The 241456-nt window shown below is 39.2% G+C and overlaps 4 protein-coding genes across 12 annotated transcripts; 1 reads left to right on the top strand and 3 right to left on the bottom strand.

The window, feature by feature from the left end:
* Positions 1 to 725: 725 nt before the first annotated feature.
* On the bottom strand, positions 726 to 19736 carry TMEM237 (transmembrane protein 237). Of its 2 annotated transcripts, none has more exons than XM_026002533.2 (13): positions 19546 to 19736; positions 16900 to 16931; positions 16252 to 16262; positions 15010 to 15066; positions 13899 to 14039; positions 10563 to 10683; positions 9631 to 9788; positions 7623 to 7746; positions 7146 to 7337; positions 5247 to 5320; positions 4493 to 4586; positions 3601 to 3722; positions 726 to 1407 (listed from the first exon to the last, which is right to left on the bottom strand). In XM_026002533.2, the coding sequence occupies exons 1-13, from the start codon at positions 19582 to 19584 to the stop codon at positions 1340 to 1342; spliced, it is 1233 nt and encodes a 410-aa protein (XP_025858318.1). In that variant the 5' UTR covers positions 19585 to 19736; the 3' UTR covers positions 726 to 1339. The 2 variants fall into 2 exon arrangements, with proteins under 2 accessions (XP_025858318.1, XP_025858319.2); XM_026002534.2 differs by lacking the exon at positions 19546 to 19736 and adding an exon at positions 18654 to 18908.
* A 1898-nt stretch (positions 19737 to 21634) lies between these two features.
* On the bottom strand, positions 21635 to 61835 carry MPP4 (MAGUK p55 scaffold protein 4). The gene is made up of 23 exons (XM_026002453.2): positions 61605 to 61835; positions 59717 to 59807; positions 59274 to 59378; positions 57848 to 57969; positions 54059 to 54136; positions 51898 to 51978; positions 50635 to 50766; positions 49421 to 49502; positions 48219 to 48304; positions 46623 to 46694; positions 45992 to 46188; positions 44780 to 44844; positions 41925 to 41942; positions 39241 to 39279; positions 37228 to 37248; positions 34238 to 34252; positions 32679 to 32720; positions 30463 to 30636; positions 28961 to 29041; positions 24965 to 25058; positions 24465 to 24573; positions 23392 to 23526; positions 21635 to 22191 (listed from the first exon to the last, which is right to left on the bottom strand). The coding sequence occupies exons 1-23, from the start codon at positions 61833 to 61835 to the stop codon at positions 22000 to 22002; spliced, it is 2262 nt and encodes a 753-aa protein (XP_025858238.2). The 3' UTR covers positions 21635 to 21999.
* Positions 61836 to 65955: 4120 nt separating this feature from the next.
* Positions 65956 to 136573, bottom strand: ALS2 (alsin Rho guanine nucleotide exchange factor ALS2). Of its 8 annotated transcripts, none has more exons than XM_026002530.2 (34): positions 136072 to 136573; positions 122317 to 122396; positions 121000 to 121154; positions 117222 to 118159; positions 113987 to 114344; positions 111385 to 111553; positions 110437 to 110533; positions 108494 to 108571; positions 105546 to 105728; positions 103485 to 103656; positions 101320 to 101500; positions 98758 to 98823; positions 93872 to 94034; positions 90074 to 90205; positions 89499 to 89627; positions 89074 to 89144; positions 88617 to 88683; positions 88074 to 88276; positions 87901 to 87966; positions 86739 to 86837; positions 85998 to 86162; positions 84562 to 84673; positions 84275 to 84352; positions 80693 to 80826; positions 79615 to 79782; positions 75670 to 75787; positions 74740 to 74897; positions 72788 to 72910; positions 71700 to 71876; positions 70801 to 70846; positions 70533 to 70594; positions 69579 to 69728; positions 69269 to 69365; positions 65956 to 67289 (listed from the first exon to the last, which is right to left on the bottom strand). In XM_026002530.2, the coding sequence occupies exons 2-34, from the start codon at positions 122334 to 122336 to the stop codon at positions 67251 to 67253; spliced, it is 4974 nt and encodes a 1657-aa protein (XP_025858315.2). In that variant the 5' UTR covers positions 122337 to 122396; positions 136072 to 136573; the 3' UTR covers positions 65956 to 67250. The 8 variants fall into 8 exon arrangements, 5 of the variants coding, with proteins under 5 accessions (XP_025858315.2, XP_025858317.2, XP_025858316.2 ...); XM_026002532.2 differs by having other exon boundaries at positions 79615 to 79779; positions 136072 to 136548; XM_026002531.2 differs by lacking the exon at positions 136072 to 136573 and adding an exon at positions 135642 to 135985.
* A 20468-nt stretch (positions 136574 to 157041) lies between these two features.
* On the top strand, positions 157042 to 238017 carry CDK15 (cyclin dependent kinase 15). Its single transcript, XM_026002474.2, has 14 exons — positions 157042 to 157457; positions 158141 to 158290; positions 158504 to 158598; positions 165277 to 165356; positions 176310 to 176404; positions 177152 to 177214; positions 182258 to 182381; positions 184201 to 184321; positions 196503 to 196596; positions 201201 to 201264; positions 215626 to 215674; positions 222971 to 223110; positions 233507 to 233649; positions 236121 to 238017. The coding sequence occupies exons 1-13, from the start codon at positions 157326 to 157328 to the stop codon at positions 233614 to 233616; spliced, it is 1317 nt and encodes a 438-aa protein (XP_025858259.1). The 5' UTR covers positions 157042 to 157325; the 3' UTR covers positions 233617 to 233649; positions 236121 to 238017.
* Positions 238018 to 241456: the final 3439 nt, after the last annotated feature.

Here is a 241456-nt window from a genome sequence, read left to right as displayed (position 1 = left end):
CCGCAGCGGAGCGTCCCCACTGTCCTGTATCCTCCCGGCCTCCGCCTGTCCCGGGGGAGCGCAGGATCCTGGGCTGTGTCCCCCCGTGTCCTGGGCTCCGGGGCCTGCGCTTCTGGAATCGAGCTCCGGGGCGTGCAGCCCCCTCCTCGCCGAGCTGTCGCCTGAGCTGCTCCCGAGGCCCCGCCGGCCCGTGCTCCAGCCCTTTAGAGAGCTGGGCCTGTGGGTGTGGCGCACTCTCCCCCGGGCGCACCTCCTCTGTTAGTGACCGCGGGAACCTGGGGTCTCCACTGACCCTCCTGGGATTCTGCTTGAGTTCCCTGAAAGCACCTTTCCATCCAGGAAGATTGTTAAAGTTCCTGCTTCTCTGGGGCTGGGCTTTCCTGTCCTGGAGGCTCTTGCTGCCCCCCTTAGCCTGGCTCCTCGCAGGGGCCCCTCCTTCACTGGATTCTTTTTAATTTTCCATCTTCCCACCTTGTTAGAAGCACGAACTCTTCTCTCTGTAACATTTCAGCTGTTCTCTCTTTAAATCTCGGGCCAAATTCATAGGTTTTCAGGATGATTTGAAAGTTATCTAGGTAAGCTGGTGGGACAGGGGATTTGGGGACCCTACTCCTCCACCCTTTTGCCCCGCCCCTCCAGTTCTCTACATATTTTGGATATTAACATCTTACCAAACATATCAAATATTTGCAAATATCTTTTCCCATTCAGTAAGTTGCCTTTCATTTTGTTGATGCAAAAGCTTTTTATTTTGGTATAGTCCCAATGTGAAACTTTTCAAACAGAAAAGGTACATTTTCTTTTTATTAGTCATGAAGTAAATCATCTTTCAAGTTAAATTACATTATACTTCTTACATGATACATAACCACAACCACCAAGCCAGTTTGAAAAAAGACAGATTTCATATTTTAATTTATTCAGTAAGGAGAATTAAAAATAAAGGTCTTTTGTCCCTTTCTTTCCTATTCCCTACTTTTTATGGTTAAACCTGATACATATTTTGTAACACTAAGTAATGGCTTTTTCTATAATACAGCTTTTTACAATAATGATTATAAATGCAACTCATTTGAGAGAACAGGAAATAAACACTTTCACCTGCTGGTTTCTAGCTCATTACCTCCTTTGTCTTTAAGATGACAATGCTACACAGATTAACATTTGGGTATGAATTGCAGATACAAGTTTTAACATTTTTCATAATCTTTAGAAAATTTTCAGTACCATACAATCAAAAAATCAATTTCAAATACACCTGTACATGTCTTAAAAAATGCATTTAAAAACAAGAATAGGAAAAATACCAGGCCAGTACTACACTGAAGACGAGCTGGCATTATGAAGACACTTTGAGTCCTTTAGCTTGGTCAGGATATCCTTCCACATCTGAGCAGAACATCAACTCTGAGAGAGAAAATGAACAGATCATACTCAGACTGGTTTCCAGGTACTCCAAAAAGAATTTTCCGGCTTAGTTTTAAAGACTCACTCGACATACTGACAACTTTAATATATTTAATACAAAGTCTTCATGTACAAATAACAATTCTTGATAATGAAATCTGATTTGAAAGGTGACTGACAAATGTACAAGTTTTGCATTTTAAAATGTTCAAGTTTTAAATGTATTGCAAACCACTGAAAAATAAGACATATGTAATGGAGATACTACAGTAACTCTCACACCAGAAAATGTAGGTCAGACAACCCAGGATCATTAAACAGCTGAAAGGTCTAATTCTATGGTAACTGTCGTAATCCTCAATGGAGCCACAGATGAAGAGCAAGCTCTCAGAATTATTATACCATTTAGTCACCAAAACAACCCAATAAACAAAGTTCTCATCTTCATTTTATATTTACTCTTTTTATCCACATAGAAATAAAATGTTATATGACCCTAAGAGACAGTCACATGGCCTTGAGAGAGAGCAAGATTCTGAAATATTAAGTAATACACGCTTTGTGATTTAGGCTCAATACTGCACAAGCCAGCTGGATCCAGCTTCAATCCCAAACACAGTGTAGAATGTTATTAGTTGACATTTCTACATTTAAACTATTACTTAGCATAGATGTGTAATTTGTCAAAATACCAATAAATGTAGAAAAAGAAGATCTTGGGAATTTAATAAAGTCCTCTGATATAAATATTAGATGAAAAATTCCTCGAATGACTAAAAACTATGCTGAGTGGAAACAAAAAAACAGCAAAATATGTAGAGCCTAAGACAACTTTTAAGAATACTTTAAAAATATACCAAAGGAATAAAGCAACAGAATATTCTTCAATTCTCATGTGAAGGAACATGAGGATTACGATGCAAAAGGGTACATTCATGAATAAAATTGCACCAGATTACAACTTTTGTCTTAGTTTTTACAAATGGAAATACTGGGGTGATTCTCAAGTCTAAGACTTCCGGGATTGTCATTAGTTATCAAATTGCACTGAAAGGCTCAGGATATTTATCCAATCAAGAATAAAATCATAACCAAAGTCTAGAAAATATCAAAGAGATTCAAAGGTGAAAGTGTGGAATGTCTGCCAAGAAATATGTTACACTACAAATCCTAGCAGTTCTAAAGCAGTGTGCTCAAGGACTACCAGTTTGCTAATATGATTCCTCTTCTCCAGGTGTTCCTAAAGGAGTCTGGTCTAGGGACTAGAGATTAGTAAATCTCACTTTACACTGGGCACACTAGAGCTAGGATTACTAAACACTTCATTAGACAATGAAGGGTGAAGAATCTGTGCCAGGTAAAGGAGGAAATAAGAATGAATATGTGTCTGACAAATACTACATAGATGAAGCATGATTTATTTCAAATTAAGAGCTACTTTGATCAGAAGGAGATTAGGAGAAATGAAAAGCAAAGACTCTATAAAATACTTGAAGAATTCAGAAAAAAATACCTCTTAAACATAAATATGCACATGGGCCATAGGAGATTTTCTATAGGTACTTTGAGGCCCCAGCTTTCCTTGACACTGTCTCTGCTTCTCTTGGCATTGTTTCACCACTTTATTGTCACTCCTATTATATTATTTTATTTTATTTATTTTATTTATTTTATTTTTTTTAATTTTTATTTATTTATGATAGGAACACAGTGAGAGAGAGAGGCAGAGACACAGGCAGAGGGAGAAGCAGGCTCCATGCACCAGGAGCCTGACGTGGGATTCGATCCCGGATCTCCAGGATCGCGCCCTGGGCCAAAGGCAGGCACCAAACCGCTGCGCCACTCAGGGATCCCCCTATTATATTATTTTAAATGCATCTTATGGTATCAGAATTTCATAAGCTATATCCATTAAAAGATTTATAAAATCAACAAATTTCATGATATTCTTATACGATTTTTTCTTTATTCTTTTTTTTTTTTAAGTTTTGAGAGAAAGAGACAGTGTGCACATATGCACACAAGGTAGGGGGAAGGAAGTGCAGAGAGACAAGCAGATCCCTACTTACTGAGCTCAGGCTGATCCCACAACTCCAAGATAATGACTGGACCACTAAGATCATGACCCAAGCTGAAATCAAAAGTTCAACCGACTGAACCACCCAAGCACCCCACCTATTTTTTCTTTAATACCTTCACTAAGATCCATGCCTGGCCTATAAGATAAAAAAAGCCAAGATAGTCCAACCAGAAGGGCCACCACGAGATTCACCACAATCCAGGGCTGAAGAATCTGTTCCTCAACACCTGCTGCCCTAAAGGTATAGAAATACTTGTTAGAAATGTCTCCATTGGTTTCATATATCCAAATATATCTATTTAGTGAACTTTAAAAAAAATAACAATCCTCACCTAGAGAAATAACAACAAGCATGAAATATATACTATATAATACACACACACACACACACACACACACACACACGGGAACACTGAACTCAAATCTGCTTTATACATTGATATAAATGAAAATTTAGTATTGCCAAGCAATTTTTTAAGTTTCCCTTTCTAACTACTGTGATGCTACTGATGCCCCAGACACTCTCAAAAAAGACTGCCCCTGTGAGTTTTGTGAATTGGACACTCAACCTGCCTGTGAGCTTCATGACTAGCCATTGATCTGTGGAGACTGACTCTCTCTAAACTGCTCTCTTTCTAGCACTGCTTGGTTATCTGACTCCATCCCAGCACTACTTTGGGGTATTAGACCTCCTAACGGAGTGAGGGTACAGGGCTTCCCTAATTCATTGTATATGAACGACCTTAAAATCGTAAATTACTAGATCTAAGACAGATTTATAAAAAGAATATATTTCATTAAAAATGCAAGTATAAACAACAATAATTATCCACTAACCACTGCAATTGAGTACTTTTTCTTGCCATAATTATGGAAACAAAAACAGGGCCTTCATTATTATTTATAGATGAAAACATATAAAAAAGAGTGAAGGATAAGAGTAGTACCCTTACTACCACTGCTGCTGTTATTCCCATCAATTGCCAATGCTATTGTGCATCTTACCAGAGGCTACCATTAACAGAGGAGGGTGTGTAAAGGTGGATCCTGTCACTTGTCATTTGCTGACTCAGAGACAATACAAGAGCAGTAAAGTACACTAAGAAAAAGACAAATGAAATTACTAATAATGTATTTTTAACAATCCAGTTTATTTTGAATTTATAGATTACTGTAAGGTCAAAAATAACCTATACTTTGAGGGATAATGACAGAAAAGAAATTCATTTGATCAATTTCCATAGGCTGGCTAGCCTTATTTTATTTTTAAAGAACCTAGACTCAGAAGGGTATTTTGAGATGCTCACTATTTCCTCATTAGAAATTACAAGAACCTAGAAGATCTTTTAAGAAATTATAAATGACTTACTCAAGGTCTTAAAACTAGTTTTATTAATAGTCTCATGACTTAGAACAAAATGTATCCCAAATTATCAAGAAGATACAAAATAGTATCTGTTATTGAAATGCTATGCCAACTCAATCTGTTTGATATCAAGTAGAAAACAAAAAACCAAAACATATCGAAATATAGAATAAATTCAACTTTTAATAGTTATTTAGATCAACTCTATTGAAAAATAATCCTATTAAAACTATACCTATCTTTTTTTAATTACAAATTCCACTAAACATCTATAAGTAATGTCTATAAGTAGTAATATAAAATCTTTCTAAAAGTAAATTTAAACTTTTCCTGGTTCAAAATTACAGTGTAATTCAAGTATTATACAATTATCAAATGAAAACATTTACTCACAGAAAGAGGCTAAAGCTGTTGGATCCAGGGCAAGAAAATTTCGGATTGCTACTGATGTTTTAGCAAAATCAATTCTAGAAAATACAAAAGCTTCTTGTCACAATGCACTCGTAAACTTCTTACAAAACTGCACTTTCTTAATCACAGTTCTTTCATTCTCTATTCTAATGCTACCACGTACATTGTTTAAGCTTTAAGTAACTACAGTTAACACTAGATACACATGAAAAAATATCTTATTTACAAAAGCCACATAAAACATTCAACTAGATTAATATTTAGTCAACATTCCTTTGGAGTTAAGACACTGAAGAAACAAATTAAACTTGATCTGCAAAATTTCTTTAGATTCTACCCCTATTACCCATTTCAACAGGCTGTAAGTTGCTGTTTTTCTTAATGGGTTCAATTGTATTCTTGAAGACCTGGTGAACTTCTAACCCCTGGCACCTGTGGACATGACCTTATTTGGAAGGAGGGTCTTTACAGCTGTTTTCAAGTTAAGATGAGGTCATTTAAAGGGCCCCTAATTCAGTACAACCGGTGGCCTTATAAGAAGAGAAGAGATCACGGGGAAAATCACCACATGGCAGAAAGGCAGAGGTTGGAGTGATGCATCTACAAGCCAAAGAACTCCAAGGAATGCCAGTAACCACTGAAAACTAAGGAAAGGTGTGGAAGAGACTTTCCCACCAGCCACCAGCCCTCCAGAAAGGAACCAACCTGGCCAACACCTTCATTTCCAGACTGAGAAAGAATAAATTCCTGTTGCTTTAAGTCACCCGGTCTGTAGTACAGTTGACCCTTGAGCTACAAAGGTTTGAACTGCGTAGGTCCATCAATATGAAGATGTATTTCAGGGATCCCTAGGTGGCGCAGCGGGTTGGCGCCTGCCTTTGGCCCAGGGCGCGATCCTGGAGACCCGGGATCGAATCCCACATCAGGCTCCCGGTGCATGGAGCCTGCTTCTCCCTCTGCCTGTGTCTCTGCCTCTCTCTCTCTCTCTCCCTGTGACTATCATAAATAAATAAAAAATTAAAAAAAAAAAAGATGTATTTCAGTAACTATAGTACAGTACCCCAAATGTATTTTCTCTTATGGCTTTCTTAATAACTTGTTTTTTCTAGTTTATTTTTTTTAGTTTATTTTTTATAATTTTTTTAGATTTATTTTAGAGAGAGAGAGCACATGCATGCACATGCAACAACTGGGGGGGAGGGGGAGAGGGAGAAAGAGAGAATCCTCAAGTTGATTCCCCATTGAGCATGGAGCCTTAGGGCTTGATCCCATGACCCTTAGATCATGACCCAAGCTGAAATCAAGAGCCAGCCGCTCAATCAACTGAGCCACCCAGGCACCCCCTAGCTTACCTATTTAGTATATAATACTAAATATATAATACATATACAAAACTTGTGGTAATGGGCTATCTGTTATCAGTAAGGTTTCTGGTCAACAGTAGGCTAGAAGTTCTGAGGGAATAAAAAATTATACACGAATTTTTGCCTTGCAGGAGGTCGGCACACCCAAACCCTGTGATGTTCAAGGGTCAACTGTACTTTATTATAGCAACCCTAGGAAACTCATACAATACCCAAATCACCTATACTTGATTCAGATGACTTAGAAGATGATATTTGGGGCTGTATTTGTCGATTATATTTGGATGAAATTTTAGACCTAGAGTTGATGCTGGAATGGGTTTAGATTTTGAGGATGCTTTCACTGAGAGTATTCCCATCCCATCCCCCAAAACAGAAACAGCCTTTAAAATAAAAGCCAAAATAATATTAATATATTATAATTCTAGTTTGAAAACTATCATAGTCAGGGACATATTTTGCTCAACATTTCCACCTGAAGAAAAGTGAGAGGGATGTATAGTCATAATAGTCTTACCTGTCAAAAGTTGAAATAGTACTTAGAGCTAAAAGCAAGTAGAGAAGACTCTGGAATGGATATGCCAAAGACTTGTACTGCTGCAGAAGGTTTGAGAAGTCAGAAAGCTGATCTCCTGCTAGCACGTATATGAAAACAATGTTCCACACAGCACAGCCAGCCAAGAAGCCATGAGAAAAGAGACCAATCATCCTGAATGGAAAAGGGTTTCATTATTACACATGTATTACTAAAGTAAAAAGCTAAAATAGTTTTTAAATCTCTTCACGTGAAAGAGTAAAACTCACCATTTCAAAAAAGTAAAAACAAGCCTTTTCTTTTTATTACAAATAGACGATTTAACTCCAATTAAATGGAGTTTTAAAAAATATACCTATTGACTATTTTAAGTTGTCAATTTTGTTAACAATATTGAGCAATCAATACTTTTAAAAAAAATCCTGCAACATTTAAGAAAAGTCCCGCAGAAGCAGCCACCTGAAAGCCCGGTTCACTGAGAGTGCAACATCTCTGGTTGTCCAGGAAAGCTTCATGTCCATTGACACCTCGATATTTTCTGTGGTCTTTATCAACTCTGAACGATCAGCAGCCTGGAATCGCCCTAAGTACACATTACACAATTATTAACAACTAGCGACAAAGAACCCTGGTTGTCTTTTTATCTTATTTCACACGGTTCGAACCCTGGGACTGAGATTTTGCTTTTTTCCCATCTAAAAATTCTCCCTGACCCAGTCCTTGTTTGAGAAGGCTCTTTTCTTTTGGTTGCTTAAATCCACTATCCTTTTTTCTTTAGAGAAAATAAAGCCCGTATGCTTTCCTCTCATCCCAAAACAGATGTTAAAGTAACAGTTTTAGGAATCAATTATATTTCATGAAATACAATAAGGAACTTCTCACTCAGGACAAAGTCTAAAAACCTTTAATGTGACATAATCTACAAAATTCTAATTTTGAGACTTTAGAAGTTTATTAAAGTTTAAATGACAACACTATAAAGCTAAGTCAATGTTTGAAAGCACTTTGAATTTCTTAGGAAAAGATGCCAGTGTGTGCAGCATGGCCTTCAGTGATGACAGAGAAGAAAGGGGTTGTTTCATAAACTTTAGGATTCCTGTGACAAGTATCAGTTCAAGTGTCAGCACCTCAACACCATGTGCACAGCGCTTTATCCTTTTACTGTTCACGAGGCTCCTTCTTGCAGATCTACCAATCTACAAATGGATCTCAGGAAGCAGGAAGGGTCCCATTTCAATTACATTTGCCAAATTGGGCTGTCAAGTGTTTTGGAGGATGAAAGGCTGAGGTGCAATACCTAATTTTCCCTAAGAAAAGACAACTCTGGGCAGACGAGTGTCTTTTATGGTCAATTACTCTAGTGGGGAAGTTTCTGTGCTAAGGAAAACAAGAGTAAAAATGCGGATTGAATACACTGTTTTAAAAACAGATTAAAAAATCGGTATTGCTTAAAAATGAGGATTCAGTGATATTGCTTAAAAACAGAAATTAAATAGCAACACAGTATACTAATAAAAGCACTTGACTAGAAGCCATGAAATCTCCATTCAAGTCTCAATTCCTCACCAACCGTTAGACCCTGATGAAGTTAGGTTCCCGGGATCACAAGTTTCTCACTGGCCAAGAACTTCAAGATCCCTTAGATGACATCTTACAGAATAGAAATTCTAAAATGGATGTACATAAAATCTAAATTGTAAATTTTTAGAACTAATGTTATGGTTCATTTAAGTTCTTTACGTGCATACTCATAGCATATCCATGGGATATATATGATCACAATCATGCTTTCTGTATGTTTTTCTTAAATACTGTAAATGCAGTTTTGTAATCTATGCACATTATACAATGTCAAGACTACTTTCCAAAAGAATCTGAAGCTACAAGGTTGTATTTCTTATTTAATATGGTAATACCATCATGTATCTTCTCTCATTTATTTTTAATTATAAAATATATCATTAGCTGCCCCACAACCAATGCCACTCGCCACTACCCATACTGGAAAACTGGTAAAGTACAAGAATAAAGGAATGGGTGAAGGGAGTGGGGGGAAATTTTCTAAAGAACTCATAGTCCCGTAACCCAAAAAGAATCAGCATTAATATTTTGGCATATTTCCTTCTAGTCTTTTGTCTTATACATTTCTCTATAGTTAGGTGTGTATCTATTTTTCATTAAATCTTTCCATGAAATGAATATTCTCCCTAAACATTATTTTTAATGGTGCAGATTTTATTATATAGATACACCATAACTACCTGAAATCATACCCCTTCTATTTTATACTTATGTTGTTTCCAACTTTTCATTCTCAAGAATAACATAATAATTAGTTTTGTGTATAAACTTTTGTCCATATTTTTATTGCCTTAATTCAGATCTCCAGAAATTTGATTCCTAAGTCAAAGGTATAGCCTTGTGTAAATACTAAAAATCTTAAGTTCCAAAACAAGGAACTACTTACGGGTTTTTTCCACAAACACTTTGCCTACAGGCTGGCTAATGCCAGTGGGTGCAGTGAATATAGACTGTTGTTCTGGACCACTTTGCTCATCAGTAATTATGTCCTCATCTTCTACTCCTAGTTCATTGGTATATTGTAATTCTGCTGGCTGGGTTTTCCTGTACTCAGGAAGAATGTAAGAAAAACAGATTAGTATTATACTTTTACAGACCCACATAAAGGAGGTACCTATAAAAGAGCCTTGGACTTGGAGTTGAGAAATTTCATTTTTACTTAACTGGGTCTGTTCTTAACTGTTAATATGCAGCAAATCACATACATTTCTGTGGGCCTCAGTTTTCTCATCTGGAAAATGAAGTGACTGAACTACATCTGTAAGGTTCTTTCCACACTTAAAGCGATAGGATTCTATATAAATATTGATCACTATTTGTAGGGCATTTCCAAATACAAACAATAGCGTCATATAACTTCCAGTGTACTTCTTTAAAGTATATACTATTTTATCCAAGACTTAATTTCCTATACTAAAATACATATTTTTATTTATTGCTGAAATAATCATAATCTGAATTCTATCAACATGAGAAAATACATCACAATAGTCTACTTTATTAATATTACCTTCAAATTTCAGTATCTTTAGTATTTACTTTTTGCTACTTATATAATATCTTCTATGGATGTTCCTCTTTTTTAGAGACAGCTCCTAAGATCTTTTTTTTTTTTTTAGCTCCTAAGATCTTTAATTTTAGCATTTTACTTCTTCAATTGTTTACTCTTTTCAAATTTATCATTAGTTGGTTTAAATGATATTTTTGTAATCCTACTTGAGTGTTTAATAAGACTTAATCAAAAGGTACCTTTGAAAGCTCTGAATTAAGTAGCACAGTGTCCCTAAAGAATATTTAGAAGGACAAATAAAATCTTACTTTGTCTTTCTTCGAGGTTTTTGAATAACTGCCTCCTCAGCTGGCTCCACATCAATGCCATTTTCATTCCGTAATAAAGATGAGCCAGATGTTTTCTTTTGGGTTAAAGAAGTCTCCAATTCTGAAAATAGAGAGTAAATTTTCAAATTACTATAACATAAAAAGAAAAGTAATACTTAAAACTTATGAGATTACTTTAAAATTTTTAATCAGGCCAAAATTTTTTCATCATTTTACTAATTTTTATAATTTTATATCCTTCAACACTAAAATATTTGAAATTACAATGTCAAAAAATATGGAAAAATTCAAGTAATCCAACATCCAGAGTTTTGTGGGAGCCCACAGATTACCTGTGTTTCAGTGATTCACCCAAAGGACTCATGGGACTCAGAAGTCATTACACTCACAAGTCCTTATATTCAGTTACAACTTATTAGACTGAAATGACATAAAGCAAAATCAGCAAAAGGAAAAAACACACAGAGCAAAGTCCAGAGGAAACTAGGTATAAGCTTCCAAGTTCTTCTATCAATGGAGTCACACAGGATGCACTAACTCCTCCAGCAACAAGCTGACATGTGTGACACTTTCTCTACCAAGGAAGCTCATTACAAACTTGGCACCCAAGGCTTTTATTGGCACCTGATCACATAGACACCCCCTGCCTAGCACATACCAAAATTCCAGATTCCCAGAAACAAAGCAGGTGTTCAGCATAAATCATACTACATTCACAATCGCGGAGTAAACCACCCTTATAACTTAGGGAAAGTTCCATTATCAGCGTAGGGAACTACTCACCAGCTAAGTTGCAGAGGCCAGTGAAGAGGCTACCTTGCAATCAGGCCTAATGAGAGCAGTCCCAGGCCTGCTATGTTAACTCCCTCCCGAGCACAGGGTATTAAGTTTAAGTAAGTCAACAAAGCCTTCTCATCTGCTAGCTACTCTTCCAATCTGAAAATACGGACAACAGCTTCCTGGAATGTCCTCAAAGCCCCTAGAATTCTATTTTAATAAAATGTTTATAGCCCAAACTAGAAATGCAATAGAAGTAGAGTCAGTCTATTGTACTCATCCAGAACAAAACAAAAAATAAAACAAAACTAAAAACTCAGAAATCCAGAAGGCTGTACATGCACAGGTGGGTGCATTCTGGAATGGCAGTGACAGGTACTCTCTGGCCCAGAACTTAGTTGGGTTCTGAATTTTCTAAAAATGGTCAACTCGTTTCTGTAAATACATTTTTCGTAAGTTGTAAAACTAGGTACTGGTATCCATCCAGATTTTCAAATTCATACCCTAATTGAATTAACTAAGATGGTAGTTTTAATTCAACTATATTTGCTGCCAGTAATGAAACAGATCATACAAAGAAATCATCAAACTTTCTGAGCATCATTTCTGTTTTTCCACTCTTCTGCCCACATACTGCAGTATCCCACTTCAACTTGCCTCTAAAAACTATAGACTTTTCCAGTTTCTGCCCTCTTTTCCTGTAATTTTTTCACCCAATCAGGACCCACTGTTTTCTAAGAGAATAAGTAATGGTCAGGGAAATTATTTTGTGATAAATTATTTATCAAATAATTATTTGTAAATAATTATTTATCAGTGATCAATGTTACTAGGAAAGAACGATCTCCCAATCTTTATTCCTTCCCTTTATTTTACTCTAACAAAACCCATTATCTTTCTTCTAATTACTATAAAAGTCATAATGCTCAATATATGAAAAATTAGTAAAATATAAATGAAGAAAGACAATAAAAATTATCGTTAAATCCTCCTTCCCAAAAACCTAACATTGTCAACACTTTGCTATATCCTTCCATTGTTTTTACTTTATGTATGCATGAATATACATGTGTTCTGGGTAGAACTGTGTCCCCACCTAAAAGATATGTTCAACTCCTAACCCCTAGTACCTGTGTATGAAACTTTATTTGGAAATTTGCAGCTAGTCTATTTAGAATAAGATTATGCTCGATTAGGATGGGACTGAAATCCAATGATTCATTATAAGAAGAGCAAAATATGGAGGCATGTGGGTGGCAGTCAGTTAAGCATCTGACTCTTGGTTTCAGCTCGGGTTGTGACCTCTGTGTCAATAGATCGAGCCCTGCATCCATCTCTATGCTCAGGACAAAGTCTGAGACTTCATCTTAAGACTCTCTCTCTTTCTCCCTCTGCCCCTCCCCACTGCCTGCACATTCTCTAAAATAAAGAAATAAATCTTTAAAAAAGAAAGAGCAAAAAATGGACACAGAAACACATGGAAAGGTATGAGGACAAAGGTACAAAATAGTTATACTGCCACAGCCAAAGAACACCAAGGACTGCCAACTACCAGAAGCTAAAAGATGGATGGATTCTTTCCTAGAGCCTTCAGAAGCAGCCTGGCCCTGTGGACACCTAGATTTCAGACTTCTGTCCTCCAGAGCTGTCAGAGAATAAATATCTGTTGTTTTAAGTTACTCTATGATAATTTGTTATGCCAGCTTTGGGAAATACAGCATATTTCACAAAAAAATAGGCTATTTTAAAACAAAAATAAAATCCTTTGATATATCCTATTATATGTGTGGGTGATGACTCAACAGTACATTACTGATGGTTCTCCTTGTCACTATTTCACCTTCACAGTCCTTTTAACTGGTGCTCAGTTTCTAATAAAGAGATAAAACATGATTTATTTAGCCAGTATCATTTTGTTAGCTATTGATTATTATCAGTTTCTACTCTTATAAATAATGTTGCAGTTAACATCCTTAATTATGGTAGCTATTGTAGTCACTTCTATTCCTAAAAGTTCATACAGGCTATACTAATTTATGCTCCTATCAGCAGTATATGAATGTATTCCTTTCTCATCAACACTTTTTTATCTAACACTTTTTAATTTTGTATTCTGAAAAAAGCATTGCCAATTTGATAGTATTTTGTTTACCTTGTGAGTAGTGCCTGGAACAAAGTAAGACTCAATAAATGATAACTGTTCTTTTATTGTATTACTGTCAATACTGAATCTATCCTTTCCTCACTGACCTGAAATGTCTATTTTGTCATATATTAAATTCTTATACACACCAAGATCTGAACTTTCTGTTTTGATCCTGAGTTTGTATCCCTTCCCTCATAATATATGGATATATGACCAAAAGAGACCCTCTAAAGTGTTCTTGACTTAAACTATTAGAGTTACTTTAATAGTGAAAACTTTAATAAAAAAAAAAAAAGAAGAGATATGGGTGGGGAAAAATGGGAACAGAGTTTTTAATCATATCCCCCAAATCAAAGCTACTATCACAACCTAACCTTGGTTTCTTCACATACCAAGAGGTAGCCTCGTCTTCTTCTGTCTCCTTTGAACAGGAGCTTCTTTTGGGTGCTCTGTGGATTCTTTACTTGGTGGCTCACTGCCCTCAGACGGCCCGTGAACGGAAGCCTGAACAAAGCCTTCCAAAGAAGCACTACCTACAGAAAAGCAGAGTGGGAAAAAACAGGATAACCTGAGCAGAGATTACAGAGTTTTAAAAAGATGGAAAAAAAAAAAAAAAGGGACTTGAATAGCTCCTAAGTGATGATTAACTGTCCTTTGTTTCATCTTTGCCTTTAAGAATTGTCTATAAGAATTGGCTTTAACCCACATTTTTATCACATTATCACATTATAAGTATAATAAATTCAGTACTTGATATATCAGATTAATACTCAAAGTTGTTTACTATATCACTATATACGGATCCAGATATTTTCACATCTTAAGACTTGTAAGAGGCAACAATTAGAATGAAGGACCAGTTAGAGCTGACAGAGGTTTCAAGCCTGTGTGACCAGGAGAGTTGGGGATTCCATTAACAGAAATCTGTAAGAGGTAAAAATCGGATTTATTGTTGAAGGTAATGATGAATTCTGAACATGCTGAGTTTAAGTTACTGACCGAACATGCAGGATTAGTAGCGGATAAATAACTAAGACAAAAAAAGTTCACAGAACCTTCTCATTAGAGAACCTCTAATACATGAATGATATGGCCCTGCCTTCAGACTCTTGTTCTAATGAAGAGATTTGCTGACTGAAATGAGGGATCCAAGGACCTTGTGTCTCCAAATCCTGTTCAAGAGTCTGAAACCAATCATAGCTTAAGACAATTTATGCTGTATCGGGATAAAAGACCTCAAAAAGTCCAAGAATGTTGTAGGACGAAGAGTTTAAGTGGCACAATTCTTTCTTCCAAGAATGCTTCTAGACACTCTTCAGGCTTCCCACTGCCTTATTCCTCACTACTACCAGGAATCTCATTACTTTAAACTGATCTTGATTCTATCCTCAACACAGCAGCAACTAGGGACACTGGGGCCTTGCCTCTCCCTGATCTGTGATATCTGTCATGCCTAAGGTCCTGGAAAGACTCGTGATCTACACAAAAAGAACAACTTCTTACCTAGGGTGGTTTTTGTTTTAGGTTTCTTCTTCTTTGGACGACTAAGTGGAATATCATCTATAAAACAAAACAAAACGATAGAACAGGCTGCCTAAAATTCAATGCAAAGAACAGTCAAAAGGAACTTTTAGTAGGGAAGACCTTTCCCTCTCTTCCTGAGGCCCAGCCAACTTCTACAAATTAGGGGGAAAAAGGCAAGAAATTGACAAATTCAGGGGTGCCTGGCTGACTCAGTACAGCATGATCTTGATCTCAGGACCCAAAGTTCAAGCCCCATGTTGGGCACAGAGCCTACTCAAAATAAATAAATAAATAAATAAATAAATTAATTAAATTAAGGAGGGGGGAGAAACTGACAAAGTCAAAGAAAGTCTATAGTGTGGTGATAGTAGCTCATTGTTGGTCAGTAATATTAGAAACTGCAACATTTCTAATATTAGAAAAGAGGGCCCACAAAATATACATGTGATCCCCTTTATTCCTTGCACTTAGATATGGCCTATGACTAGTTTGAACCATTCACTGTGAGCAGAACTGATCTGCCAAAACACTGAAAGAGCCGGTGAGTAACTCAGCTTTCTCTTTCTTTGCTTAAGCACGTTTAGATGGCAGAAGCACAGAATGGAAGTAGCCTGGTTCACGACATAATTAGTAAAGAGTGGTACAAGACAACTGCCCTGGATTGTTGCCACACTGTACTTTACATTAACCAAAAATAACCTTATAGAAGTCAGAGATTCTGAAGTTATTATAGCATAACCCAGTCTATCCTGATTGAATGAGACAAAAGAAAATGTAGTCCTTATTATACAACTATAAACTAGCCAATAATTATGTTCTGGGTGACTCCACTCAAGAATGAGAGCTTTTAGGGATGCCTGGGTGGCTTTAGTGGTTGAGGGCCTGCCTTTGGCCCAGGGCAGGATCAAGTGCCACATGGGGCTCCCTGCATGGAACCTGTTTCTCTCTCTGCGTGTTTTTCATGAATAAATAAAAAAAATATTTTTAAAAAAAGAATGAGAGCTTTTATATTTGAAAGGTCAAATACCAATCATACAGCTAGTGTTATATATCAACCCTCATTTTAAAGATAGCAGTCATGAGAGATTATTTTGAAAAAAGGATATTGCAATATTATAAATTACACGACTCAGGTTCAACTTTAAGAAAAACATTAAGGAATCAAATTAACTTCTAAACTCCAAATTTTAAAAGTTTTACATTAAGAGTGAACTAACTCACCTTGATTAGCACTTTACATGACACCGACCAAATTTAATTAGGACAAAGACAAAAAAAAAAAAAAAAGAAACTATTAATTAGAAATATATTGTCAGGCTGAAAACTGACTTAAGTCATTATAAATTAAAAATAAGCTTTCATACAGTCAGCTAGTTCATAGACTAGCTTATTTTTATAAGTAAAAAAGCTAATAAATCCACTAATAACCCCAATATTTTCTGAACTTACATATACATATTTCCTACTGTCTGTAAGTAAAGTGGATTAAGCAGATTAAGAATTCTTATTTTGTCACTGATTAAAATCAGCTTAAACTGAGGAAACTATTCTAGCAAACAAAAGAGGATAAAAAGTCTGATAAACAAGACGTTCAGAATGGACCAATGGACATTCAGAATGGACCACTATCTTACCAATGTTCGGCTTGGAAATAGAACATTTAATTATAACTGTTATCCTAATGATTCAAGGATTTTTTTTTCAAGGATTTTTTTTTTTAACCTTTAAACTTTTAGGAAGACTTTTCCTAAAATTTTCAAGAGATCATCTCTGAATTATTATAATTTTGCAATGGAACTAGTTGACTTTTTCACTTTATTCATTTTGCATTTTTAAAACTCAATGATACAATCTCTAACTTATGTTTACCTTGGCACAGGTGGAAGGGCTCGTGGAGGACGCTATGGGGAGAAAAAGAAAATTGCTTGTAAGTAAAAGTCTCAGAACATCTTCATTTCATGTACTTCAAATCTTTTGATAACCTTGTTTATCGAATGCAACAGAGGAAGTACTCTTGAGAATCAGATGGGCAATTCTAAAATTGTTCTAACATTTCTAAATTTCATATAAAATTCCTTCCTTCCTATACTCCTTTCTATCCAGAGGCCAGGCTCTAAGTACTACAGATGTACTAATGAACAAAACAGAAATCCCTGCTTTTATGGAACTTCCATTCTAGTGGTTAAGTATTAGAAGATCACACACACACAAATGAGGGAGAATGTGGAGTGCTATTTTAGTTACAGAAAGTCTCTCAGACTTCCGAAAGGGGCCTGAATAAGAAAGAAGAAAAGAGACAAAGGGGAGCAAATACAAAGCCTTTTAGGAGAAATGGTTTCAGATAAAAGAAGCAAGCCCGGTAGGGCTGATGCATAGTTATCAAGACAGGCAGGACCAGATTAATTAATTAGGCTCTTTTTAAACAAAAAGGGGGCAGTCCGGGTGGCTCAGGGGTTTAGCACCGCCTTCAGTCCAGGGCCTGTGTCTCTCATGAATAAATAAAATCTTTAAAAAAATAAAAATAAATAGACAAAAAGGTGTCCAGATTTTATTTTAATTCAGTGGGAAGCCAAAGGAGGTTTTAAACCACATAGCAACATACTTAAAAAAAAAATAAAATCAAATCACTCTGAAAACAGTATGAGACTGCGTTTTGGGGCAGAGAGAATTAAAAAAAAAACCTTATAAAAATAAATTCATTTTTAAAAATTTTATTTATTTATTTGTGAGACAGAGAGAAAGGCAGAGACACAGGCAGAGGGAGAAGCAGGCTCCATGCAGGTAGCGCGACGTGGGGCTCGATCCCCAGGTCTCCAGGGTCACGCCCTGGGCTGAAGGGGGCGCTAAACCGCTGAGCCACCCAGGGCGTCCCTAAAAAGTAAATTAAAAAAAAAAAAAAATAAAAAATAAATAAGGGATCCCTGGGTGGCGCAGTGGTTTGGCGCCTGCCTTTGGCCCAGGGCGCGATCCTGGAGACCCGGGATCGAATCCCACGTCGGGCTCCCGGTGCGTGGAGCCTGCTTCTCCCTCTGCCTGTGTCTCTGCCTGTCTCTCTCTCTCTCTCTCTCTCTGTGATTATCATAAATAAAATAAAATAAAATAAAATAAAAAACCTTACAAACGATAAGAAAAGTTGTGTTTGCCATTCAGAGATTACAGTTGAGACGCATTCTGGAATCTTTCAAAATAAAATACTATCAGCAATGTGTCGAAATCAGTTTAATGTTGCAAGTGTCTCATGCTGCTTGCAGAGGACACTGATTCAAAAGGGTTACATTTTTAGACACTTTTTTTTTTAGTTGGTTCTACGACCGTCCCATTTAGCGATCCATTCGGTCACCGTATTAACACAAATGCTACGAGATCAGGACACAGCAGGCTGCCTCGACACTATCCAGTGATGAACCTCACCACCGGGAAAGAGCAATAGTCCTAAGAAAGAGCCACCGTCAGGCGGCTACCGACCGCGTCCTGCCCAAGGCTGCGGGTCACACGACGCTTCCACGTTTTCAAAAATCCCGCGAAAATGACGTGTCACCGCCGACCTTCAGGCCCCTCAAGAGTCGGAGGGCTCCACCGGACACAAAATCCCAGAGACTCAAACGGAACCGAGGCTGGCTTACCACCTGCTTCTTTCCCATTGCGTCCAACGCCGGGCTTCCCCGCGGCCGCGCGCCGGGAGCTCGCAGCCGGGAGCTCGCAGCCGGGAGCTCGCAGCCGGGAGCTCGCAGCCCGGAGCTCGCAGCCCGCTCCCCGCCCTCCGGCCCCCCTGCTCGCTCCCGCCCCGCACCCCCGGCCGCCTCCCGCCCCGCCCCCCCGGCCGCCTCCCGCCCGGGCCGCCGCGCGCAGGCGCCGTGCGTCATCGGCCTGCGCCGCCCGGGCCTGGCCGGCGCTCAGCCCGTTCGCTGCAGGACGCGGGCGGGGGTCGGCGCCGCGGGCCGGTCGGGCCTCGGCAGTGCAGCCCTGCGGGAAAGGGGCCGTGGGAGTGAGGGGCTGACAAGCCCGGGAAGAGAGACTCCAGCGGGCGTGGGGCAGCCACCACGGTTCTGCTCATGGTTTCCGAGTGGTTGCAGGGATTTGTTCGAGGGCGGTGGGGAAAGACCATGATTAATAGTCTCCGCTAGGAAACTGCGGTCTCCTCCGTGGGTGGCTAAAGGCCCTCCGGGAGGAGTCCGCAGGAGAGGCCTAGCTGGCAGCCCCGGGGCACCCAGGGGCCCGGGAAGGCGAGGCAGAGAGGCGTCGTCACAGCAACGTGGCCCCTCAGGCCCGGGCATCGGCACGCCCGGGTCCTCGCCTGGCTCCCGGGGTTCGGCTCCCGGCCTCGGGACGAACTCCCATCGCCCGCTCCGGTCCAATCCTGTGAGCATCCGAGGGGCGGACGCGCGTGCACGGCGAGCGGGGCTCTCGGCGGCCCCCAGCCCTAGGCGGCGGCCCCGCCCCAGGAGCCGCGGAGGCGATCGGGCTGCGCCCCCCGCCTCCGCCACCCCCGTGGCCGCAGCGCCCCTCACCGCTCACCGGGTGGGCCTCTGGCCGAAGCCCCGAGTCCGCCCTCATGGCGCTCCCCCTCGGGGCTCCCTCAGCGCAACCGCCGGCGGCCCGCGCCTGGCTCCCCGCGACCCGGCCTCCGGGGCCTGCGAGAGGGCGGCTTCCCGGGGTCTCGCTGGGCCGCAGCTCCGGGGCCGGACCTCCGGCTGCCTTCGGGGCGCCAAGCCCCGCCTCGCAGCGCGTCCACGACAGGGGGGGCGGGGCGAGAACCAGGAGGGGGCGGGGCGCGCGGGGAACCCGGAGGGGGCGGGGCGGAACCAGGAGGGGGCGGGGCACGGGGAGAACCTGGAGGGGGCGGGGCGCGGGGAACCCGGAGGGGCCCGAGGGCGGTGCGCGAGACGGACCCCGCGGAGGTCAAAACAGGCTCTGGGTACCGGGAACCGACGATTGGCAAGGCCAAGGCTGCCCGGAGGAGCCGGGAACTGCTAGTCGCTGAACCAGGAGAGGTCTGGAAGGGCCAAAGACTGATAAAAACTCCTTTGAAAAGGAGGACTTTGGGGATTTCTGGGTGGCTCAGCGGTTTAGCGCCACCTTCAGCCCAGGGCGTGATCCTGGAGACCCGGAATCGAGTCCCGCATCGGGCTCCCTGCGTGGAGCCTGCTTCTCCCTCTGCCTGTGTCTCTGCCTCTCTCTCTCTCTGCATCTCTCATGAATAAATAAATACAATATTAAAAAAGGGGGGGGACTTCTGTGGAACGCTGTCAGATTCTCCAGACACGGCTTCTTCCGACGGATCTCTGAACAAACTAGAGACCCCTGTACTGCAGGCACGTAGTAAGCACCCAGAGCTGACCCCTACCGGCACTTACCGACTTGCTATTTGGTTCTTTGACTTATTACTCTTGTATCTTGTTTATTGCGTGACTTTGGTTTCTTGTGTGGCGAATGGGAAGCCAAGTTAACTGTCACTCAGTTTGGAATCCTTCACCCGTTAAAATTGTGTAAACCCCGCTTTAGGCATGAATAGAGCTGACGGTGTGCAGAGGCGCATCCCGTGCACCGCCTTTGTAGGGCGCCAGAGATGCCCCCGCCCCCGCGCCCACCCCCACCCCCGGGCCCAGACAAATATCAGATTTCTTCTAGTTGTGTGTGTGTGTGTGTGTCTGTCTGTCTGTCTGTGTAGTGATACAGGCAGTTCTCAAAATGTTTGCCGCTTGCTTATCCTCCATCTCTGTACAGCAAGTTTGGGGAATTTTTTTTCTCAAAAAGAAAAAACACAACATAAGATCAAATTCAAGTTCATGTACCATTAAAAATGACTTAATTTTCTTTGGTGGGGTTTTTCTCTGGGGGGGAGGGAGGTTGGGTTTAATTTTTTTCTTTTTTTTTTTTTTGTCTTTTTGTTTGGAAGATAATCACTAAGTTAAAAAGAGCTACAAATACTTTGATGTGTATACTTGGTTTTATATTTAAGAAAGAGATTGGGGGAGTAGACGGATGGTGTGGGGATGGGGAACATTAGAGAATAATGCAGAAGACAGACATACAGGGGCAGCACGGCTGACTGGAAGTCTTTTTTTTTATTATTTTTTTTTATTTATGATAGGCACATAGTGAGAGAGAGAGAGAGGCAGAGACACAGGCAGAGGGAGAAGCAGGCTCCATGCACCGGGAGCCCGACGTGGGACTCGATCCCGGGTCTCCAGGATCGCGCCCCGGGCCAAAGGCAGGCGCCAAACCGCTGCGCCACCCAGGGATCCCTGGAAGTCTTAAGACTTAGGGAAGAAAGAAAAATAAGACTTCCTGGAATAGCATCCTCATGGTTTTCTCATCTATGGGTCTCTAGGACTAAAGTCAATTGCCCTTTCCGAATTTAGACATGATGTAGATATTGGCTTTTAGGCAAATTAATTGTTACAGCTCTGATCTGAAGAATATTTTTTTTCCTTGTAGACTGATGTATAAATGATGAGGGCAGTACCATTTCTGTAAACTTTCATGTTAAATGTGAAACATGTACATTAACCCTTTTTTCTTGCTGAGTCAGTGAAAAAGTACTGACTTTTTCACTTTTTGTAAAAGCTGGTTTCATAAAACAGAAGTTTCTTGAGGTTAAATACAGTTTCTGAAATGAAATACTACTTATTTTATTTAGGGAAGTTCTTTTATCTGAACTGTACAAAGACCATAAGAAATCTCAGAAAGGTTCTCCTACTCAGTGGCTTGACATTGTTTGTATTCTTATATGACATAAAGGAAAACATTAAAAACAAAACATTTTTTTTCCTTCAAAGCCAAGGAGGTAACTCTACATACATATGATGCAATTTTTTTTCAAATTAGATTAATTAATAAACTGTACCACATTTAAAGTTGCATACATTAAAATGGGGCAAATACTGCTGTTTTTTATTGCAGCTGTTATTCCAGAGCTCTGTAATAGTTGAATATTCTTAAAGCTCCAGCATTAAGCTGGTGGCCTCCTTAAGACTCAGTATCAGAGGAAACCCATGTTGCTGGTACCCATTGAGGCTCCTCCTGAGCCTTCTGAACTGCAGACAGCAACTGGGCACATGCATCTTGCAAGTTGTCATTCACAATCACATGATCAAAAAACTGGCCAAACTGTGTCTCCATTTTTTGAGCTAAATCTTCCATTTCTTGTAGATCTTCATCCTTTATGAGAAATAGAAAAATATGGATAGCACAGACTTAATGAGATAAACAGAAATCATATGCAGTTTGTTTTGCTGTTACATACATTATAAATTTTATATAAAAACGCTCATGTCAGATAAATTCTATTCTATTCTAAACCACACAATATATGTTTTTATCTTTAATCTTAATGTTTCCCTGGTCAAGGTTTTGCAGAACTAAGTAATGGTAGCCAAAACAATCCCCTCAACTTCCCATATGGCCTTAAATTATCTTACTCTAAAATCTAAGCACTGGAAGCCTTCAACTGTGTATAACCAAACAAAACAAAAAAGAAAGAGAAAGAAAAAAGAAAGAAAACAAAATTTACAGTTAAATATAAATAAAACATATATAAATTTCAAATGAAATTTTATAAGGTAAAACACTGTTCTTTAAATTAAATACTGATAAGAATGACATTATTTTGCCACTTCTAACATGAGGATGGTATGACCTGGCTAAGGTGGATTTAATTTTTAAAGCTGGAAAAAAATAATGCGTACTCTAGGAAAAGTTCACTAATTAATTCCACCTGTCTCAGCTCCTCTATAATTTCCATCATCATTAATACATAATGTTTGCATTTAGAGATATATTTTTATAGAAAATTCATATTACAGATAAGATATATTCACCACATTTTTAAAGTAAGTTCTCAAACTTTTCCTTTTTCTTTTCTTTTTTTTAAAGATTTTATTTATTTATTCATGACAGACACAGAGAGAGAGAGGCAGAGACACAGGCAGAGGGAGAAGTAGGCTCCATGCAGGGAGCCCAATGTGGGACTCGATCCCGGGTCTCCAGGATCAGGCCCTGGGCTGAAGGCGGCGCTAAACCACTGAGCCACCAGGGCTGCCCTCAAACTTTTTCATATGATAAATAATAAAATGTAAATGTCAGTTTTAGGCACAACCAATTTTTTTGTGTGGCTTTGCAAACTTGGCTTGAGTTCTTTTTTTCTTTGAAGCTAGATTAGAAAAAAGAAAAAAATAAGAACAGCATTATAGCATTTATTAAACTTTATTTTAATATCTATAAATCATGTCCAGTAAAAAGGATAAATCTTAAGGGCATTATTTAACAAAAATCCCATTCCTTAACATAGGGATGTTGTGGAAACAACACTGATATTTTACTAGGAAAAAAATAAATTCGTCTATTTCCTCTGTATCTTACCTTGAACTTCATGTCCACAAAGTAGTCTGTAATCATCTTGGCATTTTTCCGAGATTGCTTCATACAACTCATATTAGATGGCTTTATAAATATGACATAGGGCTTCAGTTCCTGGGTTCGAGCTACTTGAATACCCTACACAGAAAAATTAGGTGCATATTTAAAAACAGAAGTCTTAATTTCCTAAAGTCAATGTGAATGTTCTCAAAATTTCTAAGATCAGAAATCACCAATTATTTTTAGATAATTTATTTTTACTTATTCTCCTCTGCCCCCCCCCAGTCCTCAACTCTAAAAATTAAACATTTTAATAATTAAGAGATGGGGTTCTAGAACCAAAATTAAGTTTAAACTGTGGCTCTTCCTCTTATTAGTCATAACACCCTTCTGAAATCTGAGAATAGGATTTTATACATCATCTTGTGGGACAAATCCTAAAAGTGGATCAGTTTCCTCACCCTCATTTCCCTTTCCTCTTATTATTATCTTATACTGGATACTACTGACATCTTCACACTGATCACCAGCCTTGACTCAAGTAAGAACAATTGTCTTATCCCTTGATTCTCTTTAGCACACATGGTATATTTTAAAATGACTACCAAAAAACCCAAAATACAAGGATCAAAAAATGGAGCCTATACATCATGTATTCCTTATCTTAACTTGCTCACCCCTGCCTCATTCCACATATGGTCTCATAGAGGTAGTTATAGATACGAGAACATAGGAACCTCAACTCCTTGTGTAAAGCAACATCTTATTCCCTCCACAAATTTCCTTGATGCCTTGTGATCAAGGTCAAAGCAGGATTCTTGCTAAGTTTTCTTTATAGCCACCAGCTCAGTTCACTTTTTGTATCTGAGAAGCAAGACTCCTTTCCTAACTAAAGACAAGATATTGGCAATTGTTCCTTTTCATAAGATCCTGGCCAGTAGATATGGTAAATGGTCTTATCCCTAAAAATGCTAACAGAATAAAATCTCTCAACTACGACCTACAGCATGTGCACAAAATGCATGACATTCACTCATTACTTTGGGGAGATGGGAAATGTTCCAACGCAGACTTACCTGAGGCTCTAAGTCCATGACACAGATCTTTCCTTCATCAAGGACTGTTTGAACAGCATCCACACTGGTGCCATACAGGTGGCCTTTGTACTCACCATACTCGAGCATCCTGCAAGGGTGCCACAAGGAAAACAAGAACTCTTTCTACAAGTAAAATATTAGTAGTAATTATACGAAGATAAATTCCAACAAGATAGAAGGTAAATATGTGGACTGTGCTAGCACAAGAAGAATTAGTAGAAGATCGAGAGGAGAAAAAAGTATTAGGGGAATCTAGAACTTAACTATTTCTCCAAAGTCTAAAATTTGCAATTCAATTCTGCTCCCTCTCCAAACCCAATGAGTTAGTGCGCTAGTATATCAATTTACATTTCCTTGCTTAACTCTTCAAAAACAAAAGGAATTACCCTAGGAGCTTTTGATAATGCATAAAAATCGTGTATCTATTTTGAAGGTAAAATAACCAAACGTCAGAATCAGATTCTGAATGTCTAGCTTACCTGTGACTATACACAAGGCTTTCAAATGCTTCCTTTGACACATAGTGATACTCACGTCCGTCCATTTCATAACTCTTTTTGGAACGAGTAGTATCTATCAAAAAATAGAATTTTAAAGAAGGTTTTAGAATCTACAAAATGTTTTGATTTAGTACCAATATGCATTTGGATAAAGATGTCCCATCAATACAAATAAATGAATACAGAAACAGATAAATAAAATGCTAGAACCAAAAAGAGGGATTCTGAATTGATGATAAGAAAGAAGTTCTCAGGGTACATGGGTGGCTTCGTTGGTTAAGTGTCTGCCTTTGGCTCAGGTCATGATCCCAGGGTCCTGGAATCAAGTCCCACTTCAAGCTCCCTGCTCAGCAGGGTGTCTGCTCCTCCCTCTCCCTCTCCCTTTGCCCCTCCCCCAGCTTGTGTTCTGCTCTCTCTCTCTCTCTCTCTCTCAAATAAATAAAATCTTTAAAAAAAGAAAGAGTTCTCATCTCAAAATCAGTTCAGCTATAAACCCTTTTCAAGTTTCATAGTATGAACATGAATGTATAAGGTGTTAAGTCAGGGTGGGGAGGCCCTAAGCATGTACCAGCTCTTACTTCAAAACAGGCATGAGTGGATTATGTGTGAGCCCCAAGATGCCTGAAGCCCCCAGGTAGCAGATCTTATATTTAGATAATGCATTTTCCAAGATCCCATTTCATTCCTCACAGCCTAGCCAGATGAAATGATATTATCCATAGTTTACTGATCAGTAACTAAAGATTTTTTTAGAGATTTTATTTTTTTACTTATTTATTTATTTAAAATTTATTTGTTTATTTATTCATTCATTCATTCAATCATTCATTCATTCATTCATTCATTCATTCATTCATTCATGTATTCATTCATGAGACACACACACAAAGAGAGAGAGAGAGAGAGGCAGAGAGCCTGACATGGGACTCGATCCCAGGTCTCCAGGATCAGACCCTGGGCTGAAGCTGGCGCTAAACCGCTGAGCCACCCGGGCTGCCCAAGATTTTATTTATTTGTTTGAAAGAGGGAAGGAGAGCACCGGGGGTGGGGTGGGAGGTGGGGGGAGGTATAGAAGCAGACTCCTCACTGAGCAGAGAGCCTGGCATGGGGCTTGATCCCAGGACCCTGAGATCATGACCTGAGCCGAAGGCAGAAAACCGATGGAGCCACCCATGCACCCCAGTAACTGAAGATTTTGAAGAGTAACTGACTTGCTCTTGTACACAGACTAATGGAAAGCAAAGTTGAAAACAAGAACCTAGCTGTTCTGACTCCTCCTAGACTAATATTTTCTGCTGCACCCAGCTGTCTCTGATTTGAAATGGAGAAATCCCATGACAGTCTGCAGTCTTGTCCAAATGTATTGATAGCCAAGTGAGATGGTGATTAATCTGGGGGATCTCCAGAAGGGAAAGATTGGTAGAGTCTGGATTCAGTGCTATTCTTTGCTTATAGGTTCTCCTACTTAAATAGTACTTGGTACAGAACACAGGGGCTCACTGAGTAACTAAAAGTGATTCATTACCTGCTCATCCGTTTATTCAACTAACATGTACCAAGTGCTTCTGCTCCAGATATGTTAGGTTCTTAGAACACAACGATAAATAAAACACAGTTCCAACCCCATGTCCTATGTATATATTGCAAAGCTGCAAGCTCCTTAATCTGCATTACCACAAATCCTCTGTGTTCATTTAAAAAATGGTATATTTGCATTTGCCAAAGTTTAAGAATGAAATAGATGAATTCTTGATAATATCGATGCATGGAAATGACCAAGTAGGAGCTTGAAATAAGCCCTAAATGATAAAAGGAGTTATGAACATTTAAGACACTCAAAAAGCAAATGTCATCTGAGGGTTATTTTTGTTTTCTCTCTCTTCTTTAAAGGATTTTATTTATTCATTTTATTTTATTTTATTTTTTAATATTTCTTTATTTATTCATTTTAGAGAGAGGGCACACACACATGCATGCGTGCATATACAAGTGGGAAAGAGAGGCAGAGGGAAAAGGTGAGGGAAAGAATCTCAAGCAGACTCCATACTGAGTGCAGAGCCCATGCGGGGTTTGATCTTTTGACCCCAAGACCACAACCTGAGCCAAAACCAGGAATCAGATGCTCAACCAACTGAGCCACCCAGACGCTCCTGTTTTTTCTTTATTCAAGCCTCTCCACAGATCCTTAGAGTTCCTACACTTATGCCACTTCTCCTACAGCTTTGCATTGAAAAAAAATTCCAGTAAAATACTATAGTTGTCACATTACAATAAGTTATATAAAGGGTCACCTGGGTGGCTCAGTCAGTTAAGTGTCTGCCTTCAGCTCAGGTTATGATCCCAGGGTCCTAGGATGGAGCCCCACCATTGGGCATCCTGCTCAGCGGGGAGCCTGCTTCCCTCTTTGCCCCTCCTCCTGCTTGTGCTTTCTCCTGCTCTCTATCTCAAATAAATAAATTAAATCTTTAAAAATATATAAATAAATTATGTAAATATAAACCTAAGATGACTCCTTCTCTGTGGCTTCTGTTGGACTTTATTTTATATGGTAGGCTAAAAATCTGTGAACTGGTTAATAACTAGAGGTATTCGTCTTAAAACTATTCACTCAATTTAAAAAGCAAAATTTGGGCAACATTTTCTCACTTTGAATGATTGCTAGCCATACTTCTTACAGTTCTTCTATGTTCTGTGGGAATTTGATTTTTATCCAGATTATTGAAAAATGGTGATTTCTTTTGTAGTTTTTGTGTTGGAGATCAATGTCCATTCTTACATATGTAAATAGTGTTTGGAAAGCATGGCCTATGGTATGTAATCATAAAGCAACATTTTCCTGTCATCCACTGCCTTCTGTGGGACAAGACCTTCCCCTGGTCCTGGATGAAAATATAGCAGTTACCACAACTCATCCAATTATGCTCAGTTAAAAAAAATAAATAACCCACCATCATTCGTGCCACAAACACAGTCTCAATCTAATAACTAAAATTCCATTCCTATGTAATAATCAAAATTATGAATTTCATTTCTATTTTAGGCTTCTCTTGGCTCAGACTTGCTATAGCCATGGAAGCTGCAGTTAGAGAAGCCACAAGTCAGGAAAGGGAGTAGGATTCACTTCTTCTCTTCTCTTTCATTGAACAGTAGTATTTCCCTCCCAGTTTTACAACTGCCCAAGGCTAGAATGCAAAAAGGAGAAGAAAGAGCAGGAAAATTCTTACTTACTGATGCTGATGGTGATGCTGGATACTACAGGTTTCTTTTCGACTTGGCAGATATTTAAATTTGTCTCTGTTCTCCTAGAGGATGCATGGGTTATTCTGCAAACCCTACCACCACCACCACTACCACTGGGTACCTCAAATTCATCTCTATCCCAGTTAGTCATCTGTGATCTCTAAAAGAGCAGCTGCTTCTCAAACTGCAGCCCTTGGCCACTCCTCTAAATTTTTAGATTTTTCAAGTATAATTCTGTCCCCCAAACTACACAGAACACATACTAAGTTCTTAAGTGGTCTCTCTAAGTTCCTGTCTTGCATTGAAGTGAAGGGGAAGCACCCACATGCAAATGCTCTTTCCTGCCATGGATGGTATAATCATACTTACAGATTTATATAAAATTATATCTGCATATATTAAAAATTTAAAAATAAGATAAGGTATTTAAAGAGCCAAGCACAGTGCCAGGAAGATAGTATTATTATTACTTAGCTATTATTACTAAATATTAGTTTTCCTGAAGGATCATCTATATGACTGCTAAGAAATGGAAAAGAAACAGTAACTTTTTAAAAGCCTAGCCAGCCACATGCCAATGAATCAATTTATAAATATTATATAAGGACTATCCCTTGTGTTTCATCTTTTTACAGCAAATATGGTATGGCATAGTTAAGTGAGATCAGTGCACCTGTGGACGCAAAGACAGTTTGACCAAAACATCAACTGCTAGGAAAGAGAAACTACACGTACGTGGCACAGCACTTTGGAAATGGTTAGGATTAAGTTCAATAAGCTGTCTTCTCAGTTCATTGACTCCAACGCCAGAAGGTCCTAAACACAAAAAGCCACATACAGAAATCATTAGATGTGGTGATGTAATCATTTCAGTTCTTCTGTTGAAGAAATTTGAGAGCAATTAGGGAAATTACATATCTTCTCTTCTCACAAACTGAAACAATTCCAGAAAGCTCTTAGGAATTTTTCTGGTGACCCACAGAGTGACCCACACTTCTTCAACATCCCAGAAACACCAAGTCTCATGTTGGGTACTATGAGAATTCGCTGGCCTCATTTCAGATAACCTGACACAACCTACTTTTCCTGTCAGATGAAGTATCTATCACATCACAACCCAGAAATCAGCCCCTAGAATTATGGGTTCTGTGTCTTACAGAATTTGAGCACATATCCTAATAGGTAGTGAGTCAATGCCTCATGGGCAACTGAAGTCAGGGCTGACTCCATGCAGTTATAAAGGTCCTATGCTTAGGATCTACACTTGGTTTCATGCTCTTTTTTTGCCATCTTGAAATGTTAATTTTTAAAGATTTATTTATTTATTTGAGAGAGAGAGAATTTATTTGAGAGAGAGAGATTGGGAGGGACAGAGGAAGAGGGAGAGAGAATCTTAAGCAGGTTCCATGCTCAGTGCAGAGCCCAAGGCAGGGGCTCACAGGTCCTCGATCTCACAACCCTGAGATCAGGACCTGAGCTGAAACCAAGAGTCAGAGGCTTAACCAACTGTATCACCCAGGCTCCCCGAAATGTCAATCATTTTTTAAGAAGCTCTTGTATTTTGATTTTGCCCCAAGCCTTGCAAAGCTGGTCCTGGCTGTAAGGCATGTTGTTCTGCTCTACAGGGCCCATCTCCCCTCTCCCTTGATCACAATTGGAATACACAGAGATGGCAGCAAGATCGAAGTTATTACTGCTGCAGGGACCCAGCTTGGCAGAGCTCTTGGTCACAAAAGCAGGGCACCCCAGTACTATATTTGCCATTCTTTAGCACCATAACTACAGTCCAAAAGATGTTGAGCACTTTTCGAAAGAAGGTGATTACAAATTTCTTAGGGAAAGAGATTTTAAGGATTTTTACGTCTGATACTGATTGATAATGCATCTGGGGGCATACTCATCTATGCTTATAGAACAAACTCTAAACAGGTTTAAAAAAAAAAAAAGCTTCATCATAATACAACCTGTTATTACCCCAGTACAGATATACCAGGGCATACCACATTCAACCATAGACAATAAAAGCAAGAGTCAACAAAGTTTTATTTATAAACACATACAAATAAAACAGTATTTTTAAAAAAGATGTTCATATGTGAGTCTCTAAAGAATTCTACTTTTTTTTTTTTTTTTTTTTTTTTAAGAATTCTACTTTTGCCACTACTCCCAACGCAAAACAACTGAGTCTAGAGGAAGAACTTCACTATGGAAGAGAGACACTGTTTTCAGGGACGTACCCACGAGCACAATGAGACGGTGCTTGTCTGAAGGGCGTCGCTGGTACCTGACCACCTCCTCGTACGGGGCGGCCAGCACACTGAGGCAGCCGCCAGCCTTGCACACCTCTGCAGCTCGCAGTTGGCCCAGGTGAGACTTGCGGCGACAAAGGCGCATGCTTCGGCGGAAGCCAGCTGGGAGGGCAGGAAGGCACACGACGTCACATCCAGGCAGGAGAGAGCACTTCTCCTTCCACACCTGATGGAGCCTGCGGTGACTGTGATCAGCAAGTGTTAATTAACATATTCATGCCTGTCTGAAGGCAGAGAATAGGAAGCAACGCAAAGGAAAGGTAGCAAAGCGCCCCACAGGTTGCTAAGGTGCACCCAGTGCCCATCATGTGCCAGGTGCTGGGGTTCTAGTGGTCAACTACATCAAACCCACTTACTCCTGACATTTGCATTCCATGGAGGAGAGACAGAAGTAAACACATCTACAAAAATAAGTGCTTAGAGGAAGGGTCGCTGGATAAAGAGTGATGGGGGTGCTTCTTGTTGCAGGCAGTTCAATTACAGTGTGTGGGGAAAAGTGACATTGAGCAGAGGTGGAAATGAAGTAATGGAGCTAAGTGAGGAGGCTTCTGGGGGAAATGCAACCCAGGCTAAGGGAACAGCAACTGCTAAGGTGCAGAGAAAGGAGTGTTTTGGGAGTGTTGGGGAAGCACAGTGTTGAGGAGACCCTAGTGAAGCAGAGTGGTGAGCAGTAGGGAGAATGGTAGGAAACGGGGTTGGAGAGGAGGCAGGGAAGGTGGCAGGGAGCTCCAGCAGTGTTGTATTGTGGTCCAAGTGGGATGAGAAGTTACTGGGTGGTAGAGAAATGGGTGTGATGTGGTTTATGTTTCTGAAGAAGTCCTCCATTGCTGTGGGGAGGATGTAAAGTGTGGGCTCACAGGAGAGTAGTTAGGAGTCCCTTGCAGTGCCCCAAGTGAGGGAGGATCAGAATGGAAACAGTGGAGCTGGCTGATTACTCACATTTTTCAGATGGATACACTAAGACATAGACAGGTTAGCTGGCTGGTCATAACTGTGTCATCCAGTGGCAGAGTTGGATACTAACCATGATTTCTGAACTCCTAGAATCCTGCCTAATCTGCCCACCAAATCAACTCCTAGAATCCTGCCTAATCTGCCCACCAAATCACAGGGCTTTCTGGCATTTTCAAAAAAGAGCTGTTCCCATGTCCTTCCTGTAGATAGAACTAGAACACCATGTATTCACACCAATACCTACAATGCCAGCTCAACACTACAGGATTCATTCCAGCCACCCACCCCCAGCCTTTCCAATGTGTAACTCCTTTCTCTAACAGTGACTGATTGTCCTTAATACACTTACTTATTGTATTTGTCAAAAGCACCTGTGCAGGACAAGGTATGGATGGTATCAGCAACATGGCAGAAAGTGTCAGAGCCCAAGCTAGGTGAGAAGGCTGTTTTGTAGAGGCTGTGAGGTATCAGAGGCCAGGTGATGGCAGCTGTCCTCCTCACTTTGCTCTGGCTCTGACAACATGTTCCGGGCCACCATCATCCCCTGCACAAATGTTCTCCTCACACTGCTCAGGGATGCCCCACCCCAGGCTGCTTCTTTCCCCACCTTTTTGCAAACACCTACTCTTTTAGCCTTAATGGCATGGGGGTTGAGTTATTCTCAAGGGGATACAGAAAAGTGGCCTCAGCTTTTTTTAAAAGTTCTCTCAATGATTCCAATGTTCATTCAGGCCCAAAGAGCCAATATTTCACTTTATAGACCCTGCTGTTCCCCTACTGTCTCTTGGAGGATCCCGGCATGGGTTTACATGAGCCCTTAAGTGGGTTCTTCAGAAAACTCTGCCAAGTTGACAGATTATAGTAATGTGGGCATCAAAACTAAGTTTAGTAGTCAGAGAACTGGCCTCTTTAGAGTAAGATAAATATGTCATACAACATTTTGGAAGAAAACAAAAGGTTTGTTTTGATGGATAATTAAGAGATATCCAGTGGAAACCAGATGAATTATAATGAATCATCAACATAGAAAAATACTGACCCCAAAAAAGGAATTGGCTGATAGAGGGAAACCAGAATAAGAAATAAGTTTGGAAATGTGCATCAGCAAGGGAAGCTTTCAGAAGAGTCAGGATGGTAGGAACAAAACTTGACAAGTGACAAAGACCCACCTCTTATTAATCATAACCTACCGATAAAGAACTTCTGACCAGAGCCAACAAATTCCTCCTTGTCTGGAACACAGGGAATGGCAGGAACAGAATAAGTGAAGGAGGAGAAGGAGAAGTTTACTTAGAACAGATGCATGAAATTATCTTCAAATCTGCAAGTGACACCATTTCAGTAGATGTCAGCACAGCTGAATTCATCTTGAATGGCTTATTTGAAGACTGTCCTAAGCACTTTCCAGTCTATCACATGCACCAAACCATGTGGAAACGCACTTCAGAATTTTATCAATACACTGACTATACTCTGTCAAGTATAATTGAAACAAAAAGCTATTTTAGGCTTGTTTAAAGTTATGAGAAAGATATTGAGTCACAGTAAAAATAAATAAAAATTAGGTATACATTTTTTAAAGTACCCAAAGAAAACTGACTTCTAAAAGGAAACAGATGAACTGGCTTTGGCTTAAACTTGTAGAAATGGTATTCTGCAGGACCTATAATTAATTCCTTTGTTAGAGGTGAGTTTTTATTTTCTCCCTGATAAAATGGTTTATTCTGTATAAAATTAGTATTTGCTCTGTTGCTGCTAATTGTAACTGACTGTCCAGGAATCTGAGAGACAAGGGTGAGGAATACTGATCCCAGTGGCTCTGAAGCACCTAGAACTTATTTAAATTCCTCCTCTGCTTCCCCTGGGGTCTCAGAAAAATTCTTACAAACTCCAGGGAAAAAAAGTTATAAAAATGTCATTTTCAAATTACTTTTTACTAATAGATATTCCTTTCACTTAGCAATTCTGTTCTGATCATTGAAATGTATAAAGAGCCACTGTTCATAAAATGAACATATACAATCTTTTCCTCTTAACCTTTTTTAAACATATATTTTAAAGAAAACAAAAAAAAAAAAAAAAAAAAAAGAAAACACACCAATATTGATTTCATCTTCTGTGAAGTATATTTTTCTAAATGAAATGTCAGCAGTTTTTTTTCTTTTTCAATTTTTTATTTAAATTCTAGTTAGTTAACATCCAGTGTAATATTGGTTTCATGAGTAGAATTTTGTGATTCATCACTACTAGTGTCCTCCTCAATACCCATCAACCATTTAGTCCATCCCCTCTAGTAATCTTCAGTTGTTCTCTATCGTTAAGAGTCTCTCATGGAAACATTTACTTAGGAATATATTCATAAAGCTTAACTACTTTCATTGTTCATTTTTATTTTATTTTATTTTTTTTAAAGATTTTATTTATTTATTCACGAGAGACAGAGGAGAGAGGCAGAGGCACAGGCAGAGGGAGAAGCAGGCTCCATTCAGGGAGCCCGACGTGGGACTCGATCCCGGGTCTCCAGGATCATGCCCCAGGCTGAAGGCGGCGCTAAACTGCTGCGCCACCTGGCTGCCCCTCATTGTTCATTTTTAAATATTTTTCTATGAAATTGAATATCTCATCACTGATTTCACCCTTAAAATATGTGTTATCTTAAAAGGTATCCTATCCTGTCAAGCATGAGGTACTGAAAGGTCTTAAATATAGCTCTATGTGGCTTATCCAGGAAATGAAAACAAACAATTACCTTCTGAAAGTTCCTCTGGAGATTTGGGTCAGTGAAGAAAAAGACATGAAAACAAGTCTTTGAGAAGATCAAGTCGGTCATCCAACAAAGACAAATGACAAAGGTGAGGCATTCAGGTCACCCTAGGGAAGGATGTAACACAGGTAGGCCTGGCAAGACAAACGCACGACATACTACAGGGGACCAGGAACTCACAGAACCAGACTGTGCTGCTCAGAGAACAATAAATAACTTTCTGCAAGTTACTTATCTATATTCTCCCCAAGGGCTTTTTATCTAGGAAGACTTACAAAATAAGGCTTGAGAGACAGAAATCATAGGAAGGCAAGTGCTGCGAGCCTCCATTCTCCTCTCACAGAGGCTGTATATGCAGTCCTGCCCAGCGGGCACTTCAGCAGCATTCTGCCTCAATATCCTCATTCCTTACCCCTCATGGGTCCAGTGACACATGTCCATCTCCAGCTGGCCCACTGGAGACAGGGGGAACTGAACACACAGCATACTTTTTTCTAGATTTTTTAAAAGAATTTATCTTTTCTTTAAGATTTTACTTATTTGAGAGTGAGAGAGCAAGCAACTGAGAGAGAGAGAGAGAACATGCATGGAGGGGAAGAAGGGCAGAGGGAGAGGGAGAGGCAGGCTCTCCACTGAGTTGGGAGCCCCATGCAGGGCTCCATGTGGGGCTGGATCCCAGGACCCCAGGATCATGACCTGAACCAAAGACAGATTCTTAACCGACTAAGCACCCAGGTGCCCCTGTTATCTAGATATCTTAAAACATCCATCTTCTCTGTTGCTATTCTTTTTATGACATTCCTAATTACACTGTATCATCACCTCCTGGAGAAATTCAAGGAGGTCACGTGATACTGCATTTGGAGAAAGAGTTGAGACCAAAACTGAAGAAACTGAACTACCCAAAAAGAGCTCTAAGTAACAGAATTAAGCATCATGAATAAATATCAAGAATTATTTACTTAAAAAACTTGTCAGCTGGATGTTAACTGTTCCTTCATTGACCTTCTAAGTGACCTGAGCTCAAATGTAGTTGAGAGTACTTAATCTTTTGACTATGAGGAGTCCAAAAGGGGCAGGTCACAGTAACTAAGGCAGCTGCACACTTTCCTCTGTAGTTATTAGAGAAACAACTGCTGCATGCTCGTCCAGAGCAAGATTCACAATAGTGCTAGCGAGCACCCCAGGGTCACATATTCTAAGCACTTTACTTATAGAAGTTATTTTTCCCACTTTAGATACGGAGCAAGTGAAGGGCAGAGAGGTGAAGTGATGGAGAAGCCACAGGTAATGAGTAATGGAGCAAGATTCCTACTTGGACACTCTGGCTCCAGTTCCTGGCTCTAACCATTACACCATGCTGCCTCTCCCCTCACAGATGCCCCAAATACTTCTGAGCCTCAACCACAGTTTTAGTGTATGGACTCTCTTCCAGAAAAATGAGGAGTTGAACATAGAGCAAAGAAGGACTAGGTGGCTCCGTCGGTTAAGCATCTGCCTTCAGCTCAGGTCATGATCTCAGGGTCCTAAGATTAAACCCCGTGTCAGGATCCATGCTCAGCATGGAGTCTGCTTGTCCCTCTCCCTGCTTGTGCTTACTCTCTCTCAAATAAATAAAATCTTTTTTTTAAAGAAGAACTATAATCCAGAGGAATTAAAAATTAAACCAGTCCCAAACATAGAGCCAAGTGTACGTACCCTAATAGACCAACTATCTAACTGAAAACAGGAAATTTAGAAACAACATAAATGGTAGGTAAATCATTTAAGTGCATGGTTCCCAACTCCATCTGTCTTAATGACATCTTTTTTTATGACCAATATTTATAGCAATCTCCCTGCTCTTATGAAATTAAATTGATAGAATCTACTACACACTTAATTTTTAAAACCAGTACAATGTTCTAACTGTAATATGAAGAAAAAGGCTAAAAGGAATTAATTTGTATCTTAAAAATGTATATTTCAAGATATAAATCCTCAGGCATGACTTTTCTAGAAGACCTAAGAAACTGTTAGATGCTTATAAGTTGCTACTTATACTGAAGAAGCATGGATTAAAGGAAGTGAAAATATCCCTTATATGAAGTATAGAAAAATAGGAGGGCAAAGAAACAGTAAATGTGGGAATAACAAGAGCTCTGATAAGTCGTAACAGACCAGGTTTATTTCTATATAAAAGAAAGAGGAAATTGCCTTATTTGAAGTAGGGATAATATACCAAAGCAATTACAGATTGACAAAATGGAGAAAATGAGAAAATATACTTTTGGAAGCAGGGGAGGAATGTTAACATGCTCCAAAAAGTTGCAAAATACCCTGAGACCTATATTGTTACTCATGATGTCAACCTTAGTCTGAGGGACACACACTTGATGATACCATGTGTCATCAATAGTAACAAATAACATGTTAAAGAAAAATTAAAAAATCAATCAGTATAGATACCTCACTTTCCAGTTTATTTTTTATCAGTTTGAAGCAGACAGAAGGTGTGGAATCAATGATTCAATAATTACAAGGCAATGTCTTTAATTCTATTCAAATGTCTCTCTCCATAATGATTCTCTTCTACACAACTGAGCTTTTCATGTTATGTCTTGTGAAAACGTACATCACTACTGTGTATTAAAGAACTACTCATTTATAGTTGTAATGTGTTTTGTCCGACAGGACATTGAAAATATTGCACAGGATGGTCTCCACACTCCAGGACATCTAGCATTCCTGACTCCTACCAGTTAAAAGTCAGTTGTGCCCCAAATCAATGTGACAACCAAAACATGCTCCCACAGAGCTCCAAAATGTCTAATAAGGAACACTGGTCAAGGTGAAGCTAATAATATCTCACAACCATACTGTTGAAGTATTTAATAAACAATTATTGTATGAGGTCCCTAAACGTGTGTTTAAATGATACCAAAATTTGGAATACACTCTTAAAAATCAATACCAAATACTCATTTTTCACTTACCAGATTCAAATGTTTCTTCATCTATGGTTTCCCGTGGAGACAAAAAACAAACAAAAAAAAAACGTCAAAAGTGTCATTATATTACTATCCGTACTGAGTCTATATTCTAACAGTCTAATTCCCTGACCCGGTGCCTCTGCATACACACCAACTTCTAAAATTCTTTCCTGACTCAAGGCCAAGTCATTAGTGTCTCTATGGCACACTAAAGCCCTAAAGGAGATATATGGCATCAGGGAGTCGGGCTGTAATATTAAGCAGGGGTGCTGCGGGAGCTTAAAATAAATAAAACAGAAGAGAATAAATAAAATTAAAAGAGGCTCAGAGGGAAGAGAAAGGTAGAAGGTCATAGGAAACACCGATGATGTCAGACAGGGCACAGCTTTGCTGTGAAGAGGCTTGCAAATGGAGGAGGGAGGTACCCTGCCTCATTGAGGGGTGGGGGTATGGCAAGGAGAATGCAGGTATCAATGGTGTGACTGGATAGGCTTTTTAGGTGACGATGTAAGATTTCATATAAACCAACTTTCTCATCAGTTAAAACAGTTATTAGCATTTTAAAGAGATATTAAAGATTAAGAAACTAGAATGTATGTGGGGAGCAATTAAAAATACACAGCAACATCACCAATGCATGCATCCTTGGATCAGGCCTTACTGCTTCCAGGGTATACTCACCCATGTGTGAAATAAGGTATTTACAAAGCTATTCATTGTGGCACTGCTTGTAATAGAAGAGATAGGGCGTAACCGGAAAGTTTACCAATAAGTGATTGTGTAAATGCACATTAATTATTTAACCAACATGCTGTTAAAAACAAATGAAGAGGCTTTCTATGTACTAAGATGGAATCATATATAATGCTAAGGAAAAAAGGCCAAAAACAGAAAAATGTATATAGCATATCATCAAAAAAGTCTTTTTAAAGGGTGTTTTTTAAAAACTGGTGAGCATGATGGTGGAGAAGGGAGAAAAAAATACACATCATTGCTTTTGTATGAACAGAGTATGTCTGGAAGGATCAGCAAGAAAGTGAGAGTATTTATTGCCTCAAGAAATAAAGCTGAGTAGGGGAGCAGGGAAAGAAAGGAACTCTATACTTTTGCAGTTTTTAAATTTCAAAGTATGTGAACATATTACCTAATAAAAATTTTAAATTAAAAATTATAGAAAGAAATGAGTATTGCTGGGAATTTTAAAAAAACAGAATGTGAAAAAAAGAAAAAAGAAAAAAAAGACAAACAAAAAAACCCGGAATGTGTACTTGATAACATAAATACTGTGTCAGCATTATTCTGTAGTTGTTCTGGAAAGTATATGTGAATCTTTTAAATATCCACTATTTAAAGATTTATATTGTTCTTTAATTTCTAAAAACCAGATTAGCCCAGAAAGCCAAGATAAATTCACCTATCAGACTAAAGACTTTCCAATAGTCTCCCAACATTACCCTAGTGATTCTTGAGCCAATCTTAGTTCTGCCACTAAATTTGGAAAATCTTTTCCCAATTTACCAAAAAATTTAAGTATAGTAATGTAAAACGTTTTCATATATTTCTCAAAAATTTGGAACCCATTACTAATTACCTATACTAGAATCTATCAGAAGATGTTACCACACAATAACAAAGAATATTTGCTGCTTTTTAAAAATTGGCATTTCAATATTTTATAGTATTTCACAAAGAGCATGGTGGCTTCCGGACACTCCACCTGAATGTTACTGAACCTAACACCTGAGCGTTACTAAGTGTTCCTGTGATCACTTCCAAGACACTACTTTATAGAACACTTTCTAGAAGGTTGGTTTGGAGCCTGGAGGCATTCCCACAACTGGGCTTCCCTTCCAAGTGCCAGAATCAGAAAAAGGATGCAGTGAGAGGGTTCATTTTACACATTTCTTCCAGAGGAAAGGACTGTGGCCCCATTTGGCCAACTCTACTTTAAAAAAATCCATAGCTGAGATGATTGATATTCCTTCTGGTGGTAAATCTGTCAAGAGGAAATGTTACCTGCTTCCACACACTTCTCGTCAATCTTCATGTCATCTTCTATAAAAGAGGATAGAAAGGGGAAAATGGAACTTAAAATGTATTAGTATCACAAACAAAATTCCCAATGTATAAGCTTAAGTCAGTAAAACTCAAACCATCATACAATAACATTACTCTTACAACTATTCCTCATGCTTGCTGCACTGTATTTTTTTTTTAGGACTGCACTGTATTAAATGAAAATCTATGGTACAGAAGGCTACATAATATAAAATGGTTAAAATTTTAAAAGCATCAGCTTTTTGGGCGGGCCAATTAATTTATCTCAAGATTATCTACAAATGGAGATGGTATCTACCATATAAGAGAAAATTGAGATAATGTATGAAAAACTTAGACAGATGGTAAGTGCCCAATAAAGGTTAACTATTTTTACCTTTAGCTGGGGTCTACATAGGCGAATAAGAGAATGTAATTGTTAAAACCACCTATCCTAATATTCAAAACCCTCTACAACATGATCCAAACCCAACTTTGAAGGCTATTGTCTACTTCTTTCCTTCCCATATCCCATACTCCCACTAGAGTATCCACCATGAATCCTCCTCTGCGCCTTTGCTTATGCTATTCCCTTTGCCTGTAATGCTTCAGGGTCCATCTCAAACACTAACTAAAATGAATATCTCTACCATGAGCCGCATAGCATTTTCTTCCTACTACCTTGAACTGTCTACTACTGCACATCTATTCTACTTTGTAATATAATCATTTGAGTAATTGCCTTATTTGCCCTCCTCAATAGCTCCTTGTTAATATTTCTACTTTACAGAGCTTAGTACAGTATCTTGTACATAATAGTTACCTGGTAAATTATTAAATAGAACTGAAATTTCCTTTTAAAGTCACAATGGTTGATTTGAATTTATGTATTGAAAAAATCATTTTTTCAGCACTGTATATCTTGTGCCCTAATACAGTGCCCAGCACTTCCCAAGTGATCAACAAACAGTAGTTTAAAGAGTTTTTAAAAAGATTTTATTTATTTATTTATTTATTTATTTATTTATTTATTTATTGGGGAGGTAGAGAGAGAATCTCAAGCAGACTCTGAGCTGAGCACAGAGCCCAACATGGGGCTCAATTCCAGGATCATAAGATCATGACCTGAGCCAAAATCAAGAACTGGTTGCTTAATCGATTGAACCACCCAGGCACAACAATAAATAGTGGGTTAGAAAATTAGTCTTATCATGTTCTAAAAGTATAAATAACTATTGGTATAATAAGCTACATTATCAATTCATACAATAAACTTATCCCCACCTCCTTACAGACCATGTCCTTAACGAATGTTTTTTAAGCAACACATGCAATATGAAAAATTTTATAAAATAGTACTGTTTTATAGAGATAAGGACGCAGATAAACAAGTAACATAGCTGCCATTATGAGAGATTATTTTTCAGGTCAATATTTTATAACATCATTGAATCTGTTAGTTCCTAAGATGTAACTAGAGGTTTTATGTGCTTTTTTTAAGCGAAGAAAAACTACAATTATTATTCCTATTTACAGAGGACAGGAGTGATTTTCCAATAACAACACAAGTAGCCCTGATTCTTCTAACTTGCAACACCGGGATCTAAGACAGACACTGATTTTACTGTCTCAAAATCAACATTCCACATCATTGGCAAGGGTAGGTGTCATGGATTGATTCGTATTCCTCCTGAATTTATATGTTGAAGTTCTATGGTTTTATTTGGAGACAGTGCCTTTATGGTTGAATGAGGTCATAAGATTTGGGTCCCAACCCAAAAGGACAGGCAGTCATCTGCAAGCCAGAAAGAAGCCTCACCAGGAACCAGACCCACCGAACCTTGATCTTGGACTTCTGGCTGTCAGAACTGTGAGAAAATAAGTAACTGTTGTTTAAGGCACCCAGTCTGGGTAGTGATGGCAGCCTGAGCAGACTAAAATGGTGGCTCATTACCCAGAGGGCTATAAAGACCCAGGCTCTCCAAAGGCCTCCCCATGTTCCCTTTCCAATTTCAGGACTGAAATATGGGGATGGCTAGGGAACTGCTCTTCTCACTTCTCTCTGCCCCCACAAGCAGATGGCATCTTGCTTTCTTGCTTTTGGGAATGTGTGTGTTTGGCATCATAACGAGTCACCTGGGTGCCTGGGCTTGGAGAAGGAGATAAGTAATAACTGAAGGTTTCATTTGTCCTTGATGCAGGGCCCTTCAGACAGAAGTTTCAATCCAGTCTACACTGCCTGCAACACCTCCCAATATTCTTACCTTCTTCGGACCTCAATATTTTCATCCATAAGATGGGAACAATTACAATTCTTTACAGGGTTATTTTTAAGTCTGTGTGTAAAACAGTTGACACAAAACAGCAAACCAGTTTCACAACTTTTATTGAATTTTTACCACGTGCTGCATATAAATGTTATCCCTCTTTTCTCCTATTCCTCTCTCTGTGAGGACAATTACACTATGTGTGCTTTCTTTTGACGGACATCTTTTTTTTTTTTTTTTTTTTTTTACAAATTAAGATATTAGTGACTGGAACACTACAGGTATTTAGGAAGATCTTAATAAATAGCAGAACTGGATTGAAGTGAATTAAGAAAAATATACAAAATTTCTACAAGACTTTGGAAATGATTTTTTTTTCAAATACTGATTTCTTACCTTCTTCCATAGAAATTGCTGGGTACAGACAGATAATGGAAGCAAAAAAAAAAGAGAGAGAGAGAGAGAGAGAGAACACATTGGTTAATGCTATAGTTTCTCAGATTAATTTGTAGTAAGAAAAGTGAAGTGCCAAAATTATAGTAATTAATATTCTGGGGTTAATCTATAGAAATTTGGTAGAGTTTTGGTAACAAAATGATAAAATGAATATCCTAGAGAAACTAATACATTTATGAATCTTGTTGGAAATGGAGATCTTGCTTCTGGCAAATCTATTCTCTTCCCACTGTAAAGTTCTGTAAGGGTTGCATTCTACTGATTTCTGAGTTAATGCACTTAGTTCAGCATATTTTAGGAACTCAAATTTTGACTGGAATAAAAGGAAGGGAGGGAAGAAGGAGGGAAGGAAAGAGAAGAAAGGAAGGAAGAAAGAAAGAGAAAGAGGAGGGAAGGAGGAAGAAAGAAAAGAGAAAGGCGACTACTTAACTGTATATGCATTCTCAGTAAATATATATTTTAAAAAAATTTTTTTATTTTTTATTTATGATAGTCACACACAGAGAGAGAGAGAGAGAGGCAGAGACATAGGCAGAGGGATAAGCAGGCTCCATGCACCGGGAGCCTGACGTGGGATTCGATCCCGGGTCTCCAGGATCGCGCCCTGGGCCAAAGGCAGGTGCTAAACCGCTGCGCCACCCAGGGATCCCAGTAAATATATTTTTAATAGTTATCTGCAAAGTTTTCATTAAGTATTGTTAAATAAAATTGCTTGTACCTCTGGATTCAATAACCTGTTCCTGAGGTTAATTTCTCACTAGGGTAACATTAAGCAGAAAGATACAAGATAATACTTATGGCAGCACCAACTAAAACAGTTAAAAAGAAATGATCTAATAGTTTAGAAACTGATCATGCTCCATCAGAAAGAACCCTGTGAGAGGTGACCCTTTAAGTCGGTGGCTCTATCCTCGAGGTTCTTGGACTTAGAGGTGTATGAGTACAGTAATAGGGGCTGACAATTCTTTATCGGGATGGACTTTCCCAAAAGCCTAATGTAAATCTCACTCAGGCTACACAAGCAAATTAAGCATCAACCCGTGGTGATACTAGTTATCAGATGCTGGTTAAAAGCTTCATCAGCATTTCCATGTGCCTTTGAGAAAAGAAATAGGAAACCAAATTAGAGAAGAACTTTCATCTGATTTGGTAAAAAAAAAAACAACAAAAAAAACTTTTTCAAAACACAGGGGAAATAGCTAAAATATCACTATGAAGATCGTATCACGAAAATTCTCATAGAAGTTACATTTAAAAAAGAAAGTGGAGCCCGGGTGGCTCAGCAGTTTAGCGCGCCGCCTTCAGCCCAGGGCCTGATGCTGGAGATCCAGGATCAAGTGGAGAACCAGGATCGAGTCCCACATCGGGCTCCCTGCATGAAGCCTGCTTCTCCCTCTGCCTGTGTCTCTGCCTCTCTCTCTGTGTCTCTCATGAATAAATAAATAAAATATTAAAAGAAAGAAAGAAAGAAAGAAAGTGGCATTGCAGCTGCTACCATAGTACTGAAAGATACGTATCCATAAGGTGATATGAATCCATAAGGTGATATGAAAACATGGCCAGTGTGAAGAGAGTTTTCTTCCTTCAAAACTGTCTCTATAGTCGTCACCATAAGTCTTCAAGAGAAAAAGAGAAGAAAAACTAATTTGGGGGCTGAGACAATTAGCAATAAAGTGATGATGGACTTGTCACAGACTAATCTGTGACACTGACGCTGTTGTCCAGTAGACTTCAGGTCCCTTTCCCACCTCCTTGTCCCCTGTCTCCTTCCTTACTTTCTTTCCAGGGGCCTGCAGGAGGGTCTGTCTTTCTTTTCTTTTCTTTTCTTTTCTTTCTTTCTTTCTTTCTTTCTTTCTTTCTTTCTTTCTTTCTTTCTTCTTTCTTTCTTTCTCTTTCTCTTTCTCTTTCTTCTTTCTTCTTTCTTTCTTTTCCTTCCTTCCTTCCTTCCTTCCTTCCTTCCTTCCTTCCTTCCTTCCTTTTTAAATTTTATTTATTTATTTGACAGACAGTGAGAGAGACAGAGAGAGAACACAAGCTGGGGGAGCAGCAGGCAGAGGGAGAGGGAGAAGCAGACTCCTTGCTGAGCAGAGAGCCTGACGATGTGGGGCTGTATCCCAGGACCCTGGGATCATGACCTGAGCTGAAGGCAGATGCTCAACCAACTGAGCCACCCAGGTGCCCCAGGAGGGCCATTTCTGAAGGGCCTTGCACAGATGGTTCCAGCTGAGCTGTGCCAAGCTGCAGCCCCCACTTGTGAAGGCTGTGAGTAGTTTACAAGCATTTGCTATGATGAATATGTCTACTAACCGTTCCCCCACTGCCATTTGAATAATACTGTCTAGCAAGCAAGCTGCATTGATTAAGTAATAATTCAGTCCCATGTTTATTCATCAAAGGCACACATAAGCCAATCAGAGCTTCTGAATACTGTGAAATTTAACCCCCCTGCACAAGCCTCAGTGAAGGTTTGTGTGCAGCCATGCAGCCTTGCTCACAAGCATATGTAAAACTTACATGCTAGCTGTAGAGATCTTGGGGGACCCCAAGTCAGGGAGCCATCACCAAAAGTGTCACCAACACAGGAACATTTGCATTTTCATAAACTGAAAACTCTTCTACATCCAAAGGAATGAACATGCAGAGGAGGATCTCAGATGGCTGCCAGGAGGTTATTTGGGCAAGGGGGTGGGGGAAACATTCAGAGATCCTCTCGTGGGCAGGGAGCCAGCCCTGGGAGAGAAGGAGCAGGCCTCCCTACGATGCACACACTGAGGTTGAGATATTAGCACACTCACATATGGTGGGTTTGAGGTGGGCATGGGGCTGATACGGCTGAGACCACCAGAACTCACGTTGCTTCCTATGCACAAAGAAATACACCGTGAGAAAAAAAAACAACAACAACCCAGTTTCACCCCGGTGGATTTTTTTTTTCAATATAGTACAGTACTGCAAATGTATTTTCTCTTCCTTATGATTTTTCTTATTAATATTTCCTTTTCTCTAGTTTACTTCATTGTAAGAATACAGTATATAGCACATATAACATACAAAATACGTGTGAATCTGCCATTTATGTTATTGGCCAACAGTAGGCTATCAGTAGTTAAGTAGTGGGGGCTGAGAAGTCACATGCAGATTTTTGAACGCATGGAGTTCAGCACTTCTAACCCCTGCGTCGTTCAACAATCAACTGTACTAGATCATCTTCCTTCTGTCTGCTTGAGGACATTGACAATAGCAATTCTTTTCTCTTTTTTTCACTTTCTCATAAAAGTGTTCCTTCTCACTGGACTGTTCTTACCAGCATTATGTGCCTTATCTCAAAAAGTTCTCTCATACCACCCCACTTTCCCTTCTAGCTATTTCTATTGCTCTGCTCTGTTTTGTACTAAAATGTCTCATGCCATCAATTTCTTCAAGTCTCACTCTACTAGGATTTTGGTCCCATTACTCCACAGCAACTGTTTTTTATCAAAATCACCTAGGACTGCCATTTTGGCAGATCCAATGGTTACTTTTCAGTCCACTCTACAGCAGCTGACAGGGTTGATTTTCATCCTGCCTCATTGGTTATTCCTTCTTAATTGCTTTTGTTAGCTCCTCTCCTTCTTCTTGATTTCTTAACATGGGCTGAGACTTGGACCTATTTTTATCTTCTATCTTTACTCATTCCCTTGGACCTCAAGAACACAAAAGTGAAGGTCATGGGTTCAGATTCAATAGCTGAGGTTTCAATTTGGCTTCAAATGATTAATAGAGGCAGTTAGAACTATCTTTTAAAGTTTGAGTTTCACAAGTGCTTTTCGCTCTTTTCTAGCTGATATGATTATTCTGATCCCCTTGGTTTTAAGATGCTTAGGGTATATGGATAAGTTGACTTTGATTTATAGACCAGTATATGTGTTTGTCCATCTGCTTGTCCCCCTTTACCTCATCTTAACTGCAATAACAGAAGACCGAGAAAACATTTTATTTCCTGATGGCTCAGTCCTGAATCCTCTTACCTCTTCAGAAGGTGGTTAGAAGGAATTAGGCCAGCACAGGTACCAAGGTCTGAAATTTTCCGGGCCTGCCACCAGAGGGCATCGTTCTGGTCCACTATCTGAAGGATGTCGCCCTTCTGGAAAGGCAACCCTGCATCCATGCAGGGGATGGTGGGATCCTCTTGGGGCCAGTACTCAATCATGGCACGAACGTACACCTGGCAGTAGGTGCAAAATGGCCCCATCAGAGGAACCCTTGTCCATGGGTTGTCAAGACTTGAAACCATTTCTCTACTCCTCTACCTACTGTTGCTATCTTTTCTCCCCATACTCTCCAAAAGGGAGAACTTGCCTCTTTAACTAAGCCTCAGGTCCATGAAAAAGGTGACTTTGGCAACAGAAGCTCTTAGTGCTGAGAAGTTTTTGCTCAAGCATTTCCCATTCTTGATGTTACTTTTTAACTTGTACCCCATCTCCTTTACTGTATTCATTTACTCATTTGCCTCTCCCATCATCAGTATTGAAAAATGTGCAACACAGTATTGAAAGAATGTTCAACACATTATAGAGAAATGGCACAAAATATTAAGTCACTATTATTGCTATTTGAGAATTTACTATGTGTGATTATGAAAGCTCAGTACACTCTTACCGTCTTCTGGCTATTAACAGGTGGGGCAGACACTGGAACCACCTTGAACATTATTGTGCCACGAGACATGGCCTGGAAAATGTCAAAGGGGAGGGGACAATAAGTCTCAGGGTTCACTGGGTTATTGGAGTTCAACAGATGGAGTTACAGCACAGTGTGGCCAGCTTTAAGGGTTACATGCCCCACCAGAACTTTTACAAGGGTTCAACATTTAAATATCACTATGCAGAAGTGGAAATTAGGAAGAAATTTAGCTCAGCTTCTGCCCTGCAGTGGGGCTCCAGAGTCCCCGGCCTACTGAGCCTCACCCGGAGGCCAGTCTCTTCCAGGAACACTCCATCTTGCAACCTTATTTACCATAGTCTCCTTGCCACAGACACTGGGGAAGGAGATGAGGCCTTGGTCAGACTTCCCCTCTGTAAGCCCCAGTCAGTAATGACTTCCTGAGCACCTGTTCCTGCACCAGGCAGCCCAGTCTGATGGGGAGGGGAGGGCTCCCGAGTCTTCTGAGGGACTGACGAGCTCCAAGCTAATGGTGGGAATAGGGGGCCTCAAAGCTTTTGAGGAGACAGAAAACCTCTCAGCCTGATGGAGAGGGTGAGATCCTCCTGCCACATGCACTACAACAGGTTTTGGACATCCAGAGATGAACAAAACCTGTCCTCACTCCTAGAAATTTCACAATCCCACCATCCTGGCTCTGCAGCTGGCACCAAAGTGGCTTAGGTGGAGCCTATGTGTTGGTGATTGGCAGTACTTAAAGTTCCATTTGCAGTGTCCTTATCTCATGCAGCGTCTTCCAGCAGTGGTCATTTGCAAAATATGTTGGTGCTTGATATGCTCCTTATAATACTACCTCTTATCTCAGTCCCTGAGGCACATCTATGAAAATTTAGAGTTCCCCCTAAAACCTGGTCAGAGAACCACTAGTCTATGTGATAAATAGTCATCCACCTCAGGCCTCACACTTGGGGTGTGCATGGGGGAGATGGCAGGGTCATACCACTATGGCTATGACAACTTGACAGGGATTCAGGCAAAAGTTTGGAAAGTGGGAATAGGGACCTAAAAGAAACCATAATTAGTCACAAATCCCCAGTTTCAATCACCAAGGACAGTGGCAGGGCAAGCAAGGAAATCCCCCTCTTCGTAGGCTAGCCTCCTACAGCATCTATCCTGCCCCAAAGCTGCCTCTAGGAAGATGTTAAATAGATTTCAGCTGTATAAAAAGGTTAGGGGAATGAGGATAGTTTTCTCAGGTTCGGACTCCCCTCCAAAGCCTCACTCTGTCCATCCCAGGCTCAGTTTCCAAAGGAGCAACCCAGGCAACAAGGGACCTGGGCTGGGGAGACTGCCAGCCTTCCTGAGTCTGAAAGAGCAGGCGGCAAGAGAAGTCTCCCAGCAGAAACCAGACTGGGGTGGGGGAGTGGAGGTGGAGCTGCACAGAAACAGGAAGGTCTGGGTTCTGGAGAAAGGAAGCTGCCAAGAAGAACCAAACCCCCCTCCCATTATAGTGCACACAGCATGGGCCAGACAGGCTCAGGTCAGCTGCGGCATGGCACTGAGTCACGGAGAAGGCAAACAGAAGACTGTTACCAGAATATGGATCACTTGCTCAGGCTCCAGTCCCTCAACTGAAACTCCATTCACTTCCACCAGTTTGTCTCCAGCATATAACAACCCTAGGCAGACAGGAACACAAAACAGAGTACAAGAAAATGGGCAAAAAACCAGAGGTGTCTACACCGAGGATTTTAGCAAACTCACTAACCCAAGCATGCTCTAACATTTAAAAATGAACTCTGAAGTAACCATAATAATAATGATGATGATGATAATAATGATAATAATAATAATAATAAATAGACTGGTTATATTAATGTCCACCCACCACAGCACAGAGAATTGCATTTTTACACCTCTTCCCTGGGTATGAAGTGATGGTGATACTTTTATTTTTGGTAGCCTGATGTAAAATGAAGATAACACTAAAAGTAAAGATGTCAGTGTCGTGAGTAAATGATAAATGAAAAGGAAATCTCCCAAAAGGAAATGTGGAGAAACGTGAGGGTGACGATCAAGCCCCAAGAAACATGACGCAAACAGCGGAGTTGTCAGAGAGAGAAGATGAGAAGCAGGAGGACGTCGTGGAGCAGAAACCAAGGGCAAGGAAAACTTCAAGACATTTAGGGTCGACATCAAATGTGCTAGAGAAGTAAAAATAAACTGAGGCCAAATGAAGGGCCGATGATCTTAGCACCTAGGAGATCCTCGGGGCCACTGCTCTAAGAATGTTGGGGTGTGAAGCCCGTGCCAGGTCTCCAGGGCCCTGGGCAGTGAGGACGAGGGCTGGCAGGCCCAGAAATGCAGCAGAGAAAGGAAAGAAATTGGGTTCGTTATGCCTGTTGAAAGAAGGACCAGGGGAAGAGCGGGAGTTGGGAATATAGTGCTGGCTGACCTGGGCTTGCTTCCTGACTCGAATTGTCCAACCTCGAGCACAGCAGTTACCTAATTTCCTTCTGCCTCAGGCTCCTTTTCTACAGAATGGCATGATAATACTCAGCTGGTTAGGTTACCATAAGAATGCAAACCGAGAGAACATTAATATAGGACCTCAGTGAAGGAAGGGGAGAGGATTTTCTGGGATATTTATTTCTTCCTTCCTAGTAACCAAGCAATGCCATGCATAGAAGCCCTGGCCTTGGTTAGGAAGACAGGGGTTTCCCTGGAAAGAAGACTAAATAACTAAGGTTTTCCTGTTTCTCTGGTCATGCTTGTACCCTGTTGCTCCAGCTTACCACTCCTCTCAGCCAGCCCGCCGTGGATGACTCTGGCCACCAGGATGTCCCCTGTCATCTCGTGGCGCTTGATGGTAGCTCCCTGGGGAGAGAGTGCAGCAGAATCCCTCTTTTACCTAATATGACCATTTTTCTGGTAGCTTCCCTCAATATAGGTCTGGTCTGGTCAGGAGAGGGTATTTATACCAGCCAGGGCCCTATCATGCCATCAAAAAGGGGAGGCCATTCATTCAACCTTGGCCTACCAAAGTCTCTATCCAACCACATAAATAGAAAAGAATATTTAGATCCTTTCTTTTTTTTATTATTTATTTTTTAGTTAGATCCTTTCAAAGATAAAGTTCTCACCCATTGCAACCTAATTAAAGAGACTAATCTTAGAAAATCAAATTAATGCCTCACTTAGCTTCCAGTAAATAAAGAAAAAAAACCAACTTAGATAAACACATTGGACTTTAGTGAAATTTACGTACACCAGAAAGCCAAATAATAAAATAAAATATGGGGCCCCGGGGTGGCTTAGTTGGTTAAGCACCTGACTCTTTTTAAAAAAATATTTTATTTATTTATTCATGAGAGACACAGAAAGAGAGGCAGAGACACAGGCAGAAGGAGGAGAAGCAGGCCCATGCAAGGAGCCCAGTGTGGGTCTCAATCCCAGGATCCTGGGATCAGGCCCTGAGCCAAAGGCAGACACTTAACTACTGAGCAACCCAGGCGTCCCAAGCATCTGACTCTTGATTTCAGCTCAGGTCATGATCTCAGGGTCGTGAGATCAAGCCCTACATTGGGCTCTGCATGGGGCTCCATGATGAGTGTAGAGTCTGCTTGGGATTCTCTCTCCCTCTCCTGCTGCCCCTCCTCTGGTTCATGCTCACATACACTCTCTCAAAAAATAAAATAAATAAAATGAAAGTCTTATTTCTCACAGATTTTTCAACAAAGAAAAACACTAAGCCAAAGTCCTTCTAGTGAAAGCATTACAATATATAATGTATTTGAAACCACAGGCAAAAATTGTTAGGACATGCTCTAGCCATTATCATGGATCCCCTCACATTATCTGAATGCCTCAGACTATACCTGTGACTACCGACAAGTATATTTAACATTATATTAAGTAACTACTAGTGATAATTTAGTTCACAACTAACCCTTGGATCACAATTAACCCTGATATAATTCTAACTGAGAAGATATAGTGATTTCCTTACCAAAGGCTGTTGGTTTTTCACTAAACAAACAATCCTCATTGCTTCCTCACTCTCAGGAATATTGTCTGGCAGTGGGGGGAGAAGGGGTTCAAAATCTTTCTGAGCCACAGTGTCATGGGCACTGAGCAAGGCCTGGAAACAGAGAAGGCAAGATGAATAAAGGTCACACACAGAACACACCCATCTGGAAGACAGTGAACTAACACTCTGTAAGACACCATCACCATCACCACAACAAACAACACACACATGCTGGGCTAAGCATTTTATGTGGATAACTCCATAAGACAGGTATATTTATTGTCTCCATTTCATAAAGAAACGAGGCATGGAGAGGTTAAGTGATACATAATATATTCTTGCATTTCCGCTAAAATATATTTTGTCACTTTCTCATTTCCTGCAAACCCATGTAATCCATGGTATTTTTATAAGCTTGAACTACAGAATAACTTTTGTAATATTTTCCCTAATTAAGGCAGAATGGGAGACAGTAACCAAAGCATCCTGCTTGTTTAGTTTGTCAGTGACTTCCAAGGGCCTATGAGTGACAGAATGAGAAAAAGTAGTTTCCTGATTTAGGGTATAATCAGAGAGTTCCCTCTAATGGTCCATTACGTTAAATTTTTATTTCGTTGGGTGGGGAAATAGTCATTCTATAGCCCAACTTGAGACTGATGGACAGAACTTCGCTGGAACTCTGAGAAATTCTCTCAGGTTATCTTGTGAACTGAAAATTTGACTCGTAAATCCCATTGCTCCTAATGCAGATATTCTCACTTATTGATAAACTGAACTCAAACTCTGTAAAGTACTATGAGATAGGCTTCTGTTCTCCAATCATATGTTCTTCAAGCAAGTGTTCTTCACATACTCCCTCATTGAGTTAATCATCTTTAGACTATATTTTCAGAACATCTTCACACACTTCATCCAAAACTTAAAATATTTCCAAGTTGGAAAGGAAGTGTACCACCCTGATTGTCTCCCAGAATTTTAGAGGGACTATGGCTTTGCAGGGTGGAAACAAGACATTATGGAAAGTTCTGGATGTCTCCTCATAAATAAGGCAGGCTTGGCTCCATGGCTAACACCACAGAGCCAGTCACATCTGAATCCCACATCTTTCAAAACAATCTGTTGGTCACCCATGGACAGTAATAGAATATCTATTCAGAAAGTACATTTCCTGTCACATTTCTTCTTTCCAACATTGCCCACATGCCAGATGGGCATACCTTGTCTATTTTAGCAAGCACTTGCCTTAAAGTGCGGATCCTGGAGGATTTGTCTAAGCTCTTGGATCTCAGGGGATTTAGGAGTTTCACGTAATATCCCCACCACCTGGTTGGTGAAAAAGCATATATGGTAAATTTTTTAAAAATCTTCATCACCTAATTAACGTCATCCAGGCTGAATAACAGATACACTGACTAACATGAAATTGACCTAAGAAAAGCTGTTATTGAAACCCTCTTTTTTAATTTTTAAAGTTGATCAGGGCCAAGGATCTTTCCTTATTCATTCAACTTTACTACAGCAGGTAGAATCGGAGATTTGGGGTAGGTCTACACCTCAGTGCCTCAGTGCTGACATACCACAGTCTTGGAGGAAGAACTGACATAATTTTGTAACATATGTACTAAGGTAAACTCCCCCTAGAGGCACTAAAACAAGTGGATCTTTATGGGCAGGTTAAGGTGTTTGAGTTCAGGCTCAAGTGCATCCCATGGGATGCTCCATTCATCATGTGGAAAATGAGAATAGTAATTTATATTTTAGGACTTATTATTTGATTACCAATTTTAATATTTGTTGCTATAAAAAAGTGTTAAACATTCTAATTCTGATCTCTTCTGTTTGGGTGTAGACTTGCTTTCTAAGAGGACATAAAACCTTTCAAGACTTTACTGAGCCCCATGAAACCCCAACAGGCAAACCCCACTATATACAGTCAAATGAAAACAAGCAGTTAACTAAGTTTTACCTCCATTACCTAGAAATGACAACTGAATAAAATATTATGTATGTATTTTTCTGTGGACAACTGAGAACAGTCTGAATCATTGATTATTGGAATGGAGGGCACAGTTTTTTCTCTTTTCTATTTCTTCTAATATGGTAATAAAATGGATTATACTATTCATGCATTCAACAAATACCTATTGAATATCTACTATGTGCTAGACACTGTTTTCAATGATACAGATACAGTGGCAGACAAAAATCCCCATTCTTAAAAAAAAATCCCCATTTTTACTTGATGATAAGGAAAATTAAGAATATAAATAAAACAGGAAGGTGGACAGGGAGTGCTCTGAGGGGTTGCAATTTTAGATAGGGTGACCAGAGAAAGCCTTCGTGAGAAGGTGACATTTGAGTGGAGACCAGAAGATGAGGAAGCAAATCATGTGGATATATGGTCAAGGGCATTACTGACATACGGCATAGCAAGCGCAAAGGGCCTGTGGCAGGAGCATATCTGATTCAAGCAACCACAAGAGGTTAATCTGACTGGAACAGAATGAATAAGGGGGAGGGCGGTGAGTATTAAGTCAAACAGGGAATGGGAACTACATTATGTTTGGCTATTTAAGAACTATGATGTATACTCTGAAATGGGAAGTCATTGGAAGGGTTTGAGCAGAAAAGTGACATGATTTGACACACTCTTCAAGAGGATGTCTTCAGTTGCTATACTGAAATAGTTTATAGGGGGGCAAGGGTAGAAGCAGGAGATCAGTGGGAGGCTATATTGCAATTATCTGTATATAAGATGATGATGGTTTCTATTAGGTGGCAGAGTGGAGCTCATAAGATTCTGCATATATTTTGAAACTGGAGCCGACAGGATCCATTGTCAGATTGGGTGTCAAGTATGAGAGAAAGAGGAAGTCACAGATAGCCCCAAAGAGTCTGGTCTGAGTAGTGCAAGAACAAAGAAGTCATTACTGAGATGAAAAAGGCTGGGAGGGGAGTGGCCTTGGTTTTGGGGAAGATCAGGAGCTCAAGGGCCATGTTAAGTTTGAGGGTCCCTGAAGCAAGCATCTAAGTACGATGGAGAGGAGGCAGTTGGATATGAGAGTCTGGAGTTGAGGCAAAGAGCCCAGCTAGAGACATAAATTTGGGAAACATTACTAGAACAACATTTACTCTTGGATTACAGAGGATTAACTGAGTCTAAGGTTTAAAGAAAAAAAAATAGAGAAATGGAGACATGCTAAAAAATGTTATTTTTTTTGTTTAAATTTGAAGTACTGACCACTTTTCTTTCTTCTATTAAAGCTCAATTAGAAACACTTATGAGATGTGTAATCATCATCAAACTTTGCCATTAGATCCTTTAATTCATTTAAACTCACACCACAAGTGAAATGGCATCACGTTAAAACCCCACTATTCTATGGATTAAAAGCCACCTTACCTCACAGGATAACGTCTGTGCATGAGTTGTGGCAGGGACGAGCTTCTTTTCTTTAAATTCCTGGAGACAGTCATAAACCTGCAGAGAGTGATGGGGGGAGAGTGTCATCCTGATAACCTGACTCTTCAGGTCTCGGGCGAACGCTCTGCAAGGGGAGAGGCAGCCTGGGCCATGGCGTGGGTGGGTGAGTGGCTGTGTGCTGGCTTTTCCTAAGGTGTCTGTCGCTGTCCAACAGGAATGGCCCCGTGATGTGATGAGCACTGGGTGTTGCACGCAACCGATGAATTATTGAAAACTACATCTGAAACTAATGATGTATTTATTATATGTTGGCAAATTGAATTTAAATTAAAAAAAAAAAAAGAGATGGACTCAAGTTTGGTGGCTCCCATCCTTCAAGGGCTTGAGTATTGGCTGCCACTGGAAATTGATCCTCCCCGGCCAACATCACTGATAAAAAGAAATTCAAGTGTTTACTCTTGTTAAATTAACAAATGGCTTTTCTAGGGTCACAATCAATAGGGATTTGGGGCCAGAGATGCGTAAGAACCTGAAAGAACCTTGGTGCTGGGCAACTGCCAGGGCATGTGCTGTGTGGCTCACGGTTCAGCAGAGGGTCTGAACAAGAGCCCAGGTGCATGATACCAGCTTCTCTTTGTTTCCTTTTCCTCCCTTAATCCTCTGGGAAAGGTTCATTTACAAACATTTCAACTTCGCATTTACTGACCTGAGGAATTTTTCCATACTGGGATCTAGAATCGGCGGAGGACAGCAAGGCATGCCTAGTTCTGCAGCAGCCCCCTTCTTATTTTAGGAACCTGCTTTCTCTCACAGATGGAAGGAGGCCCAAGAGGCCAGCAGGGTCCCCTCCTTCCTCCATCTGATCCAGGATGACAGTGCATCCTCGTGCCACCCGTGCCAGTGCCCAGGTTGACCTGGGAGTGAGAAGGCTGAGGAACTGAGGCAGGGCTTGCAGGGGACACACAGCCTGCACAGGTAAGCAAAAGAATCCCTTTCAGTGACAAGAAAACTCCCATTTTGGCTAATCCCAGGAGGAAAACATGCCTGATAGGAAGCAGGTGGGGCATTTTCTTCCCAGCTTTCTTGAGCTTTAATTGACAGATCACACTGTGTGAGTTTAAGATGCACAGGATGTTGATTTGATATATGTATGTACTGCAAAATGAGTACTACAATAAGCTTACTTAACACCCCCATCACCTCACATAATTACGATTGTATGTGTGTGTGTAAGAACACTTAAGATCTACTCTCTTAGCAACTCTCTAGTCTATAATGCAGTATTGTTATTAACTAGAGTCATCATGCTGTACATTATATCCCTAGAAGTTATTCATTTCACAAGCAATGTTTGTACCTTTTGACCAACATCTCCCCATTTACCCCAGCCCCAGCCCCTGGCAGCCGCTTTCTAGTCTCGGTTTCTATGAGCTCTGCTTTTTTAGATTCCACCTACAAGTGAAAACATATGATATTTGTCTTTCTGTGTCTGACTTATTTCACGTAGCATGATGCCCTTCACGTCCATCCATGTTGTCACAAAAGGTAGGATTTCTTTCTTTTTTATGAGTAAATACTATCCCATTGTATATTTCACATCTAGGTATGTATTCAAAGGAAAAGAAATCACAATCTCAAAGAGGTATCTGCACCCCCATGTTCACTGTGGCACTATTCCCAGGAGTCGTGACACGGAAACAACCTAAGTGTCACCTAAGTAGGTGACTAGATGAAGAAATCAAGAGTTTCAAAACAAGTGCTGTGAGGAGCACCTCTCTGTTCATGCTAGATGTTGCCACTTTCTCTTATTTTAAAGAATTGTATTAACATGCATCAAAAGACTGGCCACATTTCATACTTAGCTGAAGGAAACACCCACATCCCAAAAAATAACTTTGAAAGAATCTTTCTTAAAAATAGCATTAAGAGGGATCCCTGGGTGGCGCAGTGGTTTAGCGCCTGCCTTTGGCCCAGGGTGCGATCCTCGAGACCTGGTATCGAATCCCACATCGGGCTCTCGGTGCATGGAGCCTGCTTCTCCCTCTGCCTAGGTCTCTGCCTCTCTCTCTTTCTCTGACTATCATAAATAAATAAAAATGAAAAAAAATAGCATTAAGAAAATTATAATCAGATAGATGTTACTGTACAGCACATGAAATTTTAGCCAAATTTTAAAAAAAGAAGAAATCTTCAAGATAAGAAAAATTTAAGATACCTAAACAGAACTGTAGATATCTCACTTCCTGACTTTAAGAAACAAAGAGGAATAATTTTTTAAAAGATTTATTTATTTATTAGAGAGAGAGAGAGAGAGAGATGGAGTGGGGAGAAGGGCAAGGGCTAAAGAATCTCCAAGCAAACTCCCTGCTGAGTTGGGAGCCCAATGCATGGCTCGATCCCATGACCCATGAGATCACAACCTGAGCCAAAACCAAGAGTTGGACGCTCAACCTACTGAGCCACCCAGGCACACCAAAGAGGAATAATTTTTTAAAAGATTTTATTTATTTATTTGACAGAGAGACAGAGAGAGAACATGAACAGGGGGAGAAGCAGGCAGAGAAGGGAGATGCTCAACTGAGCCACCCAGGAGCCCAGGAATAATTTTTTAAAACCATTTTTTTTTGTCCTGAGTTTTCACTTCAGGGACAAATGTTTATAGACCGATGCTCAGGGTGCTGCCAATGGCCATGTGTGGTGGCCTCTTTGTGATCCCAGGGTCCTTTGAATAAAAGAAACTGGACTGGGGGAGGAAAGAAGAACTGCCATATTCTTTCCCACCTGAATTCAGCCTTCGTAAGCTGAGAGGTTTGTGTAGCTCTTCTCTGAGGACCACTATGATACTGTGGTTTATAAGAATTATGTATTTGGCCCTGATTCTGGCTCAGAGTTCTTAAAATCCTTGGAATTTCCTAGGTGAGGAAAGTGACAAAGATGCCCTTTTTTATGTTAATGAGGTGAATGTAACTAAAGTTGAGGGCAGGCTGCCAGGAGAACCAACCATGTAATTAGACTGTTGGAATTTTCAGTTCTATACCCACCTCCACCTCCGGGGAGGGAGAGGGGCTGAAGGTTGAATCAATCTCTAATAACTAATGATTTAATCAGCCACGCCTATGTAATGAAGCCTCCAGAAAATCCCCAAAGGACTGGATTTGTTAGAACTTTTGGTTTGTGGACTTGTGGAAATCTAGGGGATGGTGGAGGGGGCATGGAAGCTCCACGCAACCTACCCACATGCCTTGCCCTATTTATTTCTTCCATCTGGCTGTCCCTGACTTACATCCTTTTATAATAAACTGGTAATCTAGCAAGTAAAATGTTTCTCTGAGTTCTGTGGGCTGTGGCAAATTAATCAAACCCAAGGAGGAGGTCATGGGGACCTCTGATGTATAGTTGGTCAGGTTCATAGATGATATAGTTGGTCAGATGTACAGATAGCTGCCTGGGCTTGTGACTGGAATCTGACATGGGGGGGAAGGGGCAGCAGTCCCCTGAGACTGAACCCTTAACCTACAGGATCTGATGTCATCTCCAGATAGTGTCAGAAATGAGATGAATTGCAGACACCTACTAGTATCCCGACAATTATTGTTGGTGTGGGGACACCCACACCCATGTGGGAAATTCTCAGAACACAGAAAAGAATTGCCTTCTAAGAACTTTTATCAAGTTGAAATTTCCTGTCAACTGACTGGTGGTAGAGTTGGGTGAGCAGTTTTCAGCTCCCACAGTAAGGCAAAGGCCTCCAGGTCATCGGATGCTCACCTTTAGCAGAGCCTGCAGCCACGGGGAGTGGAGAAGATCGTATAGGAGACACACTCCATTCACATCTCGGCTGTAGAACAGATTTAGCTCTTGCAGCACAAGCCTCAAGATCTGGGAGAGACCTGGAAAAGGGAGAGGACAGACATGGGGTGGCAGGTGGAGGTGAAGAAAGGCAGGTGTAAGTGTGAAAGGCAACGCAGACAGCTGGGACGTGCCAGGGGGGCTCCTGAGGAATGAGGATGGGTTTCAGGCCCAAAGCTCTGGTTCTATCAATGTGTGAACTTCAGAGAGTCCTCCAACTTTCTGAAACCCAGTTTCCTTGTGGCAAAATGAGAATATGCAGGGCTGCTGCTAATATTAGATGAAATAATAGATCATAGTATATACAGCAATATTGCTTTCCCTTCCCCAATATTATCAGCCTTTGGTTTATCCCAAAACTATCCTCCAGTTCTTTTCTGGATTCTCCTTCTCTAATTCAAACATAGTCATTTGTCTTCATCCTTTCTGAAAGTTCTTATTGAAAGTGTTGTTGAAAAACTCTAACTGCCAGGGTGCTTGGGTGGCTTGGTGATCAAGCACTGGACTCTTGGTTTCATTTAAAAAAAATTTTTTTAAAGATTTTTATTTATTTATTCATGATAGACATAGACATAGAGAGAGAGAGAGAGAGAGAGAGAGAGAGAGAGAGAGAGGCAGAGACACAGGCAGAGGGAGAAGCAGGCTCCAAGCCGGGAGCCTGACATGGGACTCGATCCCAGGACTCCAGGATCGCGCCCTGGATCAAAGGCAGGCGCCAAACCACTGAGCCACCCAGGGATCCCCTGACTCTTGGTTTCAGCTCAGTCATGATTTCAGGGTCATGGCATTGAGTCCCAAGTTGGGCTCTATCCTCACAGGAAGTCTGCTTGAGATTCTCCCTCTACCTCTGCCCCTCCCCTTCCTCATGCTCTCTCTTTCTCAAATAAATAATAAATTAATTTTAAAAAACCAGCCCAAACTCTAACTGCCAATAGGTTTTTAATGCAGATCTCAGGATCCCAGTGATAAAAGAAACTGAACAGATTTTAGTGAATGTTGGATATTTTGTGTGATTTCATAGGCATTCTCTTTCTTACAGTGATATTTTGAACGTGAAGAAGTTGTGAAGTTCCAAGTTTGAATAAAACATTGTGGGATAAGGGAAAAAAAAGTGGTTCTGAATCCACTGTGCCAATTTCTTTCCTTCCTGACTTGAAAATTGCTTATACTCCTCACTAATAGAGGTAGTAGGACACTCTGAAGTGTACAAAACTTCCTTAAAAGAATCACAATATTAAAAAAAAATAACAAATCTATCAGAATCCCTGTCCCAAAGTTTGATCTCATATCTAGAGTGATGACACAAGGCCTCTCTGGTCTAGAGAGGAGTCCTGGCACCACATACCATTCTCCGGATTGGTGGCTGTAGAGGGCTTCATGTCCTGGTCCAGTGGATCTGCTCTTTGTCTGACTGTATCCTTCTTGCCCAAGCTTTCAGTGGAATTCAGCCCTGGGAGCAGACCAGTAAACAGCACACAGCTCTCTCAGTCACGCCGGCCCTGCCACTCTCACACACTGGAATATGTTTTCAACAGCATTTATTGAACAAATCAAGCACTGTGCTACACCCAGGAACCCAAACCAAACCAAACATTTGCCCTGTAGAGCCCACTCTCTAAATTAACCACCCCTACGAGAGATCGTTGCTATTTCATGAAACACTTCACCCACTCTCCTTTTTTTAACAAGTGACATTTATTTCTCATCTAGGTAATTTTACCATCCTTCAGAGCTCAGAAGAGCCTCTTCCCTGGCCTGACTCCACTTACGTGCTCTGTTCCCTCTCACCGCACCCACAGTCCTTCGTGGCACTGATCACACTGGCAAGAGTCATGGTTATGTTTGAGGCACACTCGTGGAGGTTATTTTCTACATGAAGCTTTAGGAAGGATTAGTTTCAAGAAACAGAAACCCCAAATTATAGAGGCTGAACAGGGTAGCAGTTTAGATCTTGCTTCTGTAAAAGTGTGCAGGCAGAGACAGTTCAGGGTGGGTAGGGCAGCCTTGCTCCATGAAATGCTGAGAGAATGGGCTCCTTCCAGCTCGCTGCTCTGCCGCCCTGGGGTGTGGTGTGGTTCTCATCTTCTTGCTCCAAAATGGTGGCTGGAGCTCCAGCCATCACTTCTACTTTTCCATCAGCAAAATGGGGGTTAAGAAAGCAAGTGCAAAAGGAACATGCTCACTGCTCTTTGTGGAAGTTTCACAGAAGTTGCCTATGCAATGAAAAATCACCTTTTGCCCTGGCATACTTCAAAATACCTCACTGGACTTTCATGTTGCTTAAAAAAAAAAAACAAACAAACTTATAATTATTAGAGCCTAGAACCCAACGTTTCTTTATTTATAAACATGAAGTATTTTTGCATAGTTTTAATATATATTGAATTTTCTGAAATGCTACTAAAGTAATTAAGAATTGAATTTGCTTTGTTTTGCTTGGATTTTATCAAGTTGTTCACTATTTCAGAAAATCATGTCAGTAATGGTGGGGCAGTTTTGCTTGATACACCTTCCACTGGCTTGTTCCCTTGCCTTGTTTTAATATCCTACCCTGCTACTGGTGTTTCCTGGGATCACTTTCCAAACAAATCATTTAAGGCATCACTATAACTCACTACTATCAGGCTGTATCTGTGTTTGCGTTCAAGGCTGCTGCACCCCTGGTGGATTTTTCTCATAGGTGCAAACATGTTGTTTCATTGTATCTTTTGGTGCAGTGATATTTCATATTTACGTGTTGAAATATACAGTGTCTGATTGATGACATTTATTTAGCATCTTTTTATTATTACTAGGGCATGATACAGATGGATTTTTTTGAAGTTGTAAGTAAGTGTAGTTATTTGGGGTTTCCCCAGAATCAGACACAGGACCAAGATTCTAGTGGGATGATTTGTTTGGAAAGTGATCCCAAGAAACACCAATAGCAGAGTGGAATATTAGAACAAGGCTAGGAGGGAAAGCCAGTGAAAATGTGTCAAGCAAATAACCACAGTGGGCACTATGGAGCTTAATCCCTTGGGGGAATAAGGGACAAGAAAGTGGGGGTATTTATACACCAATGCTGCCGGTCATAGGTTGAGGGCTTTTGCAAGAGAACATTACTTCTAGTCTTTCTAGCCTGCTACATGCATACTTCCAGCTAGTGAGTGCACGTACTGGTAGTTCGAAGTTGGCCTGGAACGCACCAAAATTGTAAGAACCAAGGGCACAGGGCACCAACAGCATTTGTTAAAGTAGGATAATAAAGGGTAAATCGGGATTTTTTTTTTTAAAGGAGTATTGCAAATTAGTTGTTGGAGACTGGGATATTGTGTCTGATATGGTTGAGGACTGCTGTTTAGAATTTAGACAGATTGTGGAGTTGAACCAGGGAGGCTATCTAGAAAAAGACAGATCCGTATTATGTTGTCTCTAAATTCCCAGTGAGAAGGGCAACACGGAAAGCTGTTACAGAATTTTAGACAACTTTCCCATACACATTCAGTCACACTGAAGTATTCTGGTTTGCTAGATCCTACCGAAACCTGGTATCACATGCTTTTGCCATGCCCATCACCACCCACCCACCCTGCCCAGCCCCAACAGAGTTAGGTTAAACCCTGCCTTTTTCCCATGTTCTAGTTTTTGAGCCTCTGTGGAATCATTTAGCACAACATTTGCATGTATGACTCACCTTCCTCCCAAGAGAGGAGCACGTGTAGGGTAAGGAATTGAAAAGGGAGGTGGAGCGTCTGCCACCACAGAAGTCAGAGCAAACAGATGGGTCTGACACCACGTCATCATATTCAGGCAGCTGCTGGACAAGCTGCCCCAAGGGTGGTTCCCAGATTACATCCTTAGAGAGGAAGTACAGATTAAACAAGCCAACTGCCACTTGTGCATTGTAAGTAGGGTGGGCCGCCATTCTTGCACACTTAATGCCCAGGTGCCAGGGTGTGCAACTAAGCCCATCTATGCAGCAGCTGCTGGGGGCACCAGACTGCGCATTCCTGAGATGAACTTATTTGTGAGGGAGATTTACAGATAGATGATTTCCACAACTTAGGTGAGTTCTAAAAACGATGGTTGTTGTCAGGTTCCTGGGACAAATCTGCTGTGGACTGAACTGTGTTCCTGCAAACTCAGAAAGTTGAAGTCCCAACCCCACTGTGCTGCCGGCATTTGGAAATGGGACTTTTGAGAGATATTAGGGTGAGATGAGGCCCTGAGGGTGGGACCTCCATGATGGCATTAATGCCCTTGTAGGAAGAGACATCAGAGAGCTTGTTCTCCATCAATCTCTCTGCCAGGTGAGGGTACGGTGAGCAGAAAGCTCTCTTCAAGCTAGAAAGCAGGACCGCACCTGAACCCGCATGCTCACACTCTATTGGGCTTCCAGCCACCAGAACCGTGAGGAAGAAGATCTGTTGTTTAAGCCACTGAGTCCCTGGTATTAGCCCAAGGTAAGCCAAAAAGTGAAAGAAGGAAACCTCAGAAAATGGTTTTCCCTCTCTCCAGTTGGCTTTGAAAAGTATTGCAATGCTTCAGTTCATAATCTGCTTCACAAGTCTCTTCCACATTAATCTGTTCAGTGTCCGGCTTCTGTGTGGGTCACGTCTGCAGAGGGTCTGGAGAGTGCATCTTGTGCTTTCTGGTTCACTCAGGAAGCCTCAGAACCTGCAGTGGGGCTGGGCTGTCTCCTAGTTGTTGAGAAGGCGCAGAAAAATGGGAGCCCAAAAAATGGAAGTAAAAGGCTGAAACTTCCCCCAAGGAGTTCAAGAGCTGCTGGGACTTCAATCTTGAGCTGGGAGCAGCTGGACTCCGGAGGCCTGTGCCCTTCCTTTCTTCCTTAGTCTGGTTATATTGACTTCAACCTGCTTCTCTACCAAACTTTGAAATCAAGGGCTGAGATCTTGGAGATATCAAAAATAACTTTTTTCAGATGAGGAATCGGACATTCAAAGGGGGTATTTGGTAGAGTTAACAAGTTAATCAAAAGTTTTCCTCTTGTTTCCAGAACTAGCCCTGAAAAATGCTTGTGCCTGGCAAATGACTATAACGCCTCCTTCCTGACTTTTCGTGACTTCTGGACAAACTTTGTCAGTTAGAATTTACCTATTTCTGCTGTCATGAGAATGAGAATTCATGATTGAGGCTGCAAATAAATACCATATGCAGTTCTGGACTAATTAAGTAACAGAGGATCACCAGTTCTTATTAACTGAGAAGCTGCACTAGTGTTAATGGACTCCTAAAGAATTTGTCCTAAATATTACTTTAAAAATCAGTACTTCCACGAATTTTAAAAAATGTAGTGATTACTATTAAATCCCATACCCCCTACCCCTATTAAGCTCATTTTTCAAAACAATGCTATTAGACAAAGCCTGAGAAAGCACTTGAAAACTTAGTAAGTAATGGCCCAGCTTCCTCTGGGTCAAAATGCTGTTGATCAGGACTAGGACAAATGTTCAGTTTTACTCAGTCTGTGTGACAACTTAAGAAATTTATTCCATACTTAAGAAATGGTTTTCCAAAGCAAAATCTGTTCTTTCAAAATCACAGAATTCTCTGTATATCTTGGGTTACAATGAAACTAAATGATCCGAATTAAATTACCCAGAATTTTGTTTGTAGCTATTAAGAACCAACAGAAGCACAGACATTTATAGATCTCTTCTGGTAAATGAGGATCATTTGGCAGAGTCTCTTACCTGCAAGACTGCGTACATGCAATGCTGCTCCTATCCAGAGAAAAGGTTTGGTAGAAAATACTAGTGAGCTATTAGCTGCCAAAGTCACCTCACTGTTCTAAAATCTCTGCACATCCTCTTTGATTTAATCCACAGAAGCCTAACCCAGCCTAACCACTAAGTTACTTGTAAGCTTCCCCTGTCACAAATCTTAAGTATTCCTTACACTGAGAAGTCTAATTTTCAAAGGTTGACTAAAGACAACCTTTGCCGTGGCATGCCACCATAGTTAACACCAAATTTTTTTTGTTGACCATTCCATGATGACACCCTACACCACAGTAGCATTGTTAATGAAATGAAAAATTGTGAGATACCAGAGAGTAAGCAATTCACCTTACTGTCTCATGTTATGGTGAGAATGGAAGACCCTTCAGCTAATAATGAGGCCTGTAAAAAAGTTCCTTCTGGAAGGTTCCCTACGAAGTGACTGTCTTGAACCTAATAGTTACCCATTCTCTACCTCAGATTGGAATTGCTTTATTTGAAAATTGTACATTGCAGCGAGGGGTAGGTGGGAAGCACACTGGGGAGTAGATATCCCAGAATAAAATGAAAGGGTACTTACTGCTCACAGCAGGGCAGAGTGTAATAAAGACCAAATGGCCATGCTTAGAGATCTATCAAGCTCCTTCACTCAAAATTAAGCAGATGGCCTTCCTTTGCTTTCCACTGTTGATGAAGATGCAAGCTGGGAATGTGGTACATCTGTGACCATTTTGAGCACACCATATTTTATCATAAACACCTAATTTTATTAAAAGTTTTCGTTTTCGGGCAGCCTGGGTGGCTCAGCAGTTTAGCGCCACCTTCAGTCCAGGACGTGATCCTGGAGACCCAGGATCGAGTCCCATGTCAGCTCCCTGCATGGAGCCTGCTTCTCCAACTCTGCCTGTGTCTCTGCCTCTCTCTCTCTCTGTGTCTCTCACGAATAAATAAAACCTTTAAAATAATTCATTTTCAACTCATTCTTTATCTTATGATCTTAAGAAAAAAGATTTGAGAGCGAGCACGAGCATGTGTGTGAGCAAGGGGAGGAGCAGAGGGAGAGGGATAGAGTCTCAAGTAGACTCCCTGCTGAGATGCAGGGCTGGATCTCACAACCCTGAGATCATGACCCAAGCAGAAATCAAGAGTTGTTATGTTGAACCAACTGAGCCACCCAGGCACCCCTACCTTACAATCTTTTAATGCATAACCCAGCTATGAAGTGCTATCTCTGGCAGAAGTAGGAAGGAGGCCTGGAATTAGAGTTAAGGAAGCTCTAGGTTAGAGTCCCGACTCTAACAGTGAGCAAATCCCAGCCACTCCTTACCTACAAAATCAGTGGAGCTAACACTTTCCTCACAGAGCTGCTATGAGCATTCACCACACACGTGAAAGATCTGTAAACTGTTGCATGAGTGATAGCTATTTCTATTTACAGACAGTGGCCTGGAGATTTAGAATTTGAAAATATATGGTTTTAAGATGCTATCTGAAAGGTATAAATATGGTATCAAGAGCCTAAAGTAACTGGAAAGTTCCATTCAAAACTCCAATACAAGGATGGGTTAAAACATGTTTTTCTTAGAACTGAGAGTCTACCATCATTTGAGAATTTCCTAATGGGTCTCAAGTCTTTGTTCATTTCTACAACTATCCTGGTCTCTCTACGGGGTCAAAAACATTCAGTAAATTTGCCTTTAAAAGCCCAATGTGTAATCTGTGTGTTTATTCTAAAATCAAAACAATCCCTAATGGAAATGCAAAGTGTTCAACATAAATTAATCAAGTGTTGGTTCCTTTACAAAAATGGGCAGCCACCTTCTGGTAGAGAGCAGTGGTGACATGGAAAGGCTTCTTGAGAAGACATAATAACTGGGAGGTAGCTATCTAATGGGTAGCATTTCCAACAAGAATTTTAAATTCTCTCTTCCCTTCCCTGAATCTGTTCAGGAGAAAAAATAAATAAATAACCAGTAACTATGAAAATATGCCTTTTATTCAAATAAATAATAAAGATTTAAGATTCCTGTCCTTGGGGTATTAGGATCAGAAAGCCAATTTCTTTGCTAGCAAAGGTGCTATAATTATAGAATTTGTTTATTTTAAAGAGAGAAATCTCTAAAACCCTACAGGGACCTCTGGGGCCAATACAAAGAGGCATGGATTACAATTTGGGCAAAAAAATAAAAATAAATAAATTAAATAAATTAAATAAATTAAAAAAAAAAAACAAAACAGCCTGGGTTTCTTTTAAATTTCTAGGTTGCCCTAAGTCATTTCCTTTGCAATCATAAAACAACCTTATAGAGATGAATGTCTTTTATTATGAAAATTGCTGTTGCATTACAGCCAACATTCCGAAACAGTATTTTAATAAACACGTCTTGATTATAAAGTAGAGCAGAAACCATGATCCTTTTTTAAAATTGATTAACATCTGCTGATGTCAACAAAATCTGGAGGACACTCCATATGCTCACCGTGGTGTGTAGGAGATGAGATGAGGAAGAGCACCTATGTTATTCAAAACAGCTACTAGTGTTACTTGTACAGTGTAAACCAACCATTTACAATAGGACATTTAAAAAAAAAGGTAAAAAGCAAAACACTAAAATGTTGAGGTGTTACAATACTTTTGAGATGGGAAAAGTCGAAGCTTATTTCCTTTCTCTTCCCTTCCATGAGTTCAGTGCGAGGTACAGGGAAGAACCAGAACACTAGATCAAAGATGGATGCAATTCCTTGCTTCCATAGTTCCCAGAATTTAGTCCTGCTCCAAAATACAGACCACATGCAAAAGATCTTCAGGCTCACATTCACAGGCCTTGGAATACAGCGTTTGCGCACGGACCAATAGGGTTCCAGAGCAGCTCAGAGTCAGTGTTTGAATTCCAGTGTATTCACTCTGTAGCACTGAAAGGAATCCAAGAACAAAACTCCTATGTTCTTTCTAGGCAGGAGGCTGAAGACTCCTATTTAGACATGTTCCATGTTTGGGGTTAGGGTATGGTAGTCACCGCATAGAACCTCTCCCATCATGAATACTCTGGTGGAAAAGCTTAGAAAAAGTTAAAACTGCAGTTTTAGAAGGTCCTCTTTCCCCTCCCTCAGCAAAGCAGCATGATGCACACATGACTGCGAGGAATTCAGGAAGGCAGAGTGTGGCTACTGTAGTTTCAAGTACAATCTGCTCTTTGCAAAGGGATCTGGGGTAACTGCAGGCAAACCCAAAACTCAAAAAAATTTATTAACTTCTTTAAGGTAAGAAGCTATACTGAGAACTCTCCTTACAACTTCATGTAGCTGGCATACTCTTTACTGTAGAAAGGGATGTCCTTTTTCCAAACTGTAAATGTGGGATATTTGGGGGACTTAACGTAGGCAAGGGACTGGTTTAATTGAATTCTATCTCCTTTTCAACCCTCCCTTTAAACCATGATGATGGGCTCGGGGCTATCATCATTAGTAAGGCTCAGAAGTAACCACCAAGATAACACAACGTCCTAATTTCAACACCACTCTTTTTCTCCACTACAGGAAGACGCCAGATGGTGCTAAAACATCCTACAGATAATCCAGTTGTCAAGCTGTTATGCATCCTAGTTAAGCTTCTCACGCTGGATCTGGTAGTAACATGCCTGAAAAAAAAGTTCAAAACAATTTAAAGTTTACTTGGAAAGACATTACATAAACATAGCAATGCACAGGAGATTAAAGAAAGGAAATATCTGATTAATACTGGTAGCTCTAACAAAATCAGTGAGTTGCTTTATTTTTTCCGTTTACTTCCAGTTCCCCTACTCAATGTAATTAGTAGACAGAAAATTTTGCACACTTTCTTCTAATTCTAAAATAAACAAACTTCTTCCAAGTTTTTAAATATTCTTCACTAAGTAGAAATACCTTAATCGGCTAAGCCACTACTGAGTGGACATTCAGAATATGCTGAGCATTATAAAGGTACACGAACTGTAATCGGAATCATCTAGTATGTTTTAAGAAACTACAAATTAAGAGTTAGCATCATTCTGGACCCAGTGAGTCAGAATTTCCAGGAACGAATTTTTAAGAAGCATTCCCAGATGATTCTGAAAGTATCCAGGTTTAGAAGTTACACTACAGAGAACACCTCAGTCAGCCAAACCATATATAATGTTTTCTTTAATTCCTTAGGATAAGTCTCCAGGAGTAGGGTTACCCAAACTCCAAGAACATTTTTGATGTTGTTATTGATGTTAACAACAATAGTTTTCCAAAAAGGTGACTACTATTTAATCCGTTATCAGCAATATGGGAATAATCCTGATTTCACCATACCAGGCACTGGGTATAATTTTAAAAGCTCTTCGCTATCAACTGGCTGGTTAGCTCAGTTGGTTAAAGCGTGGTGCTGATAAAAGCTCTTCGCTATTTTAGTAGGCACAAAATGGCATCTTGCTTAAATCTGCAGTACTATAATTTTCAGTGAGGTTGAGCATTTTCCTACATATATCCATTATTTCTCCCTTGGTAATATGTTGAGAGATACTCTTCATATAACAGAAATACTAAAAATGTAAGTCACTGGTGGCCAAGTTTTCCCCCAGTACCTCCACCCTTTTCCATCTATTTAATATAAAATGTTAATGGTTATTTCAGTTAAAAAGTTCAAACAACTAATCCAAGCCCGAAACCTGACATTAAACTCTAGATTTTTTCTCATTTGATTTGCCTTTCCTTCTCTCTTCCTTTCTTCTACACTTAAAAACCTCAAAGCATCTGTAATTTGCAATGCAAATGATTCTACCCTGATTTCATCCTCCTTCAAAATGGCTAATAAGCTATCCCAATACTTTAACCATTTATTAAATAATTCCTCTCTTTTCCATTTTTGTGTTTGATGTTTTCATTTTCACATGTGAAATTTTTATTATAACACAACACGGCCTTTATGAGGACTATCCCTTCTGTTAGGGGTTACATCCATTCTTGTGACAGTTACATACTATCTTAATTATAATTTTGTAATATTTTACTAACTCGAAGAATGGGTCTATTCTCCCTTTTTTCCAGAAGTGTTTATGCCATTTTCTATTTGTTGTTCTTCCAATATACTTCAGAATTATTCTAAAATTCCAAGAAAAATCAAGTTGGAGAACTAAAATTACTTCCAATAATCCCTAGAGAGTACTCAAATTACAGAACCTCATTTGTCACATACTGGATACAGTAAATACATGGGGAAAGAAGAAGATGTAGTTCATATTCATTAAATACATATTGCCTTCTGTGTTTTACCTCATTTCCATTCAATAGTTCTAGTGTTGGATACTTTTTTTTGACACTAAGAATCCTTTCTGCTTCTCTTCTAGAGTTATTAATATAGATGGTCTACCTTTATAACCATTTGTAACAATTTGAATGATCAATTTATAGGGAAGAGTAATTTGCTTTAGTATTCTGAAGAATAACTGATTCTACTTTTATTATTTTAAAGTATTAACAGTACATACTCTGAAAGCATTTAATGTTTACATTAAACCTCTGTATAAAGAAGACAATGGTTAATTATAGATTTATAATATGGTAAGTTAAGGAGAGATTTTAAGATTAAAAAAAAAAAAGCCTAAATACGTACCTTTAAGGTGGTGAACATTATACCCTGTTCCCCATGCTGTAAATATGGATCCATTAGATCTTCAATGAGGTGTACCTCAGAGCCTAAATTCCTAATCCTGTCCCAATGAGAAAAAGAAACTGAGTTATTTCTGTTTATATGTTCATCTTCCTTCTGAATCTATGTGTGGGATAATAAAGAACAGCTCACCATAGTGGAATGGGTAAATAGAAACAGCTTTTTCTAGTGAGGGAGCATATTACTGTCATCAGTTCAGTAAAAGCATTTATTAAAATAATGAGTCTTAATAAAGTCTGAAAAGCTTGGTCACCTGGCCCGTAGCACCACATATAAGAAAACAGGAAACAAGTCATCCATGGACCACAGGAAGTCTTCCTGAAGTGATGCCAGGACACTCTGAGAGATCTCTTCAAAAGTCTGCTGGATGACCTTAAGTTTGTCTGACGGGGTAAATGTTGTGCTGTTGTTATTAAAAAAAAAGAAAAAGAAAAAGAAAAAGTAAAAGAAAAAGAAAAAGAAGATAAGTCCTATAACTTTTCTTAATAGAACTGTTTAATATTAAATATTAAATATTAATTGTTTGACAATAAACCCTCCTGGGACTTATGTGTCTTAAGTCAGACACATCAGGCATAATGAGTTGCTATAAGGGATGGCCACAGTAATCCCTTGGTTCTTTGAGAAAAGATGCCTCTAACTATCATAGTTCATATGGGAGAATTCACTAAATCATAGATTATCCCCCTTTAACCATGTAGGATTTTATTCTCCTAATATATGCTCTTAACTAATTTAGTTTGGTTAATTTCCATTTGGCTAAAGATGTGATTATATAGACATATTTCTGGGTAAGCTCTCCACCTCTTTTGAAAATACAATGGCCTTGGGGCGCCTGGGTGACTCAGCCAGTTAAGTGTCTGCCTTTGGCTCAGGTCATGATCTCAGGGTCCTGGGATCGAGCCCCGCATCATGCTCCCTCCTCGGTAGGGAGTCTGCTTCTCCCTCTCACTCTGCCCTACCCCCAACCCCCGCCCCAGCTCATGTTGTCTCTCTCTCTCTAATAAATAAAATCTTTTAAAAAAGAACAGAAAAGAAAATACAATGGCCTTGTAGCGTAAATGGTAAACCAAGTGTATCCAAAAAAGGCTGAATGTGACATCTTCTAGGAGTGAAGGGGGCTTAGGTAACGAGAAGATCTCATTAATATCTGAACAGACTAACTACTGTTTTGATTTATGTGATTTTTCAACAAATCAGAGATTACCTGATCTGCTGTAGACATTCTACAGCTGAGGCAAAACAAGCATCTTTTGTGGTTGGCAGAACCTACAAAAAGAATTTATGAAGGTCACCAAGAAAGTGGTCTTCTACAGTAACAGTAAAAAATACACAATACTGATGGCAGGGTGTGGTTCTCTGAGTAGCTCATACTCGGCTACTATTCTACCAAAGTAAAATGGAAATTTTTTGCTATCCCAAATACCCTACATCAAAGAAAGCGTATTTGCTGAGGAAACTAAAATCTACTATACCTTTTTACTCTCTCCAAGGATTGACAAGGTCACTGGCCAAAATTTCCTACAATGGAATCCACACACTGTTAATACAAACTGTTACTTATGATAGATTAATCCCTGTAAAAACAGTTGATGGCTGGCTATCTTGCCTTCCCTGTCCCCATTTAAAATAACTGTTCCACAGATAAAGTTTTAATAAATCTTCCAGAAGTCATTTAAGAGTTTCTATCATGTTCCTAAGGGTCCATCAATGTATATTACAATACCCCTATATATTACAGATTCACAAACACTGGCCAAAGTCTTTCCTTCACTTAGTTTTATCTTATTTTTACTGTTACATTATTCCACTGAAAAAAATTACTTTCTGATTAAGGCTTGTTCACTTTTTTTTGACAGCACATATATAATTATTGGGGTGTTGGGGTGACCAGCTTTATCATGGCACGGGAAGGAAGCATAACGTGTTCCCTTGGAATAAGGAGACAAGGCTCTACAACAAAGGGCACATCTACAACTTTCACATTAGAAATTATAGATAGGGAGGAAAGAGAGAGAAGGGAAGGAAGAACATTGAAGACTAAATACAATTCATTTTTTGAAACTGTAAACACATGTATTTTGTTTTAAAGAGCTACAAAATATCAGATAGGATAGCTAATCTATATATATATACAAACACACATTTTATACACTCAAAAATAAAACACATGTTCAGAAGAATAACCAAGTTTTACATTCTACTCCAAAAATTCTCAAAAACAAAGATTAAACATTGTGCTGAATAACAGATACACAAATAAGTGAATAAACTGCAAATCATATAGTCTATTAGATATTAAAACACTGAATTCTTGATAATGCTGTATTTTAAATTAAAACCATTTGATTTTACTTGTAACTATTGTACTTACCTCTGCACCCCAAGGAAGCCCAGAAGAGCAATATCTGGCTGCTTATTTAGTCGTAGAACACACTCCCAGTAAATGTCTTCCTCACGATCATTATCCAGGGCATAGAGCATAAACAGTGGTGGGTAGAGCCGAGGTAATAGTACAGGAAGCAGTAACCCAGAACTTGTTACTACATAACTACAAAATATTGGAGAAGGAAAAACAGTCATATTAAAGTTGAATACAGAAGGGCACCTGGGTGATTCAGTCTGTTAAGCACCTGCCTTTGGCTCAAGTCATAATCTCAGGGTCCTGGGATGGAGCCTCATGTCAGGCTCCCTGCTCAGCAGGGAGTTCGCTTCTCCCTCTCCCTCAGCCCCTTCCCCACTGCTCACACTCTCGTTCACTCTCTCAAATAGATAAAATCTTTTAAAAATAAAATCAAGTTGAATGAATCCTAGAAGTTGAAACAGAATCCTAGAGCTTCAGTTTCTAGAACTGAAAGTAAAGATGGGACATTTGAGTAAAAACACAGTTATGTTATAACAGGGGTGCCTGGGTGGCTCAGTTATTCGGCTCAGGTCATGATCTCAAGGTTGTAAGATACTGCACTTAGCGGGGAGTCAGCTTAAGATTCTCTTCCTCCCCTCATACCCCCCTTATGCTCTTTTGCGTGCGCTCTCTCTCTCTCTAAAAAAAAATTTTAAAAAAGGCAGTTATAGCATTATTCTACTTTTATATTTGGAGCTAACAAGAAAAAGTTACCTATGGCCCCAGAGCTTTATCTTGGACCAACTGTGAATACTTTTCATTAACTCAAAATCTAACAGAAAACATAGTTGGTTTCCATTTTGAAAATTATTCTCTGTGGTTATTCTAGATCAGCATGATGTTACTTTGCTCAGCAGCCTTTGCATCCACTCATTTGTGACTGCACTTCCATGGGGTTTGGCTAATACAACTTAATACAACCTAAAAGGGACCTCAGAGATCACCTAGTCCAATTATATTATCTTAAAAATAAGGAAACTGAGAAAACTTTTCCCTGGGATTCTTTGGATAGGATCACCCACTCTCTTTCTTCACTATTTCTACCCAACTCCATTTACCCTGGCTCTGGTGATTCGGATCTGGAATCTGACTTCCCAGTGCAAAAGGATTTCCTTTCCGTTGGCAGAGGAGCAGAAAGAGGAATTGTGCTGCCCTCTTCAGGAAGCTCAGGAAATAAGAATCTAAGGAATAATATAAAATACAATTAATTATACCTCTAGAATGGCTAAAAAAGAGTAAAAATGTATTTCTATTATTTCACCTATTTATATGAAATCAAACTTTATATCAATTAAACATTTTAGTTCCCTAAGATTCTTAAGTGATGCTTCTTACAGGATAAAATTAAGAGTGTAGCTAATGAACAATACCACTAAAAATCTTCATGTGCTTTTTTTTCTGTCCAGTTATTAAAGAGAAATTCTGATCCATATGTTTTTCTTACGGACAAATCTCATCTGAAGTCAATTTGTATTGATTTTTCAAGCACAGACCATTATTCTCACAGCATAAACAAATATCAGTTGGAAACTAAATATTCAACACTAAGAAAAAATGAAAATCTAAATAATGTAAAATTTTAATTAAAAAAAAAATTGAAGTTGCTGGCTGTCTGGGTGGCTCAATTGGTTAAGTAGCAGACTCTTGGTTTCAGCTTCAGTCATGATCTCAGGGTTGTGAAATCGAGCCCCACCTCGGGCTCCACTCTGAGTGAGGAGTCTGCTGGTCTATCTCCCTTTCTCACTGCCCCTCCCCCTGCTCTCATTCTCTCTCTCAAATAAATAAATAAAGTCTTCTTAAAAAATTCAAGTTGCTAAAAATTTTTTCCAAATGATCAAGCTGTTAAGTTACTAGGGATTTTTTCCCTAGGTTTTGAATTTGCCCTAGATTTTATCTCTGACTTTTTATATGCAAACAAGTTTATTGTCCTCTTTACTTTTAGACACAAACCTTGACTCTTTAAAGGGGGTTTGCAATCTTCTCTAATTTTTGTAGACACCTTGCCCCTGCCTCTGCCCCTAATGTTATAGTTGGGGAAACTAGAAAGGTCAGAAAGAAAACTTATTATATTCATCTAACGAATATCAAGAGCTGGAACACTCCCACCCAGTGGTCTTTTTAGTGGATTACACTGCCCTCTCAAAATCTGAGACATTTCTGAGTGCATCTATCAATTTTGAAGCTAATAATATGAGGAAATTTTCTGGGACAAATTCATGAATTTTTGTATAATGATCTCATTAAAGTATTTACTTGGCTTAAGCTCAATGAAAGATCTTGAATTTCACAAATTCCAAATTTTCTACCTGAAATTCTCTTTCCAAGTTCTACTTGCTTGCTTTCTCACCTCTTTCAAAGTCTCTGCTCAGATATTACCTTATTATTATTAGTCAGGCCTCCTGAACCTTCTGTTTAAAATAGCAGCTTCTTATCTCCAGCCCTATCCTTTGTCACACTTACCATCAGCTGACATACTATATATTTTATTTAGTCTATCCTCACTAGAATGAAAGCCTATGAGAATACACACAGTTCCCTGATGATTAATGATGTTAAGCATTCTTTCAGGTATCTGGTAGTCGTCTCTATCTCTTCTTTGGGTAGTTGTCTATTCTGGTCCTCTGTCCATTTTAAATCAGATTATTAGTGTTTTTTTTTTTAATTTTGAACATATAAGTTCTTTATATATTTTGGATATTAACTCCTTGTCAGATATATCATTTGCCAATACATTCTCCCACATGATAGGTTGCCTTTTAGTTTTGTTGATGGTTTTCTTTGTTGTGTTTATTGCATAAAGTAAAAATCCACGTGTTTTTGTTATTTAATCTACTTAAGAATCTGTGGCACAAAATCCTTTTCTTGATGAATAATTTCTGTGATAAAGAGGAATCTGAATGATTCTTCACAAAGTTGTAATCTCTAGATTCAGGATGAAGACACCCTAAGCATTAGTATAAAGTAGTAAGTACTCCAGAGCTTGCAGACTTCAATGAGAAAGATTGCCTACCTCACCAGCTGGAAAATTCGCTTAAGGTAAGATTTAATCTCTTTCACAGCCTCCTGCAATAACCGGCGATTGGCTCCCACACCCACATATGTCATTCTATAAACTGCAACCAGTGTCTCCACAAGCCTGCCCAGGGGGTGCAGAGGAGTGTCACATGCCTGAACAGGAAGAGGATCAGTGAAGTCAGTCAATGACTAACAGCAGAAACAATCAACCAATAAATAATAAAACAATTTCATAAATGATAAATAATTTTAAAACTGCAGGAGTCAACTTTTGGATCAGGAAAATTCAAATATTTATAGTTTTTCTTAAAGTGTTGAGTCCATCCAAATTATATTGAGTAGGAGTTCCTAATATTAATCAAAGAATCCTTTTAGCATCTTGGAAAAATAGCTCTGGATACAGTGATAAATAGAATTAAACTATAAACTTCATTAAAAAATAGGAGAGATTACCCTTGAGCAAACTGAATAATGACAGTTGGTTATGCTCTGATACAGTCCCTCTTCAGTTCCCTTGATTTCTCTTAATACTGCTTCCTGCAACCTCATATCAATGCATATCATACTTTATAGCTAATATGATAGGGTCTGAGAAGAAAGCAAAGAGTATAACCATGGGGCGAGGGCACCATGCTTTATTTATACAATCTCTAGTTTGCTAATATTGCTAACAAAAAGCCATCTTAAACTTTGACCCTTGTTCTTAAGAATCCCCTTGAGCACTTTATAAAACTTAAAAAGTTCTATCATCATGATAGGGCAATATTCATGTGGAAATGTGCTTTAGTAGTCAGAGAATTAACCAAAGCAATGCTCTGAAAACAAAAATAAGATTAGAGTACCTACCAATAAGCTGTGAGCAAATATGAATGATATATTGTAGTTGCATCATTAATTCACAAGACCATAGTAATTCTGACTCTACCTTTATTAAATATTTCTTGATGTCATCATATTTCTCTACCGAGAAAGCACCAACATGCTGAGGAATGAATTCCAAACTCTCTAGTGTCTGAGTCTGTGAACGACTTAATGTCTCCGGACTGTAACAAGACAAAAGAAAGCCCATAATGTATTTCCTATCAAGAAAGCAAGATAACTGTCATGTGTGCATGAAATACTGTTATCAAGTAAGGACGAAATGGAGTAACCAGCACAATGTTAGCCCAAATGAGCTCATAATTGGTAACTGACCTATTAGATTTTTTTCTAACAGTCATCCCAATGCCATTTAATGTTAATTCATACCAACTACAATTAATTAACAAAGATTTTGCTTCAATATCAACAATGGTGTAAGGAGATACTACAATGTTAGCCTGAAGGGAAAATTGGTGGCAGACTTGTTAGTGATGAAAAAAATGAACAGAAGAGAATGGAAGCCAAAGGAAAAATGAAAACACACGAAAAGGGCAGAGGAAGAAGAGAAATGAGCTCAAATAAGGAGATAATGAGAACACTACAACTGGTGGTGAGGTAAGCACATCGTGGGTAAAGGGAAGCTTTGGATGAAAAGGCCATGATAAAACACATGCTTAATAAGCAACAGATATTTTTGGCATTGTTATTAGATTATAACCAATTAGCAATGGTACACAATTGTTATTATTACATTATGGTAGATAAATAAGACCCCTGTGGTTGCAACATGTCTTATTATATAAAAATTCATTGACTCCCATTTCTTGGAAAACACCCAACAGTTAACCAAGATTAACTAAAGGACCAAAGTCTTCATATTTAAACTGAAAGGCTCTATCAGTGAAGGCTGCCCATCTGCATCACACACAAGGGAAAGTCCACAGATTTAAACAATCCTAGGAGTTTCCCTTTCTTCTACTAAGAGAAAGACTGTAAGGTAAAAATCATGAACTTCATGAATGAAACATGATAATTCCTGTTTATCCTAAATATAGGGGGAAGAAAAACAAACTTCTTTCTATACAGCAGGGATTATCAGGTTCTTTGGGTCCAAATGCCAAGCAATGTTTGAGGGAGTTACTGGTCAAATTAAAGAATAAATAAGCAGAAAAATAGAGAAGAGTAAAGAACAGGGAAAAAAAATTAAAAAAAAGAAAAAAGGAAATGAAGAGGTACATCTGTAATTTTTCTTTCAGTACTTCAAAATTGTTGTACCACTTCCTTTTGGTCTCCAGAGGATGCTGATGACAAATATGCAAGCAGTTGAAGGGCAGTTTCCCTCTATGTAAAGCCTCTTTTTTCTTTAGTTGCTTTCCAGATTTTGTCTTTCAATTTGACTATGAGGTGTTTGTACACAGGTATCTTTTTTTCAGGATGCAGTCTGCTCAGTTTCTTGAATCTGCACATTTGTCTTTTACCACATTTGGCAAGTTTTCAACCATTATTTCTTCAAATACTTTTTTATCCCCATAATTTTTCTCCTCTCCTTCTGGGATTCCAAGGACACAAATATTAAACTCTCAGGTCCTTAGAGTTCTGTTCCTTTATTTTCTCCCCATGTATTTTCTTATTATTCAGTTTAATAACGCCTATTACTCTATTCTCAAGTTCACTGACTCTTCTGCTGTCTGCTTATTCTGTTACTGAGCTCACCCAGTGATTTTATTTTGGTTATTAGATTTCTTAATTCTAAAATTTTGATTTGGATCTTCTTTACAACTTTTTTCTTTGCTGATACTTTCAATTTTAATAGTTGTTCCAAGGGTGTTTGTGATTGCTCATTTGAGCATTTTTATAATAGCTCCTTTAAAATTGTCAAAAATTTAAAATTTATGCTGGGAAGTCATTGGTATCTATTAATTGTCTTTCACAAAATGAGTTGGTGGTTCTTTGATTGCCAAGTAATTTAGGTTTATATTCTGGACATTTTTTAGTATTATGACACTTTGGGTCTTGTTTATATTCTATGAAGAATATTGATAGGCTAGGGGAAAGGAGGGAAAAAATAAAATAAGACAAAATCAGAGGGCAGCCTGGGTGGCTCAGTGGTTTAGCACCACCTTCGGCCCAGGGCATCGAGTCCTGGAGACCTGGGATCGAGTCCCATGTTGGGCTCCCTGCATGGAGCCTGCTTCTCCTTCTGCCTGTGTCTCTACCTCTCTCTCTCTCTCTCTCTCGGTTTCTCATGAATAAAGAAATAAAATCTTAAAAAAAAAAAAAGACAAAATCAGAGAGGGAGACACACAAACCATAAGAGACTCTTAACTACAAGGAACAAACTGAGGATTGCTAGAGGAGGAGTGTGTGGGGCAGTGGGGTAACTGAATGATGGGCACTAAGGAGGGCACATGATGTGATGTAATGAGCACTGGGTGTTATATGCAACTGATGAATCCCTGAACTCTTAAATCTGAAACTAATAATACACTATATGTTAATTGAATTAAAAGTAAAAAAAAACATTGACAGGCATAGCAGAGTAAACATCTGCTTCCTAAAAGTTCCCTATAGTGATATGAAATATTCCTTAACTGATAAGGGTATTTTGCTGTCCACAGAGTAGGCTAACAATGTGATTTATTCTCAATATCTGCTTTCCTTCTGGGACTGTGGAATTCTGGTAGTTGCTAAGCACAGAGTGTCTATGTGACCAGCCCTCAATAAAAAACATAGTCCCTTATCGGCTTCCCTGGGCAGAAAGATTGTGTATGTGTGGCTGTATTTTACTGCTGGGGGGATAGTGTGCACTGTGGGACCCCTCACAGATAAGGAAAAAGTACGGGAAGCTTGCACATGAATTCCTCCAGACTCTGCCTGTGTCTTCTCTTATGCCCTGGCTGTAGATCCTCACTGTGTTGCTGTAGTAACTCTTATCTGGATGACTTTGAGTCTTGTGAGTCCCTCTAGCGGAAAACTGAACATGTCGGCGCTCTCGGGAGCCTCTGAAATGGCTGATATTTGTTTCAGCTTTCTGTGGGCTGTGGTTTCAATGTCTGTTCACTTTGCAAAGTCTTTGCAGTCCTATTTAGGTCTGTCTGTGAGCAGATCACTCAGTGGTCGGTCTGGGACCTGAGTGGAAGTCAACCTATTAGCTCAGTCCTCAAAGTGTTAGGTTAGAAATGCTAATTAGGACCAAACCCACACATGTGCAAGTCTAGGCTGAGCCCAGGGGTTCATAATAAACCTTACATGGTTGTTTTCTAGAGTTCTTCTCTATTACCTCCCCTTGCATTTCCTGGATCCCCTGTTAGATCCTCAGGTCAGAAACTGTCCACTTCTGTGAACATGTCACATGGAGGGGTGGGAGGACAGAGAGGCTAAAAAAGCAATGGGGTTTGGCTATGACAACCTAAAGATCCAAGACAGAAAGGAGTTTCCACTCCTCCAGGAGTTTTTCCTGTTCCTGGCTGCTCTAGCAAATGTCACTGTCACCCCAGCTACAGAAGTACCTGGAGGCTGGAGCATGAGAAAATGAAGGAAAACGAGAGAAAGAACACAGTGTATCTCCTCTACTCTGAGCTTCAAGAGTCTCTTTTTTGCATCTTGAGCCAGAAGCAGAGGGTTATTCCTGAAGCTCTATTTACCACAGTGCTTACTTCAAGGTTTTAGATTATACTGAGTTTACGCTGACTTAAAAAGTTAAAAAACTCACTACGGAAGAAACAACAACTCATAACTGGTCTAATGATACTTTGAATTCAGGTGTTCTTCCTCAATACTCTAGCTGGTATTTTCTTTGCAGAACAGCTGTTCATATATTCTCCCTGGATTTTATAGTTGAGTTTAGTAGAAGATAAAGGGAGGCATACTTTATCCATATTACCCAGAAACAGAAGTACATCATGACTTTTAAACTCTATTTTTAAGTTAAATGCGGCAAGCCTTGACTACTTCTCAAGTTTCAACTTCCTATAATACTCTGCCCTACGCTAGGCAGGCATTCACCCACCTGTCTCTGTGTTGGCGCCGATTGGTGGTCAGGGCCACAGCAATATTGTCCCATGCTTTCCAAACTTCCCCTTGGCCTGGGTTCTCACAGCCCAGTTGATGCCAACATTCATCAAATACTGCTTTCCACTTTTCATCAGCAGACACTGCCAGGTTTCCCAGCTTCCTGCTAATGAAGTCACATTAAGCTTTTATTAATCACTTCTTTTGTGCAAAAATCCTGAAGAACAGAAACTTTCTATTATACAACTAGGAATGGTTCTGTAACAAAACTGCCTAGGCTGGCAGTGGTTCTATTTTATAAACACTGAATGAAAACTTTAAAGAACTGACTTTTAGCTACTTAATGTTGATCAGATACTAAAGTGTAAAAATGGTTAAGTATGAGGCACATTAGAATTGACTGCTTTCTACATTTGCACACAATTGATTTTGTAAAATTGATTCCTGTTAAAACAAGGACTTCCTGTACTTTGCACATCTCATAATAAGTATAAAATGCATTATATACTGGGTTCTAAAAATATATCAAGCATCCAACAGAATAAAGAATTGGAGAAGCTACCAAAATACAAAGCAAAACTAATGCTGGAATCAGTAAAGGAAAATATATATGCCAAAAACATGGAGGAAGAACATGATACACTTAGAGATACAGATTTTGTTTTCTTCTCCACATATGCAGAGTATACACTTCTCCGTGTGTGTGTGTGTGTGTGTGTGCGCGCGCGCTTGGTCTTTACTTCTCAAAATCAAGTTGTATAGGGATTCCATTTAAGAATGCTCTCTTTCAATCAATTTGGATATCTGCATCACTAACCGTAAAATTACTCTCCCACGTAGAACTTTTATTTTAAACATCTATGATCTGAGGCTATAACCAAGAGAATAGGTTTAGCTATCTATAATGGCATCAGTTGGCAATACGAGGAAGTTACACTTTGTTAAAATATGACTTTAAAAATTTCTTCTGCATTAAAAAAAATTGTTCCGTATTTAAAATATTAATCAGCTTTGATAAAAGCAAGACAGCTGAAAACATTTAATAATTAATCCACAATTAACACTGGTTTACTCACAAAACTTTGGGTCTGTCTTTATCACTCTCATACAGACTAGGCTTGAAGTAGGTTCCTGTGATTTTTATACCAGATCCCCATTCTCCACTAAAATAACCTTCAATGTAATCTCCATTTGGCATAGTCAGTGTTCCCTAGGTAAAGTTAAAGAAAATGTCAAATTTAGAGGAAGTATTTCCAATTTAAAAATCAAGAGAAAAAAGCACCAAATGATTAATATTTTCCCTTTTTAACTCTTTACCAGTCCCCAATTCTCTAAAAAAAGAAAGAAAAGTATACATGCATGTGAAAAAAGATTGAATAAAAATAATCCATAGATAAAAGAAAAAAATAACTGAAAAAATATTATCAACTGAATGAAATGAACAACTTATCCAAATTTATCCAATTTAGTGCCCAGAGACAAATTTATAACTATAAATGTCTATATTAGGAAATAAGAAAGCCCTCAAATCAGCAATCTAAAATTCTACCTTACAAAATTAGAAAATGAGGAGCAAATAAACCCAAATCAAGAAGGAAGAAGATAATAAACATTAGAAGAAATCAGTGAGATTTTAAAACAGAAAAATCAAAGAAACCAAAAACTGCCTCTGAAAAGATACACAAAATTGTTATTTAACTAGATTAATCAAGAAAAAAAGGAAATATAAAATTATAAAATAAAAAATGAAACGGAATATTAATCTTTTTTAAGATTTTATTTATTCATGAGAGACAAAGAGAGAGAGAGAGAGGCAGAGACACAGACAGAGGGAGAAGCAGCCTCCATGCAGGTAGCCCAACGTGGGACTTGATCCCAGGTCTCCAGGATCAGGCCCTGGGCTGAAGGCGGCGCTAAACCGCTGAGCCACCAGGGCTGCCCGGAATATCAGAGTAATCTTAAAGAAATTTAAAAGGTCAAGGGAATACTAAGAGAACATTATACCAACAAATCTGATAACTTCAATACAACAGAAAAATTCCTAGAAAGAACCAAGTTATCAAACTGACTTGAGAAGAAATGAAATCTCAATAGAAGGAAATTAAATTAAAAACTAAAAATAGGGGCGCCTGGATGACTCCGTTGGTTAAGCGTCTGCCTTCAGCTCAAGTAATGTTCCCAGAGTCCTGAGACAGAGCCCTGCATTGGGTTCTCTGCTCAGCAGGGAGCCTGCTTCTTCTCCCTCTCCCTCTGCCTCTGCCTGCCACTCTGCCTACTTGTGCTCTCTTTCTCTCTGTGTCAAATAAATAAATAAATCTTAAAAAAAAAAAAAAAAAAAATCTTAAGAAATACACACACACACACCCCATACCAAACCCCTAGCAGAATAAATGAGTTCAGTAAGGTTTCAGGATACAAGAACAAAACACATAAATCAATTGTATTTTTATATAATTGCAATGAACAATCCAAAAATTAAAATTAAAAATTCTCTTTACAATAGCATTAAAAAGAACGCTTAGGAACAAATTTAACCAAACCTATGCAAGAGATACACACTGAAAACTATAAACGTTGCTGACAGAAATTAAAGAAGATCTAAATAAATGGAGATATGTTCCATGTTCATGGATTGGAAGATTCAGTATTATTAAAAATGGCATTTCTCCCCAAATTGATCTATAAATTCAACACAATTCCTATCGAAACCTTAGTAGGGTTTTTGCAAATATTAACAAACCAGTCCTAAAATTTATATGAAAAGGCTAAAGATCCAGAATAGCCAAAATATTTTTAAAAATAACAAAACTGGAAGACTTACACTTTCTGATTTCACAACTTAATAGAAATTTATAGTAATCAAAACAGTGTGGTACTGGCATAGGAGAGACAAGTAGATCACTAGAATACAATTCAGTAGTAAAAAAAAAATCACATATTATGGTGAATTAATTTTAAAAAAGGTGTCAAGAAAATTCAAGGTGTCAAGAAATTGCTCAGGCAATTGGATACCCACAGGCAAAACGATCAGTTCAGATTTTTAACCCATACCATATACAAAAGTACCTCAAATTGGGGACGCCTGGGTGGCTCAGTAGTTCAGCGTCTGCCTTCAGCTCAGGGTGTGGTCCTGGAATCCTGGGATTGAGTCCCACATCAGGCCTCCTGCATGGAGCCTGCTTCTCCCTCTGCCTATGTCTCTGACTCTCTCTCATGTGTCTCTCATGAATAAATAAAATCTTTAAAACAAAAGTACCTCAAAATGAATCACATAAGTAAATATAAGAGCTAAAATTATAAAACTTTTAGAAGAAAAAAAATTTCTAAAAGATTTTATTTACTTGAGAGAGCGTGCACATGTGCACACACAAGCAGAGGGAGGGGCAGAGGGAGAGAGAGACTTTCTAGCAGACTCTGCGCTGATCATGAAGCCTAACATGAGGCTCAACCTCATTACCCTGAGATCATGACCTGAGCCAAAACACAAGAGTCCAATGCTAATCGACTGAGCCACTCAGGCACCCCAAGAAGAAAATATTAACAACCTTGAGTTAGGCAAAGATTTTTTAGATATGATATCAAAAGGCTGATTCATAAAAATATTTCTGATGTACTGGACTTTGTTAAAAAGCTTTGGGCTTCAAAAAGCACTAAAAGGAAAATAGAATGAGAAGCCACAGACTGCAAGAAAGTATTTGTGAATCCTATATCTGATATAGGACTTATATCCAGAATATATAAAAAACCCTTACAATTTAGTAAGACTATAAATAAGCAAATTCTTAAAATGTCAAAATATTTGAAGAGGTGCCTTACCAAAGAAAATCTAGGAATCATTAATTCTTATTAATGAAAATATGCTGTGTAATTAGGAAAATGTAAATTAAAACCATGAGATATCATTTCACACTTACTAGAATGACAAAAAGAAAAAAACAGAAAATAAAAAATATACTGGCAAAGTTTTAAAGAAATTAGATTGATTGCTCATACACTGATGATAATGTAAAATGATATAGCCACTCTGGCGAACAGTTGGTAGTTTCTTGATATGTTAAATATCAATTTACCATATAACCCAGCAACTGCATTCCTAAATACTTCCCCAAGAGAAATGAAAACATATGTTCACACAAAAAGTTGTATTCCAATGTTTACGACAGTATTAATCATAATAGTCTGAAGTCAGAAATAATCCCATGCTCATCAACTGGTGAAGGGATAAACCAAATGTGGTTTTAGGATACTATTCAGCAATAAGAAGGAATGAAGTGCTACATAGGTCAAAATATGGAAAAATCTCAAAAACATTAAAGTGTAGGAAACCCCAGAGAAGCCTACATATTATATGATTCCATTTATAAGAAAGAACCTGAAAAGGCAAATCTACAGAGTTATGAAGTCCATTAGAGGTTGTCAGGGCCTAGTGGTAAAAAAGGGGAGTGACTGCAAATGCTCAAGAGATGGTGACAAATCTTCTGGATGATGTGAAATATCTAAAACTGGATTGTGGTGATGGTGTACAACTCTTTATATTTACTAAATGTCACTGAAATGTACTCATAAAACAGGTGAATTTTATGATAAGGTAGTTTTTTTTAAAGGTCAAGAAAAAGTTAGTAGATTGTATTAGAGGAAGAAGAAAGTTAGTTTCCAACCTTTCCACTAAGAGTCCAGTCATCTGAAAATTCTCCCTCATATATAGTATCATCTTCAGAAAGTAAAACACCATTTCCCTATGTGAAGAAACAAAATAAAAATCACAAAAGATAAAATGCAAAGCAACTTAAAAGATGTACAGCAATATTCACTCAAAGCCTTACATAATCTTAAAACACAAAATAGTACTAAGAAGGTAGAACATTAATAAAATGATCATTTAAAAGTTAAGACCATGGGAGTTTAAAAAAGTCACTAGTAACTACATGCAAAATATTCTGCTCACCATCATTTTATTAAGGTGAAAGTTGCCTTCATAGTATAATCCAAATTGGGTAACTACCACACCATTCCCTTGACATACGTCATCTTGCCACATTCCCATATACTTTTCCCCTCTGTACAGAAATAGGGAAGAAATGAAATGAAAAACTGAGAAGGATGAGATAGAAAAAGACAATTATAACATGGGAGATTCCAAGCATCACTCATAGGTTAGTATCTGTTCCATTTTTCTGATTAAAATAATTAACTCTGTCTCCTCAAACACGGAGCAATGTGGTAGCAAAAGACATCTGAATACAGAGTAGTAGTAATGTTCTCTCAGGAATTTAATAATACAGACTACCTGACATAGGTCTGTATATACATATTCCATGTATGTCCTTGGTAACTGAAAAAAGGAATGCCAATAATTCAACTCTATAACTTCATTCTAAATGTAATAGGTAGACTCAAATCTATGCATAATTTTTTCTTACCCCAAAATTTACTAACTTAAAAAAAAAAAAAGAAACAAAGGTTTATCATATGAAGTCTCACTCTTCACAAACTCAAATTTAGAGAATTCTTACTAATCTCCACTAAAAAAAATAAAGTATAAACTGCTTATTAAATAATCATGGAGGATCCCTGGGTGGCGCAGCGGTTTGGCGCCTGCCTTTGGCCCAGGGTGCGATCCTGGAGACCCGGGATCGAATCCCACGTCGGGCTCCCGGTGCACGGAGCCTGCTTCTCCCTCTGCCTGTCTCTCTCTCTCTCTCTCTCTCTCTGTGACTATCATAAATAAATAAATAAAAATTAAAAAAAATTAAATAATCATGGAGTTTAGTAATAACATCTGAATATATGAATTTTAAAATCCCACATTATGAAAATAACATGAAGGGGAAAAAAGTATATATTAAGTTCGAAAACAAATCAGGCTAAATCAAACATGGAGGCAAAAGAAATATATTCCTCCCCAAGGTTTAGTTAATTGAATTTAAGCTTGATTCCCAGGTTGCTGGCATGGTAACAAGTCCCTGACCTAACTGAAAGACCTAAGCAGAAAGGTATTTAGATACTATCCTATGACCCCAAAATGGAATTTCCACTGGCTCTCTCTGATCTTTTATACTCCTATTATCTACAGATTATTTTAAAAGTTCTTTTCATAATAGATTTGGTAACCTCTAAAACACTAAAAGCTTTGTACATGTAGAGCTTTAAGGAAAACGGTACCAATGTTAATTTTGAAAGATCCTGATCTTATAAGAAATAATCTGTTATTTGGTTCATAAGCAAATGGATAAAATGATGCCATACTATGTCTTCTTATTAAAAAATTTCTCAATACTAAGTAAGATGCCTCGCCTTCATAAAAACATTATAGTTATTGGAGAAGTATAGGAACCTTGTCCTCTCACACTCAACTTTGAGATTAGAAGCAGAATACTGTACCTAGTGATATCATCAAAGACACCATATCCTGCTTTCTTATCCATTACCCACTGGCCAATGAACATACTGGGAGAAGAGGAAGTTAATTTTCCGCTTCGAAGGAGACCATGACCATGACGCATGTTATCTTGAAAACAGCCTTCAAACACTTCACCAGAGGCATAACTGTGGTTACAAAGAATGAAGACCACACACACATTAAATTCTGATGCTCACTTTTACAAAGTTCAAAAAATTCAAAATTATACTAATGTCTCACCAGTAGCTATAATTATTTATTTATATGATTATTTTTCACCAATAAAAATTTTTCATATTTGAGTGAAAGAAGCTTAAAAATTAAAGACATCATGGATAGTATTCTGTGTTAACATGTGGAAAAATGTGTAATAATCCCTCATGGGAAAATGAAAAAATGAGTAATCTCTGAAACAATGACAGGTTTTATCCATACTGTTTAACAAATAGAAGTTTATAAGAAAGACATTTAGCAGATTCTATAAGAAAGCTATGGTTTCTAAGGTTTGTATAGTTTTGTTGAAAACTAAATAATAACCTAATACTTTCATCTTGTGATAGGTAAAAGTTACCTTTATAAGAAGACTTTCTATACAGTTTTAGTCATAAAGGGAGTAAGTAAAATTTACTTGCTCCTTGAAAATTTTGATTACACAAACATTTAAGTTTATGTGATTCTTTGAAAAAGCAATGCCAGTCCAACAACCTTTCCAATGTTATTACCTATAGACTCCTTGACCGCACATTTTTCCTTCTTTCCAATGGCCTACATAATGGTCTTCTTTGTTCAATGCTTTGTTTGGGATTCTGTATTCTCCATATCTACCAAGGAGAATAAAAGACATGAGAAGATGCATTCTGGATATATTCACCTTTCCTATAGTAAAGTAGTAAAGTAAATGTATATGCACTTATAAACATTTTAACAAGGAGAACAGAAAAAGATTACCTATGGAGGAAAGGGGCACATGGGGTCTTGGTTTCAACTGTATCTATTACCTAAGCTATCAGGTAAATTTAGAGCAGTGGGGCCTCGATCTCACTTCACAGCGATTACATGTTTCACCCCAACTTCAATGAAAAACAGAAAACTTGTGTCCTAAGCCTCTCTGCTACTAATTAGCCACATCACCTTGGATAAGTGCCAGTACCCAGCTCTCTCATCCATGTATGGCAGGGTAATAAATGAGATTATCTAAAGTCTCCTCTCATTCTAAAATTCCATTAAAAGGAGATTAAAAGACATCATAAAAATTTACATCATCACATACACAAATCATCTATCAAATTTATATAATAATAATTTTCATATAGTAAAATAAATTACTTCTCTAAAATGACACAAAATACTTTGTTGGTGTAAGTTTATCGTGCAAATATTTTTACAGTATTAGAAAACATGACAACTTTATATAAAAGTAACGTCACTTGAGTACCATTAGGATAATATATTGTCTAGAAGAATTCTCCTTTAGCATATCACAGAAATTAAAGATGACTTAACACTACCGAAAGGAAAATTTTTCTATGTCCTTTGTGTAAAAGGACACTACTATCTCACCAGTTCACCATCAATATTACCCCAGGTTCTTCACCACTGAGAAATGGAAAGAAAACAGTCCCATTTTAACATATAGAAGGGCTGTGTCATTTGAGGTCACAAGGTTATCAAGGTAAAAGATTCACTCTAGGTAAATCAGGGCTGCATCCTACATTCCCAACCCTCTTCATGATCACACACCTGCACTGCAAGCCCTAGTACACTGCATCCATTTCTAAAAAACAAAACAAAAATCTGTTTGTTTGGAAAATAACTCTCAATACATAATAATGTCATCAGGGGCTAAAGCTGAGTTTACTCTTATGTTTTACACAATCTTCTTACCCATCTTCCAAGCCATTCCTGAACATGCCAGAATACATCTTTCCATCAGGCCACTTCAAAACCCCTCTGGAATGCATAAGCAAAAAAATAATACAGATCAATGAATGTTTCAGATAACCAATACTTTTTCAGTATTGAATCAGATCCCACACATAAATTTTAAACGTTTTCACCTGCCATGAGGCTTCCCTGAAAGCCAGCGTCCATCATAGGTTGCATCTTTTAGGCGAGGATCCTTATAGAAAGTATACTTGGCACTGCGTGAAATGGGTGGTTCCTGCCTCTGAATACTGCTGCCACTTCCATAAGGTGGAAGATCAGATGTCCCCCTCAAAGCCTGATCCACAGCTTGGCTTATAGCCCGAAGCCACTTAGTCTAGGAACAAAAAGTAAATGTCAATAAGCCTAAGGCAACAACTCATCAAGCACTGCTTTAAATCCTGATAGCTTTCCTTGCTGTGAATAATTTTTCTGTCTCCTAATGCTTTTCTTATTGACTAATGCTGACTGGCTCTTGGAATTCCCTTCTGTACATTTAAAACTATATCACATTTTAAAAAAACAAACCAAATCCATAGTCTTGGTTTAATTCTTACCAGACATAATTATGGATCATTAGCCAAGCAAAAACAATTTTTATCTTTTCTTTCCTAGTATAAGAGATATGTGTAGCCAGGCCAAAAAATAAAAATATAAATATATCATAATGGACTAACCTTTTCCTGGGGTGTTGATGAAATGAGAGTGAACTGCTCCTCAGGTGTAGTTATCTTTAACCCATTCCTAAAACAGTCATAGAATAAATATCAGTAGGTATGACAACATGTCATTATAGTATCACTCCTCAAATATGAAAAGTAACTTGTTTATTTCAAGAGGAGCAGAAGTCAATTAATTATAAATGTAGACATGTTCTAGGTTTGGTTCTCAGAGTAGGAGACAGAAAGGACACAGAGTTTCATGTGGATGTGAGCAATGAAGAAGCCCTCCACCACTTATCATGATCAGCCATGATCTTCACAACAGTCCATTTTACTATCTATAGGCTGTGAAGATGAGCCTCATTATGGAGAATGTGGAGATCTCCTGAGCTTTTTTTCACATCTAAGGAAACTACCTACGTAGCACAGGGAGAAAATCAGGGTGAGGGTCAGGGAAGGGGGACACACTTACACACCACCAGCTTCTTCAGAAAGTGGCTCTGCCCATAGTGTGGCCAAAGGGAAAACATGATGTGTGGAGAACTGAAAGAAAGAACGTGAAGACACATCTGAGAAAGCTCATGTGGGCCCTAGGGTCTCTACTACAATATATAACCCCTTTCAAATGGTTAAGTCCACATGGGTGCCATCATCTCAATCACACAGTCCCCATAACATAGCTAATCCCAGTGGGTCTTGCCATCTCTGCCACAAGGACCCTTCACATGGCTCATATTCACTTTCAATCTGGAAACCGAAAAGCTCCCTGAAATTTGATCCATACCACAAATATAAACTAAACATTCTCTTTTATTTAATAATTTTGGCAAAATCACAATATTTTTAACATAAATGAATGGTTTAATTAACTAAGTGAAGGTTAGAAATCTGGCATACCTGGGCATGGACTAGGGCATCATTAAAGAGAATGAACCAATTCACAGAAAACCTCCCAGCATGCTGCAGAGATAGGGCCCGGTTACTGCTTTCACAGAGCAGTCGACGCTCTGGCTTCCTCAAGGAATCCTAGAATTGAAAACAGATACATAACTGAACCATGAGAATTATCTTAACATGCAAAGAGAAAATGAAAAAAGGCAACAAATCATGTTTAGGAGAATTTGTTGCTCATAGCTTAGCTTGGTGTTAAAACTAAAGTTAGACAGGATCCGAACATTTAATAAAAGCGCTGAAAGGAAATTAAGAAAAAGACAGAAATGAACAAAAGGTGGTATGTGTTCGGAGGATTCCTAGAAACGAGGGCAGGTGTTGAGATTTAGAGCATCTATTGTGTGGTCCTTAGACCACCCTTAGAAAAGGGCTCATTAAAAGCATTATCATAAACAAATAAGGAAAATAAATAAATAAACAAACAAACAAACAAACAAACAAATGAGGAATAGAGAAAATTATGACAGTTGTTATGGATATGCCTGCTGTTTGCTGGGGTAATGACTATTGGCATGGTTTACCGTCATTTTCCCAGGAAAGGTCTTCCAGAAGCCCAGTGTGTATTCAGCTTCCTTCCTTTTCCTGCCGAGATGGAGAGCAAGACACTCATAACAAGAACTGGAATCCTGCAGTTTCTGATATTCTGGAGATGTCTGAAAGCCAATAATTAAGGGAGTGGGGGAGAGAAAAAGAATATAAAACAATTGTCCAGAATCTGTAGCCTCAGTGTGGTATAGATACACAGTATTAAATTTAGGGAAGAAATCCAAATGAAGAACAGACATGGTATACTAGAGGAGGCTGAGCAGAAAGAAGATTGGTTCCAAAAAATTCTAGTATATACACGTACATATAAAACAGAGGAATAACTCCAGGGGAAAGAAACAAACACTGGCAGTTATCAGTGAGGAAAGCAGGAGAAAACTCATGATAGGGTAGGAATTCTCAAATGTTTGGCCTATGTTTACTTATGTGGGTTTATCTATTGCTATTTGCCCATATTAGAAAATAAAGTTGAAAAATAAAATCCTTATTAACTCACTTCAAATACAATAATAGTTTAAATGAAAAATAACTTTATTTTCCAAAATAACAAAATGCTTCATATGAAAAGTAGCATGGTTCTATAGTTTTTCAAATCTCTTGCATATAATCTGTTGGTTGAAATATATGCAGAAAATCTTGCTATATAAGGATACATAATTGGAAAGGGAGGATTATTCTAATAGCCATTTCAAATAATAGTGAATATGCTTTGAAACTAAACCAAAAGTTCTTAAGTGGTAGATTCTTAAAAGTAGCTGAAATGTGGAATCTGAAATTACATTAATCAAACTTTTGTACTCCATTACATTAAATCCACCAGTCTATCTTACACTTTGAATAGATCTTTTACCTCTGCATGTGGATTAGATATCTGGAAAAATACTGGTTCATGTAGTTATACAGACCTTCCAAATGTTGATACATCTTATTATATACCATCAAAAGCTCCATGCTAATATCACCAATCTCATCAGGAAAAAGTTGTTAAGTACTGGGAAACCACCAAACTCAACAGTGATACATACATGTTTCCCACATTTTACTGTTTTGCTTCAGAGTTCAGATTTTATCATTGGCAACAAATATTGTCAGTTGTTCTCTTTGAAGTGATAGGTTCATTTACTCATTTTTGAGAAAATATCTGCCTAATACTCAAATATGAATAAACATGGTTATGTGTCAATTGTTGTTTCAAGTTAAAAAAAAAAAAAGTAGCTCTCAACCCAAACAATAGTAATCTTATGCTTTTTCTTGAAAAACCTCCATACTTTAGTATGCGGCACAGCTACTTTGTGTACTTCCATTTCATCACACCGAATATTAAAAAGATATATACTTCTATGTGTGGTGATGGATGATAACAAGATTTATTCTGGGTGATCATATCACAATATATACATCTATTAGGTTCAACACTTGAAAATAATATAATGAAACATGTCAATTATACCTAAAAAAAAAAAGATGTATACTCAGTGGTTGAAGTTAAATAAAATTAACAATTTTTGCTGTGTCATCAAAATAATTTCTAAGTTAAACCAGCATATTTTTACTTATTTTGTTTTTTAACTGCAAGTGCAGGGCAGCAAAGAACACAATGACTGTGAGTATAGTTTGGTGCCACCGCCTTGATTCATGCTAAGGAGCCAGCAGGTTTGTCCATCTTTACTTTTGCAAATTGGTGCAAAAGACATACCACGGAAAAGCAAATGTCTTAATATTGTCCTGAAAACAGTCTGATTTTGTGAGCCCTCTGAAAGGGTCTTTAGAATCCCCAGAGATTTGTGGACCAAGTCTGGAGAACCAACCAGGGAATACGTTATTATTATTATTATGCTAGGTGGAAAGTGAGCAGATGGTGAAACGAAAGGATGATCCCTCACATTCAAGAGTAATTACTTTATATTCCACAATTCTTAGTGATTCATACTCATTTTTTCCATTCATTAAAAAACATTTAATGTACTATGTACAGAATATTCTGCTGAGTGTCAGGGATAAAAAAATAAGTAAGGCACAATCTTTGTCTTCTGGGAGCTTAAAACAAGGCAGAAAAGAGAAAAACATACAACATGCCCGAATAATGCAATGGGTTTTGTTAATAGGCTATCTATCAGAAAAGACGATATAAAGTGGTTAAAAGAACAGACTCTGGAGCCCTTGAATATAAGTTTTAGCTTGACCAATTCTCAATTGTGCCTCAACTCTTTCATCTGTAGAAAGGGTATCATAATAATATCTATTTCGCAGGGTTGACATGAGGGTTAAATAAATACATATAACATGCTTAGTACCTGGCACATGGAATGCATTTAGTAAATATTAGGTATTATTTTTATCTAGAGAAATTTATATGTATATATGATGTCTGAGATATACCTGAGACTTAGTACATAACAATTTACAGTGTTGGAACATGACCATGTATTTTGAAAAAATTTCCACAGATGATTTTGATCCCCACTCCTGGGGATCATGATAAGAGAATAATGGAGAAAGACAATACTAACAAAGCGCAGAGAAAAGAGTCACTAATTTTTCAAAGATGAGAAGAGGAGGGAATATGGTATAGTCAGAGAAGGCTTCATTTTAATAATAAAATGACTTTTGACCCAGGCCTTGAAATTTTTCCATAATTAGGATGGCGGTAGAGTATCTCATGAAGGAAATAAAAACATGTATATCCAGGGATCTGAACTAACATGTAAGACACAGGGTAATAGGTAAGGCTAGAAACAAAAGAGGGTATCATACTATAATGGGCCTTAAATGCCAAGCTAAAGAGTCTGTTTTTTTACACAGAATTAGGACCCTTCAGACTAGAAACACTGCAATATCAGATTCTCTGAAAGTCCTAAGTTGGTCTAGGAGGGAAGACCTTTGATGGAGGAGACACTGAGATGACATTTCCATCTCATTGGGTTATTTGTATAGCTCAAACCTTCATTGCTAAAACTACATCAGTTTGAGTTAAATTGAAATCAGACTAAAGAAAAGGTCTATGAGACCACAGTATAATCAAACATAAAAAGCCCACATCAGTTCTTGGGTCACTCTGGAGACTGCAATCTGTCCAAATAAGAAGGTAAGTTCCATCATTTAAAAGATTCTAAAATAGGAGAGACCCTAGAATTATTATGGTTTCTCTGGAGCCCTTCAGAGTGGGAACAAAATGAACTATATGTTTTAGTACAATTTCAAAGGTAAATGTCTCAGGACTAGTTTACATACACTCATATCCCAGAATGGTACTAATTTTCTAGGACTCCACCTAACTAATTTTACATAGAAAGTGGACCACTTAACATTTGAGAAAATCCTGTAACACTGTGATTTCTCATAGCATATGCTAAGGTGACCTGAATACCTGGCATGAGTCTATCATGAATCTTGGCCAGGTGGTAACTCCACTGCCTTACACATATATTACTCATTATACAGAAAGCCAGGGTTTGAAGGAGCTCTGTGTAACTTATACTAGTATGATTCAATAAACTTTGACAAGTATTAAGTAGCATAACTGGGTCTCAACTTTAGACAGTTTTTTCATAAAATGAATACAACTAATCTTGATAAAATTCAAGAAAAAATTAAATCAAAAGCAAAGAGAAGTAGATTTACCTACAAACTTTCATTTTCTTGAAGAAAAATAACTTAATTAGACACATATAAACAGTAAATTAGTGGAGTTTGAGATCTTGGGGTAGTATAATCCAAACAACTATAATCCTTGGCTTCCCAAGAGTCCAAATGAGATATTTATGGGAGCTTACCACTTCAAAACAAGTAGCAAGCTTTAGCAAAACTTTTGCATAATTATGAAGTCGTCTGATTGGCAAGAAAAACAGAGTATTCAGTATTTCCATCAATTGGGTGTTTTCATCATTTACTTCTGATAAATCTTGTAATAGCTCCTGGTTTTTATTTAGGAAATCACTAGAGATAGAGGACAAAAAGAGATTTTGTTAGTCTTTTTGATATTGACAAATGCATGATATTCAATAGATATATTGCACTAGATAGATATTACTTTTTTCAGAATGCACATTTTTTGGTGCTATGAAAGTAGATAATAAATGCAATGAAATAAGGCATACAATTAAAAGAATTTCATTGTTTATAAAATACGATTTCTGCATATAAAGTAGCAGCATATGGTAGCAATAGTAAGAGATGGTTAATCATAAACCGTGCCTTAAATTCTAGGAAATGAATCATGAATCCCAGAGTTTCAGGGAATAACTGGAATCCAGCTGACACCATTACCTGTTAATTTCCAAGCCAAAAGTCACAGCAATAAATGGCAAGACTAATTGCTCTAATCAGCTGTACTAAACAGAAAAATTTGGAGAGAAACAAAGCTCTTCACTCCAACACAACTGGCATGTAATATTAAAATACTTCTCATTGGGGATCCCTGGGTGGCGCAGCGGTTTGGCGCCTGCCTTTGGCCCAGGGCGCAATCCTGGAGACCCGGGATCGAATCCCACATCGGGCTCCCTGTGCATGGAGCCTGCTTCTCCCTCTGCCTATGTCTCTGCCTCTCTCTCTCTCTCTCTCTGATGACTATCATAAAAAAAAAAAAAAATACTTCTCATTTCTTTCTTTCCTTCACCTAATAAGAATTTATTACAAGAGAATAATGAAAAACTGCAGTACTATAATTAACAGGAAACGGTAAAGCTAATCCTATGTGAAAATTTCAATGCTGAAATCATCAAAAACATTTTAATCTGAAGCCAACATTTAGTTTTTATATTCAGTTTTATATAAATTCATTACTATAATTTTATTGCAAATCTTAATGGTGATCAATAACCCACTGAGACTATGATCAGACGAAAATACTTTAAAAATGTAAAAGAAGAAAAACATGTGAAAGTAATTAAGAGTTGGTGGGATAGAATAATAATTATCTGTCCCTTCGTAAGCAAATTATATGCCAGGTACTACCCTGAGAACTTAAAAAGCATTACATTATAATTCTTACCTACAAGGCTTCAAATAAGACAATGCCACACAAGACTATAAGCAAGAATGAATCATTTTATAATTCCTTAGAAAACTATAGAATAAAGAAATATTTAACTCAGAAATTATAAAATACTATCTTGGAATGGAAAATACGTAATAATTTCCAGGAACCCAAAAGTTCAATAGCACAAATTGTATTTATAATGCAATTAAAAGATCTGAGAGTGCCCTGGGGAACATGACCCAGATTTTTATTTATATTTGGCTTGTGTGGATGTTCCTATTTTCTCCTACATGTTCTACTGCTGAGATCAGCTAAGGACACTCATTTAACTCCACAGAAGTGTTCTGCTTTAACCTACTCCTGAGAGATTGAAATAGTAGAGGCTGAACACATAGTCGCTATAACCACATTTCTTCTGGATACACGGTACTACACCAGAAATGTTCCAACTCTTTTAAGTCCTATTACTTTTCAGAACTCACTCATGTCCTTGCCTGTGGACTTTCCCAAAAAGGCCCTTGTATATTCTCAGGAAAACTGAACTTAGGATGTTCTGCTTATCTTCTTGTGAGAGTTTTAATCTAAAAGTGGCAATACTGCTCTTCCTTACATGGTTACATTTGTATTTGTTACTCAAACATTAATATACTAAAGGTAGAAACAACCCAAGTATCCATCAACAGATGAATGGATAAACAAAATGTAGACTATACATATAATGGAATAATGCATTCAGCTATGCAATTTTGGTATATGCTACCTTGAAAATATTACTCAGGGAAATAAACTAGATACAGAAAGACAAATACTATATGATTTCACTTATGTGAGGTACCTAGAATAGGCAAATTCATGAAGACAGAAGTAGAACAGAGGTTACCAGGAGCTAGGGTTAGGGGAAGAAAGAAGTTACTGCTTAATGGGTAGAGAAAGAGTTTTTGTTGGGGATGATTTTTAAAAGTTTTGTGTATAAATAGTGGTAATGGTTTATACAACATGAATGTTCTTGGTGCCACAGAATTATACACTTAGGAATGTTTAAAATGATAAATGCTATGGTATGTATATGTTACCACAATATTTCTTTTTTACAAACCTACGTGATGATCAAGCCACTAGGCTAGCATGAGTTAAGGAGCCAAATAATAAACCAGCTGAGTGATGAGAGCTTGTGTATCAACATCCAAGACCTACTGCCATGATGGCTCACCAGCTACACCCTAGAAGTTCTCCTTTTAAATAAATACTAAATAATTTAAAATACTGACTTTGTAAATAGAAGCTATAAAGAGGTTATTATTGCTTTTTAAATATGTAAAACCCTGGGGTTCATGAACCACAGCTTGGGAAATACTGCCCAAATCCAGACTTAATATTGCTTCCTTAGCTTAAAGTCACTCACTGTTCATTAATTGCTCTAGCAAGAGGCTTTTGCTTATGTCATCTGCTTTAGCTGCTCTAACAAGGAGTCAAGTCAATTCCTGCGTACTGTGGACTCAACTCTGAAATACTAGAGGAAGGATAACAAAAAAGTAAAACAAAATAAGGCATCAGGGTCAGCAACTTTCATTGTCCTTCAAGAAGCCCAGAAACCTCCTCATTTTTATATTTCCACAAATCTCCACCTACTTTTGTATCTTCCTACAATAAACTTGTTTTTCTTCAAGCATTACTATTTGTAAAAATAACCATTCATAAAAAAAAAAATAACCATTCATTTTTTTTCTTCACTTAATTACTGGTTTGCCTGCAGTCATTTTCTCCCTGGGGGAGGGGGGGAGCAAGATTTAGCATTTCACTAACACTGAAGGCTAAATAAGCTTTTTTTAGTCAATATAATATATAGATATAATATTATTTTTTAAGATTTTATTTATTTATTCATGACAGACACAGAGATATAGAGGCAGAGACACAGGCAGAGGGAGAAGCAAGCTCCATGTAGGGAGCCCGACGTGGGACTTGATCCCAGGTCTCCAGGATCATGCCCTGGGCTGAAGGCGGCACAAAACCGCTGAGCCACCCGGGCTGCCCTAAAATCGTTTTTAAAAAGTCAGAAGTTAATGAAATAGAAAACAAAGAAAGCAAAGGAGTAACTAAAGCTTAATCTTGAAAAGAAAATTAAAAAGGGTAAACTGATGACAAAATTGACTAAGATAAAAAGAAAAAAGACTCATGAATGAAAAATACGGGGTACCACTAGAGTTATTATGGAGGTAAAAACATCTTAAGACAATGGTAGCAAAAAAAAAAAAAGACAATGGTAGCAATATCATGCTAATAAATTTGACAACTTGAATGCGATGAATAATTTTCCAGAAAAGTACAAATAATTAAAGCCATAAGAAGAAATAAAGACCTGAACAGATCTATTCATTAAAGAAATTCAGTAGTTTAAAAACTCCCTACAGAAATGCCCCCACAAAAGCCATACGTTTTTACAGACGAATTCTAAAAAATCACAAAGTACAGATATTCCCTATCTCATGCAAACTATTCCAGAAAATATAAAGTTCCCACACTCACTTTGTAATTGCTAGTGCAATTTTCTTACCAAAACTTCAAGTTCAAAAGAGAAGGAAAACCTCACATTCATTTAGATGCAAAAATCTTATAATATTAGCAAATTGAATCCAGCAATGTACTGAAAAACTAAGACAGACCACTGAATTTATAACTCAAGGACAGTCACCATTAAAAAAATCAATTACTCTTCAACTTTCAGGAATAGAAAGGAATCTTCCCCCACCCTTTTTAAGAAGGGAAGCTTTTAACTCTATAAATGATGTTTACCAAAAACCTAAGGCAATTATCTTTAATGAAGAAATACCAAAACTATTCCCATTAAGATCAGAACTGAGACAAGGATGTTATTACTCTATTAGGATGTAAGATCAAAAGCAAACATGGAAAAACATTAACATCTATAAAATCTGGGTTGTGAATACATATTTGATATGTTTACTATTAAAATATAACTGAGGGGCACCTGGGTGGCTCAGCAGTTGAGCGTTGCCTTTGGCTCAGGTCGTGATCCCATCATCCTGGGATCAAGTCCAGAGTTCCACATTGGGCTGCTTCTCCCTCTGCCTATGTCTCTGCCTCTCTGTGTCCCTCACAAATAAATAAATAGAATCTTTAAAAAAATAAAATTAAATAAAAATAAAAATAAAATAAAATAAAACTGAATGTTTTAAGCTTGCCTTTGTCTCTAGGTCAACACTTGATGAGAATCTACATAGTTCAGAATGATTAGCCTCATATAAGGGGCTTTTATATTTATTATTCAGAAGCTAAATCTTTATATTGGTACAACACTTTATGTTTTTCTCTATACCATTATATACGTTATTTGTTCCTCACAACCAGGGAAAAAGCATTCCCGTTTTTCAGATGAAAAAAAATTAGCCTCAATTTGTAAAGAGAGTTGTCCAACATCTCAGGGATAATAAAGAAGGACCCAGATCTTGTGATCTTTTCAATATCACATACTACACTTCCAATGATAACTGGGGGCCAATAACATCTGTCTTTTATAAGAGTTTAGTGAAAGTCTACATTTTGATTCATTTGGTAAAACGACTAAGTCAAAGCTTTTCCTGGGCACTCAAACACACAGAACACTATAAAATACGATCTTTGGTTGTTATAGTAATAATGGGAAGGTATATATTTGCTTACATGGCAGGCTTGGCAAGAAGTTGGAATCCTCCCATAACCAGGAAATTTGTAATAGATGTGCAATACCTTGAGCAAAAGAGAAAACACATGCACGTTAGCATTAAATGAAAATTCTGAAGAACAAATTTACATAAGAAACATCTGGAGCAGGTACTTCTTGGTGTCTCACCAATAAGTTTCAGAACTTTTGTGATGTCAACATTCATGAACTGACTTGACTAAAAAGAAGGGCAGATTATGTGATGTGATAATCACAATAATCAGGAGGGGGAAATCATTTTAGTAAAGATGTTGATTTAATTGTAAATTTAAAATACAACTAAAGTTATGCAGAAGGTGCTAGAATTTGCTTGGTATATTTTACTTTGGCAACTTACAAGCTTGAGAAAATATAATTAAAATTGTTGATTTCTAAAGATTTTATTTATTCATGAGAAACAGAGAGACAGGCAGAGACACAGGCAATGGGAGAAGGTGGCTCCATGCAGGGAGCCTGACGCAGGACTTGATCCTGGGTCTCCAGGACCACGACCTGGGCTGAAGGAAGCATAAATCGCTGAGCCACCTGGGCTGCCCAAAATTGTTGGATTTTTAATGAAAATTAAGTGTTCAGAAATAAACAATAGAGAAGGGAAGAAAATATGTTTAAAGAAGTCGGGTGAAACTATTAGGAAATGTTGGTTAAGTTTTGATATATTGCTAGAGAATGTCTTGTTATACTATTTTGAGTCATGTACATTTCTACCATATGCCCAGAATGGCAAAATGTAATCAATCGACTTGGAGAGAAGGCAAATTCCTATACAAAATAGCCCAAGGTATGTACTGTACACTTAAAGATGGTCCTGATGGTAAATTGGATGTTATGTGTATTTTACCACAATTAAAAATAACTTTTAAAACTCATAAACACAAGGTTTTCTACTTGCCTAACCTATGTGAATAAATCACATTAAAAAACAGTCCAAATACCAAAATGAAAGAATTTCTAAGGTCTGAAATATCAGAGAAGCAAAAAAAAAAAAAAAGTGAAATAAATAAGACAAAAAAGAATTATAGTAGTAAAAGCTGAAACAAAATCTAGTTTAAAAAAAAAATTAAGGTTGCCTGAGTGGCTCAGTCAGTTGGTTAAGCAGCCAACTCTTGAATTCAGCTCAGGTCATGATTTTAGAATCATGAGATTGAGCCTTGCATTGGGCTACATGCTCGGCATAGAGTCTGTTAAGATTCTTGCTCTTCCTCTGTCCCCCCACCCCAAAGGTAAATTGGTATCAAATAATGTTATTTTTCATGTCTGAAATATGAGTTAAAAGACTTTAGGGTATTTCCTCTCAGACAACAGCTTCAAATATATTTAATTTGCTTACAATTAAAATCACATGCAAATATCTGCGTAAGTAAGTCTGAAAAGAAGTACACTACGATTAATAATAATGGTTATATCTAGCGGTAGGATTATGGGCAACTTTAAATATCTTTTTGACTATTCTATTTGTATAATTTTTAATAATAAACACCATCACTTATATTAAAAATAACCTAAACAAAACACCAATAGAACATGAACTCCTGGGGTGCCTGGGTGGCTCAGTTGGTAAAGTGCCTGCCTTCAGCTCAGGTTGTGATCCTAGGATCAAGCCTCACATTGGGGTCCCTGCTCTGAAGGAGTCTGCTTCTCACTCTGCCTCTGCCTCTGCCTCTCTCTCTCCTGCTCTCTCATGAATAGATAAATAAAATCTTAAAAAAAAAAAAAAAAGAACATGAACTTCTTTTCACGGGCTTCCCACTGTGGCTGCATGATCTACACAATGCCTGGCATTTAGTGGATACTCTACACAGTGGATGCTCTACACAGTGCCTGGCATTTAGTGGATACTCAGTAGATATTTGCTAGATGGATGAAGATACTAATAAAGAATAAAACTTTCACTTCAGATCAACAGCATTAATGATATTTTAATACTTATTAAAAAACAAATTATGCCTCTCATAATGTCAAAATACAAATTAGTAAAAAGTGAAAAATATTTAAATTAAATACACGTAGGATATGTTACTTGAAAAACATCAAAAGAACACTGAATAACTCATCCTAGATTTTATTAAGGAAATATTCTTATTTTGAAGATAGTATGGTCTTTAAATCCTCCAGTTACATAACAATAAAAAACAAGACAGTGGAACAGCTCCATATTTACCATTAGCAGTTGGTCTTAAAGTAATTGGCTTCGTTACTTCTTCTAATTTTAGTATAATTTACTTAAGCAAAATTGTTCTCTAAAGAACCACATTTATTATAGTATATTGGATGTAAATTAAGTACATTATCAATCATTCTGCTAGACTACAGAAATAGAATTATTTTTAAACCTCTTTTCCACTTAAAGAAAACTAAAATTTTAGCAATGCAGAACTATAGTTGGCTTAAGATTAAAATACTGCTTTGCAATTTATATTACCTTATATCACTGTCCCTAATCTAGTCTCTTCTGATTAAGGAGCTGTTCTCCTTGGCAGAATAACCCTGCAGAGATTGAACATGACACGGGACTGGATACTTGCTCTGTATAACTATCCAAGAAGAGACTTGCATGCTTCAGAATGACCAAACTCCTGGCTTCCTTTATCCCATGAAGGAAGCTGCTCAGTGAGGCTCCATGCTGACCAATTAGGTAACACAGCTTGCTGAATCGGCTTGCCACCTCCTGCAACAGCTGGACTGTGCTTGCAGTACCCAAATTTTCTGTAACAAAGTGATGATGATGATGATGATGATGATATAATCTGAAGACTCATTACCTGAATACTTTCTTATGATCAAGATTATGAATTACCCTTTTCCAAAAATACTTAACATGTTGAGATATACTCTTGATCGTGGAACTCAAATAATCATAATGTTAAACAAAGAAACTTCAGAGATCATAGAATCCAGTCATTTGAGAAACTTGTTAAAAATACATGCACAGGGATCCTATAGATTCTGACTCAATAAGGTAGGGTTAAGATCACAGGATGGATATATTCAGAAGAAAAGCTTTCCAAGTAATTCTGGAAACTAGCCTAATTTGAGAACCACTAAGCAAATCTAACTCTCCTCCTATTTTTAAGTAATCTGAAGCCAAAAGAAGGGAAGTGAATTATCTAATTTCATACAACTGGTAAGTGACAGCCAAGAATTAAACTCACTTTTGTAGTTCTATTTTAGTTAATGTTTTCAACTTTTTGTATTGATTTCTGCTCTAACCCCTGGACAAGCCCAACACTTCAGTGAAGAGAGGGCAATCCCAAAATCAGATTGACCAGATTGCTCTGAAAATTATAGGGGGCACCAGGAGACTATTTGCTTTTTCCCAGTCCAAAGTTCCTAATTTCCAGGACTTCCCTCGAAGCAGTAAGGCTGATGAGCAGACAAGGCAAGAACAACATGGAAATCACAAATCAGGACAGGTAAAAGGACAATTTCACTCTTTCAGAGCAATTCAGGAAGCTTCCAGCTTGGATTGCTGCTTTTCCCCTGCCAATCTCCTGTCGTGTTAGACCCACCCACTAGAGGAGAATTCATAGAATAGGCACTCTACAACATTTAAAAAGGCAAAACATATTAAAAGCTAAAATAAACAAACTGGGGCGCCTGGCTGGTTCAGTCGGAAGAGCATGCGACTCCTGATCTCCAAGTCATGAGTCTGAGCCCCATGTTGGGTGTAGAAATCACTGAAAAATAAACTTAAAAAAATAAAAAAATAAGACAAAATAGAATAAACAAAAATAAATAAATGCAGACAGCCTCTAACCTACAAAGGGTCACATTCTGAAAGACTATAAACTAGTTATCTGAAAAATAAATGTTTTCTTATTATAAAAATGGGCTGATCCACACAAGCCAGTGTCAACCTAATGTGGAAAAACTGCCATACTAGCAAGGCAGAATTTAAGTATTCTAGTATTGATCTGAATTCTAGGTCCTCACGGGGGGTGGGCAAGGAATGCAGGAAAGAGGAAAAAAAACTTCCTCTCCATTTTCTATGTGCAGGGCCAAACCTATAAAACTTTTTGAAATAGTGAAATCTGATTTTCAATAGCTATTCCCTCCACTTTCATTTGTATTCCTATCTAACCTCCTGGAAACCCAAGGGATCTAGTGTATCTGGACAGCAGACCTACTGTAATCCATTTCCTCTGTATTATCTCTTCATCTTCAATCCCTCTTTGTTATTGACTGCAGCTAAGAAAAGGAATCAGATTTAACCAATTCATGGTAATGTGAATTGTTCAAAACCCTGAACACTCCTGTCTACAGTTTAAGAGACTACTTGTAAATCCAAATGAACTTCTACCTGATATAATTCTAGTAACCAGAACAAAGAAAATAAAAAATTCAGGTAGTATAACATATCTTAGGACTAGTGGGGCCAGGAGTCTTGAAGTCTAGCTCCTAGATCAACTTTCCCAAAGCTGTTTCTACTTCTCTGCCATGAATATTCTGAAAGCTCCACTTCCTATTTCTACAAGGAAAAAGAGCTCTGGGAGCAGAATACTCAGGGGCAGCTGGGCTACTGACAAAGTGGAAACAGTTTATAAGTTGTTAACTGGCTGTGTACAAAAATAAGAGAATGAAAAGAAAGGAACAAACCCATAACTCAAGGTTTTTTTTATTTGTGACACAGGAAGAACAGATAAAATCAAAGTCCTGATAACTGAGGAAGCTGGGGAGAAGTTCTACTTACCTAAACTGAGAAGAGGCCTGAGAATCTGAGATTTGATGTCACTTAGTTTTGCATAGAACCGTCTTTCCGTGGTAGCCAACTCATGAAGACTGGCAATATATCCCATAACATTCTTGTCCACCAAAGCTAGACAGCTATCTTTTCCTGCTGTCACTCTACTTATATATCCAAGCTGAAACAGAGGAGAAGAAAAAGATTAAAGATAAAATACCATTTACTAGCAATAATTTGGGTGCTAAAGCTGGCTCATATTAGCTAGCAGGAGCCAAATGATAGATATTCAGGAATTTTGCAAGTTAGTTATTAAACCACTAGTAGTTTGAGGGACGTCTGGGTGGCTCAGGGTTGAGCATTTGCCTTAGGCTCAAGGCATGATCCCAGGTCCTAAGAGTCCCACATTGGGCTTCCTGCAGAGAGCCTGCTTCTCCCTCCGCCTGTGTCTCTGCCTCTCTGTGTCTCTCATGAATAAATAAAATCTTTAAAAATAATAATAAATTAAAAAAAAATAATAAACCACTAGTAGTTTGAAATTGGCAATAGTAAAATCACCCCCCCGAAATGGCAAACACTACAGATCAGGGCTTATTGTTTTGTTTTGTCTTTCTTTAGAGCTGGTTTACCAGTACAACATTGTTATATATGTGCATCTGGACCTATGTATTATTATATACAATTCTACTTTTATTTACGGCCACAATATCTTTTATTTCATGTTACATGTGTTTAGAACTACAGATACCTTAAATATACAAAGATCCAAATGACAGAGATATAGGTCTCAGGACCCTCTTTTATATGAAATGGGATTAATAAGAACAGAGAGAATCTCTACACCATATACTGGAACATCAAGAGTCTAGGAGTTGTCTCTTCAAAGTACAACATACAGGGATTTTCTTTAAAGGGACTTTCTGTCATTTACCCATTATACCACTGAACAAAAATAATGTATACGCAGATCCTACAAACAAGGCAACCAAGCTGCAATCCAAACAGACTACTAATATCCATGGTAACTAACGATACAAAATAGAGCCTCATTCCTCCCATCAGCCTATTTCATCATTTATCTGGACTGTGGAATCTTTCATGGGGAATGTGGAGCCAGGGCCAACATCTACAAAGAGTCGATGAGTACATCTGGAATAACAGGCTATATATAGGGCAAGAGCCAAGTCTTGGCCAGTGTTGCCTTTACCAAGAAAGATTTTGCCCTATACATTCAAAGCTTACGCATTTAGCTAGAAAAACAAACACGAAACAAAAAAGCAATCCCCAAGATATATTATCCAGTAAGAATAAGAAATCCAGAATGTATTAGCTTTGAGGGTTAATTCCCTTATGACACACCACTATGAGGATGAGTTACTTTAATGAGAAAAAAGAAAATCAGGAAAAGGCCAGTGGTTTAAGTTTATGAAAAAGAGGAGAAAAGCAAAGACAGAAAGCAAAGAAATTCAAATCAACAAATGAAAAAGACGGAAGTAAACAGCAATAAATAAAATGAAAAGTTAAAAGAGGAGGCCAGGGAAGGAATTGGAAACAGTGCACAGCTGGTGGCCTGTCAGGTCTGCCTTGAACCCACCTTGGGTCTATGTAATTTTTATTTCCCATTTCCAATTAAAAACTCATCTACTGGGACGCCTGGGTGGCTCAGCAGCGGAGCGTCTGCCTTCGGTTCAGGGCATGATTCTGGAGTCCCGGGATCCAGTCCCACATTGAGCTCCCTGCATGGAGCCTGCTTCTCCCTCTGTGTCTCTGCCTGCCTCTCTCTCTCTCTCTCTCTCTCTCTCTCTCTGTGTGTGTCTCTCATGAACAAATAAATAAAATCTTAAGAAAAAAAAAAAAAAAAACCAACTCATCTACTCCAGGGACACCTAGGTGGCTCGGCTGGAGAGAAAGAAGTCAGGAAAATGAGATAAGGAGTGAAGGGGGATGGGCAGGGTTTGCAATTTTTAAATACAGTAGTCAGAGACAATAACAGGCATATATACAAATAATAACAAAAACAAAAAACTGTTCATGTGTTACAGAAGGCCTTAGGATCCAATTCCTGTTCACCTTACTACAGGAGAGAAGTATTGGAGTCTTAGTGCCACTGTGATTCTCTGGAAGGTTGTCACCTTCTGCAGGGTCCTGTCGGCCACTGTAATACAACCCAGGCTGGAAGTCTTCTGTATCCACTAAGAACAGGGAATAATCCTGGCCGGCAGCGACACTCCAGACTCCATTTTCACTGCTCACCTGTAACGACAGCAAAATATCATCTGTCCAAAATGAAAGAAAGAATTAAGTAGAAATTCAGATCCACCAAAATGGAAATGTTAGTTTACTTTTTAAACAGTGTGGTGCAAAGTCATTCATATCTCAAGAGGGCAAACTTACCCAGTAATGTACCTGATCAACTGAGCACCCATGCAGAGATAAGAAGGAATCCTGTGTTCAGCTTTTAAATTTAGAACTAGATTGTCTTTAAAAAATCTGAAAAACTGGGATTTAAAAAGGAAAAAACATGGATCTAATTTTTTAATACTTATTTTTGGAAGTCTCTACAGGGCTTAGCCTGTACTACAATCAGAAGCCACAGAAACTGCTAGAGCCCTATTCGGACAATTAGGACACACCTTTTTCCATTCACATTTGACTGCACAAAAATCAAGATGGAAAGTAAAAATTGAACAAGGCAAAATTCCATTCTAACCAATTAAATCACTGGGTGCTAAATTCAGTTTTCCCACTTGGAACTCGCTGCCTCTCTGATGTGACTTCACTGTACCAACTCCCAGGTTGTTGAAACAGACAGGACCCCTTAGAAGCCCGTCTCCAGGGATCCCCTAGACCAGTGGTTCTCAACAAGCAGTCTTTGCAGCAGCAGCAATCATCTACAACATGTTAGAAATGCAAACTCTCCAGGCCCTACTGGGGATGAAACAATCTGGTTTGACAAGCTCTCCAAATGATGCTGATGTGTGCAAAAGTTTAAGAACCACTGCCTTAAACCAATGGTTTTCAATCCTTAGGATTCCATGTAATGATTCAGGAGGCACCATGCAAAGACAGGTGTCAAAGCTCTGCCCTCATTCCCCTCCATCCTTCAACTAAAGTAGTTCCATGTTTATCTGTTTTATGTTTGGGATACATGTAAGATTTCATTTGAAGAAAGATTTCTGCTATGAAAACTACTACCCCAACCTCCAGCCCCAGCTTTAGCTGTGACTTCTATACTGATAAGCAAAATCCCTCTTATCTGTTAGATTTTGTCTAGATAGACTCCAAATCCTAGGTGATTTGATGATTGAGTGTGTGTGATGCAAGCCTCTACTACTTTATAGTTATTCTTTCCTGGCATGACATTATCTTCTCAAATTCAGGCTATCCAAATAACTGGCTTCCTGCTAATTTTATAAAGAATGGATTAAAATGTTTGCAGAAGACAAGAGTCTTTTTTCTTAGTCTCAATCAAAACTAATTCAGGTCTCATTCTACCCTGACTTTTAATTCACAGATTAAAATGACGTCAGAATGTTTTTCTTATCCTTCCCACAAATAAAAAAAAACAAAACACCAAAATCCTGATACTGTAATTTTTGTATGTACAGTTAATGAGTAATGAAACTAAAATGTTATGCTCTCTTGTCTGACTATATAGTGTCACACAGAAACTTGATTTCTCTATTCTATGTCACAGAACTTTCCTTGGTAAGAATAAATGAATGTTTGGGATGCCTGAGTGGCTTAGCAGTTGAGTGTCTCTGCCTTTGGTTCAGGGTGTGATCCCAGATCCGGGATCAAGTCCCACATTGGGCTCCTTGCAGGGAGCCTGCTTCTCTCTCTGCCTGTGTCTCTGCCCCGCCCCCCTCTGTCTCTCATGAATAAATAAATTAAAAATCTTAAGAAAGAAAAAGAATAAATATATGTTCTACTTTACTGAAGTGAAAAACAAGAGACCATGATTTACCATATATTTTGTTATATAATATTAGTAATTGAATACCTTACCACTGAAATCTCTGTACTGAAAACATTTAAGATTGGGACTAGAAAGTAATAACTGTTGCCTAATGTTTTATTTAAGTCTTTCCCTCTCAGTAAAATGAAGTTCACTGGATGTAAAAAAGCATGTAAAAGTCTTATGAAGTAATGGATCACAGTGCACTCTGAAAACATGAATTACTACAATATGTATTATCCAGAGTTTATACATGAATCATGTTCCTGAACTTGAGGCAACTATCTTTTTTTAGTCTCTGTTGCTCAGTGGAGGAGGCATGTCTTGGGACAGACTGATACCAAAATCAAACTACAGATGATGAGCTCCATACTCCATTCTGTTAGGCTAGTGCCATGTGTACTCCTCACCTTCTACCCTCTAAAAAACTACAAATTTTCTATCAGGAGCCAGTACTACTGATGAGAATCCAGAGGGTTGGGGGCAGGAAAAAAAGGACTGAGAAACAGTTTTCTAGAACTGCATCAAGGGGACTAGAAGCTACCAATCTCTGAATAGCATTACATAAACTAAAACCAATTCATACAATAGCAAAGAAATCATCTATACTTTTAGCTTCACTACAGAAAATGAAAAGATTTACAAAGAGGTTTTATTACTATGACTATATATGTAAAAAAACAACGAAAACCAAAAAAAATACTACCACCAAATGTTATGTAAAAGTCAAAAAGTAGGCATTATTTGGTAGGATAAAATTCAGAAGTCAACATGATAGTCCTAGAAACATTTGTTTTAAGACAAAGAACTTTCATTTTTATTTTTTAAATAAAGGCAAAGGACTATGAATATTAATGAACAAAAGAAATATAAACATCATTTTAAAAAGAACATTTAGCTTGAAAATAAAGGGCTTCATGGCTTAAAAAAAAACTTTTAAGTATATCAAAATATAGAATTCTCTTAATTTTTTCAAACACAAAATGGAGAAATAAATATAAAGTGCAATAACTTAAAATTCTGAAAGAAGTTGCTATAAAAATCAAATTCGCAAAAATACCTTTGCAAGACGAGGAACTGTTGTTGGAAAATCATAATGTCCAAGTTGACCAAAGGTATTGCTACCCCATGAGTAAACCTATTAGAAAATCATAGGAAAGTAGGTTAAGAGTTGTGAATCTGACTTTGCATGTCATTTCTGAACTTCTATAACAACATATACATATATGTGTATTTATGTGTATACATACACACACCAATAGTTACACATACATTATTTACATTCTTTAAAGTAAGATACTGAGAAAATTCATTTTAAACAAGACCAGAGATAATCACAGTACACAGAGAGATAGAGTCCAAGAGTTAACAATAACTACCATTTCTCAGGTGTTTACTATCTGCCAAGCACTGTTCTTAACACTTCCTTTGTATTAATTAATGTTTCATTCTCATGACAATCCTTTCTTAACAGGTAAGAAAACTGGCTCAGAGAAGTCACAAATTTATAAGTGGCGGAGCCAGGATATAATCCCAGGAATTATCCTATACTGCTTCTTACAAAGAAAGTGATAAAAAAGAAAGGTAAGTGCTAAAAAGAAAAATTGATCATGACTCTTTCTAGAGATAGGAGTACTGTGAAATGACTAAAACACTTTTCATATACAAAGAGTTATTGTGGGTGAAACACAACAAGTACCTATGCTCCACTACAGTCAAAAGAAACTAGATGACAGTGACCATGATTAATGAAAATGGTTTTGTTTCTTCTGGTTTTAAAAGCAATTCATGGTCACTATACAAGACTGTCACAGAACAAAGAAATGAAAAGAAAGTGAAAACAACTGATAAACGGATCACTTAGAGACATCTGCTATTTTGTTTTGGGAACACACACATACATACTTCTAGAAATTTTAATATCTACTGTATATAATGTAGACACAAAATGTAAAAAAAAAAGAGACTATACTAATTTTTGTCTTGCAACCTAATGTTTTTCTTTAATGCTATTCCCTGAAATTTTTCAATGTCAATAAGTACAGAGCTATATTATTTATTTATTAGAAAGCATGTGAGCAACAGGGAGGGTCAGAGGAAGAGGGAGAGAGAGAGAATCTTAAACAGGCTCCACACCCAGCACAGCGCCAGACATAGGGCTCAATCTCACAACCCTGAGAACATGACCTGAGCTGAAATGAGTCAGACAGTTAATTGTAACTGTAACAGCTTTTTTCCCTAAGTACTTTTTTTGTTTTGCCATATATATATATATATATATATATATATATATATATATATATATATATAAGTTAGCAATTTTTATGTTTATTTTATGTGAATATATTTAAAAACAACTTAGGGGCACTTGGCTGGCTTAGTCCATAGTGTGTGACTCCTGATCTCAGGGTTGTGAGTTCCAGCCCCAAGTTGTGTGTACAAAAATTAAATCTTAACAACAACAACAAAAAAAAACACACTTAAAACAACTACTTTATGTATCTAGATGTATAATGTATGCAGGATTTATGTATCTGGGTGTGGTTTTAAGTGATTCTGGAGGTCACACTGAGGTCCCATTTTAAGAGAAATACCTTTTGTTTTCTTTTCTTAGTATCTTACTTACAGATTTTTTTTCAGCAAAAAACAAATGAAAATTCATTAATACCAAAAAAAAAAAAAATCATCAATACTCTGGAAAATCTTGAATTTTATTTTTCAATATGAACACATTATGGAAACCTTCATTAGGCAGATCAGTGTTGACTCTACGTACTATTTACTATCCCACGTGTGACTTTACCGAGTTACATAATTTCTCTAAATCTCCCTTTCTTCATCTGTAAAACAGGAATAATACAATGCAATGTAAAATATTAGAAGGATCAAGTAAGATATGGTTTTATTGCCTGACACATAGCAAACACTCAATAAATGAACGTCCAATTTGGTCATGTTAACCTTCCACGAAATTAAGATAGCTTTTAACAGTTTGTCTCCTACCTGGGATTTCGCAGTAAGTGCAAGAGAATGGTAACCACCTGCCTCCAGATAGATTACTTCTTTACCATCCAGACATTTTACACACAGTGGTTGAAGCCTTAAAGAAAAAGATACACATACAAACTCAATGTAAGAAGGCTCAAAAAAATCATGACCTTTTTCAAATTACAGAATAAGTACTTTGAAGTAAAGATAAACATTTCAAAAGAAAGTATTAAAATAAAAATATTGAATATTATATTCAATATATTATATTCAACTTACTACTATTATAAAAAATTTTGGATGATTATTAATTTAATCTTTGTCAGCCAGTCACTAATTAGCAACCATAATTCAGAATCTGTTAAGAATCAAAACCTGCTGATTCATTTTGGCAGAGAGTATTCTTAGGACACAATGAACTATAACCAGAGAGAGAAGTCTTTTTGTCTCTCTGTTCGTTTAATGTCTTCACTTTGCTAAGATGAGAGACACTTCATTACCTGGCTGTTTTAGATAATCATTCCATTACAAACCTTCACAAATATCTAATTTTTTTATATCAAGAGTTCTTATGCAAAGCAACAGTTTTTACTTGATGTGCATTAATGGTTTAATATTGCTATTACAGTTATTTTGGCAGCCACAGAAGGACACCTTTCAGGTAAAAAAAAAAAAAATGTTGGCTCTTTTATTAAAGTAAAACAACTGAGCTATTTAAGTGTCTCAATAAAATACAATCTTATCCCAAACATCCCTCTCTGTTCCAAGATGAATATACATCAAAGAAGAGATGGAAGGTACACCACAGATACTTAAGTCCTTTATTATCAGGTACAAATTCAAAACTAATGTGACAGATCTGTTTGGTTATTATAAATCCATGTTAATGATTTAGAGTCTTTCACAGGAGAGAGATTTATGTTTTAAAGCCAACTGCTAACAGTAAATACAGGCAACACTCACCTCGGCAGAACATCACCATGACCCAGCTGTCCTTCCTTCCCTTTCCCCCAGGTCCACACTTCCGTTCTAAGAGAAGGCAGGAGTGCATCTGCTTCTCCGCTGTATGTGGGTGTCAGAACCACTGTCCGAGTTTTTACCCGAGCAGCTTTTCTTAAGAGCCTAGGGGAAACTGAAAACAAGCCAGAGATGGAATGAAGGAGTAAGATGGGTGAGACAAAAAGATATCCTTTTGACCAATTGTTGATTGTCAAAGAAATACACTAACTTGGTATTTGTGAAGCATATTCTATAGGTTTTCTGGAAAAATGGGGATTTAATAGTGAGATGAGTTTGCTAAATGCTGCCTACTACATTCTATCCTCCATACTATCTGCCCTGTAGATTCACACACATTAGCATGCTAAAGGCCCTGACAAGTCCTGCAATTAAAAGGCCTATTTAGATTTATTTAACTCAGTCCCATTTCCAAAGCACTTGGCCAGAGAATCCCTTTCTGTATAACACTTATGTTATATAGAATGTCTATATGACATCCTATGGAACTTGCATTCTAATGAATACGCTTAACAAAATACTGCACTAGGGCTGAGAATTTTTCCACTTCAAAGCAGAGTTAAGTCTTTCCAAGTCAAGATCTATGTTCAAACATTGTAAATATTATAATAAAGGACTTATTTTAGATATAAATTTTTCAAGTTTTTTTTTAAAGATTTTATTTATTTATTCATGAGACAGAGAGAGAGGGAAAGTAGAGACACAGGCAGAGGGAGAAGCAGGCTCCATGCAGGGAGCCCGACGTGGGACTCGATCCCAGCTCTCCAGGATCATGCCCTGTGCTGAAGGCAGTGCTAAACCACTGGGCCACCCGGGCTGCCCAATTTTCAAGTTTCCATGGTGGGGAAAAAAAGATTATGAATGGGAAGCACTAAAAAACTTATGAATTTTGCCTGCCTATTTCAAATTATTTTATAGAGGACTTAAACAATGTTTTAAAAAATCTTTTATAGCATTCAACATTATAATAATGGCATACAATACTATGTAAATCTTGTACATTGATTTGGTGGCAGGATATGTTTTGAAGAAAATCATCAAATGTCACTAAATGCAGAGTTGGTCATTAACTTGAGGGCCACAAAAAGGTGATCATCACTAGCTACAATCAGTATCTTTTCTGGTAAGTGTGCCATCCATTTGTTCATATAGACACTCAAATAAACCTACCTGAGGTTCCCTCAAAGACGTATTTCAGATAATTTTCAAAGAGAGAAAGAAAAAGAGTGCACATAAAACTAAGTAAAATTTAACCAAAGGAAAGAAGTCTATTAGTGGGATTGTACATTTCAATGCCCCAATGACATGACAAAAATCAATATTCCACACATTGGTGGTTCCAGGAGATCTCAAATATATTTATGCTGAAAATACTAAAGGACATTTCAGAATAAGAAAATTTTAGCACAAAGTTCTCCTTTAGACTTAAAAGAATACATAGGCTCTCTTCTTATTAACACATACACATCATACACTAAGGACTAAGGGTTTTATTTGCAAGCTGAAAATCTAGTGGCAATGAGAATTAGAAGGCAGAATGGAAGTGCTCAGTGGCACAACAGTGCCATAACTAAGTAGAAGTGCAAGGCAGGATTCCTAATTTTAAAGCTTTGCACAAAATGATGTAAACTGGGGGCTGGTAACCATAGACCATAGGTCAAATACAGCCCACTGACTGTTTTGGTAAATAAAGTTTTGTTCAAATATATATATATATATAGCCTTGCTCATTTATGTATTATTTATGGCTACTCTTAAGCAACAATGGCAAAGCTGAATAGTTATATAACAGAGACTGTATGGCCCACAAATCATATTACTTTTGCTCTTTACAGAAAAAGTTTACCAATTCCTGGTCTAAATCCAATGTTGCTCAAACTTTAATGTGTACACCAGTCACCTGGGGATCTTGTTATACAACACCTACTCCAATTCAGTGTTTGGAGTGAAACTGGAGATCCTGCATTTCTAACAAATTCCCAGATACTGCTGTTGTTTCTGGTCTGTAGGTCACAGTTCGAGAAACAAAAGTCTAGATGACTGAGATTCCTGAACCAACTGAGAAATGTTGAAGAACCAACTGGGTAAGAATCGTAATATTCTAAGAAGTTTGTTGCTAATTGTATCAGAAATGAACTTTCCTTTTATTGAAGTTTAAAATTATCTCCACTTTCAGGCCAAATACAGTGAATCCCCCACTTAACAAAGGTCACATCCATGACTTCATCACTCTTCATCACTACAGGCCCCAATTATCATATAAGGAGGCTGTTACTACATTTCAGAACAATATAGTAAGATTCATAGTAAGGTACAGAAGCAGAAGCAACCATCACAGAAAAGTTAGGTTCTACAGTTATTTTTAAAGCAGGGGAAAACATGTAACTTTCTTTTAAAACCACCTACATGACCAAAATTAAATAAATTTTGATATCTGAATATGTCAGCATTAGCAATTAGGAAAGCTACCAATTTATTATAATATAATACATGATGTCAGGAGCATTTTGGATTTACCAAAAGTCAATTCACCTGGCTATTTCCTTACCTTGGGACAACAATCCAGGAAGGGAGAGTCTTCGGCTGCCTCCCTCTGATTCCTCTTCTCGGATATCCACGAGACTTGAACTTTTCTTTCCTTGCATTGATTCCTGTTTAACCTGTTCTTCTCTGCTATCTTTCAGACCTTCTGGGCCTATGGAACTACTGCCTGCCTGAGTTCCAGGTTCACAAGGGGCCGTACTATAAAAGTTCATAACTTTCTTAAGAGACAAGGCCCCAGCTTCATATGTAGCAGCCACTCTCACACCAACAGCAGATGCACAAGAGACTACTAGGCTGTTTAGGGCTGAGGTGCTTGTGGTTGGTGGGCTGTGAAGATTAGGAACTGCTTCTTCTACAAGAGGCTAAAATATACACACAAAAAAGTATATAAAAATATAATCCCTTATACAACAAGCAATCAACAAAAATAAAGTTTAACAAAAACCGTCACTATTTACAAATTTAAGATTCTAAAACAAAGGTCTCTTTATCTTCAACTTAAAGGCGTCCCCTCTTAGTACAGGATTTAACACATTATATGGAAATGAGTACTCAAAATACAGTTCCTTATCAGAAGTATTTCCTTTTGAGTATTGTGTTTTTCCATGCTATTCAAAAATAACCTCCAGCTGCTTTAATAAAATTAAGCACAGAAGGGGAGAGGGGAAGAAAGGTCTGGAAAACCTAGCCTTTAAAAACAAGGTGCATTGTGACAGCCCTGGATATAAGCTTGAAAAGGCTAACGATACATAAGATAAATAAAGTAGTATTATTGATTACTTATTAGGAAGATTTACACAGACTGATACTAAGAAATACCAAGAAAAAATTTTTTTTAATGCTTTTCCTAAAATACTTTATAAATGGTAATTTAGATATAGCATATACAGACAGACCTCTGATCTGTCTGCCCCCAAGTTATGTTCTTAAACAGAAGTGTTTCCACTGCCTCATGAATGTTATTCTCCATGACTCAGAGGCCATGTAAGCTGAAGGATTACTTGGCTCTCATTATGACAGAGTAAATGTGGTAGGTTTAATAATTAAACATTTGGGACCAATGTTCTTTGTGGCATTCATAGCTGTATTTAAAAGTCAAACTAAAGTTTTCTAAAATCTTAGTAAAAAATCAGTTGAAACTCACTCTGAGCAGTCAAGCACCACTGTTTACTTAAAGGAAAGTCATTAAATGTAACTACTATAAACACAAAAAAAGCTTTTAGCTTATCAGCATAGGTCATTTTGAAAAATTCCTTTCCTATGGTGTCCAAAGGTCCCAAGGGGTATATATACATTCCTTAATTTGTCCTGAATTGAAAGCCATAACAAAACAAGTTTTTTGACATTGACTTCTGATTCTCTTAAAGGAAATAACTCCTGTTTCCTGCACAGCACCTGAACTGTAGTGGGTACTCAATACATTTTGTTGAATTAAATACTAAATTCAGAGAAGCAAATGAGTCTTTAATTAAATATTCAACAAAACAAATATACCATATCAAGCAAAAGATAAATACAAATCTATTAATCCCTTGGCAATACAGTTCCTGATAACTTGTTAAGCACTAACATCATTATTTTCACTCTTTGTGTATAAAGGCTCATAATAGAAACAGCTAATGGTATTTATGGGTGAATATTTTAGGGGGTTCTTATCAATAGATAAAAAGAAAGTCACAAAATTCTACCTTCAATAAACTTTAAATTATTGTTCTTACTGGCTGTTCTACTTAATTGTTTAACAATACATAAAATAAATCAAAAAAACAAAAATACATAGCCAGCAATTTTGATGAAAGACATAATTTTAGGAGTCCCAGTTAAGCAATAATGAAATTCAATTATAAGATATATACTTCATTGCCAAATACTATGGTTTATTTCACAAAAATGAGATACTCTTTGTTATTTTTGGCCAGAGGAAAAAAACTTTGTCCTAGACTACATAAATTCCTAGTGAATTAAATGTCTGATTGAGACATTTAGAAAAATTGAATTATACTTAGTATAGACAGACATTGTCAAAATTAGCATAGGCAACAAAAAATTTACATGTTTAACAAAATAAATCCACAGGACAATGTAATTTCAATAAAATCTATTAATCAAAAAACTGTATACAGTGAAGTTTTAACTTCAAATTTAATTAGCAGAATGACTTCTAAAAAGTCAAAGTCCAAATTTCTGATAAGCATGTTCAAGTCTAAGAATGTTCTATGTGCATTCCTATTAAATCATTATTTTTGTTTTGTTTAGATTCTAATAGTATCTTTCTCCAAACAGCTTATTCTTAGTTGAAAAAAAAAATCAGATATCCACAAGGTTCAATGAGTTAATTGTGAAATAAAAACTATTTCTAAAAATACCTCTAAGCCATGTTCTCATCCTGACAGAGTGAAGAACAAGAATAAAATATCAAGAGGTATGTGGTTTCAAAAACCTGAAAAAACACCACAGGACAGTTCTTTGATGATTAGAGGTTTTTGGTTTTTTCATTTTCTTATCTTAGAGTGTTGGTAAAAGCAAAACTGAAAGGCTTACATGAAGAGTAAAAAACAAATTATCCTTTTAAAACAATTTGTTTTAATCAGAGAGACTCAAACTTTACTGTATGCTTCCGGTAAACAGCTTTTCTCTACAAGTTTTCAAAATGAGAACAGCTTAAATAAGATGAAGAAAATATTAAGCCCCTGCCCCACAACAAAGCCCAGTAAGGACGACAGGTACAAGCTGAAAAAACTTTAAACAATATTTAACACTAGGAGGTATTTTTTAGGTCTGTCTCCTGTTGAGCGATCTATCACATAGCAACCTTCCCTGATAAAAAAAAAAAAGACTACTCTCTAAAGAATCTGGAGTGGTACAAATACAGGTGAGACAAATCTTTGCAAATATATATTATATTAAAAGTATTCAGGAAAAAAATAACAGCATTCAAGAGCCCACCAAAATTTAGAACATTTAGCATGGCAAAAAAGTACTAGAAAAAATAAATGCGATTTTATTGCATTTATTTTTATTGCTATTGATAAAAGAAACCCAGTATAACTTCTTTCAACATCTTCAAGGGCAGAATTTGAACATAAGGAGTAATTTTGAATTAATCCAGGTTTTCTCTTATCTAGGATTACATGATAAAACAGATTTATAGTCAAACTCAAGCCTAAAGCATTTTAAAGTTGCTAAAGAAAAACTCATAACACCAGAAATACCTTTATATTATAAAATTTAGCAGGTACCTGAGATGGCATTGGCTTTTTGCCGTTCTCTGAGTTGTCTCTTACTGAATGATCTGACAGTTTTTGCATGTACTCATTTACTGCCTGAGTATCAGGGTATGATGGTGTATTTCGGGCAGAAGGAATTTCAGTTGTTCCCCTGATTTCTTGTTGGGAGGATATGGCATCACCACCCGTGGTCTGAACATTTCCAATGTTTGTATCAGTAGCAACAGGCAGCTCATCTTCTACAAGTGTGTTCTCGAATACTTCTCCTTGATTGTCAAGGGTTTCAGTGGAGGGGCTGATGGCGGTGCTGGCCTGGTTTTCTGCCTGGGATTCTGACAGTGTCACACCTAATGGGCAACAGTGACTGTCTGATATAATCACATGGTCTTCTTTGTCAGTCATGGTAATCAAGAGTTGGCTGCACTGGTTGCATCTTTCTGGGACTGGCTTCAGATCCTGGGAAGGGAGGCACTGTACAAGTGCTAAGCTGTGGAACGCACCACAGGCAACTTGTAGCACTACTCGCCCAGCAAGATGTTCCACCTTTTGTGGCTTTGTCACCGGGAAGGTAGTGGTGATGAGACCCAACTGACAACCGGTACCCCATGCCCAAATCTCTCTGCTTATTGATAATGCCAGTGTGTGCTCCTCACCACATGCCAACTGCAAAATCCTGACTGCTAACAAAGAACTGGTCTCAGAATCAGAAATGCTGACAGGATTTGGTTCCGGAACATACTGCTGGTTAGCTACTGCACACTGGCCTGCAGAATTCTCCCCCCACATGTATGCTACACCACTTTCTGTTACTGCTCCATTGTGGAAACTCCCTGATGCCACAGTAACGACAAATTGCCCAATCAGGGCATTTTCTAGAATGGGGCAACTCGGACAAATCTCTGCCCGTTCACTTCTCCAGGGAAGAGTCCCAAAGCTGTAGACCTCACCATCTGAAGATTAAAGAAAAAAAAAAGGAGGGAATTAGTGAATTAACTAGAAATCTTATCAGCAAATCTCTAGTCCCTCTATGTTTAACAAAATAGGGCTGGTTTGGTTTGGTTTTGTTTTAATTTTCAAAAGCACAGCTATAAAGATTTTGGTCCAAGCATATTATGTCTCACATTTATTCATCTTTTAACAAACATCTTTTAACATTCTGAAAAATAGTGACCACTTCTACCAACTGCAGGAGGCGACTTTCAAATGAAGGGTTATTGCTCCTTTCCTTCAGCTTCATCCTGCCAAGTCCTACATGGATCCACTACTAATGGTTATCATTGTAGGCTATTACAGAAGCAGATTTCAGGTGTTCAAAGACAAAATAATGACCATGATAAGATAAAATGAGCAAAGAATAAAATAGACACATTTGCTAATATCTGTAACATTCACTGCTTCTTTTAAGTCAGAGCAGCAGAAGAATATGCAGTAGCATAAAAATATTAGAGATTCATTTTGGCCAAAACTAAGAAATCAAGTTTATACTTCCAGGTTGTAAGAAAGCACCAGTGTTAACAAGACATGGCTGTCTTCCTGATGTATACAATTTTATGTATAATTTTAAATGTTATATATAATACATACTGTGTACTATATAGGGTTTCTGAAGTGTCATTTGTTTAAGAAACATATCACCATAATGAAACAACAAAGCGAAAAACCCAATAAAGCTATGACTGGCTAGCTTTAGAATGAAGGGCAACTGGGTGGCTCTAGCAGTACGATGGAAGGTGCCAACAAGTTGGGCACATGAAAGATAAGGACTTGTTTCTGTCCACTGTCCTACCAGGTCATGATCTCACTGCACCACTGTGGCAGTTTGAGGACATATGCATATGGCCTGTGCTAGCTATGAAACTCAAATGGAACAAAGACTTGGACATGAGTTTTAAAAAACACTCAGACACATCTACTACCCCTTCTTTTCCATATGACCAGAGACTCCTCCTTTTTTTAAAAGTAATAAATAACAGAGTAAATTTCTAGTAGTCTTTTCCCCACAAAGAAGCACCTGAGCTGATGATGAAAAAAATACTTTATCTTTGGCCTACTATACACAGCAAATATATTTATATACTCAAGTGAACTATCCAGAACATCTATGTAAGAAAGAACACAATAGTGGCTAAAGGGAAGACATGAGCTTTTCTTAGGGAATTCCCAGTTTGGAAAAAGAGCACTGAGAAAATAAGCTCGTTGGTTAAGATCTTTTAAACGTTTTTCCCAAAGGATACAGCAATATACACTTGCAACAGCTCACCAACTCTTTCAATGAATATCATTCCACTAGAGAGAAATAGTACAAAGAAATGGATATTTAGACAACTCCTCCCTTTTTACACCTGGAGTACCTCAAAAATAGTGATTCAGGGAAGTGTCCTCCCTGAATCATGAGCTGATAGTCAAAGAGACAAGCTTGAAACTTTCGAGCATTCATTCCATCAGTAGAAAAGATAGCACTGGAGATCTTTTTGCCATTTCAAACTACACACTTATGTGAGATGAGATTTTTCTTTGTAGCTTTGATACGTAAAACCAGGACGCTGTATAAACATGAACAATTATATATTTTTTAAATGCTTTCCCTCAGGTATCTCACCTTAGGTATGATTCTAGATGTTTAAAGATCATGTTCATGAAGGGATCCTAAATATCTTACTGGAGGGTAAATAAAAAACAGAATTCCACTTATATATGTCTGCGAATGATGTATTTTGAAATCCGTAGAGCAGGGATTGACTAAATATGGTTCACATTTTTACAATAATGCTTTTTCCAAGTTCTGCCCTAATAATAATAATGTTACTATACTATTATTATTATTATATAATTACTATAAGAATATTATTCTATATTATTATAATAAAATATATAATAATAAAGAGGCTGGAAAGAAATCCATGTTTACCCCACAGAATTACCAAGGTCAGATTTAAGCTTTTCTTCTTAGAATTTGTCTTCCCTTAGCTCCTAACAAGGAAAATATCAAAGCATTATTGAACACTTAATAAATGCTTATGGAACAGAAATTTATAAATTAGTTAACGGCAGAACTGGCTCAAACCTAATTCGCCACTGAGTTGGTAAATTGCTATTAAATTAAAAGCAACTCTCTCTATAAATTATAGCTTATGCTTCTGTTATAGATTTATTTTATTACATGTTCTTATGAGCTACTGTTTATGCCTGGGAAAAACTGTACTGAGGCAGTATAGCCAAGTGGCTTAAAAAAAGCAGGCTTTGAAATCAGACTCTGAATTCTAATCCTGACTGACACTCCAATAGCTGTATGGGCTTGGGGAAATTATTTAACCTCCTGACCTTCAGTTTCCTCATCTATGAAGTGGGAACATGAACAGCAGCCCACCTCACAGGTGGTTGTGAAGACTCAGTGAAGTGTTACAGAGTACTCAGTGTGCTGCCAGGCACTTGTAATTGTTTAATAAACACTAGCTATTATTAGCATTATTATTCTGATACATTTAAAGAACAATGGTACAACAAAAGAGTTTCTGAACAGGTAATCTTTCAGAACTTAATTTTTCATGTACTTATTACTATAAAATTTAGAAACTATGATTCTTTTATTCTAGTTATGATAGATTTTAAATTTAAAAACCAATCTGATTTTTGATAAAAGGAGTAAGAATGTATTTTGAAAACACAAAGAGTATAAGCTCCAGCAAACTTCATTAAGCATTCCTGGTATCCAGTAACTCTTACCTGATCTTACACACCCAGGTACTGTTAGCATTTCAGTTAGTATTTGTTAAGCAATTCTTTTCAATACCTTCAGTCAGAAGAACTCCATGCTTCACTCCAAGGGCTGCTTGAAGAACAGTCTTTCCTCCCCAGCCTGGCAATCTCTCTGGTGTTACAGAATAGGATCCTGCCTGCCACACATGGACCAGGCCTCTTTCTTTGGATCCTTCTGCCTCTGTTGAGCTATAAACATTAAGAAAAATAGCTTGTTCCTGCAATTAAAATTGTATTTTGGGGGTTCTTAACTGATTTCATTAGATCTGTACCTTTTACCAGCACGTGGGTGACTGGATCGATAGTTTATCACCTGTTTTTATACTTTGGTTAGCACACAGGAGCAGAGATAAAACAACTATTTACATAAAAGGCTTGAGGACAATCTAAATTCACAAATTACTTATATCTAAGAAGCAAACAAAACCTATACTACTTTTTGAAGTTTTAGATTTAATAGCACAGAATTTTAAGATTTTATCTTCTCCATATATTAACTCCTTGTTTATATAATAAAGTTATAACATGTCCCAAGTTGGGACATGTTAAAATTTTAGTTTTGAATGTGTTAAAAAAAGTATTTTATAAGAAGGAATAGAGATCCATATTTTACTTTACACTGAGTAAGCTCTATAATTTTTATTTAAACTTTTAAGAATCAAATTTTTATCAGGAATATAAAATCTTCCATGCTTTACTCATGTTCCAGCCAAAGAATTCTATCCATGTGATGACTCTGGTTCAAAGAACACAAGACACACAACTTCATAATAATGACCACACCATAACTGTCTCTCCTTCTAAGAAAAGGGCATAGTAAGATATACTAGGTTTCCTTTCTACCAAGTTTCCCTCTGTTGCCACCGATGATACTTTCCTTTCTCTAGAACACTGATGCCAATTTTAATGAGGCACAGAAAGTTTTTTTATTTTATTTTATAATACCTATAAATTTCTCTACTTTTTGCTAAATAATATTCCTCTCAATTAAGATTAGGCATAATTATGTTTTTATGAAAGGAAAACCACAAACTTAATCCAGTTTTCTAAGGATAGAAGAGGATTACAATTAATAAGGCTACGTGTGAAGACCTGAAATTATTTGAGAGAAAAAAAAAAATGACTTTGCAATGGTAACACTCTGTGCCTTTTTATAAGCATAAGAAACTAGCAACAAAGCTTATCACTATTCAGATTTAAAATCTTTCTCTCTTTGCCAATCAACATAAATGTCACTATCCCTATTAAATAACCATGAATGAGAAAATTAAACTGAAGAGAAGCTACGCATATATGGAATTACTTATTGTGTTTTCCCAGAAGAGTAAGGGAGAAGAAGAAATGGTTTTACCTTCTCTTCTTTGAGTCCATCGGTCAGGGGGAGCACTCCATCACCAAATCATTTCTTCTTTACAAAAGGTATGTAAAGACCTAAATGGCAAAACACAGGTAATCACAAAGAGCAAGGAAAGAATATTGTGCTACTTCATTCCTCAGATTTGGAAGAAAAAAAAAAAAAAAGGCAGCCCTCTAACAAGTGCACATTCATTGGACAATAAATATGCAGTGAAACTATTTCAACTATTTCACATCCCGCCTGCCAAAGTCGAATATCTAGACTGAGCCTGTCCACTGAGCTTATAAAAATGCCTGCTGACCATCAAATGCAATGTCAAAGGAAGACAAGACTACTTACAATTAAGCTGTACTTTGTCAGGCAACAGATTTTGTTTTTTTATTATAAAGAAGGAAGTTCAATCTGAAAATTCTTTTTGTTAAATACTCATTTCATACATCTTAAGGTCACTGGTTTTTTTTTAAGATTTTATTTATTTATTCATGAAAGACATAGAGGCAGAGACACAGGCAGAGGGAGGAGCAGGCTCCACGCAGGGAGCCTGATGTGGAACTCAATCCCTGGATTCCAGGATCACACCCTGAGCTAAAGGCAGATGCTTAACTGCTGAGCCACCCAGGCATCCCTAAGGTTACTTTTAAAATGCTTCTGGAACACAAACACATAAATACCAATTAAGGTAGAAAAATATTCTAAAATCTCTTTAGTAATGCATCAGATTCAGGTGGTTTTAATTTACATTTTTCGGCATTGCACACAAAAAATTACATCATTAAAATCTGAAAGTTTTCTATTTATTGGAACTAGCAGTATTTTCCCCAAATCAACCTTGATTTGAAACCATAATATGAAAGGCCGAAAGAAAGAAATTTGGGTTTTAAAATATATTTCAAAATCCACCATTTAGGGGCATTTGGGTGTCTCAGTGGTTGAGTGTCTGCCTTTGGCTCAGTCAATCCCAGGGTCCCGGGATCGAGTCTCACATCAGGCTCCCCATAGGGAGCCTGCTTTTCCCTCTGCCTATGACTCTGCCTCTCTCTGTGTCTCTCTCATGAATAAATAAAATCTAAAAAAACAAAAGAAAATCCACCATGTAATAATAAAGTGCTACATGAAATTATGGTACAAATATCATAACCCATCAGTTTAGAAACTCAATGTTTAATAAAGAGAAATATAAACAAGCAGACTGAAACACTCAAAGTATTTCAACTACAAATTCACATTTTTAAGGCCACCAAACTCATGAAAATAAAAAAAGGCAATTAAGTTTTATTTGTGTAGACCATAAAAAATACTCAGGCCAAATTTATGATTTTTCTGCAAAGGATATGACATGGTAACTGTCCTCTGAAAACAGCCCATACCAGCAGGAGTGATGTAAGATCCATCTGTTTACCCCCGGTTCACCTGTGAATTCTTACCGTTTGCCATCTGTGTATCTGGAGGAAATTATACCCTACCTAATGCTTAGCTTAGAAAGATTCTGAATCATTCAAAGTTGGATGAAAGGTACCATGTAAACAAAACATATACATGAAAAGATTTCATAAATGCTATTAATGTAATAAAAGATTATTTTTGAATAATAAATATGATTATTAAGTGGTACTATGCCTTGTGTGTGATTAACCTTAGGAAAATGTATAGTTCATGGTATACAGAGAAATTCTGAAGCCAGATCTAATCTGTGTTTATCCATCAGAGATCAAGGAATAACAAACTGTTCCCTTGATTAAAGTTAAACAATACTCAGCAGAAACCAGAGAACTCCTCTGGGAGGGTGTGTAAGTACACAAACACACTTTGCTTCCCGTCACTGTTTCATTGAATGTAAATTGAATTTTATCCTACTGCCTGACAATCAAAAGGGTTGAGAACCCTTTTGGAGAAGGAACAAAGCTGTCAATCACATTTTTTGAATACAGAGTTTTCTTAAAGTAGATTTCATCTTTTGCCATATTTTTCACCACTACACATTTTTTTTCAAATCCAAATGGAATTAAAACCATACATACTATTTTTGCAACTTTCTTGTGTTACTTACTATATATGCTAGGCAGAATAATGGTCCCCAAAGATGCCCATGTTCTAATGTCCATAACCTGTGAACAGGTTAGGTTAATGGCAGAGGGGAATTAAAGTTGCTAGTCAACTAACCTTAAGATAGGGAGATTATCCTGGTTATCTGAGTGGTTATCACAAGCATCTTTAAAAGTAGAAGAGGGGGGAGGATCCCTGGGTGGCTCAGGGCTCCCTGCCTTTGGCCCAGGGTGCGAACCTGGAGTCCTGGGATTGAGTCTTGCGTCGGGCTCCCTGCATGGAGCCTGCTTCTCCCTCTGCCTGTGTCTCTGCCTCTCTCTATCATGAATAAATTAATTTAAAAAAAAAAGTAGAAAAGGGGGGATCCCTGGGTGGCTCAGCGGTTTGGTGTCTGCCTTCGGCCCAGGGCGTGATCCTAGAGACCCGGGATCGAGTTCCACGTCGGGCTCCCTGCATGGAGCCTGCTTCTCCCTCTGCCTGTATCTCTGTCTCTCTCTCCCTCTCTCTGTGTATCTCATGAATGAATAAATAAAATCTTTAAAAATATTAAAAAATTAAAGAGTAGAAGAGGAATGCAGAAGGAGTCTCAGATAAAGAGATGTGCTGATGGAAGCATAGTCAGAGACTGCTTGCTTTGAAGATGGGAAGGTGCGGAGCATAAGCCAAATAATGTGGATGGCCTCTAGAAGTTGGAAAAGGCAAAGAAACAGATTTTCTCCTAGAGCCTCCAGAAAAGAATGCAGCCCTGCGGATACCTTGATGTTAGCCCAGTGAAACTTGTCATACTTTTAACCTAAAGAACTGCAAATCAATAAATTCGTGTTATTTTAAGCCACTAAATTTGTAGCAATTGGTTAAATAGCAATAGAAATCTAATATACTAATCCAGATATCTTTCTGTTTCAGTATTTACAAATCTCATTTTGTTTTAATGGTATTTAATATGGTTGACTTCTTCCCAGAAGACAGGTCTGCCTAAGACTCAAACAGCAATGAAAAAAAGAGAAATGACTGCTAAGGAAATATAACTAAAAAAGAATACTACAGCTAAATGTGGGAAGCTTGTGTTATAGTTTTATCATACTTAAATGTAAGTGGCATTTACCAACTCTATTTAACCTAACATTCTTTCTCAATTATGTATCCATAAGAAAAAGTAAACTGAAATTTTTGTTTTTCTAATACTTTTATGATCCTCTAGCAAGGAAATCTTTCAGATTTTCCTCAAGCACTCAAATAGCACTTAAATTTCCTTATGCTATCTCATTGCTTCAAATTTTTATATATAAAATTGTCTAATCACGGGGTTTCTTCTGGGGATTTTCTCTCCAGGAACTTTAAAATTCTCACTCTACGTTCCTTTGGGAGACAGAATTCCCTAAATTCTGCTGCTTTTCTTCTGTTACAGTAACAGCCCTGGTGGCTCAGCGGTTTAGCGCAGGCTTCAGCCCAGGGCGTGATCTTGGAGAGCCGGGATCGAGTCCCACGTTGGGCTCCCTGCATGGGGCCTGCCTCTCCCCCTGCCTGTGTCTCTCTCTCTCTCTCTCTCTCTCTCTGTCTCTCATGAATAAATAAATAAAATATTTTTTTAAAAAAAGGAAAGAAACTGTGTGATGATGTACAGTCAAAAATGTGGGGTCCTCTTTTGCCATGTATGGCCTTTCCAGGAATCAGACATCTGTAAAATGAGCAAAATAGACTCAAGCATCCCCTCCAGCTATTAAGTTCTATGAATCACAGGCAAAGCTAGATTCATTTTAAAGTATGCCATTCTACACTTCAAATTATCTCCTTTACGCTGAAATGTAAAGCAATTAAATTCTCAGATGGCCCTTTAAAACAAAAAGTAAACCTTGGTTCTTAACAATTTGACTCCACTTTTAGATCCCATTAGAAACATACCCTCCTGCTACATTTAATAGAGAAGCAGGCTCCATGCAGGGAGCCCGACACGAGACTCGATCCCGGGTCTCCAGGATCACATGCCGGGCTGCAGGCCAGCACTAAACCGCGGCGCCACCAGGGCTGCCCATACCCACATCATTTTAAAGATCAAAAAATTTTGAATTCTAAAACATACATTGCCTCAAGGGTTTCAAGGAAGGCACTAGGAACTGGTATTCTACTTTTTTTTTTTTTTAAGATTTATTTATTTATTTGAGAGAGCGAGCTTGAGCAGGGAGGACAGAAGGAGAGAGAGATAATCCTGATGGAGACTATCTGATGCGTGCCAAGTCCAACATGAAGCTCAGTCCCAGGACCCCAAGATCATAACCTGAGCCGAAATCAAGAGTCAGATGCTTAACCCACTAAGTCACCCAGGCACCCCAGGAATTTGTACCCTAAAACAATGATCATTTTTTGTAGGAGTCCCCAACTTTTAACTATCTTATATACCTCCTTTAGTTTCTTTTATGTGCTTTTTAAATATTTATTTATTTATTTATGATAGTCACACAGAGAGAGAGAGAGGCAGAGACATAGGCAGAGGGAGAAGCAGGCTCAATGCACCGGGAGCCCGACGTGGGACTCGATCCGGGGTCTCCAGGATCACGCCCTGGGCCAAAGGCAGGCGCCAAACCACTGCGCCACCCAGGGATCCCTCTTTTATGTACTTTTAACATCAACTTCATTTTGAAGAGTATTTTAGAGTATTCTAGAGTATTCTGTTGCACAGCTTATAAGACATTCTGTAGGTGCTTTAACAATGTATTCCAATGATGATAAAATTTACATCTGTCTCAAAAGTCTTAAATCTATTTTATGGCAAATATATATACAATGCCCAAATTAATTTTGCAAGGAGTATCCTGCCTGCAAATACTCACTTGTCTCATGTTCTCAGTGGAAGAAGGCAGCCAATTTAATTTCATACAAGGCTGCCAATTTGATAGGAGAGAGAGGTAAATAAATGAGAGAGGTACATTGTCCTAAAACAGATGTCAGTGAGAAATCCTAGAGTACCTAGAATATAGGAGTATAAAGTTCAGAAAAAATGTCTCAGCTATTGATATAAACTTGGGAAGGCATATGGAGAACATGTGAAATCAAGACAATGCATACCACCGCCTGTTTGTTTGTTTGTTTGTTTGTTTTAAAATTCCTGAGACACACAAAGGGAGAGCCAGAGAAATAGGCAAAGAGAGAAGCAGGTTCCCCACAAGGAGCCTGATGACAGACTGGGTCCTATATCCTGGGATCACACCCTAAGCTGAAGGCAGACACTCAACTGCTGAGCCACTCAGGCGTCCCACCACTGGGTGTGTATTAAGAGAAAGGAAAGGAATGGGACCAAGCTGAAAGGGGTTCCTGCACCTAGAGGTTGGTTAGGATGAGGAACAAGCAATAACAACGGAGTGAGAAGTGACCTGAGAAGTGGAAGAAACATAAGTCTATGTGGGCACAAAAAAACAAAGCAGCATTTCCAGGAGAAAGGCCTCATCAATTAGGTCAATGCAGCCAGGATCTGATAGGATGGGAGCCGAAAAGTATCCAGTGGGCATGCCAACACTTATCAATTCTGAGCGAGGCCAGTTTCAGTGGTGGTCGGGACTGAAAACCAGGTTGGATAGGTTGACTACAAATGGGAGGTGAGCACAAGACAATTAAGTTCGTGTAAAGAATTCTTTTGAAAACATTGTCAAAATGACAGAGAAGTGGAGCAATAGCCAAAGAAGAATGTGAAGATAAAGGGTGTGTTTTTTGTATATGCAGGATAGGGTAGATGAGAGATAGCCGAATATGTCTGCATTGACAAAACACCAACCCTGGAGGCAAGGAGACAGAGGGAAGAACGAAAGTCCTGGACAAAGTGAGAGGACGGCATCTGGAACACGTGTTTTGGGACTAATCTTTCACAAGAGGAAGGGTCTACATTTTAATAAGGAGACAGATCTAGATTACAGATACACAGATACAGCTACAGATATATACAGGGGTGGCAAGAGTAAGAGTCTCACGTAATGGCATCTGTGACTAGCACTTCACAGTATACGTGCACTGTGTATTCTAATCTCACTTCTAGCTCCAGCCATTTGTTTATTTTATTTTATCTTGCTATATTATACATTTTTGTAAACTGCCTTAAATCCTTTTAGGACAAATCAGAATAAAAAAATTTTTTAAATTTAATGTGGAAAAGAAATGTGCTAGTGGACTATTCTCTCACATGCACAAAGAAAATTAAATCATGTAAGATTCTATTTGTTCATCTCTAGTAAACTTTATTCTCTGGATTAAGTCCTTTTCTTTTAATGATTTAGTGAAAGATGAATTTGTAAGATGTTAAGTACAGTAACTTTCAAATGCTGAAATTTAAAAAACTAACACTACATGTATTTTTTCACCTATTAAGGTGTAGATGTGCCGGTCTAAAATTTCTATGAAAACCAAAAATATCTTATTCTCTATTATAGCCCAGCTGCTTAACATAGTCCTGATATATAACAGGTACTCAGTAAATATCTGTATAGCCTAGGCCAACATAAATAAGTGAATTTCTGTCCTTAAGTTTACACGCTATCATGTTGTCTTTCTGACTAGCATGAGAACTCTCTACAGACAGCACCCTCAAAGCATAGAAAAAGCCAGAAAAGCTGAGCACTTCCAGTCTTATTCTCTGGTCTCACTAGTTTAAAATAGGTATATTGATTAAAACAACTGCAATAATTATAGCTGTAAGAGTAATGAGGACTAGAAATTAGAATGACAAGACATTAAGATAAAAGGACAATGGAGTAGTAAGTTGTATTGCATTTTGTATCCACTGCAAAATTTTAAAATTGCAGGCACTTACTTTCTTTAAAGTTTGTATAGGCTTCATTGTATAAAAATGTAGTAACCAGGGGCACCTAGGTGGCTCAGTGGGTTGAGTGGCCGACTCTTGGTTTTTTGGCTCCTGTCATGACCTCAGGGGCCTCGGATCAAGCCCCCCAGTCAGCTTCCCACTCAGCAAGGAGTCTGTGGATTCTCTCTCTCTCAATCTCTCTCTCTCTCTCTCTCTCACACACACACACACACACAAGCTCTCTCCCTTTCTCTCTCAAATAAGTATCTTCAAAAAATTTTTTAAAGTCATAAATCCGAGCTTATACTATGAACACAGTAAACAATAATTTAAGACACTATGGTATTTTACACATAGTAAATGCTCAATGAATATTTTTAGAGAGTCAATATATTTATACATGGATCAAGGCAACTTATGACTCAAACACCTGACTTACCAACTAATCTATATACTAACAACTGCTACTTCCTGGATATACTTCCACCACCAAAGCCTTTACCAACCACTAATGAAGGTTGAGGAACACTCACCTGGCACTATAGCTTTGACAAACCAACCATCAAAGTGACAAAGCCACTTCAAATCCCAACCCTCTCAGCCCTAAGTGCAACACAGAAGGCAATGCCTGATACTACTATGGGAGCTGACTAGCCCCTTAAATACTGACCTAGAGTTCAAGAATTCTGTAAATTAATGTACTGAATAAAGTCATTCGGGAGGCTGGCCTAGAAAAGCACTTATTATTTATAATGTTGTTACTAATGGGATAATGCACTCACTAAGTCATTTTTTTTCCCACTAAGTCATTGATTCAAAATATAAACTCCTGGAGGTCAGAAATTATGACTTATTCATTGGTATATTCTTGTAACCATAGTAACCTCTAGGTACAAGCAGGCTACATTTAAGTGAGTAGTCAGTGAAAGATGGCGCTTGATCTTAAATTCCAATCCATGGGTTTCCAAATGATGTAGATTTCCAGCATCTGTAATAAAAGTCAGTATCGGACACAAAAGGAAAATGTCTACTTATAACAGAAACTCATAATTTGCTAATGGTATTTCCTAACAATGAAGATGCTTTTATTTCATGTCAGATCACAAACGTTATACAACCCAGGAGAGACCACTCTTTCTACTTAGTCCGTGAAGACAGTTTGGTGCCATCAGGGTCACTAACACTGCAGTCTCTTTCTTATGGCCCACTAATTTCACCCCGAAAACCACTACAATTGTGCTCTTCTGATTGTGAAACTCCTCTAAAATGGGTATTACCCACAGGGCGATGGGAGTTAAACATAGTAAAATATATGCCCAGCAATCCCCATTTAGCTCCTTTTTGTATCCACTGCAAAATTTTTAAAATACATTTTTCCAGATTAGTAAAATCCTCATGAAACATTTTGATGGATGTTATAATACCAGGAATTGAATCTCAAATTCTCAGGTACTGCAACAATTTTTGTCTGTTATAATATGATAATCTCTGATACAAATTGTTCAAAACATTCCTTTAATATTTGCTACTGTTCTCTCATTTAAATGGCCACATTTTTTTAAAACAAGGCAATATTACAGAAATACAGTTAGAGTATGTTGGCTTATGTTACCAATCAAAAACAACTAGTGTTTAAGGTCATCACAGGGCCACATAACTAAACAGGGAGTATACATGCTAAAAAATAGTGTTCTAGAGATACAAGTTTCACTTCTTTTGAAAGTGCTAGTAACAAGTATTCCTGATTAGGAATGAAAGATTATTTAACTCATTTAAATACTGTGGTTATATTAAGGATCAGCTGTTAAATTTACTATTTACTAATCAAACCATGTAACACAGCTCACCATGTTTACTTATTAATACCTATTTAACAGAGAATTAGATTTTCTTTGAGCAATAACTAGGACACCTGCAGTCACACTATAAATTCAGTTTTACCACACTGTAATAAAATGTAACCAAACCAAACTTTAAAAAGTGTTAATGACCACATGGCATCTGTGGTAATTCTGTATCTGAGTCACTCTGTCCAAATCCCTTCTAGGACTCTATGATATACTCTGATCCCCTATCCTTTGAGGTCATGTTTGCATTCCCCAAGGGTCTCTATAATTTTAATTCCTCTGCAGACTTTCAAGGAGTATTCCTCAGTTAAGAAAGCATTTTCCCAGGTGCACGAGTCAAACAGTAAAGTAAAACTGACTAAATAATTGGTCTGTCTCCTCTCCTTAGAAAAGCTTTACATTGTGGAGCTGCACTGGTACATTCTTTTCCTATTGCAGAAAGAAAAGAATTATTTTCCCAGAGCCAACTACTTTAAGACTAGAAAGTAAAATAAAGCACACTGGAAGAGAGCCCTAATTATAAATAAAAATTTTATTTTTAAATTTGTTGTTTAATTATATAAAAGTTAAATTAGAATGGAAAATTTAAAAATTTCAAGTGTTAGTTTCACAAACTATCTTAATTACACAGAAATCTGTAAAAGTAAATAATGAACAAATCCATGTACCTACCCGTTAAGTTTTAACATGTTAACATATTTGCTTCAGCTGTTTTTAAAATGGAAAGTTACACATATTTCTGAAAAAGCTCCATCCAAACCTATCTCCCAGAGTTAGCCACTATTTATAAAGTTAATGTGTTTCATTTCCATAAAAGTTCTTATATTTTTATGTATTTTCATTAGATACATATGTACCCATAAGCAATATAAGCTATATTCCTTTAAAACTACATAAATGCGGACACCTGGGTGGCTCAGCATTTGAGCGTCTGCCTGCCACTCAGGATGTGATCCTGGGGTCCTGCGATCGAGTCCTGCATCGGGCTCCCTGCGAGGAGCCTGCTTCTCCCTCTGCCTGTGTCTCTGCCTCTCTGTATCTCTCATGAATAAATAAGTGAAATCTTTAAATAAATAAATAAATAAAACTACATAAATGCATCATATCATGGACATTCTTCGGCAACTTGCTTCTTCACTCAATATTATGCTCTTGAGATGTATCCACATTGATAAGTATAGATCTAGTTCCTTTATTTTTACTAGGGGATAGTATTTCATTGCATGAATAAACCATAGTTTATCCATTTCCCTACTAAAGTACAGCTGGATTCTTCTACTTTATTGCTATTTTAAGAGTTGCTATAATCATCTTTGTTGCATATCTGCTTGAGCAATTGCCCTTAGTTAAGAATTCAGCTCAACAAAAATTTAGGTTGCAGAATAACCGTGTAATCAAAGTTATCCATCTAGATGCCATTATTGGGTCTAACCACCACCTTCCTAATAGGGAGATCATGTGAAATAAAGAACAAAAGAAAAAACAAATATATATATATATATATGTATATATATATATATAAACAATAATGAAGACTATAAAGAACAAAATTCAATTTTTTATACAATAATTTTTATTTAATAAATAAATTTTATTTAAATTATATGTAAAAGGGAACCAGGAGTTGATTAATTTGTGAAATCAACGAGACTAAAGCTGATCTCTGTGAGCATAATTCACTGGTGGCCAAGTGAAACTCTACAAAACAGCCCCAGCCTTTTCCTCATAGGAGTTGAGAGAACTGTACATTTTATTCAAAAAAGAAGTCTCTCTTAAAGAGCAATTCTATGAGAGCCCAAACAAGTTCTCATCACTTCACTGATTTAAATATTTTTGCCTACTCATGTGGATCAATTAGTTCAGCTACTTTACCAATTTCTCAGCTAATCTACCAATTGTGTGATGCAGCAGCAAACATCAAGACATAACGTAAAGACAGTACCATGACATTTATAGAGGAGTATGAGATGGGTATAGGAAAATAAATGTAAGACTCAAAAGAACCATGTCAAAGTCTGTTAATATTTTTTTAATTTTTTATTTTGTATTTTTATTTTATTTTATTTTATTTATTTATTTATTTATTTATTTTTATTTATTTATGATAATCACACACAGAGAGAGAGAGAGAGGGAGAGACACAGGCAGAGGGAGAAGCAGGCTCCATGCACCGGGAGCCCGATGTGGGATTCGATCCCGGGTCTCCAGGATCGCGCCCTGGGCCAAAGGCAGGCGCTAAACCACTGCGCCACCCAGGGATCCCAAAGTCTGTTAATATTTGTGGTTACTGTGCATTTTCTTAAGGACTGATAACCTACAAAACCTACTATTTATTACTGATGACCAAATTATCTAATTATCAACAGAGAAGAGTGACAAGAAAAAAAAAACTGTTTTTTTTTTTTTTTTTTTTTAAAGGCAGGAACGTCTGCCTTGGGCCCAGGGCGCGATTCTGCGGTCAGGGATTGAATCCCAGATCCCACTCCTTTCAGGGAGCCTGCTTCTTCCTCTGCCTGTGTCTCTGCCTCTGTGTGTGTGTCTCTCTCATGAATAAATAAATTTTTTTTAAAAAGCACTACAAGTAAAATCTCTAATATAGCTGGAGTATGTGCTAGGTTTAATTCTACAAAGTTATGAAAAGGCTAAATCATCTAGAAGTCAGTAAAATCCTCACAGCATTCTGAGTCTGAGAAAGGGTTGCTCAACCTCATACTACATAAAAGCGGGCCTTCTTTTACACCATCTCAAAAATCACCAGTCTTCACCTTCCTTCGTAGTTTAACTCATACCTTACCTAGTGTCATATTAATACAAAATCATGAAAAGTTTTTTTACAAGTCAGTCATATTCTTTGGAAATACCTTTAAAATGGACCCAGCAGTACTGCAAAAACCCATGTTTTTCATATAAAGGTAGAAGATTAATAGTCCTTTTTCCATCTAATCACACAAAACTGAAATCTGTTCTCAGTGAAGTTCTTCACACACTCTGTATCTTTAACAGTCAAAATGCCCAAAGTTAAGTGTTTCAAAAGACAACCTAAACTCTGAAGGTTGAAACAGAAGAGCTATTCCAGTTCACATTGCTTCACTATACTTAAAAAAATAAGAGGCTTACCTGATGCAACTCAAACCGCCCCCAAAATGACCCATTTGGTACTTTATTTTCTGGATCGTTATCTTTTCAAATAATAATATTGTGAAACAGCTTTGAATCTTTTTGCTATAACTATGAACCCTAAATATGCCAATACTACCCATACTTAATAAACTAAGCAATAAATTTAAACTCGGTATAGATTCTAAAAACATCTCTTCCACATTAAAATACCCTTTATTGGATACCAAAGTTACTACGAACCAACAGAGAAACTATTTTCTGTAAATATTAAGTCAATGCATCAAAAAACTATCTGAATACTATCCCTTGAATTTAAAAAGTGCATTATAGTTCTTTTCTAAAAAATATTCAGTTCTCTTTCCCATTTAGAAAACAGGGAGTCAGTGTGGGACATGAGACAGGAGAAGAAGAAATAATCATAAAAATAGGTAACGTGTACTGAATATCTACCACCGCCAGGCACGGCAATAAACAGATGAACCATTCAATGTAAAGGTGCTGTTATCAGGAAGGTACTTCAATCTTGAGTCTAGAAATCAGAAAATAATTTAGAGAAGTTAAGCAACTTTCTCCAAGTCAAAGAATAAGTAGATGTGATGTACGGTCTGTCCAAATCCGAAGCCTAAGCTTACGTTCTTAAGATTAAAATATCGCAATATACTGCAAAAGCAAATTTTTATTTTTTTTATTTTTTAAAAAGATTTTATTTATTCATGAGAAACAGAGACAGAGAGAGAGAGAGAGAGGCAGAGACACAGGCAGAAGGAGAAGCAGGCTCCACGCAGGGAGCCCGACGTGGGACTCGATTCCAGGTCTCCAGGGTCACGCCCCGGGTAGAAGGCGGCGCTCAACCCCTGAGCCACCCGGGCTGCCCGCAAAGCAAATTTTTCACTGCTTTAAATTCTTTAGGTGCTCAAGAACTCAAAGGTCCAGTGGTCACTCCGAATCATTCATAGTCCTGTATGAACTAGGGGGAAAAGCTGGACCCTTAACCCCGGTGAATTGATACCTGTTCGGAATGAACACACGTCACACAACCTTACTCTTTAGAGCCTTTCAAAGAACATCTGCAGCCACCAACAAGCCTAAAGGCAAGAGACGAAAAGCTGTGTGTCTGCGCTTAACAGTTCTTTCCTTCTCCGTCCTGGATGCGCCGCTCCGGCCGGGGTGCTTTCCTGTGCCCTCGCCGCCCGGAGCCCCGAGCCCCGAGCCCCGAGCCCCGAGCAGGACTGTGCAGCGCTTGCGCCGACCTGTGGGTGCTCGTCCCCAGAGCGGCCCCAGTTACCCCACGGACCAACCAACACCGGGGGGTCAGGACCACTTCCTAATGACCGAGCTCTGCTCCTCTCCCCCTTCGCTCCTCAAGAACTTCTCACCTCCTAATGGCTCGCCTGGCACGCCAGAGGACTTGGTTAACTACGAACTCTCGGTATCAAGGTCCGTTTCTCCCTGCGACCGCCCTTTCAAGCCACCGAAACCCCCAGGTGCCCCCGCCCCCGCGGTCCGCATCCTGGGGCACTCACCGAGGCTCAGGGCCAGGGGCTCCGGGTCGTGCGCGGGGCGCCACGGGGGGGGGGCACTCAATACCTCCTCGGGAGCGCGGGGAGCGAAGGCAGCGAGGGGGGAGGCGGGGGGGCGCCCAACAATTTCCCGCCGCGGAGACCGATGCAGCAGCGCCCCGTCTGGGGCCGGAGCAGAGGGGCCGAGGGGAGAGCCGGCGCGGGACAGGGGGCCGCGTCGGTGCCCCTGGGCGGGCAGGCGCCGTCCGTCCGTCCGTCCGTCGGTCTGTCGGTCGGACGCAGGCTTTTTGGAAGACGCGGGTCCCCAGGCGCGCTCCCGGGCCTCGGCCCGCGCCTCCGCCCCTCCCTCCGCCCCCGGCCTCCCGCACACCGAAGAGCCCGGCGGGCCAGCCCTGCGAGGCCGAGGGCCGCCCAGAGACGCGCCCGCGCTCACCTGACGCTCCACCGGCAGCACCGCGGTCTGCACCCGGCGCGAGCGCTCAGCCCAGCGGGTCCCCGAGATCAGCTGATTCACGGGGGGCGGGGCCTCGGGCGGCGGGGCGGCGAGCTCGCGTGAGGGCGGGCGGGGATACCCCCGAGTGGGCGGGGCTACACGCCGACGGCGTCTGATAGCGATCAAAATTATCCGAGAGGCCTCAGGCGCTGCGGGCTCGGTCCTCCGCGGTGTTGTCCCTCCCTCAGGACGGGGCGGAGCCACCAGCCCTAAAACGCGCTTGGGCGGTGACGTAACACGGACTCGCCGGGGCCTAACTACCCGAGAGCTTCCATGGTAACGGGTGGCGATGAAAGTAATTGCGAGCTGCAGGCGTTCTGCTGCCACCCCAGACTGCGGAAGTCAGAAGGATAAGTTCGCTACCCATTCAGGGAAAAGGCTAAATGGTCTTCAAACTGCGTCTATGGAGTCTACGCTACCGGTAGTCGCTTCTGCCCCCCGCGAATGACGTCATCGCCGAGCGGCGCCCATGGGTCCTAGTGCCCCCACTGTTTTGACTTGGTTGCAGCCCCAAAAGGTGGGATGTGGCTGGAGGAAATGCATTGGTACCTCTTAAGATTCCCCATAGGGTTGCCCAGCGTACAATCTGCGTAAAACTAGTTTACGTGTTCGGCGCGCAGTTTCGCGACAGTCTGCTGGGCGCAGCCACAGCCCCTCCTCGACCGGGCTCGCAGCCGGAGAGTCCTCCCGGGAGGATTTTCCGGAGCCGCCACCCTCGGCGCAGGGTGGGTGCGAGCTCGGTGCTGGTAGGAACCGGGCCATCCCTGGGCCTCCATTCAGGCCACGAGAGACAGAGGTGTGAAGTTCCTGTGCATCAATGGGTGTATCCCGTTCACCCTGAGCCCCATCGCTTCCTTGATTCTCCACCCACCTGCAAATGCAAAATCGTTGGGTCCGCAACAATTCAGCCAACTTTGTCCACTCTTGCACCAGTGCTTCGGACGACGGAACCTCGAGAATTGGCAGCAACGCAAACCAAAGGTGCAAAGGACTTGCAGGCGGCCAGGCAATCTTGCTAAGCCTGCAAACACCCCTTTAATACACAACTACTGGGAATTCCTACTTTTCCCATCGCCTGTTATTCACAACCTACACACATTGGAAACTGAACTCTACCTACCCACCCCACCCTCCCTTGGTAGACAGTTTTTTGTTTGTTTTTTCAAACATTTTATTTATTCGTGAGAGACACAGAGGCAGAGGGAGAAGCAGGCTCCGTGCAGGGAGCCCGAGAGCCCGACTTGGGACCCGATCCCGAGTCTCCAGGGTCATGCTCTGGGCCAAAGGCAGGCGCTAAACGCCTGAGCCACCGGGGCTGCCCAGTAGACGGTTTTTAAAATAAAAATTTTAAAACTGCTTCCTACTTTTCTGGGGAAAGCGCTACCACTTGGGATTCATTTCCCTGACTCCCACCAGCCACTATTACAAAAGCTACCCGCCCTAGCCTTCCTTTCCTTCTCCCTCTTTCTCTTTAGAAGAGCTGTTCTGCGCTCTCAAAATTAATCCCTCCACCTGAATTCAGGATCCCTTCCAATCCCCTAGGGGCTTTGCTTCATTACTTATCCCTTCCCTTTTGTTTATTTTCAATCTTTGCTTTTATTACTCCTACTCCTCGGGATATAAGCCTGTTCCTTCCTTTTGCCTCTTTAATGTCTTTTTCTTCTGTTCATTTAGTTTGCAGCCTACTTTTTTTTTTTTAAGATTTTATTTATTTATTCATGAAAGACACACAGAGAGAGGCAGAGACACAGGCAGAGGGAGAAGCAGGCTCCATGCAGGGAGCCCGATGTCGGACTTGATCCTGGGACTCCAGGGTCATGACCTGAGCTGAAGGCAGATAGATGCTCAACCCCTGAGCCACCCAGGCATCCCTCTCCCTCTACTTTCTGACCTCCCAATCTTTCTCATCTCAATCTGCAATCTCTTTTTCAGGTCTAATGAAACTAGTAGTCACCTAATTTTGGAACCTAGTGAGATAGTCTGAGAATGGAATGAACCATTCTGTGCAACTAGAAAGAAAGAATATATGTATTGATATGGAATGCTCTAGAAGTTAGTTCTTAAAAGAAAAAAAAAGGTAAATGCTGAGTCATGTTTATTATATTCTATCAATTGTATGTTGCAATGTGTGTTTGAGAGAGAGAAATATATGTCCTTGTCTTTGTGTTTACATATGTGAGCTCTGAAAGGATATGTTAAAAGGTGACTGACCCTGGGGAAGAGAATTAGGAACCGTGGGAGGAAAACTCACTTTTCACTCTATGGCATATTGCGTTGTTTAAACTTATAAGTTGGGCAGCCTGGGTGGCTCAGCGGTTTAGCGCCTGCCTTCAGCCCAGGGCATGATCCTGCAGACCTGGGATTGAGTCCCATGTCAGGCTTCCTGCATGGAGCCTGCTTCTCCATCTGCCTGTATCTCTGCCTCTCTCTCACTCTCTCTCTGTGTCTCTCATGAATAAATAAATAAAATCCTTAAAAAAATAAACATAACTTTACAATTCTGGTTTTAATATACTTTTTTACTTATTTAAAAAACTTTTAAATGTGAAAAGAGTTATTTTCAGTCTTCCTTTCCCATGTTTCCTCCTTGACTTATGGGACACACTCCTTCTGGGTTTTCCCCCTATTCCTTCAGACCTTTGCTTTGCCTTTTCAGACTCTTTGTTTCACCTGTCCCTTAAATTCTTGGACTGAATAAGTATTTATTGCATGCTTATTATTTGCCAAACACTCTTCTAGGCACTAGACAAACATGATAATGAACAAAACAGACAAGGGTCTCTGCTCTAATGAAACATGCACTCTGGTAGTGTGAAGATAGTCTCCAGAGGTGGCAGCCATCAATTCTTCCCTCCATGTATACAAATGCCACTCTTGACATCAAGACATGGAGTCTATTTCCTCTTCATCTGAGTATGAGCTAGGTTTGCGATTTTTTTTTTTTTAACTAAAAGATTGTGGCAGAAATGAAGTTCTGGGGCTGCTGAATCAAGGCCTTAAAAAGATCTGGAGGTTTCCACATCCCCTCTGAGAAGCCAGCTGCCATGCTCTAAAGAAGCTTCAAGTATACTACAGGTTGATAAAAGACAACATGAAGAGTTAGGCCACATGGAAAAGCATTAAGTGCCAAAACATAAGCAGAGCCTTCTGGGACCTTCCAGGCCAATCCAGTTACTGGCTGAATGCAGTTGAGTGATACCAGCCAGTGCCAAGAGGAATAGAAAACAGCCTAGGCAAGCCCTGTCTGAATTTCTGACCCAAATTCCCCCCAAATAATAAATTGTTGCTTTTAACCACTAAGTTTTGGGGTGATTGGTTATGCAGCAATGCCTGAAACAAGTGGGAAGAGTGAGAGCTAAAAAACAATATTGTGGTGACTGGGCTATAAAGAGGCAAAAAATGGAAACAGTCAATAAAACTAAAAGGCATCCTATGGAATGTGAGAAGGTATTTGCAAATATCAGATAAAGGGCTAGTATCCAAAATATAAAGAGCTCTCAGACTCGACACTCAAAACACTAAAAATCCAGTCAAGTAATGGGCAGAAGACATGAACAGACATTTATCCAAAGAAGACAGACAAATGGCTCCAGACACATGAAAAAATGCTCAACATCACTCACCATCAGGGAAATACAAATCAAAACCACAGTGAAATACCACCTCACACCACTTAGAATAGCTAAAATTAACAACTCAGGGAACCAAAGATGTTGGCAAGGATGTAGAGAACAGGGAATCCTCTTGCACTGTTGATGGGAATGCAAGCTGGTGCAGCCACTCTGGAAAACAGTATGGAGTTTCCTCAAAAAGTTAAAAATAATGAGCCCTGGGTGTTATTCTATATGTTGGCAAATTGCACACCAATAAAAAATAAATTTATAAAAAAAGAGTTAAAAAAGAACTATTTTATGACCCAGTAATTACACTACTAGGTATTTATCCAAAGGACACAAAGTAGTGATTTGAAGGGACACATGCACTCCAATGTTTGTAGCAGCAGGGTCTACAAGTAGCCAAATTATGGAAAGAGCCCAGATGTCCATCAACAGATGAATGGATAAAGAAGATGTGGGGTGTGTGTGTGTGTGTGTGTGTGTATAAAATATTAGCCATCAAAAAGAATGAACAATGTGAGTAGAACTAGAGAGTATTGTGCTTAGGGAAATAAGTCAGAGAAAGACAAATATGCGTAAGTGCATATTAATGTTGTAGCTGTTGTTTTCACAAACAATAAAGTTAAGAGAATAGACAGCGAAGAGTGTGATTGTACATAAAGTAAGCAGGAAAACTCTCTCTTCTAAAGGAACTTATCTGAACAGATCTGTAAGGAAGTGAGGGTGAGCTTGTAGATACCTGGCCCTTCAGGCAAAAGGAACAAGTCACTTGCAAAGGCTGGCCCTTCAGGCAAAAGGAACACATCACTTGCAAAGGCTAGGAGGGCAGTGTGGCTAGAGCTGAAAGAGTTTGAAAAAAAAACTGAATGAGGCTAGAACTGAATGAAAAAAGGTTGAAAGGTAATAGATAAGGTAGATAATTATTTGATAGTAGAGACAGATCCTTTGGGTCAGGGACAGGACTTTGGGCTTATCTGAGTGATATGGGCAATCACTACAGAGCCATCTGCGGCCATTGTTGTAAGCTGGCTTATGGTTTTTTGTGTGTTTTTAAGATGTTATTTATTTAGGGGCACCTTTGGGTCATGTCGTGATTCCGGGATCCAGGGATCCAGTTCCGCATCGGGCTCCCTGCATGGAGCCTGCTTCTCTCTCTCTGCCTATGTCTCTGCCTCTCTCACTGTGTCTCTCATGAATAAATAAATAAAACATTTTAAGAGAGAGAGAGAGCCAGCGAGCACAAACAGGAGGAAGGGAAGGCAGAGGGAGAGGGAGAAGCAGGCTCCCTGCTGACCAAGAAGCTCAATGCAGGGCTCTATCCAAGCAGAAAGCAGAAGCTTAAACTGAGCCACCCAGGTGCCCCTGGCTTCTGTTTTAAAGAGACAACTCTTTGGCTCTGTACAGAGTAAAGAGCTTAGGTAGAAGCAGAGATCAGAAAGAGGCCATTAGGGATCCCTGGGTGGCTCAGCGGTTTGGTGCCTGCCTTTGGCCCAGGGCACAATCCTGGAGACCCGGGATCGAATCCCACGTCGGGCTCCCGGTGCATGGAGCTGCTTCTCCCTCTGCCTGTGTCTCTGCCTCTCTCTCTCTCTCTCTCTCTCTCTCTCTCTCTGTGTGTGTGACTATCATAAATAAATAAAAAATTAAAAAAAAAAAAAAAAGAAAGAGGCCATTACAATAGTTGAGGCAAACAAATGACGGCTTGGCCTGGAGTGGCAATGGAGAAGGCAAAAGGAGTTAGATTCTTATTGTGTGGTACCAAGTATTCATATTTGAGCATGTTATAGTTTATATGGCTATTAGGCAACTGAGTGGAGATGTCAAGTAGGCAGTTGTCCATAGGAGTCTTGTGTTAAGTAGAAAGGTCAGGGCTTTGAAACTTGCTGATGGAAAAGTGAAGTAGTCTGAGGCCTGAGTCCTGGGACACTCCTCTATTTAGAGATTGAAAAGATAGGAAGGATCTAGTTCCAAATCCTGCTGGGTTCTCTGAGTGGGAGTAATACTTGTGTTTGAAAGACAGAAAGAAGGCAAAACTATCTAGCAGAGTGTGTGAGAGGGAAGAATGGTAGCATATGAGGTTGTAGTGATTATGTAGGAGTTGGGAGGCCTAGATATCAGTTTCATTTTTACTCCAAATGCAGAAGAAATCATCAAGTTTTAAGTGGATGAGTCATTTGAAAGTTCATTCTATGTAGTGCTTTATGTGTACTTTGCTTCATTACACTGAATATTAAAAAGAAATTTACAAAAAAAAAAAAAAAAGAAATTTACTCAAAGGTTGAGTGAGACTTAGTAATATTAATATTTTTGCTTAAGTTCATTCTAACTGAATATATTACAGGAGAGTAAGAATAGAGGCAGGGAGACCAAACAGGAAGTATGTATTGAGTCAGAGGAGAGATGATGATGCCTTGGACTAGGGTGATTGTAGTATGAATTGAGAATTACATAGATTTGAAATATCCTCTGGAAGCACAATTGACATAATTTAATGATGGATTAGACATGATATTTGATTCATATGCTGTCTGGGTTCTTTCTTGAACAACGGATTCATGGTTATTCCATTTTCTGAACTGGAGAAGACTAAGAACCAGCTTGGCATGGTTCAGGGGTCTGTTTTTGGCATATGACTTGGGGATACCTTTTTGGCATCCAAGTGGAAATGTCAAATTGGCAGTTGGCGTCTAGGGAGAAATCGGGGCTGGAGATAGAGATTTGAGAGTCATTTGCACACAGGAGCCATTCAGAGCTAAAAGGATTAGATGAAATAATCTGGGAGGAAAGTGGAGATAAGAAAGTGGAGATAAAGACTGAGCCTGGGGTTGCCCAAACTTGGAAGTTGAGCAGAGGAGGAGGCAGGAAAGACAATTGCAGAGAAGCCCCCACAGAAGTAGGAAAAAACCTAGAGAAGGGCCCACTTCACAGAAATCAAAGAAGCTTTCAAGAAGAGTGGCATGATAAATGGTGTTGAATGTTGTTAAACAGCAGAGATTAGGTCTAATGAGCCTTTGGGTTTGATAAGATGGAATCTCTGGAGACTTGGCAAGAACAGGTTCAATGGTGTCACAGAAGCTTTACTGGAGGTGAGTTAAAGAGAGAATAAGAGGTAAAGAAGTAGAGACATCCCCAAGAAGTTTTGCTGTGAAGTGGAATAAAAACTTCGGGCAGTAGCTGGAGGGGGGTGTGAAGTTAAGGTATAGAATAGATACCCAAAGCCCACCCATTAAAAAACCCCAAATGGTTGATATGGCAAACCTAGATTTCCTATTGCAGAAAATGTGACCTTGCGGGTCACCTGGGTAGCTCAGTGGTTGAGCGTCTGCCTTTGCCTCAGGTCGTGATCCTGGAGTCCAGGGATCAAGTCCTGCATCAGGCTCCCCACAGGGAGCCTGCTTCTCCCTCTGCCTATGTCTCTGTCTCTGTGTCTCTCATGAATAAATAAATAAAATCTTTTTAAAAAAGAAAATGTGACCTTACAAAGAAAAAAGATATTTAGATATGTCTTTCTATGCTTGTTATAGACTCAATGCTGTCAGCACACAATCTGAGTTGAATCTGTTTATAAATATAAGCTCTTTTAGCATGGCATGTATTATACTAATTTGCAAAACTGTATGTCTCTCTTGTTAGAGTCTAAGCTCCCGATGTTTTTCTCATTTGTAAATTCCCTAGAGAATAGCACAGCATCTTGCACTTTAGTAATTGTTTAATAGAATTATTTATTGAGATCTAGCAATTTAACAATTTGTTGGGGGCACACAGATGGCTCAGTAGGTTAGTGCATATGACCCTTGATTTCAGCTCAGGTCCTGATCTCAGGGTTGTGAGATAAGGCTCCACATTAGGCATGGAGCCTGCTTAAGATTCTCTCTATATAAAATCTTTTAAAAAGCCGGGAGCTGGGGGGGAGCGGAGGGCAGCCCAGATGGCTCAGCGGTTTAGTACCACCTTCAGCCCAGGGCCTGATCCTGGGAGACCCAGGATTGAGTCCTGCATGGGGCTCCCAGCATGGAGCCTGGTTCTCCCTCTGCCTGTGTCTCTGCCTTTCTCTCTCTCTCTCTCTGTCTCTGTCTCTCATGAATAAATAAATAAAATCTTTAAAAAAAAAATTCTCTCTCATCCTGCCCCTCCTGCACTTGTGCTCTCTTACTGTCTCGAGCTCTCTCGCGCGAGCGAAACAAACAAGCAAACAAAAAATTTGTTGAAATGCAGTTCATTTGATATAGACATGAATACTTGCCCCTTCTGCCAGCTACCCTGACTGACATTGGTTCTAGTTCTTATCCTCTGATTGGCCACCGGGAGGAACTGAAAAATGATTCTCCCACTATCCTATCCTTAAAAGTTACATAAGACAAGGATGTTTCTGGGCTCAAAGGGCAGAAAGGTTGAAGCAATGGTTTACCTGCCCTGGGGCAATCAATAGGTCCTTGTATGAATGTGTATCTGTTGGTGGATGTATGCGCGCACGTGCACGCGTGTGTGTGTGTGTGTGTAGTGGAGGTGATGCAGCTTGTGGAAAGTAATGATATGTGGGCAAATTTTAATAACATTGCAATACAATATATTTTATAATGTACTATTCGGAAAATGCTTCATGTGTATTTTATTCTCAAAACACCCCATGATTGGTGTAATTATTCCTAAAATACAGATGAAGAAACTGGGGTCCACTGACTTTTCCAAGTTAATCCAACCATTCTAAGTGAGTGAGGATCTCAAACCCAGGTCTCCAAATCTAGCTCTTCAAACTCCAAATCCTATCTTTCTCCTATTTCAACTCCTACTGGATAAAGGTGTAGAATAGAGAGTTCAGGGGCCAGGTAAAAAGTAGAATTCAAAAAAGAGATGATAAAGCTTGACAGAAGAGAAGTTGCAGGGTTAGTAAAAGCCACTATTTGAAACTGAAAATAAGCCACTGTTAACTAACTGAGAAAACTCCTGCATGGCTCAGTTGGTTAAACATCTGCCTTCAGTTCAGGTTATAATTCCAGGGTCCTGGGATTGAAGCCCACATCAAGCTCCCTGCATCTCCATCTGCTTCCCCCTCTCTCTGTCTTTCATGAATAAAAAAAAAAAAAAAACAACCCAGCAATTGAGAGTAAGACTCATGGGATGACAGTATACAAGGACATACCTCAGAGTGGAGTCAAAATGAACAAGTAAACACTGGTTCTCGGCTCCTACTCTATGCACATATGTGTATATATGTGGGAGTGGGACTGTACTCACATACATATATAAATGCTATTATTTAATTAATAGCCCATCTGAATGGAGTATAAGGTACAGTTCATGCCTTCAAAAAATGTACTTACCAACTTGTTAGGAAAGCAATCAAAATAATGATTAGAATGCACATTCAACAATCAGTGATCCAGGAGTTCGGCCCTGAGAGAGATTGGGGGGTCAGGGGTAGGAGAGGGATCAATGAAGCAAGGAAAGGTTCAAAGCAGAGTTGTACCAGTCAGGCAGGACTTGAAGGAGGAGCAGGTCCAGAGGAGGGAGGAATATGACAGATGAGAAACACTGGAAAGTTCAGTCACAACAGCAGGGAAGGTTTGTTGGACAGCGAGGCTACAGGTGTGAACACTTTGAAAAATAGGTGGATGACTGGAGGACAGAGATGGGCAGGGCAGGATAGAGACTGGTTGTTAGAAGTCAGGCTGAAGAATGTAGGGGACCTGTGTGGATCAGAAGTGATCAAAGATGAATTCATCAAAGATGAATTTTAAAAATATAACAGAGAGTTTTAGTCTGTGTATCTTAATCTACTTAACCATTAAGTGTGTATTACTCTAATACAGTGTATTACTGTGTGTATTACTCTTTTTATTCTTACCGATTTAGATTAGGTTTCTCTCTAGATAAAAAGAGTAGTTAAAAATAACTTAGACGGGATCCCTGGGTGGCGCAGCGGTTTGGCGCCTGCCTTTGGCCCAGGGCGCGATTCTGGAGACCCGGGATCGAATCCCACGTCGGGCTCCCGGTGCATGGAGCCTGCTTCTCCCTCTGCCTGTGTCTCTGCCTCTCTCTCTCTCTGTGTGTGATTATCATTAAAAAAATAAATAAATAAATAACTTAGACCTTAGTTTTAGAGATGGATGCTGAGATTCTAAATGGCTGAATATTTTAGATAAGGGGCACTCAACTCTTGTTGACATCTGGGAGCACTTTACTATGTGGCTGAACTTCATGAACAAAGATAATGACCTAAATGAGAAGCAAAGACCTGCTGATGACATATTGTAATTAGGAAAATGATTCAAATAGAAATGCTTCTACTCATCTCATACCAAGAATAATTAGTGGATTGAATGACTAATCACCAGATGTAGGTAAGCAGATGCTAATGTGCTATTTTTAGAATGGAAGCACATGGCTATATAAGCGTGGCTGAGAGTATATTCATAAGTTCCATACTCTGACATGTAAATAACCATTAAAGCGTATTATAATAAAATGTAAATACCTTTACTTAAATACCCTTCTGTATCTGAGTTGCTTTCATGTAATATGTGCCTAATAATGTTACACTTCTCTCTCCTTCTTTCCTTGTCTATTTCTGTTGACAAAACCTGTTCCACTGACGCATCATGAATACGGGGCATTTATTATTTTGATTTGTCTTGATTACTGGTTTTTTTGTGGTTTTTTTGATGCCTCATGATCTCAAGCTGGGCATTACAAGTCACTTTTTTTTTTTTTTTTTGACTAAAAATAAGAGCAGTAGTTTGGGCCAAAGGCCCTCTTTTTTGAGTGCCTAATAATGTATAGCATGTAAATTATTTAAATACATTTAACGAAAAACATTTAGGTCCCAACCTACAAACAACAGTGTCTCAAAATATTTATTTTCAAGGGTGTGGTTTGAAACTCAGAACATGTTTTGCCGTAGAAACTGGGACGTAAATCATAGTTTAGTCCCCAAGCAATCCGCAAACATTATTTGATTTATGCTGTTGTTCAAATAAGGTGCATTTGCAGTGAAACAATACAGCTGAGAGCAATAATTTTGCAATACTTAATGATTTTAAAAACAAGAAGGAAATCCCCTTGGAATGGAGCGGGAAGTTTTCCATGAACGCTGGTACTTGAGAGCAGGTCTTAAGAGCCGAGGATGGTGCGTTGGGGGGAAGTTTCGGAGCTCGGGAGCGGGAGCGGGTGCGGGTGCGGGTGCGGGTGCGGGTGCGGGAGGGAGCGCCCCGCGCCACTGCGGGAACCTGCTGCCTCCTTACACCGACACGGATCGCAGAATCCTCCTCTATTTTGAATCAATCGGGGTAAGTTGATAAAAGCCCTAAGATTTGGAAAAAACATCCATCTGTGAACGGCCGCGCTGTCCAGCTGCCCGACCCCCGGGTCACCCTTCACCTCGGCCCCGCGCGGCTCCGCAGGGCGACCGAGGGCCCCGCGAGCGCAAATCGGAATCGCGGGCAGGTTGGACACCTGGGTCCCTGCGCAGCGATGCGCGACTGTCACACACCTGAGCAGCTTGTCTTTCTCGACCGGTTGATGCTGTACTTTGCTGACTGTGAGCTGCTGCTGCTGCTGCTGCTGCTTCTTTTCTCCTCCCTCTTCTTCTTCTTCTTCTTCTTCTTCTTCTTCTTCTTCTTCTTCTTCTTCTTCTTCTTCTTTACCTCCTCCTCCTCTTCCTCCTCCTCCTCTCCTCCTCCTCCTTCTTCTTCTTCTTTCTTCTTCTTCTTGCATTCTTTTTTATTTAATTTTTTTTATCTTTTAAAATATAGCATTAAGATGATTTATTATTTTGACTTGTCTCGATTACTGGGTTTTTGTGGGGTTTTTTTTTTTTTTTTGATGCTCCCTGGTGCCTCATCCCAATCCGGGCACTGGTGGGGAGCAGTGAGGAAGGAAGTCTCCACAAGCAGCAACCCCCACGTTACACTTTTCTGCCTTCCTTTCTTCCTCTCCTCCTCCTCCTTTCCTCCCTTTCATTTCTTTCTCTCTCTCTCTTTTTTTAATCTGCTTTTCTTACTTTGGGCCTCCAGCAACTTTTCCCTAGCTGTCACTGAAGGCTCTGGCATGGCTAGGAGGAGCCAACTGGCTCTTGGGGACTGGGAGCTGGGGAGGGCACAGAATTTCTGAGGGGAAGAGGCCTAATCTATTCTGACAGGTTTTAAAAATACTTTTTTTTTTAAAGATTATTATTTTTTAAGATTATTTATTTATTTATTCATAGAGACACAGAGAGAGAGAGGCAGAGACACAGGCAGAAGGGGAAGCAGGTTCCATGCAGGGAGCCTGATGTCAAACTCGAACCCAGGTCTCCAGGATCACGCCCTGGGCCAAAGGCACCAAACCACTGAGCCACCCGGGCTGCCCACTTTTTTGTTTTTTTCTAATGTGGCTAAACCCTCTAAGTTTCAGGGCTTTGGGGCCAAGTTTGGTTTGCCCATACCTAGTAACTGTTATTTTTATGTATATGATAAATGCAGTTGGAGGGAAAGAAAAAAAAACAAACCTAAGAAGTAACTGGACAAGAAGAAAAAAGATTTTTTAAAAAGGATTGTGTAAATGTGAGAAAGAGATTGCCTGAGGTGGAATCACTTTGGCGGTGAGTGGCAAAGTCTGAAGAAAATTGGGGTGAGTGTGTGGTGGAAGAAGAGATTTGTGGTTTGAGAGGGTTATTCTCTTGAGGATAAAGGAGAGGGAAGAAAAACTGATTTGGCTAATTCTGCTTCCTGGCCACCGAGTGGTGCTGTGGGTACAAGACTGGCTGCTTTCTGGACTGAGGGACAGAAAGGGGGTCAGGCATCCTGGGAAAGAGACAGGGAGAAGTCTCAGAGGGTTGGCCACAGAGTTTGTGGGGATCAGAAATGTACAAGTCAGGTTTTCGTATGTTGTGCCTATTTATATTTAAATATCCCCAATATATGCATATTTTAAAGTAATAGTAACTGGCAGGAGACTTTTCAAACAGATCTAAACTCTGCTGCTTTTTGTAGTAGGGTGTGTACTACAGTTCAGCATGAAAAAGGATGGGTTTCCAGGCTAGATTCCTTTACTCTGACAGAGCAAAAAAGTTTAGGGCAATGTTAAGGAAGGTTATGGGAGTATTTATAATGCATGCCACAGAAACAATGTCAGGTTGTACAAGGTACCATTATTCATTTTTAAAAATTTTTTAATGCTGTATCTTTTTATTTATAAAATCATACTTTGTTTTTAGGTTCACATACAATGCCCATGGGTACCCTTTATTCTTTAGTCACTAGCTTCTAACACTTCTGTAGTGGACTAATTGCTCTAACTGTATGTACACTGACTATGAGGGCTGCTAGAAAGAAATGTGTGGAGTTGAAGACAGCAGGTGGAGGATGTTCATCCCATCACTACTTTCAGAAATGTATGATTCCTGTCACAGAAGTTCTTTCATGTGGCTTAGGATATCATTCTGAATACTGAGAAGCAAACTTTCCTTCCGCACGCAGGAGAGTAGTATGTTAAATTGATGGACCCCTTGTGTGTCCGGGGAAAGAATGTTCACAGCACTTAGATAATCATTCTATTGAGACATGGTTAAGAACATAGACCCTAGAGTGGATACTGGTGGGTTTAACTTCTGATCCTAACACTTAGACTCTGAGAAACTTTGGACAATCCCTAGTTTCCTCAATGAAGGTTTGGAAAATAATTATCTACGTCACAGAATTCAATGAGATAATGTATCATAAGTGCTTGGTGAGAAAGGATTTAAAAATGGTGTTAATGCCTAAGTAAAGAAGAGAGGATCAGCACAGTTACGGAGATTCTTTGGTACAACTGATTATCTTGCTATTTTTAAATTGTATCAAGGAGGAAAATGATCAAATAGGTTAAAAATATGTATTTGGGAGCTGCTCTGCCTTGGCTCAAATCCTGGTTCCACCACTTCTTGCTTGTGTGGCCATGAGCAAATTATTTAGTACTTCTGGCGACAGAATTATTATGAGTAAATACAAATACACCACCCATGTGGTGGCTTATTATTATTGTCATTTTTTTTCTACCTATGGACCAAGGACTTGGACTAAACATGTGACAAGTTGCCTTGCTATGGGACCTGATTATGCTATAATTTATACAAATCTATTTTTTATAAAAAGATCATTAAGGGATGCCTGGGTGGCTCAGTCCGTTAAGCGTCTGCCTTCAGCTCAGATCATGATCCCAGGGGTCCTGAGATCGAGCCCCATATCCAGCTCCCTGCTCAGTGAGGAGGCCCTGCTTCTCCCTCTGCCTCTGCCCCTCCTCTGGCTTGTGCTCTAGCTCTGCCCCCCCCCCCCACAGATATATAAAATCTTTAAAACAAAACATTAAATTACTCTTTTTAAAAATCATACTACTATATTGAAAGTGGAAAGTTAAATATGAAATTGATGTCTCCCATTTCAGTGGGCACCAAATCATCAATATAGGTCATTTCTGGAATTTGCAAACTCAAGAAATTAAAAACAAACAAGCAATCATACAAATGCAAAGAACAAGAGAGAGAAAACATCTGATCTGTAGAAGCATCTATAGATTTCCCAAGGATTCCTACAATTTTAGACATTTAGTCTTTTTTAGGTCTAGTGTTCAAATAATTGCATTGCTCACAAGCTAAGTCATCCTGTCACAAGAACACCTTGCAATTAGATTTCTGTACCTTTCATGAAATGTCTCTTCTAACCTGTCACTGCTTTCCAGTAGTTTTAAGAATGTGGATCTACACATATGGAATCAGCATTATGGAGCATTTCATCCGTAGTTCTCAGTTTTGATCCACAACAGGTAAACTCTTTCAGGAGCAAAGACCAGGGTGTGAGGAGAGCCTGAATGAGAGGCCGGAATCTAATTTCAGAGCCAGTAGTAGCACAGAACTTAAGCTAGAAAACTGGTAATGGGGGATTTGACATTTCTGAGCAGAAATTTCCAGGGCTCTAGAAATTGTCTTCTAAATCAATAAGAATCTGTGCAATTTGGAAATGTGGTCACTGCGCTCCACATACTTTCTCAATAACTCATCAGTTTTGAACCTTACTCTTTCTTGGAGGCGTTAGAAATAAAAGGTAATACTGGAATTTATGCCATCTACTTCACTGTGGAAACTAAGTACACATGAACAAATAGCACGCTAATATGCAATAGTAACATAATGTGAATAAAGACCATAGCTACATGTAAAGGAACAAAGGAAACCCAGGTACCATATGCTTGCAGTTCTGTTTATTGTCAGAAGACAGCACTCTCAGCATATAAAAGTTTCAAGTTAAACTACTCCAGCAAGAAGGAAGATATGGGATTTAAGAATCCTACTCTATAGCTTTTTTTTTTTTTTTTTTTTTTTTTGAGAGAGAGCACATGCTAGCTGGGGGGGTGGAGGTGGGGGTGGCGGTAAGGGGTGGAGAAGCAGAGATTAAGACAGGCTCCCAAGCAGGCTCCATGCCCAGCACAGAGCCTGACATGGGCTAAGCCGAAATTAAGAGTCCGGCGCTTAAATGACCAAACCACCCAGGTGCCCTTCTATAGCTTTTACTTGGAGCAAAGATGATGTCGTGTTCTAGAGCCATTTTTCTCTTACTGATTCATCCTGAATATAATAACTAATTTAGATTTAGACCTAATAATTAATGAGGAAAGCAATGAAACTGAGATTTTATGCTCTTTGTACAAATCCTCACTAAATAAAATTTGGGAAATTTGGTATTCCGAGGAGATTTATAAAATTTTCTACCCTTTGCTAGTTTAGCAACCTTGAGAAAGTTACTTAAACTCTCCAAGACTCAGTTATTGCATGATCAAGTGGAGATAATAATGTACATACTCACTGTCATGGGGTTGGAGGATCAGCATGGAGTCCAGCACAGAGCAAGCACTGATGGGTTGTTGCTATTACTATTATTATTTCTGTACTTTTATGTAAAGCCTCCCCTGCCTTGTTGGAAGTAGGCAGGAATAATAATAATTAATAAATAATATAATATATATATGCACTTATATTATAAACATAATAAATAATAAAAAATAAATCACCATAAATAATCATCAAAATGTATAGATTTCATGTGAATGTGTTTTTTGAAATATTGTTCTCTTTCTACTTTTTAGAAAATTCTTAAACACACAAAAATGAAACTCCATGTAGCCATCAGCTAGCTTACACAACCATCAACATTTTACCAATTTTGTGTTTTCACCCTTACCATTATTTTTCTAGAATATTTTAGAGCAGGGAAATTATGTCATTCTACCCATAAATACTTCAATAGACATTTCTAACTGTAGGATTGTTTTTAAAACATATTCACCACACAAAGCTAAAAATAAATTCTTAAGATTATCTAATACCATATTTAAATTTCCATGTTATTTCAGAATTGTTGTTTCACAGTGGTTACCAGGGGCTGGGGGTGGAAGCAACAGGGAAGTGTCTGTCAAAGGCCACGAAGTTTCAGATATTCAGGATGGGTAAGTAAGTTCTTGATCTCATGTACAGCAAGATGTTAACAACTGTTAACAACACTGTACTGTGTACTTGAGATTTGCTAGGAGAGCAGATCTTTTTTTTTTTTTTTTTTTTTTTTTGGAGCAGATCTTTTAAAAAAAAAATTTTCCCTGGGGCAGCCCCAGTGGCGCAGCGGTTTAGCACCACCTGCAGCCTGGAGTGTGATCCTGGGGACCCTGGATCGAGTCCCACTTCCAGCTCCCAGCATGGAGCCTGCTTCTCCCTCTGCCTGTGCCTCTGCCCCTCTCTCTCTCTGTGTCTCTGAATAAATAAATAAAATATTTTTAAAAAAATTTCCCCAGGAGAGATCTTAAGTGTTCTTACAAAAGAAGAAGAAGAAGAAAACTACATGAGGTGAGAGAGATGTTGATTAGCTTGATTGTGGTGAATACTTCGCGATATATACATCTATAAGGGGTGACTCCTTGTACACCTTACATATATGCAATTTCTATGCATTTTTGTCAGTTATACCTCAATAAAGCTAGGGAAGAAAGAAATGTCATTTTCTAGCTGATTTGTTCAAATCAGGATCCAAATGAGGTCTACATATTGCCTGTTTGTTGTCTCTTAAGATTTTATAATTCAGTTTTTTTTTAAATTTTTATTTATTTATGATAGTCACAGAGAGAGAGAGAGGCAGAGACACAGGCAGAGGGAGAAGCAGGCTCCATGCACCAGGAGCCCGATGTGGGATTCGATCCTGGGTCTCCAGGATCGCACCCTGGGCCAAAGGCAGGCGCCAAACCGCTGCGCCACCCAGGGATCCCCTATAATTCACTTTTTGTATGCCATTGATTTGTTAGAGAAACCAAGTTGTTTGTCCTTTCTGATTTGGCCGTTTGCTTTATTGTGGTAGTGTTTAATTTCTCTGTCCCCTGTATTTTTTATAATTTGTTTTCAAACCTTAGACACTTGATTAGATTCAGGTTAAATTTTTTTCTTTAGCCAAAAATACATCACAGGTGATGCTGTACACTTCCTAGTACATAGTGTCTGGTTATCCCAAATTTAGTGGCACTAAGGCTGGTCAGTAGACTCAGAGGTGTCAACCTGACCCTTCATTACAAAGTACCTTATCAATCTTACCTGATGATTTAGCCTCTGTTGATGATTATTGCTTACCTCTATTATTGCATAATAGTGAATTTTCTACTTTTATCATTTCTTCTTTATTAGCAGGAATTCTTCTATAAAGAAGAATTTCCCCCTCATTAATTATCTGATAACCCTGGAAAAACAATTTGTATATAAAAGACAAAATATGCTTGATTTGTCCTCTTTATAAATATTCAGAGTCATGAAATGGTACACTAAGAACCACTCAGTGACACTTTTGTTTAGATAAATTTATGGATTTTATGTATTTAGTGTGTTTAAATCTATTGCAGTTATTATTCTTTCTGATACTCACATTGTCTCATCTTAAGCCAAATGGGAGTCCCTTCAAGGTGGCCCCTACATTCTTTTGGCATGACTCTCCTTGATGTAAGATGAGCCTGGGACAGCTTTCTCTCTTTAAAATTTTTTATTTAAGGTCCAGTTAGTTAACATCCAGTGTAATATTAGCTTCAAGTGTACAACATAGTGATTCATCACTTCCACATATCATCCAATGCTCATCACAAGTGAATGCCTTAATCCCCATCACCCATTTAACCCAACCCTTCACCCACCTTTTTTTCTGGTAACCATCAGTTCAAGACATCTTTCTTGATAACTTCTTAGATTTCATGTTCTGGATATCCAACCACTATTTCTCCATGGATGCTTGGTTCTTTTCAACAGAAAATGGTATTTAAAGATCACAAACGGAGTACTAGGGTTGCTCATTACTATTGAGTCATCATTGTTTCTAGGTCTTTTGGCTGACAGACCTTTTTTTAAGGAAAAAAATTAAAAGTTCACATTGATATTCCCAAATCAAATTTAAGATAACATGATTTTGGGGTGCCTGGCAAGCTTCGTGAATAGAGCATGTGACTCTTAATCTCAGAGTTTGCGAGTTCAAGCCCCACATTGAGTATAGAGATTACTTAAAAAGAAAAAAATAACATGATTTTTACTTGATTTGTTTGATATTTATGTGTATTTTTCTTATGCTAAAAAGTTTAGCTCTGATGACATTACCATAATTATTTATTTGTTTAATCCTAAAATACACCAATAACAGTTTCAGAGTAGCAATATTAGTAAAATTACTGACTACAATTTATTTCTCCCCATTTCTTTGCCACAAAAGGTAACACACAAAAACACAAAAGCATTTTGATTTCTCCATTTAACATGTTTTGATTATCACTGCCTATTGTTATATAGAGCTCTCTCTTTTTTATAGCTGCACGTTACTCCATTGTGTGGATGTTTATCTTTAATGTTTCTGACAACTTTACTTTATTCCTCATGTTATTGTCTGTTGAATGCTTGTAATAACCTACATATTCTAGATCGGTTATAATTAAACCATAATTCCTAATAATCTGGCTAACTTGAGTCAGAATGCAAACACTGGAAAATGTGTAAATTCCCAACTAAACATAGTAGTTTGAATACCCACTGAGAAAGGAAAAAGGACTCCAACAATGTAGGGTGGAAGACTGTAGCCTCAAATTGTCTATAATCTGTCATTTTACCGCTAGCTAAAAAATGGCTACAATTTGTTTTAACACAGATCCCCTGGAAATAGAACCTGAAGCAAAAGGTAATATGCTAACACTTAATAATTTTGAGGGTGAGGAGTCATGTGCAATCCCAGGGAAGTAGAAGCAAGGGGAATGAGAAGCAAAGCAGAGAAGGAAGTAGAGCAAGCGCATGGAGTATGTTCTGAGCTGGCCTCCTTTCCTCCACAGACATTGCTGGTAGCATAGCAGTGGAAGTGCACTCCGCACAACTTCCTCATTTCTTACTTGTGTTACCTGGCCCTGGCAGGCTGGTGGCCAGGCATGAGGGTCTCTCCTTGTCAGTCACCTTTATGTGTGGGGGCTTTTGGTGACAGGGGAGGTAGCAGTAACAATGGTCACACTTCAACACAGCATAGTAGGCTTCTTCAGCCATGAAGTTGAGGTAGGTCCAGCCAACCAGGAGTTGTGTATAAACTGGGTCTGATTCACAATTCAAGATGAAATCCACCTGTGATGAGCACTGCATGTCATATGTAAGCGATAAATCACTAAATTCTACATCAGAAACCAATATAACACTACATGTTAACTAACTGGAATTTAAATAAAAATTTGGAGAAAAAAATGAAATCTTCTGAATCTTCTGTCCTTACTTGGGAATATTTGATAAAAAAAATTTGTTTTGGGCATAGAGCTAGAAAACATCTCAAGAAGTCACATAATATTTTTCCTTAACTTTAACCAGACAATAAGTTATTTTATTTTGAAAATACTGAAGGGTATTTCACAATTTCCCTGACTAGCCCATCTAGTATCTAAACATAGTGTTTTAAACCTTAAAAACATCAGGCTATTCTCTTTAAGCAACTTGTAACTTAGATGAATAACCTCCCAGCAAATAAAAATGCTAGCCATTTAAAAAATCTAAAACTTATGATAATTAGAGGGTGATAAAGAAAAACTGTCTCAGACCTGATCTGGGTTTTGTATGATACAATTCACAACTTCCTTTTAGGCAAAAGTCAGCATTTCTCATAAAATGTATTATAATCAAATTATGATAAATTCTAATAGAATTAAATATTCCAGGAAATTAACTTATTTCACTCTCCATAGATTGTTGGTCAAAAGTTTAATAGTTTTTAACCAAATAATTTTTTTTTGTATTAGTTAACTGGTCACTTCTTTTTTTTACTAAATGTCTCTAACTTATTATTTTATTTTATTTTATTTATTCATGGGAGACACAGAGACACAGAGAGGCAGAGACATAGGCAGAGGGAGAAGCAGGCTCCATGCAGGGAGCCCAACATGGGACTCAATCCCAGGGCTCCAGGATCACACCCAGAGCCAACCGCTGAGCCACACAGGCATCCCTAAATGTCTCTAATTTAAATGAATCTTTAAATTGGCCTGTTTTACATCTCTTCTCTTATGGCAATTTCGAAATAAAACTTCAATACCTACTCATCATTAAATTCTCTGAAAGGTTTTTTTTTTAAAAACTCTTGAGGTTCAGATATCAAATGTACATAAATATTGTTGTAGTAATAGACATGATTAAATTTTTCCCTTAATGATATTGATTGTACATGTTTGTGTATGTGTGTATCCGACATTCTGTCTCACTCTGATTAGTACATTATAGTGGCAATAATATTAGGAATGTATGAGAGAAAAGGTTCTGCTCAAAGACTACAAAGCTAGTTCCTTGACATGTCATGCTATCCCTACGGTAAACATTAATTATATTGATGTGGCAGGAAGGAACGGGAGAGTGAGAGGAAGAGAGAAAGAAAAGATATTTTATGCAAACCCCTCTCTCACCATTGGGTATCATCATTACCTGTGTAGTAAAAACACAGGTGCTCACTCCATCTTTTTTGAATCAAGGAACCAAGGACTATTGCTCTGGGACTGTTAGATACTGCACACTTGCTTGGAGGCAAAGAGATGAAGATATCTTCCCGTTTTATGATTCTGGGGTTTCTTTGACTACTAAAAAGTTGGCTAGATTGCAAATGTAAAGTCTGAGAAGAAAAAATGCTTTCAGATGAAAGGCAGGGAGAAAATACTGAAGGCGTCCACTCCAGCGCCAGGGAAGCCTAATGAATATTATTATCATTGACATGGATAGGCAGTGTGAACTCATAAAAGCCGTGTCTGGCAAGGGCACTACCCTGTGCCTGGAATAAGAACTTTGTGCCAACATCGATCCCATCCAATATGAGCTGTCCTGCTTCCAGTTGTGCACATAAGAATGCAGGCGGCCACCTCTCCGATGTAGTTTCTTGCACGGATCAGGAAAAACTGCTGAAGTCATGAGGCTGCTCTGCTCAGAGCCCTCATGTGAGTCATATGAAAGCTCCAGCGGTGCTGACCTCTGGCAGAGAGGGAGTGGAGGAGGACAGGAGAGGCAGAGGGGAGAGGTTCCAGCGCGGGTTTTCTCCTTGAACCTAGAAGATTATGGGTCAGGAGCTGTGTACAAGGACTGCCCGGCCTGGCTGCAGCTGCCACCGCTGCGGGGAGGGAGGCGAAGCGCACAGCGGCCGGGGGACGGTGCCGGAGCCTGGGCCGGCGGCGGAGGCTGCGATCCAGGTATTTGCATCGCAGGAGGAGCATCTCCCTCTGCTGAGAAACTAAGGAGTTCAGAGACTCCCTTTCTGAAGCAGGGTCAGATTTTTCTGCGGTAGGTCTAAACCCATAAAAAGAAAATCCTATTAAAGTCACAAAGAATTTATGGCTGTTGTTATCAAATTTGGGGATGTTCTTGTAAACCAAAAGGGAAAAATAATCAGATGCTTTGGGCCGCACAAAACTCCGCTGACTTAAAGTTGAGAAAGTAATTATTCTCTTGTAATCTCTCAAGTACTATATTACAGAGCTGAGCCTCAGAAAGCAGGCTGCAGTATTGGTATGCTATGGATTCAAAATCTTCATGATTCCCCAAAAAAGATAAATTAAGAGGACATGAGAAAAAAAAAAAAGGCTGAGCTAACAGAAAAATTGGAAACCATCCATCAAAGAGATTTAAATTAACTGAAGTGTTTAAGACGTATTTTTAAGTGAAGAAAGAATGTAGAGTTTCTGCAGTGGATATCATTCTGGTCTTTTTAAAGGATCTGGCTTTCAAGAAAGGACTTGCTTTTGGGGGGTGTAGGAGGCTTAGAAAAACATCTGAAGAGTGACAATCAGACAAATGAAGAAAAAAAATGGTTTATGCTAGCCACTGAGTCTTGACTTTGCATAAATTTTATTCATGTACTTTCCTTTTTCTTTAGCTAACAGACCTAAAAGAAGCATCATGTTCCATGACTTCATTTCACCCCAAGGGACTTCAGGCTGTGCATGCCCGGAAGTGCAAGAGTAAAAGGCCACGGAGTAACAGTGATTCTTTTCAGGAAGAGGATCTGAGGCAGGGTTTTCAGTGGGTGAGTGAACAGCTGATGTGGATGAAGAAGAATTTAATATGTACTTGTCTGGGGATGTAGGCCCTTACTTCCAGGGCAGTTACTAAGAGGGCCTTCCCAGGTATACTCTGGCAATAATGTCTAATTTCTCTGGGGGATAAAAGTCACCTTAAAAAAGAAAAGTGTTCTTTCTCTCTCTCCCATTTCTCACCCCTCCCCAAACCCCTCAAGCAGAAGAAGAGCCTCCCTTTTGGGGCAGCCTCATCTTACCTGAACTTGGAGAAGCTGGGTGAAGGTTCTTATGCTACAGTTTACAAGGGGATTAGCAGGTGAGTGACTCATAGCTGGGAAAAACTCTGCAGATGAGGATCCCACCCCCTCTAATTTAAAATTATAGAGCCAGGTGACACACGGCAGAAGTTCAGGACCTGTGTAAGACACTATGGTCAACACAAAGAGACGAGATGATTTAAATAGCCTTGCAAGAAAAATAAATTTCCCTTGCCCTAATTAAAATCAGCCCCCTGAGATGTTTATCAGCTTTTCCTCTCCTTTATTGAATTCAAAGTATAATTTTTCTACAACTGACCCAAAGAGCAAGCACCACTCTTCACAAATGCAATCTCTAAAGGGTTTTTCATATTTCTCTCTAAAACACAATGACAGAAGGTTGTAATGGCAACCCTGAGTTTGCTCCTTCATTCCTTTTTTACCTTCCTGGAAGAAACCAAAGTTGGCTTCTACAATGTAGGATATATGCAAAAAATGATTAGTCCTGGGATGTGTACGCTTGCAAAATATACAAGATGGCTAGAGGATAAAAATAATGCTAATCCAGAAGCCAGGTGCCCATTTTGGCTAACAAAATTTGCTAAACATATGTGAAAGATCCACAAACTTCATTGCTTTTTAGTCAAGGTGGGAAAGTCAGAGGTCTGATTTCTTTAATTTATGTTACTCCAGTGGAAAAAAATAATGTCTCAGTAGTGTTTATTTCTTTTTTTAGGATTTTATTTATTTTATTCATGAGAGACACACAGAGAGAGGCAGAGACATAGGCAGAGGGAGAGAGACACAGGCCCCGAGAGGAGCCTGATAAGAGGCTTGGTCCCGGGACCCTGGGATCACAACCTGTGCTGAAGGCAGACATTCAACCACTGAGCCACCCAGGTGTCCCTCAGTAGTGTTTAAATGTTTATTTAAAAAATGTAATATAAATATTGCAAGGCTATGTATTATTTATACTAGCAATCATGTTATTATTTATACATGTTGAAACTATAAAGTATCATTTTAAATATATTGTTAATTGAATTCCATAGACTATCTTAGGAATTAAGGATATGAAATATTTCCTCGAGGAACTCATCTGAGTAATAAGATAAAAAATACGTTGGAAATACATGTTTAAATGCATAGAGATATATGTACAAGAATATTCACTGCAGCAAAATTTATAATAGAAAAAGTAAAAACCTGGTCACTTCATTAATGGAGGACTGGCTAAATAATCAACATGCAGTGAAATAGTGTGCAGCCAACTAAAATATAAGGTAGACATACAAATATGAAAGATGTCCAGTATTTTAAAAGATAAAAAGAAAGTTACAGAACAATATATACCCTATATTCTCACTTGGAGAAAAAACACCCCAATGTACCATTCATGTATAAATTTATACGTGCATAGAGGAGTCAGGAAAAATGCACAAGAGATTGTGAAAAGCAGTTACTTCTAGTGGTTGAAAATGTGGTAGGGAAAGAGATTACTCAAACTTTTCACTTTATTCCTTCCCATAAAGGCATTACATTTATCATTTAAAAATATCATAGAGATAGGTGCCAAGTAAGTTCAACATCAGTTGCAAGTTTTTAAAGCTCTGAGCAAAATAGGGATAGAATAATAATTCCTCATTATGATGTAGAATATTTCAAATCAGTAATCCACATACCTTTTTTGTTAAATACTAGAGATATCCTCATTAAGTTAGAGATAGGGTGAAAATGCTCAGGGTGAGAATGCTCATTATCTTTACTGTTAAAGATTATTGTAAATATTCTAGCCAATGCAATGACAAAAAAAAAAAAAAGACCAAATAACACTTTTATGGATTACAAAATTGTCTACCTGAAAAACCCAAGAGAATCACCTCAGAAACCAGTAGAAGCAGTAAGATAGAATGGTAAGGTGATCAGTTATAAAGCCAAAATACACTTATCAAAAGTTGCCTTATGTATTAGCAAGAACCATTTAATAGAAAATATAGTAAGGGAAGTTACTCTTACAATATCAACAATAAAATCATTAGTATCAAAAAATGAGCAAGGGTTTACTAAGGGACATAAAGATCTGAGAAAGAGCTAGACAGGCATTCATTCATTCTACTAATATTTATTAAGTACATAGTATGTGCCAGGCACTATTTCAGTCAATAAAGATTCATTGGAGAACAAAGAAGACAAAACCCTCTACTCTTATGGAATGTATATACTAGTCAGGATAAGGTAGGCAATAAACAAATTAATGATAGACTGAGTTTGTCAAAGAATGAAAAGTGCTTTGGAAAAGAATAGAACAGTGAAGTAGGATAGGTATGCCAGAGGGTGGTGGGTGGCTATTTTAAATGGTTGGATGAGAAGGGCACAGACTCTGATAAAGGTGAGGCATGAGCTGTGTGCATGAATAGTGGAAGAGAGCCTCATGCAGAGGGAATAGCAAGTGAATCCCTGAGGCAGAAATAGGCAGGACATTGGAGGGAAGAGGAGAAAGAGATGAGGACAGGGGAGAGCTGCAAATGCAGTATCAGGTACATAAGATCTTGTGGATTATTCCAGAAACCATTATAAGCACAGACTATTTGGGTTAGAAAATCTAATAGTGAAAAGGTGTCAGTGATTATTTAATTTCAAGTTTTAATATATTATAAATATGTTCAAAAGCTATAATAATTGAAACAGTGTGGTAAAAGAAAAGCCAAATTAAAGAAGTATGATTTTTTTTAAGTCCAAAACAATCACAAACCCAAGTATTAGTAAGATCTAATATATAATCATGGTAACCATTCAGATCATCGGAGAAAGAAGATAGTTCAATAAACAAAGCTGGGATAATCATTAGCAACTTGGAAAAAGTAAATACATAATATGAATTCCTAGTAGATTAAAGAGCTAAATGAAAAAGAAAAGGTAAGAATTAGAAGAGTAAGTAAAGGAATTCTGTGTAACCTTTGGGCTGGAAAGATCTGTCTATACATAATACTGAAGTTGAAGTCAGAACCTTTAAAAGAAGATTAGAAGTATCCATGGTGTCTCTTCTACCCATGAATGTTCTAGGGAGTCCTAGTTTTGAGAGACCTTAGTAGATGTTTCATTGAAACACTTGCCATTGTCAAACTGTTGCAGGGAACACTAAAACAAAATTTTAAAATGTGATTCTTTATTATAAGTGCTCTCAGCATCTTTAAAATGTTAATGTATAACATGACTGTTTAAGAATTATTAAAAAAATTTTAAAGTATAAAGCATTTTCTAAACATATTTGACCAAAAAATTGTTTTGGTGGGTGGGGAGAATTTCACAGAAGTATACTGCTCTTTGTGAAACATTTTGGAAAATATGGAACTTCATAAAAATTTTAAAGTTCAAAATTTTCAAGACATATTAAAGTAGACCAAATAAATTGGTCAAAAGCATATGCAAAATATTTCAATAATAAGCTAGGCAAATAGGCAAATCACAAAAGAATGGAAAAGACCAATAAACTTGAGAAAATTTGGGTCCACAATTAGTTGAAGAAATCAAAATTAAAATGTGATAATCCTTTTTTAGGCAAATTAAATAGGAAAAAAAATGAAGATAGATGTATGAGCCCAAGAAACAAACCCCATATTTATGGGGGTATGTCAGAGGGATGCAGGAGCCAATTGAAAGGACTCCCAAAGGACAAAACTGGAAAACTTTGGTTTTTAACCCAAAGTGTAAAATAAATATCTATGAATCTATGCTAAAATAAATGAATGGCTCAGTAAATTAATACATGAAAGAGAAGAGACAAATTTCCTGTGCAGAATAATTTAAATAATTTATGTAAATAACCCACCCTGTAAGAGGTGGAGCATCAATCCCCACACCTGAAGTGTGGGCTACTCATAGTGACATTCTTCCGAAAGTACAATGGGAAGAGAGTGGAAGAAGAATAACTACAGTAAAGAAAACTGACAGACACTACCTCAGCTGGTGATTAAGGTCAAAAGTCATACATTCTGAGGATAGTATGTACCCTTAACATAATGTGATGAAAATGATTCTTTACCCTCTCAAAAACCATGACCTCAGTCTAATCAAAAGAAAAACATCAAAAAAAAAAAAGAAAAAAGAAAGAAAGAAAAGAGAAGAAAAGAAAAAAAAAAACATCAGAAACATTCCAATAGAGAGGTATCCTACAAAATTCTTTACCACTACTCCTCAAAACTGTAAAGGTCATCAAAAACAAGGAAAGTCTGAAAACTGTCACAGCCAACAGAGGCTAAAGAGACATGACAACTGTGTATAATGTGGTGTCCTCGATGGGATCCTGAAACAGAGAAAGGACATTAGGTCAAAACTAAAGAAATCCTGATAATCCTACTGTAACATATAAATGTATCAAAGCAACACATTGAATACCTTTAACCTACAAATGCTATATGTCAATTATTCTTTTTTTGGAATTTATTTATTTATTTGAGAGAGTGAGAATGAGAAAGAGCAGGGGAAAGAGGCAGAGGGAGAGGGAGAAGCAGACTCCCCTCAGAGCAGGGAGCCTGACATGGGGCTCCATCCCAGGACCCTGGGATCTTGACCTGAGCCGAAGGCAGATGTTAAACCGACTGAGCCACCCAGGCACCCTCCTGTATGCCAATTATATCTCAATTTCAAAAAAGACTAAGATAGATAAATTAACTGGTTTAATAAACTCATACATATCTACTGTGATTTTTTTTGTGATATTTATTTTAAAAGAGATAAAAAGAAAGCAGTTTGAAATCAAATGGGAAAACCATAACAAACTTATAAATGCTGTAGAAAAGAAAAAAAAGGAATTTATAACAACAAATAAATTTTTAAAACTTAACAATCATCTATAATCCATCACTCTAGCACAGCAATTACACATGCACATTTCATCTTCTACTTGCACACAAATTATTTAAAGTCACAAACATGGTATGCTTGCTATTTTGTATTATATTGTTCATTTTATTATGAATATTTTCCACTTTCTACATGTCTCTTAACTTAAGCTGTGTCATGAATTCAAAGTATCCTATTGTACTGATGTACCGCACATTTTCTTCTAATGTTCTAATTTCAGCTATTTCTATTTTGTTCTATTATAACATAGATAATATCTTACATGCATTCGGATTTTTAAAAATCATTATCAAATAAGCTTATTGGGAAAAAATTCCTGGGTCTGGTACTTTCATGGCTTTTCCTGTGTATCGTCATGTGGCACTGCCCCCAAATTTTACCAGTGTACAATGCAGCCCACAATAAACAATACAATTTTACTGCAAAGGCTAAAGAATTCTTAATAAACTCTAAGCTCTAGTTAATAATAATGTATCCATACTGGTTCATTAATTATAACAAATGTATCATACCAATATAGTAATAGAAGAAACTGGATGAGGGGGGTATGTGAGAACTCTCTGTACCACGTTCTCAATTTTTCTGTAAATCTAAAACTGTTCTAAAAAAGAAAACAAAAAGCCTGCCCAGTGATGTCAAGAAAGTGCTGGAATGGCCACTCTCAGTTAGTGGTGTGATCACTCTGTGGCATAATTTGGGAACATGTGTTCAAAATAATAAAAACTTGGGCACAGCTTACTCTGACTTAGCAATTCCAACTCTACCCTAAGAATAGGGGCTATTGATCTACAAACACGACTGTGACTGTATTTTTATAATGATCAAAACAAACCACTTAAAAGCATTTAAAAACACACTGTAGGGCAGCCCGGGTGGCTCAGCGGTTTAGCGCTGCCTTCAGCCCAGGGCCTGATCCTGGAGACCCGGGATCAAGTCCCATGTCGGGCTCCCTGCATGGAGTCTGCTTCTCCCTCTGCCTGTGTCTCTGCCTCTCTGACTCTCTCTGTGTCTCTCATGAATGAATAAAATATTTTTAAAAAATAAAAAATAAATAAAAACACACTGTCGTATATTTATATGGTGAAATATCATATTATTATTAAATATCACATAGTAGAAGAATGGATAAAAGAAAAATTGGATGGAGGAAAAGCAGGTTACTGCTAACATGATATAAATCCCACTGTATTAAAAATAATATATTTATACTTGCATTAAAATCTCAGTTCTCCAGAACTTCACTTTATATCAGTGAACAAAACAATGAATAAGGGGACAGCAGGAGGAGATTAAGAGAGAGAGGTAGTGGTGGGGCTGGGCATATCAGGGGGCACCTAAGAGATGGTTGTAAAAAATTGGTTTTTATTCAGAGTGAAATGTGAAGATAATGGTGGGTTTTGAGCAGAGAAGTGATTTGTTCTGACTTTCCCTTAAAAAGGGTGCCCTGGGCTAGTCTGTTGAGAGTAGACAGTAGGGGTCTAGTAGACATACAAGCAAAGAAACTGTTAGGAGGTCACTACAATAATGCAGATGGAAAATAAGGATGGCTTAAAGCACACAAAGGGAAATGAAAAGAATGAAAGACATCGAATATTATGAGGATGGATTTGGTGGGGGCAGGATTCTGTACTTTTCTGTATTCTCCAAAGTTTCTGTAATGAGCCTGTATCACTTTGGTAAAAAGAAAAAAATTTTTTTGGTATAGATACATATGGCTTTTTAAACTGTGTATTTTGAGAAAATTGTGGATTCATATGCTGGAATATATTTGGAAGGAAAAGCTACTTTTGTTAAACTATCCTTAGTATAAACTGCTGCATAAATATCTCAACAAATGTATGACCTTCTCCCACACCCCACCCCGACTCTTCTAGGATAAATGGACAACTAGTAGCTCTAAAAGTCATCAGCATGAATGCAGAGGAAGGAGTCCCATTTACGGCTATTCGGGAAGGTAAGTGAGAACCAAGAGATCCGTTGTATAAGTCCTTGATTTGGTGATAAAAAAAAAAAATTCCATTGAGTCTATTCATCCATTCAGCATCTAGCTTTTGATATCTCTAGAAGTAATAGTATAACTGCAACTGTATTCTTCATAATAGTTTTCAGAGTATATATATATACTATCACTTTATTATTTATTCCTGAGGAAATTAAGATTCAGAACTATTATATTAGTTGCCCATGACTATGAACTCAATGAGTATTCCCTAAATACCCTCTGTTTGGTCCCATGCTAAAAAGTGCTAAGGCTATATCTATATAAGCCCAGACAAATCCATATAAAAGAGAAAAAATGATATAACCACAAAAATTCCCAGTAGGTAATTTACCTGAAAATCATAAATTGTTTAGATAGCATTTGAAAAACTCTTTGGGAAAGCATGATTTTTTTTTAATTTTTAAAGATTTTTATTTATTTATTTGAGAAAGAGAGAGAGAGCACAAGCAGGGGCTAAAGGCAGAGGGAGAAGCAGACTCCCCCCTGAGCAGAGAGCCTGATGCGGGCTTGATCCCAGGACCTGGGATCACAACCTAAGCTGAAGGACAAATGCTTAAACAACTGAGCCACCCAGGTGCCCAAGGCATGAATTTTTTAGTGTTGTGCCTGTGTGTTCTCTGTATCCTGGGGCAGTATAGTAAGTGGGTAAGGAATCTGGTGTCCAATGGACTTGAGTTTGAACCCTAAATCTACCAATTACTATGGTGTGTCCATGGGTAGATTATCTATTTTAGACCCCAGAAAGAGGACTGAATTTATTGCAGAAAGAGAATAATGGTACCTCTTTTTTTTGAGTTGTTATGAAAATATGCATATAAAGCACTTACCACATTTTCAGAGTTCAACAAATATTGGCTATTATCATTCCATTCTTGTTCCTTTCCTTTAGTGATGTCTTGTTCATTATAAAGATAATTAATAATTTATAATATAAAAATCAAGAAGGGAGCACCTGGGTGGCTCAGCATCTGACTCTAGATTTAGGCTCTGGTCTTAATCTCAGGTTTGTTAGTTCAGGCCCCATGTTTAAAAAAAACAAAACACAAAAATCAAGAAGACAATATAATGAAAATAAGTCATTAAAAATACAATTCATTAACCTTTCACATGAGCCATTTATAATAATGATGATAGGATTGCTGTCCATTTTAGCAAAAAAAAACCACACACACACACACAAAACAAAACAGAAATGACTCTTCTCTTTTATTTTCTCCCCCTTTTAACTACTTTAGCTTCCCTTTTTAAGGGACACATACTATATGCACAGTATATTGCTGGGCCTTGTGAAGGATGAGAAGGAAAAGCCCTGATCTTGGCTCTGTATCATTTTCAGTTTTAACAGAGCAGATGATTCAAGTTACAAAGGTTATAATGGAGGTAAAAAAAAAAGAGAGAGAGAGAGAGAAAGAAAGAAAGAAAGAAAGAAAGAAAGAAAGAAAGAAAGAAAAAAAAAAAGAAAGATGTAAATTAAGGTGAGAAACAGTGCATCTCAGTGTGGCTAATGGAGTCAAATTTTGAACTGAGCTAGGAAGGATCGGTTATGCAAACAGGCATGGAAAAAGCAATTTAGAAAATGAGTTTAAAACTGAATTTGATACCATTTACAAAAGTCTTTCAGAGCCCCTGGGAAATATGTCATTTTGAATTTGAGTAGAGGGGCCAAATGGCTGTCAGGTTAGACGGGTATTCATCTTGGTAGGATCAGGTGCATTCTGGAGGAAAGCATGGTTTTAAGTGTTTAATATAATGGAAGCTGCATTTACTAATGTACTTATTAGTGGTCCCCATGAAAGTATGATCAGATTTAGAAAGAGATGTGTGGATAGGTTGAATAGTATTTCTGAACATAATAGAAATCCCCAGGTCACCAATATAATGGGAGAGTCTCTGGCCCAGCTTCACTGCATTTTCATGGCATTGCCTTTGTGCATTGAGTTTGCCTATTACTTCAGGCCTGCCTTTGCTTCAGATTTTGCCCACAGCCAAGTTTTTCAGGTTGACATTTGACTTAACAATGAAAAATTTTGCCAGTTTTGCTCACAGATGGTTCTCAGCATGGTTCAGAAAAGCTGGGTCTGTATTGTTCCGTGTGGTAGATGTTTCTTTTATTGCATATTTACTGAGGAATTGCCTCTCCATCACAGGTGTTTGCAATTACATTTAGTATTCAACTGTGGACTTTCTGGGTTTGTTTTATGGACTTACCTTACTGAACGCTTTGCTTGTATAATATTAAAAACCACAAGAGGATTTTTGACACATTGGAGGTTGTTAGGCATCCATTTTCCAACAATGAATGTTTCTTTTTCCAACATTGAAAAAGCTGGGAGCCCTTGTTAGAGAAGGCCTCTCCCCTGAAGAAGAGATGAGGCCTCATTTGAAAACTTTGGCACTGTCCCATTTTTCCTGTAAGAACTTTAAGGATGTGAGACCAGGGAGACAGAAGGTTAAATGAGAAGGGATGGAAGGCAAAATAAGAACAGCTGGAGTTCATTAGTTAAAATCCAGGGTCACTAGCTAAAAAGGCAACCGAAAGCCACATGCAGAAAAACTGAACAAGTAATGCAGATTTTTTTTTTAAAAAGCCTTGAAGCAGGAATTACTTTTCCTGAACAGTTTGGCTGTTCTGATGGGATATCAGCCAAAGATTTACTGAGTAGGATTTTACTACATGTATGGCCTCTCTCTGTATAAGTAGAATACATGTGGTGGTTCATTAATCTGGTCATTTGGAATGCTATTCGATCTTAACATGTAATATTATGAATTTAGCAAAAGTATGAACAACACTAAGGGAAACATATCTTAATACCCATGCCAGGTACTTTTCATGTGTTGCCTCTTTCAATCCTTTTAACAACCTTTAGAGATAGATATTATTATTACTCCAATGTACAATCATGATTCAAACCAAGTATCTGTAATTCAAAAATTTATACACTCCTTACGAGTGTATATTTGTATATTCTACAAATATTTATTGAGCACCTACTATGGCTAGGCATTCAGATGGCTGCTAGATACATAGTGGGCACATAATACAATGTTCCCTAGCCTCATTCCTTTGCTAATTAAAGAGGTTAGCTGCCTTCATAACAACTTGAAAAAAATCTTCCACAAGTGGCTCTAGATTTATATTTTAACTGTTTATATTTACAACCAGGAGAAAATACTTTCATTTGAACAGGTGAATATTTTAAGCTTTTATATAAGAGCACATTCCCTAGCTTTATGAAATGGTGTATCATTACCTCATCTTAATAATGTGCATTATTTTAAATATCTTTCAAAAAATAGAAACTATGGGCAGCCCGGGTGGCTCAGCAGTTTAGTGCCGCCTTCCGCCTAGGGCATGATCCTGGAGACCCGGGATCAAGTCCCATGTTGGGTTCCCTGCATGGAGCCTGCTTCTCCCTCTGCCTGTGTCTCTGCCTTTCTCTCTCTCTCTCTCTCTCTGTCTCATAAATCAATCAATCAATCAACCAATCAATAAATAAAATCTTTAAAAAAATAAAAATTAAAAAATAGAAACTTTTGGTTCAAACCAAAGACTTTCAGCCCATTAGCAACATTTTCTAGGAAGCAATAATATAAACTTTTATGCGACGAGGCACATGAGTAATCTTTTCTCCCCCTTTCCCCCATTATCTTTTTTTAAAACACTTTACATCAACTCTAGGAGATAAAGCATGTTATCTTTGTTGTGCAGGTGAAGGAATCTGAGCCTCAGAGAGGTTAAGTAACTTGTCTGAGGGCCTCAGAACTAGTAACCAGAATAGTTAGATATTAAAATCCATTCTATTCTAATCCTACTTTATTATGATAAATTTAGAAATCCATAACTCAAGCTTTTCTCCTTTAGCAAAGTAAAAATAAAATCTGGTTTTTATGATACATTTTGTATAAATATTAGGTAAAATGCAGAAGAAATATTTTAGAGAAAATAAGACTGTATATTTGTCAATTCTGATTCTATCATGTACTTTATAGCACCAGTAACTGTAGTGTTTAAATTAGAAACAGTTTTAGTTGAGGATCTTTTAAGATCATTCTCTAATAGAAAACATTACAAAGTAATTATTCCCAGTCCATATATGAGAAAACTGAGCCAAAAATAGACTAAGGAAACTCCCCAAGGTCATACAATGAGGTAGAAAATACTGATAAGAACCGCTGACTTGCCTGTTACTGCAAATAGACTGCAGGAGTCCTGGTTGACAAGAAGTCCTCCATTGAATGCAATCAAATCACATCACAGACATACACAGTATCATATGCATAGTTACATTTTTATAAAACAAAATGATGTCAGGATGATGATATGTGATCAGATTACAATTGCAAAGAAATCAGGTAAGTAGTTATCTAACATTTGTCTTAACATTTATTTAAATTTATCTAGATTTCTTTTCAGATAACTACTTATCTAACATTTATCTTAACATTATCTAGATTTCTTTTCTTAGAATGAATAACTCGACTCACTTACTTGACTTGTGATGCCCAGGCCAGAAGGAATGTCTTTTTAATTCAACATCCAGTGGAGGTTGGGGATGGAAATTGACTCCATTATTAACTCCTACATAAACTCAATTACAACAGTTTGGTCTTCATTAATTCACAAGCACTTATTGAGCACCACATGCCAGGCCTGTGCTAGCTGCTGGAGATAGGGACAATCCATGCCTTCCAAAGCTCACAACCAGCCATTCACTATGTGTAGCTATCCCTAGGACTTTGAGAGCCAGCCTTGTTCTTCCTTGTCATTGTCACCTTCTACATAAACTAAAGCAGTGCTTGCTTCGGCAGCACATATACATAAACTAAAGCAGTACACCGAAGAGTAACATCAAAACATCACGACCCATTGCACTTGGAAAGCATCAATTTTCCTAAAACTTCACTAAGCCATAAATCCCAATGAAACTTAACAAAGCCAAGAAACAAAATATTCTCACATCATTGCAAAATGAAAATAATTCTTAAAATTATTAAATATCTTACATACATGAGAATCAAATTAAATGCCATTTAATGTTCAACTAGTGGGTCACACTACTTTGGACACTTAAAGAAAGAAATACTTTTTAAATTTTTAAAATGAGCTGAATAACGTTCAGTGGTGAGCTGATCTTTGGGATTACGCTTTATTCTTCAGATTTTCTCTTTGACTTTCTGAGTGTTCTCATACCAAGTTAATATATGCAGAATTCCTACAACGATGCCTGGCATGTGATAAATGCTTGATGAGCTATCATCATTATCATCACCATGATCACCAAAGTATTTTGGAAGCACTCAAAGAAATTCCATTGTGATTCCACTTGTCTGGAGCTTTAAAGACCCCCCAATTTATCTGTGTGTCTTTTCTTTGAAGGAAAACAAAAATAGGTATACTTAGAATATGTGAATTATAAAAACAATAATTTTATGGGAATCAGAATGCTCTGATTTTAGGATCTTTCCCCTTCTTAGTCAGCTTTTGTATCCTTCAGTTTGTTAGTCTGCATAACACACCATATCCTACTGTGAAGTTTATGGGTGGGCTTGAAATGAGAAGAAAGACCTTTTCATCTTGGGTTTGAGACCCATACATCTGAGGCTGAAAGCATTTTAAATCCCTTTGGTAGATGAACTCAACAATATACCAATACCACATGATAAATGTTTTAAACATCATCTACTTTTTCATGTAAATTGCCTAATTATTACTTACCAAAAGTCAAAGTTTCCATAAAAGTATTTCTGTAGTTCTGGGGTGTCAAAAAAAGCAGTAGTAGACATGGCAATAACAACATTTATGTGATGAGGAAGACAACAAAAAGAAAGCCTCTTTCACAGAAACACACTATGCCTGCCAATTATAGGTGTACAGAAATGATATTGGGTGATAAGTGACACTAATTCAATAGTAAATATTTATTGAATGCTTATAATATACCAAACATTGTTTTATACACTAAAGATATAGCAATAAGCAAAAAAAGACGGAAATACCTGCTTTCAGTAGTTTATGTTTTTAAGGGTGGAGATAGAAAATGAACAAATAATATATATAATATGTTAGGGGGAACAAGTGGTAAGTGCTATAGAGAAGAACAAAAGCAGGGCACAGGGCCAGAGGATCATTAGTTTAGGTCAGGGGTTGGGGGCTGCTATCTCACTCAGAAGGGCCATGGAAGCTCAGACTTTATGGGTGTGGTTTGAGCAGAGACTTGAAAGGAGGAAACATGCAGGGAGTGCGATGAGGGTTCTAGTCAGAGAGAAGGACAAATGTAAGACTCAGGGAAGAAATGTATTTGGAAGTATCCAGAGAACAGCTAAGAGGCCAGTGTGCTAGAGCCAATCGAACAAGGATAGGAGAATGAGTTGATGAAGGCAGGGAGGTAATGAGGACTTGACAGGCCATTGTGAATACTTTGGGTCTTACTCTGAGTGAGATGAGAGACCACTGAGGAGTTTGGAACCAAGAGAGACTTCCATCTGAGGAGGATCACCCTGCGCCACAGACTGCAGGGAAGGAGGGAGAAGGCAGGCAGAGACTAGCTAGAAGGTATTTGCGCTAATTCAGAGAAGATAGGATGATGGCTTGGCCCGGGATGGTAGCAGAGAGATGGCAAGAAGGGAGGGATTCTGGACATGTTTCGAATGTATTGCCAAAGAGATGTGCTGAATTGGACAAGGGTGTGAGAAAAAGAATTGAGAGGAGTTTGAAGGGATTTCTGTAAAGAAATTGTTGAATTGAAGATAAAACTAACACTATAAGTGAACAATAGAGAAATGGTAAATCGGACACTTTTCCTACTCCTATAAGATAGAAATTATCAAGAAAACTATATAAAATATTTTATACCCACTGTTGTTAGCAGTGAGCCTCATCCTAAGTAGATATTGTTCCTTGAGCTTTTTAGCAAATGATAGTAGGAAGCCATCATGATTAAGAAAACATGCTACCATGATTTTAAAAGTAAGCGTCACAAGGGTCCCCTGGGTGGCTCAACAATTAAGCGTCTGACTCTTGGTTTTGACTCAGGTCATGACCTCAGGGTGGTGAGATTGAACCCCACTTTGGGTTATGCACTCAGCAGGGAGTCTGCTTAAGATTCTCTCCTTCTGCCCCTCCTGCCCCCCCCCACAACCCTACCACCACCACCACCACCACCACCACCACCACCACCATCACCCGCACACACTCTCTCTCTAAAATAAATAAATAGGGGGCAGCCCCCCGTGGCGCAGCAGTTTAGCGCGGCCTGCAGCCCAGGGTGTGATCCTGGAGACATGGATCGAGTCCCACGTCAGGCTCTCTGTATGATGCCTGCTTCTCCCTCTGCCTGTGTCTCTGCCTCTCTCTGTCTCTATGAATGAATAAATAAAATCTTTAAAAATAATAATAAAATAATAAAATTAAAATAAATAAATAAATAGGGACACTTGGGTGGCTCAGTCAGTTAAGCATCTGCCTCGGGCTCAGGTCGTTATCCCAGGTTCCTGGGATTAAGCCTCATCTCAGGCTCCCTGCTCAGCAAGGAGTCTGCTTCTCCCTCTTCCTCTGCCTGCTGCTCCCCCTGCTTATTCTCTCTCTCTCTCTCTCTCTCTCTGTGTCAAATAAATAAAATCTTTAAAATAAATAAATCTTTTAAAAGAAAAATAAACATCATGAGTTTTAGTAATGTCAAATTTAAGTAAGAACAGAATTGTATTAAAATAAAATGAAAATATCTTAACAATATTCTTAGCAATTGCTGCTTTACTATGTCCTTTAAAATCTAGTTTTGGTACATGCTTTGAAATGCATGCATGAGTGTGTGTGTGTGTGTGTGTGTGTGTGTGTCTGTGTACAGAGAGAGAAAATGAACATAATTCATAAAAATATAGGGGCACCTGGGTGGCTCAGTGGTTGAGGGTCTGTCTTTGGCTCAGGTGGTGGTCTCGGGGTCCTAGGATCGAGTCCCACATCGGGCTCCCACAGGAAGCCTGCTTCTCCCTCTGCCTATGTCTCTGCCTCTCTCATGAACAAATAAATAAAATCTTTTAAAAATAAACAAAATACAGCATTCTCAACTGATGGTCAGATTGTTATAAATATTGAATATTGTTATAAATATCGAAGGTACAGAAAACTCTAGCAGGAATATAACATAGACAAAATTTAAAGATATTAATCTGGGGGTGGGTTTTAGTGGAGCTCAAGGTAAAAGGGAGGGGCAAGAAGCTGATGGCTAGGGTATTAATTCTAGTTTGCAACCGTGTGATGCTTTACATTTTTCAAGGGTTCCACGAATAACATCTGATTCCATCCTCATATTAACCCTGTGAAGTCAAGTCAGAAAAGGCATTATCTCAGGGCACCTGGGTGGCTCAGTGGTTAGGCTCTGCCTTTGGCTCAGGTCCTGATCCCGGGGTCCTGGGATGGAGTCCCACATTAGGCTCCTCACGGGGAGCCTACTTCTCCCTCTACCTAGGTCTCTGCCTCTCTCTGTGTGTCTCTCATGAATAAATAAATAACATTTTTTTAAAAAAAAATTAAAAAAAAAAAGAAAAGAAAAGACATTATCTCTTTCAGAAAGAGTGAATTGAGACTGGGGTTGAGATACTCTCCTGAGCTTGGTCGGATAGAAAGTAACAGGGCAAGGATTCACATTAGGGCCTCTGGCTCCACAATCAGTTCTCTGTTAAGACATTCAATAAATATATTTGACAAATTAAGTGCTTGCTCCTGGCTGAGTGTTATACTAGGTGGTGCGGCGGCATCCAAAAGAGAGGGAAAGTCACTCCCTCTGTTCCCATGTAGCCTTCAGTCTGGGGCCAGGGACATTAAACAGATGCCTGTGAAACTGTTTACTACATTGACAAAGCAACATATTTATAAAAGTGAAATAATAAATTTAGCTCATAAGGATTCAGGGGGCAAAAAGTCAAGTGAGAGTATTAGTTATTAGAGCAAAGTGGAGTTAGCAGGTCTAATAGGGCTCTTGATGATTAGAGGTTCCCGGCTCAAATTGATGTTAAGTGAAGAAGGAAATTCGCTGGCTGATAGTTCCGATAACTATGGGCTAGCAGGGCGTAGATGATGTCACCAGGATTCCATGCCTCTCCATCCCCAACACTGTTTTCATGCACCTTAATTTTAGTCCCAGACATGCTCTCACCAGGTGTTGATAATCTGGCCAGAGCAGCCCGGGGTAAAACCCTACAAGCTCAACCTTCTTTTCACCCTGGAAAGGAAAGCACTTCTTTCTGGATGGCACCAGTGAGATAGAATTTTGTGCCTGTCTCCTCACGGGTTGCTAGAGCTAGAGAATGCTGTGCTCTGACTGGCCAGGCCTGGGTGACACATTCTGCCTTGAGTAAGGGTGGGTGGGGTCTGCCCCACCAGAATAGCAGGGACTGAGTGAGTAGAGGGTTGGTTTCCCAGAGGAAAATCCCACTAGAAAGGAAAATGGTGATCAGGAAGGCAAAACAACAGAGGATCATTACAACAGGGGCAGATTCCTGAAAGAAGTAATTTGTTCCAAAATTTGAGGGTAGGATTTGAGCTTGGTTTTAATCTTACGGAATTCTGAGAAAGAGTTGGTGTAAGAGATTCAGGACATGCAAGCACACCCTGCAGGGCATTGATTTGAGTGTTCATGCTTAACTTTTCCTTTCCCATCTTACGGAATTCTGAGAAAGAGTTGGTGTAAGGGATTCAGGACATGCAAGCACACCCTGCAGGGCATTGATTTGAGTGTTCATGCTTAACTTTTCCTTTCCCGTGAGTCTTAAGGACACTATTTATTCATGCAGGGCTGTCCTGAGCTGAGGCTCATCATCTCCTTATTATGCCTTTTCTGGCTCCACCCATGTGAAGCTAGGAGGTCTTTGTATACCTGAAGCCCCCAAAGATACCCTTTCAGATTCCTTCCCAGCCACTTAGTGGCCTTTTGTGGTGACTTCTCCTTTTTAAGGCTGCCTTTAGTGACCTAATAATAATCTGTTATTAAAGATGCAAAAGACAGTCCTCACACCTCACCACTCATACTCCCCTGGGCTCCCCAAGTTTGGTTCTGTCCTCTTTTCAAGTTTGCATTTTCTCCTTTCCACAGAGGTTTGCATTCTTCCTTTAAGAAATCCTCTCCACTCTCTATCATGTTTCAACAATTCTTCATCCCGTACTCTTATCCCTGCCTTCCACTAATCGCATCCCTGGGCCCTGCTGACCCTCTGTGACACTTTGAATTTTAGAGAATGGTCACGTGTTGCAAAGTCCGACTCTAGAAGGCAGACCACTCCATTTCCTGCTCCTGCAATGGCCTTTATCTCTCCAGGCCTCCTCTTCTGTAACTCTGAAGCAGAGATAAGATTCCCAGAGGGAAGCACTTGCAAAGTGCTCTGAGTGCTTTGATGAAATTGATTAGATAAATGGAAACATATTTTTTTTTGCAACTGCTCTAGCCAGTAAGAAAAATAAGTTATGTAAATGCAATGACTCGCCATTTGACAAATAATGAAGGTCCTTTGTAATTGTATTTATTTATTTATTTATTTATTTATTATTTATTTATTTATTTTAAAGATTTTATTTCTTTTTTTTTTTTTTTATGATAGTCACAGAGAGAGAGAGAGAGAGAGAGGCAGAGACATAGGCAGAGGGAGAAGCAGGCTCTGTGTAGGGAGCCTGATGCGGAACTCGATCCCGGGACCCCAATATCACGCCCTGGGCCGAAGGCGGATGCCAAACCGCTGAGCCATCCAGGAATCCCTTCTTTGTAATTTTAAATATTATTTCACCAGAGTTTTTCCCCAGCAATAAAAAACCAGAATGATCTGAAATGTTTAAAAAATAAATACTGCTTGATATCCTTAAAGCAGTACAATCATTATCAATGATTGAATTAACATTTTGTTTAATATTTCTAGCTTCTCTCTTGAAGGGTTTGAAACATGCCAATATCGTGCTCCTGCATGACATAATCCACACCAAAGAGACACTGACATTCGTTTTTGAATACATGGTGAGTTGCCCCAGCATTTTCTAAAGCATGAGGGAAAAGCCTGGTGCTTGTATAATGAATCTGTTAATATTTTATGGCATGATAAAACTTTCATTACAATGTGGAAAGTGTCATGGAAATTTTCATTATTATGATTACTAGAGCCTATTGTTCTTACACTCCTTCTTTAGTCCTGCTTCTTTACACACTGTATTTGCTATTTTTGTCCCCCTTACAGGCAATAATAAATAAGCACGTTGAGTTTGCCTCCTAAATAAAACTTTTGTAGTTATTTTTTTTTATCTATTTTTAATCACCATCTGAGCAGACCCCATTTTTTCATTGACAATAAAGACGTAAATCATAAGGCTTTTAAAAATTGTATACAAGTTTACTAAGTAATAACTCATTTTCATATTTTTGAAATGAAAAAAACATTCAGATATTAGCAGGATGAAATCCTAATGCATCTATACTTGACTCGCCCTCAAGGAGGGTGAAATATGCCTGTATCACTGTGTTTAGTGGCAGTCATTTAAAATAAGCATCTTTTTGTGATGAGAAACAAGCTTCCTTCTTAGAACAGCCATTTAGAAGGATGCACAGTGTTTGACCTCAGGAGTAGTGAGATCTCAGGAACCCCGGTTATGTACCTTTTGTACCTTATTTTCAAAAATTCTGAAGTTTGTAATACCTCTAACATCTGTGGTCCACTTTAGGACAGTGTTGAAGTTCCACTAATGTCATTCTTTCCACCATTTTCTGTAGCATACAGACCTGGCCCAGTACATGTGTCAGCACCCAGGAGGGCTTCATCCTCACAATGTCAGGGTGAGTACTTCGAGGGTCAGGACTCCTGTCTGGCTTGCCCACAGCAGAATTTTGAAACACATCGTCATCACAAAGCAAAGTCCCATGATACTAAATAAGAAGATGCATATTATTGATATTCCAGAGAAATTTTTTTTTAAAGTTTCTCCCTGGGGCACCTGGGTATTTCTCAGGTCTTGATCTCACAGTTGTGGGGATCAAGTCCCTCGTCAGGCTCTGGTCAGGCTCTGTGCGCAGCAGGGAGTCTGCTTGAGATTCTCTCCCTCTGCCTCTGCCCCCTCCAGCTGTTTGCAGTCTTCTCTTTCTCTCAAAATAAGTAAATAAAATCATGGGGGAAAAAAGGTTCCCCTCAAGATATAGAGCAATGTGTAGCCATTTCCAGGCAGCCTAAACTTGTCAGCCATTGCCATCATGCAAAGGTGTCTTCAGAAGTACAAACCAATTAAAAAAGAATTGTATTTAAAGGAAAGAAGTGAAGCTAAGCCATCGTAAAATAAATACATCCTTCATGGCAGACTATTGTGGTCTGTGATAAAATTTGTGTTGTACTTATAGTTCCCCATCAGAATCAGCAAACAAACTACCTTTGTTAGGTCTAAATTAGTTACCTGTTCTATCAGATCCTGTTATAAATGGGACCAAGTTCCATTTCCCAGTCACGGGAATAGAAATAATAATAAACTCTTTAACTCGCTATAATTCTGTGTGTGCTGTGGATGTTAGAAACCACTTGCATTTCGTACTTTTCATTCTCTATGGCTTTTACTGGCATTAATTAATTGATTGGTCCTTGATATAACCTATACAAAATTTCTATATGCTGTACTCATTCAATTAACATTTATATTCTTTTATTCATTTATTCATTCAAGAATGATTGAATGCTTGGTATTATATTAAGTTCTGAGGTTTCAATAATGAATAAGTTGTGTTTTTTATTGTCAATAAGCTCCAAGTCCAGTAAGATATATGGTGGGTTTTTTGTTTGTTTGTTTTTTGTTTGTTTGTTTGTTTATTTATGATAGTCACACAAAGAGAGAGGCAGAGACACAGGCAGAGGGAGAAGCAGGCTCCATGCACCGGGAGCCCGACGTGGGACTCGATCCCGGGTCTCCAGGATCGCGCCCTGGGCCAAAGGCAGGCGCCAAACCGCTGCGCCACCCAGGGATCCCGATATATGGTGTTAAATAGGTAGTAAGAAGCAAAGTGACCAGAGCTATGGCCATGTTAACTAGAAATACTAGGAGAACTCATAATAAGGGGACCTAATCCTATCTTAGAAACAAAGGGGAAAAGAAGATTGAGGACAGGGGTTGGGGAGAGTAAAAACATTTAAAAATAGCTAGTGGAGATAGGACAGAGATCTAACCAGGCAAACTAAGAAAGAATGTCTAGCAGTGTGTTAAGAACTCTTGGTGAAAATGAAAACCATTAAATTTTCTGCATGATCATGGGATTTCCTTTTTAATGGCAGCATTGACCAATTCAGACAGAGGAGTAGACAAAGTAGAAGTTGGATTGATTCAGAGTTGAGAAGATTGTCGAGAGAGGTTAAAGTCACGGTCAGGCTTCTAAACTGAGTCTAATCTGAAGAAAGGAGGTGAAGATAAGCAGGTTGCTGATAACTTAGGAGAGAGCAGAAAAGTCAAGAAACTAGGGCTATTAAGTAGAAGAACACTCAGAGAAAGAATAACTGGGAACAAACACTTTCAGGCTTGAGTGACTCTTATACTGGGCACTGTGCCCTGTGCCAAAGACTTAGAGGGATAAAAAAACATAGAAGACAAAACTCCTACCCTCAAGGACCTTACAACCAAAAACAAGAGATAAGAAATATGAACCAATACTATTACAGGACATTTGTGAATAACACCAAGTGAGATGGGGGTACATAAGTCTGGAAAAAATAGATTGGCTAGGTGGCTGGGAGCCTTATTTTCTAAGATGTGGACTATATTTCTTAGACAGCAGGGCCATTAAAAGGGTTTGAGTTGAGAGGGAATAACATGATCTGAAGGAAATTTATGTAACTGTGGTCTGTGGGATGGATTAAAGAGTAGGGGGTTCCAGTTAGGAGTTTATTGATGTGGGCTAGCGCAGTGCTTCTCAAACTTCAACAAGCAGACAAATGACCTGGGCATCTGATTCAGGAAGTCTAGGGTGAGGCCTTACCTTCTGGGTTTCTTCTTCTAGGTTGATTGACCAGAGTAATTATAGCTCTAGTAACAGAAACAGAAGAAGTTGATTTGGAGGGGAGGAGGAAGAGTCCTGTTTTAGACATGGTGAGCTGTTAGCTGAGATGGAAATCGAAAGGGAAATGAACAGTAGACAATCAGAGAGGTGATTAGTGCCCAGGAGGAAGATAGATGCTGGAAATACAGACTTGGGGGTAATTGGTACAGGATGTCTGTAGTTGAAGACAAGAGAGTAGATAACCAAAAGAGCAAATACACAAAGATAAAAGAACTGATTATAGAACTTTTGCCTGTAGGGTTTGAAAGAGGAACAGGACAAGAGACAAAAGGAAGCAGCTTTTCAGACTATAGAGGTTTCAGAAAAACTACACTCTCATGGGAAGGTCAAGGGAAGAGACAGTCTCAGGGACGGCGTGGTGGAGACTGTCTTGAAAACTACATTTGACTGCAGTCATACTTGACTACTTTGTGGATTTGCGAGGGATACACTAATAAATAGAGGGATTTATTAGGGGTATGTGGAAGCGCAAAGAAGTTTTCCAGTCAAAGCAAATGGAAATAGGGATGAGTTCCCCAGAGCAGAGGCAGCAGTGAAAATGCTCACTCTGGCCCAGATGGCACTAGCCCAGTGAAATTACTTTGTTCCCAAGAGCCTCACTGTGTTGAAAACAGAACTAACCCTGGGGTATGGGAAGCCTCTCTGGAAAGAATCACCCACAATCTGGCTTGATGTTGACTGAGAAAATGCCAAAATGCCATTGGATTGTGTTCTGTTGTTGGTGAAGCGTTGGCAGCGTGAAAGGAGAATACAGGTTGCAAAGGATTCAAGAGTGAGTGGGTGGCGAGGTTAGTTGGGGCAGACTGTAGTTTTAAGAAGTGTGGTTATAAAATGCCATCCATTAATACTGTACTGCTTTACCATTTATGAATGTTTGTGGACATATATGTGAAGCCAGGCAGGAAAGGGACCGAAGAGCAAGAAGGTGGGACGCGGGCGTGACTAATTAGCGAGAGCAGTCTACACTCCAACATGAACCGCATTTTCAGGCTGGCCCACTAAGAAGCTCTGCCTCTGACTCAGCCAGCTGACTCTCCCTTTCCCTGTCATGGTTTCATTTTCTTTTCTTTGGTTTCTCAGAATGATGTAGAGGAGTTAGGCAGGTCTGAGTTTGAGTTTCGGCCCTGATGGTCTCTTGACATGTTTTTAAAGTTTCCTTGAGCACAATTTTACTTATCTGTGAATCAAAGACAAGCATATCTCCCTTGAGGGTTACTTTGAGGATTACAAAAGGTCCTTGGCTTTTAATAAATGTTTCCCCTTCTTCCTTTCTGTCTCTGGCCCTCAGTTGTCTTGTGCTCCCTCCTTCCTTAGTATTTTCCTGTTGAAAAACATACCTGTAAGCACGTAATATAGCCTCTTATCTTTTTTCCCTGCAATTTTCGTGGGTTCTTTATATTGTCTTTTCCAGAAACATTTATATTTATAGCTGATTAGAAGGTTTAAACATTGGTATAGGAATTTCATATTTTGGTAGCTTAGTGGTTTGATGAATGAATGGCAAAATGAAGAGTGTGTGCATGCAAAGCACCAAGAAGGGAGAACACTGGGAAAGCTCATAGAACCGGTGAAGTAGGAGTCTCAAGAAATCTTTAACATTCTTAAATGGCTTGTGAGCCCAATGTGGGACCTGCATGGAAATACATGGCCACAGCTGTGTCATGGTGGGTAACCCCCACCCTAACCCAGGCCCCTGCCCCTGTCAGACCATGCCTGCCTCAGCTTGGCTCCAATGTCTCCCAGTCATTGTTAGGCCAGTACAGGTCCCAGCATCTCTGCAGTTCCTAATTTCCAAGATGTGATGGAAAAAGTGGGTTTATCTGCGCAGCTCTGCATCGGCTAGGTGTCTGTGTCTCCAGGAATGCTGGGGCTGGGCTTTTCTTTTCTAAACTGCCAGAACTTGTTCTCAGTTGGCATGGATCTTTGTAAACACTAATGTTGGTGTTTCAGTTCTCCATTGCCAGTGGCACTGGAAAAGAGCAAAAGACATTGGAATGCTAAGTATTCTTTTTTTTCCTTCAGCTTCTACATTGGTGAGAACCTAGTAATGTCTTCAGTTTCTATGCCTTATAACCACACACAACATTTAAAATATTTGGGCCCAGAATATATTTTTCCTTCTTCTTTCTTTTATATACTCTTTATTCCTTATTCTCTTTTTCTTTTTTTGGTGTATTTTTTGGGGGAGGGGGGTCTCTCTTTCTTCTTAGTCAAACGGCTGTACTATAGTTTGTTTCCAACTTTGAACTTCAGGCTTTAAAAATAGGTTTAAAAAGATAATGGTTCCTTTATTTCCTAATACCATCTAAAGATATATTTCCCAGTCTGGTCTCCTTGTGTTATGTTTTGAAAAGGGTTTCATATCAGAGAGCCTGGAAAACTTAAGCAGTTGTAAACCTTAGAATATCATTTCCAGGTCAACTTTGATCTCATATGCCAAGTTCATTGGTGGGAAAAAAATTAAATCTTTCACATCTAAATCAATAACTAGTGTTCCAAAGGAAACTTCAAAGTTTCCCTTTAGATTTTTAAGGAAGGGTAATTCCTCCAGTATCAAAGAAAAGAGATGTCAGGAAAAGGCAGATTCCCTTTGTTTTTAGGACATGGTCTACTTATTTGACTTTTCTTGTCTTTTTTCCCCCTTCTCTGAATGTAAAATCTTTTTTTTTTTTTTTTGGTCTCTGAAGAGACACTTTTACTATATTCTTTCAGATGACTGTTTTTGATTTAGAGGAGAAATCAACACATAGTGGCTCAAATCTGCTTAGATAAGGTGTTCATTCCTTCCAGCTTTTCATGTTTCAACTTTTGCGGGGCCTGGCGTACATCCACCACCAACACGTTCTTCACAGGGACCTGAAACCTCAGAACTTACTCATCAGTCACCTGGGAGAGCTCAAACTGGCTGATTTTGGTAAGTCTCCCCTCGAGTCTCCTTCTGGGCTCTGAACAATGATGCTTTTGTGTGCACATGTTTAAAGCATTGACTAGGCCCGGTCTTTTAAAAGTGGAGGCCCGTGGAACATGACGCTTTATGAGGATGTCAAACTACCATATAGGAAGTGTTGGGCAAGAAACAGGGCAAGATTGGGAGCTTCCTAGAATTCCATCAAGCCCCAGTCTAATCAGACCCGAAAACTTGGGCATCTCCACTGCCCCACTGCCAATCTTTATAGAGACGTGTATAGAGTGAACTCTACCTAGTAGGTTTTCCTATATCTGAGTGGATATAAAAATTTTATCAGAATAGATCCAGGATAAAGAGGTAAACCCCACATTATAGAATGGACTCCTGCTGGAACAGAGGCTCCATGGCACTTGTTCCTGCTCACCTATCAACAGAGCTGTCACTGCAGGAGTACCTGAGGTTTTTATTCCCATCAAAGTGATGCAGATTTCCCTGGGGTATCACTGTATCTTTCCATATTAGCACTTATTACAGTTTATAATTATATACACACATATGTTGTGTGGTGATTTTGTCTCTTCCATTAGACTATAAGAATTATGAAGGCAGCCTGAGTCCATTTTGCTTATCAGTGTAAGCAAGTTTTTAAACATAAAAACACTACAGTAGATGCTCAGTTAATATTTGTTGAAAAGCTGGAGCTGGGGTGCCACTCTTATCTGTTGGCCAGTTATCAATCAAATGGCTGCACTATAGCTGCAGTACTTTCTTCTGACATAGTAGCTTTCATCTGGATAAGTAAGCATTCAACAGATATTCATTTGTCAATTTGCCACAACAGAGAACTCATCTGCTGAGGGTTTTTCCCCAGTTCTAGATCATGTGATTCTGTGAGATTAGGTAGTTGGCAGAAGTACCGACAGGGGCTCCTGGGTGGCTCAGTCAGCTGAGTGTTCAACTCTTGATTTCAGCTCAGGTCATGATCTCAGGGTCTTGAGATCAAGCCCCATGTTGGGCTCCATGCTAGGCATGGAGCCCACTTAAGATTCTCTTTCTTCCTCTCCCTCTGCCCCTCCCCCCTCTCTAAAAAAAAAAGTACTCTTATATTGCAGAACATGAGAGCAATGTGTCCAAGGTCCTACCAAACTAATTAATTTGGATTAGCAGTCCCTACCCTGTGTTTTATTAAACTGGGGATTCCTGGTCTGCAAAAATGGAGGGCGACCATATTAGTTGTGCATTGAGTCCTATTGCTATTACAGAAACCCTAAATTATAGAGGTCGTAAACATGTTAGAAGCTTAACTTTGTCTCATATAACAGGTTGACCTAAGTAGTTGGAGCTTGTATGGTGGCCCCGTGGCGTCCTGACCCATGTCCCTCCGTCATGGGGCCCCCGGCAACCTTAGGGTTTTGCCCCAACTACATGTTTAAAGACGGCTGTCACCTCCTTCTCATTATAGCCTCGAGGAAAAGGAAAAGGGCTTAAAGAAGGCTTAATCCCCCCAAAAGGGCATGATCTGGAAGTTCGCACATCGGTTCTGTTTTTATCATATAGGGAAGAATTTATTCACCTCCCTATACTTAGCTGCCAGGAGGCCACATCTAGCTGCAAAATAGACCCAAACTTGAGAAATTGACTTGACAAGGAGGTTCACAAGGGTCAAGAGAGTTGAGTAGCTCTATTAAAAGCCCCCAAAATTTGTGTCTTATTTTTTAAATGTTTCTTATTCTGCTAGTTACTGACTCTGTGGTAGCAAGCATCTCTTCCTGGCTCTGCGGGATGCCCTAGGACAGTGAGTTCTGTGTTTTTCCTCCTCGGTCAGGTCTTGCCCGGGCGAAGTCCATTCCCAGCCAGACATACTCTTCAGAAGTTGTGACCCTCTGGTACCGGCCTCCGGATGCCTTGCTGGGAGCCACTGAATATTCCTCTGAACTGGACATATGGTAAGAGCCAGGGCCAAGAAAAGGAAGAAAATGTGGGTCATTTTACCCATGCAGATTCCTTTATCATCTGTCTTGCATTTTAAATAATAGTGCTAATAATGACAATCACATTTATATACAGAAACATAAAGTGCTTTCTTTCAAATACACATCTCATTTGACTTTTGCAATCATTCTGCGAGTTTTTACGGCTAAAAAACTGAGACTCAGAGAGTTCTGGCCAAAGGCATATTCTGAATCTGATATTCTTTCTACCATGCCTCTCCTTCTGGTTCTCCAGTCCTTTGTCTTTCCCCCTTGTCCTCAGAGAAACACACACACATCTCCCCAACCACAGATACACACACACACATACACACTTCTACACACTAATGCTCACGCATGCCCAAGCACAGTTCAGAGCTTAGGGAAAAAGGCACACAGACCACAATTCAGTAAACCCAATTTTTGCACCAATTCTGTTTCTAATTAATTACTCTGGATTATGCTATCTTGAAAAGTATGTATCCTTTATGTGTCTGTGTTTCTCCATTTTTAAAATGAGGGAAATAAACCCTCTCCATGAGGGATTAAAGGGGGCTATAGTGTAAGTATAAGAATCAGACAGGTGTTTCCAAGTAGAACCACATCATTGGGGAAGCTCTTGGATTAATAGGGTGCAATAGTGAGTGAGTGTGGGATCACTCATCATCCTAGAGAAGTGATGATATGTTACATTATTTCTGGAAATGTTCCAGTTATCTGGGGCCACAGTTAAATTTGTGTGACTTTGCAATCAGAGCCAACCCCTCAAAGGTAACAAAATATATGGACTTCCTTCAGTTCCTTAGAAGGTCTTATATAAACAAAAGGTCTTGTTTTTCTTTAAAAAAATCAATAATAGATGTTTAAAAAATTACATAGTATTCTAAAAGGCTAAACTAAGTTTTTGGATTTCCCAAAGAATTGAGAAACATTGCAGAAATATTCCTCCAGTGTATCTGGAGTCATTGATTTCCCAATACCCAGTACCATTTCTAGAAATATCACCAGCTAGTCAAAATCCTCCTGAAACTGTCAGCTCATACTACTCTACTCCGTCACTTCAAAGGCCCTGCAGCAGGCTCTGGTTTTCTCAGCACTTAATGATTACTTCCTAGTTGTGCTTACAGGCTGAGTGAAACTTGTACTCATCACTTTTAAACTTTGTTTTATTATGGAACATTTAAAACACTCAAAAAATATATACCATATAGGGGCGCCTGGGTGGCTCAGTCGGTTAGGTGTCTGACTCTTGATCTCAGCTCAGGGATTGATCTCACAGTCATGAGTTCTAACCCCACACTGGGCTCCACATTGAGTATGGAGCCTACTTAAAAGCAAAACAAAACAAAACGCACACATGAAAAAAAAATGTACCATATATATGTATACATCAGTAATTCTCAACCAAGGCCAATTTTGCTCCCCAGGGAGCAAGGTCTGTCTGTCTGCCTCTGTGCTCCCTCCCTTTCTTTCCTTCTTTCTCTTTCTTTCTTTCTTCTTTCTTTCTTTCTTTCTTTCTTTCTTTCTTTCTTTCTTTCTTTCTTTCCACGTGTTCTTCTATTCTGAATACTAACCTTTTATCAGGTTTCTTTTTAAGATTTTATTTATTTATCCATGAGAGACACAGAGAGAGAGAGGCAGAGATACAGGCAGAGGGAGAAGCAGGGTCCCCTCAGGGCGTTCCCCTAGCATGGAACTCAATCCCAGGACCCTGGGATCATGACCTGAGCCAAAGACAGATGCTCAACCACTGAGCCACCCAGGTGCCCCAACCTTTTATCAGTTATATGTGTTGCAAGAAGCCTCCCCAGTTCATGGCTTATGCTTTCATATCTTTATGTTGTCTTTTTGAACAAAAGTTCTTAATTTTAATATTGTTGATCTTATCAATCTTTTCATTTAGGGTTAGCCCTTTTGTTTCTTGTTTAAAAAATTCTTCCCTCCTTGAGGTCAGAATGATATTTTCCAATACATTCTTTTAAAAGTTGTAAAGTTTGTCCTTTCATCTTAAATCTTTAATATACTGGAAATTGATTTTTGTCTGTGCCAGCCAATTGTCTCACCCAATTTCTTCGGTGATCTGTCATGCCAAATCTCTCATATATCAAATTTCCAGAAATGCAGAGGTCTGTGTCTGGGCTCTCTTCTGTTCTGCTGGGGTCAGTTTCTCTGTCCTTGAACCATTGTCCCACAATATTAATTTCTACAGCTTTATAATAATGTTTGATATCTAGTAGCACAAGTGTCCCCACCTATTTCGTCTCCTTCCTCAGGAGTGCCTTGGCTATTTTTCCCCTTTGATTCTTCATATTCATTTTATTTTTTTAAGATTTTATTTTTGTGTAATCTCTACACCATTGTGGGACTCAAACTCACAACCTTGAGATCAATGGTTGCATGCTCTACCGACTGAGCCTGCCAGGTGCCCCATGATTTTTCATATATTTTTTAGATTCATTGTTTCAAATTTCATGAAATATCCTCATGGGATTTTCATTAGAATTGCACTGGAATTGTAGAACTCTCTGAGTATAACTAACACCTTTGTAATACTGTTTTCCAATTTTTAAATGTGGTATATCTCTTCATCTATTTGGTTTGTCTTTAATGCCTTTTTGTAGTTTATAATTTTCTAAGCTCTTACATATCTAGAACAAAGGTCCTTGTAAGCCTATTTCTATTGATTATTGTTTCTTTTGGTTCTTGCATATGGTATCTCTTTTTCCATGCATGTTCGGTTATTTTTGATAGTGATACGCTAATTTACCTTGAAATTTCATTTGTGTGTGTGTGTGTGTGTTTTTAAGATTTATTTATTTATTTATGATAGACATAGAGAGAGAGACAGAGACAGAGACACAGGAGGAGGGAGAAGCAGGCTCCATGACGGGAGCCTGACATGGGACTCGATCCCGGGACTCCAGGATCACGCCCTGGGCCAAAGGCAGGCGCTAAACTGCTGAGCCACCCAGGGATCCCTGAAATTTCATTTGTGAGATTTTTTTTGAAGCCTTGAATGAGGTGGGCTCCCTCAGGGAAGATTTGCATTTGGTTCTGCTAGGTGCATTATTTCTGAAGAAATTAAGTTGTTTGTATCTTATATAAGTGTTGGTCTGCCACTTTAGATCTTGATTTCCTGGTACCATTCCCCACTAAAAAGAACTCAGACATTTTGGAGAAATGGCCAAGTTTAAGGATAGGGCAGGTAAAGTATAAGATGAGCCAGGAACATCTAAGCCAGAACATTTTTTTTTTTATAAAGTGGTCACAAAATGACAGGAATAGACCAAAAGGGAAGCAACTTGAAGAAATGCCAACTGGTCAAAGATGTACAACTTGAGTACAATTTGATTTACAATCAAAGCAAATAATGTATATAATGGATTATAACCCACTGCATAAAATAAGCATGTCTAAGTCAATACTAAGGTTAGCCAGCTAGCTGGATAAGCAAGGAAGCACGTCCTTGCAGTAGCATGCCAGGTAATAACTAGAGAAGAAATGTGGACTTAGAAAACCACTATTATGCAATGTAGTTGTGACTGGTTCAAGCAAGAATCGACAGTGCCCAATTAGAGCACAAACTTGATGAGGAATAAAAAATTTACATAGTCTCCAAGTACCTCACCACAAATTACTTATCAATTACAAAGGAAAAAAAATAGTAACTTTTCAGTAGAGAAACGTGGCAGACACCACCTTCACCAAATGATTAGAGTTCATATTATCAATAATGTCACTGACTGACACGGGGTGTCTCCTAATATAAGACACTGAGAAGGGTACAGCATCACCTATGTGATTTCCCTATAAAAAATCAAACATCAGATAAAGTAACTCTGTTTGAGGGACTTTCTGCCACATAACTAGCCTGTCCTCTTTTAAAGGTTTATAGGGAGAGGAAAATGTCCCTCTATCCTCTTAGAGTCTGTGGATGAGCCTATAAACTGACAACACATTATTGGGAGAAAAGCATATAAATTTTATTTGATGTTAAAAGTTTTATATGACATAGGGGAAGGGGCTTTATAGAAGGAAAAGAAAACACCCAAAGAAGCAGTTAGTCTTGGAGGCTTTTATACCATTCTGACAAAGGATGGTAAATTTGTAGGTAAGTGATAACACAAAAGAAAGGGGTTTCTGGACTCTTTTAGGGGCAGTAAATTGTGGGACGGACAGCCTCACAAGGAGAATTCATGTCCTACTTTCAGGCAGATAGAGAGAAGAAGAAAGCTCATTATATGTTTGCTTTTTCTCAATTGCCTTCAGCTCAAAATAATTTTTATCCCAGAGATGGCATATTGTGGGGTGGCATAGTTTGATCCCCTACTGGGTTAAGGTTTTGAAAGGCAAAGATAGACTGAGGAATTGTTCCAGAGTAAAGAAACTAAAGAGACATGCAAATAAATGCAACGCATAGTCCTAGATTGGATCCTGGGGCAAATGGAACTAAGTTGGACAAAAGGTGAAATTTAAATATGGACTATGGATTAGATAGTAGTGTTGGATCAATGTTAAATTTCTTGATTTTGATTATTGCACTATTATGTAAAATAATGTTTTTGCTCTTAGAAAATAATGAAGTACTTAGGGGTGAAGAATTACGATCTGCAACTTACTCTCTACTGCCTCAGAAAAAAACAGAAAAAATAAAAGTGGCAAAACGTTGGCAATTGTGGATCTGTTTGAAGAGAGTTCTTTCTACTATTCTTGCAACTCTTCTTTAAGTTTGAAATCTTCAAAATTAAGTCATCACCAAAATTGAGAAAAAGCTGGTGTTTCACCAAAGATAGCATAAGAAGCACTGCCCTAGTATGTGATCAGAGTTTGCAAATATTTCACATGTGTTTGAGAAGAATGCAGATTCCTGAATTGTTGGGTACAGGTTTTACATACGTTCAAAAATTCAAGGTTAATTGTGTCGTCCAAATCTTCATATTATTTTTGTCTGTTTATCAATCAAAGTTGTGTTGAAATTGTTCACGACATTGTTGATTTGTCATAATTCCATTCATTTTTGCTTTATGTACTTTACAGCTATTTTCATTAAGTGCAAATAAATTTAAAACTGTTCATTATTATTTTGTGCACATTAGATCTTACTTTTGGAATAATTTTCCTTTCTTTTAGGGTAAATCTCTTAGAATATTCTTTAGTATCAATGGCAAATTCTGTTTTTGTGTCTTAAGATAAACTCTCATTGTTGAAAGGTAGGCTTGCTGGGGATGTAATTCCAGATTGATGCTTATTGTTTCTTAGAACTTTGAAGATATCACCCCCCTGATTGTCTTCCATTGATGCTATTGTGAAGTTTGCATTTAGTCTAATGGTTGAAAAGTTAGCTTTTAGCCTTGTCTTACAAGCGCAGGTGATCTCTCATTTTATCTAGATGTTTTAAAGAATTTTTTTGCCTTTAATATTGTAGAGTTTTCACTTTAAGATGTCTGGTGCAGGTTTCTTTTCACTCACCTTGCTGAGTATACATTGTGCTTCTCCCTGTTATGAATTGTTTCTTTAGTTGGTCATTTCATCTTTGAATGTGGCCTCTATTCCCATCTCTCTTTCTGGAGCTCTAAGGAAAGACTATCAGACCATGTCTTTCTGTTATCCACAGCTCTTACCTCTCTTTCATATTTCCTGTCTCCTTAACGTTCTGTGCTGCATTCTGGAGAATTTCTTCGGCTCACCTACCAGTTCTTTATGTCTATCCTAAGCTATGTATCCCTTACATATACAAGATACACAAAAATGTATGTTATTTCATTGATAAATGTTTCATGAATTTAATCAGAAATGATAACACAGAGTAGAAATTCAATTATGAGTTAAAATCATTGTCATTACTCTTATCTGTTCTTATTTGTTCTTTTTATTATTATTGTTTTGTAAAACTCAAAAAGTAATGGAAAAATAGAGCAATAGGCATCTTTCATTGAGTTTACTATTATTCATTCTCTCTCTACATAATTATTAGCTCTTGAGTGTTTACATTGCAATTGCTCTCCCCCATTTTTTTTTTCTTTTCAGGGTGGTAAAAGAGGAAAGAAGTAGGGAGATTTCCAAAGGAAAAGGGAAAAATCTGATTGTGCTAGGCCGCAAAACCCCATAGGGTACAAACTGGGCGCATTTTTAAAATCTATTTATTTATTTATCTATTTATTGGAGTAGAGAGGCAGTGGGAGAAGGAGAGAGAGAATCTTAAGCAGATTCCACACCCAGCATGGAACCTAAAGCTGGGCTCAATCTCACGACCCTGAAATCATGACCTGAGCTAAAATCAAGAGTCAGTTGCTTAACCAACTGAACCACGAAGGTGCCCGAAACTGAATGCATTTTAGGAGGCAGATGACCACGGGTGAGCATTAAAGCCTTTGTCTTAAAGAAACTAATGATACCATAGAGTGCCAGAGCCTCTCATTCACAGTGAGCCCTGGTGGCTTCAGTGTCAGTGGCGGCCCAGAGTAAACAGATTATGGAAAATACGTAAGTAGGATGTATTGGTTATTCCCAGCACTTAAAATCAACGCTCTTGGGATGCCTGGGTGGCTCAGCGGTTGAGCATCTGTCTTGGGATCAGGTCGTGATCCCAGGGTGCGGGAATTGAGTCCCACATAAGGCTCCCCAGTGGGGATCCTGCTTCTCCCTCTGCCTATGTCTCTGCCTCTCTGTGTGTGTGTGTGTGTGTCTCTCATGAATAAATAAATAAAATCTTAAAAAAAAAACCAACACTCTCTCATCTCCCATCATCATTTTTTCCTTCCTTTTGCCACCTTTTAGACCTTAAAGGATTCTTTTTTTTTTTTTTTTTTTTTAGAGTTTCTGCTTGGGATGATGAAAGAGTTCTGGAGATGGATAACCAATGGTGATGATTTTCTTTTCTTTTCTTTTTTTAAGATTTTATTTATTTATTCATAGACAGAGAGAGAGGCAGAGACACAGGGAGAGGGAGAAGCAGGCTCCATGCAGGGAGCCCGATGTGGGACTCGAACCTGGGTCTCCAGGATCACACCCCAGGCTGCAGGCGGCGCCAAACTGCTGCGCCACCGGGGCTGTCCACCTTAAAGGATTCTATTAGAAACTTCAGTGAGAATGTTTTAGGATAATTATACCATTTTGTTTTTGTTTTTACTTTTTTTGTATTATGCCAAAATACATAAAATTTACCATTTTAACCACTTTATTAAGATGTATTCATTTGTTTTAGAGAAAGAATATGAGTGAGGGGAGTGGGAGAGGGAGACAACCCTCAAGCCGACTCCCCAATGACCATAGAGTTCAATGCTGACCCTGAAATAATGACCTGAGCCAAAATTAAGAGTCAGAAGTTTAATAGACTGAGCCACCCAGGCACCTCCATTTTAAATGCTACATTTTAAAATATTTTGCACTTAGTATATTCACATTATAGTGTAGCCATCACCATTATCCATCTCCAGAACTTCTCATCATCTCAAGCTAAAACTCTATACCCAGTAAACAAAGACTCCCTATTATTCCTTTCCCCCCAGCCCCTGCGAACCACTAGTCTACTTTCTGTCTATGTGAATCTAACTCTACTAAGTACTTCATATAAGTGCAATCATACAATATTTTCTTCCTGTGTCTGGTTTATTTCACTTAGCATAATGCTTTCAAGGTTCATCCATGTCAGGGCACACTGGATTTTAAAGAAGGATTTATTTTGGCACACAAAGTATACTATTCAAAACTGACTTGAGGCAGCTGCTGGTTTTAAGACTATGAAAACTTGTTCCTGCCTGAGAGATTGCAGATTTCCTGCTGCAAACTTCCAAATATAAAGAGTGGCTCAAGGAAAAGCAAATGGAAATGTCATGTCACTGTCATACATTGTGTTGTTCTGAATTAATTTCAACAGTGAAAAATGAAATACTGATTCATTTCTCCCAACAACACTTTTGTGTGCTCCTTACACCTCTGAAAAACCTAAAACTCCTGAGATGGTTGATTTCCCCAGAGATTGCCTAAGGAATTTGAAGAATCTTTTCCTCTCTTATGGAAGAATTTGTTCATGCTCAGAATAAAGAAAAGGTTAGGAAGAAAGCCAGAAAAAGCAGAAAACATATAAACTGTTTCCTTTAACCTGACTGAAGAAACCCAGTTGGAGCAATAAAATGACCCAGTGCATCTCTCCTTTCTGGAAGGGTTCCACTGGTTGATGCCATCAGGTCTTTTTAACCCTGTGTAGGAAGTTCTCCTTCATCTACATGGGGTGCCCCAAGGGTATCTCCACAAAGCAGAAATCTTCTGAGAAGCCTAAAGATAGGAAGGGTAAGAAGAAGAGGTAAGAAGAGCCACAAGATGAAGATTTAAGAACAAAGCAAATGAGTGAGAAGAAAGGAGCTGGTTTCCCATCTAGACCTAAATGTTCAGAATATTTCAAACATTTGCTTAAGGTTAGGCTGGTGGTGGACAAAATAGACAATAGCCACTTAACTTGTTTACAAAGCAAATTAAAAAATATAATAGCTCTGAAGAACAAGTGAAAAAAAATAAGAAGATGTGTTGTGTAGTTTTTAAAGAACAATGCTTACACCTGGAAAGTATCTTTGGTTTTTCAAACTTAAGATACACAGATTTATTTTCTTACTAATGCATTGATATTTATAGTACTTATGGATATTTCAGGTATTGAAATATAATTGATTTAGGAATTTTGTTTGTCTTGCAAGTGTCCTAAGTGAGCACATGGGCACCCAGGGGTGTGTGTGCACACAGATGCACACATAGTCTTTCTATGTGTGTGTATGTGTGTGTGTGTGTGTATTTTATATATATATATATATATATATATATATATAATATATAATATATAAATAAGTATCCTTAGACTTTATCTGTTAGGTGAGAAAGGTTTTAATCTACCCTGAGGTGAAACTTAAAAAGAAAGACTGAAGGGGCACCGGGGTGGCTCAGCTGGTTAAGCATCTGCCTTTGGCTCATGTCATGGTCCCAGGATCACATTGGGCTCCCTGGTCAGCAGGGAGCTTGCTTCTCCCTCTCCCACTCCCTCTGCTTATGCTCTCTAACTCTGTCAGATGAATAAATGAAATCTTTTAAAATAAAAATAAAATAAATAAAAAGACTCAAGAGAATGCCTGTAAGGCACCAACCATACAAATGCAGATGGAGAATTTCAGCCAATATTAGCATATCATTCTGTAACACAAACTCCAGTGTACTACTTGCATAATGGCCTTAATGTCCAGCTTTCTCCAGTAGTTTACATAGTTTTGTAAACTACTAGTAGAGTAGAAGACAAAGGACTAAGAAGTTGCTAAAGAAAGGACTTCCTTCTAACTTCCCTACAGCCACTAGTACGAAAAAACAAGCTTTTTTCAAGCAATGAAAACCTTTTGAGGGGAGGAAAAAAGTGGACTACAGGTTTAAACCTGGCAATGCCCTTGGTTTTAAACCCTGTTTAAAATACTATCTGGCCTTTTAGTGGCCTGTGAGTCCCTGGCGTTTCTGGAAAGTGTTAGGGTACTGGATGGAGGGTTGGCTCAAAAGCCAGTACATTTCCATCTTTATTTCATATGAGTTCATATACAATTACATATATGTTTTATATACACACACACATTTTTTCATCTCAAAATAAAATGGTTTAAGACCTTTCTAGCATGTGTAGAGAAAGCATCAGGGACCATGGATGGAGACCATTTCATAGTAGTCACCAACTCAGTTTCCTACTTGACTTATCTCATAATTGACCATTGCTAGCAATCAGGATGCTTTTTTACCATTTTACAGTTTTCTATTACTTTTAATCTCCTGCATGTATTGTTTAGCTCATACCTTTTATAGCTGTTGCTTTAAAGATAAGAAACCAAAAAAAATGGATTTTATTTTTTTAAGATTTTATTTATTTATTCATGAGAGACACACACAGAGAGAGAGAGAGGCAGGGACACGGGCAGAGGGAGAAGCAGGCTCCATGCAGGGAGCCCGACGTGGGACTCGATCCCAGGTCTCCAGGATCATGTCCTGGGCCAAAGGCGATGCTAAACCACTGAGCCACCTGGGATGCCCCCCAAAAAATGGATTTTAAAATGCAAGTTAATGAGGAGCATTAAATGGCAATTCTCAAAAATTCACCTCAAGATGCTATTTACCAGATTCTTAAGTTATATTTGTCTGATCAAAATTCTTGTATCATATATCAAGGTTGTATCACATATCAAGGTGTCTCTTATACATGAAAAATCATTAAAAAGTAAATATGGTGGCCATTGTATCCAAATTGGCTTTTTCAAAATTGCCAATAATGTGATATATTTTATTTATATATGTGCAAAGTTCTAAAAATAAGCCAGTTGCTTATTTTAAATGTAAGCCAAATATTAGGTCATGAAAACAGTTTTTAACTTTTGACATGATAAGATACAATGACATTTCAATTGCCCATTTTTTCTTTTATTTATTTATTTATTATTTATTTGTTTGTTTATTTATTTATTAGAGAGAGCATGAACAGAGGGGAGGGGCAAAGGGAGAGGGAGAAGCAGACTCCTCCGTAAGTGAGGAGCATGGAGCCCAACTCAGGGCTTGACCCCGAGACCCTCAGATCATGACCTGAGCTGAAGGCAGATGCTTAACTGACTTAATTTTCTTTTTAATATAAATTCTATCCTCAAACCAGACACAAGATAAAAATTATTCTTAAACTTGTTTACCAAGAAATCTGCTTTCTCCTACACAAGCAATTTAAAAGGAATTAAAAAGCATGTGTCTGTAATCAGATGGAAAAAAATGAAAAGTTATAGTATGTAATAAATATATAATATCAAAGACCATATTTAAAATGATCTTGATAATAAGTTTGTTTGGCTTAACTATGCTTCTTTACCATGCCACACAAGAAAATGTCAAGACGGATAAGGGAGTTTGCAAAATTATGTGTTACAGTGAAAAGAATTTGGAGTCAAAGGATAGGACCATGAGGATAATCACTGTGATCAATCACCTGAAACATTTTTATCTCTCAAAAGACCTATATGAAAAAAATACTTATATGAATAAAAACATATTATTAGGAAAATAAATCTTACCCCTTGCTGTCCCTAGGAATTACCCTCCAGTTTGACTACCTAGGAAATAAATTTTATATTTCACCCTATTTCATCTATTGGGAGATATACAGTCTCTGCTAAGTCAGGATGTACCTTATAGTTGGTAGCGTCTTACCAAAGCCATCAGGCAGGCTGCAGTTGTGACCGCAGCTACCACTGCACATATGTGAACATCAAATGCCAGCATCAAGAGTTGCAGAATGGGCATCCGTGACTTGGAAGAAAGTCTTGCAGACAGGAGAAGGTTTTTTTTTTTCCTTCTTTTTCAACTAGGAACCAAATGGTTGTGGAGAGGCAGTGAATCAGACATGTTTAGTAGCGTTCTTTAAGCAGGAGTCAAAAGTAGGTTAACTCTATATAATTTCAAGGTCAGCTTAGAAGCCCAGCACCGATGACTCTTAGTTTTCTTATGGATTATTTTAAGAAATGCTGCATCATCAAACTCCTGATATAGAGGATGATCCCATGGATAAAAACAGACATCAAAGAGTCTGAGTCAAATGCTGAATGTAAAAAAGTTTTAGGAGTACCCAAACCAATTTATTTCACTTTAGCATGCCATTTTTTGCATACACTAGTAAGACATATAATAAAATAATCTAATTAAATGTATAACAGCGCTCTCAATAGCTGCTAAAGAAACATTCTGATTGTGTCACGGTTTAACTTGTAGGAGTTTTTTCTCCTAATAGTTACTTATACTAACGGTGCCTCTAAAAATGATAGCATCTTAGATTCCGTGAAAGAAAGTATTCAAAAAAAAAAAAAAAAGATAGTATTCAGTTTGGAGATTCAGTACTTTTGCCTCCTCCCATAAAATGGATAACGAACTTGAGTGAGCTGAACCGTTTGCTATCTTTACTGCGTTCCTAAATGTGATTGCATATCATTTTAACTAAAGCTGCAGGTTGTTCTTACTTTTCTTTTTCTTTTTTCTTTTCCAAGACTTTTAATAGCACCATATTTAACTCCCCAAAATATTTACTGGGAGGAGAAATACTAGTAGTTCACTTTCGCATGTATGGTTCCCTTGAAAGTGTCAGGCTGACTCTTGTTTCCTTTGCTAGGGGTGCAGGCTGCATCTTTATTGAAATGTTCGAGGGTCAACCTTTGTTTCCTGGGGTTTCCAACATCCTTGAACAGCTGGAGAAGATCTGGGAGGTAAGAATTCCTCTTAGGAAGAAGAAATACCTGCATTTCAAACTTTGAACCAAATTTGTTTTAGAGACCCTAAAGTCCATCTGGGTTGAGATTTTATGCCACATATTAAGGCTGTGGAAACTGATATTTGCCACAAGTATAAAAGCACCTTGGGAATGAAGGTGCGGTCAGGAAATCCCCTGTGGTCCTGCAGCAGCCCCTGAACCCACCTGCCCCCAGTTAGGATTTTCTCAGCCTCCCAGGGCAATTTCCACTGTTGCTACTTAAGCACATCCCCTGCCTTGCCACCCTCAGCTGTAATTCTTTTTTTTTTTTTAAGATTTTATTTATTTATTCATGAGAGACACAGGCAGAGGGGGAAGCAGGCTCCATGCAGGGAGCCTGATGTGGGACTCGATCCCAGGTCTCCAGGATCACACCCTGGGCCAAAGGCAGGCGCTAAACCACTGAGCCACCCAGGGATCCCCCTGTAATTCTATCATATATTTGGCCCTGGGTCCTTGTCCACTGAAGACACTAAATTTCCACAGAACTCTGATGAAACAAAGGCTTACCGTGTCAGCGTGAGAGAAGTACATCATGCATCCCGCTCTTCCTAAACCACATTCCTAAGGTGTGAAGGTGCTTTTGTATGTGCTTCCATTTCTTGACATTTATCCCTACCTCATTTGCACCACGATGTGCTTCATTCTTTCGTCTCTTGTAGCTTATATGCTATGTACCATAGTCATCTGTATATTCTTCTTTTCTTGGTGATTTTTTTCCATTGTGGTAAAATATACATAAAATTTACAGTCTAACCATTTTTTAAAAGATTTTATTTATTCATGAGAGACAGAGAGAGAGAGGCATGGCATAAACAGAAGGAGAAGCAGGCCCCCTTCAGGGAGCCCGATGTGGGACTCAATCACAGGACCCCGGGATCAGGACCGGATCCAAAGGCAGATGCTCAACCACTGAGCCACCCAGGTGTCCCACTGTCTAACCATTTTTAAGCATATGATACATTAAGTGCACTCACCTTGTTGTGCAACCATCACCACCATCCAGTTCCAAAACCTTTTCATCACCTGAAACAGAAGTTCTGTGCCCATTAAGCATTAACTCACCATCCTCCTTCCTCTCAGCACCTAGTAAGCTCTCAATTGTCTCCATGAATTTGCCTATCCTGCATATCTCCTGTCAGTGGAATCTCATAGTATTTGTCCTCTGTGTCTGGCTTGTTTCACTTATATTTTAAAGGTTCATTCATGTTGTAGTGTGTGTCAAAGTGCTTTAAGCTATACTGTTGTTGTCCTGGGTCCTCTCTTTCAAGTTTTCTTCCTTCAAGCAGGCTTCTGGAGCATTCTTGCTAAAAGCGTATGATAAAGGGTTTCTTGAGAGATAGAGCCAGAGTGGGGGTTTTATGTGTAGGGGAGGAAATTTGTCTTCTCTGGAACTGCTTTACAATTTTGAGGCAGAGACAGAATTTTGTTATCTCAACTACAGTTCCAACTCTGAGGACAAAGTGAGAACAGTCACCACATTCTGCGGTGTGTTATCTTTTACACTACTACAGTTCAAGGAGGGTAGAAACTTTAACATTACAGACAGATCCTGAATTAGTGTTTCATTAAGCGTCTACACAGATGAAAATAGGAAAGCTATTTTGGGTTCCATGATATTTGACGTAGGAATTGCCTCTTTGAAAGCAACCGGTCCATTCTACTCTCCCAGCCTTTAACCACAACTGTTCTTTACATTTATCCTGAGATCTCACTCTTAGGAATGAAGACATGATGAGAAATCCTGAATCTTACCATCTTTCTAAAATGCCTGTGTGTGCATGTGTGTATGAGCGTGTGTGTGTTTTCATCTGAATAATTGTCACTTCTTTCTGATCAATTTTTTAGAAATCTAATTCTTGTAATACGTGTTTTTAGCAAAGAATCCCAAATGCAGTTCTAAAATCAGAATAAAATAAACTGTGCAGACTTTAAATCCATTAATCAAAATGCCTTCAGTTTCCATTCCAACAAAGGGAGAAAACAGCCCTGTGCAGCCCACTATGATTTCAAACATAGCATTCACTAGCTGCCTTTTAAGAGCCTTCAGGGAGGGAGTAAGTCAACAATTTTTGGTTTTCAGTTTCCCAGACAGTCAAGTGGACATTTAGTAATTTTCTCAAGTGAAAACAAATTCAATAACTTTCAAATAGAAACTGAGCATCAAATTTCCACATAAAGGATATTGACTTTTTATTTAAAATTTTAAAATCTCAGGCTTAAAGTTTTTAGTATAATACTTAAAAATGTTTGGTTGGTATCCATTTTGCTGGCTTTAATTAAACATAATACAAAGTAACCAATAATTCTAGTAACTATCACCTTAGAGAAAATATAGATGTAGTTGCTAGTTATTTCCTTTGGTGCTTTTTCTTCATTGTCTCTGCTCTCTTTTCATTGTGCTCTGCCAGTCACCAGAAGACATATGGGTGCATGTGAATCACTTGTTTACATGCACATCTGTGCAAATACAGAAGATGGCAGGTTAAAAAAGAAGAATCAGCTTCCCATCCTCTGGGCCTCTCCCACAAAAGAAGAATTAGTCCAGTTGGTTTTTCAAAATGGATTCCAGGATTCTTCGTGTTCTCTCAGGCTCAGGGTGGTTGATAGAAAAAGCCTATAATCCTCTCAGTAGCTTTTCAGTTTGTTTAGGGAATGGATCAAAGAAAGATTTTCCTGGGTGGCATGATTTTTTTTATTGTATGAGAGAAAATAGCACTTCAGTATCTTTTGTTTAAGGAGATCTTAGCAGGCACTGCAAAATGTACCTCTCAGCCAGAGTCCTAGTCAGCAAGCTGGTAGACATTAAGATCCTAGATTCTTCATTGATTATTAATCATTGTTAGGCAATTGACTTCCTGCCATAACAATTGGGCTGGCAACTATATCCAGCATTTTGCAAATGGATTTATTAGATTTTTTTCTATGAGAGATGCTTCTAAAAAGACCTATGTTGAGATATGCTTCTAAGAAGAGTTACATTGAATAGTGGTGTAGTGAAAGCTACTGGTATTTCCCTAATATTTCACAGGAACAATGTTATTCTAGCTCCCAGATATAACTGACATTGGGCTTTTATGGTTATAGCAAAAGAATGGTAAAATGATGCCTACAAAAGAACTCACAGTAAAAGCACTATCCCAGATATGAAGTGTTTTGACTTTGTACTCCAAAAGACTTTTATTTTCATATTAATTACAAACTGGAGCTTCAATTTGGTAATCCAGTGCATAAGTGAGCTCTTTTTCAAGTGATGCTGTTACTTTTACAATCCACCAAAGCCAAATACCATATTCCAGACTGACAGGCCACCAAGAAAACAAGAGGAGATGAATTCTGTAGGAAGGACTAGAGTTAGGTTTGGGATCATTTTTAGCCAACATTCCACTGTCTAAAGGTCAGTAATCTGAATCCTTTTTAATTTGAGCACATTGGGGAACAGCTGAATGATCATGCTGAGGCATAATTCAGGCGATGTTCTTGTCTGTGTGTGTGTTTCAACCAATGTAAGGCAAAGGGAAGGTCACTCCTGTCTCTTTATATCCCCGACTCCCAGAATAGAATCCTGCTATATGGTGACCGCACCATAAACATTTAGTGATAAGCATATGACTTTAAGCAAGGCTGTATGATCTACCTTAGAATAATAATTGAGGGGCAGCACAGTGGCTCAGGGCAGCCCAGGTGGCTCAGCAGTTTAGCGCCGCCTTCAGCCTGGGCCATAATCCTGGAGACCTGGGATTGAGTCCCACGTCGGGCTCCCTGCATGGAGCCTGCTTCTCCCTCTGCCTGTGTCTCTGTCTCTGTCTCTGTCTCTCTCATAAATAAATAAAATCTTAAAAAATAATAATAATAATTGAGTTAGTGAAGACAGTCTCAGGACCTATATTTGGATGCTCCTGAGAAACACAACCAGCAGGATGTATAGAGATACACAAAAGGAGATATATTATGGGAATTGGCTCATGTGATAATGGAGGGTGAGATATGCTGTCCACAAGATGGAAAACCAGGAAAGCTGGCGGTATAATTCCCCAAAGGCCTGAAACCTAAGGGGGTGCTGGTATAAGTCCCAGAGTCTGAAGGCCAGAGAACCAGAAGCTCCAATGTGTGAGGGCAGGAGAAGATGGATGTCCCAGCTCAAGAAGAGAGAGACAGAATTTGCCCTTCTTCCACCTTTTTGTCCGATACAGTCCTTCAGTCAACTGGGTGATGCCCACCCACACTGGAAAGGGCATATCTCTTTACACAGTCTACTGATTCAAATACTAATCTCTTCCAGAAGTATCCTCAAAGACAAACCAAAATAATATTTTACTAGCTATCTGTGCATCGCTATGCCCAGTCAAGTTGGCACATAAAATTAATCATCACAGGATTTTAAGAATACATAACAGTTTGGCCCATGAAACTACAAATATGGGTAACACTAAAGTTTCTTTCCTGCATGCGTCAGCTGGCAAAACGTGATGTATAAAATGAATTATTCCCTATTCCTCCCTGATCTGTTCTTCATGTCTCCTGCCTCATCTTTCTTTGTCTTTCTTTGGCTTCACATAGGTGTTGGGAGTCCCTACAGAGGATACCTGGCCTGGAGTTTCCAAGCTACCTAACTACAATCCAGGTAATATTGATTTGAGCTTCTGAATGCTCTGAAAATTAGCATCATGAAGGCATTTGCCACACAGAGTGCCCTCCTTTTATTGTTAACTCAACAGTGAAGATAAGTCTAGATGAATTTTTAGAATCATATATTCCCTGCTAATCCTTTTATGAAAAGAACTCTGAAATAGTAGTTGAGGTTAGATCAGTTCTTCAACTCTGTACAATATCAGTAGCAAGCTTAAGAATTTGGAATGACTATTATTGTGGATTCCACATCCATTTCCAAATATCCAATGGCTCAAAAGAACGTCTCATTGTTGAGCCCCGTGGCTATTATTGGCTTTGTTTGCTAGGTTATTGTACCTCATAAAATATAAAAAGAAAGCTAATGCAACAGAGGGGAAGTAGAGGCTCATTAGGCCTCGCACAGGCCAGGTAAGATATCTCTATATTACAGAAGAGGTCATCCATTGTCTCTGGACCTAACACTTGGTCATTCTCATCACCCTTTTGGTCTTCCATGACTGGCTCCTAGGAATGGATTTGGAAGTGTTGGAGGTGGACTTGCCCATTGGGGAAGTCTTTGAGAAGTGGTCTCAAGGCCATGCCAGAGAGATCATATTACCCAGTAGTCACTTCAAGGATGTTGAGACAGAAGGAAGGAGACAAGAAATGAGCTACAGGATGAAGGGCTGTATCAGAGGCTGGGGAAGCAAGTGATGGCCATACCAAAGCTGGACTCTTGCTGGAAGGACTAAAGGGGAAGGAAATGTGTACAGATAAGGGCAAAATTGGGATGACTATGGCTCAAGTTAGATATTCTAGTCTTTATATTCTGATGCAGACCCATCGCTAAATATGGACTTTCCCCAAATTGTTGTCATTTTTAACTTTGGTATGAGATCATCTTAGAAGGGTCTCATGAGAGCAAGAAATTGTAGGGAGATTACAAAGGCAATTAAAGAGGATAACAAAAGACATAAGAGACCAAGGATATTTTTTCTTCTTTTCTCCAGCATATAATACTTTTGCTCAAATAGCTGTACATAAGGATCAGGCAACTTAAACCGACCAGGATTATGAAAACCCTACAGCAAGCTAAAATCATTTCAGCTGCCTTATGAATGATCATATGCACTGCCAAACAGACTTAGACTAACATTTACAAATAGTTTACCATTTCCAACTATTTTGCTAGAGTTTAGCACCTGAGAAAAATGCCACTCTGGCCACACAAGGCTTGGAATAGTGCCTTTTTCTTGTGGTCTGAAACAGAGAGAAAAAAGAACAGGCTATTGTAGAGACCATTGTCCAGTCTGTCATAGCTCTATCTCCAGTTACTGTGGTTTCTAGGAGAACCTGGTTCTATTTTCCCCACCTTGCCTATCTATACCTCTACCCACTCTGCTCTCCAGGTGAAAATGGAACCCCTCAGCTTCCTACCATGGATGCAAGCAGAAGTTTAGGGTCACGGGAAACAATTGGGGTGGTGTCAATACAAAGCTGCTGTGGTGAGCATTTGCTGTTCTTCCAGACTTCAAACATTTGGGTTTCAGGTCGGTTCAAGCAAATAACCAGTGATCCTTAACAGAGAACGCCTTGGTGAGAACAGTAATGATAGAAACTTGTTCAAAATGTTTCCCTGCCAGATTCTGTACTAAATAAGATAACTGGGTCCCAATAAAACAGCGAGAAATATGTTGCATTTTTCATTTTGCTGTCATTTCAAAGTAATGTGCAATTTTTTATTTATGAAGAGAATTCTCCGGGCCTAACATCAATAGGGTTCATACTTTGCATTGTTTTTCTAGTAGGGATTTGATTTAATTCAAATAAGTCAAAAATTTTTGAACACCTACTATCTGCCAGGCGCTATATTGTGTGTTGAGTTTGCACAGATGAATATGGTACATTCTTGAATCTCTGAGAACTTGGGTTTGTATTCATTTATCTGCACTCTTTCACCAGCTCTCCTTATGGAGAGGTGTGATCATTTGTGATCCTCAATTCCATGGGTTTGAGCAGCGTGTAGCTGTGGACCAAGCTAAGCTTGTGAAAGGGAATTGTAACCCTTCCTTAGCTACAAGGAAGATATCTAATTCTGTATTTGTAAATCTTAGAAGTCCAGCATATCTTCAGCATGGAGTCAGTACTACTGATAACTCAATCATAAGAACTATGTTTTAAAAGGGTCATCATCTGTGTTCCAGGACCATCCCCTATGACCAAGAAGAAGCCCTTTTAAGCCATCCCCATCACTGAGCTGCCACTGGTGCTTCCACCCACTTTAACTCCAGTGATTAAGAGAACAGAATAGGGGATGGGAGCCAGAAAAGTATCACAGAGGAGAACAGTAACACCATATTGGATGATATTTCCATTTCTTTCCTTTTCATTCAGTAGTAGGAAGATTCCCCAAACTTTGAATTCAGCCATATAATAATTTGAGAGAGCTGAGAGCTCAGAACTAAAAAAAAAAAAAAAAAATCCAGTGTCCATCTATGCATACTCTATCCTTTCTCAGACCTCGTCTGGACTGTGTCTAGGAGAACAACACAGTTTCTGTCTGTGTAGGTTTAAAAAAATACCTGGTGGTGACCCCACCTGGATAGGTTTCTCTGGCCAATTACCTGTTTTCTTGGGGTACTGATGAGCAAGGGTTGTAGGTTTTCTAGCCATCAATTTAGAATCTTGTGCCTGATTAAATCTGGGCAAGGGAAGAGAGATATGCAATTTTAGACACTAGGCTTCCTTTCTTTTTCTTTTTTCTTTTCTTTCTCTTTTTCTTTCCTTCCTTCCTTCTTTCCTTCCTTCTTCCTTCCTTCCCTCCACCCCTCCCCATTTTAAGCAAGCTGGCTGAGAACTCTGTGTCCTCTACTTCAAAGGGCCAGTTGTCTTATTTTGATGTGGGCAGATTGAGAAGTAGGCTTTGAAAAGTAGGCTTTTTTTTGTTTAATCTTTTCTCCTGGGATAGCTTTCAGAGCAATATATCCAAGTGTCAGTAAGGGGGTTCTGACGAGCACAGATTCCCAGACTCTCAGCAGGATCATTCTCTAACAGAAATATAAAAGTGAAATATTAAAAACCCTGGAACGTGAACTCCATCTGCAGAGTAGCCAGTGGCTTGCCTGCTTGCACCATGGGAAAAAAAGATCTTGAAAAAAGAGGGAGGAGAAAAAAAGTGCTTTGAGTAAGAGGTTTACAGGTTTAGTAGAGCATAGTAACATCCCCTCAAAGAAGTGGGTGTTGCTCTGTGACCCCCCAAAATGCTCTGCCTTTGACTCAGCCGCCAGAACACTCACCCTCCCCTGGCAAAACACCCCCTTTTCACATGCTAACTGAGGCGCCTGTGATTGGCTGAACAATAAACTGGTCACACTTGCTAAAGGCCTGCCATCTTTCACACAATTAGCCAAGACACATTAATCAAACTGGCTGTGAACTGGGGCTGTGCTGGCCTCCAGCGGGGGCGGGGTGGGGGGGTGCCGCGTGCGTTTTGGTCATCCTTAATAAGAGTCCATAGGAAGCAGTAATAAAGAGCAACATGCTGGAGGGAATTCTACTATCAGAAAGTCTTGGAAAGGTTAAAGCCCCAGTTGATGCCCTATCTGGGGTATACTATGTTTATGGCAGAGAGGATCCCAGCAACTTCGTGCAAACTGGGTATTGGTCTTGGCTACAATCTGCTCATACAAGACAGTAGTGTGGATTTAAAGAGTGGACCCCCACAGACAATTTTACAAAGTTCCCTGGTCCTCTTAGCTTCCCTTCCTGCCCCCACCCCCTCAAAAGTCACTCAAGAGTCCCTCCCCTTTTGAGCCTCAAGGGCTTCAAATCCAACTAAACCGATAGGAATAGAGCCTCTATAAGAAGTAGAGAACCACTTAGAATCAATTAAGAGAAAGTATTAAATGGCAGGGTGTTGGTCCTAAACTAAGTATTTGGAGGACATAAAAAAAAAAATAGTTAATTTTGAAAGAGAAAAAAAAAATAAGCTAACGTTTGTACTTTCAGTGGTAATACCTTCCTTCTTTTCTTTTCTAAATTCCCTTTAAATAGATTTTTTCCAATGGCAATATAGAGCTAATAAGATCATACCTTAGGGACCAGTTTGCTACAGAATCATGTAAGGCTTTTAGGAGAACCAACTAAATATTTAGACGTTTCTCAGTGAAAGTAAACGGAGTCCTTACTCCTCTGGAGGTTGTCCAGTCACCATCTCATTAGATGCAAAGATCCTGTGATAAAGAAAAACTTTTTTTTGTGCCCACATGATTGCAGCCCAGTTGTGGTTTTTAATGTGTCATTGATTGTTTCATCCAACTCCTTTTGCTCCAATGAAAGGGTCTGTCGTGGCTCTGTTTGCTTCCTTAAACACGGGTTTTGAAAGCGCTCATGCTGTGTGAGCTCAAATCCTAGTATTAATGTACTGCTGGGTTCATTTCACTACACTCAAAAGCGCTGAGTTTAAATCCCTCTCAATTCCATTTGAGGCACCAGAAGACTTTATCCTTCTCCACTAATGGTTCCAAGTTTACATCTAGATACTGGGGGTCAAGGACAGGAGAGGATTTAGAAATAACAGTGCATGACATTAGTCAATGCATTTGCCAAATTGGCAATTAGTTCCTGATGTGCGTGCAAAGCATTTTATTCCTGTCTCTTTGATGCTTGTTCCCATTGAGAAGGGAATAGAGTCCACAGAGGCCTTCAAACTTTTAAAGAAATATCTGCTGAAAATCATGCCTGATTTGTGACATGAGCTCAGCTGCAGGGAAGCATCCGGGATTATCCTGGTTCTTTCAGCCCCAGGAAAAAACCCTGCACATGGAAAGATTTTCCACTGGAGGAACTTAGTGGAAATCAAAAGGCAGGAAAGCAGTACTAAAAGCCCTGCAGGGACCCAGAATCAGATAACTATAAACCATATAGTCAAATGGATCCTGCGGACACTTAGTTATCTTCAGGACGCCTGCTTTTTCAACTTTTGACCACCAGGTGGAAGCAAGAAATAACAGGCCTGGAATACAGACCGCAGACAGCATTACATTGCATCAATCTAACCTTACCCTTGGAATGTTTTATTTTGACCTGAAATCTGGTGTGAGAGCTTCACTTCATCTGACACCACTATGGGACAGGTGAGGATTGCTATCTAAAATGATCCTTGTCCCTATTGGGATGACAAAGAGCTCCGACGCCTTGGGCTCAAGGGGTTCTGAGCAAGTCTTTGTGTGTTTGCTGTGAACACAATGTAAGATCTGCATCAACATCCACTTTGTCACATGAGCTGTTAGCCGAGGGAGTTACTCAGGGGACTGAACTCCGGGAAGCTACCGATAAAAGAGGTTTTAATTATGGACAACAACTCCTCACAAATAGCGAGTCTGAGCTCCACCTTGTACTACCTGGGGCACTTGAGGAAGTTCCCTAATCTGCAAAATGGGAGCAATCCTATCATTTTAAAAGCATTCCCGTGCACCAGGCACAGAACACACATAATTGCTACTTCTTATAACTGCCTGCCAGGGTCCATGCTGCGGAGAGTAGCTCGGTTTTATTCACGAGAAAGGTTTTCTCCCAGGTTGGCCCAGAGGTATTTCCTAGCTTGGAGAGGAGCCAGTCCACGTCCAAACCTTGTTCTCTTTCCAATGGCCATATTGCAATCCCTCTGTCTCATTTTGCAGGGTGGTTCTGGGAAATAAATGAAATTAGTGAACCTTATCTGCCATGGTTCCTAACTTCCAGTGGGTGCACAAAGTAAGTTAGTTCCCATCCTGTTTCACCCAGGGTGGAAGTTCATTCAGCGGTTCAGTGACTTGTCAGGGTTCAGACTCAATGCAAGTGTATGAGAATTGAAGGTATGCTTGGTTTTGTTTTGTTTTTTTTGTTTTGTTTTGTTTTAAGATTGATTTATTTTATTTGGGGGGAGGGAGAGCAGGGGGAGGGTAGAGAATCTTCAAACAGACTCTTCGCTGATCAAGGAGCTCCATCTCACCACCCATGAGATCATGACCTGAGCCGGAACCAGCCGGTCACTTAACTGACTCAGCCACCCAGGTGCCCCATGAAGTTATGCCTGTTTTTAATGTTTAGCTCCCTTAAAATTCTTGACTTCCCTCTAGATGTTAGGCACACCTCACTGTGCCAGAACTGACTTCTGTGTTAGCTTGCTTAGGCCTAAACCTTGCCTGAATTCACACTCCCTAAGAGCTGACCCTCAGTTTTCAAATTTCTACCTAAGTCAGTGTGAGCACCTGTGAAGGCTGTCTCTTCTGGTGAAGGCTCCATTCTGCAACCCCCCATCCGCCACTTAAAATGCTGCTTGAAGCCTGCCCACTGTGCCATGGGCTCTTCCCCAGCAGAAGCCTTAGTGTCTCCATGCTACATAATGGGTGGCTACTAAATCACAGAAGGCATCAATGCTATCTTTGTTAATCTCACCCCAAGCTTGGTATGGTAGAGAGTGCTAAAGATTTCTACAGAGCAAACTTGACCACTTCTAGGGTTTCTAGTATTTTATACATGCCCTCTAGTTGGCACATAGTAGTAAGTCAATAAATATTTGTTAAATGAAATCAGTGACCAGGAGTTAGAAAACATGCAATTCTACTTCCAATCACACCCTCTAGGACTCTGATAATCCTTGTTCTGCCCACTTGGCCAAGAAAGCACACCCAAGTTATTATTCACTTTATTTTGGGGTAATAATAACTACCGTTTATTGAGCACTAGCTCTGAGTTAGGCACTTTACATGCATTATTTTACCTTGACTCACAACAGCCCTGTAGGATGGGGGCAATGTTATCATCCCTACTTTACAGATGAGATTACTAAGGCTCAGGAAGGGATGTGTCTCACCTAGGGTCACCTAGCCAGGAAGGGGGTGCTCCAGAATATCTAGACCTATTGGATAGCAAAGTGGTCCTCACAGCTGAATCCCACCTTATTTTCCAGCTACCAAAGGGCACAGATGGTGATATGATAATGAAACATGCCCTAGACTGGAAATCAGTTAATAACACTTTTCAAGTTCATTTCCAAATGATTATGTCCTTCTAAGTGGACTTGGTTTTAGAATCTGTGAGTTTGATGACATGTTTTTGGAATGTAATGTGAGTAGAGTCCCCATCCTGGGACTCCAGCAGCCCTGGCTTGCTATAACTAATGTGTGAACCCTGATTGGGCTCATTACCATTGCACTTCTGCAAGGCTGCCGAAAGCTCCTGGGGAGTTACTATTAACATCTTTATTAACCCGTCCCCCAAATCAGTCAGTGAAATCCATCTAGATACACAGCCTACTTTGATCTTCATTAATAGTTTCTTCTAGTTTCTACATTTATTTTTAGTTTTCTCATCTTTAATTTATTTGGTGGCAATTATTAGTTTTTAGTGATGAGGACTAGATCATCCTAAAGTAGTTAAGATTAGGAAAAATTACAAATGAGTGAAAGCAGGTAAAAAAATTTTTTTTAGGGCACTCGTGTCTAAGTGGGTTAAACATCTGACTCTTGATTTCTGCTCAGGTCATGATCTCAGAGTTGTGGGATCTAGTTCCACCTCAGGCTCCATGCTCTCAAGTACAGTCTACTTGAGATTCTCTCTCCCCTTGCTCACTCTCTCTGTCTCTCTCTTCTTCAAATAAACAAAATCTTTTAAAAAACTTTTTTTTTTTTTAAGTAAAATCCTGCTAGATTTATTTCCAGTTCAAGAAAAGGGGCCTTAAGATCCTAAATATCATGGAAATGGCACCTGGAAGCTCCTTCCCCACCTTCATGGTCAGTGCCTGGTTCTACCAACCTCTGTAAGGCATAGAGCAAGACACACAAGTAGACTCTCTTGAGGTACTTCTACATTTTAAGGATAAAGCTTAGTGAATTTATTTCACGCTTATTTTTTATCCAAGCATCAATTTTTCATTCATTTAACAAATATTTATGAATTATAGGTGTAAGGAACTAGGAGATTAAAAAATAAAGAAGACATTGATACCTGCCTTCAAAGAATACAGTCTAGAGGGGGAAAATACAAATAATACAATTTGGAAAGTATTATTATAGCAGCATCCCTTAGGGACCTTTGGGAACCCTAGGAAAAAAAGCCCCCTTAGTTTGTCTGGGGAGTTTAGGGACTGTTTGAAAGAAACAGAGCTGGGTCTCAAAGATGATTAAGTGGGCTTTCTCCAGGTAAACAAGAAGGGCAAGACATTCCAGACAAAGGAACTTGACACAAAGAAACAGGAAAGGGGGTTTGTTTGATATTATACCAAGCAGGTAAATTGCTCAAGGAAGCTAGAATGTTAGCTCTGTGGTGGTACATTGCTGGAGATTAACCTGGAAGGGTAGATGGGGACCAGATTGGGAAGTGCTTTGTAATCATCCTAAGGATTTGGACTTTGACCAATAAACAAAGAGAAGGTACTGGATAATTTTTAACAGGGAAGTGATATGGCAGGACTTAAATTTAAAAATTGCTTAGCACACTATATATAGAATTAAATTGGTGGTATAACTGAACCCAAGTCTGTCTGCCCGATGCACAGCAAAGTCAATCACTAAAACATAGGGTGTGCAACAAGGAGATCAGAAGCAATGTGGCAATGCTTTAGATTCTAGGAGACAAATATTAAGTCTCAACTAGAGCAGTGGCAAAGGAGAAGGAATGGAGAGGACAGATCTAACAAGCATCTATCTAGGTGGTAGAGTCAAGGGGAGGTTATAATTAATGGGATTCGAGTTGTGAGGGAGAAATCGATCTCCAGTTGGTGAATGAGAGGCCCTATCACTGGCACAGAACAGAAAGGGGGAAGAAACAGATTTGTGGAGAAAGTAATGAGTATAAGATCAGAACATTGTGAGATTACGTATCTAGAGGACCACCAAATGGAGATATCTAAAAAGCAATCAGAAATACAAGCCTATGATTATAAGAGTCCAGTGTAAAAATACAAAATTGGAAGTAATCCATTTAAAGTGGTTTTTGAAGCCTCAGTATGAATTGTTACCCAACAGAGAGTGTGAAGAGAAAGAAGGCCATGATAGAACCCTGATGCACCAGGACTGAAGGGTCAGGCAAAGGGAAAGGAGTCTTTGGAGGCTGAGAAGAAGAGCCAGAGGAGCTGGAGAAGACCAGGAGATGATAATAATCAGAATACCATGAAAATCACATGCTCATAAGCTCAGTGGGCGACATGTCTGTATTCCCAGGGCTGAGCACATGTGGCAGCCCTTAAACATTTGTGGAGACTACAGGGAAGTGGTAAATATTGTCAACTGATATATCATCAAACACCATCCACACCAAACAGCATGATCAAGCTATAGTTCAGGATGCCTGGCTGGTTCAGTCCACAGAGCGTAAGACTGTTGATCTTGGGGTTGTAAGTTCAAGTCCCACGTTGGATGTAGAGATTACTTCATAAAATCTTGAAAGAAAGAAGAAAGAAGAAAGAAGAAAGAAAGAAAGAAAGAAAGAAAGAAAGAAAGAAAGAAAGAAAAAAGCTATAGGTCTAACATCATTTATAGGGGTGGACAGATGTCCAGAATCTGCAGAAAGTTTTTATGCAGGGTTAGAAAAGTGATAAGCTACAAATATGAGTTGGAATGCCAGGTTCAAATGCCAAGGAGCACACTTCATGAGAGCACCAGTTTTCAGCATCCTAATGACGATGGCCAAAAAGAATCTAAAGCCTGGTAAAGCACCAGAAGAACCAAGTTTAGACTCCTTGAGCCAAAGACCAAGGAAGTAAGTGGCTGTGAGGGCATGAGTGTGGTTAAGGCAGAGGTAGAAGAAGAGCTACAGATTTTTGCAATGCAGTTTTAAAGTTACAGCTTGAGATAGTGAAATAAGGCTAACAACATTATCAACTATTTAAATATATGGTATCTCAAGAATGCATTGTACTTGGGAAATTCCAGAGGTGTAGTTCAGTAGGCCACATTATAAGATAACCTTAGGGTGATTGTGGTAAGACTATAGAAACCAGAAAATGTTTTACCTTGAGCTAAGACTCAAGACGGTTCTGGTGATGTTTTATCAATCAACCAGCAATTCTCTGTTGACAAGGATCTGTTGTAAATGAGCTTTCTTATTTCACAAGTGAAATAAGCTTTATTTCACAAGACTTATGAAAAAATGCGTTATTTTATCATGGTAGCAACACTTCTGCCCTCATTTTAATTTTATTCCATTTAGTTCAGACATTAATATGTTCAGCTTTTCAAGTTTCCTTTTGTAAAATACTTCACTTTTCCTATCTCAAATTCTAAGTGAATTTAAATGAGAACTCTTTTTTTTTTTTTAATTGCAGAAGAAGGAGATGGAGAAAAATTTGTCTATTGATTTAACATCATTTTTGGAAAGAGAAGGGAAAGAAATAAGCTACCCGTAGCCCTATTGCTTTAGAGGCTACTAAAGCCAGAGAAACAAAGACCTCTTGAAATGGTGCGGTGTAAAATGCCTATCTGTGGATCATTCCCTCATTGATTGCTTGCAGCTTAACTACTGGCAAAAATCGATGGGAGAGAGCCAAGGTCATCCGGCGTCAGGTTATGGGCAGGAGAGTGAGATGGCAGGCCACAAACACGCACTGGGCTTTGGCTCTGCTTCAGAACAGCAACCTGACCGTACCCTGGACACATCAGTCCCTCCAGCTCAGTTAATGTAGTTACAAAACAGATGGGGGAAGAGAGGTACAATCTGGCAAGACATGGTACCTCAAGTTCAATATAATTACGTTGCCTCCTGAGACAACGCTTACAGATCACCCTTTAATGGCAGAAAATATGAAGACTTCTCATGCTTCATCTTTCACCTCCTTGAAAAACAGAAGTACGCATCAAACACTATGTTCTGCAATTTTTTAGATACGTTGATTAATTGAATTTTCACAACTAGCCCGCTTGAGGCAATGAGCCTCAGAGAAGTGTGTGGAAGTCACTGATGAGTGGTTGACCCTGCCCCCTCCCTACTAGACCAGCACCTTCTGTCTCATTTAGCGCCACCCCAGAAACATCTGGAGATTATTAAGAACAACGATAACAACACAATGACAGGCCAATGCTGGGCTGTCCCCAAGTTCACCGAATCAGACTCTGCGGGGTGGAGCCAGGGCTTCCTTTAGGTTCAGAACTCTCCCAGGTGATGCTAATCTGCAGCTTGGCTTGGGAACCACTCTGTTAGACCGTGCTGCCTCTCCAAGATGAGAGGAAAAAACAAGAAGAAAGAAAAAGGAATAAGACTAGCATTTATTGAGCCCCTACTAGATGCCAAGTGCTTCACTTCATCTAATCTTCCCAAGCAACTGGAAAAGTATTCCCATTTTACAGATCTGGAAACTTCTGAGTTAACCAGAGACCCCCAAATCTCAGAGCTCACAGGCGGCAGGAGAGAGATGTGAACCTGGGCCTGCGTTTGTGTTAGTGCAGCACACAGCTAGGAAGCACACCTCCCACCCACACCGAAGACTCAAGAAATCAGGTGGCCTTATAAGAACCAGAGCTTGGACCTCATTAGAACTTCAGTGCAATGACACTGCAAGTTATTGAAGGAGAACAAAGAGGCAGGAACACCTGAGAGGAGAGAGGAAACCACAGTACACATCAGACCAGAGACGAAGCAGAAAGACAAGAGGCAAAGGGTGTAGAAATACTAACCTTACCCTTACTCTTCTGATTCTCACAACAACCCCAAGAGAGCAGGAGCTATGCTCCTCTCCCTTCTGTAGATGGAGGAGATGCAAGAGGTCCTGTGAGGTCAAGCCACACCCCCAGGTTACACAGCAGGTGAACTCCTCGGTGGGCACTCAAAACCCAGCTCCAGGGTCCTAACCACCCGGGCTTCTAGTTGCCTGCCACCACTCAAAGGAAGGACGAAAATAGGATTTATTCTGTTTCATGCGCAGAGGGAGGCACTTTACATTCATTATCTCACAAATCTATGCATTCAGTGAATCACTTTGTCCTTGATTTGCTAATATGACCTCCAGCTTGGGTTGAGGAAACAGGCTGGCCATGGTTCAACTACCTTGCATAAGAGCTCCTGGATGCTGCAGCAGCAGTTGCAAACCCGAGGTTCAGTGTTCGAGCCCTGACTCAGCCAATTCCATATCCGTGTGCCACGAGAACAAAGCTAAAGTTGGAAATCCTTTTAAAATACTAAAGTCGGATGATGGGCATTAAAGACGGCACATGATGGGATGAGCAGTGGGTATTATACTCTATGTTGACAAACTGAATTTCAATTTAAAAACTAAAATACTAAAGGCCCCCCAAACACAGTGCATAGGGCTCTAGGAGGGGAAAAACAAAACGTGGGAGAGCATTGAAATGGATTTCCTTATGTTGATTGGAAATTGGTTTATGACTAAGGGAAAACATTTTAATTTTGCTTGGCCAGGGAGGAACCCTATTTTGGCAGCAGAAAGTGGTTTGGAAATAGACATTCTAAACAAACACCAGATATTCTTATCTATCTTTACTGATTCTTTGAATTTAGGCACAATTACCTAGAGAGTTCAGCGTATAGACAAGCCATATAGACAAGCACTTCCCTTTGTGTCCACGTGGGACTTTAAACTGCCAGCAGAGTGATTCTCATTTGATTACACCTGACCTTGAAAACTCCACTGAAATCACTTTCTTTGATCACTCCTTTCACTCTGCAAGTGTTAGCACTATAAATTCTATTTTTAATTGAACCTTCGAAGTTACAAAAAAATGTTTTTTTTAACAGAACAATGTGGTCTTTTTATTTAAAAAAAATAAATTTAAGAAAATAAGCATAAAAGTAAAGGGGTAAGCCCCAGAACCATTATCACTATCAGACAGCCTTCCAGGTCTTTTAATGCATATACAGACATGAATATACCAGTATTATCAAAATCACTTTCTTTCCCAACTGTGATTAAATTCTTTGTTGGATAAACAGGATTGGTGTATTCCATTCCTGTAGGAGCTAAAGAAGAGATCTTTTAAAAACAAAACATATTTCCGGCCCAAGAAAAACATAAAGCAGAAACATCATTTTAAATGAGAGTTGAAATACTCTTTTCTGGAGCAGGAAATAGAGGGATCTGATAAGGAGCATCAGCTTATAGCCCTGCAGCTCCTCTTATCACTCTTACATAGAGTAAGCATTCACTTAGTACTTCTTGAATGAATGAGAAATTGTCCCTTTTTATGGTCGTTTTATTTAGGGTTAAATAGTGTCAATACCAAGAATAATAGAAACACATGTGTTCACATGTAAACGTTGCAAAGAATGCTCCAAAAAAATGACAAATCTTATCATCATCCACTTTGGATTATTCAAGACAGAACTCACTTCCATTTTTACTGCAAGTGAAATATGAAATTAGTCCCATTACTTTTTACCATGCTTGAGCCTTTGAGACAGCCCCATCGCTCATCATGTGACTTTTCATGCATGTTGTGTGCACCCATGTGTGCTTTGTTCTCTCAAATTGTGGGCTCTGCAAGGATGGGGAGGTTTCTGTTGATTTCTTTTGAATTCTCCCCAGCACTTGGTACACGTTCTGCACACAGTAGATGTTAAATAAATATTTATTGACTTTAGTGAATATTGTGACCGTATTTGTTTGCTAGGGCTGCCATAACAAAGTACTACAAACTGAGTGGCTTAAGTGACAGAAATCTGTTTTCTCACAGTGCTGGAGGCTAGATCTAAAATTGAGGTGTTGGGGTGCCTGGGTGACTCAGTAGGTTAACGTCTGTCCTCTGCTCAGCTCATGACCCCAGGGTCCTGGGATGAAGCCCCAAGTCAGGCTCCCTGCTTAGCAGGGAACCTGCTTCTCCTGCTCCCCCTGCTTGTGCTGTCAATAAATAAATCTTAAAAAAATATAAAAATAAATAAAATTGAGGTGTTGGCAGGATTGTTCCCTTCTTCCCTTAGGACACTAAGGGAAGCATCTGTTCCAGGCCTTGCTCCTTGGCTTGCAGATGACTGTCTTTTCCTTGGGTCCTTTTATGTCATTTTCTCTTAAACGTGTCTGTCTCTATGTCCAAATTTCCCTTTCTTGAGGACACCAGTCATATTGGATTAGGGCCCACTCCATTGACCCCATCTTAACTAATTATAACTGCAATGATCTATTTCCATATAAGGTCAAATTCTGAGATACTGGGGTTAGAACCTTGATGTATTCATTTTAGGGGACACAATACAACCCATAATAGTGTCCTTCCACAGAATCACAAAAATTCAAGAGTGACACCTTAAATATTGTTCACTCGGCCTAAATGATACCTGAACTCTCCTTGCCCAAGCCAAGAAGAACATGTAGAATTTTAATATTTTGGCAATAGGGCTTTGGGGTTGTTTTTGGTTTTTAATGTGTCTGTGTATGTATGCTTTCCAGAATGGTTCCCATTGCCCAAGCCACAAAGCCTTCAGAATGTCTGGAACAGGTAAGTACCACCTTGGAAAGCTGCTCTTTCAACAGGGCCAACGTCCCCTGGACCTTGGTCCACTGAATGCACAGCCCCTAAACACCTCAATCTCTGGGGGCTGTAAGGCCCAGGAAGACGCCTCTGGGAGAGCCAGCCACCTGTGAGTCTGTTAGTTTTTCTCTATGAACCATTTTACTTTCAGTGAGTTTGGTCATTAAAATTGTTTTGTGCCCCCTCGACCATGCCCGAGGCCCTGAGAATGAGGGAGTGTTGGCCTGCAAGAAAACCTAGTGGGTTTATTATTCTCCAACACAGAGAAACCAAATAACATCATTGAGTGGCTATTGGAGGGGGGGGCCAACTTGATTCATGGAGGTCATGCTTTCCCAGGCCCTCTCCACGCAGTCCGGGCCCAGACCAGGGCAGACTTTTATTACCAGCTTTCAACAAATCCCTAGTTTCTTTTACAAAGTAAAACAGATAATAGAGACATTCCCGGAATAGTTAGCTAACTAAGCCGTGCCAGGCAACCTCGAGGCGAAGAAGAACTCAGTGTTTTCGGACAATGACCAATTACAATAACCAGTATTATTTGATCTGAGAGTAATTAGCCGAGGCTCTGTTCTTTTTGCTTCAGTGAGGAGGCAAAAAGGGCAGTGAGGAAACCATCAGAGACAGGGGAAGCAGCTCAAATGTCAAAGAAAAACACGCTCTGCTCTCACAGGTGGGGAGAGGGGAAGAGATCCCAACTGAACATCTGAACGCTGTTCTTCCCTGAAAATGTGCTAGGGTTTACCCCAACCAAATTTCGTTTGGTATTTTTCATGCTTACTGTCCATGGGCTTTAAAAAGCCTCCATGTAGAGTGAATACCAGAGGTCAGAAACAGAGCGGTGGGCTACCAAGGATCCCTTGTTGGGAGGGACAGGCCTCCTTGGGAGGGGGGAATCTCTACTCTTCCTGGCAAGCTCACGGGTCACCTGAACACCCCCCTTGTTTTGGAGACAGGTTCCAGGGAACCGCTGTTTATCATTTCACATTCAAGATGTGCAAACTTTCTCTTGCCAGCACAGTCAGCTCCCCCCACCGCCCCCCGCGCCCCCCTCCCCTGAGATATTTGGATTTTTAGTACTGCCCTAAGGCTTTCTTCCATTTCACTGTTGGCTTCCAAAACAAATGGTAACTCCAAACCTGCAAACCATCTTAATACCCTTTGTAGCTGCCGTTGGCCCTGTTGCACAGTTGAAGAAAGTGCCAGAGCCTCCTGCTATCACCATACCAGTCCTTCCTTCTAGGCTGTGCAGGATTTGGATTCATTGAATATCCCTCTGACTTTTCTGATCACACACAAGACCCATCACCTCTGCCCATTGCCTCACCCCAGCTATCCCTTTGCCTTAGCTCAGACTTGGCGCTTCTCTTTGCTCACATCTTCAAATCAAGGAGTAATGTCTAGAGATGTGCTGCCTGACACAGTAACCACTAGCTACAATGTGGCTATTTAAATTTAAAATAATTAAAATTAAATTTTAAATATAGTTCAATTGCACTAGTCACATTTCCAGAGCCCAAGAGCCACATGTGAGTAGTGGCTAATGTATCAAAGGGGGCAGGACTAGAATATTTTCATCATCATACAAAGGTCTGTTGGATGACACGGATATGGATTATCACACGAGAAAATTCTTGGCTCTGATCTGAGGACTTTGTCATTGAGCTAACACTAGGTGGAATGTTCACTGTGTATTATTTCATTTATTCCTCACAAACCGAAGCCCCAGTTCCAAGAAGTGGAAACTGAAGCTCTAAGAAGTGAAGTAACTTGGCCCCAGTCACCAGGCTACGTAAGGTGGAACCCAGATTTATTGGGTACACAGGTCTCTGTGACTTTGTCAGCTGAATTGGGTTGCAAGTGTGATGGGTAAAGAGGAGCTGTAGTATCGGTGGCTTTTCTTCAAGATTTCTACAAGTGACAGGGCGGTGCATGGGCCATAAGTACACCTTGAGGGCATGGCCTGGGGTTTGATGGTGACCCAACTGACATGGGCCTAGTAAGTGCACACTCACTTGTTAGACTGATTAGAAAATTATAGACAGCTTCTTTGATGTTGTTGCTTCCAAGTATAAGACGTATTTGTTACTGTGGGTGCCTGCTTTCCTGCGTCCTAAACTGGCAGCATTAAAAAAGTACTCCCTCTCCTGGAACAACAACAAAAAGGTCATTATTGAAAAAAAACCCAATGATATTTTAGAATAATGCCTGCAGCTTAGTTAATAGTGTTGTGCCAATATTAATTGCTCAGCTTTGATCATTTGACTATGGTTGTGTAGAATGCTAAAATTAGGGGAAGCTGGTAAACATATAACTCTGTGTACTATTCCTGCAATTCTTCTGTAAGCCCAAAATTACTTCAAAATAAAAACAAATTGAAGAATTGAAAAAAAAACCAAAACAGTGCCCGTTCTATCCCTGCCCTTTTTCCTCTTTCTATGGATCTAAGGGAAAACAGCCAAGAGCCCAGGGAACTCATGGCCAGCATTGCACTGCAAACAGATAAGACTCTTCCAAGAGTAAATGACAAGAATGGCAGTGGAGATTTTTATACTCAGAGCCGGGCTGTGCTGAGAAATCAAGGTTATTGCCTTAGGCCCCAGAGAACCACCAGATTGATTGATTGATTGATTGATTGATTGAAGATTTTATTTATTTGAGAGAGAGAGAGCGTATGCACAAGCAGGGGGAGCTACAGAGGGAAAAGGAAAAGCAGACTCTCTGCTGAGCAGGGAGCCTGACATGGGGCTTGATTCCAAGACCCCAGGATCACGACCCAAGCCAAAGGCAGATGCCTAACTGACTGAGCCACCCAGGTGCCCCAAACCACCAGATTTTAGATGGGTCATGTGAAGGCCAGTGGATGGACTGTCACATAACCACAAAGTCTGATTTTCATTTTTTCTTATTGTTTGTGTCTCTATTCTGGACTTCTAAAATTAAATGTGGATGTCCTCACACCCAGGACTTCCGTTAGGATTGATTTACAATTTTGATTCTTTTTGCAACTTTTATAAGCCACGAGGTCTATGGCAATTCAGGCCGGCTGGAATGAATTTGTTTTCTGTGCACACAGAAACAGGAACTTTCCCAGACTACTGCTGGAAATGGAAACTGGTACAACTAGCTAGTATTATTAATCTAAAACCTGAATGTGTTGTATGTCCCTCAACCTGGGGATTTCAATTCTCGTAATTTACACTAAAGAAATCATTGCACAGATACACAAAGATTTCTCCTTGAGGATGTCAGTCACAGCATTAATTAATGGTAGCTTCTCACACCCCAACAAAAAGGAAACAACTTTGATAAAGGTCTGGCTTTGAAAATTATGGTATGCTCACATAACAGAATGCTAGGCAGCTACTAAAATTATATCCAAGAAGGTTGTTCAAAGTCCTGGGAAGATGATCAAGATAGTCAAGTGGAAAGAGTAGGTTATATCAGCATATAGAGTATGATCTCATTTTTTTTTCAGTAAAACAAAAGATATATCCACTTAAAGGACTAAAGAAGAAAAACTGAACAACAAAGCAATAGTGATTATCTTTGAGTGAAGGGGGTTATCTCAGAGTGATGAGATAGTTTTAATTTTCCTTCTCTGTTTTTTTCTAAGTGTTCTTTTTTTAAAAGATTTTATTTATATATTTGAAAGAGAGAGAGAGAGATACAAAGCACAAGCAGGGCGAACAGGAGCGGGAGAGGGGGAAGCAGATTCCCTGCTGAGCAGGGAGCCCAATGAGGGCTTGATCCCAGGACCCCAGAATCATGACCTGAGCTGAAGGCAGATGCTTAACCAACTGAGCCACTCAGGTGCCCCAGGGTCTTTTCTAAGCATTCTACAATAAATATGTATTATGTTGGCAATGGAACACTTCTTGCTTCTAGAAATGTTACTGGAAGGGGGCGATCATCAGAGGATTTTTTTGTCTTTATTAACAGACTCTCATTAATTGGGTGGGTAGATTCTCCTAACTGCAAGATATTCCTGGCATGTTTGGTATTTAACATCACAAGCCTAACACATAATATTTCTTTGGGTTTTTTTTTCAGATTTTTATTAAATTCTAGTTAGTTAACATATAGTATAATATTGGTTTCAGGAGAATTCAGTGGTTCATCACTTACACACAGCACCCAGTGCTCATCATAACAAGAGCTCTCCTTAACACTCATCCCCCATTTAGCCCATCCCCCACCTCCCTCCCTGCATCAATCCTTGGTTTACTCTCTACCATTTAGAGTCTCTTATGGTTTCTCTTTTTTCGGTTTTGTTTCCCTCTACCACATGGTGTTTGTTAACATTTAGCCGATGTGGAAAGGTGGTGGAGGGCATATTAACATTCTTTAATGTCACTTTTCATGCCAACTTCATTTCTAAGGTAGTGATTATAACCAGTAAAGGACTGTTCTAGCAAGAGTTAGAGAAGGTGGCAAATTGTAGAAATGTGATTATAAAAGCAGTGGATAATAATCAAGATTATTGATGGCAGAAGCAGAACAATAAAAACATGGTTACTTCCATGTTCCACAAAATTAACATTTTGTGCCCAAAGAAGCAATATTTGTACTCTTGAGGCTCTTCCCTCAGATCCCAAATAAGAGTACAATATGCCAATCACAAGGTAGAGATCGTCAGGACTCTTGTCCGGATTGGGTGGTCCCACTACGAGTGCTGCTAGTAAAGGCTCTCAGGAGGGCACAGACTTAGCTTATCCTAGGAAGACCAAAATGAACTTGGCTTATGGGAGGAATTTGCTGGAGGAATGGGTGGTCAGCAATTGTAGCCTTGAGGCCATAAGCCTGGAACAAATGCTGGCACCACTAAAAGCTTTGATACAACCTTGTGGGAAGGATTGGGTTAGTTGAAAGGAAAATCCTAAAAAAGAAGTTTTCATATTGCTGATGAGTACCTACTCTGCTTTCTTGCATTTGCCTGGTAGAAACGGCCAGTTCTCCTTATCGGAGTCCTTGCTAGTTCTTCCCTGGCTTTCCCAGCCAACCAACATAACATGGTCTAAATACAAGGAGTATGCGTGCCATGCTAACACCAGTTCAAAATAGGTCCCTTAACCTTCCTTATCCAATGAGATTGCAGCTCCTAAGCCCCGCCAATAGGTAGGAATGTGTGGAGAGAACCAACTGCTGACTGGGGAGGTGGGGGGTACTGTGGAGGCAGAAGCTGAGAGATGCATTGCCTCCCCCACTCCACCATCAACACCTATCCACTCACCCACCCTCTGGGGTGGGTTCCAAGCGCAATTTTGGCACACGTTTCACCCCACCCTATAGCGAGGGTGGACTAGATAAATTTTTTTTTTTTACAAGATTGGCCTTGAATGTCCCTCCAGACTGATATGAGCCCCTAGTGATCTGCACCACTTTCCTCACTCCAAACCCCCATCTCATTGGCCCTGAAAACCTGTGCCTGGGCAGGGCACCCCAGTTGGAGAAAATACCCTCCGGCCTTTTCTCAGGCCACAAGCTAATGAGCAGGCCTCCGCCCCAGGTTGCCTTCTCTTTTAACTAGCCTGGAAATTGGCAAGGACTGGGGATTTGCAAATCTTCCTCTGTCTTAAGTCTATGAAGCAATTACTGCTGAGTTTGAGGTAAAGTTATCTGTTTGTAGAAACAGTTTTATGTCATGGGAATCAGATACCTGAACGTTTCCTAGGTAAATCTTATGCAAAAATTAGGCAACTTACATCTCTGGGTGAGGACTTCCAGCATCACTGCATCATGGCATCAGGGAAGGGGAGGGTATCAGTTTTTTGTCGATTCAGGTTGGTATGTATATTCGACATTAAATGAGCCCATCTATTTTTGCTTAATTGGGGATTTCATGGCCATGCTATTTAATTCTGAATGTTGGTCCTGCGGTTAATTGTCTCCTGGAATCTGCACAGTTTTCTGTCTCGTGACTTTCCGCTTGTAAACCTGACCATGGGCTCTAGAGATGGGTGTACTTAAATGATTGACACCAGATTAGCAAAGACTTCCAAACATTATAAATAAATGGGGCACTGGGTGGCTCAGTTGGTTGGGCGTCTGCCCTTGGCTCAGGTAGTGATCCCGGGGTCCTAGGATGGAGACCCTTGTCTAGCTCTCTGCTTAGCAGGGAGCCTGCCTCCCTCTCCCTCTGCTACTACTCCCCGCCCCCCCCCTCATGTGCTCGCTCTAATAAATAAATAAAATCTTTAAAAAATATTATAAGTAAATGGAAAATTAAGACTAACAAGTCCTGCAGGATCAGCCCCTGCCACCCCCCCAGTTTCATGTCTGTTCCCTCCCCTCCTTGGTCCAAGCCCAGCCAACTGGCCTTTCTTCCTCTCCTTAAACTCGCTCTTCTCCCTCTCATCTCCAGGGTCTGTATGAGCACCAGAGATCTCAGCCTACACTGCCTGCCCCTCCCCTGCCCTAACTCCTTGGCTCTCAGCTCCAATACTGCCTCCTCAGGGAAGCCTCCCCTGACCAGCTCTTCCCATTCTAGGTCTTTCTTTTCTGGGCCTTTTCTTCCCAGGTACTTACACATCTCTAATGATAATTTGGTTAATGTCCGACTCCTCCACTAGACTAAGCTGCGAGAAAGCAAAGTCTCCCCTTTGTCTTCCAGAGCCAACCACCTCCTAGCACGTGGTAGTTGCTCAACTAATAGCTTTGGTCATCTCCAAATTTACAGTTCGGCACAGATCAACTTGAGGATTTGTCCTTACTGTAATTTGGGCCCTTGGTTATCTCTTTCTATGCTCCATCTCAGGAGGAACCAAGAGAGCTTCTTGGGTAATACCCTGGGGGCTGAGCTTCAGAAACACTTGTAAATAAAAGTGTTTTCAACCCAAGCTTCAACTTCCAAAACTGCCTCTCTCCCTCCTTCCCCTCCAGGACTCTATGCTTGCAGCCCTTGGAACATATATCCAACTGGGCTTTTCTGCTTGGTGGGCGTGGTCCCTCAAGGCAGCATTCTTAATTACACATTTCTGCTTCTATAATTATATTTCTGGTCCTTTATGTATATATACATGGTCCCCGGAGCCTGTGGGGGAAGGCCGAATGAGAGCATACTGCGGATAGGTCAGAGTTCCAGTGTGGTGTGATTTTTCCACTTGCTGTTGACTTTACAAATCCCAGGAAATCCTACGGGAAACGCTCTTCTAGCCATCTCCTTTCCTACTTTTCATCTCCTACTCTACTTTTCTTCTCTTCCCCTTTATTTTTCAGAAGGGAGGCCTCTGGAGAAACTGTTTTCCTCTTCCACTTTTCCAGGTTGGGCAGGGTTCCCGAAGCTGAAGACCTGGCCTCCCAAATGCTAAAAGGCTTTCCTAGAGACCGTGTCTCTGCCCAGGAAGCACTGGTTCATGACTACTTCAGTGCCTTGCCATCTCAGCTGCACCAGCTTCCTGATGGTGAGTGAGGGAGCGTGTGTGTGTGTGTGTGTGTGTGCATGTGTGTGTACGAGCACACACGTAAGTCTCAGGGTCTAAGGGTTTTCTCCAAGCACTGGAAAATGATAGAATTTGCAACCAGAAATGAGCTTAGAGATTGAATTGCCTGGAAGAAGCAAAAGGGGACTCAATCTTGCCTAAGTTTTCTGAGTCTCTAAAACTCAAAAGCACTGGTGGGTTGAGGTGACACAGACCTCCGTCTAATGATCCAAACATTTCACATATACACTCTCAGAAACTGGATGAGATGAAAGTTGCCTCTGTGTTGTTTGTTTTCCCCAGCATCTGCCAGGAGAAGCAAAACCAAAGTTTGCAACAGCCCCCTTCTCTCTCTCCCCGTAGAGAGTAAGATGATAGGTGACATGGGGATGTCACAAGAGGAGAGCTGGCCTGTCTTGATTGGTAATTTGATGCTGCTGAAGGAAGTGCCCGGTGGGGCCCTGGGGGAGGGGAGCATCCTCCCAGGCCTGTCGCCCACAAGAAACACAAGTTACCCTGAAATCAGCCTTGCTGCCTGGGCCTGAAGTCATCCTCCAAATCTGAAATCTGCTGAGGGATCATGTGGCTGGAGCTCTCCTCAAGTTTCTCAGAATGTGGCCAGGAAGGGCTAGGCGGAGGATGTGGGCAGTGTGGTGTGGCCTGGCTGTTTTGGGGGGGACCATCCTTAGTTGGGGTTTCTTTGGAAACGATCACCATTCAACTGAAAACAATTTTTAGAAGCCCAAAGCAGGAGAAAAGAAAGCTAATAAGGAAGGTGTAGGGGCTCAGACTGGGGTGAGGGACCAGGATGGCAGGCAGGGGTGACAATGAGGACGGAGTGGGGAGCTGCTGCCCAGGAGGCCTAGACATACAGTCTGGCCAAAGTCTCCAGGGTCTGCAAACGTGGCTCCACTCTATCTAGGACATTGTCCTGCCACAGCCCAAAGCTCTTAGTTTGGGGCTTCTTGAGGCATTTTATTATTAAAATGAGTTATTTAGGATCTCCAAAAATAACCATAATCATACAACTGGGGTTAATGTCTTACTTAACCCTGTAGGAAGAGTTAGTCATTAGGATTTATTAAGTTGCCATTAAGTGTCAAGAACATATTAAGTGCTATAAAAATTGAGGGAATAAAGAGGCTTGTCCTTGACCTCAAGGATCCTACAGCGTGGGAGGAAAAGAGGGTGAGGAAGAGGAAACAGGGCACCCTTGTACACATATTAGCACAAATCATATCTAAACAGCTGGAGTCTCTGCATAATCAGCTACAGATGTTGAGAGAATATGTATATGCTAAAGGCAATTCTTTGGAGGAACTAGAATAACTCAATAAGATAGATTGGACTGGAGGTGAATCTGGATTGGAATCTGGAAGGAGGGGAAGGGCAACCTACAATTTTTATCCCTTTATACCTCAGCTCCCCCTATACCCCCCCTCCCCTACTCCCTTCCAGGTACAGTGTTCCCAGGCGAAGGGCCTAGATCCCTCTCAAGCTTTCTTCTCTCGGGCCTGGGACTTCTAACTACCACTTCAGGCAAACGTACGTGTTCAGGAGTGCGTGTGCACACACACACAGTCTCATGTTCTCACACTCGTACACACTCACGCTCCCTTCGCTCCACTTAAAGAAACTTCCCTCATTGGCCCTCCTCCAGGATCTATTACTCTATATACTGAGAACCACTGGGGACCTTCAACGTTTCCTAGGCCCGAGTTTTACCTGATAAAAAAGTAATTAGCAAGAAACAGTCACTGTCCAAACTGTTGTGTTGTTAGAAACTTGGGTTTTGGTTCTCCCTGGCCATCTGAAGCAGCAGCACCAACAGGGTGCACCTCTGTACGCGTGTGCATGTGGGCGAGCACGCACACCCATGTGCGGGTGTGAGAGAGAGACCCATCTGTATTCCTTCTCTGTTCACCCAGCCACAGAGCCCAAATCTACTTTGACACTTTTAGAAAAATGAAAAGATGGAATCTTGCAGGAGCCTGCCTGTGCTGGGGGGGAGCCGAGGAGTGCTCACAGCAGGAGGGAAGTTGACTTTTCTTTATACATATAGGGGTTTTTCCATGCAGAGTTTAAATTATGCCTGATAAAAGGAGTTTCGTGGATGTTTCAGTTCTTTCAAATTCTCCTGGCTTCCTCCCAATTAAATGAGGTTTGTCAAAGCCACAGGGCTCTGCTGCTGCTGCCTCGGCCGACAAGCACTTCCTGCAGCGACATCTCGAATCCCCGAGGGAGAAGATGAAAGGGCCAGCGCCAAGAGACAGGGAAGGGGGGGCGGTGGGTGTGTGTATGTATGTGTGCATGTGGGAGGGGGCGCAGAAATAGGCTTCGAGACAGACCGACAGATAGGATATGGGACAAGTAGACAGGGCAAGCAAAGCTATGAGGAAAATAGGAGAGGAAAAAACAGAGGAAGCCGGAGAGCAGCTGGGGCCAGTCTGTGCACCTTGACAACTGGGGCCCTCCCTCGCTGAGAACACCTCTCTAAGGGATGCACTCCCTTGGCCTGGCAGTGCCAGCTTGCTTTTTCATTGCCCACGGCAATTAGCCTTTATTGAGAGCCTTCTTTGCAGAGAGAGCACCGGACAGTTATCACAGTCCCCAACCTGCAGGGACACAGAATCACCATCTCGGTGGTGGGCTGCCCCAGGCACAAGAATTGTGCCAAAAGAACACATACTCTTGTGAGTGGTTTGTAAAGAGAGTTTTCCTGCCATAATTATGCAGGAAATTTTGCTCTCTGATGGCATTGCAGTATGGAATCATTTAGGAACTCATATTTATATCATTTTATTATTCTGGTTTTATTCTGGTTGCAGGATAACAAAGTTGTCACTTTAAAATATATTCTGTTTCCCCTTTGATCTGGGAGATGCCAGCTCTTATTGTCTGCCCTCTGAAGAAGACAATCTGAGCATGAAACCTGTGGCTGGGAAATATGTGAAGTGTGGAGGGACAGCCTAAATCCTGGGGGAGGAGTGGCAGAGAGATTCCCCACGACATGCAAGAATTGATCCCATCTATCCTTGCCTATTTCCCCAAAGCTGAGAATCCCGTACAACACTTTCTCCAGGTTGTGGCAATAAGCTCACAGCCAGAGGAGAGCAGGAGGTTACTTGCCATGAAAATTCAGGGTTTCCAAGATTAGTTTGCTTTTGGAGCACACTCTTGAGGGGAGAAGCATGAATATTAGAATGGCAAGCATGTGGGAACTTCTGCCAAGAGCTGACATTTTCCCTCATTGACTCTTGAACACCTGAAGAAACATTTGTTGATGGAGAAATTATTGGGAGTCTCTCTCAAAACACACCCAACAGCAAGCTAATTGCTTTTGCAGATGGCCAGGGGGATGCGCTCCCCTCTCGGTCACCAGCTCACAGCCACACTCATGGTCCCCCGTGGCTGAGCCAGCAGCGTAGAGTGTCAGCTGGGGCGGTGAGGACCTAAAATTAGGCCCTTGGCAACTCTCTAATCTTAGCTGCAGGTTCAGCTTCTTCGTTTAATTCCCTTTGCCCTCAGCATGAACTTGGGCTCTGGGAAAGGAACACTGTTTAATGATTTGGGGGTTGGGGGGAGTAGAAAATCATTAAGCTGCCCTTTCTAGAAACTGGCTCCTCTCTGTTCTTGCAGGGAGCCTTCCAAATGTTACCCTTGGAAAGTTAAGACTGATTTTGGAAGCTAGCCATTTTGAACCACAGACGCTGATCCACATTTTTTTTTTTTAAATCTGGGGCAGTAAATGCCACGTGATTTAAGAGTCTGGTCCTTAAGCCCTGGTCCTTGATGGTCAGGGCATCAAAGGCTGTCTCTCTTCTCTGTGGGCTGGTCCCATTTTGCTTTCTGAATCCAGACTTGAGTCTCTCCCATTTCTTCCTGGACTAAATCCCCCTTCTCCCTTAAAACAGGTTGTAGCATCTTACAAAAAAAAAAAAAAATGATAATAATAATAATAATCCTAAAACTTGAAAGCTTACAATTGTTTCACAAGTAATTTTGCAAAAACGACTTACCAGAGTCTTTCTCATCATCAAATGCTTTCTAACTTGCAGGCATGGAAGGCATGGCACTTGCCTCTCCCATACATCACACCACCCTAGTATCTATACCCAGAAGTTCTTCAGTAGGCCTTATCCCTATTGTCCCATTAAAATCAGAGTGATTTTTTTGTTTGTTTTGCTCCAATAAGGGACTTTCAGGCCTTCTTTTAACAATCTCTTTAATATATCGGAAGATCCTTTGATAACACTTTCCAAAACTCACTTCTGGACACTGAATTCTTTTGACTTCCCTTCCCCCCAATATAGATTCTGTTTCTCTTCACTCTTTAATCATTTTTGTTTCCTCATTCTATTCTGAACCTGTTCCAATTATTTTGCTTACCCCTGACCCATGTAGACTCAGATTTCTAATGTTAGTGGGAGAATTCTGTTCCAGTTCATTCATTAAAAATTTACTGAGGATCATTAGTAAGATACTGAGTGATACAAAAATGAATTATCAGGCAGTCTGTCCTCAAAGAGCTTATAGTCCATAAGGAAATGAGACAAATATACAAACAGCCAGTTCAAGTGTGAAGTGCTCTGGGTGTTCAAAGAAGGTGAAAGGAACTCCAGCTATGGGCTTCTAGGATGGCTTTGTGAGTAGGCCTTCAAAGATGATGGGGTCTGGATGGTTGGAGAGGAATGTCATCCTCCTCTTAATACCATCTAACATTATAGTGAAGTTGTCCTCTTTTTATTAATAGGGGCACAGTCCTGACTCATATTCCATCATGGTTTTTTACTCGTTATTGTATGGCTTCTTGCAATAATTTAAACATTCTTATTCTTTTTTTTTTTTTTTTTTTAAGGTAAACTCTATCCCCAAGTAGGGCTCAAACTCACAATCCCAAGATCAAGAGTTGCATGTTCCACAGACTAAGCCAGCCATCTGCCCCAATTTAAATATTCTTTACCATATACTAGTGAAATTTAGTGTCATTCTTTGTATGCTGATGATTTCAAATTTATTCTGTTTTGCTTTTATTGTCTAATCTATTTAAAATTTAACCAGAATATTTTGTCATTCTAGAGGCCAGGTTTCAGGGGATGGGAGGGAAGGAAGATTCTGCTCCAAGCCTGTCTTTTCTGCCTCTAGGAGTTTGTAACCTAATTCAGACCACCCTCTCCAACCTTTTAAATCCTCCATTATTCAGTAATTAAGCAGGACAATAAGAAACAAGAAGTTAGGACGTGTCCTCCATAACTTCCTCACCTTCTATGTCCAAAGATGTCCTCAAGGGATTCCAGAACATCAGGGAAGATCCTGGAAGGAGTTAAAGGAAGAAGTCGGTGACCCTTTGAGTGTGAGATCTCAGAGACTTGCTATTCCATAACTTCATTATATAGATGGAGTCCCTGACACCTCAGGAAGAATAGTGGCTGCCATTTATTGGGCATCTGTGTGCTTTACACAAATTCTCATTCAATTTGTAGACTAACTTATGAGGCTGGAGTTATTATCTTCATATTGCATATTAGAAACTTGGGACTGAGAGAGGCTAAGGAAATTGCTCAAAGCCATAGAACTAGTAAGTGGGAGAGCCCAGGTTTGACTTCAAATCAGACTCCTATGCCACCCTTCCCACTACTCGTTGCTGCTTACTAAAGATTACATGGGAACTTAGTAGCAAAACTAGGATTAGAACCAAGGTCTGTACCCCCAGTCCTGTGACCTTTCTATTGTTTCACGTTCTATCTATGTTTGTTTTAGAGCCTTCCCAAGAAAGATTGCACTTGCCCCCAGGTAATATATTTAATATCTCAGAATTAAGAAGGTTCATTTTTTTTTTTTAAGATTTACTTAAAAAGAAAGAGAGCACAAAAAAAAATAAAAATAAAAATAAAAATAAAAATAAAAAAAAAAAAAAAAAGAAAGAGAGCACACACACAAGTGCACGAGTAGGGGAAGGAGCAGAGGGAGAGAATCTTCAAGCAGACTCCCTGCTGACCGGGGAGCCCAGCTGGTACTCCATCCCCCCACCCAACCCATGAGATCATGACCCATGAGATCATGACCTGAACAGAAACCAAGAATGAGTAGTTTAACTGACTGAGCCACCCAGACACCCCCAACTTGATTTAATAGAGATTTAATAGAGATACCACTGCCTTCTTCCTTAATCCTCAATGTCATCTTGTCTTGGTTTATGTTCCCTTTCTTTTTCTTTTCTTTTCTTTTTGTTTTGTTTTTGTTTTTGTTTTGTTTTGTTTTTTGGGTTTGTTTTGTAATACACAGTCACCTTTGGATTTTAAGATTTCTTAATCAATAGTGGTTCTTTTCTTGTTTTACTATAACTCATTCAGTTTTATAAGGTAATTTCAGGAGTCCAACAAAAAATTGGGCAAAGGTTTAAAATAGCATTTTACATAAGGAAAGCAAAAAAAGTACCAACACATGGAACAAAAAGATAGCCTTACTAGTAATTAAATATATACAACTAACTCATAAGAAGTTATTTTTTTCCCCTCAGCCTAATGACTCCCAGTATTAGTGAGATTGCAGTAAAATGATTTTCTGCTGATGGTGTTGTAAGATGGAGTAACCTTCGCAAAGCCTTATGGCATATGTATCAGGAGCCATAAAAATGGTGACAAACTTCAACCCTATCCTTTGGTTTCTGGAAATTATTCAAAGAAACAATTGAACAGGAAAAAAAAAAAAAGAACCCTAGATGCATAAAAATGTTCATTGCAGTGTTGTCTATAATTTTATTTTCAAACTTATAAAATAAAAACAAAGAATCTAAATATTCAACACTAGAGAACAGGTTGGATCATGTTGTTATACTGACTCTGCATATAGTCCTATGTAGCCATTTAGAATAATTCCCAAGGGTGTGAGGTAATATGGATATATTTATGCTATTAGGAAATGAGCTAAAAGAGAGCAGGATCCAAGACTGCGTATTGGAATCTACCTGTGAAAATGTATTTTGCACATCAACAAAACTGAAAGATAGCATACAAAAATAAAAATGCTTTGGGAACTTAGGGGGATCCCGGGTGACTTTTGTTTCTTTTTCAAAGTTTTCTTTAACGTCCACGTTATATTGCATCTATTGTTTAAAAGAATGAGGTAGGGCAAATGGTACGGGGAGCCCAGGCCCTGGAAGGAGAGTTAAAGGACCTGCATTCTCCAGTTTTTCCAACGTGGTGTGCCTTATTGGCCTTCAGAAACCTCCATCTCTCAGCCTACACAATGGGTTAACATTAGTCTCCTTTACCCCAGATTGACAGAATGTTTATTTTAGAAATCTTTTAACTCACTGAATGCAAGGGTTCACATAAATGCGGTCCTAGGAGAATGAGAGGTGGGAGGGAGAGGAAAAGATAAATAGGCACTAATTAATTTTAAAAGGAGCGATCATCTGCTTTAATCGGAAATGCATATGTGCTGCGCCCCCAGTCAGAGCTTTAAGTGCACTCCGTGAGTTAGCACCCCCAGCTGCAAGTGGCACCGTGGGGTCCTGTGGCCTTTGAAGATCCGAAGCCCATATACAGGCAGACCCAGGAGCTAAGGTGGCGCGGGGCCCATGCTCAATGCCCTGCACCGAGCGACTCCAGCTGATGCACTGATTACACTGGTGTGTAAGGGGCGTGCAAAAGCCACGTGACGGGGAAATGACAAGATATTTTGAAACTCTGGTTCCATTTCCAAGCTTTCTCTTCAACTCGCGCTTTCTCTTTTAGCCATTACAGGCAAGTAAAAGAGATTCGATTATCTTGTTTCCTTTGAAAGGTTGTTTAGCCCCTCAATCCCATTAAGTCACTTTCTGCAGCGCAGTGCGCCCAGCCTTCCCTGGGTTATCAGCCCAGAAAGAGTAAATGGAGACACCAGGATCGGATTTCTAAAGGAAGGAAAGTTAAAGTTTGAAAGGGGTGACAGCCAACAGCCAGGAGCTTAGGAACTCAATTAGCCTGAAAGACAACTCTCTCATTATCTCGTTCTGAAATGATCTAAATACAGAAGAATCTAAAAGTTTTAAATAAACTTGTCCTACTGACTGTCTAGATGACTGAATTTCCCTTCTCAAAAAATTTTAAACACCCACTTTCGTATTTATTTATTCTAAGTGCGAAGCAGCTGTGATAATTATGCTGTCAGATTCAGTAAGCTAATGAGGAGTCAGTCGAATGGAAGGTTTTGCATCTGTGGATCGCTGCAGGAGAACCGCTCGGCTGCTTTCTTCCTTCTTTTTTTTTCTTTCTTCCTTTTTTTTTCTCTTTTTCTTGTTTTTGTTTTCTTTTCTTATGAGTCCAAAGTAGAGTCGGGCAGTTCCAGGCCAAACTGGAATCCCTCTGATTAACTGGTTCCCCTCCCAACACTGTTTCACTGGACTATTTCTCTCTCTGTGTCTCTCTCTCTGTGTCCCCAACTTTCCCTCTCCGTCTCTTACACCACTCCAATTCCCTTTTCTCCCTTCTTTCTCAGCCACCAGTTCTTCCTCCTTCCTCCTCATCTCCCCTTCTTTCCCCTCCCCCCCTCTCTTTTTCCCTCCTCCCTCCTCCCTGGCTTTTGAGGTGCTGCTACTTTTGAGGGACAAGGAGGCCTGAGGGAAATCTTCATGCCACTGTCCCCAAGGCAAGAGGACACTTCTCCCTGATGGAAATTCCCAAGTGGTTTGGGTTTGAGTTGATTTAAGAGTAATCTGTGAAGTTCCCACACTATTTTAGCTGTTTATTTATGCTATGACAGGAACTAGAAAAAAAATGAATGCGAAATTGTGTATTATAATGTACCTGTGAGAATGTATTATGCAACCAACAAAACTTGATGTCTCCCCTTTATAGCCTAGCAAGTGTGTCAATCTAAACGCAAGGACTCATGGCCTTGGACGCAAGGACACAAGACTACTCATGGCATCCAAGGCAGATATGTAGGCCTATAAAGGCAGAGATGGTCCTGCAGGTTTTTTCTTCTCTTTGGGTGTGAGCACCCTCCAGCAAATAATATTAAGGCATTTTATGTTTTTGGTGTGCCAAAGCTAGAAGCTTCTCTGTTAAATTGTGTAATATTTACGGCAGCCCGGGTTGGCACAGATTGTGAGCCTTGGAAAAGCAATGCCCAAATGAAAGGATGTCCGATGTAGGTTTGCGGATGTGCTTTGGTGACAATGTGGCTGTTGCCTCTTGCTGTTTTTCCCAGGTGGTATCTATGCTGATGGCTTGGAACAAAGGCTGCTGCTTATTAAAAATACAGTGTATCAAGAACAACCTGCGATGTTTCCCATATTATCTCCTTTAAACTTACAGAAATCTGCCAGGAGCTTTTACTATCCCCATTTTGCAGATGAGCTCCTTAAAATGTTAACCTTGGAAGGATTTGACCTATAACTTTAGCATAGTAAGCACCCAAGAATAACACTCACTTAACAACCAAACTGCCAGCAAACTGAACTAACCCAATACATAAATCAGAGGGCAAAGGTAGTGTGTGTGTGTGTGTGTGTGTGTGTGTATACACACATACATACACAATATATATATTTATATATGTACGTGTGTATGTTTATATACGTATACATTTATATATTTATGTATTTATGTATATATATTTCGATTTCTTTTGATTTACAAAAGTTGTACCATAGGGTCTATTTAAATAGATTGCCTAATGTAAGTAATGCACCAGGATTCTAAAGTTTCCAAAGCACATCTAGCCCCAGCATGATGCCCATTACCTGCCATTGCTGGGACTACTGTCCAGACTCCTTGGCTTGATATTTACTCCCTTCACTATCTGGTTCCGACTCATTTTTCCTACTTCATCTACTAGTCTGTCTTGCTCTAACTGTGCAAGATTACTTTGCAATTCTCTCAGACACTTTCCTTCCACCTTGCCTTAGCTCATGCTGCCCCCCTCCCCCCGCCCCCACCAGCCAGCAATATCCTCCCTAGAATTTCTTGACTGTTGAACCTTCATGGCTCAAAGGCCACTTGTCCATGCTTTTCCTGTGCTCCCTGGGGGACACAGGAGAGAGGCCATCCTAATTCTTTACTTGCACCTCACCTTCAGCCCTGGTTAGTGTGTATATCCCCAGTCCTATTCCTGCTTTTGAATCTTCAACAGTATAACGCCTTACCCAAGTGCTCATTTGATAAATGTGTGTTGAATTGAATCAAATAAGAAGCACTTGACAAAAAAAAAAAAAAAGCACTTGACAACTATTGGTAGATTCAGTAAAGCGAGTTGCCCATGAGTCAGTATAAATTATTGGTTGTGTTTTGATGTCTCTGCAGGTGACAAATATTACAACAGACATTAAAAATACACCATGAAACATTCCAGGAAATAATATGTTTGTGCTTCTCTCTTTTCTTCCCTACAGAGGAGTCTTTGTTTACAGTTTCAGGAGTGAGGCTAAAGCCAGAGATGTGTGACCTTTTGGTCTCCTACCGGAAAGGTCACCACCCAGCCCAGTTTAGCAAATGCTGGTGAAAAGAAGGAGCGACATCACCAACATCCTTTCAGGTAAGTGGTCCCAACAGTGAGCCTCCTTATGAATAGAACTGAAAATCCATCACCGCCAGGTGGAGAGGACATTATTCACAGATTCAGAGCACCTCTGTGCTGTGTCTTTCTCGTTATTCCCACTCTAGGGACAGGTGGCCTAGCCTCTGGGCTGTGAAAGGAGGATGGTAATGTACATCACCTGTCTCTTTCACTCCCAGAGGAGAAGACTCCTAAGACAAAACTTATGAGTCATTATAAGGCCTTTAACTGGTACACGTACAATAAAGTACCACACTGGCATGTTACATTCCCTAAACTGTGTTCTCTCTCTCCATCAGCTGATAGGACAAATCAGAGCTCAAAACCCATCCCCATTTGCTCAAGACTGAGGAGTGTCCTGGGATGTGTGACATTCAGTGCTAAAATTGGCACAGCCCTGGGTAAACCTGGATAGTTGGTCACCATGGTGGTGCAAATTATACCTGGCCTGCCCCCAAGTACCAGAGAGGGCCTGGCCCCACCCAGGAGATGATTTTAGATGCGTGTGAGAATCTAGTCCTGCCTGCTCCCGGCTTCTTAGGCTACCCCTCTGCACAGTTGATTCCAGGGAGTTCTCTCAGTGAGTTTGGGGAACACAAGGACCTGATGGGGGAACCATCCACAGTGTCTCAGACACAGCTACTCTCCTCAATCAGCCCAGGGTAACCCAGCCTTCTAAGGTCATCTTTAGGAGGAAGGGTGGTATGGAGGATTCTTCTGACATGACCATACCCTAAAAGGAGTTCTGGGAGGCACAGGAAGCCAGGTGGAACAACCCCAAAAGCCGTTAAAGTATAGGCACCCCTAGATGTTACAGGAGCACTTTCCATACTGGGCCTTCCACAGTGGGGAGAGGGGACAGTAATCCAGATAGAGGAAACAAGGTGGGACCCACACACAAAGCCAGCCAATCAACTGGCCCTTTAGGTGACCTGGCTATATCCCAAGCCACAAGTGCTAGACTGTGATTTGACCACCCATTTGGCAACCACAACTTGGCCATGCTTCCTAACAGAACTGTTGGGGCCTAGATGGTAACTACTGACATGCTCCCCACACCTGCCCCCTTGTAACCTCATCCACATGACAGGATTCAGTTCTTTACCACTTTCTCTTGGATCTCTCTTTGTCTATTGATATTTAAACGCATGTACATATCAGAGTTGTTTGCCTTCTGGATTTTCTAAAATCACTGTATTTAGAAATTTGGAAAAGTCAGGGAACTTTAGAATTATAGCTGTTCCTCAGAGCACTTTATGCAATATCCAAGTTTGTATATTTTGACAAGACACAATTTTACAACAGGCAACACAATAATATGGTATTTCCCAAGCCCCTGGGATTTCCTAAAGCAATATTTAGGAAACAATATTTCCTAAAGCAGAGATTTTGCTGTGTAATTATGTCACTTGAAACCCCACTAGTTATAAGCATAGGGTGTATCTAAGCTACATTCTATAAAGTGGAGGATTTACCCTTCATAAAATTATCAAAGACATTAATGGAAGTGGTCTCAGATGGTGGTGTTCCATTAGCATTACTATTACTTCTGATATTGTCATTATTTTATTTTACTAAGCAATCAGAAAGTGAGGCGATAACCCTGCCTCTCTGATCTTCAGAGACTTTCCACAAAGGATTGTTACCTACAGATAAAAAATGGTCACCAGGGAAGGTCAATTAAATGCAGCATGTCAAACTTGGCGCCTGTGCCAGCAATTGAGAGAGGGAGGAAGCAGATTTAGCCTCTATTGGAGTAACCTCGTTGATATCCCTAGGCCCTTGGTATTAATGTAAGGAGATAAAACCCGTAGGAGATGAATCACAATAGGGAGAATCTAGAGCAATTAAACTGTTTAATAAATGGCTTGGGATCAGCAAAATCTGGGTGTGCTGTAGTTAAACAGACTAAAGGTAATCATATGGACACTTGGGGCCTGTAAACCTTTTCCACTAAATTGAATTTATGTTAAAATATTCACTTTTCAGGAGATTCAAAATGTAAATTGGGATATTAGGACTTGTAACTGGCAGCAATACCTCAAAATTAAAGCTCTTATAAGATCCTCAAAATGTCAGTTTCAGGAATGGGAAAAAAATGTACAATGATCTCTACAATAGAGAAATAGAAGGGAACTAAAATTTCCTGGGTACATATTGTGTGCCAGGCACTATATGCATATTACTTCAAAGCTTGGCATGTTTTGAACAATGGGGTATGAGATGGTATAACTGCAGCTTGTATATCTGGAGATTGATTTTTATTATTTTTTAAAGCTCTTTTGGTTCTTAGTAGCAGGGGTAAGACACAGTCTCTGTTATAATTTATTATTACCTTTTCTATCTCTATATATAATTCCATCAATAACTGTGCACTAATGTTGAATAGGTTTTCCTTACTCAATCTGATTCATATATTTTGATTTTGTTTATTTTTCATTTGCTTTTAGGGCTACATGACTGCTGTTTCAGTTTTAATTTGCTTTGCCGTAGTAAGAAGCTTCAAATCTAACTGCACAATGGACTAGAGTTTTCATACCATCACCTGTGATCTGGAATATTGTAGATATGAGGTCCAAGGTAACAGACATGATATTTGAAGACAAAGCAATGAATAATTATTGCTGTTGTCGTTTGCGTAGCATTTAACATTGATTGGCTCAAAAATTAGACAATAGGCTAAAATTGAGAAGAGGATTTCTGAATATGTTCATCTATTTTGTGATCTGAAAGAGAGATCCATGGGCCAGAAGGACTACAGGCCAGATGAAAGGCTAACAATTAAAAGAATCTGGAGACAGAGCTAGTGCTTACAAGGCCTGTCCCTCCTGTGTTCACTTACAATTTCCCCCAACAAAAGGACTTCTGTGGCAAGGAGAGGATTAGTCTAAAGTTCAGAAGAGTCTCAGGGAAGATGGTTTCTTGGATAAAGTTGTCAACAAAAGGACTTGCTTTAGACTCTTTGTTAAGATTTCCTAGGGGGCGCTTCTTTCTTCATTAACTGGATTATCAAAACACTACTACTCCACTCTTGCTGGGTTTTAGAAGTTTGGGTTGAACTCCTGCTTTGATTTAAATTTTTTGGCTATCTGCTTCTACTGAATCCCGTTTATCAGTGATGATAACATAAGCGATGAGGAACCTAAACTCTGATTTGATGGTGAAATACTGAATAGATAGATGAGAACAAAGAGTTCCAAAGATGTAATTCAAGCCCTGCTGCACCATCAGACACACATGCATGTGTGCACACACACAACCCTCAGTTAAAAGGAGAGATCTGTCTCAGCTAACACATGTATCATTTTCTACAATGACTCCTTCTAAAAGAAGCCAGGGAAACTCAAATTACTTCATCCAGGGATCATCTACTCAGGAAATGTAGTAACCTAGAAACCAGAGACTTCTATATATCCTTTAGAAGAATGAGGAAGAACTAATTAAAAAAGAATTAAAAGAATAATACCTATGGATGCAAAGTCTGAGATGGAAAGAGAAAAACTGCATACAAGTGGCCCCCAAAAATCTACCTTACTATTTGATTTTAGTAAGGTATTTGACTAAACTCCAAATACAACTGGAATATGAAACTGTGTGGACTGGATTATGGGGAAAATATATGTGCTCAGTGAAAATGGTTTTTCAACTTAGGGAAAAGCCAGTAGTGGTGTGGTACAAGGTACAGTCTTAAGCTCCATTCTGGTCAAATATTTGTATTAATCACTTGAATAAAATCAGAGAAAGTACAGAATTTATTCACATAACTCACTAATATAAGTAATTATTATTATTACTTCTGTCTTACAAAAGAGGAAACTGAGACTCAACGAAGTTAAATAACTCATCCATACCAGAGTTAAGACGCAAACTAGGTCTGGCTGTCTCCAATGTGTGTGATCTTTCCAAAAATCACATACCTTTCAGATCTGTAAAATACACAAATCTTGAAGACACAGCTGATATTTAGCATTGGATTGTGATTCAAAAGACTGAGACCTTGCTAAAAGCTGATGCACAGGGGCACCTGGGTGGTTCAGTTGGAGCTTATCCCTCACCTTCTCCCTCCACCCTTCTCCCACGGCCCCTCCACCCACTCGTGCTTGCTCTCTCTCAAATTAATAAAGTCTTTTTAAAAAAATTTAAATTTAGGGACACGTGGGTTGCGCAGTGTTTGAGCATCTGCCTTCAGCTCAGGGTGTGATCCTGGAGTCCCAGGATAGAGTCCCACATCGAGCTCCCTATGGGGAGCCTGCTTCTCCCTCTGCCTATGTCTCTGCCTCTCTCTCTCTCTCTCTCAATCTATCTCTCATGAATAAATAAATAAAATCTTTAAAACAAAAATAAAAATTTAAATTTAAAAAAGTTAACGTGTATGTATAACTATATACCTATTAGAATGGCCAAGTTCCAGAACACTGACAACACCAAATACCAGCAAGGAGGTGGAGCAACAGGAACTCTTGTTCATTGCTGGTTAGAATGCAAAATGGTACAGCCACTTTGGAAGACAGTTCGGCAGTTTCTTACAAAACTAAACATACTCTTACCACATGATCCAACCATCATCTCATGCTCCTTGGTATTTACACAAAGGAGTTGAAAACATGTCTGCACAAAAACCTACATAACTTGGACACAACCAAGATGTCCTCCAGTGAGAGAGTGGATAAACAAACTGTGGTACAACAGAATATTATTCAGCACACACCACAAAAAAAAAAAAAAAAAAAAAGAGCTATCAAGCTATGAAAAGACACGAAGGAGCCTCAAATGAATATTACTTGAAAAGACTACATACTGGGGCCACCTGGGTGGCTCAGTCAATTAAGCATCTGCCTTGGGTCATGATCCCAGGGTCCTGGAATGGAGCCCGGCCAGCTCCCTGCTCAGTGGGAAGTCTGTTTCTCCCTCTCCCTCTGCCCCTCCACCCACTTGTGCTCGCTCGCTCTCTCAAATAAATAAATAGTATCTTAAAAAACAAAACAAAACTACATACTATATGATTATGGCTATATGACATTCTGGAAGAGGCAAAACTATGAAGATAGTAAAAATGTCAGTGGTTGCCAGGAGTTTAGGAGGGAGGAATGAATAGAATGCAGAGGATTTTTAAGGAAGTGAAACTAAGGATGATACTATGATAGTAGATACATGTGATTATAATTTGTCCAAACCTGTAGAATGTACAACACCAAGAACAAATCCTAACGTAAACTCTGGGTTTAGGATGATAATAATGTATCAATGCAGGTTCATCAATTATAACAAATGTAAAAAAAAAAAAGTAAAAAATTATAACAAATGTACCATCCTGGTAGGGGGAGGCTATGCATGTGTGGGGATAAGGGGGTATATGAGAAGTCTCTAGCTTTTTTGGGGGGAGGGGAGAGTCTCTGTAACTTCTACTAAATGTTGCTGTAAACCTAAAATTGCTCTAAAAAACAAAGTCTATTAAAAACAAACAAACAAACAAAAAAACCCTAAAAGCTAATGAACAAACCAGTACAACATTTATTCCTAAAAATTTTATCTGATTTAATTTCTTACACTTTAGATTTAAAATGTCAACAAGTTAGGTAAGGCTGTGGCTTAATGGAAATTGGTACTTTTTAAGTACAATGTGTCTGGCTGCCCATGAAAGATAATACCAATACTTTTAGGTGATATAAATGAGATAATAAGATGGTGTCCCAGAGAAAGGAAATAGTTTACATTGATTAGGTCCCATCTAAATTATCACTTATCTACCCATCCTACTTTAAAACAAAAAGATTTTATTTATTTATTTATGAGAGACACGGAGAGAGAGAGGCAGAGACACAGGCAGAGGGAGAAGCAGGCTCCACGCAGGGAGCCTGACGTGGGACTCGATCCTGGGTCTCCAGGATCACAGCCTAGGCTGAAGGCGGCGCTAAACTGCTGGGCCACCTGGGCTGCCCCCATCCCACTTTAAAAGAAAAATTGGGGGTACCTAGGTGGCTCAGCAGTTTAGCGCCTGCCTTGGGCCCAGGGCGTGATCTCTGAGTCCTGGGATTGACTCCCACATTGGGCTCCCTGCATGGAGCCTGCTTCTCCCTCTGCCTGTGTTTCTGCCTCTCGCTTTCTGTGTCTCTCATGAATAAATAAAATAAAATAAAAGCTTAAAAAAAAGAAAAATTATATTGAAGTAAATATTTACTGTGCATCTATTAGTTTTCAGATCTAACTCTGTTTAATCCTCTTCATAAGACTAGAAGGTAGGTGTAATTATTTTGCAAGGAAGAACACAGAACCAAATTTAAGTAGATTTAATGATCAGACTCTTTGTCCCCAAAGTCTGTGTTTTTCCCCACCCCTAATGGCAACTCTGTGCTGCATGCTCTAAGAAGGCCTACTCGGAGAGAGGAGGGCATGAAGACCAAGGCACAAGGAGGAAGAGCCCAAAAAGAGAAAACCCAGGGAGCAAAGAAACTCTCTCCAGAGGACTGAGGGTTCTCACAGAGCAAAGAGGCTGGCCCTCTACTGGGTGGCTGTGGAGCTAAGGTGAATACACGGAAAGCTCACTTGTCCACCAATGGAATGAGTTCCCATGACAGTAGTGGACTTTCTCTGACCCCAGAAGATATAGAAAGCTGTAGGAGGGATCCCCATGTTGCAGATTAAAATAACTGACTTCTAGGGTCCCATTCAATCCCAAAATGGTTGAATAAAGACTTTTGAACAGCTGTGGACTATAAATGGAATTATAGTAAGATCATATTATTGCAGGAACAGGTAGACTTTTGGGTTTTTTTAGGATTTTTTTTAAGGAGGGCAGCCCTGTGGCTCAGAGGTTTAGTGCCCCCGTCAGCCCAGGGTGTGATCCTGGAGACCCGGGGTTGAGTCCCATGTCGGGCTCCAGCATGGAGCCTGTTTCTTCCTCTGCTTGTGTCTCTGCCTCTCTCTCTCTCTCTCTCTCTCTCTCTCTCTCTGATGAATAAATAAATAAAATCTTAAAAAAAAAAAAAAGATTTTTTTAAGGGACATCTGGGTGGTTCAGTTAAGCATCTGCCTTCAGCTCAGGTTATGATCTTAGGGTCCTGGGATTGGCCCTACTGGCAGGCTTTCTACTCAGTAGGGAGTCTGCTTCTCTCTCTTCCTCTGTATCTGTCCTTCCACATTGCCTGTGCTCGCTCTCTCTCTCTCTCTCTCTCTCTCTCTCGTTAAATAAATAAATAATCTTAAAGATTTTTTTAAAGTAGAAATTGACAAAACTATTCCTTTTAATTATAATGGAAAATAAATCGTGCTTGTGCTTTATTCTTTTTCTCCTTTAATAGTGGATCTGCCTATTCAAAAACTTAATAAAAATTATATATAAAACAACAAAACATCATTCCAGTCTTTCTCCTTAATTTTGTAAAAGGAGCATTCCTGGTGTTTATGCATATTTTTTCTTCCCATGTTTTTGTTGTTTCTTTTGTATAGACAGACACCTGACCTTTAAATACATAATTTATAATTCAATTTGATGTGTTAGTTATTTTAAGGATGCTTAGTCACTAATGCTTACTCACCTAATATTTCTGTCTCCCAGGCTCATAATTGGATCTACTTCCTGGCTCTCTGATAAGTGGATAAGGCTGTATGATTAGTGCTCACCAGCACTATGAGTGGAAGGGATATGTATCATTTCTGAGCCATGCATTAATTTCATTGCCAGTGCAAGACCCTCCAGATCTTTTTATTTTTTCCTTCTGTTACAGTGACTAGCGGTATTCAGGGTGGCCCCAGAATGAGGAGACATAGAACAGAGTCCCAGATGACA

Source organism: Vulpes vulpes, chromosome 16 (assembly GCF_048418805.1).
Source record: "Vulpes vulpes isolate BD-2025 chromosome 16, VulVul3, whole genome shotgun sequence".
Taxonomy (NCBI): domain Eukaryota; kingdom Metazoa; phylum Chordata; class Mammalia; order Carnivora; family Canidae; genus Vulpes; species Vulpes vulpes.
Note: the sequence above shows the minus strand (reverse complement) of the source record. Positions and strands in the feature narration are given on the sequence as shown.

Coding starts and splice junctions, on each gene's coding strand:
- TMEM237 (XM_026002534.2), bottom strand. CDS start 18,893: ATGACGCACGGCGCCTGCGCGCGGCGGCCCGGGCGGGAGGCGGCCGGG. Junction 10,684..13,898: donor GAAGACGAGGCTACCTCTTG/GTATGTGAAGAA, acceptor CTCTATTTTCAG/AATTGGAGACTTCTTTAACC. Junction 5,321..7,145: donor ACTATTTCAACTTTTGACAG/GTAAGACTATTA, acceptor TGTATTTTCTAG/AATTGATTTTGCTAAAACAT.
- MPP4 (XM_026002453.2), bottom strand. CDS start 61,835: ATGGCGGCCCACCCTACTTACAATGCACAAGTGGCAGTTGGCTTGTTT. Junction 30,637..32,678: donor TGGTCAGAAGTTCTTTATCG/GTAGGTTATGAT, acceptor CTGCCCTCCCAG/CTGGCTTCCGCCGAAGCATG. Junction 22,192..23,391: donor TTGTGGACATGAAGTTCAAG/GTAAGATACAGA, acceptor TTTCTCATAAAG/GATGAAGATCTACAAGAAAT.
- ALS2 (XM_026002530.2), bottom strand. CDS start 122,336: ATGGACTCAAAGAAGAGAAG. Junction 84,353..84,561: donor TTCACCTTAATAAAATGATG/GTGAGCAGAATA, acceptor TTCTTCACATAG/GGAAATGGTGTTTTACTTTC. Junction 71,877..72,787: donor TCCGAATCACCAGAGCCAGG/GTAAATGGAGTT, acceptor AATATTTTGTAG/TTATGTAGTAACAAGTTCTG.
- CDK15 (XM_026002474.2), top strand. CDS start 157,326: ATGGGTCAGGAGCTGTGTACAAGGACTGCCCGGCCTGGCTGCAGCTGC. Junction 157,458..158,140: donor CGGCGGAGGCTGCGATCCAG/GTATTTGCATCG, acceptor CTTTTTCTTTAG/CTAACAGACCTAAAAGAAGC. Junction 184,322..196,502: donor TCCTCTGAACTGGACATATG/GTAAGAGCCAGG, acceptor TTCCTTTGCTAG/GGGTGCAGGCTGCATCTTTA.